General features: G+C 29.7%; 20 protein-coding genes, 3 long non-coding RNA genes and 12 pseudogenes across 51 annotated transcripts in view; 18 read left to right on the top strand and 17 right to left on the bottom strand.

Annotated features, from left to right (window-relative positions):
• LOC149883995 (uncharacterized) overlaps positions 1-11792 on the bottom strand; it is a 37849-nt pseudogene extending 26057 nt beyond the window's left edge. The window contains exons 1-8 of the transcript XR_016455425.1: positions 11642-11792; positions 6568-7295; positions 6361-6484; positions 5967-6176; positions 5770-5856; positions 5552-5639; positions 5217-5428; positions 4884-5043 (exon numbers count right to left, since the gene is read on the bottom strand). The product of XR_016455425.1 is annotated as an uncharacterized LOC149883995 (transcript). The remainder of the gene's footprint in view (positions 1-4883; positions 5044-5216; positions 5429-5551; positions 5640-5769; positions 5857-5966; positions 6177-6360; positions 6485-6567; positions 7296-11641) is intronic.
• LOC149883972 (uncharacterized) overlaps positions 1-45142 on the bottom strand; it is a 312658-nt pseudogene extending 267516 nt beyond the window's left edge. The window contains exons 1-11 of the transcript XR_016455924.1: positions 45043-45142; positions 44784-44854; positions 44601-44698; positions 44413-44518; positions 44136-44296; positions 43920-44030; positions 43563-43745; positions 43469-43478; positions 42738-43111; positions 42212-42621; positions 41863-42110 (exon numbers count right to left, since the gene is read on the bottom strand). The product of XR_016455924.1 is annotated as an uncharacterized LOC149883972 (transcript). The remainder of the gene's footprint in view (positions 1-41862; positions 42111-42211; positions 42622-42737; positions 43112-43468; positions 43479-43562; positions 43746-43919; positions 44031-44135; positions 44297-44412; positions 44519-44600; positions 44699-44783; positions 44855-45042) is intronic.
• Positions 11972-13378, top strand: LOC149884001 (uncharacterized; annotated as a pseudogene).
• Positions 18886-33498, bottom strand: LOC145185791 (uncharacterized). Of its 2 annotated transcripts, XM_090097260.1 has the most exons (4): positions 33293-33498; positions 22370-24172; positions 21116-21339; positions 18886-19550 (listed from the first exon to the last, which is right to left on the bottom strand). In XM_090097260.1, exons 1-3 carry the CDS (start codon positions 33366-33368, stop codon positions 21140-21142), a joined length of 2079 nt encoding a protein of 692 aa, XP_089953386.1. In that variant the 5' UTR covers positions 33369-33498; the 3' UTR covers positions 18886-19550; positions 21116-21139. The 2 variants fall into 2 exon arrangements, with proteins under 2 accessions (XP_089953386.1, XP_089953387.1); XM_090097261.1 differs by lacking the exon at positions 21116-21339.
• On the top strand, positions 26256-33493 carry LOC149884002 (uncharacterized). The gene is made up of 2 exons (XR_016455488.1): positions 26256-27471; positions 31069-33493. It is a non-coding gene; the product is annotated as an uncharacterized LOC149884002 (long non-coding RNA).
• Positions 28675-31059, top strand: LOC149884003 (uncharacterized). Its single transcript, XM_090097280.1, has one exon. The coding sequence runs from the start codon at positions 28851-28853 to the stop codon at positions 30573-30575; it is 1725 nt and encodes a 574-aa protein (XP_089953406.1). The 5' UTR covers positions 28675-28850; the 3' UTR covers positions 30576-31059.
• On the top strand, positions 33774-41022 carry LOC145186842 (uncharacterized). 5 transcript variants are annotated; one of them, XM_090097269.1, is made up of 7 exons: positions 33774-33848; positions 38362-38978; positions 39047-39424; positions 39569-39807; positions 39952-40098; positions 40201-40605; positions 40681-41022. In XM_090097269.1, the coding sequence occupies exons 2-7, from the start codon at positions 38753-38755 to the stop codon at positions 40912-40914; spliced, it is 1629 nt and encodes a 542-aa protein (XP_089953395.1). In that variant the 5' UTR covers positions 33774-33848; positions 38362-38752; the 3' UTR covers positions 40915-41022. The 5 variants fall into 5 exon arrangements, with proteins under 5 accessions (XP_089953395.1, XP_089953399.1, XP_089953397.1 ...); XM_090097273.1 differs by having other exon boundaries at positions 40688-41022; XM_090097271.1 differs by having other exon boundaries at positions 40228-40605.
• Positions 45143-49079: 3937 nt separating the features above from the next.
• Positions 49080-49988, bottom strand: LOC149884004 (uncharacterized). Of its 2 annotated transcripts, none has more exons than XR_016455462.1 (2): positions 49639-49988; positions 49080-49283 (listed from the first exon to the last, which is right to left on the bottom strand). It is a non-coding gene; the product is annotated as an uncharacterized LOC149884004 (long non-coding RNA). The 2 variants fall into 2 exon arrangements; XR_016455461.1 differs by lacking the exon at positions 49639-49988 and adding an exon at positions 49479-49552.
• Positions 49989-50153: 165 nt separating this feature from the next.
• On the top strand, positions 50154-52513 carry LOC149884005 (uncharacterized; annotated as a pseudogene). Its single transcript, XR_016455419.1, has 2 exons — positions 50154-50404; positions 50845-52513. The product of XR_016455419.1 is annotated as an uncharacterized LOC149884005 (transcript).
• Positions 52514-54450: 1937 nt separating this feature from the next.
• On the bottom strand, positions 54451-70639 carry LOC149884006 (ribonuclease kappa-like). 2 transcript variants are annotated; one of them, XM_090097392.1, is made up of 4 exons: positions 70448-70639; positions 65468-65571; positions 62248-62352; positions 54451-54577 (listed from the first exon to the last, which is right to left on the bottom strand). In XM_090097392.1, exons 1-3 carry the CDS (start codon positions 70517-70519, stop codon positions 62259-62261), a joined length of 270 nt encoding a protein of 89 aa, XP_089953518.1. In that variant the 5' UTR covers positions 70520-70639; the 3' UTR covers positions 54451-54577; positions 62248-62258. The 2 variants fall into 2 exon arrangements, with proteins under 2 accessions (XP_089953518.1, XP_089953519.1); XM_090097393.1 differs by lacking the exon at positions 54451-54577 and adding an exon at positions 59489-61102.
• Positions 56197-57735, bottom strand: LOC149884007 (uncharacterized; annotated as a pseudogene).
• An 852-nt stretch (positions 70640-71491) lies between the features above and the next one.
• Positions 71492-75893, bottom strand: LOC145186046 (uncharacterized). Of its 2 annotated transcripts, XM_090097252.1 has the most exons (4): positions 75719-75893; positions 75492-75547; positions 72131-74515; positions 71492-71983 (listed from the first exon to the last, which is right to left on the bottom strand). In XM_090097252.1, exon 3 carries the CDS (start codon positions 74318-74320, stop codon positions 72134-72136), a length of 2187 nt encoding a protein of 728 aa, XP_089953378.1. In that variant the 5' UTR covers positions 74321-74515; positions 75492-75547; positions 75719-75893; the 3' UTR covers positions 71492-71983; positions 72131-72133. The 2 variants fall into 2 exon arrangements, with proteins under 2 accessions (XP_089953378.1, XP_089953377.1); XM_090097251.1 differs by having other exon boundaries at positions 72131-75547; positions 75719-75868.
• A 1769-nt stretch (positions 75894-77662) lies between these two features.
• Positions 77663-82852, top strand: LOC149884008 (uncharacterized; annotated as a pseudogene).
• A 1223-nt stretch (positions 82853-84075) lies between these two features.
• LOC149884009 (type-1 angiotensin II receptor-associated protein-like) lies at positions 84076-101461 on the top strand. The gene is made up of 7 exons (XM_090097367.1): positions 84076-84255; positions 84401-84435; positions 84748-84862; positions 99857-99929; positions 100691-100721; positions 100820-100890; positions 101262-101461. The coding sequence occupies exons 1-7, from the start codon at positions 84214-84216 to the stop codon at positions 101393-101395; spliced, it is 501 nt and encodes a 166-aa protein (XP_089953493.1). The 5' UTR covers positions 84076-84213; the 3' UTR covers positions 101396-101461.
• Positions 92250-95136, bottom strand: LOC149884010 (uncharacterized). Its single transcript, XM_090097337.1, has one exon. It carries the CDS (start codon positions 94138-94140, stop codon positions 93379-93381), a length of 762 nt encoding a protein of 253 aa, XP_089953463.1. The 5' UTR covers positions 94141-95136; the 3' UTR covers positions 92250-93378.
• A 586-nt stretch (positions 101462-102047) lies between the features above and the next one.
• On the top strand, positions 102048-136968 carry LOC145186200 (ran guanine nucleotide release factor-like). Of its 4 annotated transcripts, none has more exons than XM_090097365.1 (7): positions 102048-102213; positions 102330-102446; positions 105556-105607; positions 108065-108111; positions 111103-111157; positions 122563-122693; positions 136805-136968. In XM_090097365.1, the coding sequence occupies exons 1-6, from the start codon at positions 102137-102139 to the stop codon at positions 122665-122667; spliced, it is 453 nt and encodes a 150-aa protein (XP_089953491.1). In that variant the 5' UTR covers positions 102048-102136; the 3' UTR covers positions 122668-122693; positions 136805-136968. The 4 variants fall into 4 exon arrangements, 3 of the variants coding, with proteins under 3 accessions (XP_089953491.1, XP_089953490.1, XP_089953489.1); XM_090097364.1 differs by having other exon boundaries at positions 122563-122661; XM_090097363.1 differs by having other exon boundaries at positions 122563-122657.
• LOC145194740 (uncharacterized) lies at positions 111176-121313 on the top strand (annotated as a pseudogene). Its single transcript, XR_016455524.1, has 3 exons — positions 111176-116009; positions 116115-116955; positions 117026-121313. The product of XR_016455524.1 is annotated as an uncharacterized LOC145194740 (transcript).
• LOC149884011 (uncharacterized) lies at positions 118266-119388 on the bottom strand (annotated as a pseudogene).
• On the bottom strand, positions 119435-120920 carry LOC145189502 (uncharacterized). The gene is made up of 3 exons (XM_090097454.1): positions 120647-120920; positions 119550-120360; positions 119435-119455 (listed from the first exon to the last, which is right to left on the bottom strand). Exons 2-3 carry the CDS (start codon positions 120348-120350, stop codon positions 119435-119437), a joined length of 822 nt encoding a protein of 273 aa, XP_089953580.1. The 5' UTR covers positions 120351-120360; positions 120647-120920.
• A 1803-nt stretch (positions 136969-138771) lies between the features above and the next one.
• Positions 138772-140614, bottom strand: LOC149884012 (uncharacterized). Its single transcript, XM_090098670.1, has 2 exons — positions 139912-140614; positions 138772-139835 (listed from the first exon to the last, which is right to left on the bottom strand). The coding sequence occupies exons 1-2, from the start codon at positions 140612-140614 to the stop codon at positions 138772-138774; spliced, it is 1767 nt and encodes a 588-aa protein (XP_089954796.1).
• Positions 140615-141921: 1307 nt separating this feature from the next.
• On the top strand, positions 141922-143256 carry LOC149884013 (uncharacterized). 2 transcript variants are annotated; one of them, XR_016455486.1, is made up of 3 exons: positions 141922-141959; positions 142707-142822; positions 143048-143256. It is a non-coding gene; the product is annotated as an uncharacterized LOC149884013 (long non-coding RNA). The 2 variants fall into 2 exon arrangements; XR_016455485.1 differs by lacking the exon at positions 141922-141959 and adding an exon at positions 141968-142309.
• A 1559-nt stretch (positions 143257-144815) lies between these two features.
• Positions 144816-146420, bottom strand: LOC149884014 (E3 ubiquitin-protein ligase rnf8-A-like). 2 transcript variants are annotated; one of them, XM_090097347.1, is made up of 2 exons: positions 145825-146420; positions 144816-145729 (listed from the first exon to the last, which is right to left on the bottom strand). In XM_090097347.1, exon 2 carries the CDS (start codon positions 145537-145539, stop codon positions 144874-144876), a length of 666 nt encoding a protein of 221 aa, XP_089953473.1. In that variant the 5' UTR covers positions 145540-145729; positions 145825-146420; the 3' UTR covers positions 144816-144873. The 2 variants fall into 2 exon arrangements, with proteins under 2 accessions (XP_089953473.1, XP_089953474.1); XM_090097348.1 differs by having other exon boundaries at positions 144826-145724; positions 145825-146076.
• Positions 146411-147880, bottom strand: LOC149884015 (uncharacterized; annotated as a pseudogene). The gene is made up of 3 exons (XR_016455431.1): positions 147510-147880; positions 147138-147416; positions 146411-147044 (listed from the first exon to the last, which is right to left on the bottom strand). The product of XR_016455431.1 is annotated as an uncharacterized LOC149884015 (transcript).
• An 8034-nt stretch (positions 147881-155914) lies between these two features.
• Positions 155915-157073, top strand: LOC145185564 (uncharacterized). The gene is made up of 2 exons (XM_080061508.2): positions 155915-156048; positions 156392-157073. Exon 2 carries the CDS (start codon positions 156407-156409, stop codon positions 156821-156823), a length of 417 nt encoding a protein of 138 aa, XP_079917634.2. The 5' UTR covers positions 155915-156048; positions 156392-156406; the 3' UTR covers positions 156824-157073.
• A 3067-nt stretch (positions 157074-160140) lies between these two features.
• LOC149884016 (uncharacterized) lies at positions 160141-162669 on the bottom strand. The gene is made up of 5 exons (XM_090097346.1): positions 162217-162669; positions 161928-162137; positions 161484-161690; positions 161330-161392; positions 160141-161051 (listed from the first exon to the last, which is right to left on the bottom strand). Exons 1-5 carry the CDS (start codon positions 162342-162344, stop codon positions 160982-160984), a joined length of 678 nt encoding a protein of 225 aa, XP_089953472.1. The 5' UTR covers positions 162345-162669; the 3' UTR covers positions 160141-160981.
• A 2562-nt stretch (positions 162670-165231) lies between these two features.
• LOC149884017 (uncharacterized) lies at positions 165232-171901 on the top strand. Of its 3 annotated transcripts, none has more exons than XM_090097381.1 (5): positions 165232-165333; positions 166281-166352; positions 166854-166973; positions 167286-167475; positions 171596-171900. In XM_090097381.1, the coding sequence occupies exons 3-5, from the start codon at positions 166935-166937 to the stop codon at positions 171760-171762; spliced, it is 396 nt and encodes a 131-aa protein (XP_089953507.1). In that variant the 5' UTR covers positions 165232-165333; positions 166281-166352; positions 166854-166934; the 3' UTR covers positions 171763-171900. The 3 variants fall into 3 exon arrangements, with proteins under 3 accessions (XP_089953507.1, XP_089953509.1, XP_089953508.1); XM_090097383.1 differs by having other exon boundaries at positions 165233-165333; positions 166854-167038; XM_090097382.1 differs by having other exon boundaries at positions 165235-165333; positions 166295-166352; positions 171596-171901.
• A 4450-nt stretch (positions 171902-176351) lies between these two features.
• Positions 176352-178082, top strand: LOC149884018 (uncharacterized). Its single transcript, XM_090098671.1, has one exon. The coding sequence runs from the start codon at positions 176352-176354 to the stop codon at positions 178080-178082; it is 1731 nt and encodes a 576-aa protein (XP_089954797.1).
• A 154-nt stretch (positions 178083-178236) lies between these two features.
• Positions 178237-181307, top strand: LOC149884019 (uncharacterized). Of its 3 annotated transcripts, none has more exons than XM_090097360.1 (2): positions 178237-178417; positions 179076-181307. In XM_090097360.1, the coding sequence occupies exon 2, from the start codon at positions 179696-179698 to the stop codon at positions 180275-180277; it is 582 nt and encodes a 193-aa protein (XP_089953486.1). In that variant the 5' UTR covers positions 178237-178417; positions 179076-179695; the 3' UTR covers positions 180278-181307. The 3 variants fall into 3 exon arrangements, with proteins under 3 accessions (XP_089953486.1, XP_089953485.1, XP_089953487.1); XM_090097359.1 differs by lacking the exon at positions 178237-178417 and adding an exon at positions 178425-178678 and having other exon boundaries at positions 179076-180277; XM_090097361.1 differs by lacking the exon at positions 178237-178417 and adding an exon at positions 178425-178678 and having other exon boundaries at positions 179076-179511.
• A 434-nt stretch (positions 181308-181741) lies between these two features.
• LOC145189155 (uncharacterized) lies at positions 181742-184191 on the top strand. Its single transcript, XM_090097279.1, has one exon. The coding sequence runs from the start codon at positions 182309-182311 to the stop codon at positions 184046-184048; it is 1740 nt and encodes a 579-aa protein (XP_089953405.1). The 5' UTR covers positions 181742-182308; the 3' UTR covers positions 184049-184191.
• A 638-nt stretch (positions 184192-184829) lies between these two features.
• On the bottom strand, positions 184830-186379 carry LOC149884020 (uncharacterized; annotated as a pseudogene). Its single transcript, XR_016455437.1, has 3 exons — positions 186085-186379; positions 185684-185767; positions 184830-185013 (listed from the first exon to the last, which is right to left on the bottom strand). The product of XR_016455437.1 is annotated as an uncharacterized LOC149884020 (transcript).
• Positions 186380-195031: 8652 nt separating this feature from the next.
• LOC149884021 (uncharacterized) lies at positions 195032-196652 on the bottom strand (annotated as a pseudogene).
• A 2293-nt stretch (positions 196653-198945) lies between these two features.
• On the bottom strand, positions 198946-202886 carry LOC149884022 (uncharacterized). The gene is made up of 3 exons (XM_090097380.1): positions 202075-202886; positions 201583-201728; positions 198946-199481 (listed from the first exon to the last, which is right to left on the bottom strand). Exons 1-3 carry the CDS (start codon positions 202110-202112, stop codon positions 199249-199251), a joined length of 417 nt encoding a protein of 138 aa, XP_089953506.1. The 5' UTR covers positions 202113-202886; the 3' UTR covers positions 198946-199248.
• Positions 202887-204191: 1305 nt separating this feature from the next.
• Positions 204192-231848, top strand: LOC145186012 (uncharacterized). The gene is made up of 21 exons (XM_090097242.1): positions 204192-204861; positions 205066-206388; positions 210685-210717; positions 210984-211093; positions 211288-211346; positions 211519-211694; positions 211776-211877; positions 212039-212145; positions 212231-214525; positions 222749-222817; positions 225539-225659; positions 227080-227232; positions 227357-227441; positions 229113-229230; positions 229313-229362; positions 229462-229573; positions 229653-229996; positions 230162-230190; positions 230293-230363; positions 230452-230502; positions 230634-231848. The coding sequence occupies exons 1-21, from the start codon at positions 204777-204779 to the stop codon at positions 231489-231491; spliced, it is 6351 nt and encodes a 2116-aa protein (XP_089953368.1). The 5' UTR covers positions 204192-204776; the 3' UTR covers positions 231492-231848.
• A 624-nt stretch (positions 231849-232472) lies between these two features.
• On the top strand, positions 232473-242190 carry LOC149884023 (uncharacterized; annotated as a pseudogene).
• A 2245-nt stretch (positions 242191-244435) lies between these two features.
• LOC149884024 (uncharacterized) lies at positions 244436-248516 on the top strand. Of its 6 annotated transcripts, none has more exons than XM_090097318.1 (5): positions 244436-246487; positions 246686-246743; positions 246977-247071; positions 247209-247275; positions 247593-248516. In XM_090097318.1, exon 1 carries the CDS (start codon positions 244954-244956, stop codon positions 246040-246042), a length of 1089 nt encoding a protein of 362 aa, XP_089953444.1. In that variant the 5' UTR covers positions 244436-244953; the 3' UTR covers positions 246043-246487; positions 246686-246743; positions 246977-247071; positions 247209-247275; positions 247593-248516. The 6 variants fall into 6 exon arrangements, with proteins under 6 accessions (XP_089953444.1, XP_089953446.1, XP_089953441.1 ...); XM_090097320.1 differs by having other exon boundaries at positions 248319-248516; XM_090097315.1 differs by having other exon boundaries at positions 246977-247275.
• The last annotated feature ends 2582 nt before the right edge of the window (positions 248517-251098 follow it).

Genomic DNA, 251098 nt, shown 5'->3' on the forward strand with positions numbered 1-251098 from the left:
TCTTCTCTACGCACACATCTTAAATCTGTTCACCCTGGTCATTTTACATCTGTTGTCAAAATTGCCTCTGAAATAAAACGGAAAAAACTAGATGAGCTTGAAGCTCTAGAAACTATAGAAGAAATCTTTGAGTAAGTAATTTTTATATATTTCATGGCATTCATCAAAATTATAATTAGTTCAATCTTTAATTGCATAAATATAAATAAAAATGTTCTAGCCATTTCTAAAAGAATTTTTACTTTCTTAAATTGTTCTAATTATACAACATTATTTTTAGTATTTTAACAAGTAGTTAAACAAAACTAGATTCAATTTACCTTAGATATGCATTAAATGATTATTGTGCACTAAACTGAAATTAGGAAAATTTTTAAAATTTAAAATTATGATGATTTTTAACAGGTACAGAATAACGAGGTGTGTTATAACTTTAATTATTTTATAAATGTTATAAATTGAAAGTTTTTTTTAATAAAAATTGTTACTTAAGAAAATTAATTTTGAAACTTAACTCAAGCCAAGTTCCAGAACAACAAATTTGCAAATTAGCTTTTTTATTAATATAAAATAAAAATACAGTCATTAGTAAAATTTTTCTGATAATTTTTGTTCATGGCAACTCGGCTTAATGAAGAATTATTGAAAAAAAGTAAATTGAGAATTTTTGTGACTACTTCAGTGTGATAAATTAAGTTTTTTCCAAATATTTTAGAATGGTTTTAAAATTTAAAAAAAAAATGTAGAGAAGTGTCTACATATCATATTTTTGAAATATCCATAAACATGATTTATTCTTGATGATATATATAAATGTTTGTTAGCAGACTAATGTGTTATGGTATAAGTGCAACAGTGCAAATAAAAATTTCTAGTCCTTTTAATAATTTTATTCTGACATTTCTTAATAAATGAACTTTCAGGGCTGATCCCTCTAAAGATAATTCATCACAATCCAATGTACGGTCTCACAATGAAGAACCCTGTGCTAGTGCAACCAAAAAATTCAAGCCAATATCATCTTACACAAAATTTTCTAAACAGTCACCAAGGCAACAATTTATTGATCTGGCAATCACAAGATTGATTGCTAGACAAAATCTTCCATTTTCATTGGCTGATTCAGAAACATTTCAAGAATTTGTTGCCGAATTAGAACCAAGGGCAAATGTGAAGAGAGCTTTTACACTGTCAAAATACAAACTGCCATTGTTATATGACAATGTAAAAAGCTCAATTGAAGATATTCTCAAAAAAGAACTCCCGGGAGCAGAAGGAATTGGTTTGACACAGATATTTGGACAAGTAAAAACAACGATCCTTTCCAAGCAGTTACACTTCACTACATCAATGGAAATTGGGATCTACAAAAATTTGTTGTTTCTTGCAAAAGTATCTTGGGCAAGCATACCAGCGATGCAATTGCATTTCTTCTTGACAAGTAAATTTTTTCATCATGATTACTTTTCAATTATTCTTTTGTAATGATATTAAATCAAAATTCATCAGACATTTTAAATAATGAAGTTGTCATATTTTTATGGTATTTTAATTCATAAAAAAATTTTAAACTTTTATATTTGTAAGCATTAGATCAATACCACATACTTCACATTAGCTTTTACAAAAAATTATTTTAGTTTAAAAAGATATTCATCAAAAAGTTGAATTGCAACTTTGTCCATTTTTTTACATAGAAACTATTTTGGCATAAAATTTTGTATGCATCTATGTGTAAGGAATGTTCAAACTCATCAGACTTTTATTTTATAAAAAAAATACTACTGTAAAGAAATAGAAAATCGATGCTTTTTATTTAATATGGTTTTATAGAGCAAACATCACAATATAAAGAGTGATTAATATAAAGCTATATTGTTTCCATTGTATTTCAGGCAGATATGTGATATTGTTGCCTTGGAACCCAAATCACAAAGGATCCTGGTACATGATTCTGCAGCAAACATCAAGGCAGCCATTCGAAAAGCTAATGAAGTGAATGATTCACTGCTTTGTGCTGATCATCTACTAAATTTGGCAGTCCAAAATAGCTGTGAAAAAATTCCAGAAATTACAGTGGCACTCAAAGCTTGTACAGATCTTGCAACCAACACTCACAAATCTCCAGCTGCACAACAACGAATTCAAGAAGAAATTGAGGAGATTAATCAAGATACGAACAGCGTACTTAGTTTCAGAAAGATAATTACTCCAGTTTCAACCAGATGGAATTCCATTGCTATGATGATTGAAAGTGTCTTGTCAATTAGACCAGCTCTGGAATCCATTAGGAATAATCCAGGTATTATATAAATTAAAATTTATCAGTAAAACTTAAACAAAAATAATGAAATTTGAAAATTATATTAATTTTTTAAAAATCATTCAGTAACAAACATTTGTTCAAATACTAACAGTTTTCATTAATTCTTGAAAATAAATCGAGTAAAAATGAAAAGAATTATTTTCATAATTTCAAGGAAATTTCTGCCAGATTAAAAACGTTTGGTTTGGTGTAGATTTTCGGTATTAGACGGCTTTTTGCTCTAACCGGCATTTTTTTTCTCTTGTGAACTGAACTTAAAAAAGTTTCATTTATACTATTTTGATATAAAAAACTAATAATTTTGAATTAATTTAATTTAATAAATAACTTTATTTTCATGTAATTAAAACTTTTTATTTCAATTTATTTAAAACTTTTTATTTCAATTTAATTAAAACTTTTTATTTCAATTTAATTAAAACTTTTTTACTTCAATTTAATTAAAACTTTTTTACTTCAATTTAATTAAAACTTTTTTACTTCAATTAAATTAAAACTTTTTTACTTCAGTTAAATTAAAACTTTTTTACTTCAGTTTAATTAAAACTTTTTTACTTCAGTTTAATTAAAACTTTTTTACTTCAGTTTAATTAAAACTTTTTACTTTATTTTAATTAAAGCTTAAGGATTTTATTTACTTTAAGTGAATTGATTAATTTGACTAATGTAAAATATTAAATGGGCTGATAACAGTTTATTGATTTTGATGTCAATTTGATAAAGTATATTTTTTACAATGCATTTTACGAAATTACTTTACTGCATTTTTTACCAGGACTGGATCGCCAAAAACTTGCTGAAAAAATTCCCTCAGCAAAAAATTTCCGAGTTTACGATGAATTACTGCCAATATTGAACTTAGCAAAGCAAACATCAGAAGAGTTGTCAGCTGATAAAGAAATAACAATTCACAGAGTAATTCCACAAATTTACAACCTTCTGGAGAGAACAAAGAAAATTAAACCTGAAACTGAATGTGTCAAGTCCTTTCAGATGGAGTTTATTCAAGGTAACAATTTTTTATTACTTTTTAATCTTTAATTTCTTAAAGAATATTTTAGGTTGGCAATAATAAAATATTTAATTTAAATGTTTGAACAAACATTACTTTATATTAAGTAAATTATTATACAAACAACTTGTTTATACTTATATTACAGTGCATAAATATATTTTAGAAAAATTTTTATGAAATATTCTACTTGCTTTTGTTAGTTTTGTTCTTGTTTTTTTGGGGATTTCCATAAGCAAAATCATCAAATTTTTAAAGAGATTTGTACGTACATTATTTTTTTTTCAGCTATTGAAAAGAGATTTCCCAATTCCGGGACTGACAACAAATACTGGGCCATTGAGTCACTGTTTCATCCTTACTACAGAGGCAGTGTTCTGAAAGCATTCAACCAATTTGACAATACATGCAACATGATTATCAAAGATCACCCAATTTATTTGGATCATCAAGATCCACAACCTGTACTGAATAATATTTCAGAAACTGGTACTGATGAGGATCCAATGGAGCAGCTTTTCCAATCCCAAAACTTAAAAGTACACAAGAAATTGCAAGATATTTTGCCCATTAAAAAAGAATTTAATTATTATTTCAATCTTCCATCACCTCCAAAGCAGGTTAATATTCTGCAATGGTGGAAATGTAATGAAAAAATGTTGCCTAATCTGTCCACCGAAGCAAAAAAAATTCTATGCATTCCTGCAACCTCTTGTTCATGTGAAAGACTATTCAACTCCGCAGGAAATCTTGTATCATACAAAAGAACGAAAATTCAACCTGAACAAGTAGACAAACTTCTCTACATTCAACAAAATTATGCCAGAGTAAAGATCAAAAAATGGATTACAGCTAGTGACTCACATTCTGGTGATGAAAATTAAACAGAGTTTTTTAAAAAAAACTTGAATATTTTTGGTGCGTGAAAAAAATTTCATTTCTTGTCAGATTTGTTAGGGTAAATGTTTACTAAGAAATGTATAGTGTCTAAAGTTGGTAAAACTTATTTTTTGCCAGCAATGCAATATTCTTCAAGGTATAAAAAAACCATTTTTTATGTTGTATTTTTCTTTATATAAATTTGTGTTAAAATTGTTAATAAAAGTGAATCTTTTTAATTTTGTCATTTTTTTGGTCGTTTTTTGTTATGTTTTCAACTTTTACAATGATAACAACTATCTGAATGTTGAAAATTTCATTAAAATTTTGTCAAAATGATGTTGAACAAAAATTTTTTTGTTGTTTGATCATTTTTGTCATTTTTCATCGTTTTTTATCGTTTTTTTCGTTAAAAATGTTGAAAAATTTCGTTATCATTTTCGTTAAAACGATCTTGAATGAAAAAATTTTGTTATCGTTTTCGTTAAAACGATTTTGAATGAAAATATCGTTTCGTATCGTTATTGTTTTCAAAGTTGGACCCTTAATATATATATATATATATATATATATATATATATATATATATATATATATATATATATATATATATATATAATCTATGCTATATAGATGTTATAAATAGAGATAAATATTTTTTCTTACCCAATAAAACTTTTTTTAATGGCATTTCTTTCAAAGCAAGCTTTCTGTTTGCTCCAGACCAATTAATGGTCTTCTCTATACTGCAACCCATCACCATTGGAATCATATTCCAAACAATCCCCTTAACTGTAGAGCCACCATGCGATGCCAATTTTCTGCTCTAAAATTTATGTACACATTATATATAACCATTTATTTATTTCAAAATTTCATATAAAAGTTGTAGATAACTTTATTGATAGTAAAGTTAACTGTATTGATAGTAAAGTTCTATTAAAATGCTTTGTATAAAGAAATAAGAAAACAACAGCCTTTATATATGGTTCACATTACCAGTGTAATCATAACATTCTTATCTGAACCAATATCTTCATTTAACTTATGTAAGCTGCCCTCATCGTTAACTGGAATCTTAAAAGGTTGATCAAGCAGAACTGATTCACTGTTCTGTTTTAACATGCTGATAAGTTGAGTAATCAGAGCATTATTATGATCTATCTTTTTATTTAAATTTTCCACTGAAATAAGCAACTCTTTTTCAACAGCTGTAAAAATAAGATCTCTTAGAAATTTTATTTTTAAATTTCTAGTAAATTAAAAAAAAACATTAATTACAAAAATTACCTAAAATAACTGAAATTGTAAATTCTAAGCATACTACTACTAACCAGTGCATTGAAGTGTTCCTTCACTCACTTTGGCAAGAATCCGTCTGACAGATGAACATCCTTTGGATGTCATTAAAGACTCTGAAAACTAAAATTATGAAGAAGAAAAAAAAAATGAAACTGTTTATTTTAACAATAGATTAATATGCATATATATTCATATATATTCATATGTATATGTATATATATACCAATACATATATAAAGGTAGATATTACCACAGAGTTGGATGAAGACAAATGATTGGTTTCACCTGAAGCAGTTCCATCAATTTCACTTGATAATTCTTGATAGATATTTGTATCCTATTTATATAAATTATATAAATTTTCTAACTGTTTTGTTAAGAAAATTACATTGTTCAGTAATATTTAGGTTTAAGAATATTTAATAGAAAAATGAAACAAATAAATACCTCTTCTAATTCTAAACCTTCAGTAATAAAACTTTGCGTTTCTTTTGACTTTATATTCTCTGTAGAAACTCTTGAAAGAGTTAAGGAGGAATAGCAGGAGCTGGAGAGAGTATCTTTTTAAAATTATTCACAGTTTTCTTTTGCTTTTTTAATACTTTCCGAGTGTCTGATTCAGAACTTGAATATTCCACATTGTGATAAAATACTTCTCTTCGAAATGATAAAAGGAAATCATCATCATCATCATCATCATCATCATCATCATCATCATCATCATCATCATCATCATCATCATCATCATCATCATCATCATCATCATCATCATCATCATCATCATCATCATCATCATCATCATCATCATCATCATCATCATCATCATCATCATCATCATCACCTGTAAGGACGAAGACTCTTCTGAATTCTGTTTCTGTTTACCAGTTCTTCATCCTCTTTGTTTGAAACAAAATCGAAACTAACTTCCACCATGGGCAATTTTTCACTTGCTTTGTCATATGTCACTAAAAAACTTTAAAGTTATTTCACAAAAACAAAATATTACAAAAAACATAGACTTTGTTAAAATTCATATCAAATGACTAACCAGAGTTATACATGATACTAATATCATAATCAGTCCAATCATCTCCAGGATCTTCACATTTCCTAATGGCTCGGTTAAGCCGTTCAGTTTTGTATGAGCATGGCCATCGACAAACACCATTTGTGACCCATTTGACAGGAACAACAGCCACAGAATCATTCTCATCAACAAACTTTACAATATGGTATAAATTATCCATTGTTTTGGCAAGTAATTATAAGATTTAAGTCTTTTAGTTAATAATATAAGAAAATTAAATTTGAGAAATTTAACTATATGCAACAATAAAAAATACCAGAAGTATTTTAAAAATCTAAAGCAAATAAAATACCAAATCAAAAACAGTTTACAAAACATTTATGGAAATCATTTTTATGTAATTTAAATTTACCAAAGTCATTTTGAAAATTGGCAACTATTGAATGTATTAATATAGACAATGTTGTTATATAACTGTTATTATTAGGAAAGAAAATTACTTGAGATAGTAAAATTAGGCTAAACAAGTTTATTAAGTATTTCATTTACCATGTCATATGAAACTATGTATGAAGTAAGCATAGTACTTTTGTTAGCAATAAAAAAAAAGTAAAGAAACTTTGTACAAATTTGCATCAAATTAAATTATAACAAGTGAAGCAAGGGTGACACAACAAGACCATCATCAACTGGTAACATAACATACTTAAGACTTCTGTCATTTAAAATTGCAACGTGTTCAACGTTATCTAAATGTGATACTAAAATATTCCTAACAGACTTGAATCACAAGGATAAGTAAAAAAATTTGTTTTTGTCAAAAATGAACAGTACACAATATAGGTAATCTCATCAAAAACACAAATATCAACACTATGCAAATTTCAGTTTCTATTTTGACACAATTATTGCCAGAAGTTAATTTAAGACAAAACTGTGGTAAATAAACTTCATTATATTGTATTGAAAATCTTAAAAATTCATTACATGGTCCTTTGTTATGCAGTTTAAAAAATTTAATTCTTTGATTAGGTAAAAACTTGTTTACTAAAGCGTCACTTTCAGATTGTCTACGAATAATTTGAGCTAAAGGGTGCTGTGGTTTTCTTACCATTTTTTTTAAATGTTGCAAGTAATTTTCAAAGGGAAAGCCAGATATTTTATCTAAAAACCCATGATGTTGAACATCATCAGCCAGATGAATTAAACTATGAACATTGTAAACTATCATTTCCTGGCCATACAATAGTCCAAAATGATTAACAAAATTAATTAATAGAGTTTTAGCATAACCAGAGTTAGATCCACAATAAGTTGGACTTGATAAAAGAAATATTGCTACATATAAAAGCATAAAATTATGATAAAGCTCAATCGGAAGCATATTACGTAAAACAACTGAACCTGTATACAACAGAAATTGGCAAAATTCAGTTGCCTTCCATTGTGAAACCTCTTTAAGTGAACGAGGTTTTCATGCAAATTCAGTGGGTAGACATTTGCCTAAATTAATTAATGCGTTTGATAAGTTTTCAACAAAAGATGCTCGCAACCGACAAAACAATGGGCCTGATAACCACAACTTCAGCATTTTCTTTTGAACCCCCAAACAGACTGAATGCATATAATCAATCGGAAATTGAGTTACCATTCCAATATCAGTATCTAAAAATGGACTTCTTATGAAATTTTCCCCAATTTTCAAATGATGATCATCATTGAGCATTAATCGAAAACTTTCATCTGTTCGTACAGGTGAATCTACCAATGGGTAGGTCATCCTATTGGCTATATGCTTACCATTTTGGTTACACTTATCACAACCATAATATGCAGTGTGACCTTTTACAGCTTTAACAAATGCTCTAGCAGGAGCGTCACAAATTATGCTACAAACTTTGATAGAAATTTCTTTTTCACAAAACAAAAATCCTTTGCCAATCTTATTTAATTCTAATACTAGATCACTAAAATGCTCTATCAAATTGTTTGGTATAGCTGCCCCACAAATAAGACCAACTAAAACAGGCTTTTTAATATTAAAACCTTGCAAAAGACACAAAAAACGCCAAAATGATAGTTTGCCTTACTTTCATAACGAAAAGAATTCCTATGCTTATACCATCTGCCTTTAAAGGTTTTTTCAGTGAGCCCAACATAATAACGCCCCTTTTCTTGCTTCTGAGTTTTTACGTTGCAAAAATAAATAAGGTTTTTCTTAAGGCATTTTCCATTTACTGGGCATGCGGCGGTTTGTCGGCAATTGCATGACTGACTATTATTGTCAGCAGTATTAGATAGAATTCTTTTGTTATGAGCAGTTCTAAATAGGGTTAGGACTATTGTAATTGTAATGAAAACAATAACAGTAACAAAAATTATTGTTATTGTATTAACTTAATTTAGAAACAATAACAATACTTGTGATTTACAACTATTGTAATTCTGTAATACAATAACAATAAATATTGTGTTGCAATTAATCTTTATAAAACAATAACAATATCTGAAAAAAAAAAGTGTATTGTACACGGTTGTTCAGAAGCGACAAGTTATTATACGCAAGCGCAGTAAAAACTTAAAAAAATTCAACTTTTAATAATGGCTACGGTCCATAGCAACGAATTTTCTTATTTAGTTGACTGATCATTTACATATGTTTCCATATAAATCAACATTTTAAACTCTTTTTAAAACTGAAATCATAATAAGCATTTGCATAAGAAAATGATTCAAATAAGATAAAGATTATATCAAAAAGTTTAAAGTTGCGCTTTTCTAAGTAAATTAACATTCTTGAATATGCTGATTTGTTTACACTTTTAAAAACACATCATCTAATTTTCTGAGTGTAGAAATTAAATGATTTTTTTTTTTTTAATTTAGATTAGTTTTTATAGTATTTAACACTTTTATCAGATCTTAGCACTCAATATTTTCTTCTTGTAAATAAGCATACAAACACACAGATATACATGCATACATACATACATACATACATACATACATACATACATACATACATACATACATACATATATACATACATACATTACATACATATATTACATACATATATTACATACATATATTACATACATACACATACATACATTACATACATACATATATTTTTTCATTTGCATTTTGATATTTTTTACCTTCTGAATTGGGTTTGATTGCTATTCGTTTGCTTAGGCAAACCAATAGCAATAATTGTTTAGTTTTTCAGGGTTTTTTTTTTTTTAATTTTAATTACTTCTCTTCTCACTCCTTACTCTTACAGGTTTACTTACTTTTGCTTTGTATTCCTATTTGATCTCTTTATTATTTGCTATTACAATAAAGATTTGTGCTATTTTAGGATTAAGGACATATATTGATGCAATGTTTTCAACTGTTTGGCAACTTTTTACTGATCAACTTTAAAGATTTAATTTTTTAAAACTAGCTTGAAGATTTGCCTTTTTTTTTTTTTAATGTTTGACATGATACCAGAACTTTCATTATCTTTTTAAAATACAAGAATGTATATATATTTAGTGGACCAGTGAAAAGTTGCCAAACAGCTGATGAAACATTGCATCAATACATAGAAGTTGTTCATGAATATGAAGCAAAAGGAAGGGTGGATTGCCAAAAAAATGGAAGAGTAAAGAGTTTCCAGCTATTGGTTTGTTTAAGCCTCTGCTTAAGCAAACAAATTACTTGATTAAAATCAGAAATATTGTCAAATAAATGATGATGATGATGATGATGATGATGATGATGATGATGATGATGATGATGATGATGATGATGATGATGATGATAATGATGGGGCTGATTGTGCTATTATTCATGATTTATCAAGGCAGATGCACTTATGATTAATATCTAAATCATATTCTTTGATTGAATTAAACTTTTTTTTACATATACATGCAACAGCCAACATAATTAAAAGAGAATTTGTTCTAGTACTGGATATCAAATCTTCAGGTAAAATAAGCTGTTTTTATTTTGGAAATGTTTAATTGAGTTGGTTAACCTTTATATTTTCCACAAGACAGAAAAAACAAAATAAGTGTTCACATTTTTTTAGAGTTGCTGGTTGTTTTGATATTTTACTACAAAAATTACACTGGTAAAGCTGTAAATGAGGATTGATTTCTTTTTTTAGTTCTTCAATATCTATTTCCAAGTCATGTGCTGTCACAATGCTTTTTTTAATGGTAGCAATCATGGAAGATGACCACATTTTTTTACCAATACCAGGGCGACCAATAAGCTTTTTATTTTTGTTTTAGTGATTTATTAACACTTAAACTTTTACTGAGTTTTTCTACCTGCTGACAACAATAGCATTCATCACAATGAGTTTTCCAGTTCATATTTAAAAGAAGTGTTGTTGATTTCATTCCTTTGATCACATTCTTTATGGTATCATAACGTTTTAAAAATTTTAGATGAGTGTACATTCTTGAAATACTGACAACATGACATGGAATACAAATTTCAATGATATTTTTGTTGATTTATTCCAATAGGATACTATTTTTTCCCTACCAAATATCCACAGGCCCTGTAAATAAGATTCAAAATTTTTGTAATGGATTTTTATCTAAAAATAATAAAACTTTTTGGATAGTTCTTGTGAATAACCATCAAACTTAACCACGTGCATTATGTAGTGTTTATAATCATGAAGTAAATTAAGCTAATAAATCAATAAAAAACTGCATATAAAGTAAAAGATTTTATTTAAAATTATTAGAAACAATTAGTCAAATTTTTTACAAAAGGACAATTTTTGTTTCACAAACGATATAAATAAAATGTTATCAATTTAGGACAATGGTTAGATGTAAATATTGAACAAGAAAAAAAATTGAGTGCTAAGATTTTTTATAAGTAACAAAAAGTTAAAAGATTTATATAAGTAAAAGTAGAAAAACTTTTAAGTTTTACCGCTCAAAAAAAATGTAAAAAGACTTCCAAATTTATAAACAAATTAAAGAAAAAGTTTTTTTAGGTAGATCCTCTTCAATCATAAAATATTTCCCTTTCATTTTCTTACTTCTTAATAAAATTAAGTTACCAAGACACTACTAACAGTCTAAAAGCTGGTTATCAACGTAGACGGTTTTAAAAAACACGATGAGTAGTGAAAAGTTGGTCGCTAAGTAAAAATTCATTCTGTAACGAAGGTCCGTAGCCATTTTGAACTTCTTTAATTTTCATAATCCAACTGCGCTTGCGCACAATAACCTGTCGCTTATTAATAGAGAGCTTACGATATGAAAACTGCAACGGCAACGGAGACGACAAAGGTCTGGATCGAGCGGTTGCGACTAGCAGTTGCGGTATTCATATAAAATTAGTTACGAATTTCTGCTTCAAAAAAAAAGAAAACATCTTGAAATAAACAAAAAAAAAATTAAAAATGGCTCCTTTAAGAAATGTTAGAAATAGTTTATTGCTTGCATTAGAATCAAATATCATAGACGACGAGGAATTTTTACTACTGTACAAATTTAATTCGTCTAAGAATCCAGATTTACCGTTTTGGAGTTATAAGCAATTTTGTTTAGAAATCATGTCTGATGATGAATGCAAAAGTGAATTTAGATTTCTACGTAGTGATATATATTGCTTACTCAATGTACTTCAACTACCTCAAGAGTTTGTATGTTATAATGGGTTAAAAGTTACTCCGGTAGAAGCACTGTGTATTTTTTTAAAACGATTCTCCTACCCATGTAGACTACTCGATATGATACTTGATATATATATATATATATATATATATATATATATATATATATATATATATATATATATATATATATATATATATATATATATATATATATATACATTTATACTTATGTATATATCTTAAATTTGTATCAGAAATTAAATAATTACTTTGTTACACTTTTGAAGCAAGTACTACTTTGATCTATTTTTAAGCCGTTTTCAGAGAACACGAATTTCAGCGTTTTGACGTTGCGTAAAAAGTTTTAAAACGGCATTTCAGGGAATCCCATCCATTGCGCATGCCTAGTGTCAAATATTTGTCATAAATTGTAGAAGTTGCCGTTGCAGTTTTCTTATCGTAAGCTCTCTAATAGAGTTTGAACGACCGTGACTTGGACGTCACCTTCATCCATTTTTTCGTGGACATCTTCTTGATGTGGACAATGAAAATATTCAAAAACTGGTTGAAAACCATCCCACAGCCAAAGTATACTTTGAGAGTTCTTCATTGTCAGTCTCAAGCTCTAGTAATAATGGTAGTAACGATTCCGTTGCTGATAATGCACAAGGTTGGGAGGAAAATAAGTACAATATTATTTTAGCAAAGTATAAGGAATATACTAATTCACATCATATACACGAAAACCCTCCTATTAAGCTTAAAATGGAGAAATGCCAAAAAACAATAAGATCCAAAAATTCTGGGAAAACTGACACCTTAGCATGGTGGAAGCAGCATGCAGCGGAACTTCCTATTCTTTCGGGTGTTGCAAGATCTTGGTTGGCAACACCACCAACCTCTGCATCATCTGAAAGAGCATTTTCTGCTTCTGGCCTTGTCATCACTGATCGTAGATAAAATCTCGATAGTGACAGGGCAGATAAGCTTGTATTTATAATGCAGAACTATTCCGCTCTTGAAAATTACATTAAAAAATGGCCCATCGAACAAGAAAATGATAGTGATATAGGACATGAATCAGACTTATCTTTACCAATATTGATAGAAGAAAATCCTAAAATAGCAACGAAAGTACGGCAAAGGAAAAAACAAAGAATGGACGGTAGCCAAAGTATTGTAGGTTATTAAAAAGCTAGAAGTAAATCTCTAAAAAGCAATTGTACTTGTATTTTGTTTATAAAAAACTCAATAAGTCACATTTTAATTTTTTGTTTTTTTGTTTTATTGAGAGTTTCGATTCGAGACCATGCGATACTATACGATTCTTTCTATTATCGGTAGCGTTTGGTATCGAAGCGATACTGATAGTATCGACATTGGAACATAAGCGATACCACACGATACGAGACCTTCCTTCTCGGTATCGAATGGTATCCAACCAATACTGATAGTATCGACATTATTATATAAGCGATACCATGCGATACGAGACCATTCTTCTCGGTATCGACTTATACGATACCGATTATCTAGTGTCTAATCTACTATTATACCGAAATATTACGATTTTTTGACCTCTTTTAAAATCATTTCGGTAATATATTTGCAAACCAATTGAATATATTCATCATTATTTTTGATGACAAGTACGATACATTTCCGCGACCAGAATATCCAAATTTTTCTATATGACTTGCAAGGAAAGCATCATACTTTGCCAACAACTCCAACGTACTTAAATAATTGCCATTATTAACAGAACCGATAAATTCATTTTTTCCTCTCAGAGCTAGACCACGTTCGAACAAAAATAAAATAACGTCTATAATTCTTTGCAAAACATTTTTTCAATAGTCACATTGAGATTCATATAATTTACAAAAATTTAAACCTTTATTGTGTGATAACAATCGCGATGCCGCATTTTTTTAATCATTAAATCCCGTTATTAGCATTTCAGTTGATGTAAAAAATAATTTGCAAAGCCACGTTTTAATACAACGTTTTGGTCTTTGAAGAAAAATTTAACCAAGTATGATCTACTTCATCGCCATTTACTATTTTACGTTTAAGCGTTGATTTTGAAAGAAAACGCTATTTATTTCTGATAACCTTCACAGTAGAGTTTATAAATTCTGCATTGTCAAATTCCACATTTCGTGGGATTTACTTTTTCGACGAAATAAGATATTAGTTCCTCAGAGGATTTCCAGTCGGCAGGATCATTACTAAAATTGTCTAAATTAAAATTACAATTAGATTCAATAGGAATAGGAATAGACTCTTCCTCCAATGCATTAAATTTCCCTTCGTTCATTAGTATTGCATTTGTATTTGTCGCCTCCTGCATATCAGTATCATTACCACCACAGTTTAATTCTGGTAACGTTGAAGATGTTGAAGTTGATGTCGATGGTTTGTCAATAAATCCTGGCAATGGCATTTGTCCTTTTACAACTTCCTTCATCTTCTTTTCATGTAATTTTCTTTTTTCAGCTCCGCTTAAATATTACCCTTTCCCACCGAATATAAGACGACTTTAAGACGTATGTAACTTATCTTTAACTCGTCTAGACGTCTACAATTAGTTAAAGACGTGTTTAAGACGGCTTTTCAACACCTCATTAAGATATCTTCCGACAACCAATTTAAGACATCCTTGAGACATCTTAACAAGACGGATTTCCGAATAACCAGTTTAATCATGGACGTTTCTCACCTAACAACAAGTCGTCTTAAAGACAAAATTAAAACGACTTGAAATAGGTATTAAAGATGTCTTAAACTGGTCTCAAATGAAAAATTGTAAATCGTCTAATTAAAAACGTCTTAAAGACGGTATAAAAGATGTGTGTGTTTATATATATATAATCATCGAACGATTAAGGTGGTAGACTGCTAAAAAAAAATTTTAAAATCTGACATTATTCCAATTGATTTTCTCATTTTAAACACGATAAATAGGATTTAAAAAAAAAAAATTTTTTTTTTTTTTCCCTCTTTCTAATTTTTGGGCAAATTTAAGTGTTTTTAGGCCTAAAAAGTGCAAAGTTCTTGGAAAAGATATCTCAAAAAGTAAAATATATCAAGTCTCAAAATTTTACAGTTGTGTACCTTTTAAGTAGATAAATGTCCTGAGATAAACAAAAAATTTGAATCTTTTTCAATTTCGATGCACCATAAGCTTTTTCTATGCGTCTAAATTTAGGCCAAATTCCTGACCCCAAAACAGCCCAAAAAATTTAATTTTAATTTTTATCCAAAATTTCTTTATCTCAGGACATAAAGCTCATAAAAATGAACATCTGTACAAAATTTCAAATCAATTGGACAAATACAGCTCCCACAATCTTATCCAGAATATGAAAAACTTTACAACAGAGAAAAATGCAAATAAAACTTTATATTTTGAAAATACAAATATATTAACACTTGAAAACAGGTTAAACCCCCCCCCCTCCCTTTTCATATAATGCTCCTTCTTCATCATTGTGCTTATCATCAAACCCCTTCCTTGTTGCTCTAAGCTTTTTTCTTTGTTTTTTAAACTTTTCAGATGATTTTATGTCCATAAGCTTTTCACGTAGCACATCACTATTTGAAAACCGTTTTTAGTAAAATGTCCTGGTAAAATTCCTAAACTGTGAAGAACATCTATCATACCAGTTTTACCATCATTAAACTGTATGACAGCAGATGCAACACTAATTTCAAGTGTTGACCTACCCACGTACACATTTTTTGGGCATTTTGTCCAAATTACATTATTGAGCGATTCATTTGCATTCTGTGTTTCTCCATCAAGACATCTTTTTAATAACTTGTTTGCACCAAGATCTTTGTGTGAAAAAATAGGTTTTATAATTTCACAAACAGCTTCTGGAATGTTTATACTGTTTTTATAAGTCAAAGTTTGATTAATCTTGTCCCTTTGATATTTACACCACGAATCGCTAGTACGAGGACAATACTTATGGCGTTCTTCATCGCTGCTGCTTTCAGAACAGTGATGAATTAGTCCTGCTATGGATTTTTTCATGCCATACAAATTCCCTTTGTTTTGTCGTATACTCATTCCATAATAGTTTTGCAATGTATTAATGACTTTATCTGTCATCCTTCCTTTTCCAGTAAGTCTTTTACCATCTTTTAAAACTTTTCCCTTGTACAATACTTTAAGAGAGCGTAAACGAGACCCAACTCTTTTTTGAACATGACTGACACATTCACTTTTTTCAATTTTATACCCTGGGTAAACATTATTACTTTCTATATTTTGGTAAGACTTACTGTCACCATCACCACAGTATTTTGTATAACGCAGTTTGTTAAAAACAGTTGATCGTTTAAATATTTGCAATGCCCCAATAGCTTCCATTGCACCTGCACTACCTTTGTGATTAATTGGGCAAATATGTGATTCTACCCAGTCATTGTATCCTGGTATATCTTTGTTTCTCTGCCAATATTGGCAACTTTTACAATCCTTTATGAGAGTTTGAGTGTCAACACACTTCCCATTACTAATAGCTGTAACAACACCGTTCAGCGAGGAAAAACCGCGTCGCTGCCACGTTCCATCAACACTTACAGTAACATTTTTTATATCAGGGTCACCAATAGTAGACTCACTTGTACGTTGTGCTTGTGCAGCTGCTCGCTTCATTGAATCTTGGGCAACTTTGATATAAGACGAATGCAATTTATAGACAATGTTATTGTATGTTTTTTTTTGCATTGGTGGTGGACTGTTTATTATGTTACAAAAACTTTCCATTGCAGCATAACCTTTTCCAATTTCTCTGAAAGCTACACACATTCTGATATTAATGTCAAACGATTTCATGCCTTGTGTTTCATTATCACTGTTTTTTTCAATTTTTTTTGAGGTAAAAAACTCATTTTGCCATTGACATTTTTTTGCAGTGCAAGACAAAACAAGTTGATGTGAAAATCCTTTCTTTCTTGATAAATCATTATTCAATTTTATTAAAGATTGGCATTTTGGACAAGAACCAACAAGATTTAAAATTGAACTCAAGACATCAGAATTAAATATAATGTAACATTCAGGATTACTATCTTGACTAATACTTGGAGTATCAGAAGTAGGTAAATTTAACTTTTCAGCAGATGCTGATTAGCTTGAAGAAGTATTTGTTAGAGATGTATTATTTGATGTATTATTTGAACTTGAAAATATACTACATATTCAGAAGTCAAGTGAATTTTATTCGCAAGTAATCTATAACATTTACGTTTTTTGCTTTTAGACTTATTTCTTCTTTGATAGTATGCACTTTTATCGAGTTAATATATAGTAATAAACCAATTCAACAACGTTGTTCTTTCACACCATGTCATTTAAACATAGAAAAACAAAAAACAAAGAAGTAGCTATTGGTTTGAGTGCTTAGATTTTGTAAAATTTAGTTAAAATTGCCTTATTTTGACGTTGCTATGAGCGTTGCTAGGGGAAGCAAAATCACCCTACTAAGTTTAAACTGTTTTTTTAGGCCTTTTTATGTTTTTTTGTAAAATAATATGTATGTTTTTAAAAACAGCAATAGTTAAAGTTTTTAACTAATCAACTTTTGAAAAACTACTTTTTTTCAATGTTTCTTAGCAGTCTACCACCTTAAAGTAACAAAGGGTCGGCGTTTCCTACCAAAAAATTTTTCTCGGAATTTTCTGAAAAAATCCAAGTTATTCTCTCATAACTTTAACTTTCTTGAAATGAAAATTAAAGTTATGAGAGAATAACTTGGATTAGGAAACGTTTAGTTTGAAAGTAAGCAGTTCCTTGCCCTTCTGTTGAATGACTCCATTGTGTAAACATTCAAATTTGTGTATATGTATAAAACAATGTGTTTTCTCGAGTTCCTTCATAAACAAAACAATAATAAATTTCCTAAACCATCTTCTTTTGTTTGAAAAAATCCTTTTGCAAAGGAGAGAAATAATTGTAAAACCAATTATGTCTTAAATTACTTAGCACCCGTCAACAACTCAAGTTTTATTGGTAAAGTCTTTAAAGTTCGTAACATAAAAACGCTACCACTATTTGGTTATAGCAGTCGAACCCATTTTTTTCTTCTGTATTTACTTTTTGAATATTGTTCTTGATCCTCTTAGATTTAAGTTCTGGCAGTAGTCTAAGAGGAGTTTTTTCAAATAATATTATTTAGCGTACTTTCAGAACATTAAATCTTCAATTGCTACCTTTTAGTGACAGTGGGGCTAGATCCACCTTTAGAACTTTACTTTTTATTTCTAATATATTTCTTTAAAAAAATGAAAATTTTGATATTAAGACTGTCAGTCAAGAATATTTAACATGATTTTATTATGTTATCTAAATAAGAACTTTTGATGAAAAGTATTGCTGAGATAACCACATGAATAAAGGTATTCATTAAGGGTCTGCGTGTCGTTTCATTTCCATATCGTTTTCATTCTGATATGATATCGGAAAAAAAAAAATCATCAGAATGATGAGAGTTCCGGCATATACCGAGATTTAAACTAACTACAATACCGGTTAAAATTTTTATAACGATATTACGTCGTAATCATTCCGATGACACTTTTTTTTCCGATATCATATCGGTATGATAACGATATGGAAATGAAAAGATACGCAGACCCTTATTATTCATCCATGTAAACACATGTTTTGACCAATCACCAATCTATGTAACATACATATATATTTTTTAGGCCACTTTAGATTTATAAACTCAGATATAAAAAACGCCAAAAAATAACGATTGTTACCACTACCAAACAGCAAATTACTTTATAAGTTTTTAAATCTACGTAGAAATTGCTTCAATAAATTTATTATAAAAAAATAAGAAAAGCAAAAAAAAAAGAACTAAAAAAAAAAAAAAAAAAAAAAAAAAAAGAACTAAAAAATAACAGTTTCATCACAACACAAGATTTATGGAATTTTTAAAAAATACACAAAAGAAAAATTCTTAACTTTAAGAAATGTTAAGGGTTATACAAAACATAAATGGTAAATGAAGATTCTCTAATATTTTGAACAAAAATAAGAAATAAAACGTTATTAAAAAAGGCCGAAAATAATTTAAAAAATACGATGACAGTGGGGCTAAATCCAGAGAATATAAACAGATTACAAACAAAATAATTGTCAAGCTACTTCTGAAATTGTTAATGCTCTTACAAATTCAATAACAGAGAAGAGATTTCCAGCCAGAATAACAAGATAATTTCCAGCCAGAATAATAAGCTATTCAAACGAAACAAGAACATAAAAAGTTTTAACAACTGCATCACCAAAAGGAACTCAAACCATAAACTTAAAATGCTCATGATCATTTCTCGCATACCACTGGAAAAAAACAAACAAACAAAAAACATAATGCATAAGAAACTTGTGTTACTATCAACTTGCCACTCAAATATTGAGTTTTTTTTACTTCTTCGTCTAGATTTTAAATTCCAAGTTTACTGAAACAACTGAATCAATAAAACTCTTCATAGTAATTTTAAAAGAAAATAGCAGTAATTAAATTCATTTCGCTTATAAGGTTTAGTTTATCGATGGTGGATTGAAAAACTTAAGTTTGATTTCTGTTAACGCAACGATTTGGATTACATTTCATCAAACATATTTACCTGAAATAAAGTTGCATTTTCTTAAAGTACATTTTTCTTTTGAAGGATCGAAAAAAATTATTTTAAACTTGAGGAAAAATCACTCTAAACCGACTGAACTCTCGTAACTTGTTTGTAACAACAAGAAAATGACATTAATAATATACATTTACGTTCTAAAGATGATCTCAAACGGTTGCTTAGGTTCACCATCGCATGCAGCGCGCTAATTTACCCATCATGGTTTATATAATTAGGTTGGGTAATAGATATATCCGTTTTTTAAAACTATTACTTTTCTGTCCCACGACCGATCTATACAACATGTAAATATTTTTTGCTTAAGAATTACTATTTAAATAAGCAAGAGGAAGCCTACAAATCGAAAAACGTCTCATCAGCGATTACGATGTCAGAAAAGATCTGCATCAAGAACCTTAACAAAACCATGAGGTTAATGGCCATAGGTATGTCACAGAAGACTATAAAAAAGATTATATTTCGAGAGAGAATATATTTTCTCTAACTCAACGTCTAAATGAACAGAGGCTTCAAAAGGGTATGAAGATTCTTTAGATTCTCAAGAAAAAAACTCCAATTTCTTCTTCGCAACTAAATCCACAACATCAGAACAAACAAATACATCTTATCTTAGAAGGCTGAGTGAGGCTCAAGGAGGAATAATTTCTAAATCTTAAATAGTATACCTCTTACCATAATTGTTATTAAGTTAATTTTTGTCCATATTTAATGTGCATTCTTTAACTTTGTTTAAACTTTGTTTATCCGCGGGTAAATTAGCGTCCTCATTCGGTAGTGTTTTTAGGCATTCCTATCACACTTTAGATACGGTATTACTTTTTAGACGAGCAACAAAAAAAGAAGCATTTTAAAATTAAAACGTTTTTTGTAATATATGGTAATTAAAAATAGTTTTAGTGCAAAGAAAAAGAGAGAAAAAAAACAACCTGCTAATACAGTATTGTATCTCTATAAGGTATAAAGTTTCAATACCTAAAAATGCATTAAGCTAGAATCTGGTAGAGATTTTATCATTCATTTTGATGTTAGTTGTTAGAAATAAATGAACCTGTCGAAGTTTCTATTATAAAGTTGGTAAAAGAAGATGAATACTAAAGACAAATAAAACCATGAGATTGAAATGTTAAAATGGAATATTTACCAAGAAGTTAAAATTTATATGAAAAGAAGAACTCTTAACCATGTCAAAAGAATTTTGAATTAATTTGTTGAAAGCTTTAAACAAGAAGAAAAGTGATTCTCCATTTAGTAACTTACATCATAAGAAGATTGAAATGAAAACTACATAAGAGCGCAATCTTTTTTCTCTTTAGCTTGAGTTTTTGACTCTTCTGCTGCTGAAGCATCTGTTTTAGTGGTTGAACTATCTGCAGCTGGAACTGATGTACTTAAAACCTCAGAAGTTGGTTGTGAGTTTTCTAATGTTTCAACATGCTTCAAAGTTGATTCGGCAGGTGTTTCGAGTTTCTCTTCATTTATTACTGAAAATAATTCATATGCAAATAACGAGACTACAAAATAATGAAAAGAACATGAAAGATTGTAATACAACAAAATGCCGGCATATAAAGCAAAAAAAAAGCCTGGTCGTTTGAAGAACTCGCTAAACAAGAGAATTTTATATTGATGAGATTTTTTTAAAAAGAAAGATATTCTGCCAGAAGATAGAATTGTAAGATAAAAACATAAATGAATACTAAAAGTGTTTAAACCAGTAGTACATTAACTAAAAATACACTTTTAAATAAAAGAGAATTAAATTCTTGCGGACTTTACTGGAATTATATTAACGAAACCACTTTTTTGATTTAAAACAATTTGAAAGCACTACTTATTACACAGAGGCTGCTCTCTTAAAAACACAAAACTCATGTTGACAAATTGAAAGATATAACTTAATAAATGATGTAGACGAGGCAGTGAGAATAAGATAGAAAAAGTAGTAGTTTAAGACTTTTAGAAAATTTCAAAACAGAGAAAATATAGTTTATTGGAGTTCAAAACATTGAACTATTATGATAAAAAATGTGATTAAACGATGAAAGTTCATAAAATGAAACAAGGAAAGTTTTTTAAACTTGTTTAACATTGCCTCCTGGTTGTTTATTTTGGTAAATTGATCGAGGAATTTGGTAAATCGTTAAAGAATCAATCTTAGATAATCAATATATTTAGGTTGCAACAAATAAAAAATTATAAAAGGCTGAACACATCTGATATGACCAATTGAAAACCAATTGATAGATGTCGTTTTTCTTATAATTATGTAGTAACTCTAAATTACACAACTTTTAAGGAGCCTTCTAGACTAGTATTTTAAAAGGCAATAATATTGGTACCATTCATCATAATATATCTGTTTTTACAGATTAATTTTATAACTTTAAATAACTTTAAAACTGTTTTTTAAATTGACAATTGTAGTATACTGTTTCTCACTAATACTAAAAGGTTACGCCGTTAAAGAAATAAAATATCAAATCAAAACAAAAAGTAAAGACAAAGTTATACCCTTCTCCACAGCTTTAGCTTCTTTTAGTTGTGATTTGTCAAATTCTTTAACACTGGATAAATCAGGCAAAAAATTAGGTCGCGACTCTTCCTTTAATGTGGCAAATGTTGGGAGAGGATTTTTCTCTTCAGTCTCAACATGTTTTAATTTGGAATGATCAAAAGATTTTACCTCTGCTCTCGACTCAACAGCTTCTACTTTAATTATCTCTGCAGTTGGTAGTTGAACTTTCTCTTGGGTCTCAACATGTTTCAACTTAGAAGCATCAAACTCAGCAACTGCAGAAACATCGGGCAATACTTCTGGTCTTAATTCTTCTATAATTGTAGCAGCAGTTGGTAGGGGATTTTTCTCTTCAGTTTCAACATGTTTCAGTTTGGATTGATCAAAAGATTTAACCTCTGCTCTTGATTCAACAGCTTCTTCTTTAATTATTTCAGCAGTTGGTAGTTGAGTTTTCTCTTGTGTTTCAACATGTTTCAATGTAGATGCATCAAACTCAGCAACTGCAGAAACATCAGGCAATACTTCTGGTCTTAATTCTTCTATAATTGTAGCAGCAGTTGGTAGGGGATTTTTCTCTTCAGTTTCAACATGTTTCAGTTTGGTTTGATCAAAAGATTTTACCTCTGCTCTTGATTCAACAGCTTCTTCTTTAATTATCTCAGCAGTTGGCAGTTGAGTTTTCTCTTGTGTTTCAACATGTTTCAATGTAGATGCATCAAACTCAGCAACTGCAGAAACATCAGGCAATACTTCTGGTCTTAATTCTTCTATAATTGTAGCAGCAGTTGGTAGGGGATTTTTCTCTTCAGTTTCAACATGTTTCAGTTTGGTTTGATCAAAAGATTTTACCTCTGCTCTTGATTCAACAGCTTCTTCTTTAATTATCTCAGCAGTTGGCAGTTGAGTTTTCTCTTGTGTTTCAACATGTTTCAATGTAGATGCATCAAACTCAGCAACTGCAGAAACATCAGGCAATACTTCTGGTCTTAATTCTTCTATAATTGTAGCAGCAGTTGGTAGGGGATTTTTCTCTTCAGTTTCAACATGTTTCAGTTTGGATTGATCAAAAGATTTTACCTCTGCTCTTGATTCAACAGCTTCTACTTTAATTATCTCCGCAGTTGGGAGCTGAACTTTCTCTTGTGTTTCAACATGCTTTAATTTGGATGTATCAAATTCTGCAACCAAAGAGACATCAGGCAACACTTCTGGTCTTAATTCTTCTATAATTGTAGCAGCAGTTGGTAGGGGATTTTTCTCTTCAGTTTCAACATGTTTCAGTTTGGATTGATCAAAAGATTTTACCTCTGCTCTTGATTCAACAGCTTCTACTTTAATTATCTCCGCAGTTGGCAGTTGAACTTTTTCTTGGGTCTCAACATGTTTCAACTTAGAAGCATCAAACTCAGTAATTGCAGAAACATCGGGCAATACTTCTGGTCTTAATTCCTGTACTATTGTAGCAGCAGTTGGAAGGGGATTTTTCTCTTCAGTTTCAACATGCTTCAATTTGGATTGATCAAATGATTTTACCTCTGCTCTTGACTCTACAGCTTCTACTTTAATTATTTCAGCAGTTGGAAGTTGAACTTTCTCTTGGGTCTCAACATGTTTCAATTTAGAAGCATCAAACTCAGTAATCGCAGAAACATCAGGCAATACTTCTGGTCTTAATTCTTCTATAATTGTAGCAGCAGTTGGTAGGGGATTTTTCTCTTCAGTTTCAACATGCTTCAGTTTGGATTGATCAAAAGATTTTACCTCTGCTCTGGAATCAACAGCTTCTTCAATAATTACTAAGTAAAAGAAACAAAACTGTTAACTTTTTTGCTAACATTGATTTACACTGCTATGAATAAAAACTTTTAAATCAAAAATAGCCTTAGGGTTATTGCATTTAAAATTAACATGCCATGATACCCACCCTTTTCAAACTTGATAATTTTAAGTACAGAAGTCTATTTAATACTAAAAATATGAGTACAAAACTTTAGCTTTCCACCAGTCAATTATAGATATATGGCTGTTTAAACCCAGAACCATTTAGTAAAGTATTTTTAGTAATGCAACATATTTAATGCTTAAGATGTGGTCTGTGGTTACTAAGTTAGGTCCCAGAGTATTTTCAGACATGAGAAAATGTTAATTGAAATACACCACCAATTTTTTAACTCAAACTACTATTTTTAAAATAATTATGTAAACATATAGTGTATATGTAAGATAAAAAGTATGTATAGATAAAATGGAAACATTTTGAATATTAGCAAACAATATGGTAATCTAAATGCATAGCAAATTTGGTATTATCTTAGCAACTTAAACTATAGAGGATTTAAGTTTTTAAAATGAAGTTTATATAAAAAAAGACAACTCTTTTTTGTATTTATAGTCACAAAAATAAGAAATGCCTGTTAACTTTTAAGTCTAATGTTTTTACAGGAACTTTTACACAAATTCCTACTGAACATGCATTCAGGTAACCTTGATACCAAATCTTTTGTAAACAGTTGAATATTTATTTATCTTATATTGGGATTTCTCAATCAGATCAATCCCAAAAGAACTGTTCTTTACTTCCTGAAGAAACAAAACACACTGTACCAGAATTTGGATGAAAATATCTTCTTGAGGCCTAGTTGAGTTAATTAAAGATTTAAGGGCTGAAATATTTCCTAAAAACTTACAGCATTATCTCCATATTATTTTAGTACCAAGGTTAGCATTAAAAGTAGCTTTAAAAATATCAGTAAAAACTTCCAGCAACTTTATTCAACTGTTTATTTAGAGAAAGTCTGTTGGTATTACCACTCAGGAGTAGTTTTATAGGAAGAACTTTTAAAATATTAGTGCAATCTTAATAGCCAAGAATTAGTCTCAGCTGCCTGGTTATAAATCAATTTAAATGTGCTCAAAAACAATATCAAAATTTTGCACTTCTTTCTTTGGTTGATGTACATCAAGAACATGGTAGGGATAAATACAGTTCCTATATATGTATTTGATTAAATACAGATTAGGAAAATGCAACAATCTATTGAGCAATCATTTTCACTTTTTCATGTGGTTCTGAGAGCTCTTAAAAAGAATAATTACAAGTTTGTTTACACTATCTTTTTTTTAACTCTTCTGTATAACAAAACCTTTTTAAATTTTATACAAAAACTTGCCTCAGTATCAATAATTTTTAGGCATACTTTTAGAAAGTCCATGCTACCACTGATTTCTCGTTGACCTTGAGTATTTGATCATTAGAGACTTGTATTCAGTCAATAAGAGTTACCTTGGAGGCCTGTTCAAAATACTAAATTTTACTTACCATCTTCAAAGTACATCATCAGAAGTCATTTAGATTATCCTCATTGGCTACCTTTTGCATCTTGTTGCCTTGTTTATTACTGAATTCCATTCTAGGAATTTACTGACCTCTTCTGATGTGAATTATAAGTTTTCTAAAGGCTGCATAAACACCAACTTTTTCCTAAGTAAAATGTTTGTAATTGTATTTGAAGAAACACATTTTTGTTAAAGCTTTGGTAACCTCACAATAACTTAATATTGAATTGGATTTTACTTTATAAAGTATAAGATTGTTTCAGCTCTAGTTTTTTAGACCTTCAAGTTCCAGGATGACCTTGAAAGCCACCTGTCATTTTATATATTTCAAAGCATTTCTAATACAATTCTTAAAGATTATTAATCTTCTTGCTATTTCTCTGTTGCAGATACTGGATTCTATCTTCATACCTATTATAAACCTTATTAGTGATTAACTGGTTAAAATTAAAATTTTTATGCAACCTTTTGTAGAAAATAACTGTGAATAACAGCTGGTTTGAGAAGAAAAAAAAGGTATGTTTTGAAATACATAAAATTAAATTTTTTTTTTTTTATCAAAAATTTCAGCATTGTTAATTTTTGAATTCATATTTGGCATATAACTTTTTCAAAAAACAGACATTTTGCGTATAAAAATTTGTCATTTTTGAATTTTTCACTTTTTCTTCATGAAAAATTCTGTAATGATTGTCATACTTATTGGATACAATAACTTAAATTACTTTTAAATTTCAAATTTTTATTAGGAAAATATAAAATTGATCAATAATTCTAAGTTTCACACAAATGCCGATTTAACATAAATACATAAAAAACAGTATATTAGTATAAACACTTATAAATTTCATAAACAGTGGAATTATATTACAGCTCAAATTAGAAATTAAATGGAAACATGAAAAAATCATTCAACTTAATCTTTTTGCACAGAAAATTGAAGTAAAGGCAGGAGTACTTTTGCTCTTGTTTTTCTCATTTTGATGTCATACAAGCATCTTTAACATGTAGGGAAAGAAATTCAAAAAAACGTTAAACAATTAGATTAATTTTATTCTTTTTTAAATGCTTAAGTTTTAAACTAAAACATTTTTAAAAAGTTAATTAAGACAATGAAAAGTATACAATATGCAATTTTGTTTTAAAACAAGTTTTTTAAAAACAATAGTTGACTCACACCTACAGTATCAGACAAAACATGGTGGACAAACTCAAATTTAGAACAAAGTTGATCAAAAATTAAAAATAACTAGTAAAACAATTGTACATATTAATTTTTAAATAGTTTATTATGTCTTAACAAAATATAAAACATTTGAATCATACTAAGAATCACAAAAAAAATTTATAACACATTTTTCTCAACAAACTACATTTTTCCTTGGACAAAACAAGGTGGACAAATCAAAACAAAGCTTTTTTTATAAGATTTCATTGTCTTTATTCAATTTACCGTATTCTTTTGTTTTCACTTTTATCATAACATTACTCTAAAATAATAAAATAGATTTTGGAACGTCTGGCCAATTATTTTTTAAATTTAACTAAAAATTGATTTAACTCGTGATATATGGAGTAAATTGCAACTTAAAATGGCTTATGACAAATTAGGAAGTGTTTTACATCAAAATATTATTAAAGATTTTAAAAGCGGGAAACGTCAAGCTGAAATTTGTAGAAAATAATATAGTTTAATCAACTGTAAGCAAAACTGTCAAATCATTTGGATCTCATGACTGCTTTAAAACAAACCATCAGGGTGGACATTAGGGCTGTTCATGTGAACACAGGAAAAAAAAATTTTTCTCGGATTTGAATGCATAGTTGTTTATTTTGTGCCATTTGACATAGTAATTGACTGTGGAAAAAATCTTTCCAATCAGATAATGTTTAGGGGGTGCTCAATGACCATAAAGTTTTACGAAAAACGTCAAAAACGTGTAAAAAGTTCCAAAGTTCCAAAAATTTCTAGAACCTGGTTAGTTAGATTTTTTCCACTGAAATATTGTCTGATTGCGTACTATATAGATTAATTAAAGTGCAGCAGATTAACTGTCATCAGGGCACCAGACTAAAAAATGTCTGCTAGTGTTTAAAACAACTGTGTTTATATCATTTTGTTAAAATTTGTATTCATAATTTTAATACTATTATTTAACTCAATTTAGAATTTGTTCAAACAGAATAAAAAGGTTTACAAGTATAAATATTATTTTTATTTGGAACTTCAGTTTGACAACAAATGTATTAATATTTTGATAGTACCTAACCTTAGTAACCTATTACAGAAAACTAGCATGGTAGTCTGGTAGTGTATTGTTTGTTATTAAGTGCAGATAATAATAATTTCTAATTTGAAAATATTTATTTAATTTCTTTAGTAATAATTATTATAATATATTGCTGCAGCTGCATAAACCAACAACTGAATGATAAGTTTGTATAATATGGTATTGAGTTTTGATTTTCTCATAATATTTCAGTTATCATTGAAATGGCAGCATCATCTCGTGTTGCTATCTCTACACGACTTCAAATCAAAATCTTTTTAATTGGACAACCAGAGCCAAATCTTCCAGATAAAGTTCTTCCCTTAACATCTGATGTTTTAAAAACATTTTTTTATCATCTTAATTCAACCAAAAAGTCAGTGCCTGAAAGTCTTAAAACAACTGTTGATGAACTGATTATTATTTGGAATAAAGCCCGTATTCCGACAGCATTTCATCCGAATGTAGTCTTAAAGTTGAAAACTTTAGTCCAGGAATTTAAATTAATAAAAAAAAAAAAATCCAGATTGTCAGATTCTCAGAAATCGAGAGAGAAATCATTTACAGACACCATTGGCCTACTTTTTGACATTGCCCACAAGGATGCTGAAACCATGATCAGAATTGAAGAAGATAAAGAATTTTTATTGGATCAGAGATGTCAGAGAAAAATGGTGATGTTTGGAAGGACAAAGAACTTTCAAAATTAGAAGAAAGAAATGAAGCAAGGAAACAAGCAGAGAGAGAACGAAAGCTAAAAGAAGAGCAAAGACAATCTGGTGCGAGTGCAATAGTTCCTGTTATTGAACCTTTACATGACGAAAGTTATAGTGATGACAACGATAACGATGCTGTTAATAATGACAAAATGGTTGATAGAGATTTTGAGATAGAAATCCCTGTTTATTACAGACAACAAGTCAGTAAAGCAAGTTCTTCAGGGTCAGCTGAATCAAGTTTAGCAAGTACTCCAAAACGACAATGTATCTTAGATACAATTCTTGACTCGCCTGATGTTTCATCAACATTAGACAGAATTAATCTATCTGACACAAAATTTACTATACTAGCAGCAGCAATTGCAAGGGCTGGTGGACAGAACCTCGATGATGGATCATTGTCACGTTCTACAGTCCGTAGAAAACGAACCTATCATCGATCAAATATTGAAGCCACTGTTCGAACTGAATTCTGCGATTTGGACAAACCACCATTAATCGTCCACTGGGATGGCAAACTGATGATAGATCGTACAAATTCTGCAGCCCCTAAAGCAAATGTTGACCGGCTATCTGTAGGTGTGACAGGTCACAATGTTGACAAAATACTTGGAATAGCAAAACTATCAGCTGGAACTGGAGAAGCCCAAGCAAAAGCAGTTATTCATCTGCTTAATTTCTGGGACATAATTGGTGATGTTATTGGAATGAGTTTTGATACTACAGCCTCTAACACTGGCTCCAAAAATGGTGCATGTGTAGTTCTAGAGAAACATATAGGTAGAAATTTGTTATATTTCGCTTGCAGACACCATGTTCATGAGATCATAGTAGCAGGAGTGTTTGGATCACTATTTGGACCATCATCTGGTCCCAACATACCTCTTTTCCAGAGATTTCAGCAATATTGGCCCAAAGTTAATCAAGGAAATTTTAAACCTCTGGATGACATTCGAATGAAAATACCCCTGGTGCAAGAACTACAAAATGAAGTGATTGCATTCCTCAAAGAAAACCTGCATGTTAAAATGCCAAGGGATGACTACAAAGAAATCATGGATCTCTGTCTGTTAATACTTGGAAAACTGCCTGATCAAGAAGAGAAAAATTATCATTTCAAGATCCCTGGTGCTTATCACATGGCTCGCTGGATGGCCAAGGTTATTTATTGTTTTAAGATTTATTTATTTCGTGAAGAGTTCAAGTTGACCACAAAAGAGGAAAAAAATCTCTATGAATTTTGCTTATTTGCTAGTCTGGTTTATGTAAAATCTTGGATATCATGCACAAATGCCAGCGATGCTCCAGTTAATGACTTGTTTCTGTTTCAGCAACTTAAGCAGTTTGCAGTTGTGAATAAAACGATTTCCGAAGCAGCAGTCAAGAACTTTCAAAACCATTTGTGGTACCTTTCACCAGAATTGGTCCCACTAGCTTTGTTTTCAAACAAACTTCAAACGGAAGAGAAACGAAAAATGATTTCCAACATGAAATTTCACGGTGAAAACTGGTCTGAAAGGTTGATCAAATTAAAGAACATTGAAAGTCTAGAGAAGAAATCTCTGGACATGCTGGTGACATCAGTTTCAGCAAGTGCGTTGCGGTCAATGAAGGTTGATATTAATTTTCTGTTCAACAACGATCCAGCTACCTGGAATGATTCCCCAGAATACCAAGAAGGAAAAAATTTAGTATATTCATTGAAAGTAGTAAATGATGCTGCCGAACGATCTGTGGCTTTAATGTCGATGTTTAATGAATCAATTACAAGGAATGAATCTGAAATGCAGAGGTTAATTCAGGTGGTTGAGGATCACAGAAAGCGAGTGCCAGATGCCAGAAAGTGTACTCTGAAGAGTTATAGTCCTCGCTAGCATTAACATTGCACGAACTATAACATTACGATAATTAAATGTTAATTGCTCATATGTTTTTTTGTTTATAATTCGTATTTTAATCAATGACAAAGAGTCAAAAATCCTAGTGTTTTATTTTGGAAAAATTCTGATATAACAAAAACCGCAGAACTTTAGTCGTATTGCAGTATTTTATTTCATTAATTTCTCTGCTAATAAACCAGTCTAAAGTGGATGTGGATTGTAATTTGTATTCAGAATTTAATATTTAGAGATAATTAAAACTGATCAAATCTGAAAAATCTAATTAACCGGGTTTTAGAAATTTGTGGAACTTTGTTACTTTTTCCTGTTTTTCACATTTTTCGTAAAACTTTATGGTCATTGAGCACCCCCTAAACATTATCTGATTGGAAAGATTTTTTGCACAGTTAATTACTATGTCAAATGGCACAAAATAAACAACTATGCAATCAAATCTGAAAAAAAAATTTTTTTTGGACAGCCCTAGTGGACATCCAAGAAAAAAATCACAAAGACTAGATCGAATTATTGTTAAAGAGCTTAATAAAGATCCATTTTTGTCATCCACAAAATTAGCCGAATTGCGACGAAGAGCTAATGAAGCAAAATTGTTTTCTTGAATGCCTGCCAAGAAACCACTAACTTCTTTTAAAAATAGAAAGCTAAGACTTGCATTTGCCAAAGCACACCAAAATTGGACTGTAGACTAGTGGAAAAACATACCTTTTTAGTGATGAATCAAAATATAACCTTTTTGGAAGTGACAGCAAGAAGCGAGTCTGGAGACCAAAGAACACCAGATTCAATATTAAATATACCAAGAAGAGTGTTAAGCATGGAACGTCTGCTTTTGTTTGGGGATGTTTCTCAGCACTAGGAACTGGTCCTATTCACAAAATAAATGGAATTATGGACTACTTTGTTTACAAAGATATAGTGAAAGATGTTATGTTACCACATGCTGAATGGGAGATGCCCCTAAAATAGATTTTTCAACAGGACAATGATCCCAAACATACGTCAAAAATTGTAAAACAATGGTTCAAGGACAAGAATATCACCATAATGGAGTGGCCTGCACAAAGCCTTGGCTTGAATCTCATAGAAAATTTGTGGGAAATAATTGACAATAAGATTGAGCGTGCAAATGTGAAGACCAGTGAGGAATTATTTGAGCAAATCAAGAAGGCCTGGCAAGAGATTCATGTAAAAATTGTTGACTCATTAATTGAGTCTATGCCTTGAAGAATGAAAGCAGTAATTAAAAGTAAAGGAGGTCCTACCAAACATTAAGTTAATTTTTGAAGTTTTTTGAATTTTCAGTTGATTTTTTGTATGTCCAACTTGTTTTGTCCAAAGAAAAATGTAGCTTGTTAGGGAAAGTGTCTTTTAAAGCTTTTTTAGTGATTTTTAGTATGATTTAAAAGTTTTAAGTTTTGTTAACAACATAATAAACTACATAAAAGATAATATGTTTAATTGTTTTACTAGTTTCTTTTAGCTTTTGATCAACTTTTGTTCTAAATTTGAGTTTGTCCACCATGTTTTGTCCACAGATACTGTAGACCCACTTTATACTTTTAAAAATAAAATAAAATTAATTTCAAACAATTTAGATGATGGATTCTTATAACCTTTGAAAATAAAACTGTTTTTGGAACATAACATACTCTTCAGACCACAAATCACTTTTTATAATTTTAAATAAATTATATTGACAGTTTATTGACAAATTCTAAAAATAGTTAAACTGATGAACTAAAGGTGAAGAAAAAAAATTAAACAGATTTTTTGTGTCTTTTTTAGTGTTCTTTTTAAACTAAATTTATAATAAAGAAAAGCAATTATACATTTTTTAACTTATATCTGTATATCAGCTTATTTATATTTTTTTAAAATGAGAAACATTTTGATGATTTGTTTGATTCATTAAAAAAGTATTAGAAGAAAATAGAAGAAAAACAAAAATTTGTATATTTATCTATATTTTTAAATGGTTCTAAGGTACCTTTATGGGGAGTTTTAAACTAATTTATATTATAACTTCTAAGAAAACAGATAAAACACATCATAATGATATGTTTTATTGATGTTCTTATTTATGTACTGAAATGTTGTTTACATCTCAAGCTCTGTGTGAACTGCCATATTATTTAAATGAGCAGCTATAAATTTAAAATCTTAAAAAGAGCACCAATATTAAAGACATTAAAAATCCTGATCTTTAAATAAGCACATTTTTGAGTACCTGTATAATGTGGTAATTGGATTTACTATGATAATAATAGAAAACTTATTAATGAAAACTTTTGATGCAATCATTTGTAAGTTTTTTTTTATCATTACAGCAAAATACACTGACAACTTCTGTGATAAAAAAATTATTCATTATTTATTTTGATGCTTTAGTTTAGTAATTTCTATTCAACAATTATCATTTTTTTGTGCCATAAATCATAAAATAACTTCTACTGAACCATAGGTATTGCCTTTAAATAACTTTAGTGTATTTAAAAAATTTTTTTTTTTCTTTAATTCGGAATATGAAATACAAACTATGGAAAAGATATAAAGCTTAATTACTGGGTTTTTATTTTTAAACTTGTTATATATAAAAACTGATTTCCTTAGGCTTTTATTTTACTATACCTCTACATATAATTAAAGTCTATTAACTTGTGTTCCTAAAATTTCCAAGTAAAGAAACTTACATCCCTGCGAAGGTAACGTATTCTTTACTTCGGTTTCTTCGTGCTTTAAACTATATTCTGAAAAAAATTCAGTCATTTTTTACTTTAAATGTGTTCTGTATATTTGTTTATGCAGATATAAATATAGCTTGCAGAAGCTTTTGCTAACGAAGCGATATGTTGGATTTGTCCAATATATTGCAATTTTCTTAAGAGCCAAAATTAACTTGGGCAGAATTCTTTTGTTAAACAAACATGCGCATTAAGTTTTTAAGGGGAAACTTTTTATTATATTTTAATTTTTAAAAAAGTTTCAAAAAATTTTAAATTTATTAGATTTTCAAGTAATTATTAAATATATTATTTTTATTTATCTAAATTAAAATATATTTAATTATATGTTACGTTTACAATAATATAAATGGAGTGTTTTCATATGATTAACCCTCGTCTGATATTATCAACAACTTTATAGATAAGAACTTATTTGGAATGAGAATGACGGCATGGCACTGTTACACACTTCTTTATGTGTACATAAAAGCATAACAGAGTTTTTTAAATGAAACGATAAAAGGTTTGTAAGATTACTTGTAACAAAATAAAACCGATTGCACACACACACTCACGCACACACACACACACACACACACACACACACACACACACACACACACACACACACACACACACACACACACACACACACATTTTAAATTGGGTCGAATTTTAATAAACGTTAACTTAATTTTTTAATTAAATATTAACACTTGCCAATTTTAGTCATAGAAAAGTTTTATTGTTACAGTAGCCTAGGAATGTAAAAATTACATAAATGTATCTGACAGTCAATTCACAAATCAAAAACTATATCCAATACAGATTAGCTAAAAACACTTTTTACACAACCTAAATAAGATGTTCTTTTTATTTGAAATGAGCCTTGGTATCCACCTTTAGCAGTTCAGGCCTAGCTGTCTTACCCAAAAACACCATGGTATGTCGGGAAAACTTACATCTGCAATGGTCCATAGACTTATGAGCTAGATACTTGTCTGTTCATCAGCTTTTTATCATCACAAATAGCAGCCATCAAAATATGCAAAATAAATGTTGTTCTGCAGTACTGGAAACACAATATCTTGACCTAGGTAATTGAGCTGTTGGCACTGCTTCATAAAGAAAAAGAAATTTTTTGATCCGTCTTTACACCAACTATGACATTTTATGTGAAACTATGTAGGGCCATAAAATCATGTCTTACCTGCATAGTTAAACATGTTTTCAGAAAATATATCTGATTAGTATTGAGATCTTTACGGACCACATCAGGAATATTAACATCCTTTCCAGAAATAGGAAAAAAGTAAGTTATGATGTCTTTTGAATTGAGCATAATTGCTTTTGCCATAGCACCAGATGATATTGCAGGTCCTGTTGTTTGTCCACCATCAACATTTAAAAAATAATTTCTAAATGTTAATTCATTCATGTGCAATTAAAAAATTAGTAATTGTAGAGGTCTCCCCAACTGCTCGTCAATTTTTCTCAATATGCTATTTTTCTTACCGGTATTGTTTGTTCCATCACATACAATTACTTGAAGAATGTCTACAAAATCAGTTTGCTTTTTGAAACTTTTGATCAACTTATTTGTTGATTATGAAGTTCCAAAAAGCAAACAGAGTCTATACACACACTATAATCAAGGAAACTATAACATAATGCACCACTTTTCATATTTCTATGGTATTTGATATTATGCACTAGAGCCATATCCTGTTTTTCATCAAATCAAATTCATGCCAGTTTCTTTATCTCATCACTATGCAATTTAATCTCTTGTTCTCTCCAAAATTTTATTTTGTATCTTTACTTTACTAGGGTCAATTGTAGTCTCTGATATTAGAAGGTTAAGATCTTTCAATGATGCATTCACAATTATATAAGCTCCTCTATTATTGATCTTAATCTATCAAGAGCCATTCTTAAATTTATTACACTTCCTTTTTTCTTTTCTTGCAAGCTTAGATGTTGTGACTATAGCAACTTTGCCAATGATGGATTTTTTTGTATTCTGATCAACCAAGAAATCCCATTCCACTGCTGGTATTTTATATTAAAACTTACTTCCACAATGATTCCTGTCAGAAATTCCTGCACTTTAGCACTTACAATTGCACACATTAAACAAAATTTTAAATAATTGGACTTTCAAATAATGAAGTCACGCAAAAGTGAGATAAGTTTCTTCTCTCAAGCAGCAATGCTGCTGATATAAATTGATGGAACACTTGCGTTATCATAGATCTCTTTCACTTTGTTAGCAATAACTTTTCCTTGATCGTGTGGTCCAGAAAAGTGTCTATCATCATGCTATAATACGATAGTTTTAAAATAGCATAATTTTGAACTGACAGTAAAATTCAAGTTAAAGTTGGCAAAAGGGAATTAATTTGTTTTTAGACACTAAAATGCAAATTTTTCTACATGTTTCGTAAAAAAAAAATTTTGACTCACCCCTATATATATATATATATATATATATATATATATATATATATATATATATATATATATATATATATATATATATATATATATATATATCCAACTGTTACTATTCTTTATGGTAGAATAAAAGCAAAAACTATTTTAATATTTTTTTAAGCCATGTTCATCCTATGCTCTTGGTATTGTTTTTAAACAATACCAAGAGCATAGGATGAACATGGCTTGAGAATAGCATAGGGAAAAACATTTTTACAAGATGATAATGCATATTCCAATTCATACAGCTAAAGGGATCACTCTGGGGTAGGCGAACATCTTATCTGGTTACCATAGTCCTTTAACCTGAATATAATTGAACACTTTAAGTGCATTTTAGAAAAAGTTGCTTTCCACCATCATTGTCACTAAAAGAACTAAGAGCTGTTTTATTGAGAGAATGAACGAAAACTCCCTTGGAAACAATTCAAAACCTGTAAGTAAGCATCCCAAGAAGAATTAAAGCTGTAATTGCTACGCCCTATTAAACTTATTGAAAATCTTCAACTGTTCCTATGTTTGAGTTATTTCTTCAAGTACTTCGATAACATAAATAATAACTGCGAACGTAGTCGCAGAGGGTCATCGCTTTTAAAGTAAGGCATGGAATAAAAAGCACATACTTAAAACATTTTTTTAATCAAAATATCGTTCAACTCTAACAATATCCATCAAAGCTGAGCAAATGACCGTGTTTACATATGTTAACTAGATATGTTTCTATTATTTTGAAAAGAAACCAATGATAATCCAAGAAAGCTGCATGTTGTAGTAAATGAGAGTTTTTTAGAGTTTGTACCTTTTTTATTTTATTTTATTAAAAAAAAGCAGGAGAGCAGTTTTTTTCGTTGTTCGTTAATTATTAATGATTGTTTTTTGAGGCTAAAAAAAAAAAAAAAACAGAAAGAAATATCAGTAGGAGAAAGAAACATTCCCTAAGTTTCAACAGACACCTTATGTTGCTTCCACAAATATCAACAGATATAAATTGGCTGATCGCGGTTTTAATTTTCTCAAAACCGCAATCATGGATTTAATTAAATAGTCTATAAAAAATGTTCTTTGACGAATCAAGAACTAAAAATTTGAAACAAAGGCGACTTTGCTACAGGGTAAGCAAAAGAAAGTATCACTCAGAATACGATCAAAGTCCGCACTCAAATTATACTAATTATGCGTAAGCTGTTATTTTCAAATTATACGAATTGTTGAATATCAATAAATAGGCACGGGGGGCAATCACGCAGTTGGAAACAACCCCGCTTTGTGAAATTGATGTTAGAGATGAACCTACTATTGTACGACTGTAGTTTACTCATTCGCCCTGTCCATAAAAACGGCACAATAATAGGAACGTAATTGATGCTTTGAAATCTCTTCGTTATCAACTTGGTGATATCTTGATTCATGACGGTACAAATTTTACAGGAGCAGCTGTTTATACATCACGGACATGTCTGGTTTGAATTTGGATGTTTCTCTGATTGCGTGGTAAAACGTGTTGATTGAGACCAATAAGACTTGTAAGAAACTTCAAGCAAAATAATTAACCGAATTAAACCGGAACTATTATAAAAAAGAAAAAAAAAAAACACAACAAAAGCAACCTTTAGGCTGTGTGTGTTCACATTGCCTAACTAATGGATTTTACGGAATAAACGCATTAGACCGTTCACCGTGCAACTATGTTATAAAAGCTTTTGTCATGTTGTAGCGGGTGATTAAGATCCAAAAGGTATAATACATGTTTTTTGAAACTATGTTTAAACACTGTTTTGTCTTTTTCAAATGCTGCTTCAAACACCTAGTTATCTTGTCACATGATATCCAGCCATGAGATTTTTCTAAGAAAAATATATATAAACTTAAATATTGTAGACTCTAAACTTTTAAAGTATAATTACAATTTCACAACTTTAATGACGCTGAATTTAATTACTCAAATTATAAACTACTTTAAACTAAATAAAAAAGGTTTTTAAATATTAAAGAACTATTCAAGTTAAAATACTACATTGTAAAGTAATTGTACATCGGCAACAATACCATTCAACATTCTCACATTCTAAAATATATAGAGGTATACGTTCAAAATCACGGTGAAACCAATGTTCACATTTTCCACATTGCAAATTTGCCTGACAACATAATTTTTCACTTTTCCTTTAAACATGCTGTCAAAAAGACATACCTCACCTTCCACAGGTCAGAAATTTAAGGTTTAAGTTTACTATCCGAGTACCCCAAAAATGTTAACAAATATAGTAAGTGGGGCATCTGGACACTTTATTTTCATATTTAGAAAAATCTGGGAGGTATCACATTTTTAGAAAATTGACATTATTTTCGTACTTAAAAAAACTAAATATACTGACAGAAAGTTGAAGTTTATTTAAAAAAATGTTCATATACCAACTTTTCAAGGTCTTTAATTTAATATTTATACATAAACATTAGAATACACAAAGTTGGTCAAAAAAACATTTTTTATTAAGTATATTTCTTTTTGACTACGCATTTTTATTTTTATTTTATTATAGATACCTAATATATAGAATCTATGGCTCCTCTGCTCTCTAAGGAAAAGAGAGAATACCATTTTAAAAGAAATCATGTACTTTTTCAAAAGATCATTTGCTGTTGCTGCCTGGAAAAGAACAACAAATGCGTTCCAGTTAATAAAAATTTGGAAGGTCTGGTTCAAGTTTTCTGTAAGCCTGAGTTTTCACTTAAAGTATTTGCCTACCCTACAGGATTATACCCAGGTTGCAAGAAAAACTTGTATCTCTGTAAGGCTGGTAAAACTATTGCAGACACAGTTTCTTTAAAATATGGAAAAATTCTGATTTGTCTAGCTTGCAAACCTCTAGAGATTGCTCAGTATTATGCAGTATATGCAGTCAAGGAAGAAATAGATTATTAAATAAAAGTATGAAAAAGGGAACTAGAGCAACACTGAAACTTTGCCAAATATGTTTATGTGAAATTGCTAAAGGTAAACCCCACAAATGTTCCCCTTTAAAGAGTAGCACAAATCTTTCTGAGAGTATTTCTAAAATTTCTAAAAAAGTAAAAGAACAAGTAGCTTCTTCCCTTCTTAAAGAAATTTATTCTAATCAAGGGCAAAGTCTAGGAGCTCAAGCCATTCTCAGAACAGGTAAAATATTGTTAAATAAAAATAGCTGTTATGTAAGTTCTTAAAATAACAGTTTATATTATATTAAGGAGGTAAAAGTATTCATATTACACTCGGTACTCGGGAAAGTGACCAGAGAAAGATTCCTTATAATGAAGTAGAAGTTTTGGTAAATACCTTAGGACTTAGTCAATTGAAGTCAAATGAAATGTTAAAAACTTTAAGGAGAAGCGGTGTAAAGTTTGAGTCAAACATGGAGAAAGCCCTGGATGAAAAAAGTAAACTGCTTTCCAACTTTTATGTCACTGAATTATTAGACTTTCAAGAAAAAGAAAATGATAATGACTATGCTACAGTGAAGAGACACTTGGTATATATTGAAGATATTACAGCATTTCTGGATTTTGTAATGAAATATCGAGGGCAGGTTCCACAAAACACATTTGTAAAGGTTGGAATAGATTCAGGTATTTATATTTAATTTATTTAGTTTATATTACTTATGATATTTTAATTATTGTCTTTTTGGAAACTTGTTTTAAAAAATATTATTTGTACATATTTATATACAAATATGTATGTGTGTAAGTATATATATATATATATTATAGGTGGAGGATCACTGAAAGTTATAGTAAATCTGTTTGATCCAACCAAGGACAGGACAGAAGATAGCAGCTCCTTAGGATCATACTCAGGAGCAAATACGTCACTTGTTTTAGCTTATTGTGAAAGGGTAAGTGAGAATCATTCTAACATGACAATGATTGTGGAAAGATTAAAGTTGCATGAATGCAAGTACTCATTGGCTTCTGACATGAAGTTAATCAACATATTGCTAGGAATTTCGGTGTGTTTGTTTTAAATAATTTTAAGATAATAAGACATATCATAGTAAAAACTATATTAGGAAAAGGTTATTTTACCCTACAATATATTTATAAATTAAAAATATAATTATAATATAAAATATAATTATACTATAAAATTTTAGGCTCATGGAGGAAAGTATGCTTGCGCATGGTGTGAAGGTTCTTCAGAATTATTTGCTGGAGAGTTAAGAACATTTCAATCTTTGAATAATTACTATGAACTGTATTCATCTGCAGGATCTCCGGTGAAAAGAATGAAAGAATATAAGGTATAAATGAATAAATATATTGTAAATATTTTCAAAATTTATCATCCATTACCATTTTATCATTTTAAATAGGATAAAAAAAATTTATTTCCATATATTTAGAATGTCATTAATTCTTGTCTGCTTAAGATAGAAGACAAATCCCTAAGTATAATAAGAGAGATTCCATTACCAGAACTTCACCTTCTGATGGGATTTGTTAACCATGTGGCAGCATTTATAATGCAACTTTGGCCTGGATTTATAGATTGGGTCAAGAGCATTGGATGCCTTCGAAAAGGTTACCATGGAGGAACATTTGAAGGAAACACATGTAGAGAGATACTTAAAAGTTGCGACAAACTTGAGTTGATAATGCCTGTTGAACTGTATCCTCTCTTAGAAACAATGAGAAAATTTAATAAGGTTGTTCATGGTGTCTTTGGCTATAAACTTGACCCAAACTATTCAATTTTAATTGAAAGTTTTACACAAAGCTATAAGGATGCGCAAGACTATTGCAGAGAGGTAATTGCTGTTTTCTTTACCCTTTGTATTTAAAACCAAGTTATTAATAAACATATTTATAGTAAGCTTTTTTAGTTTTTAGGTAAACAGCTCACGGTTACTTGGAAAGTACATGCTGTAACAGCACATCTGGAAACATATGTTGATTTGAGTGGCCTTTCCCTTGGGCAGTTTAATGAGCAGACATCTGAATCTTGCCATTCCAAGATGAAAAGTGTAATAAACAGGTTTGGAGTCTCGCAGTACAGCAACAAACATAAGGAAAGAAGCAAAAGAATTGCTGAAGTGTTCAGTTCAAATAATTTATAAGTTATTGAACAGTAATTGTACATGAAAACATAAACATTATTGAAATCTTTAGTTAAAAAAATTTGTATATTTATTCAAAAAGACATTATAAATATATTAGTACAAACAGTTTTTGAAATATTTTATTTATTATTTATTATATTATTATTATTTATATATATTAGGTTATTAGACATACAATACTAACATTTTACTATATTACAATACTAATAAATTATTTATATACTATCAATATGTTCTACTTTACTAAGCATACTATGTTCCTAATATTTAATATGTTCTAATACTATGTTCTTAATATTAATAATAATTATTTATATACTATCAATATGTTCTACTTTACTAAGCATACTATGTTCCTAATATAATTCAAGCATATCTAAACCTTTTTCACCAACTTAAATATATCTAAGAGCTGTCTAATGAAGTTGATGTGTAAATACAAAATTTAAGAGCATAAAAACTTGGAATATAAAGTTATTTTATGTTAATTTTACAGTTCCGTCAATATATTTAGTTTTTTTAAGTACAAAAATAATGACTTTTTAGCAGATTTTCTATGTCAATTTTCTAAAAATGTGATACCTCCCAGATTTTTCTAAATATGAAAATGAAGTGTCCAGATGCCCCACTTACTATATTTGTTAACATTTTTGGGGTACTCGGATAGTAAACTTAAACCTTAAATTTCTGACCTGTACCTTCAGAACAGCCTAAAGTGCTAATTGTCAGCCAATGTAAATTCACACCCTTATTTGTGTTGCAATAAATTAAAAGACGATTTTTTCTGTACCATGAGATCCACCTCTAAACCTCTAAATTAAAAATAAAGCAATTCTATTTTCACAAGCCTTGCCTTAAAATAATGCAAACTCAAACAAAAAGTTGTAACAAGTATTGGTCTCAAATAAAAGTTTAATTATTCAAAGTCATCCTTTTCTGAAATACCTTTTTTATAGGAATCCAATAAGTTTCAAGATAATGTTTTAATTTTGAAAAACCCTCTTAACACCAGAATTCAGAGAATTCCGACCTTTTCATGGCATCTACTTCCTTTTCAAAAGATCTTGACCAGGCAATGGATCTCAACATTCTTAAAAAATCATCTTTTCTGCTACAACAGCCATTTGTTGTTTTTTTAATCCAACGATCCCATGCCTAATCTCTATGAAAATCGTAGATGAATACTTCACATCCTAATAAAATAACAAAATGTTGTCAACAAGTAATCAGAACTTACATTGCATGAAATATAATATAAATATATGAGATATATAGAGATAAAATAAAGACACACCAATAAAAACAGATTCCAAAGCACGTATCTCCTCATTACAATAGTCAGTCATGCAATACAAAGGTTGAAAATTAACATTCCAAGATTTAATAACATTGAGCGCTTTTGAAATTGTCTCAAAAGTTTCACTTTCAGATACAAATGTTGCAACTATTTGATAATCAGCATTTGTTTTTACCACTAAGAAAAACAATGGCAACAAATATCGAGTAGTTTTTTATGTTGCATCTAAAAACACTATTTCATTACCATATCTATGTAGAAGTTTTTTTTGCCAATCAGCTTGATATACAAACAAAAGCTCATCACTTCTATGACTACTTTTTGGATGAAAATGTATTTTCACAGAAGCATCAGCCTTCCACTCACTTATTTTGTTTTCTAAACAATCTTGATCAATGCTTGAGAATCTTTAAAGTTAATAAATTATATATAATAATTAATAATTAAAATTATTCAATGATTATACTAATCATCGAATAATTTTATAGATTAAACCAAAACTCAAAATAAAAAAAATTATTACCTGAGCTTTTGACTTTCAATACCTATGTGTAAATGAATGACATTATTTCTTGGGTAGAATCTTCTGTTGTTAGAAGGAGGTAAATCCTTTTTTCCAAACATATCACTCACAGTAATTTTTAAGTCTCTTCATCTCGTGAACATTTGAAACACCTTGTTTTACAAATTTAGAAATCTTTGCTGACAATCAATGATCAATTTTCTGAGAGAGAAGTTCACTCTGAAGTTTTAAACAACAAATGATGTAACTAATCCACATTACTACAACTATGTTTGTTACCATTAATGGTGTACTCAAACATACATGTAACAAAAAATTAAAACTATGTGCATGCAAAAAATTAAAAAAAAACCAATACATGTGTAGAAATAAGCCTTACCATAAAAATTTGAATATATATATATTCATATGAGTTGTAAGAAACACATTTTAAAAAATCCAATTTTATATCAAATTCAATTTTCTGTTTTAGAAATTTTTTCCAGACATGTCTGAACAAATGTTGTATTCTATATAAATTATTTTTATGGTGCTGTTTTCTCATATTTTTCACATTTTCATGTAAAAAATATATTTGCTCCCCCTCTGAGTATATTTTATCCTACTTAAAGTTTTTAAAAATAACATTTCTTTTCTACATCCTTTACATCACAGATAAAATTTTCTGCATTGTTGAATAATTATTTATTGTAAAAATAATTTTGGCCAATTTTTCACTTATTCTGGATCACATTGCTGTATCTATAATTTTAGTAGCTATGAATAAAGAAGACTATAATTTTAAAATAATCACTCAAACTTTATTTATTTAACAAAAATCAATACAGGCTGCAATATTCTATCAAAGCACAAAATAATTATCTTTCCAAGGGGATAATTTCTGTGACACATTAGGCAGTCAATTTCCACTTTTATTTTATTAGAATATACTAGAGTATTTTGTTTTATCAAAGAATTTTTAACATCTTTTGACACTAGGCTCTTGTAATAATTTGTTAGATTGACAACCTGAAAAAAAAAAAAAATTGATCAGACTTTTTATGTGAACAATATTTCTATCTTTAAAATAAATATCATACAAAAATAACAAAAATTATAAAAAATCATACAAAAACGATTTTTAAAAATTTCACTCAAAAAGTGTAACTGGCAAAGTTAACTTAACAAATATCATTAAAATACCTTTAAATTAGTAAAATATATAATCTCTTTCATGTTAACTTTAGCTGGACATTCAAATTTCTTAGTGTCTTGAATAATCACATATTTGGATTTGTACCAATGATCAAGCTTCTGTAATAAAAAATAAAGACACTTACTTTTTTATTATTTAATATCTTAAAAGATTTTTTAATGAAATTGCAAATTTTCACAATTAAAATTAAATTTGCTTTTTACTTTTTGATTTTCTTTTGCTTCAATATACTTTTGCTTAGTATTATAATTCTGATCAAATCCATGATGACAGTCAAACCTTTTTACTGACATAACAATGTAAGGAGTATTACATTATTCTGAGGATGTTTCCCAAAATACATTATGCTTGCAGGAAAATATATCTAAAAATGAAACAATATATATATATACAGATAATAAAACACTAAAATACATATTACAACTTTAATGAGGTAACTCTGAACAATCATTTAGTTGTCATTGTTTCAATATTTTTTACCTGTACTACCAAACTCTTTTGGAGTTAAGAAAGCAGCAAACCGAACAGTATTGTATATCTCATAGTTATGAAGACATTTATTAGCTTCCTCAACCGAATTACATATCTAGGTGTCAATTTCATCTGAAATGTGAAGATCTAATTATTTCAAAATAAATGGAAAAAGATTGTAGAGCAAAAAATATCTAAAAATCATGCAAACTTGAAACTTTTGTAGGGTCATTAACAGATAGAACACAGCGCTCAACTTCTTCAACAGTATTATAAATACAAGTCGTTTTGCTATCTGAAAATTTAACTTATATAGTTTAGTGACTTTTTAGATGAACAAAAATTAAAAGTTCAGGTAAGTGATAAGTTAACCAAAACACCTTGCAAACTTAAAACATCTCCTGCCTCACTATTTGGTATGTCTGTGTCATCACAATCTGAAATATCTGAACTAATAACATAATAGTAAAATTTGATTACAATAAAAATTTTTCTTAATCTAGAATTTACTTCATTTGTTAAATGAAACAATTTTTTTTAAAATTTAAAAAAATTGAATATTAACTTATATTTTCTAGATTGATAAAAATTTAAAAATATCAAAACTATAAAAATTTAAACATTTAAATTAACATATGCCTTGTCATTTCCATTTCCATTTCAAAATTTCTTTTTTTTAGCATCAAAACCTTTTATTTTCTCTTAGCTAAGAAGCCTGTAAAATATTTTAAATAAGCGCGTTTTGAAAAATTAAAAATTAAAATTGAATATTTCGCATAACTTAGAAATAATTATTTACGCATAATTATGTATTGCGAGTTAGTGGACTTTGATCGTATTCTGAGTGATACTTTCTTGCGCTTACCTTGCTTCAGTGAATTGATATAACTCGTAAGCATCTGCGTATCGAAATTTTTCTTATTACGGTACGATACGATAAGATATCGGAATGTGCGTATCGTAAGTTTTTTTATATTACAATAATATCGTACCCAAAAAATTTGCACGATAAAGTTTCATAATTTATTGATTCATTGTGACATTTATCGTTCAGTTACGGTAAATCTCATAACTCATATTTTTTTAAAAAAAACCTAAATAAAAAAAAACATTCTTAAAAATGACATTATTGTATACCATTTTATAGCTTAAACATCCAGCTTTTATAAAACGTATATATTTTTGTAAAGTTATCATGCCGTTTGCATTTGAAGCTGTTTATAGAAAAATTTGTTCTAATTTTTTTTTTTTTTTTTTTTCAAAATATTTTTTCAAATTTGATATTTATTTTTGTCACTAATAAGCTTAAAATAATTTATAACTTTTAAACCTTTCTTTTTATTGCATAGTTCAAGTATTGTCTTTCAATTGAGCTATTGCAACACAATTTTCCATGTTGAATATTTAAGAAAATTGGTTTCTGTGTAAAATGTAAAAAAAAAATTTTAACCACAACTTTTATATTATTATATTCACAAAAAGGTTTAAGCTTTAAGTTCTTTTTTTATATGGAGTAGGTAGTTTCAAGAAATAAAAAATTGATCCCATAAACTGTATAAAAACAACTATGCAAAATGAACGGTTGCTAGGCATTTCGGGGGCCCTATCTACCAAATAAAAAACCTAACAGTGTCACTAACGGCGATCTTCTATTTGACTTAAGTAAGGGTCTGCGTCTTGTTATTTTTTTTAATCGAGACGAGACGAGACGATCCTAAAAGCTTTGTCCCGATTAGCGATAAAATTCAAGACAATTTTCAATTTTCAGTCGAAATCCGGGACGATACCGAGACAAGACGAGATGTCCCGGACAAAATAGGAACTTTACAATTTCCCGGAATTTACATCTTTTTAACGGGACATAACGAGACATAACGAGACATACTAGTTAATCCTTAATATAAAGTTTAATGAATTTCTGGCACAATTACCATTATTTATTTCAGCTGCTATTATTGATATTGTTATACCATTTACATAAACACAGCTTTGTAAAAGTTAATGGTAGCAACTGAAATCAGTGGAAAAAATATATTTTTGGGATAGTATTTAAATCTTTCCATTAAAATATGTTGGAAGAAGGGGATAAATGTGTCCGAGGGCTAAGTTTCTGATCATTTAGTATTGTTTACCGCTGAGGTCAGTATTCACTTCTAATGCAAGAGTTTGTTCTACACTCATATTTAAGGGAAAGGTTATCCAAAGTGTCTTTAACTTTTTTGATCCATAAAACATTTGACTTTTTTTAAAAATTTTAATTCTTGCAGAGACTAACAATAGAGCAAGATTTCAATACCTAGTTCTTTTATTTTTTCTCTTTTCCTATGCTCTCCAAGGACCACCCATTGTTTATGGGATTTTCCAGAACCAAAATGGCTACTTTTAATGGTCATAAGATTTTCTTGAAGCCATTGGTATTCTTTTTCTTTAAAAGAATCATAATTTCTACCAAATTGTTTTAGTTTTTTTCTTCACTTTTGAATTAAATCTATCTAAAGTAGCATTAATTTATGCTCTATTTGCTAATTTCTTCAGTTTTATTTGATTTCGTTAAGTAAATCCTTCCAAATTCGTAAATTATCCACTCCTAATTCACGTATATTCGGGATAAGATCTAACCTTTTTGTTGTTGTTGTTTTTAAAATCATTAAAATATATCAGAAACATTTTTGAGTACTTTATGTTATTTTTCACTTTACACTGTTTAACATTGTATGTTATAACTTCTTTGACAATTATCACATTACGTTCCCTATAATGTTTAAGTAAATAATGTTACTTGTATATTATACAGGAAATACTGAAGTTATTAAGTAATGCTATTTCAAATATCTAGCACTTCTTGAATAATAAATCATTATTCAAGTTAAAACATTTTAACAAATTTCTAAGTAGCATATGATGACAAAAATATGTTTCTTGAAACTATATTTGATATGTTGAAACAAGTCATACAAGTTAAAAACTCAAATTCAAGAAATACAAATGTCAATTAGTCCATAAAAACCTTGTTTTCCGCTATTTTCATTTGTTTTGATATAATAAACCACTGTTAAAAAATGGCGGAAGACAAGGTTTTTATGGGTTCATTGACATTTGTATTTCTTCAAAAAATATATAAAGTTATAAGATTATCTTCAAAGTAAATATAGACTTTAATTTAGATTAAAAGTTCTCCATTTTTACTAAATAAAAATCTCTCATTTTTTAGATTTCTTCGAAAATAATATTAAATTTTTTAATTTCTTTTAACCATAAAAAGGTAAAATATAAGTTTTATTAAAATACTGCTTTTACTTTTTAAATAAATGATCATTCTAATTTAATATTATTTAAAAAAGGGCGCTATATTTATCAAAAAATTGTGAGGGGTTTAGTACCATTTTCAGTGGCGGATCTACAGTACGGCGGATTAGACGGCCGCCTAAGGAGAAGTATTTTATAATAGTTAATGTGTTACTTTATATTTTTGAAACTTCAGATCTTTTTATGCTTTACGGTTGCACAAAGTTGGCAAATAACAAGATTGCAAACCGCGGAAATGAGCGATAGTGTCAAAAACTCTGATTAGGCGGAATGGCTTTTTCATGCATAAGGCGAAACAAATTTCGCCTAATCTGAGGCTTAAAAAGTCTGGAAATTATAAAAATTAGACTGATTGCATAGTGGGCCAGATATATAGGATATGGTGGACAAAACCTAATTATTACCCAATTGCTCCCCAAATCCATTTAGATATGTAAATAATCATTATATATGAAATAATATTTATTTTTATCAAGAATATTTTAATTTTTAATGACAAAATTACAATTAATAGGCTTAGTAAAAAAAATTTTTTTAAATCAAACTTCTTTTCAAAAATCAAACAACAAATTGTGTTTAGCTACAAAGAATAAGAAGAAGGTGGAGCTGATTCCCTCAGCAAAGCCAGAACTTCACTGGGGATTTTTTTAAAACTCTTACTATTTTTGTTATGACCTTTTCTTAATGATGTTATGACAGGATCACTAGATACAAGTAGTCTGTTAACCAGGTCGCGATTTGTCTCTATTCTAGAAGTCTTTCTACTGAAATCTTCCCTAAACTTTTTAAAATCCTTGTTGCGGGCCTCTTGTGCCTCCTCTGACATCAGTCCAATTGGCAAGTACTGTCTAGCAATAATGGCATGGCCATGAACTAAAATTTTGTGTACTGATTGTGACATGTAATACCAGGAATACTTAGATATGTAAAGTTTAAGAGCAGTAATACAAAACTCTTTAAACTTGACAGTACCAATTTGAAATCCAGATGATAAAGTGACTAGAATGATGTAAAAATAAAATAAAAGAGTTTCATCTACTTTCAAAATTTTGGCAGTTGATTGATAGCCTGCAAAGGCTCGTCGGGCGGTGTTTCCATCATTACTGGTACCTACTAATTGCATATATGTGATAGTTAACCTGATGATTCATATACAAGTATTTATGTAATTTCACTTACCAGATCCTCCACTTTTTGGGAAATCCACAACCAGTCCTATTTGGTTCATAAATTCTGTCTGGATACGTTTCTTCATTTGCTTAACATTTTCCTTATCTTCAATAGCTCTAGACTGCCACTTTTGAGTTTCCAGCTTGTATTCCAATATGTAATACCATTTCAAAAAACCTAATCCAGGAATGAAGGCTTTATATTTCCTTATATTTCCAACTTTATATTTCCCCGGTTTGCATCCTTCCATTTCTTTTGATATACTTTTAAAAACGCAGCACATCCAGTAGAACCCAAATTCATAGAGACTAGAATAGCTTCTACAGACAAAGAAAATGATTTATCACTAGGTTTTAGTTGGTCATGCCGTATACGTTTATGGACATCACTTATCTTCATATCAACTACAAAAAAATGATTTTAACATAATTAGTGCAACCACTATAAACTAATATAACATGAATATGGCCATTATTTTCATTTCAGCTACATTTAATTAGGCCAGTATAATAAGCACAGCACCTATTATTACCTAAAACCAAAAAAATAGGTTTGTCGCGAATAGCATTTTACGAAAATATCTTTTTTTAAATGTTTACCAAACTTAAAGGGGCAGCTAAGAGCAGAATTAAACACCACCAACAGGCTGTACATATATTGTATTAACTTATTTTAACATTAATAAGCTGTTCCAGCAGGTTCTAAACTATATGCGCCACTTTTAATATAATATTTTGATAATATAAATAAGAATCTTGCCTTTATATTTCAAAATGAAACTGTGAGTTTAATACAAGACCTTGGAATTTGTGGTGGTATTTTTCGTAAAGCTATAAAATTAAATTTTAATAATGTGTCAATTAATTTCGCATATGTTAAATAGTTTAAAGGTTATTCATTGTCATAGTTGTAGGTGATATATCTATTATAAAAATTAATAAATGAATTTCTAAATATATTCAATTGTAAATGATATTTGTACATTTATGATGTACTATCAAACTACAAATAATGTTTTAAACCATACATTATGCTCTTATATACATAATATACTAAGTAGTTGGAAGTATTTCGAATATTTTTTTTTGAGGTTTTGTCTACCACCTGGCCCACTGTGGATTGGATTAAAATTTGGCCGGTTGGGTTTTAGTTGATGCTTAAAAAATCTGGAAATAAAGAAAATATGTTTACTTAAATTAAAATTGGGTCGATTGGGTTATAATTTAGGCATAAAAAGTCTGGAAATTAAACAAATTTGTCCGATTAGGTTAGGGTTTTTGCTCTTTTCGAATTTCTACATTAAGATGTCTAATATTTTTGATAATGTACGAATTGCTTTAGAGAGAAACGATATAGCTACTCTCGAGGAGATTAACAAGAAGTTGTCCTTTGAAGTTGATTCTCTGTGTTTTTTAACTGAAGAAAACTTAAATTTATTAATTAATCAAGTTCATCTAAAGCGAAATATCTTCGCAGAAGCATACTTAAGCAAAAATGCAAAATCAAATAAACTTGTACCTATTCTGTAAGTTATTATTTGCTTATACTTCAGATTAAATAACTTAATGTAAATAAAGAAATAATGCTTTATTTTTATTGTTATTAAATTAGAGGTTTTATGTATAAAGCAATACTGCTTTATTTACATTAAGTTGTTTAATCAGAGGTTTTAATATGCATAGCATGTTGTTCAAGTTTTGCTAGCAAAGCATAAGTCAGTTTTACAGATTATAAAATAATTTTTTAATATTATATTGATTGAGTTGAATTTTAGTTCATATTGAATATGAACTAGAATTCAACTGCAAAAGCTACTTTTATATATATATATATATGTATATATATATATATATATATATATATATATATATATCAAGAAATCCATAATAATAAAGCCACATATACATATGTAAGTATTGTTATTTTTAAATGTAAAAGTATATTCATTTTTTAAATTCATTTTAGATCAACTTCATCTGGTAACTGTCTCTACAGCTCAGTATCATTAGTTATTGTGGGAAATAATTCATTAGTGGATATTTTAAGGGTTCTCACCTCAATGGAATTGTATATTAATGCTGATTTTTATTCGAAACATCCAATATTTAATGATATAATTAACAGTGGTAAATATATTTTTTTTTCTTATGATAACATTTTAAAGATGACATTGTCTAAAACTGTTGTTGATCAAGATATCACTAAAAATGAAGAATGTGTTCGGTCGGAAGCAATTAATAATTGCTTTGAAAATCAATGGTCATCTTTTATGTGTATCTTAGGTCTTTCATCTGTTGTCAATTCACAAATTTTTTGTCATTATCCTGAATTTGGACTTGATCGTTTTTTTTTTTGCATTTAACAGAATAATAAAACCAAGGGTTACCGAGTTGAAGCCAACAAGAAACAAAGTAATACATATAATGTTCTGTCAGGTAGGTAAGTTACCATCAGGGGTTGCTTTTACACCAAATCATTTTGTACCGCTTGTTGTTTATGATTTAAAAGTGTCACGTAAAAGAAATTTTTTTTCTGTTATGATGCCAGCCAAATTAAAAAAGTTTGATGAAACTCCAACAAAGGAAAAAAAGCAACTGTTTTTGAATTTTTTTATCCTCTAAAGGAGCTACTAAATCTTCAACAACATCTGAATTAGATTTGTCTGCAAAAGATAATTTCAATGGTGATATTAATAAATGCTTGATTGTACCTAATGTTGAAAGCTCAATTGACTTTGTTAATAAATCTTTTGACGAATTTGATGTTGCAAATTTTCGAGAACTACGAAGAGAGTTACAATGTAACAAAATTCTGTTTCGTCAAAAAATTCTTCATTTAGTAAAGAATGTGTTTATCCCAGATAATTCTTTCAATTTTCCACAAGGCAAAAACAATAGAAAGTTTTCAATCAAATGGCTAGAGACATTTTCTTGGCTTTGTTATTCTAAAAAATTAAATGGTAGATTTTGCTTGCCATGTGTATTATTTGGAGATGATTTTCCAACAAAGAATTACAAAGTTTCAGTGTTATTTAAAGAACCACTGAAAAATTTTAATGACGCTTTCCCAGCCTTAAAACACCATTGTGATCCAAACATTAACGGTTTGCATTCTCAAACGCAGAGTCTATTTAATGATGTTATGAGGCAAGCTGCTGGTGATACAAAACCTATTTATGATATCATAGATCAAAACACCCTTGCAGAGATATCTGAGAATAAAAAAAAACTTGGACCAATAATTGATACTATTATTTTGTGTGGCCGTCAAGGACTTGCTCTAAGAGGTCATTAGGTTATTAGGTAGAGGTCAAGAGGTTATTAGCAACTTCACCTGTGACTACATGTTCTTGTGAAAGATCTATTTCAAGTCTTTGCAGATTGAAAACCTGGTCAAGATCAACTATGTCTGGAGATCGTTTGAATGGTTTAGCATTGATGTATACACATAGAGATATAGTTCCAGATACTCAAGAAGTTATTAAAAAATTAGTGCAAAGAAATGGTAATCGTAGGTTAAACCTTTCGTGAGAATATGAACACTTCCGTGATTCAGAGATTGTATAAACTTTACGTTATATTTATTGTTATATATTTTGTTATATTCAATTAAAAAATTTGTCTTTAATTATAAAGCTCTTGGTTTTCTTTTCGTTTTGCAACTTAATGAATAGTTTAAAAAACTAAATAGTTTAATTTAAGCTGATTAATTAAAGTTCCATTAAATCCATTATTTGACAGAAGAGAAGTGTCTTTAGCCATATATGAATGATAATAGTAATCCTCAAATTGACTAAAAATTGGCAAATAAAAAAAGACCGTTAGCGCTGATGCTATATAATGCGCTGATGATGGTAGCGCTGATTTTAATCTGAACATCACTAAGATTATTTTAATTAAAATTACTATAGAAATTGTGTTCTTATTTTTATAAAGGTAAGCTATCATCAAGAAAAAGTCATTTCAAATCATGCAAATAGGGTGGTTCCATTGGGGGAGCTATGCGTTGGTAGCCCCCCACGCCTAGACAAAGTGAAAACTTAAACGGAAATGGAAACTTTTTAAAAGTATGAATCCGAGTGGGAAGGAGAGTTTACGAATAATTAACGGAGGATAGATAGTGTTTATTTGGTATCTGAGAGTTTTAGTGTCTGGGAGAAATTGGGTTATGGGGCCAGGGGGCGGTCATTTAAAAAAAAAAAATTGCCGAAGGAGAAATAAATCCTGGATCCGCCCCTGATTTTTGTTGTTGTTTTGAATCACTGTGCGTCATTTCTGGCTGGCAAAAAATTTTCTTCACTGCGAAAGCGCGAGTTAGATATCTAGTTAATATAATTGATCTGTCTCGTAACGTTTCGTAATTATCCGGGACACAGTTTTTAAATTCCGAGAAAAAATTTATGTCCCGATTTATAACTTTATTCCGGGATAATTGTTTCCTTTGTCTCGTTATTTTTTTCCGGGAAATTTCTCGTCTCGTTACGCTTTTCCCGGTTCATTTCGAGAAAACGATTCCGAGACGCAGACCCTTAGACTTAAGTAAATTTTTCGAGATCGTCCGTGTTTTATCATTCGGTCTTATTTTTATAAAATTTTTCATTCCGTAATTTCAAGGCCTTCATAAACAGGCCGCAACAGCTCATTAGATCCGCCAGTCGTAAGACCCTTCAAATCATCTTGCCTCCAAAATATATTCTGACGGCGGCCCCCAGTGGCTTCCGCCTCCTAATTGGCGGCGTCTTCCAAAACAATCTATGTCTAAAAAAAAGTTCTAGAGGTAGCTGCATATTAGGAGGCGGAGACAAGAACGTTCTACCGGCAAAAAAATCTTTGGAAACCGGCCGCAAATAGTATCTGCCTTCCAAAAAAGTTTCCCTTTCGGCACAGTGTCCCTTTGCCGCCGGGTGGCATTATCAACTCTGGCAGAAAAAGTAATGGAATTTAAATTTACCTAAAATTAACGGTAAAATCGGACAAATATGCATAAAGGATTTTAGATTTACGCATTTTTACGCACTTTTACCGCGCTGCAGTAACGCCAATATTTAAGCTATTTGGTTTTAATTTTAAATTTTTTCGACTCAGTGACGTAAATGCGAATTTTACAGTTTTAGCGATTAATCGTTCCTACTTAATACTGACAGTTGTAGATTACCTGTTAGGCAAAAACAATAGCAAGCGAGTATATACAAGCAGAAATGATACCACATGTAATAACCATTTCTAGGCCCTTTTACTGGATTGCCTAGTAACTAGTGTGAAGGTTATTTTAAAAATCAACACACTGAAGCAACAGATTTCACAGTTACTAAAGAAGGTTCTATCAGGTGAGATCATAACCCAAAAAACCACGACACTAAAAAATTAAAACATTTTGAAATTTCTCATAGTTTTTACTTAATTATAGAGCATTTCCTGAACCCAAAAGATTAATGTTGATGAGAAAAACAAAATTATGTGCGTTTTCATTTATCTATATTATTCAAATTATCATCAATACTCCCTTTTCTTTAGCATTTTTTAAAATTGATATGCCAATCCATTTCTAAGAGAAGCAACATAACAAGGAGGATTTCTACAAAAAAAGTTTAATTACACTACAGAAAGTAAAATTATTAAAAATATTTTACACTGTTCGAATACAAAATTACATAGGAAAATTGCAACGGGTGATTTGACGCGAAAATGCTTCCAGTTATCTAAATTAAAAATTACTGAATTAAAACATTGAAACATTACTAAATTAAAAAACATTACTTCAGGAAATATTGTATATATAAAAACATCCAGGGGTGAATTTTAGGATTCAAAAACAGTTTTATGAGACAGATAAGAAAGTTAAAAACAAACACTTTACTGTTCTCCAAGTCGACTGCCAGGTTAAAACTGCTCACTTCTGATTTAATCGATCATATACATTAGTAAACACAAACTATATCGTCAAAAAAATCTGAACAATTTGCTAGATATTTATTTAGCAATTAGTTATTTTCTTTCAAAGTTTAAACAAAGTCATCCATTATAGTAGTCAAGTCAGTGCAAACTATTTACGGCAACATTCCAGATAAAATGATCATTTTCCAACATGGAAACGACAGATTTCAGTTTAACTACTTGTGTAGTTTGCCTAATAAATAAAGGTATCAGATCATAATCTCTAGCATCCATAACACCCTCAGTATGTGAAAAAATTTAAGAAAATATTTGGCCTACTTGGATTCTGATTTTATCCTTCAGTAGTGTATTTCAACTGCAGAAAAAACTTGGTATAGTCTATGCACCTGTGAATGCGTGAGTGCGTGCACATGCATATATACATGCACACACATACACATGTGCTTAAGTGTTATGACATTTTTTGAACTCTATTTGGCATTACTTTTATAATCTGAGAAATGGAATTGTTAGTTAAAAAAAACTGGTTTATTGACAGCCTAGTTGTAAAAATGTCACCCCCCACCACCCCACCCACCCCGAAGTTAGTAATGATTTTTCATATAAAATAAGATCCAGTATACTGACATCTTAAAAAATTATGGTCTAGTAAAGCCTCTGTTTTCATTGTCATTTTGTATTTTTACAACTATATTGTTGAACCTATGTTCGCTGCTGTTGTGTCACATAATCATAGCAATACACTTCCATACATCAAAATGACTTAGAATTTTTTTCAAAGTTTCAAAAATGTTATTGTATTTTCCACTTTCAAATTTAACAATTCCTTAAATTAATTATTCTCATTAGAAAACATTATAACTTGGTATTCAGTCTTTTTTATTTTCTTTTCATTAAAATGTAGGCAGAAATATTCTTCCTGTAGGGTGATTCCATGTGAAAACATCCAATTTTTTTTGAAAATGCAACCCTAAGTCTCAGATTTTGCTGATTTTTAAACCACTTAAAGATTTTAGTAAATTATGAACATCCTGAAAATTTTATCATGTAATTTCGATCGGTTCCTAAGATATAGCTATTTAAAGTTTGCCTCCAACCAACAAAAATCCACCATTTTTAAAAATGGTTTTGGTCCTAGTTTCTGTTATATGTGTGTTGGAAAGCTGAAAATGTGTACCTTTACATATTTTGGGCCCACGAATCCAATGAAACAACTTAAAATATTTAATAAGGAACATAACACCTAAAATTTAAATGTTTACCACAATTTTACTGGGGCGAGTCCAACCACAAAAATGCCGATGTAGCTCGATTTTTTTTTTTTTAATTTTTTTTTAGAATTTGTCCTGAATAGTTAAGTTATAGTTATTACAAAGAATTGGAGAGTGGTCTTTTCTAAAACAGAAATAAAAACATGATCAAATCTACTTAAATTTAGTGCTTAAAAACAGGTATTTTGATAAATTAAACGAGAAAAAAAGGGTGTAATTTGACAGTTTTGTAACTGAAACTGTTTTGGCAACATCAAACTGTACTTTTAGTTTTTGTTGACTAGCTGTTTCTGTAATTTTATAGAATCTAATCCTAAAATATATTGTTTCAAAGGGGGAGATTTTATAAATGCAGATGTATATCGTAAGTTTAGTTGTTTTTTTCAGAGGTTGTATTAAATAGTTTAGTTGGAGTTATTAGAAAAAATCAGATTGCAAACTTAAAACAGAAATAAAAACACCTTCAAATATACTTAAATTTATTACTGACAAAACATTAGTTTCATATTTATCAAACTAATACAAATAAACTTAAAAAAAAAAGGCTCCAAAACAAATAGAGCACTTGGAAAGAAGTTCAAGAAACAAAAGTAATATATAAAATTTAAAAATTAGAAACTCAAAAAAATTAAAATTTATTAGTTATAGCGTTATAATCATTCACATTAATGTTATATGTTCGCCCTGATTTTGTTGTTGGGACTTTGATTACTGCAATTAAAATTGACAATGGTACCAACAGATATCATCCATCTGTGGCCAAATGAAGTTTTGAGAAGGACTGTGAGGGTGCATAAACTTAATTTGAATATCATTTGTAGTAATATCTATCTCTGTAACCATTACTATCCACCAAAAAGAATCGTACTTGCATGCAACAAAATCATTTAGATTTAGTACAATTGCAATATCAGACATTACTGCTTTTGACAATATAAATCTGTCAACACATTGATGTTCGCTTTTTCTTTTAAAACTAATTTCAAATTTTAAAATGGGTATGTAATGATGATAACTTCTGGTACCTGGAACAGTTTTTCCTGTTTCAAATTGCTCCTTTAGTTGCTGTTGCCTTGAATTAACTGTTTCTTTGGTAATTTTATAAAAAATGATTGTGTTTATATTGGTGATGCAAAACTCAAGCATATCATCAACATTCAATATTTGGTTTTCAAACTTGCTTTTGCTGTTATTCTTTTAACAGTACCACCTATGCCATCATAAGTGGATTTTCCATGGCTGGTTGCAAAAAACACCCATTCAGCTTTAATCTTGAAATCTTCCTTATGGTGGCATAGATTTATAAAGTTTTTATAGTTTTTATAATGAGCAGAACATCCATCAGAAAAATAATAAATTTTATTGATACCAACTAAATGTTCTGTAATGTACTCTACAATTTTCTTTTGAATATCATACACAAAGCATGTATCATAATCATTGTCATCACTTAAAAAACAGAACGACTTATGCTGAATATTTGTTTTAGAAATTTCTTTTAAATATATAACAACAGGATGTAGTGTACATTATTGTTTATTCCAATGATAACTTTGTATTTCATCCTGTATAACAAATTGATAGTTCACTGCAAAATCTGGCTGTATAATACATTCATTGTAACCTAAATTATTTTTTAGCTCCTTCAAATAGCGAGTTTAGCATTTAACAATATATGAATGTGAAGTTAGTTAATGTGAGAAACAACAATTACACCTTTTTTTCTCGTTTAATTTATCAAAATACCTGTTTTTAAGCACTAAATTTAAGTAGATTTGATCATGTTTTTATTTCTGTTTTAGAAAAGACCACTCTCCAATTCTTTGTAATAACTATAACTTAACTATTCAGGACAAATTCTAAAAAAAAATAAAAAAATAAAAAAATCGAGCTACATCGGCATTTTTGTGGTTGGACTCGCCCCAGTAAAATTGTGGTAAACATTTAAATTTTAGGTGTTATGTTCCTTATTAAATATTTTAAGTTGTTTCATTGGATTCGTGGGCCCAAAATATGTAAAGGTACACATTTTCAGCTTTCCAACACACATATAACAGAAACTAGGACCAAAACCATTTTTAAAAATGGCGGATTTTTGTTGGTTGGAGGCAAACTTTAAATAGCTATATCTTAGGAACCGATCGAAATTACATGATAAAATTTTCAGGATGTTCATAATTTACTAAAATCTTTAAGTGGTTTAAAAATCAGCAAAATCTGAGACTTAGGGTTGCATGCCCTGGATGTTTTCACATGGAATCACCCTGTACTGATTTATTGATAATTTTCATTTTGGTTTCTCCTTGCTTTATAATTAATTTCCATATTCCTGTCTGATATGGAATTTCAATACAGCTTTCATTTAACTTTTTACAAATTCTTGCTGATTTATATTTTTACTCTATAATTTTCTTTATAGTTGTCTTGTGAATCTAAGTCTGAACAACTTTTTTCTAATGTAATTAAACTGCTAACTGGATAGTATTTAATTTGCTGGTGGATGCTTTATCTTTTGCAATAAAAACTCAGACTTTTGAAGGATATAATGACATTTGTGTGTTAGAACTGTGACCAACTTCTCCTAAACTAGTGTTTCCCCACCTTATTTCATTCAGGCCCCACTAAAACACCTCAAAGATTTTGAATGCTCCCCCAAATTCTAAAAAAATATAATATTAAATATACCTAGATCCCAATATGTAAAAAAAAAACAGCAAAAAGTAATAAGTATTTATTGAGAAGATAAATTTGACTTTATTCAAAAGATTATAATATTTGACTTTATTTCATTTTTGTATTTACCAGAACAAATGTATGCAAAATATTAATTAAACTGTTGCAATGCACTTTGCAAAAAAAGACAAAAATCAAAAATTTTCCAAAAAATATACTTAAAATAATTAATAAAATTCATTCAAAAAATAAGAGTTTAAATTATTTTAAAAAACTAAAACAATTTTCAAATTCAAATCAATTACAATAATTCACAAAACTAATCAATTCACAATTCAAACAATTTCAGAGAAATCAAGCAACAAGTAAGAACAATTGAAAACGAGATCACAATCAGAACTGAAAAAATTATAAAAAAGATAAATCAATGTGATGATGGCGCTTGATGTTGGCTTGTTTGATTTTTTATTTATTTGGTTAATTTTAAACGTAAATCACCACGTTTGGTGATTTCTCATTTTCATTCAAAGTAAAATCAAACTTTGATTCTTATTTATCCAATCATAATTACGATCAGAGTCATCTATAAAGTAATATTCTAAATATTTATTCAAAGTGGAATTTTTCTCAAATGTGATTTTAACTGAGGTATTTTCAATGACAACTAAAATTTTTGAAAACGAAATTCAATGATGCTGAAAATTAAAAAAAAATTAAAGAGTGGAAAAAAAAAAAAAAAAGGTTAACAATGATTTTTATTTACAATATTGGTTTTTGTTTGCAATTCTATAAATGCTACCTGAAAATTTCCTACATCCCACCGGTGGTGTGTGCACCCTACGCCCTACGTTGGGAACCACTGTCCTAAACTTAATAATTGTATGTCATAAAATTAAAATTGATAAAACCAAATAAGCTTTGGTAATATTAAAAAAAGTCTGCAAAAATGGATCATTTTTTATTTTAGCCAGGTTTTTTAAGGTACTTGTCATGTTTTTTTTATAACTTTTTAAGTTTTTCCTTCCAACAGACTTTGTAGAAATACTTGGAAAGCTAACTTTGTTTCATAATTTACTTATTTCAACAACAACTAATTTTAATCTCTTTTTTGTAATTTTTGCAATTTTCTACGAAATAGTTGTAACATCTAATAAATAAAGTTTTTTTAAAGTTCTTTTAGCATTCTGTTAAATGAATCTAATAGCTTCTTAATAGAAGGTAGGTTAATTCTTGATGCTATACATTTTTTAACATTTCTTAACAATGGTTTTGCTATAATTATCAGACATACTTGATAAATCTAAAAAGCATGGATAAAATATACAAGTAGTATGCTATGCTTGAAAACTATTACAACAAAACACTTTTCTTATAAAATTTTAGTGTATTAAATCTAAAATAAAAAAAATATTCAAATTTCAAAAAATACATAAAACACAGCTAAGTGCTAAATATTTTCTGTATTTGTTTAATATGAATTCAGGCCAAAAATACCTTATCAAAAAATCAAATATAACAAGAAAATGTAATTAAAACAACATAATAATGGATTAACTTTATTTTATGTGTTTGTGTGAATGTGTTTGTTGTTTGTTGTTGGACTATATTCTGTATAAGTATAATATTTTAAAATATACTATCAATTTCTCAGGTTTCTAAACCATGGTTAATTGAAATTGATAAAAGTTTAAAAAATGTCATAACACTAATGTATACATTTGAAGATAGAAACAGTGAACTTTGCATGAGACAATCTAAATAGAGAAGCAGGACATTTACTGAGAAAAAACCATAGAGTTATTGGAATTAAATCTGATCTTCCTTGGGGAAAACGTTTCTGGATTACTGGTGCTTTAAGCATGCTTGATGAATAGCAAACCTCTATTATGTGCTGAAAATTTTCCTCTTACAGAATCAGTTTAAACTCACCAAACACACAAGTGTTGAACATTTGGAGTTTGGTTAATATGTTTTATTGATCTATGTAAAAGCTTGGATTATCTGCTCAAACTCCAATTATGCTCTAATCCAGAACTTAACCAAGTATAGTATCATAGCTAAGGTTATATCAATTATGTGGCTGAAAGTAATTGGTCATCATTTGTGGAAGTGTGGGGAGGAGATGGTACAACTGAGTCTCTTTTCAGATAGTTTATGTCAACAATAGAATAGATGTTATCAAATTTATAATTAAAGAAAGAGGTTTTGATCCTCTTAATGTAGCTGTAAGAATATCTTTAGATGGCGGTCAAAAATTCTTAAATATTATTGCTTTATTAAAATTATCATTCTTCCTCTGAACTATAAGAAGATTCTGATGTGAAACAATTATACATACTTGCCATTGTCTGACATTGATTGAGTCACTCCAGCAAGTATACACGCCTGTATTGTGAAAGAGAATGCTCTCTTAAATCAGGGAAACTATACTTATGTTATGATCAATAAAAAAAATACAGAAATACAAAAATACAATAAAACTTTTAACTTGCATAGAGGAAAAATGTTATAAATCATTTAATTTGCATAGAAGATCAAGAAACATTTCTTAAACACATTGTTCCTCCAACTTAGCTTCAAATTATAATGGGAATTGTGGATAAATTTTAGACTTTGCTGTTATGTGTTTCGCCAGGTTTTTAAAACTGGTTGAAAACACATTACATGTTAATGAGAGGGTACCATGATATTACATGTTAATGAGAGGGTACCACATGATATTACATGTTAATGAGAGGGTACCATGATATAGATTTAGATAAAAACAATGCTAATAGATTTATGCTCCTGTTAGATATTTTGCAAAGGGATACTACGTCAACTACAACAACTGATATTTTACTAACAATTGTTTTTGAAAGTTTTTATTAGTGAAATCAGCAATTTTTAGTTTGGAACTTGATACAGATATTTCTATTAAAATTGAAGACTTCACAAGTTCATTTTTCAGTCTTCAACTATTAATAAAAGATATTTTTGACAGTTTTGTAGAAAATAGATATTTTAGCACATCACATTTTCCCCTTTGTAGAACACAATATTAGCTGAGGTAACTATGCAGAACAATGCATTGAAGCTATTTATCACAAATTTAAAAAATAAGGTTAACTATAAAAGACCATAGGACACAAAAAATTATGGAGAAAAGCTAAAACCTGGTATAGTGAATTTTAATTTAAACAAACAATAGCATTAATATTATTTGTGTTATAAATGTGTTTATATTATTGTTTTTTTGGTAAATAAAAATGTAAATGGCTAATTTTATTAAAACTTTGGAGGAAAAAAAACAAAAAACAAAAGTATACATTTTTATTTTGAAAATATACACATTTACCATTAAGTTCAGATTTTTTTTGAAAACATAAATTCTGTTTATTAATGTGTATAATTAGGAGTAGGGAGAGCTTCAAATTGGCAGTCAATTTAGAGAACAGTGACTGACATCATTTCAAATGCTATAAGTCACATAAATTGGCTGTAAATCTCAATGCCAGTAGCTTTTATAACAGTAATAATAATTAAAATACCTTAGTGTTTTTTATAATCTTGTGTAGCCTTTTGTCATTGCCCATTTTTGATAGCAACAGAATATAAGCACAGCTACATAGATTCCAGCAGCTATAAAACAATTCCTTAAAAAAAAAAAAAAAAAAAAAACTTTTAAGCTTATTTTTCTTTAACTCAATTTTACAAAACCAGTATAAAGATTTAATGGAAATAAAAAATGACCTGAACATAAAAACAAGCAGAAAAAAATCAACAAAAAAACAGACTTTATAATTTGAACCTGAGAGGCAAAAGGATGTAAACCTGAATTGTTTTGTATTTAATTGTTTTTAATTTTAACAGAATTATTCTTAATATTACTAAAAACTATTTTCAATATCGCTAAAAAATTAAAACATTTTACATATAAAAGCACTGATTTTTTTCCATTTCATCCATTTTGCGAAAAGAAAATATTTTTGAAAAAAAACCCCACAAACTTTGTTGCTGTTGATATGGGTGAAAATGTTTAGATTGCTGAAGAAGGGTTCCTTATTTAGCTTTGGTGTTGTAAGATAATATCAATTGATGAATTTATGAAAAAGAACTAACCTAATACTTATTCATAAAAGAAGATCAATCACTTTTTATTTTTATTGCTAAAAATGATCAAACTTAATAAGTGCCTCAATATTAAATCTTAGTTTTAAATTTTAAAAGCCATTTTCATAACTTAAATAAAAATACTTTTTTTTGTATACATATATTGAACAATTATTTTGAGGTCTATTTTACCTTTCTACAGACCATATTTAGTAAAAAGCATCAATACTATTTTGCAGAGAAAAACTAATCAATTTAAAACTAGAGGTTTCATTTTGAATTAGCCAAATTTACCCTTTGATCCTGCCCCATTAGAATCATACAAGGAGTATTTTTAAAATAACTTATGGATTTATATCATAACACTTCTCAGCATCCTTATTAGTGTATAGATAATTAAACTGAGGTTGTTTTACTAGCAGTTTCAGTTGTTTTTACCATCAATAACAGAAACTTCTTTTTTTAAATTATCAGTTACATAGGAGAACAGGAGGAATCTTTTACTTGCAGCTGGTTTTTACATTTCACCAAATCCAATTAATTTTATCATCAGACCAGGTAGATCTCTGAAAAAAGATATCAACATGAGAGCCCTAATTCATACTGTTATTCAGAACCACATAAAAATATGGAAACTCTAGGTTGTTTTTCAGTTGCAGAAATAAATGACTGAAGAATGATCCTTTTCTTTTTTCTAAACCAGAGTCAACCTGGCTGATATACTTTCTTAAACTGCTTTGGTTTATTGCCACTTTTCATTTTTTTGCGTTCTTATTGACAATAGAGATAGAGCTAATTGGTGAAATTTTTTATTTCAACATTTCTATATCCCTTTAACTCATAAAAAGCAGCTTTTACAAAACTGCTGTTATTTTTTATACAAACTGACACTTGACTTTTATGGATATTAAATCAGACTACATAATTGCTTTGTTTGTCACAAGGTTCAATATTATAGATAATCTGAGTCTTATTTTTAACAGAAGTCTTCTCTGCCTTATTGTTATACTATTTCTTTCATTTTTTTTATAAAAAATGATTTAGTATTGACGCTGATTAAGGGAATTTGGAGATTTTTTCTATGTTTTTAAAAATTATATCTGATGAAAAGTTCCCACAATTTCTTTTTCTACATTTTTTTATTTTATTTTATTTGAAAACAACTGATAAACTTTAACAGTGCATAAAATACTTATTGTTTCACCAAAGTTTATATAAAAATCAAAGGTACTTTTTTCACTTTTTTCTTACTAACATCTATGCTTACTCTAGATTTACTTTATATTTAACTTATACCTTTTACTACTCTATATTTTAAACTAATTAGCTCACTTCAAAAATAAAACTGTCACATTCAAAGATTGGAACTTTACAGAGCATGAATTGTTAAATTTTTTTTTTGAAATATTGCATTTAGAAGTTTATGTATTAATATAAATATTATGAAACTTCAAGAAACCTTTAAGCTTGATTAAAAAAACCTCAAAACTTGTAAGAATTTAAGGAACCTGAAGCTCAGCAACTCCCTTAGGTTTTTTAAAAATAAAATATTTATGAAAAAATACTTTTATTAAAAGAAAAAATTTTTATACTTAATAAACTATAAATTTGCTTTTTATGATAAAGATACCAAGGTTACAATATATGAGTAACAACTGTAGCATTATTTTTCATTTTACAATAATTCTTAAAACATATTCTTTAACTAATTCAAGTGAATGATGTTGGCAGAAACCTGCACTTTGGAGTTAACCTCAAAAACCTACCCAAAAAAAATCAGTTATAAAAACAATCATTTTTACAAGGGTGTCTTATGATCATCAATAACTTTTTTTTATATATCTTTTCTAATATATCAAAGAAAAGGAAAATTAAAATTAAATTAAAATTAAAAGTTAAAAAAAAAAAAAAAAAAAAAAAAAAACTTTCCAGGGCCATTTTTATAGCACTTGAATGAAAAACTTTTGTCAGAAATCATTACACTGTAATAAGAACAAAACAAAATTCCATAATGAACTTTACAACCTTTACTTAATTTATCAATTTTTTTTTTTTTAGATTTTAGTATTTTTTTAAGTATTAAATCACAAGTTACTGGTAAAAAATTCTTTTTGTAACTTAATTTACTTTCAGAGAAAACTTACATTAAAAACAAATTTCAAAAAGTGTAAAATGTACTGGTTGCATAAGTTAAATAGCAGATTTTCCATTGAAATCTTTTATTTCATTAAATCAGAATTTAATTTGTAATTGATACTTTTAGAACCTTAAGATTTTTTTTTCAAATAAATTTGCAATTTGAAGAAAGAAACTAAAAACAAGTTGAACATGGAGCTATTAAATAGTTGCATATCCTTATTAGTTTACTGATACTACTGTATTATCATGGATTTTTATTATTAAAGTATTGGATTAGCATAAAACATTCATCTATAATATTACATTATAATATGTAATAACATATATACATAGTTAATACTTATTCATTTTTTCACAGAATACAATCTTAAATTTAATTGAACAATAATAAGTTAGATAAAAACATATTTCAGTATAATTTTCAACATACCAATACATTTTGGCATATACATTACACTTAAATGAAAATTATTTAAATTTAAAATACTCAAAATTAAATTTTCACTATCATTTGATTACTTTGATGCATCTTTATATCCCTGCTCAACTGTGTAACCCTCAGCATGTGGAATATCATCAATTAGAGCTACAGAATCAATTTGAAAAAAGATTCCCATTAGGACCTAAAAATGAGAATAAAATAGTATCAGTTTTGATAGAAGTAACAAAAAATGAATTTATGGTTGATTAGGAAAATGACATAATAAATTCATAGAGCTTATTTTCTCACATAGTTTTTAAAAATATTTTTTGATAGGCAAAAAATTTAAAAGAAACGGCCATTTTACAGCAAATTTTGTGATTTTATTACTAGAATTTTTATCTTACATTTTAATGTTCTTAAATATCAATTGTTAGAATACCCAAAAATTGTTCATTTAAATCAATTTTTTAAATGAATAAACTCAGTGATAGAAATGTCACATATTCTGAATCTATCCAGGCAAGTTCTCTCAGCTACTAATACCAGCTACTGTGATTTTATTATCAAGTGGTAAGAAAGCTAGGGATAAATATTTTTTAGGGATGATTTTCTTTTTACAGTCACTTTTTATTGGACAAAACTTTTTGTTAAACTCAAAGGTTTGCTTTGTTGTTTTTATTTAAAATGATTGACAAAATATTGGAAATACACACAATAATAACAGGATCTAATAACATCCCTAAAATGTGGGAATGTTTTTACAAAGTCAAGCATATAGTCTGCCTTTTCTCTTTTGACAATTCTTTGCAAAACATCCATATTCTTTAAAAGCTTGTGACAATCATTCACAACAAATTCTCCACTAGGGTGTTGACTTTTAACAATTTTTACGAAATATTTGAAAGCTATATCATTATTTGATTTATTATTTTTAAAAAAGTCACTCACCAAAGCAAATACATTTTCTTATATTATGTTGTACTAAAGTTAAGCTATTTAAAAATATATTATGTTTATATAACATATTTATCAAATACATAAATTAAAAAACAGAATAAATACACAATAAAAGAAAATCTCTGAAAACAATAACATATACAAATAATAATATATTTGTAATATTTGAAAATGTATATAATTTTCTTTTTCATGTAGCTGAATAATTTCATTATCACTTTATTTTTTAGAATGCCATATAAGCAATCAAAGAACTTAATAAGCAAAAACAAGAAAAATTGGACAAAGAACTTAGAAAAAAATAGATTTCAAAATGTTATTAGAAAACGTAAAGACAGTATAAGAGATTATGATAAATATTTAAGAAAACCAAAGAAATCAGTTAAATCTTCTTTTTGTCAATTATTTGATATTACTGATTTGAAGGATATGTAGTTAACAAGTGAAGACAAAAAATTTGATAACATGCAGATAGAAACACAAGGAAGAGCAGGTTATAGCTCCAATAAAATAGCTATCCAAAAAAATTCACCCATCAAAGAGAAAAAGAAACTCCCTAAATGAAAACTTAAATGACTTGCCTATGGAAGATACTGCTTCTAATACTGATTCTGATACTTTGACAATTGAGACTAATGGGGATGAATGCTTCAACATACCAATATCTGATACTAACTCCAGAAAAAGAAAATATTATAATACATCACCCGTTAAAAAATTATCAATAGCTGCAAAGTTATCATCAATAAAGGTTGCTGCAGAGTGCATTTTTTTAATTAAAGATGTTGGGTTAGATGTAGACACACCTAGTCAATAATCAATATACAAAGCAACAATGAGAGAAGCAAAAAACATGAAAATACTACATCAAAAAAAAATTAAAGAATGAAAGTTGGTGTGAAAATATGGTGAAAATATTTTAACAACAATGAATACCAAGTAGTAGTTCTGAAAAATATTACAAAAGAAATAAAATTAACTATTCATGTCTTTAAAGATGATAAAACAGAAACTTTAATTGATTGGTGGAAATTATTGACCTTTTGATTGGAACTGTATAAAAATGATTATAACAGATACAACTACTGTTAATACTAGTAAAAAAAAAAAAAAAAAAAGTACAAACCAGACTACAAAAAATTTGGTGACCTAGGGTTTGATAATCCACAGTATGTTTCATGTGAACATCATGTTCTGGAGTTTTGAAGTTGGTCATTGATTCTGTATATCTAGAAGAGTCTACCTCACCTGACTTATATTACTCATTTGTTTACTTCCATACTTGAAAATTACAAAAATCATATAGTTGCATTTGACAATAGTCCTTCTTTAAACTACAAAATTTTAGGATGGAGAGATGATATGAAACTGTTTTGCAATCAATGTAAAGCATAATTTTTTTTATAAAGAAAAATAATTTTTACCCTTAGATTAATTTTCCTAATACATTACCTTTTTTTTTGAGTTATTTTCTTGTTAAATCATCTAAAGAACAACTAGAAGTTGTTCTTTAGATAAGTTAACAAGAAAATAGCAAGAAATAACTTTGTTAGTGGTAATTGACACAAAATATGGTTTGGGAAACATATTTTTAGTATAAACAATTTTGGTGATCTTGAAGAAGATACCAAAACTATTTTTACTAAAAATGTTTCACCTTACTCTCCACCATACTAAGGTTGTAATTACAATTTGAGAAATAACAGCCAATCTAGCATTCATTTAAAAAGATGATACAATTCTAAGGAAAAGACGAAGTTCCACTGGGGGAATAAACTAAATAACTTGCTTGACATCTTCTTCATCAAACAATGTGTTATGAACAACATAACCCATCATTTAGCATAATATTTGCACACATTTTTTCCCTCTTTGTATCGCATTCTAATGGATCTGAAGTTCCTTGGAGTTCCCTGACTTTTGAGCTCAATAGATGTAACAACACACCAACAGTAAGGGTGTTTGCTTAAGTAAAACTGAATACCACAGATGATATTGCGAACTTCATATCACATGCAATAAGGAAAGGCACACCAACTGTCCCAAATAAACTTGTTTTGACATTTTCATAAGTTTCTGAAACATTTTCAGCAACAAGTAGCTGAAGCTTGGCACTTGTTTCTTGCTCATGTTTTACAGTCAGTAAACTTTTGTCATTTGAGGCTGAACTTGTTTTAACATTTTGACTTCCACAAATGGAGATAACACTCAAGCTGAGCTTGAGGAAAATCCTCTACCATCAATACCTAGCTTGATGAGAGGTGGCAAAATAATGTCTCTAACTCTGAGAATTGAGTCAATAAAATCCCCTAAACTCTTGTAGTGAACAACCTCTGCCAAATAATCAGTTTTTGTTAAAGGCCTTGCAAGTGAGACTTTGGAAACTTTGAATAAACTTTTAACTTTTCCACCAGCAATTGTGAAGTTTCCCCTAACTTTTTTTAACAATTGTTGAATTTGTAATCTTGCTTAATGTTGAAGTCAGTTCTTGCATCTTTTTACATGAGAGACCAGTATTGATTTGAACTTGAGCCATGTCCAACGTAGTTAGAGAAGTTCTTGGTGTGCACTAAGTTCTGGAGGAACCTGGAGTAATATTTTAAGCTTTACCACTTTCTCTGCTCAGTCTAATTGTGCCCTGTGAAGAAGATACCTTTTAAGTTATTACAGAGGAAGCAACTTTTTCACTAGTTTTTTAATTAGTTGCTATCATTTTCTTTAAGTTTTCAAATTTGGTGGCTTATAGACAATCATGTATTACTCTCTTTTAACTACACTAAGACCATATTGAGCATAGCTTATCTAAGTTACTTGATAACTTTTTAAAATATTGATCAGTTTCAAAAGTGAACTTTGTAGAATGTCCTTCTAGTTGGCAAACCTGGAAAACTAAACAATTACAAGAATTGAATCATCTAGTCTAAGTTCTAATAATCACTTTGCTATAGTCATGAAGGTTAGGAAGAAGAAAATTTTCTTTCTCCCTTGCAGTGCTTTTGTATTATTGCTCTGCAGGAATTGCATATGCCAAATGAAACTCTATAATCCTTGAAAACAATAGAATTTCCAGAAAAAAGATCTAGTATTCTTTCCTTGATGAAATCAGTAATGTCTGTAACATTTTGAATAACAAAGGAGGCATACAAATTTCTGACAGCATTGATGAGTTTTTCTTTTATATGGTATTTCAGTGGTGAGAAAACTGATCTTTCAAAAAATAACTTCAGCACAGGCTTGTGTTGGTAAAAAAATCATTTTTAGTTGTTTAGGCTGTTGAGTGCTTATGTTTAATTATTTTGATTTTGAGGCTTTTATGGAAATAAGAAACTTTTGCTTTCAATTTTTTAAATAGTAGAATAAACTTGATCAAAAAAATCAAAGATTTTAGGAGATACTTCAATACAAAAAAATAAGCAAAACAAGGCTATAAATATTTGATTTGTATAAAAAAAACCCCTGAAATTCTAACATAAATTTTGAATTTTTTTTTACAAATTTCCAATTATTTTTGAATTTACAATTCAACAGTAATTTTTACAAAACAAAAAAAATTGTTGCTATTGTCAGTTTTTCCAATATTTTGTCAATCATTTGAAACAAAAACAACAAAACAAATCTTTGAGTTTAACAACTAAAACATAAAGAGGTTTTTATGTGTTTTAAATTTAGAACAACTAAAAAAACGCCTCAAAATATGGGGTTTTCACCCCAAATGTTATACAAATCTGGGCGAAGTACACATAAATGTGGAATCTAAAAAAGACAGAACCCCATTTCTGCTATTCACAAGATATTATTACTAAATTATTTATTTGATGTGGCTTTGAATCTTTAAAAAGCATAAAAACGACAAAAAGATCCAATATTTTAGCTGTTTTTTTCGACGACGATAATTCCTAATTTAAGAGCTATGACTTTGCACAGTCTTTACTATAGAGATTAGATTTTAATTTTTTCTTCTGGTAATACATAAGATCTTATAAATTAATGCTCCACTGGTCATTTTTTTGGTCCTCAAAGTTGAGATTGGGACTGATTCTGTATAGGTGTGGATACTGATCTTTTATATAATCAACAATACGATATTAAGAAAAAGTAGAAGCAAAATAAGAACATACCAACATAATTATTCCCCAAATGCTCAAAACAAAACAGCAGTTTGAAAGTTTTGGCCCGCAAATACGAGGCATTTTTTTAATCAGAGGATATACAAAAGAAGATGAAAATTTATAAATTTTTTTAACGTTTAAGTTGATAAAATCACTGAGTACCGATCAAACTCCAAGTTGTCTTGCAATACCAAATTGATCCGAGTTTGCTTATTAATCATACAGGGTTGTTTTAGTGTATGACACTTAAATAATAAACTTTTTAACACAGTGGTTCCCAACCTTTTCTTACCCGTTCCCCAAATTATATATCATAAAATCTCCATGGACCCCTTTGCTTTTAAAAACTATTACAAGGCGAACATTTTAATATTGTAATTTTTATTCATCAGGACAATATTTTATTCAAGGTATTTTTTAATTGAATAGACTATGACTAGGCACTTCACATGATTTTAATATCTTTATTATCTTTAGCTATAATTATTACCAAAATATGTGAAAAATATAGACGATTTCAAAATGAGTTCATTTTTTAAATTTGGATAATTGGTTCCCGAGTTATGACGATTTATGTACTGCCCAATAATGCCTGTTTCGGGTCGAAATTTGTGAAGTTTTTCTTAAGGATTTATGGCACCGAAATTAAAAATTTTATTTACTTTTCAATTGACGTCTACGAGAAGACTAACAGTTGAGCAGAATTAATTAAGTATACTCATTCTATTTTTTTTTTTTTTTTTTTTAATTAAAGGAATCAATGTATTCAATTATACAAATTCTTTTTGTGATATAGTTGGAGCAGGGGTTGTTTTTCCCTTTTGGGGCATATGGGTCAAGAGCTATAAAATCACCGTAAAAGTAATAAAAATTAACTTTAGTTAAGGAAAAAGAGCTTTTTTAATTGTCAGAGTCAACTAATTCATATAAATTTATGAAAATCTAGAAACTATATTGGAATCCCAGGGCTCGTTTTGCCCATTTGGGGTAAATGGGCCAAGAGCAACTAAATCTCTGTAAAAACCATAAATATCAACTTTAATTAGAAAACAAGAGCCTTTTCAAACTATAAGAGTGAACAAATTCATAAATTTATGAAAATCCTAAAAATATCTAAGAATCCAAGGGCTTGTTTTCCCCATTTGGGGCAATTCCCAATTTGGGTCAAAAGTAACAATTTCTAATTAAAAAGTATAAAAATTAACTTTTGTTTAAAAATAATATCTTTTCATCCTATAAGAGTGAACAAATTCATAAAAATTTATGAAAATTCTAAAAATATGTAAGAATCCTAGGGCTCGTTTCCCCATTTGGGGCAATTGGGTCAAACAAAATACAATTTCTGTGAAAGCCGTAAAAAACAAGAGTTTTTTATATTACTTTTTTATTATTAGAGTGAACATACTCATATACACTTATGAAAGTGAAGAAAATATGTAAGTGGGTCATAAACAATAAAATCTCTGTGGAAACCATAAAAAACAACTTTAGTTGAAAACAAGAGCTTTTCCAAGCTTTAAAGCATTTCATAGTGTTCATATACTCCTAAAAGTAAAATGTTAATAATAAATTCGATTATCATTAAAAATATATAATAATTTATCTTTGTTTACATTTAAATAGTAGGATCTGAAATAACAATCACAAGATTTTAAACTAATAAATACTGAAAAAAAATATCAGTGATTATACCTTTTATAACAAGATCATATCTCCTTTATCAAAGTCAGATAACAGTGGAAATGTGTAAATACTTCCAGCTTCTGATTCATAAATAACATCATATAATGTTTGCTTGATTTTTTTTCCGACTTCCGCTATTCTAACATCTGCTTTGCACCAAAAATACTCTTCTTCATCAACTTCTTTTATTTTATGAAGAACAACTCGCCCAACTAAACTACCTGGATCATCTAATAAAGTCGGTAAAAACTGGACCTTTTTTTGTCTTGCAAGATGTGACATTCTAGAATCCTTTAACTTTCTAAACAACTCTTCTTTTTGTTCCTTAATCAAGTCATTGCGTTGGCTTTTTTCTTTTAGTGTATTGTTCCTTTGTTCTGGTGGAGGCAAGTTGCATATACGAATGATAGTTACCAAGTTCTCCATCAGCTCACTTGAATTTAAATCAATACGTTTATTTCCAGAAACTTTAGTTTTAAAAAACAGCTTCAATGAACATTTTGCCCCCATTACATAACGATAAAAATCTAATTGACTTCTAATAACTTGCTTCCTTAAAGTATTATTATCAATTTTTGAAGATTTATCTTCTGCTTCTTCTACTGTTAGCCAAACTTGTGATTTCAATTGAATAAGCACATTTACTATATTTGCTTTTTTTAGTGATGCTTTCTTTTCTGCATCTGCTTTGAGTTGCTGTTTTATTCTCAACATTGACATTTTCTTTGAAATTAACTCTACTTGTCGCTCTTTATACTTTAATTTCATTTTTTCAACACTATGAGAAGCTGTTTTAATTAAAATGTAACGCTCTTCTTCTGATTTTGCATCCAGCCATGCTAAGGTTTTGTTTCGGTACCACATAGTATATGCTTGAATTGTTTGAATTTTGGCATTTGGTTTAGTTCGAATAAGTAGATCCAGAATTGCAAAATCACTTTCTGAAGATTTGTTAGTCGTTGGTACATTTTCAGCAGCCTTTTGAATTTGATCATCTGAGTTCCAATATTTACCGCCTGGGAGCTGATCAATTGCTTGTCTTTCAAGTATTATTAGAAATGCATGGGAAATTATTTCTAATGACTGTTGCACCAAGACATCAAATTCTATATTGCCAGTATCCTCAAATAATTTTTCATAAAGTTTATCTTTATGTATTTTAACATCTCTTGGGTCAAATACAGGTGTTGCATTGAGCATTGGAGAAGCATCTTTGCAAAGATCTGACAATTTCATTTTTAAACGAAATAAATACTTATTCATGCTAAGAATGTTTTTCTTTTCTTCAATAAGTCTCCAAAGAGGACCAGTAATAAGCTTATCAAAAATACCTAGTGCACGAGATTCAGCTAAAAATAATATATTTGATATATCTTCCTTAACTGCCTTCAGTAGATTTTTAGGATTTGGCCATTGACACAAAAATTCTTTAATAGATTTAGAATGATAATACAGTGCAGCCCCATTATAAAACAAAATGTTAAATCTGTTGCCTATAAAAGGAGCAAACATACACTTGTCTTCACCTTTTCCAATGAGAAAAGAATTGAAATATCCTGCCACACCAGCTTCATCACTACCTCGTTTGTGGAATGCTTTACATGCAGTGCGTATCAGTCTTGCAACCCCAGATTCAAAAGTTTTAAATGCAAAAGTGTTTTCATGAGCATCACTCAGAGCAATTTTTTCAAATGAATCCAGTACTTTATCTGTCTCAGTTGCAAAGTTTGTTAAAAGATGTAACTTGCAAAAAAAGTTTGACATATCCTTAAATTCATTTTTCTGTTCAATTGTTAAACTATCCCAATGTTCTATAACTTTTGGTAACAATAGCTCCCTCATTTCTTTGAACTTACTGTTAAACAGTGGATTGACAGAACCTAAATCTGACATAGTTGTTTTGAATGAACAAATTAACTTTGCAAAGTTTTTTCCCCTGTCCTTTGTGTCTAGAATATCACAAATATCATATAACATTTCTGTTAAAGAACTCAAAATTGATGCAGCATCCCCAGAGGCCATTTCTGATAGTCCAAATGATAGCATTCTACCGCTTTTGGTAGTCAACTGAAAGTTTTGATAATGTCTGTAATATTTGGTTGTTCCATCTCCATGTAAACAGTTTCCTGTGTCTTTTTCAATATTATGTAACATTTCTTCTGATACTTGAAGTTGTGCAAGAATTAAAGCTTCTGACATAAATCTAGATCTTGTACCTAATGAGGGAAGTTTTGTAATTCCTTTTTTTTGCAAGTTTCTTTAAAACAATTTTAATAACATCATTGACCTTGTTCATACTGACATTTAATGATAACAGCTCCATGATAACTTCTCGAATATCATTCGAATAACGTCCTCTTTCAAATGTTACAATTTCCTCATCTTCCAACAATTCTAAAAGACCATTCAAATAAATATTTTCTTTGTTTAATGAATCAACTTTTGCACTAAGTTCTTTAACTTCCGACTTTAAAAAAGTGAGATTTTCAATTGACGAGAAGGAAATTGTTTCCATTGTTTTACTTAAATTATTTTTTACACGACAATTTCTTTTTGAGATTTCTTTTTTCTTGACTCAACATTTCAATTTTTGCATTACTATTTTCTAGCATTTGATTAAGGTTATTGAATTCCATATTTAAAGTTTGAGATTGTTTTTCAAATTGTGCTTTTAATGCATCAATTTCTTTTTCTTGTTTTTTCAACTTTATATCTCGATAAGCAATTTTCTTGTTTAAATTTCGAATTTTGTTTGTTTTATTCTTTAGTTTCAATGTGGTAAACTTTTTTTCTAGACTCAACAGGCTTTTGTTTGTTGCTGTATATAGTGCTTTACACTGCATGGCTTGTCTTACAAATTCTAATTTCTCTCCATTTCTGGTTTTTACAGCTAATTTAAGTTGTTTTTTTTTTCACTTTCAAGACCATTCAACTGGTTACAGTAGTTTTCAGAAACTTTTTTAAAACTGTCGATTTCCTCAACTTTGCGCTTTAGAGTTTTATTTTTGATTTTGAGATGTAGGTCTTTCACAAGATTTTTTTCTTTTTCAGATGACGTTGATTGTAAAAATGGTTGAACATTTGTTTCACATAATGGTGGTATAAAATTTAAAAGCAAAAATTCTTCTTTCTTTTTTTTAGTGAGCAACCTAACTTTTTGAATCACTCTTTTTATTTTCGAAAACAAAGTAAGGTCATTTTTAGCAATTTGGAAACTGGAAAAAAAGTGTTGTCTAAAAACTGTGCACACATTGGCTAAGCTTTTGTCTTCTAAATTTTGATACCAGAAATACAGATTTCTATTCTGCATTTCAAACAGCTAGATATAAAAAACTAATTATATATCAAAGTCACATAAATAAGCGCTTACTAAATATCCATGTAGATAACTAACTATGTAGGTTAAACGGAATACCATAATGGCGTCTAGGAAAAGATCGAAAAACTGATGGAAAGTGTATTTTTTAAATTGATAAGTCCAGATATAAAAAGCAAATGGTTATAAAAACTAATATCAAATACTGTTGTATAATAAGCTTAATATTCTTTTTTGAGGTGCTAGAATGCCAAAAAAGCAATGTAAGTCAGCATATTTACTTGTCAAATGTGTAAATTAACATAACTATGAAGAAAACGACTTGAAAAATTTTCTGGCATCTTTTTTAAGGAACTTCAAAGAATGAACTTCACAGAACAACATTTTTATTTAACATTTGCTAAAGGTATATAACGGGCAATTTGGTTTGAAATTAGGTAGCTAGCCGAAAAAGTTGCCGAAAAAATCGCGTTTATTTATATGATGAACTTGCGACACGGAAAAAGTCACGTGACTGAAGTCCCAACTATGACCCAAAAATATTTTATCTTAGTTAATATATGATACAAAAACTGGTCAATGTGAATTCTGGCACTGCTTACCAGCAATTAATATCTGAAAACTCGGTTTAGTTTTTGATAGAGCACATCTAATAACTGCATCAATTTCAAGTCTATTTTTTTTTTGGTTTTTACAGATAACATGGCTGAAAACCCTGCTTCGCACAAATATGATGTTGAAAAAGGAATAAGGGCTTTAAGTGCAATTGTTGAACACGATGGATATGAATTCCTCATTTTCAACCAGAAGTTATTTAATGGTGTTATTTTGAAGTGATCCTTAGCAGTGGTATCATTCTTTAACTCTATAAATTCTTCTTGTGCTTCCTCATTCACATTTTTCACATCACAGGAAAACGGTGATATAATTACTTCACTACTCAAAAGGTTCACATCTGGAAAATAGTTATCAAATTCATCAATCAAATTTATTGTTACACTTTATTGTGATCATGATCACTTTCTGTTTCATTTATAAACCTTTTCACTTGTTTGCTTATTCTACGATAAGTCTTTAAAAAATTTCGTCGAGACATCTAATGCAAAAAGATTATATACATATACTGCCAACAGGGGATACTTGCAATAAGTGGGTCTTCTGAGAACAACATTCAAAAAATAGTATCAAATAGTTAATTTACGTAAACTTGTATACAGACTTTTTGTGTAAACTTATGGCAAAAAAACCTCCATTTATAATTTCATATTTCATTTATAGATTCATAATCTTATTTATAATATTTATAATATAGAAAAGTAAAAAAGCTAAAAAAAATAAAATGCATTAACTCTATGGAGATATCATGCTTTAAAGCAATCATATATGATAATTGAATCATATATGATTCAATTGAACTGATGACAGCAGCTGCTTTAATTTAATTAAAAACTAAATATGGTTAGTTAACTAACGATGTATCAACGTTTTTAAAACGTTGAATTGTAACGTTAGCGCGCGCAACCTTTACGTAACGTTTCGATAACGTTTTTTGCCGGCTGGGTATTTCTTTGTTTTTTTACGTTGTCTTTTCGTGAGCTCAACGTTAGAATGTTACGTTAAAAAGATTACGTTTATACAACGTTAGATTAACGTTAAGTAACGTAAAAAGTAATTTTAACATAAATACAACGTAAATACAACGTTGTGTGCCGGCTGTGTCATTGAGTGATATCAACAATACCAAGGCAAACTGAGTTGCCTGAGTGTCAAAAAGACAGTCTAAGAAAGAAATTTCCTTTCAGTTTAAAGTCAGACATTTTTTGAAAACAAGATAAAAGTCACTATTTCTATCTTGCTTTTTTGTCTTTTTAGATTTTCCCTTAAGGTGGAAAACCCCTCAGAAATATGAAATTTTTGAAAAAAATTATTATTTTCTTGTTTTGTGCAAAATTTATCAGAGATTCACCATCTGAAAACCATTTTTAAAAATTCGCTATAGATCTTAATTAAAATAGTTTTTATCGAACCCCAGTATTTTAAGCTTCCTTAACAACCGCCATAACAATGGCACTATTTTTTGCCTATACTAAAAAATAGTCCAAAATCCAATTTTCTTATATGAAAAATGTATCTTATCAAGTAAATTGTATTTTCCATTGTTCAAAACAACTTGAGTATAAAAACAGTTACTGGAAACCTCATAAATATATCATAAATCTTCTACAATGGCTAAGGCTTGCAGAGTTAAACAAAGAGCTAAAAAGAATAAAAGGAAAAAAATATTTAATGTAAAAAAGAACTTAGTTATAAATAATGTTGATATGGATGTAAATATGGAATCGAATATTGTAGTTATGAACATAAATGTCACTACAAATGTTGAAGATGTAAATGTAAATATGGAGAAACCAGTTAATTTTAACTTTAAAAGTTCTCATGAAATATGTGATTCTGCTAGAAAAATAAAAAAAACTTCGTCATCAATGTTAATACGACAACTTTGTTTACTTTTATTTTCTACTGTTTTTATTCAATTCTCTTACAACTTTTATACAGAAACATAAAATTCTCGAGAGCGTAATTATGTACAAAAATAGCGTATGACTTGACTAACAACTTACATCAATTAACTTTAATGACAAGAATTTTATAAACAAGAATTTTATAACGATCAGCTATTATCACATCACCCCAAGAACTAAAGTTCTTAAGTAACATAGTCGTTTAAATATGTCGGCTTTCTCTTTTCTCTGGTTGATCGTCTTATCGCTGGTAATAAATTATCGACGATTTCTCTGCCACCAGCTTCCTCCTCAGCGTCAACAACTGTTTCTTCGGTTTCTTCCTCTCGTGCAGCAAAAATGTCTAAATCTTCAAAATCACTTTCGTCGCTGTCGATCTCTTCACTGATAATAGTTTCTCTTGAAGCGTTTGAAACATTTGAGGCAGGAGCTATTCTCACATCTCGCACATGTCTTGGTACACCATCTGTTAAAAGTGATAGTAAAAATTAATTATTGTAAAGAAGCGTGTTGAAAGTGATATTTATTATTATATTACTGTATGTGGGTGTTGTTAAATGTGGTATTTGTAACTTAATTATTGTTATTATTGTTAATGGGCAATTTATTGGTGCGTGCTCTCCACAGACCTCTTTTTTATTATATATTCTGTTGGTGGAGAAGCATAGACACTCTTGCTTTTGTACTAGTTTAAAAATATATTGTCTCTCCAAACGTTCAGTTATTTTTAATCTTCGAGATTTTACACCATCAATTTCAATATTTGTGTTTGTGAGTATGTCAGTTACAGTACCAATTTTCCAAACTGAAGTGCACTTTGCATCAGCAGGGCGAACGTAAACTTTTTCTCCAATTCTATAAGTTTCCATAACTCGTTGTGATCTTTCCTGAGTTTTAGTGTTTTTCTCCTCTTGAATTGGAAGACGCCAGATGTACATATTTTTCTGAGAAGCAGGTGCAGATTTCTCATTTGTTCCCACCGTTGGTATTGCATTGTACCAAAATACCGCTAGTAACGGACATATTTGTGCCCTCGCAGCTGTTCGTTTTACTGTGCGGTGGTTACGCTCCACTATCCCATTCCCTGAAGGTCTATATGCACATCTATACTTCTTTTTTACACACCATTTTTCACATATGTTTGAAAATTCCTTGGATTTAAACACCGCTCCATTATCCATCAACAGTTCTTGCGGTGGGCCATGCTCCCTAAATACGGATTCCAATTGACTTACTACACTTTTGGTATCTTCGCACGGCAACTTTCTCCAAACTGCAAACCGACTTGGTCCACAGTCAATCATTGTTAAATATGGCGACCCTTTATAGTGAGTCACGTCACAAGCAATTCTATACCATGTGCCTGGTACATTTAGCACTCCATTTTCCCATTTTACTGGTGCTGGATCAATTGAATTACATTGGCAACAATTGCGAACACATTCTTCAACGTCTTTTCTTAATACGTGCGGAAGTCTTCGTTGCACTGTAAATATTGTCCGATTAACGCCAAAATGATGCTTTGAGTGACAATTACGAATTTCTTCAGCAATACTTACCCCAGCTAGTTCTTTAGTATTTCTTTGTGAAAGTTCATTTATCCAAATTTTTGGAACTCTTGTCAACACGTCAGCTTTGTTTTTGGAGGACGGAACCCATTTCAATGTGATGTTTATATTATATTCTTTTATTAAGTCTTGCAATAGAGAAAGTCTCCTTTTAATAAGCATTTATGATAATCCATTTGATTGAACCCTATGACTTTCAGTCAGCATACTTTTTAACCATCCATGAACTGTTACTGAATCAGTGAATACTGACAAATTCTTTATATGCCACTTAGCAGCTAGGTTTATCCCACGCACCACAGCATCTAATTCAGCAATATTAATATGCATGACATCATTTATACTTCGAAGCCAGGCTGCATCCTCAATTATTACGCCATTGTATTCTATAGCAACCCCCATTGCCATGCTGCTTGCATCACACCACAATGTCGCTCCATTTTGAATTCCTTCAGCATTCCATTTTCCTCTCACAGAATCACTAACTTCCAATCGGCGCAATATTTCAATCAACCATGACTGAGCTTGATCTCCGATTAGATCATCCCAAGCATCTCCTTGACTATGTCGTTTTATAAAACTGCAGGCAATTCTGAGCCAACCTCCAACAAGATAGTGACCTAATAAGTGTCCACATATCGAAAAAAGTTTCCGTCGTGTTACTTTTTCAGTTTTAATATCTTGTGACTTTGGAATGGTGTTTCCTCTTTTCCAACAAAGCTCCTTTTTTTCATTTCTAAATAGTTGCAAACCCAACACTCGTGCAGTATCGCATTGCTCTGGCTCTTTGGTTACCAATCCATAACGCGCCAAATGATTTACGACCTTTTCAACTGATATTTTTTCCAAATTAACAATTATATCGTCAATGTAGTGGTCAGTTGCTTCACGAATACCTGCATCTAGATTCAACACGCTGCCTAAGATTGAAGACATTATTTTTGGAGCAGAATTTAACCCAAAACCAAGACGTGTAAGATAGTATTTTTCTTCTTTGTAGATTACCCTCTGATGCTCCCATAAACTCGGATCGATGTGTACTTGCATATAGGCGCATCTAAGATCAAGTGTTGCAAATTTGTCACCAAGAGTTCTCCATTTTCTAACTTTTTCATCACATGCATCACTTGTGGCATTATGCGAATTAACGTACTGATACAATTCGCGAAAATCCAGAACAGGTCGTACCTTTCCTTTATTTTCCTGCTCAACAGCCATTAACGGGACGATCCCTTCTGTACTTTTTTCTTTTTTGTTGCATGGTTTCAACCAGCCCTTTTTCACCCATAAATCCATCTCATTATTAAATTGAGGTATCAACTGGGGTTTTACCTTGTACTGCGCGGCAGAATTTCTCAGTTGTGGTTGACCTTGTTTCCATTTATATTTAGCAGTCCACTTTGTACCATCAAAGTAAGCATCAAAATCCTTGTCATTTATACCAACACTTTGTTTCTCTGTATAAATTGAAACAAAACCAAATTCAATTTTTCCATTGTACAAGTGCACTCCTTCACAGCGATTAATGACATCCATACCAATAATAGCATCAATACCGTTGACATCACTTTTTAGAATCATTACTGATGTTTTGAGCTTTTTTCCTTCAATGATTAATGTTACCGTAGCTTCTCCCTCCGTTTTCACAGCTTCTCCATTAACAGCCAACACCATAATGTCATGTCTTCTAATACGAACACCAGCTTTCCGAGCTATGTCGTTTGAAATAATAGTTCGGGTACATCCGCTATCAACCAGTGCTTTTCCTGCAAAGGTGTTCACCTGCACAGTGCATATTGGAAGCGCCGTTAGTTGTTTAGGGAAACAGCTGGCGCTGGCGATTCCCCATTTGAGTTTCCCTGATGCAACAAACAAAATCTTGCAATGTGTCCAGATTTTCACACCTGAAACATTTTATCCCATCACTGACAATTTGTTTCTTCGAAAAACAGATTCGAGCAACATGTCCAGGCTTGCCACAGTTGTAGCAGATAACATCAGTAGCGGATGGTTTCTTAACATTTTTATGGAACTCAGAGATGGTTGTTGAAACATACTCTTCTTTTGTTTTTTCTGTCATGAGTACTCTTGCATGGTTTAATGCATCCTGAAACTGATCCCAAATATTTTCACTTGTGCTCGTAGCTGCTTTGAAATTTCACCCGGCAATCCAGTTATGAACGCTCTTAGCAATAATTCTTCGCTTTCAATATTAGCCAAATTCATAAGTTGACGCAAACTGGCCAAATACACATCGACAGATTCACCGTCAATCCATCTCCGATCTCTGAACTGCTCGTAAGCTTGGAAACCATCAACTGCGAATGCATCTAGTAGGGCTTTTTCAATGTCCTTAGCGGAAGTTTTTTGGCTCTCCCCAAGTTGCTCATATAATGCGAACGCACTGCCTTCAAGAAACAACGGAATGATCAAAGAAAGATCGCCCAACTTTTGCAGCTCTCCCACCAGTTTGATCTTTTTCAACCTCACTACAACATCTCCAGATCCATCAAATTTTCCAATCATTTTTGCCATGGATGCCATACTGCCGAAATAGCTTGTTAATACGACAACTTTGTTTACTTTTATTTTCTACTGTTTTTATTCAATTCTCTTACAACTTTTATACAGAAACAAAAAATTCTCGAGAGCGTAATTATGTACAAAAATAGCGTATGACTTGACTAACAACTTACATCAATTAACTTTAATGACAATTGACTTTAATGACAACTTTAATAAACGTAATAATAAAGTTTTATAACGATCAGCTATTATCACAATCAAGATCATAGTTATGTAGTAATATAATTACTGGATACCGTTTTATAGATTTAGAAATACTAAATTCTGTAGTTTCTACCCTTAGATGTCCAGAATGTATGTCATCTAAGTTGTTTCTCTCTGAAAATGAAAACAAGAGAAAAGGTCTAGCGTCTTGTCTTTATGTTAACTGCTGTGTATGTGATTATTCAAGAGAATATTATACCTCAACATTGAATATACAAAAAAATTTTGATATTAACACCAGGGCTGTATATGCTATGAGATCATGTGGTCAAGGGTATTCTGGATTCTCAAGATTTGTCTCATTAATGGACATGCTTAAACTAATGACTGCTAATATTTATAATAAAATTGTTATAAAACTAATGCAGTAAAATCTGTAGCTGAAGACACTATGATGGATGCTGCTCAAGAATTAAAAGACTTGAAGAGTAATCTTATTTTAACTTCTTTTCCAGACCATGTGCCCAATGTTATTGCTGTTTCACTTTTGATGCAGTTGCCGATTTTAAGATTGGTAGACAAGCTAGTATTTTAATTTTAGACAAAATGAATTTAAGTCATGGAAAGTAATTGTTAGAAGGATGTTGGAAAATTAATCAAAAGCGATTATGCTTAGCCATATATAAAAACACAGAACGAGCAAAGAAACACAGACAAGTGATTTATGGAAAAAAGAAGAGTCAATATGACAAATCTCTTGAAAAAGAGCAAAACCCATATCAAACTGGTGCATTTGAGGATTTAACTTTTTTTATTATATACAGATTTGCATATTTATTTACATTATTTTGAAATTTTTATGTTAGCATTTTTAAAAGCTGTTTTTCTCAGATGAAGAGTTTTTAAGACGCAGGCCAACATATCTAAATAACTAAAAGTGGTGTTAAGCTAAAATTTTAAGTATGAATTTGTTTGATTGTCTTCTGTGATTTAAACGAGACAGATTTTTTTAAAAATTGAATCCAGTCCTTAAATAGGTCAAAAAAGTCATAAAATTCGGTCAAATTTTTTATATGTACTTCGGTCCAATATATTAGCCTATTAAAAATTATTATGAAAAATCTGCTTCGTTCATATCACAGAACTACCTTGTTAGAACAAGTATGCAAAAAAGATTTTGTTAAAATTGTGTACATCTTTAGATACATTGGCCGGGATCTTTCAATATTTTGGTGTTTTTGGTACCTGCTACAGCTACCATTTTACCCAAAAAATTTTGTTTTTGTTTTTTTCAGTTAATCTTGTTATTTACTTTATGTATTTGAAGTTAAATTTATAAAATATTGATATTTACTCAAAAAAAATTTTTCAGGGGTTTTCCACCTTAATCTCCATCTCAACCATTATCCAACTTCTTTACTTTTAATTATAAAAAGCTTGGTAGCTGTCGTTAAATTAACTGTTGTTTCAAAATTTTTTTTAAAAAAAAAAAATATCAGCAGGAGAACAGGTGAAGTAATTTAATAAAAATTTTTAAAAAGTTCCCAGGGTTCTAGAGGCCAATCAGAGTATGTTAGCACGGGTCTCGTTCATTCTGTCGATAGACTATGAATTAATATCGTGAAAAGAAACTCAAAAGCAGTATATGAGTGTTACAGCTATAATATTTACAGCTAAAATATTTAGTCTGAAACATTAAAGCTCGATTACAGAAACATTTCTGATGATAGCTGCTATCTAGCTTTTAGGAATACTAACTTACGAAAAGATGACTTTCAATAGTCCTCCCCCCCCACCTCCCCTCCTTCAAAAAAATAAGCGGCATACACCTAAATATTTTTATGCAGAGGGCCCCCAGAGTTACAGCTACCCTATTGCTAATATTTAATAATTGATGTGGTTTCTTTACAATTAGAAGTCTGATTTTTGTTTAACTCTGTAATTGAAATTGTAAAAATGGTTTTCGATCTTTCAAAACTCCCTAATATTCCTATGTGGGTAAGTGTTTAAAGTAATGAAAATAAAAATTTAAATCTCTGGTAACTTAGTTTTCTGAGATTTCAAATTTTAGTTTATCATTTTGATATTTACAGTTTTAAAATTAGTTAAAGTCAATTCACTTATAGTTTTTTTTTCTTTTTAGATAATTACATTTGTTTCTTTTATTTTAACTACATGGTAATAGGTGCTTTTTTTTTGTTTATTTTTTAAAATGTATGTATGTATGTATGTATGTATGTATGTATGTATGTATGTATGTATGTATGTATGTATGTATGTATGTATGTATGTATGTATGTATGTATGTATGTATGTATGTATGTATGTATGTATGTATGTATGTATGTATGAATGCATGCATTTTTGCATGCATGCATGCATGCATTCATACATACATACATACATACATACATACATACATACATACATACATACATACATACATACATACATACATACATATATACTTTTTAACTTTTCTTTTTGCAGGGCTTCACTAGGCTATATATGGCTAGGTACTGGATATCTGTGGTCAAATTATTTTGTAATTTTTCTTGGTTTTTGGTCTGAGAGAGATCAACCCTCACCAAAGCCAGTGCAGTTTGTATGTTATTAAAGCTTTCTTTCTCATATATATATATATATATATATATATATATATATATATATATATATATATATATATATATATATGTATGTATCAGCCAAAAACTGACTCTTTGGATAAAACCTTAAGCATATAAAATTGTACTAGGACTAAAAATGTTTTGGATTTAAATTTTAAGTGATGATATCTAAAAAAAAGTAAGTGGAAAATATTAAAAGCTGCTTTTGTTTATTATCTTGCTATTGACTATTTACTGTTTGGATGTTTACGTCAATATGAAGCAAGTAAATGAATAAATGAACCAGTATGTATTGTTTAGTCCAAATGGGAAATACTGACAATTTCACTCTTCAGTCCCTCATATGTTAAATGAATATTTTTATGTTCAACAATAAAGAGGATCTCATATGTTGGCTCTATAAACATTTCAATAGTCCGGTTGAGCTAGTTTTTTTATAAATGGCAAAAAGGTGACTGAAAGATCATATGAAATTTAAGTAAAAATGGAGAATATAACATTAATTGAAATATTATAGTTCGTGCTTAAAGCAAATACACAGAATGTTTATAACACTCAAACTTTACCCTGTTCAAGATTAGTTAAAATTTAGGTTTCATTGTTTCATAATTTTGTTAGGCTCCATTTATGTGAAAGATTTATAAAAGTTAGAGTTTTTGTTAGGATTAAACTTAATAGAAGTTTAGGAGTAAAGTTTGTGAATTGGTTATGGTTAATGGAAATAAAGGTTTAGAAAGATGGCTAAAAATTTGTATTTGGTATTCTGAGGCTATATGCCCTGAATACTATTTAGGAATCTTATTGTAAAAAGATGATATCTTTTGATGGGTTGGGTAGTTTTTAGATATAAGAAAGTATCTATTTTCTGTACAAAATTTAAAATTTTTTTAAATTGAGCTAATCACATCAATTAAAAAAAGTTTTTTGGAAGAAGGGATTGGACTAGGCTCCTTTTATCTCCCTAAATACTTATATTATTGTTATTGCTATCAACTTCTTCATTTCATTACTCTTTTATTAACTAGGGCAGTTATTTTTGCTATTTTATACGGTGAAGCATGACAATTTTATTGGTATCAAACGTTTCATATCGACTTATCGGTTATCCTCAATCAAAAATATGGAGGAATTTCATCATATTTCACAATACATACTGGTTCATTTATTCATTTACTTGCTTCATATTGACGTAAACATCCAAACAGTAAGCAAAGAATAGTTAAAAACTCATGTATGAGTATTAAACATTATGGTTTCCAACTTTTCTTAAACTTGGTTTATCAATAATTAGGATCAAAATCAAACTGAACCTAAGGTTCAGTTGGATTTGAGCTCTAAACCATTAAACATTGGTTTAATCAGATGTCACCTCAACTCCAGTGATGATCAAACAATTTTGGTCCAATTATATTTGATAATTTTTACATATCCAAGACTTTGGGATGTAATGATATATAAAAAAGGGTTGTAATTTTTTTACTATGATAGTAATAACTATGATACAATCAAAAATAGCTGTTTTTTTTCTATAAAAGAATAATTACAAAAAACTGCTGTTTTAAATAAACATATCCTTAACTTGCACATTGATCTGAATATCAGGCTTTTATTACTTTTACACTATATCCAATATAATAAATCATCACATTTGTAATAGACAATATTAATTACTTGAATTTAAATTATAGTCACATTTAGGTAACTTTTAACTTTAGAAATTTTAATTTAACATGCAAACACAACTTATCTAAAAACATCTATAACTTTGTAGTCCTAACATATTTTTAAGATCTAACATATTTTATTTGACGATAGCAATAATACACTTGAATTAATTAATTTTTGAAACTAAACAAACAAACTTGTTATTTTCACATTTAACCAAAACATGACTGACTGCAAAATATATATACCATACCTATATAATATAGATAACACAGTAACACTACTTTTTTTTTTCTGTTGAAAACAGACAAACTTGAAAAACACCAAACAATGTTTCGAATAAGCCTCGTGAAACTGTAAAATGTTTTTTTAATCCAGTAGCATTTTAATTTCAAATTAAATTTGAATACATGAAATTGGTTTTGCGATCAGCTACACTTTGATCAATTCATGATGTGTATACGCTTACTAAGTTCAGAATTGAGATTAAAGTAGATGCAGACTGTTCTTATTTTAGCTGCTAAAATGATGTTCTAAAAATATTGTAAATTTTTCATTTGCATTAACATACCATATGTCATATAACTATTTAAAATAATTGAAGACATAAGTGGATGAAGGCGTTATGTCGCAAAAATACAAAATTCCACTTTTTTACACAAATAAAAGTTTTAAGTAACGCTCTTTCACATGAACATAATGACACCGCACAAAAATGTGCTAAAATACGATTTTCAGAGTGGTTGAAGGAGTTATGTTACATATTCATTCACCCATAACACGATTTAACGCGGATGTAAGTGTTAAGGGACTTTAATACATTCATCCATTAAAAACGCTATTTTTCAAATACAGATGAAAGCGTTATGGGAACATAACGCCTTCATCCACTGTGAAAATTGTATTTTAGCACATTTTTGTGCGATGTCATTATGTTCATGTGAAAGAGCGTTACTTAACACCTTTATTTGTGTAAAAAAGTGGCATTTTGTATTTTTGCAACATAACGTCTTCATCCACTTATGTTTTCAATTACTTCTAAACAAAATCAAATGTGGCAAGTGAAACTTTGTGTTAAAACTTAAAAAGATTTATATCTCAGGAATAGATGGAAAATAATGCATTTTGACAAGGCGCATAATTTCATGCAATAAAAACTTTGAACACTCGGAGAATGCAGATAGTTCAAAAATAAAGCTGGCGGAAAATGCAGATAGTCCATTTTTGTTTTTTGTGGAGATTGCAGATAGATCAATTTTGTTTTAGGCGGAGATAGCAGATTTTGCGCGGAGCCAATAATATATATATATATATATATATATATATATATATATATATATATATATATATATATATATATATATATATATATATATATTTTGAATTTTGTTTTAAGCTTTAACATGTTACATCATAAATATGGCAACCAAAAATATATGTTTTTTAAAAATTCATTTTAGGCACTAAGAAAATGATATAAAAAACCTGTTATATGCACTAAAATGTAAAAAAACTACTAAAACAAAATATGATTTATTTCAGCCATAAACAAAAATAAAGTTCAGTGAAAGGAACAAACAATAAGTAGGGTAAACTACTTGTTTTTTGTGGTAATGGGTCTTTTGCAGTATTCCCTTTTTTATGAGAAAAATACAAACAAAGGTTTAACATTTTTATCGTTTTACAACAAATAAACTTTAATGATTGAATTTTCCTTTAATAAAAAGAAATTTTTTATGATTCAAGATTTTTTTTTTTTTGCCCCTACTCTTTATTTATATTAGCTTATAAGATGATGATTATTATTTGAAAAAATAAAATTATCTTTATTATTTTTGATTCCTCAATTGGAATATATTAGTAATTCAAGTAAAAAATAACTTTAAAGATATTTAAACAATGAATCTGTTTTTTTTGTTTGTTTTTTTTTGGTAAAAAAAAATCTGTTTTTTGCAGAATTTTAACGGCAAATATAAATTTTATTCAAAAATATAAGAAATATGAACTTTCCGAAAAGGTAGCCTTAAAAATGTTTTTAAAGAAAGCTTGTTAGTTTATGCTGCCTGCCAAAAAGTATGATTCACCAGAGTGAAAATTAGTTGGCATTTAAAAAGCAAAAAACTAGTTGACATTTAAAAAGTAAAAAATGCAGAAAGTTAATTGGCTAAATAGCTTGGTGTTTCATCAAATTTGGGTAATCCTAAAATGAAGCATAATTTAATTAAAGATTGTTCAGATGAATGAAAACTTCATAAATCTTCTGATGCTCCAGAGTTCACAAATTGACTTCCAACTGAATATTGTGTGAAATTAACCCTTAAAAGAAATCTTGGAATAGTTCTTCATGCCCCTGAAATAATTAACAGAGCAGCAGCAATTATTTTAGCAGAATCAAGAGGTTTTTGAACATTTTCAAATTTTTCAGGAAAGAATTGTTAATAATATTTTTTTTACTATATCAATGAGGCAACTTTTGAATTGAACCTGAGCAAGAAGAGAGTTCTTTCATGAAAGGGACAAAAATAAGTTTACAATGTTAATTCATTAGAACCTAAAAAAACATCACTGCCTGCTATTTCTTTTGAACTAATGGTTCTGGATGATAAAATTAATCCTCTTTCATAGATTATTTTCAGAGAATTTATGAAGAATTTAAAGATGTTGCAACACTGTTTTCATATTTTTAGATAATCATGGAAGTCACATTATTAATCAATTATTTAAATGGTGCAATAGATCAATTTTTAGACCAGCCAGATTAGGATGGAAGAAGGGAGTTAACAATTAGAAAAGAGCAAATGGTTGCAAATAGATTGATGAGATTGAGTTTATCAAAGTTTCTAAATTGATGAATGGTAGATTTATTGCAAAACAAAAAAATAGTTAATTTTTTCTGTGGTACAGACATCTTAAGAAAAAGAACAAGGAGAAAAAAGAAAAGAAGGAGACTTAACAAATGAAAAAAAAAAATGCACCTAAACCTGTTGCTAAAAAGAAGTGTGGAAGACCAACTAATAATCAATAATATGTGATTTATGTTTTTAGTGAAATTTTCTTTCATTTTTATAAGTTGAAATGCAACAAGAGCAATTTTACTTTAATGTCTTGTCATAGAACAGGTTCTCTCCTCAGTTTTTGTGTAGAAGTTACTGCCAATTTGTTAGCATTGCTTTTATAAATCCCAATATGCTCTGCACCTCATAGGTGCTGTTTAACAGTTAATATTTTCTCTGCTGAAACAGATTTATTACAATAAAATACAACAATGATACTTTTGCATATTTTTGCATATAAATATGTAAAAATATGCACTAAACAATAAGGCTCCAAAAAAGATGCATTTGCATTCTTTTAGTTGCCCTAATCATGACAATAATAATAGAAGGGAATTAAATAACTATCTTTTGAAAATTGTATATACAACATGACAGTCTTGAAGAAGATTAAAAGCAAGACTTTTCAAATAGTCTTTATTTTTCACTTATTATGTACTAATGGATATGTGATCTTTTGATTGTGAATAATATTTTTGGCACAAAACCATCTTCAACTGTTTATTACAGGCCACTAAAACTCCAAGATGCAAAAGAAATTAAAGCTGCTATGTAACAAGAATATGTCATGAGTCACTTGACATAGAGGATACTTTTGTAAATTATGTTGTTAATGTTAGATAGAAAAGTTCACAACATGTTGTGAAAAGCAATAAAATTATGTTCCTGTGATGCTTTGTAAACTCAAATGAGTTAGTAATTGCTCATTAAAAAAGCAAAATGGTAAAATTTTGTATTTCAACATTTAATTCCTGAATTTGGTGTTATAGTTTTTAGCAAAAATAAAAACAAAAATTGGTTTCAAAAAACATTTTGGTTTAATTCTTGACAAACCTCAGTCAGGTTGTGGATGCACTTCTAATGGTAGCAATACAGCTAACTAGTAATGCAGTTATGGTTGCCAAATTATTAAACTTTTAATTTAGTTTCAGTTTTTCAATTATTAAACTTTAATTTAGTTTCAGTTTTTGACACATTTTCATCTTATATCATGTTCAACTGGATACTGGTTTTGAAAGGTTTACAGCTTATTGTCTTAAAGCAGCCCTTTATAAAGCTTCATGGCTAATATAGATTCAGACACTACATAAGATTTTGATATATGGAGTTGATTTCATATCCATGTCTTAGCTTTTTGGTGTTGTGATTGAGGAGGTTCAAGTAATATCTAACAAAAACATTAAAAAAATACAGAGAATTTACCAGAAATTGCAGAAGAAAAGAAATCAACATTGGTTTAACGAACAGACGGATCATTCCATATCAAATCACCTAATGGTCCCCAGAGTACCACCTCAAATTTGCTTCAATTTTTGACCACCCAGAGTATTTATGAAAAAAATACAAACCTCAAAATTTCAGTTTGATTAGCCGAACCATTCCAAAGTTATGATTGATTTAATATTGACAAAAATCAGAAATATTTGAGTATCTGGAGCTTACAGTAGATTTTTTTGATTTTTGACAGAGCATAACTTTGTAAATAAAAAAGATGATCACCCTAAATTGTGTATTTTGATAGTTTTTCACCCAAATAATCCAATTTTGCAGATGCTTTTGACTGATTTTAAACAATTTCTGAGTTTTTGTACCTCAAAGTTGCTAATTAATGCAATATTAGACAAAATTTTGAAAACTTTAATGTGCTACAGTTCAATACCAACAGACAAGCTGTGCCAATTTTTTGTTACTTTTGTGTATTTAGAGTAACTATATGTGAAAAAATTAAAATTATGTGTTAAAAGTTGTTTTAACACTTACAGCAGCCTGTTAAAATATCACTTTTTCAAAAAGTATGATAAATTACATTCACTTTGTAGGCATAGAAAGTAGTGTAGACAGTTAAAATAAATTATGAAACTTTTTACTGGCAAGGCTCCATATATAGACAATCACCAAAAAAAATTTAAAGACCTATACTCTATCTTATGACATAGTTTTAGCAGTTTGAGTGCAATGCTTTTTTAGTTTAAAAGGATATCTAATAGCACAAGTTATATTATGTTTCAAAAAATAAAAATTAAAATTAAAAATGCTGAAAGAAGAAGTGTATATACACATGAAACACAAGTACACTATTTTCTTTATCTCTGGTTTACATTACTTATGATACTGTCATAATCATTATTAGCAAGTTTGTAGTTACGAGCACTTCTATCCTTAATGGCTGGAGCATTTATTTGACATATTACTTTGTCAAATGGAACCCAACACTGACTTGATTGTGCATCATTAGTCCATTTTAAATTTAATTTGTTTCTATGCATAAATTTTACATTAATATCTTGGTTTTCTTTACAAATCTTAAGCACAAGCCCTATGTACCATTCATCATTGTAAAAACATGCAATGTATTTACCAGGTTGAAAGTTTGAAGGATTTTTTTTTGCCAATTTAATATTATTCAGCAAATGGGTATCAAAGACAGTATTGCTAGAGATTCTCCGTAAAAATTATTTGTCTCCAGCTGGTACAAAACTGTGATAGCTTCTTGTGCCTGGGATTGTGCTCATCTCTTCATATCGTTTCTTTAGGTTAATTTAAGTTTCATGGTTATTGATATCATCACTTGAAATGTAAAATATGTTAACACCTTTAATGTTTTTTTCAGCCCATATAAACAGTTCATTTGGTGTAAGAATCTGGTTTGTAATTGCTGCTCGTAGACTTGCTTTTGCTGCTTCTTTTTTTCTAGTTCCTTCTATTCCATTACATGGACTTTTGCCATGGGATGTAGCAAAGAAGTGATGCTCAGCATTTATATTGTGATCTTCAAGATGGTACATTAAGTTTAACAGACATTTGTAATTTTTGTACTGTGACACAGCACCATCACTGAAGTATTTTACTTTATTGATTGTGGGTAGTTTGATTTTGATCATTGGTAGTAACTTTGTGAGATAACAATGAACTGTTGTTTGGTCATGGCGAAGATGGTCAGAAATTGTTTAATAGCATTCACATTTGAGTTGATTTTTTTCATCTTTGTAATAAACAGCAAATGGATGTAAGGTAGCGTTATCGGCTTGCCAGTAAAATTGTACAGCATCTTGCACAAGAAAACTATAGTTCTCTGCAAAATCCATAACAATAAGACAAGTGTGTTGATCTAATGTTTTTTTTGCCTCTAATAAGTGGGAGGATTGTGCTTCTTTGATAAAGTGGTGATGACAAAGATCATACAAAGTTTAACTTAGAGTTTCAATAAACTCAATAATGCTTGTTTGGACAGTTCGATCAGTTGACACCCATTGTTTGTATGTGATCTGATCATCAAAATCAAAATCATTATTTTCAAACACATTTTCCAAGTAAGTCTTTAAATTTACTTTACCGGGGCAGTTAAAACATGCAGATTTGACTATCTATATTACAAGCACATACTTTCATCAAATCTTTGTAATATATTAAATGGCCCTTAGGTAAAGCAGCGCACATCAACTTAACATTTTGATGATAAGAACATACGCAAACTGAGTGACTTCCTCTACTGTCAACTTTGATGCACCACTTTGGCCTTAGTTCGCAGAACTTGCTGAATCCAACTTTGTGTGTAGGGTATAGCTTTTTAAACTCAAGATAAAGTTCTTTTAATTGAACTAATACTAAGCGTTTTTGTTTATGAACTTTTGCATTATTTATACGCACTCAAACAAAGTCTTTTTTTCCTGGACATGTTTCGTAATTTCAATAACTTTTTGTTTAACAATATCTTCCAATGGCTGTCCTATTTTAGTCTCAGGTTTAGCAAGTATTCCTTTTTCATTTTTCAACTTTCAAGCTTTCTTAGTGAGATGTTCTGAAACTGAAAATGTTTTGCAAGTTTTTTCAATTGACCAACTATCAGGAGTTAGTGTTAATAGTTGAACTTTTTCTTCCTTCAAACCTATTTTCATTTTGTTTTTTATTGCATCTAACAGTTTGTCTAAATCATTAAAGCTTATACATTTTAGCCCTTTTTCCGATTCTATATCTTTTGGGTCTATATCCAATGCTGACGCTACTAGGTTTGTCATACTTGTTGCAATTTTTGTAACCTTTTGTCTTTCATATCCTAATTTGTCGCGCCTACTTACATTTTTGTGTGGAGATATTTCCAATAAAGACACACTCTTATTAAGAACTGTCTTATCAAGGTCTGAAAAACTAAAATCTTCTTCAGCAGCTTCATCTTGACTAACTTCTGTAATTTTTTCAAGTTTAAATTCATTCAAACAGTTAGTACAAATTTTTTGACCAGGTTTGATCCTAAGCTGATTTGCTATTGATATGTTGACTTTACACAATCCCTTGATAATCTTTTTCTTGTGGACTTTAAATGGATCACAACAGTATTTTTGAAGTGCTTCGTATTTAGAAACATAGTCTTTTTCATGATGAAAACATATCTCCTTATTTGGTTCGAAAGTGTATTCTATCCTTTGAATTAAAACTTCAATATCAGTATCTTTTAGTCTTATTCTTCCTACCATTCTACAATATGACATTTTATCACAATCTTCATTTAAAACTCTTCCCACACAACATTTATCTGACATTTTTTACTAATCTAAAAATATTTAAATTGAGGGTTAGTTATGAAACCATAGTCACAAGAATATATAGTCTGGAAGCAAACAAAAGCGCTTTGTTTATGTTATTGTTCAAGAAATTACTAGTTCTCATTCTTCCGAAAGTGCACAGTAATGCAAGTAAACAAAGAACTGCATAGCTAAAGTCCTTAAATTTTCAATTTTCCCCTAATTTTTGTAATGTTTTTAGATTTTCAATTTTCCCCAAATAATGCAGATGAGTTGTGGCATAAGCTAAAGAGTCTTTTTGAAAAGTTTAAGGGTGACCCTTAGAATTATTACTCAGCATTTTTTGGACTCGTGTTGGATAATCTGCCTAATTATTTTGAAGAACTCACTTTTTCTAATACTCTAATGCAGGATGTAGTAAATGATATTTTAAACTACCTTACTGATAAAAACAAATTCAATGGTGAGAAATGCGAAAAATCGACCATGACTATAAAGGATGCTTATATCATTAGTTACACTATTCAAAAAACTTATTCTTTTTATAGCATTCAATGATATTCTTTAATTCTAGCATGTAAAGTAGAATTTGACACTATACAATACTCATGATAGAGATGGTTTATGGAGAGTGAATTCTAAAATTATTGATATACTTGTACAATGTGAGCTATTATTTAGAAAAAAAAACCTCAACATTTATCAGTGTTTTCTGTAAATGATTTTGCAAAAGAAATTCTTAGAAATATAACAGTTATATCTAATTTTAACAATCTTTGTATATCAACTAATACTTCTGTTACAAACAAAAATCAAAACAAAAGTGCTTGAGCAGATTATCAGATTGTTTGTAGGAGTTCAAACATTTACATTTGCAAAAATTAATTGTGAAAAACACAAATTTGCAAGGTAAGACTCCAAAAAAAGATCACTGCAAACTGAAATGAAGAAATTTAGCTGCAGCAATAAACTTGTGTAAACTAAAATTTTTTGAAACTGCTATTAATCCAAAAAAAAAAATGTATTTTTTGTTTATTAAAAAAACTACTTATAATAAATTTCTAAGAGCATTAAATTTGAAAAAAATGTAAATTTACTAATAAGTCAAAGATAAAGAATAAAAAAGTTACATTTATTTTATAATAGTAAAATATCTTTTATATTATCACTATATATTATCTGTAAAACAAGTTAACATCAGGAAGGGCATACGATTGTAATAAATGGCTCCAACTTTTATGTCATATTTACTTATTTAAATATGACATTAAGCTTCAATAATGTCATATTTAAACTAGAAAATAACATTATGGAAAACTGTCCATAACACATATAGCGCATATAATATTTACAATTTATATATATATATTATATAATATATATACATATGTATATATACACAAATATATATGCCAAGCAAAAAAAAAAAATATTAAATAAGCTTTTCTTTTAAAAATAAGAAAAGGTAAGAAAAGATAATTAGTAATATTTGATAGCTACTGATAACTACTGATAAATACTTGATAAATAAAATACTTTAAGTAAAAGTAAATAATATTTAATAACTTATCAGTATATATCTTTAAAAAATAAAACTTTTATAAATATTATTTTGCATGGCATACCTTTTTCTTTTATATTGTTTAATACTAAATAACTAGTTATACATACATACATACATACATACATACATACATACATACATACATACATACATACATACATACATACATACATACATACATACATACATACATACATACATACATACATACATACATACATACATACATACATACATACATACATACATACATACATACATACATACATACATACATACATACATACATACATACATACATACATACATACATACATACATACATACATACATACATACATACATACATACATACATACATACATACATACATACATACATACATACATACATACATACATACATACATACATACATACATATATATATATATATATATATATATATATATATATATATATATATATATATATATATATACAGGGTGGTGCAAAAAAAAAGCCACACTAGTTTTTTTAATAAAAACAGCAACAAAAAATGAGTAAGACTCGTATAATAAAAGTATTATAGGACAATTTTGATAAAAATGTTTATAACATCATTGTATATTACATATAATAAAAAGAAATTAGGATTTGTAAAGCATTTTTTAGGTTTCAGCTGTTTTAGTACTTAATTGGCCATCCTTTGTTTTTTATGACTTCTGCGCATCTGGAAGGCATACTATCTACAAGTCTTTTTAATAAATCGTTTGGCAAAGCATTCCAACCATCAAGAAGAATTTGGAACAAATCATCTTCATTTGTTGCTCTACGATCTTTCAATTTTCTATCCAATATAGACCAAAGGTTTTCTATTGGATTTAAATCAGGAGACTGTGCTGGCCAGGACATAACTGGTATTAATTTAGATTCTAGATATCTTTTATTCAACCGTGCTGTATGTTTAGGATCGTTATCATGTTGAAAGATGTAGTCACTATTAGGAAAAAGTTCTTTTATACTTGGTCCAAGCTGATTAACTAAGATTTTATGATACATATGCTGGTCCATGATGCCCTTCACCCGGTAAAGTTTTCCAACTTTGTGTGCACTAAAACAACCCCAAACATTAATCTTTCTGTCATGTATAATTGTTGCCTTGCATGTTTGGGGGTTGAATTTTTCCCCAATTAATTTCCAACAGTGAGATCGACCATTATAAAACAAAACAAAAGGAGACTCGTCGCTCCAAATAACTTTAGCCCATTGTTCACATGTCCAATCTTTGTGCTCAATGCACCACTTTAATCGTTTTTTTCGATTGATTTCACTAACAAAGGGTTTTTTAATTTGCTTTCCAGAAAAAAAACAACCTGATGCTTTTATTCTCCGAGATATTGTCCACTTTGAGATATTAGTAAGGTTCAAATCTAGTTTTATCTCAGAACATGTGATTTTACGATTTTTTTTGACAGCGTTAAGAATGTAGCGATCTTCTTTTTTTGAAGTTTTAGGCTTTCTCCCAGATCCAGCAGACCTTTCAGTTTTACCAGTGTGTTTATACTTCTTTACCAATCTACTAATAGTTGAGTTTTCTCGTTTAAAACGCTTTCCAATGCTTCTATGAGACTCTCCTTGGTCAGCAGCTTCAATAATTCTTCCAATTTCTACATCCGTTAGATGTTTTCTAAAATATTAAATGTGTCCATATTAATCTTTTTCTTAAAGATTTTATTTATGTAAATATTAGTTTATATATAAACATACCTTTTCAGTCCTAAATTTTTCACTGACACATCCAATTTTTTTTGTTTTGCTTGATTATACATTTTATACTTAAAATGAAGAAAAAATATTAGTGTGGCTTTTTTTTTGCACCCCACTGTATATATATATATATATATATATATATATATATATATATATATATATATATATATATATATATATATATATATATATATATATATATATATATATATATATATATATATATATATATATATATATATATACCAAAATGCAACCATATTCACAAACACAAGAAGTACATGACAACAACAGTACAAAACAGCAGTTATTAGTAATAAGAATCAGCAAAAAATATGTAAATATTTATGTCAAATAAACTTTAAATAAAGCATTCTATTTATTTAAAGAGTTTTTTAAATCTTAGATAATCTTTCTTAACATATCGGAGAAATTATGTATATAAAAATTATTTAAAAGATCTCAACATTAAATCCAAAAACCAATTTTTAGTTAGAATGACAAGGAGAATAATGTGAAAGTTTTCATTTTGTGCACCTTCACCGGGTCGTTGATACAAGTTTCAACATAAAGCGGTTGAACAATGGAAATGGCCTTTGTTTCCAGACTATATATTCTTGTGACTATGATGAAACATAATCTAAAATAAAACTTTTTTATATTTTTCCAGTAATAAAATCAGTAAAAATGAACTCTCAAGTACAAATGTGATTAAAACTATACATATAACTATTTCTGCATACACAAAACTTTTTAGTTTTTGGTTATTGCAATATTAAAAACTAAAATAATAAAATCCAAAAAATACTGTGCAGATTTAGATTTTACTACAAACTCTTGAAGCAATTGAAGTATTTTACACTCAAATTATAACCATGTGTAAATTATATCATGATAATTATATTTTAAGCATAAAATTAGACAAATATATATTATAAAATCATATCAAATAAATTAAGTTCAGACACTGATAATGTAGTTTTAGGGAAAAATTGATTATATTTATTCAGGAAAAAATCAAAATTATACACCTAAGTCATAGGGCTACAATCATGTCATAAGATAGAGTATAGGTCTTTAAATTTTTTTTGGTGATTGTCTATATATGGAGCCTTGCCAGTAAAAAGTTTCATAATTTGTTTTAACTGTCTACGCTACTCTCTATGCCTACAAACTGAATGTAATTTATTGTATTTTTTGAAAAAAGTGATATTTTAACAGGCTGCTGCAAGTGCTGAAATAAATTTCAAAACATAATTTTAAATTTTTCCACAAGTGGTTATTCTAAGTACACAAAAGTAACAAAAATTGGCACAGCTTGTCTGTTGGTATTGAATTGTAGCACATTAAAGTTTCCAAAATTTTGTCTAATATTGCATTAATTAGCAACTTTGAGGTACAAAAACTCAAAAATTGTTTAAAACCAGTCAAAAGCACCTGCAAAAAATAGATAATTTGAGTGATAAACTATTACCATAAAAAATTTCAGGTGATCATCTATTTTATTTAAAAAGTTATAATCTGTTAAAAATCAAAAAAATCTACTGTAAGCTCCAGATATTCAAATTTTGCTGATTTCAGTCTATATTGATTCAATTATAACTTTTGAACGGTTTGGTGAATCAAGCTGGAATTTTCAGGATTGTGTTTTTTTCACAAAAGCTGTTGGTGGTCAAAGTCTGAAGTAAATTGGAGGTGGTACCCTGGGGCACTTTTGAAAAACTAGGTGATTTCATATGGAATAACCCAGATGTTTAGGTCATTCCAATCCATTTAATATCATTTTCAAGAAAGAAAGCATAAATAAAGTTGAAAAACTCCTATCTGGTGTCTTTTTCTCAGTGCAAAAAGTTACATGTTTCAAAAGTGTATACAAGTTCTAAAAATTCTCATAATATTCCCATAAAATTCCAAATGTCTATAGAGGTTTTATAGGATTGTGAAAGAATTTTTTGTCTAAGATAATTATTGATTCAGACATTGTTATTGTTCTTTTGATAATAATTCAAGACAAAAAGTTCTAAATTTTAAGTTATAAAAAATATCTTGATGTTGTAATAACTATAAATAGTAGTTAAAAGATATTTATATTTCATATTGAGGCTTGTGTTTGCATTTTCATATAAAATTGTATTTCATTCAAATTTTTGTTTTGTTTTTGATAAAATGCTTACGTTACACAATATATGACTTATTTTTAACATTTACAAATACATATATATTGTATTAGACCATAAATTTAAAAGCAAAGAAATTTTGATTAGGAAAAAAAAGGTTTCTGGACTTTGCTCTTATAAATTTTCACATTCATAAGCCCTTTATGAAAAGTATAATAAAGTTAATGTAACAAAGTTTTAATTTGTAAATAAACTGTTATAAGTTGTAAGTTTTACAAAATTTGAAAATTAATTTTTTTTAGTTTTTACTTGGGATGTGCTTTACCTTCTTAAATGATATCTTATCACTATCTGTTACTTATGGAGTTGTCCAAGGTGAGTGAGATCAGCACATAAGTTAGGGTAAAATTTTCAAATGAAAAATTTTAAGCAGCATTAGCAAGGCTGTTGCGTTATGCATTTAAGGATTTGTTTGATAAAAATCCACTTTATATTGCTTAATTATTAATATTAAAAAAGAAAAAGTTGAAAATTCCATTTACTTCATATTTAACTTTGTATTTTTATATTTATAGTAGTGTTAGATGTCCTAATTAGCAATATTAATTAGCAACTTCATAAACATTAATTCAGCAATAATTAATTATGTTCCATAAATCACACAGACTTACAAAATTTACTTCATTTTCTATTTTATTCAAATATCTATCTTCTTAAGTTAAAGACTTCAACTTTCAGTTTATTAAGTAAATGAGTAGAATTGTTTTGATGAAATGAAAGCTTTGATGGTCAATTTTTTAAATGCTTGAAAAAAGATTGTATCAACCATCAAAGAATGTCAAGAAAAGAATATTTTTACAATAGAAAATCACTTAAAGATTTCTACAATCATCAACTTTAATACCAATGATTTTTTCATTTCAAAATTAGTAATTATTGGCCAAGTTCAGGATCTGTAATAGAGGAATGTTTTTCATAGAAAACATGTTTTATGGTAAAGATGAGTTTAGGATTCAGCATCTCAAACATGTTATGACATATTTAACTACTTTTTAATTAGTTATTATATTTAACTACTTTATTACTTATTTACTTTATTGCTATTATTATTTTTCTTTATTTACATTTTCTTTTAGCAAGCACTTCTATATTTCAATTTAATGCAGCGTATCTTTTCCTTTTTAGCATTGGCAGTACTTATTTTTAAAAATAATTTTGAATTTATTCAGATTTCTCCTTTAATTTTCCATAACAGTTATTTATAGTATGGCCATTATCTTGGTGATTTTCAAGCCTGTAGCTTGTCTTTTTATCTTTAAAGAATGGCAAGAACGAGGTTTTTTTTTTAAATTTATTATATACTTGCTGTAAATGTAATCATGGTTTGAAAATCTTTTATCCAATTGCAAAATCACATTGCATCATGTACAAAAACAAAGCTGATTGTTAGCTAAAAATAAACTAGAAAATTAAAAATGAATTCGTAATAATAACATTTATTACACTTACTTTTAATTGTTGGTAACAAAAAAAAAAAAAAAAAAACATTTTAACTGTTGTTTTGATTCTTATTTTTTACCAATAGAATGAAAACAAATCTAACTCCATAACTTATGTTTCTAATTCACTGTATAATTGCTTTAATTTAAAATCTTGTAAAACTGTATCATTTCTGTATTTATGTTTTTATATTTGTTTTTACTCAAGTAAATGGGAATAGTGGTATGAATCAGTCTAGTTATGAAACACTTGGCAGTAGCAGTCATCCATATGGTGGCTTTGAAGAGCAACAAAAAATTCCTCCACCTCAATACCAGCCTCCAAGACAGCCCTTTCCATGAGAACTTTTCACTATTTAAACAAAAATCAGTGTAATATTCTTTACATTAATAAAAAGAGTAAATGAATTCTTGTTTATATTATTTCATCTTTCTCCTGTTTTTTGGACGATTGAAATGGAGACTTATCTTTTTAAATCTTTTCTTATTTTTTTTTTAGAGGGAAATAGTTGTTTCCAATTATTCTTATGATTAGAATTTTTTGAAATTTTATTATTTAAGAATTTCATACAACTCTATGCTTATTGTTGTTTATGTTGTTATTGTTATATATTGATTATACACAAGTTTCTTTATAAACGAAAAAAGAACTGCAAAGATTTTTTTAATGATTGCTTAAATAATTCAAAGTATTAAAGTTAATGTATGTTTATTTTTATGACTGTAATTTTTTAAATTTATCATTGAAAAGTAATTGGTGAATAAAATATTTTAAATAGAAAAGTGTTTTTATTTCATCTAATAATAGCACTGATGATCCAAAAAGCATCATTTTTACAGTCCTACATCAATTGTGGAGTGTGAGCTTAAAAAAAATGTTTTAAAATTTGCTTCCAAATTTTTGTTGATTTTTTTTACTTAAGATAATTGATTATTTAATTGGTTGATTAACTGATTATTTAATTGATTATATTTCTATTTATTTTTATTTCTCTTCTTTTTATGTTGTAAAAACTAAATGTAAAAAGCTCTAAGGTTCTGTATTCCTATAAATGATTAAGAGAAGTATTTTAAAATATTTCAATGTCAATCTTGAAAGAAAAACAGTTGTTTGGTGGTGCATTGTCATGTATTATTCCTCAGAATTCTCATGATATAAGGTTTGATAATTAATTATTAGGTTTTGTTACTGTTGTCAATTTTGTTCTATATTACTTTATTTATAATACTTTAATTATACTGAAGTATTAAAAAAGTAATACTTTATTGTTTTCAGTATTATAAGAGATATTCCTGACAACCAAGAAGTCTTTACACATATTTCAAATGAGCAGAGTATAATGATAGACTTAATGGAGTATCAGACACATGTAAAGGGACAAGAAGCAGCAAGGTTTTATCTAATGAAATCAAATTATTTCTTGATTATATGATTTTTAAAATAACATTGGTAAACATAGTTTTTAGTACATAAATTGCTTATTATGTTTCAGATTTAATATTTTTCACTGGATTTACAATACTAGCATGCAGTATTTTTTTCATACATAGTTTTCACATGATTTTAAAGTTTTTCCAAATTTTAATTATTTTTTAATGATAACTAATAATTTACATAAAACATTTTTTTTTAAAAAGATATTATTTGTATTCAAAAACAGAGGACATAACTTTAAATCTTGATGATAACTCACTCCAGCCTTGAAGATGATCTAAGTTATATTCCTGTTGAGTCCAACTGCCCTATAAGCATATTTGAATTAGTGATCAACCAGGGCTCATATTTGACTGGGGCTAAGGCTAAATTGGCTTAAATATTCTATAAATCTTAATAAAATGATTTTTCTTTAATCAGAATTTTTATTTTACTATATATTTATTCAATATAATTTTACATTTACATATATGTATATAAGGGGTATGGCTAAAAAAATGTTTTGGAATTTTTTTGTTTCCCATGCCACTATGAGTGGAGAAGTTATATTTTTAAATTAAAAATACCATTTGGAAGTGTTATATCTTAGAAAAGATCAGCCCCCCCCCCCCCCACCCAGCTTTCTTGTATCTTTTTCTGTTGTTAGATAGATACACTTTAAGGTAATGATTGATGGTGTTAACAATTCATTTATCGTGCCCTTTTGCTAATTATATGCATTCCTGCTGTATTATCTCTCATATTATGTAATATATTTATTATCACTTGCCATTTTGATATGTTAAAAACTTGTTTTGGTAATCTATCTCATAAGATTTGTGTATTTGTATCTAATTAAATTTGCATTCAAGATGCCTACAAATAGCCACCCTAAACTGTGTAAATTAAATTTGGTGAGGTTTGAAATGAATGAATGCAAAAAGTATCAAAGGTTGTTAATAGTTTGGATCAAATGAACAAAACAGAACAGCATGTCCCAGACAAATTAATGAAAAAGGATAATGATTGTACCAGCAAGATAGAGACTTAAAATCTTAATGTTAACAAATGCCAGAGCTGACTACTGTATCATAAATGAAAATACACAAAGAGATCATCTTAGAAATCTAAGTTGATTAAACAAAAAGTAATTAAGATACCAATTATAAATTAAGTAATGAAGATGAAGAAAATTTTAATACTGAAAAAGAAAAACACAATTTACTGGAGAAAAGATATGGCAGTTTTAGAAAACAGGAAGCTTCCCTAAAGCAAATTTTAAAGCTTAGTCAAATATATTCAATGCGAGATGGATTAGTCAAACAAAATATGCTTAGCCAGCTTGTATTTTACTTTCAGAAAAAATTAAAGGTCAGTGATTATACAAACCAAAGTCATCACATAACTTTGTTAGTGGTTCATTTGGTTTGTATAATCAGGATAACTATAATAGTCTTAGAAAAGTTTGTAAAGATCACTCAAAAGCAATAAAGACTTTAAGCAATTCTTGGTCTATTGAGCAGACACAAACTCTAATTCAACAGTCAAATATTTCTGCTGAATGTGGATTTAAGTCATACTCAAGATTTACTTTTGTGTGTTTGTATTTTTTATTTAAAAAAAGCCTATTTTGTGCATAAATATTTATCAAGGGGTGACATTTTTTAAGAGTTGACACTTGCAATTTGTATTTTCTTGATTTTTGCATAAAAGCTCAAGGAAAAGTAACATGAGAAATTTTAAAATTTTTCATATCCCTAGCACATATATAAATATATAATTTTTTTGAGTTGTATTATGTCAAAATTTTTGCTTAAATAAGAGTTCTCAATATTGTGTATTAATAGAGCAACATTTATTTGTTAGAAGAACATTCAATCCCAGATTTACTCATTTGAATGTTACCCAAGTAAAAATTTGGGTTACATTGGGTAGCTTTGAACTCAAATTTTTAATTGGTATTGTGAGGAAAAATAAGTCATGGGAACATATTGTTGTAAACATGATCTTATGATAGTAAAAGTTCTTTTATATCACAGAAATCATTTAAAATTTATTAATTTTATGAAATGCACAGTTAAACGCAACATTTGTTGTTGGATACAAGTAATGTATATGTTGGTTAAAAAAAAAGAATATAGATTTTCTCAAATTGAACACAATAGATTTCAGTTTCTTACAGTTTTAGATTTCAATTTCTCAAGTTGCTGATGATTGCAAAGTTTATTGGTGAAGGTAATAAAATAAAAATAGTTTAAAAACTGCTTCCAAATTGGAAAAATAATGGGTATATATTTAGCAATAGTCTTTAAAAAGTCCTTAGAGATTAAAGATGACAACATAAGTTAATTTAACTCTAGGATAATATGATATCTGTATTTAATCAATTTAGATAAAACAGTAGATAAAAATATATAGATAAAACAGTAGAATACTTTATTGTAACCTTTTTGTTTCCGTTCTTTTTTGTGCTAGCTTTGTTTTTTTAAATTTGTTCATTTGTTCAGTTTCAACTTCATCCTTTTGCCAAAATTTTAGTATTGGTCTTTGTAAAATAACACTAATATTTAGTAGGTTCAATATTTGAAGTTATGTTTATTTTAGTTGTTGTCATTATTTAAATTGTTTCTGTTATTTTGTTTTTACTCTTCATGGTAATAGAATTTCATGACAGTACCATAATAATTGCAGATTGTTAAGTATTCAAAAGTATTTCATCACAAACAAGCATAATTTTTGCAATCTATTTGGCTTGATTAACATATTTAAAACAAAATGCCTTTAGAAAGCTCATAAAAAAGCCTTTGGTGTGCTTTTTTAATTATTCTTCTCAAATAAATTCTGACCTTTTTTAATTATTAGAAAAGTTTTAGAAAAGAGTTTTTTATAGTAGCTATCTAAAGGATTTTGCTTCCACAAACACTGAAAAATTAGTAATCTTTAAATTTTACTTTATTGTGATATTTTTTTTGTAACTTTACTTTTTTGTTTTGTAACATATACTGTGTTTATACAATCAATATATGCTATCATTTTCTATACATTATTTTGTAGTTTCAGTTAAGTACAACTTAGTAATTTTTTTTAGGTATTACTTTGAAGATCTTGCTTCATTAAATGATGCTGGTTCAGAAAATAAAGTGAGTAACTTTTGCTATCTAGATATTCACACTTATACTTTCATGACTGGTATACCTCCCCTACTTTTTAGTGATCAAAAATCACAACAGACGTCCTTCCTAAAATTCTTATTCCTGCCAAAAATGTAGGGTCTCTGAACATGTCCCCCAACTTTTTTTTTTTATTTTGTTTTTTTTTGCTCCTGTGGCTGTTATAGCCAAACTGATATTCTGATTTTTTTTTAATTCAAAAGATACTTGCATTTGATTGTAATGTATATACCTGCTGTATATAACTAGCCTGGTATATTTCAATCATTAGCAAACCAACTGTTGTTTTACAGAGTAGAACAATAGTTTTTAATTTTATCAAAAAATATCTGCTAATGGTAAATATTTTCAAATGTGAGTCAAAAGGACTTTTTGTGCAATCCAGTAAGGGTTAGGCTCTTAAGAATTGCTGGATTTAGATCTTCTCTTTGAAAAGAAATCCTTTTTGGGCTGTAAAGGTTCTAAAGTTTGTCATTTACTCCTGATTAGGATAATTATTGTCTGCAAGAGCAACACAAGTGTCAGATGTGATTTATGTTTCTTGTTGAAATTCTTGTTGAAATTTACATATTATGTGTGTAATAGGTATTTTTTTAAAAAAATTTTCACTATAATATAGGTGACATTTTCACATTTAATGTGTTAAAAGAAAGTTTAAACAAGTAAATTATTTATTTTACAGTTATATCTATATTAACATTAAATATGTAAAGAAATTGTTCCCATAACAATTTGGACTTATTTTCAACTTTATTTGAGAATTAAGTTGTTTTCTAAAAAAAGTTATTTAAAAAAGCAGGAAGTTGTCAAAGCAAAGTTGTATTATTTAATTGGTCTTATCAGTTGGAAGTTCCAAATTTAAAGTTGAAGTAAAATTCTACTTAAACATCTTTTACAAAAATGATAAAGAGTATCATGTTACAATGATTGCTGACACAAATTTCAATGCAACTTCTTGAACAAAATTGATTTTAAAAAAAGTAGTGAACTGGGATCAACACAGAAGTTGAAGAACAGAATTAAAAAAGTTACCAATTTACCAAAATTTCCCTCTCACGCCTAAAGCGTTGAACAAGCTGTCTAACTGGTTACTAAGTTTACATTAAATTACATTAAAACTGATTTATACTTTTCTACAGCATTAGTAGCATAAACTTTTGGATGAAATTTAGTTTTGCTGTAAATCTTTAAACAACTTATTAGCAAGACCTTCTGACCTTTTCCTGGAAATTGTTTTAAAAGCCCAAGTCATGTTTGCTTAGGCTATATAGTGCTTTCATATTAAACAAAGAAATGGTCCCTACTTTTTATAATCTAAAATATATACCTCTAATTTTTCTTTTTGCTTTCAAGCTAGATTAGTTGAAGCTAGTATGAAAATATTAAAATTCAATCATAGATTATTAAACTTTTGATTGAATTTTAATATTTTTACTGGCTGAAAGTACTTCAATAATTCAGTATTTTATATAGCTTTATTCTGTCCCACTATATATTTGTATACTATTTTATTGTAATAATGAAATTTATCTGAGAATATATATGATTTCAAGTATCTGAGTAATTTATAGAACTTCTATGTGTCTTTTCACTTATCTATAATTAAATAAACCCCAGTCTCTATAAAAAAGCTGATGCATTTTGCATACATACATACATACATACATACATACATACATACATACATACATACATACATACATACATACATACATACATACATACATACATACATACATACATTCATACATACATACATACATAAATACATATATACATACATCCATGCATCCATCCATCCATCCATCCATCCATCCATCCATACATCCATACATCCATAATTGTATGCATGCATGCAATTTTTATTTTCAACATTTTTTGTTGTATAATCAAAAAGAGGCAAATTAGACTATGACCCAAATGTTTCTAATACAACTATGAAAAAAGGCAATTATTTCAAGTGTTGTTTGGTTTCTCAATTCTATCAAATCCTGTTAATAAGTTTATGAAAGTGTTTTATCTTTATGTAACTCCCCAAGAAAAAAAAATTATAAATTATAAAAGCTATATTACTCTGAAGTAAAAAAAAGTATATTTTTTTTCTCAGCTTTAAACCAGTGAAAGTTGGCCTGGTAAATGTTGGTCTAGAAAGCTTTGCTCCAACAAGTGACGGGGAATCATTGATGAAGTGTATTTTAAATTAACAATTTTTTCAGCATAACAATATTGAAACTTAATATTACAGATATCACTTTGTAAAAATATCTAGTTAAGCATTCATGGATAAGAGAAATCATTTTTCAACTAAGCTAATTTTTTGGTTATGTTAGCCAAATCTTTTTTGTTACCAGATTTTTTCATTTGGCTTTTTTTTCTTTTACATCTACTGTTGCATGATTTCTGTTAAGAATACTAATGTTATTTTAGGTTTTGCATGTGGAGAGTGTTGATAAACAGGATACCTACATGAAGCAGTAAGAGTTAAATATCTACAAAAATTCATCAATAAATCTTTATATGTAAAGGAGAATTTGTTATGTGGTATCATGAAGATAATTCAATTTTAGTGTTTGAATTTAGTTTGGTTGAAAAGAACACTATTAAGTACTTCATAGTTTAAGAGAATGAAAATATTTCTACTTGGTTGAAAAGAAATGTAACTGTTACATATTTATAGCTTTGATCTAAAGACATGACATCATTTCACTTCCTTTATGGTTTAATGCTTCAGCGAACTGTATTTATTAATTATGTTTATTCCTTGCGTTTTTAACTTAATTTGTTGTTGTTATTGTAGTGAATTTATATGTTTGATCAAAGCATATTTGTATTTTGTTGTGGGCTCACAACAGTAGCAATTAAAACTTTTCACAGAAATCCAAAAAAGATATACATGATTAAAGTTTGGCAAATATATAGCTCCAATAAATACATAGCTCCAATAAATATAGGATGAAATTGTTGAAGAACTTTAAGAATTAGTATTTTAAACTTTAAAATCTCCACTTTCACTGTTTTTATACAGTTTAATTTACCTCATGTTTTGATTACAGATTGAGAATTAAGTAACTAATTAAATTTTTTCTCTCTGTTAAAATTTTTTCATAATCTGACAAACATAGTTGCCTAGCACATGAGATGCAAAACACGTTTACATTCCTTTTCACTGTATGACTTATAATTTTGAGTTTACTGAAAATAGGTTAAACTTTCAGTTGTGCTAATGAATGTTTTTTTTTTTGCCAACAAATACCTTTCTTTGAAGTTTTTGACTGTTAATTTAATAACAATATAGTTTTTCCAGAAAAATGACTCTAAATATGCTTACTAATGCAATCACAAATGGCAAAAAAAGCTTTTTTTTTCTTTGAAACCTTTAGCCATTAGACCAATCAAACTCAAATTCAAAGTGCTTGAATGGGTCGTTCACTCTACACAATATGCCCTTTGGCTTCAACAAATACTTTAACATGGTGAAACTAAATTATGGTGTTATAGAAACATCAAAATTTGTACAAGATTCTTTAAAAACCTCAGTTTTTTTCAATAAAAGCTTGTTTAAGTAACATTTTAAAGCATGAAGAATGAATAACAACTTTTAGTTTTCCAAAGACTGCTATCCAGAGTTATGCTTAAAGATAGTTGTTGGCTTATGAAAGTTGTTCAATCAAATAAATGTTTTAGGAAAGTTAATGATAATCCTTACCATTGAACCCCTGAACCCAATGTAGATTACTTCAGGCCAGCTGATAAGTGATGCTTATTTGAATGTAGCAAACAAATATTTACAATACCCAAAAGAAGATGAATTCTGGGAATAGCATCAATAACCCTGATTTAAACTTCTTCTGACAAGATGGGTTCATGACCCTTCTTTTTTCTTGCTGATGAGTTTTAATTCAAAATTTTGTCTAAAAGATCTAAAGGTTTTTAGGTCTCCAATCTCCCAAAAACAATATAGTGAATGTGATTTCAAAAAAGTTAACTTTTTTTACATGTAACTTGTGCAGACTTTGGGAAATAATGGAAAAGCTTTTCACAAAAAGTCTCTAAGAAAAATCTTTCAGAAATGTCTTCAACCATTGACTCTACGAAGAATTTATTTGCTCCAAAGGTTCCTTGAGATTTTTTTATAGTATTAATTTTTTTTTCCTGTTCATTCCTATCATTGAATGGCTGCAGGAGGAATTGGAAGAACTGGGAAAAGAAGGCCAGCAAACTGTATCAGATGATTTGTTCCACATAGTGAGCCTTCCTTGTCCTTCAAAATAACGAATGAAACTTTTTCAGCAGACTTTGGAAGTTGAAAATAAAGTTGTTTATTTGTGCCTGGAGATTGCACTATTGAGTCTTTCCTTTGCCACTTTCTGAAAGAAAATTTGAGCAAATTATATGAGCTTTGATAAACTTATTTTTTTAAAAAGTTAGTTTTACTCTTCCTCTTTTGATGCTTCTCAATTTTTTTTAACATAAATTTCAAGTTAGATCTGGCAAATCATGCAAATCTTACAACCAGACTTCTTTGAAAATCATAGAATTGAGCTAAATGAATCTAAATTTGTAGAGGATTGTTGGCAATCTTACATTTCTAGCATTAACTTTTCATACTATATGTCAGCAGGAAATACAAAGACCAAGTGTAGCCTTTAAATGACTGTTAATTATGGTTTGAAAAAATTCTTTAGTTTGGGGTTTTTTGCTCATTTTGTTTCTCTGTATTTTATAAGACTAAGCAGACCTTCCTTCATTTCTCTTCATTATTTCTTGTCCTGGTTGGCATTTCTTGTTTCACAAAAGTGGAGAGAAAAAAATAAAATGAGAGTAAGACTCCATTATATGACAAAAGATTAAAAAAAAGTATGCAGAAAGAAGTCGTTTGGAGGCAGTACATAACTCATATTTTGAAAGTGAATATCTCAGAAAAAACTCTATGAGATATTTTATTTTTTTGTTTTTTTTTGAAGAAATTACTTATCCACTTTAATTCCCAATAAACCTTTAGTCTTTTTTTTTTTGAAGAAATATTTTGGTTCCCTAAAAATGTGATGTAGTGTACTATATTATATACAGTATACTAAGTACTTAGTAGTGCTCTTATGTATGTTTATATATATTTATATATGTTTAGTGTTTATAAGATTCGTTTGCCTTATTAGAATATAGAGTATATTAAGTACTTAGCAGTGCTCTTATATATGTTTATATATGTTTAGTGTTTATAAGATTAGTTTGCCTTACTAGTATATACAGTATATTAAATACTTAGTAGTGCTCTTATGTATGTTTATACATGCTTAGTGTTTATAAGATCAGTTTGCCTTGTTAAGTGATTTTTTTAGCTTTACTTGGTTTTCTCATATGAAGTGAGCAAAATTACAAAAGTTTTTGTAATTTTGTTTATCAAAATGTTGCTGTTTTTTTTTTTTTTTGTAATTTTCATTTTCTTTTCATTCCTTATTTTTTAGTCACACTGAAGCATGGGTACTATGTGGTCAACAATTGGCTGTGAAGTTTAATGAAGTATGATAAAACCATTATTTCTGTAACTTTAATAGTTTAATTATACTAAGTTTCTTTAAGTAGTACACCAAGAAAAATAGACTTTTCTTTTGATTTTTATTTGTCAATAAAAAAAAACTTTTTACAGTATATATATAAAAAATGCAAATCTAAATGTTTAGCAGTAGTAATCTTTTATAAATGTATCAGATCAACTTGACATAATTTGCATATTATCCATTAAATATGCATATTATCCATTAAATATGCATATTATTCATTAAAATTGCCATGAAGAGAACTTCAGGCTGTATTATGATACAACATCTGGCCATAGCCTGCCAACACAGATTTGTTAAAAACACCTGATAGCGCTTTTCCATCAACTTAATGTCTTAGTGAAATCTTTCACACTGTTATTGTTTACTGTACCAAGATTAATTTTTTCTCTTCCTGCATTCCTATCTAGGCTTTTTTTTGAAAGAAGTGAATTTTCATTAATATACCGCAGCTAAGTTTGTGATATTTATTGAGTAAACTCTGAACACCATCAGTATTTGCTGGAGATTTATGTTTACCCAGGAAGTTCTCACCTAAATGTCTTTCATGAATCTTGTATTACTGAATCTTATGGGTTCATAGATTGTCCTTAAAGGCTACTCATAAACTACATAATGATTATTAACACAACTGTCCTAAACAAAGCAGAAAATGTCAGGATGGTACACAACCAAGCAGAAAATGTCAGTATGGTACACAACCAAGCAGAAAATGTCAGGATGGTACACAACCAAGGCATCATACAATTTAGTATATAAAAGATTCTCACAACAGTGAACAAGAAACAATTTTAATACCAAAAATAGAAAACTTTGATAATATTAGATTAGGAATAGTGTAATATTATATTAGTATTATTTACAAAACTACCAAAACCTCTCATGGTAACAATATCTGAAACAGAAAAAAATCTTTATATTAGGGTTAGTAATTACATACAAAACAACTTTAAAAAATCATATTTTTCTGATCTTAAATTTTATCTCAGAATCTAGAAGAGCTGGACAAGAACTACATATTTGAAATTAGTATTTGAGCTATTGATTATTTCACCTATTCTAGTTTTTGATGAAAAACCTTTGTTGGTTAGTGTAATTAAAATTTTAAATAAATTGTTCAGATAAAACTGTATGATTATGGTTAACTATGATGATTTTTAGATGCTCTACATTCTTCTTGTCAGTTAATTGGACTTCTTGATCTTTCTAACATCACATCTAACACTTAACAACTTAACACTTTTTGTTACTTACACTTCACATTATGCAGTAATTGTGTTTTGATGAACAATTTGCCATTGAATGAATTTGTAAAAATTTCTTTATGATTGGCGTTTTTTAAATGGTGAAATTGTGGCAGATTAATTTTTTTTTTTTTTTTTATTGGTATACATATACTTTTAGAAAAAGAATTTAACTATCTTTTGTATATTTAGACAAAGAAATTGTAAAGTTTTTAAAATTATTCTTGTTTAATTTTCATATTCTATTCAAGATTGAAATTGCAACATTTATATTTAAAGAATTTATTTTGATTATTTTTGGAGTCATAACAAAATCATAAACCAAGGAGCTTTATGTAAAAATTGAGCAAAAAAAGCATTAAAGTAAAGCAATCTTTTTTAATATTTTAGTTTAGGCTGTTAGAATTTGTCATACCAACATAGTTGATTTTTTTACTTTATACTGTATTTGATGGTGCTGGTGTTACAGTAAATGCAAACTTGCTTGAAAATTCTCAATCTTCACAATTAAAAAGGTTGAGTGATGGGAATTGCTTTACATTAATTATACATTCCCTCCTTTGAAATAAAATGAAAAGCAATTCCTTACATTTTTTCCTTGCACTGGCACTTGCCTATCAATAATTGACTCTAGTGTTGCAGTGAGCCAATTATTAATGGCCAAGTGGCAGCCGGAGATTTGCTCATACAGCTCTTTAAACAGTATCTGCAATTCCATCATATAGAAACATTTTATGGCTAGTAACAAAAAGAACCAGCTATTTGTTTTATCCATTCACTTTTATACATCAACAAGTTTATTCCAGAAAACATTTGTTTTCACATACATTCTAATTAGAACAAAATTGGTATTGTGCTCAATATCATTTTGCTTTATTCTTACACAAAGCTCTTTAGTTTATGGTTTTGTTATTACCCAAAAAACAATCAAAATAAATTGTTTAAATATAAATGTTGCAATTTCAATCTTGAATAGATGATATTGTTGTATAATGTGCGGTGCTCAAATCCTGTAGCTTTTACTCGAATGGTTGAGATTTCTTATTACATAATGAGTTTATAGTTTTCTACAGAGTCTCCTAATAATAGCTTTGTTTTTTTTTAACAATCTTAGTTCATACTAAGCTAAGATTTTTTTTATTCACTCTTGTAAAGGCGATAAGAAAAACAAGCAAAAGGTTATAGGTAAATAGGTAAATTTAAAACAAAGTTTGGCCAAGCACAATTCTTTGCAGCAAAATGGTAACAATTCAAATCTTAAAGAAATGTAGATGCTCTTAATTGAAGTAGTAGAAATTCTGTAAAATAGGAGAGACACTTGTGCTCTGTAAGGATTTTTAAATTTTTTTTATCTACTTGTCCTTTTTGTAGAAGTTTTTTGGTTTACATCCTGCACCTCAGATTCACAACCTGTGTCCTTAATGTTGTCTAATGGGATACCATTAAATTGTCAACCTGAGTGTTTTCTTCATTACCTTCTCTAGTTTTTCAACAAATGTCCCTGCAATTTTTCTAGTTTTTCTACAAATATCCCTGCGATGGCCTCAGTTTTTATCCACTTGACTCATCTGGAAGTCTGAGGTTTATCCAACCTTATCTTTTTAAGAACTGAGCCAGAAAAAATTAGATGTAATCTCCCAACATGTGTGCATCAGTAAAATAATTAAACAGAAACATTGGTATATCAAATTTTTTAAGAAATCTTACCACATTTTAATAGTGTAGGTTTTTGTTTGCAAACATCAACTTTTATATATGATAAACACATTTTCCATCTGCTTTAATATTATTTGTATAAAGTATTACATTTTAACATTATAATTGTATATTTTATAATTTTAAAGAAACTCTTACAAAAAGAATGCAAAAAAAGAATAGGTTTAAGAAACATATGCCAAGTGTAAATTGAGTCAATTAGAGGTTTTTTTACGTCAGAAAAGAATCCTCTACTTGACTCAATTTACACTTGGACTGTCACTGCGGGATATGTTTGATTAATTTTTTCCAATGTAATATTTTATTGGTTTTATAATTAATATCTTAATTAAAACAAGTCCAAGGTTACTTTCAAATCACATCAATATCACTTAAATTTAATCCAATTTTTTTTTTTTTTTTTAATCTTTAACATCTTTTCATTACAATCCAAACTTTCTTTTTTTGAATTTTATCATTGCAGTTTTTTGGGATCCAAATTAAACATCCCATATAAATCTTTTTGAGGGATGACTCTGCATACAATTACGTAAAAACTTTGGAATCTCAAGCTAATGTTTGTGAGGCTTTTAAACTCTTCACTAGTTTCTCTACTTTCGAAATTTTTTTATTACCGAAAACATACTGAGGAGATCTGTTTTTCTCATCTTGATAAATTGAGTTCATGTTAAAGTTTGTTGTGACAGAAACAAGTAGACTTATGTAACTTTTTCTGAATTTCAAAATGTCATTCAAAAGTGAAATGGTTTATTTTCATAGTAGATGTCAAATAAGAGTCGCTTTTACTTTTACATCAGAACCACTTGTCATAGTATTAAGTGACAGCATCCCAACACAATGTGTGGGTGTGAATGAAACCACATCTTTGCTGCTAAAGAAAGAGTCTAAGATGATTAGGCAAATTGTTGCTGCGATTTATCTAATCATCTCAAATTTTTATGTAATCATTCCAATTGAAGTGTCTACCATAGTAAAAGTAAATCAAAACTCGACCCAGCAAATGTAACTTGATTGGTAGAATGACTTAAAGGAAAATTCAACCAATAAAAAATTACCAACCTTTTTCAAGTGTTTTAGTTTTGGAATGTCTTTGATACACGCTGATAAGCTCAGTGTGCTGTTTTCTAATTCCACCAAAATTTCTTGAATTTTCACTGTTGAGGAGATTTCTAGACTCATTGTAGACTGTAGACCAACAACGTAGATGTTTGTATGTATATAAAGAATATTATTTAGCTTTATTTTATGAGAGATGACCAAAGTGTCCTTGCAAAACTTCATTTTATGATGTTTGGAAGTTTTTCGAATCACAAGGATGAAATGCGCTTAAAGGTTAAACAAAACTCAAAAGTTTAATTTTAAACGTGGTTTGTTTTACTTTAATCATACTTCACAAAAAAAAAATTTGCGGTTGGAACTCTGTCATCTTTGAAGTTCATATTTTTTTGAATGAATAGACGAATTCTAAAATTATCTCTTGATTAGAAGCTACCAATTGAAGGGCTTATTGTAAAACAATGATAAGCCACACTTTTTCCAAAAATGAGTTATTATCATTTTTATAATCATGAATAGTATACGTTATAGCCAAAAAGATATTTAGGCATAATTTTAAAATTGGAGCTATAATTATAAAATCATCTTACTGCAAAATGTGTTAATTAGGATATTTTGAGGTTATACAATGACATGCCATACAAAATGGCGCGGAAACGTCAACACGTTAAAACAGTTTCTGCTGATTTAATAAAAAATATCAGTGATAATAGTGCTACAAGTAGTGATTTTGATGATAGTGATGCTGATAAAGACTATGTCCCTGATGACATTGAAAATATAGCTTCAAATCAACAGGTAAACATTTTTATTCTGTGGCTTGTTATTATATTGCACTTTATTATAATACAAGCAAAAAAGTTCAATATTGTGGCTTGTTATATTATTGTATTATTATTTTAGAGTAACACCCCAAACAAATCTGTAGATGTTACAGATTCTATTGAATATCCTAAATTAACAGCCTACAAGCGAGTTAGAGTCGGAACACCGGAACCTAATCCTAAGTGTCGCTGGAGACAAAAAAATGAAAGCACTTATTCAAGAATAAAAAGAAAAACACGACGAAATCTCGGACACAAATATTTTAGTGATAAAACAAAAAAGTTAGTTCCGGCTAGAACTTTAGGATCACCTTGTGGTTGTAAAAATAAATGTAGCGAAAAATTAGGGGGTGCTGAAATAAAAATTTTTGATGAATTTTGGAATTTAGGGTCATGGGATTTACGGAACAGTTATCTATTTGGATGCGTAAGTATCGTTCAGAAGAAAAGGTCTTACAGACATAAACAAAAAAAAAATGAGACTAGTAGAAATTACAACGCAAATTATTTTATTAATGTTAATGGTCAGAGTATTAAAGTATGTAAAAATGAATTCTTAAATGTTCATGGATTGCAACAATTAAAAGGCAGATTAAACAATTTTGTTTTAAAAGAGATAAAAGAGATTTCCATACCAAAGACAGATAAAAGAAGAAAACATACTAACAGACCCAACAAAGTGAGTGAAGAAAAAAAAGCAGGTGTTAGAAGCTATGTAAGTTTAGTTCCAAAATATCAAAGTCGTTATAGTAGAACTGAAAATTTACACAAACAATACTTGAACTGCGATATGAACATATCAAGTCTTTATTCGGATTATTATCTTCCCTGGTGTATACAACAAAATATTGAACCAGTTTTAGAGCATACTTTTTGTTCAGAATACAATATTGGTTTTAAATTACCAAAATTGGACACCTGCTAAACTTGTGATCAACTCAATATTAAAATAGAGCCAGAAAGAATAGTTACCAACGATCAAGAGTTGATTCGATTACAAAATGAACACAGAGTCCATAATGCAAAGGCCCTGGCTATGCAAGAAAAGCTTAAATTGGAAACAGCAGTTTCAAAACAATAGAAAATTAGTAATAACTTTCGATTTACAACAGGCTTTGCCACTTCCGAAATTAACAACTGGTCTAGCATTTTATTGTAGAAAAATATGGATGTATAATTTGGGCATACATGATTGCACAGCGGGAAAGGGTCACATGTTTCTATGGACAGAAAATATAGCAAAAAGAGGAAGTGATGAAGTAGCAACCATTCTTTTAAAGTATTTAAGCAAAATAACTGAAGTAGATGTCTTAATAATCTCTACTGATAATTGTCCCGGACAAAACAAATATTGGCTACTGATGGCTCTTTGGTAAAAGTTGGTAAAAGAGAAAAAATTTAAAAGTATAACTCATAATTTTCTTATAAGTGGCCATCCTCATCTTCCTTCGGATAGAGACTTTGCTCTTATAGAAAAACGTCATAGAAAATATGCACCACAAATTTATTCTCCAGGAGAGTGGCACGATATTATTAGCAAAGCAAACAGAAAAACACCGTTTGAAGTAACAGATGCAAGACAAACAGATTTTTTAAATTTTGTCCCTATTCTTGCAAATATTAAAAGAACTACACATACAAACGATGGTAAAAGATTACCGTAGCGTGGGGTAATTGAGCACCTTTTTTATAGCTTTTTTCAAAATAAAAAAAAAACTTGTAAATAATTTTAAAAAGTGAGATAGGTTTTTTTAGTACTACATTAAATCTTTCTTAGAGGTATGTTGGATTTAAGAAAAAATATAAAGCAAAGAAATTATGTTAAATATACGGGTGCGCATTTACCCCACGATTTGGGGTAAACGAGCACCTAATTATTTTTTTGATAAAATTATCGAATTTATGTGTGTGTGTGTATGTGTGTGTATACATACACATTTGTTAAATATACATACAGAGCTGAATTAACCAATAGTTTAATACCAAATAAAACCATAAATAAAATTACCAATAGGCCAGACTAGGCCATGGCCTGGGCCCAAAGATCCCCCAAAATCGGATGTCTACAAATTTTTAAATCTTATTATTTTTATATATGTATAAATATATATATATATATATATATATAAAATATACAAATGAAAAACACTTGCCAAATATATAATTCATTTGAACTAAGATAATAGTATATAAAAAATCATATAAATATATGAAACACACTAATATAATGTTAACGCATATACAAGTCACCAATAGATTCTTTCAAAAAAGATATGTTGTTTCTTTCATATAGGGGACACGGAAGACCAATAGATTCTTTCAAAAAAGATATGTTGTTTTTTTCATATAGGGGACATGGAAGATGTTTTATGATTGATTTTCTTTCTGTAACAAAGTAATCAGGAACTTGTGGTTCTTTGAAGGAGATGATTCTTGAGTTTGAAGCATCAAAATCTCGTCTAAAGTATTTAACATTCCAATTGTTATCATTTTCTATATTTACAACTTGGCCTACAAAATGATATGGTGTCTTTTTTCCTTCAAACCTTACAACAACATAAGAACCTTCTGCTAATAAATATTCAGAGGTTGCAACCACTCCAGGATCACACATTCCTTTAGAGCAAAGAGAATTTAATTCGTAGGTGCTTTCATTTAAGTAGATGTCAAACTTTTTTTGCATGTGTGCTTGTTTTTGATGGAAAAGCGAATAATCATCATCATATAAATCACTTTTTTCAGTATATAAATCTTTTTTTTTTTAACCTTTCACTTTTTTCTTTCTGTATACTATCAGATTTTTTATCAGGAGCTTCTTGTAGCTTAATATAGATCTTGGAGCTTGAAGGTATATCATAATCAATCATTTCTTTAAAAGTATTCAAACTTCTTTCTTGTCTTTCTATATATAAGGATTCATTAAGTTGGGTACTTTTTATTTTGATTAGCTTGTGTTTTGATTGGAAATTAGAAGCAGAAGAATTTGTTACAACATCTTCTAGTGAAACACTTTTTTCTGGTGAAACCTTAACTTTTTTCCCACGCATTACTGCTCCAGGCTTTTTAGCAGAAGCTTCTCGAAGTTCTGCAAGACGTTCAAGAACTAATGGGGATAATAAGTTCTAAGAAGATTTAGATATGTCTGTCCTTAAAATCTTGTCAATAACGTTTTTTCTGTTTAGTGGGTAGATACCAAATATTTTGAACCCATTTACAGCAAACTCTTGTGTGTGATTCATATTAGTCAAGAGATTAAGGAGCAATCTTGGAAAAACATTTTTTGGTAGGGATGTATGAAATCTTCCTTCACCAATTTTCCATTTAGTAATTACTTTTCTCCATGCTGATTTCATGGGTCCATAAACTGCAAGGTCAAGAGGCTGTAGCAAATGCGTACTATTAGGAGGTAAGAAGACCATCCTAATGTTGTTAGCTTCACAAATTTCGATGCTAAATTATCACCTATAAGAAGTTTTGGTGTGTTGTTGTCAACATGTCTGAAGTAAGGTATTACTAATGTTTGCATCCAATCTTTAAAACAGTTGCCATCAAACCAACCAGATTTTGTACGGTTATAGCGTGCACCAATTGGACCTCCAAGTATCCAAGTGTCCATTAGACGCTCAGCTTTATACACTGTATATGGAGGAAGAAAAACACCATCAGCAGTACATGCAAACATTATAGACACTGATGACTTTGATGTATTTATAACTCTTTCAGCATGTTTAGTACCTTTCCGAAATGTCATTTGTTTTGATTTTGGGTCATCAGAAAGATTAGTTTCATCATAGTTTATTATGTTTTGTGGTTGAACATTTTTTATAGTATCCTCTAAGTTGTTAAAAAATCTATTAACAGAGTCACATGAAATTGCAGCACGTTTTCTACAAATATTTTGACATGCTCGATAAGACAAAAGACTTTTATGCCGCTCTAAAAATGATCTTACCCCATCATCATCAGGCAAATTTTCTTTAAAACTTGGACAGTCTCTTCCAGATTTGTTAAGAAAACTTTGTACAAATAATTTAAGGTCTATTTTATCAAATGCATAGCCAAAATCACTAAAAGTTGCAATGTATTGTGCAATTGACATCTCCTCGTCAGGTAGCAATGAACTCGCTCGACCAACCACACTACTTTTGCGAAAACCACTAATATGACACCTTAAAGTTCTGTGTGGTATGTTTAGTAGCCTTGCCACATGTTTACAAGGTTCTCCATCATTAACAAGTTCGATAGCTCTTTTAAGTTCACTATCAGTGTATGTTTTGGACTGTTTTTGAGTTGATTTTATATAGTTTCTCACCATTTCCACAAATCTGTTATAAAAAAGTAAAAAATATGAGGTAAAACCTCAAACTATTTGTATTTTTAATTATAAATTTTATTATCAAAATAGTATAAGAATAAAAACAAGTAAATTCAAAAGGTGCTCATTTAGCCCGTATAAAAGTGCTCAATTACCCCATCTTACTTTAAACACCTATATTTTATGAACAATTCATTTATAAGACTTGAAAACTTATACGAGTTTACTGCATTATATGTATGGTATACTAGAGAAAAATTCAAAATTCTAAGAAAGTTTTAACTACAAATGCTTACCCTTAGTGTTTCCAGTTAATAGTTTTTACGGAATTCTATGAATCTACACGTGATATAATTAACTTGTTATCGGTTATTTATTTTCTTTCAAAAGAGCTGTAATTAACAACCTATACTTTCTTAAAGTTACTTTATGTATTTTTAGCTGGAAAATGAACTAAGCATTATTACTAAATGTTTCGTTTGTCTTTTAAAATGAATATGTTAACTGGTGCGCGTTTACCCCTTGAAGTGCTCGATTACCCCACGCTGCTGTAGATTTCGCTGACGCAGTTTCCCACCACTTTAATGCAGAAAATACTAAGGTTTTCTATATCAAACATGACGTTGATGAAGATGAGTACAAACAAGTAAATATTGCAAACAAAGGAAGACCGTTGCAGACATCACTTGCTGAGTTAGAGCAGAAATATATAACATCGTTAAAAATATCGAAGAAAAAGATTGACAATATTAAAACTCTATTGCCGTATATACCGCCGATACACCACCAATTTTATAACAATTTACAAGGCATGATTGGAGAGACTGAAGAAGATGATCCTGAGATTATTTTAGATTAAAGTGATTTTTATTGTTAAATATGTAGATTAGATTAGTTATGTTTATTTTTTCGCAATAGTATTACAAGCCACTGTTTTTTTCAATAAAATTTATTTTTTCCACATTACTTCCCATTTTTATTTATTTTTTTTTGTCCAATATATCATATCCATTAGTATTTTTATGATATATAAATTTGAGAGAATAATAGGTAAACACTGATTTAATAGATTTAAATAAAACTTAAAAGTCATTTTTCTCAAATATTTGTTTTTGTGGCTTGTCATTGTTTCACAACAAGCCCTTCAAGTAATTCTAAAATTATCTCTTGATTAGAAGCTAGCAATTCTTTGTCTACTCTCTTCATGTGATTGACAAAAGCACTTCATCTTCCTCATTAGTGCCTTTTTCTCTGGACATACCATGACTATTATTAGCTATTTATTATTAGATCTTTAATGTCAACAAGATCCTCTTTGATTAAAATTCTTTTACTATCTTTTATTAGATTCACTCTTCCAAACTTGGGCTTTCGGTCATTAACACCAAATTCTTGTGAAGTTTGATAAATCAACCCTTTCACTGCCGGCGTCTCCAATAGGAGACATCATTTTGGTCGGATTTTTCATTAATAAAATCGGATTACAGTAATCATGTTTGATATCATTTTAATCGTTTTAATGGGTTAAGAATGTAGTTTTCTGCATAGTTAGCGACTGATATCTAGGTTGTTCTAAAAAATATGTCTAAAAAATGTAATTTCAATAAAATCCGCTCGCCGGCGGTAAAAGGGTTAATCCCTCAAAATTCAGAACATTTTTAGCAGTATAGGAAAACAGTGGCTGGTGTTTTTCAGTCAAAAATATTGAATATTTCTCAAATTTTTCACTCAAATATATACTTGTGGTCATGACATTTGCATGTGGCTCCCTATTAAGTAATAGTCTTCGGGATAATGAATATTTTTCTCATATAAATGATCTTAATAAAGAGTTTTTATATATATGTAATATTAGATATATTATACAGATATCGTCCAGCCAATGGTGAGCCATCGGCCGGACATGAAATTTTTCAGCGAAAATAAAGTTTGATTCTTAAGAAAAATTTTTGCTGAAAAAAAGCAGAATGTTTCGTGAAATAACAATAATTTAATAGATATATAAGGAACACTCAAAGCTTTATCTAAGCTTACATCACTTCTGAGAATACCATTCATAATAAGAACTTAAGTTTGCAAATGTGTTTAAAACGCAGCAATAAGGTTCATTGCAACGACTAATGCTATCGCTTTGACGGAATTTTTTTTTGTTTTGTTTTTTTGTTTGTTTTTTTTTTGTTTTCTTTTTGTTTTTTACTTACATTATGTTTAGAGCGATTCGAAGAATTTGATCGAAGTAGACATGGTGTTGTATCGCTTGCCCCAATTCTCTACTGACATAATTGTTATTATGAACACTCCATTATGGCAAGTATAAAACTAAAAATTGTTCCTTCATTTAAAGTAAGCTTCACAAATCCTATTTCAAATGAAATATTATCTTTTATCACGTGGTTTAAGCTGGTTAATTTTTTTTTTATTTAACCAACTTAAACCACGTGAAACCACTTTTATTTAACCGAAATTTTGGTTCACGTAATAGCCGAAATACAAATTTTGTAATCTAATTTAATGAAAAATAAGAAATTCAATTTAAAACACTCTAAAATTGACAAATATAATGTAAAACAAGTTTTTTACTTTAATTAGAGACCGTCGCACAGTGGAAAATAAAGTTGTGTTTCGGACCAAAAATCGATAACTTTTTTGTTACTAAAAATAGAGATTTGAAATTTTGCACAAATGTAAAGTAGTATATGACGCTTCTTAAGAAATACTTTTTATAAGAATTTTTTGTAATACAATATTAAAAATAAATAAATAAAAATCAAAAACTTCAAAATTGGCAGTTTGTTAATTTACACTTTAACACAATGCTTTACAAATGTATGAAAATACCTTAAAATTATTAAAAACGACGAAAAATACATAAAGTGCTTACCTACTAATTATAGAAATATTTAAAACAGTTTCTTAATAACAATTTTTAAATAGTTGCTTTTATGAAATAATGTATAGGTATATTAAGGTGGTACCAGGGTAAAGGTAACTTTTTAACAAGAAATTGAAAACTATTAATAGACTTTAGCTCTTTTCTATTAATGAACAAAAAAAATATATAAAACAGTAGCCCAAAAAAAAATTTTTAGTGATGACGTCATTAATTATGCGCATAATTAGTGTTTTGTTACCCCCAAAACTGCTTATTCTTTCATCTAATATAACTAACTCAAAAAGAGTCAAAACTGCTTGAAAATTTGAACATGAATGTATTAAGAATGTTGTCTATGAAACAGAATTTTTTAAAACATTTTTAACTTTACCAGGTTGACATTTGAACTTTAAGATATAAAATTAAGGGTAGTTTGGGACCAAAGCATGATAAAAATGAGTTTTAAATAAAAAATAACAAAAATTTGCTTCACAGACAACATTCGTAATATGTTCATCTTTAAACCTGCGAAATTTCAGCCAATTATCTATTTTCTATGAAAATTTATTTTTTCTGAAAAATTGAGATTTAGCGAGAAAAAAAGCGTTTCTAAGGTCGTTGTTATGAAGCAAGAACCAAACTGCTCTTTAAAAAAAGGCCAAATTTGATTAAAATTAAGAAGATTTTTTACTTTTTGCAAAACGCATATTGAAATAGGTAGATTTAAGAATTCAAAACATTAATTTTGGTATTTTTCAAAATTTTATCAAAAATAGCCGTTTTTTACCCTGGTACCACCTTAAAGGTACTATATCATAACTACATAGGGACTTTCAGTTCCTGAAATCAGTTCGTTGACTTTCAAAAGCTGCAGAGTATCTTCATCAAGTTCTTGCACATTTCACGCAAAGAGTTTATTTGGCTCTTTACTTCATCTACAACGGCTTTAGTTTTCTTGGAAGTCTCTTTGCAGAATTCTATGCATATAGGTCGACAAAAACGAACATATGAAGGTGCCGGATTTTGCCAAACAACTGCGCCAGTTACTTTATTAATTAGTTTGATAGGCACCAAAGAACTAGTAAACAAATTTGCATCAGAAATAAGTTCAGATTCCTCTGGAAGTTTCTACTTGTATTGGCTTTGGCCAGAGGAACCATCACAGCCCCATTTACTATATGAAAGTAAATGCTTGAATTCAATACTGTACACGGAATCTATGGTCAAAATTCTAGCTACAGTATGATCCAATAAATCTTGCAGTTCCAGAATTTTCGGATGTGTGTTCGTAATTTCTATTGCAGAAGATGGTTGATAGCAGGTCTGTTTAATTTCTTGAATTTTACAATATGGTGGAAATATGGAACAGTTTTGTTCATTTGTCACCTTCCTCATGTACAAATATTGTGCTTTTGTTAAATCTAAATCAATAAACACGCTGAGTGCTTTTTCATCAGTTAGCATATTTTTCTGGCTTGCGTTTTCCATAAAACTCGATATTAATTTTTTTTTGTCTTTATCAGCAATCCTTAATGATTCCACAAGTTTTGCTTCTGCTTCTTCTCCTATTGAATGCAACGCCTGAAGATATGTATTAAAGATATGCTCGAATCCATATTCCTTAAGTAACATGGAATTTTTTCTTTTTTTTGCTGGATTCTGACGAATCAATGTGCCTTTAAATATCGCCAATGATGAAACACAAGTTGTCCTCAGAAAGTTGATAATTTTCTTTTAAAATTGTTGACAGTGCCTCAACTGTCTTTCCTCCATCAATATAGGAAAGCAATAATTTACATTTCAAACACTTAAAAGTTGTCATTTTAACAAGTCACTAAAGTAATTTAAGTAATATTCAATACTCAAACGAGTCGATTTAATTTCCACTGTGAATTTGTTATACTGATATCAATGTTTCAACTCTTTATATATTGGCAGTGTACATTCACCACAAAAGGAGAGCAAAAATAAAAGAATGCCATGGTATCAATAAAAAATTGATAATAAATTAAAAAACATATACCAAGCTATTGTTATAAATGAACAAAATTTGAAACCACGATAAAAAGCGGTTTTCTGTTTTTTTACTTTTATCACTCTTTTCTCGATAATTTCGGAAACCGCACGTTTCTGCAACTCATTCTTATACATGTTTTTAATAAACACCTAGGCTACAATACTACATTAAATGTAAAGCGTGGGGAAGCGTGGGTAACTACCAAAAGTCTCAGTGAACTTGAAGAATATTATTTTTTTTAATTTATTTTATTGTTCAAATAATTACTCCTAAACTGAACCATATAAGTAAAAATGTATAATTTTCTTAAAATCTCCATAACATGAGCTTTTCAAAAATGTATAATACTTTATACTTATTCCTAGAAAGTTTTATAGAAAATTAACTTTTAAAGTGATGAAGTGAATAGGTTTGAAATGAACATCCGCAAAAGTAATAAACAATAGGGCTTCAAATCTTTTATTTTTACATAAAATTATGTGAAATTCCTGTATTACAGCAATGATTGACCATTAAACTATTAAATAAAATTGAAATATAATGACAGTAGCGACATTAGTAAAAAACATTTATGATATGCTGTTGCTCTACAATTTTCCACTGTGCGCCGATTCGTTACTGTTTATCGGTTTGCGGATTGTGCACCGAATTATCTATGCTAAACGGTTCAAATTACTTACGGATTGATTTGATCCGAAAATAATTTATCGGAAAATAATTCGTTAAAATTTTTTCGGATTATTTTTTCGGATTGCAATCCGATTCGATACTTTCGGATCGGATTGTAATTCGAAAAATTTTTTTCGAATTGGAATCCGAACCGATATTATTTTTACGGATTTATACGGATTCAGAATAAAAAAAGCTTTCGATTTAAGATTCATTTTTATTTATTTATAATATTCAAATTTACAATGAAACGAAATGATTTCCTTGTTAAGAAATAAAAAAAAAGTCAAAATCACACTGAAAGTTAATCATTTTCCAAATTCATTTCCTGGCCACACAATGTCTTGAATTTTACTGAGTTGCTTAGTGTTTTCTTTCATATATACCAACATCTCAACCTTTGAGATTGAAAGATTGGTTCTTCTAGAGCTGTATATATTCCCTGCTGTTGAGAAAACTCTTTCAGATGTTGATGATGCAGCAGGTATACAGAGGTTTTTTCTGGCCAGCCTTGACATTATTGGGTAAATATACTGGTTTTGTTTCCAGAATTCCAGTACATTTGTATTTGCTGGAACCGGTTTTGAATTCAAATACCCCTCAATTTCAGCAGAAATGGCTTTCTTGGTGCTTGTTTCACCTCCAGGATTAATGTAACCTGCACCAAACACTTTCTTCCTCAGTTGTTCAGTGAAACCAAAGTCGTCATCATCTTCATCATCCAACATTGAAGGGGAAGGAGTGCTTTGGCTAGCCAAAATTTCTTTTTTTGACAGTTCTTCCATAGCTTTTTTTACTGCAGTTTTGACTACTTCAAATTTTTCCCCCTCATCCACAAAGCACATTGCGTTGCTGTTAGGATCTAAAAAATGAGCTATAGAAAATTCAATATTCATCAACTCCCCTTCGAATCTTTTGTTTAGATCTTCATTGAAGTAGTGAGCAAGCTCTGATGACACCTCGGTTTTTGGCTTGATCATCTCCCTTGCTAATCTTTCTCTAATGTTGTATAGACAATTGATAACGGAACAGATGCTAACATTCTTTTCACTGCTGCATTTCTCAGAGAATTCTGAGAGGCCTCTCAGAAGCCGGATGACAGATTGAATAGATTCCAATTCATCATCTGTTGGTAAAAGATCTGTGAACTTACAACCTCCAGAAACAGTAGGGTTCGGATTCTTTAAAGAATGCATCGCCGGAAGAAGATCCACCACAGACTCCATTTGATGGAGGTCAGAGTTCCATCTTGTGGGGCATCTCTGTACTAACTTCGTTCTGGAGTTTTTTAAGGCTTTGGCAGCATTAACTAAAGTCATAGCTTTTTGAGAGGACTGGTTGAAGTGACCTACTAATTTTGTTATTTTGTGGTTGAGAATCGACCATTTTGGACATCTTTTATCATCGACAGCATCACTGACAACTAGATTTAGACGGTGGTCGACACACCAAATTGCACTTTGAACCCCAATTGATTTCCTAACACCTGCTTGGACATTAGCTGCACCGTCGACTGTTATCCAGGTTTTGACTCCAAAATCAAGTTCCAGTTTGTTGATAGATTCATTGAGCTTCTTGGCAATATTGTCGGCAGTATGTTGTTCGGGGAAGTAGGACATTTCTACCAAGAAGCGCTTTAATTGGAACTTTGAATCTATATAGTGGAGTGTAAGGCTCATGAAAGACAAATTGGTGTGATCAGTGGTCCACACGTCGGATGTAAAGGCCACTCCATCAAGATTTGACTTGTCTGAATTGAAAATGTTTTTTACTTGTTTCTTGATGAATTTAAAAAGGAGAGGAATGTATTTTGTAGATATATTCTTTGCTGTAATGGCTCTGAATTGACCGTTGGTTGCAGTTCTCATCATCCGGGTGAATGCGTCAGTTTCTACAATAGAAAATGGTTGAGTGTCCTCAATCACCCATTTAGTAATGTCAACAACAGTTCTTATTTGATTGATGTCAGTAACTTCCCATTCAGGTTTGGTAGCCTGTTTTCTGCCTTGCAGTGTCTGTGTGTTGGAAGTGCCACAAGTTCCACTTGGTCCAGGCTGTGGCGATACTGGTGTATCTTTTTGTGTTTGTGGACATCTCCTCTTTTTTCCTCTTTCTTGTGTTTGTTCAAAATCTGAGTCTTCAGAGGTAAGCTCATCAAAAATGTCTGGTATTGTTGATTTTTGCTTGTCTTTCCTTTCTAATTGTTTATATAAATTCAAGTGGACTCTTTTCAAATGGTTCCTTAAAGGACTTGTGGTGCTTTTATTGATTAAGTATATTTTGCCACAGGCCTTGCATTTTGCCTTGTTTTCCTCCACATTGTTGAAGAATTCCCAAATATTAGACAGCTTAGGCATCTGAAAAGAAAAAAAAGTGAAAAAAAAAAAAAAAGGAACGAATCGGATTGAGTTTGCCATATCGGATCGGACGAATATTTCGGATTATTTATTGAATTTAAAACCCACAAAAACGGATCAGATTGTTAATAAGGATTACTTTTCGGATTAAGGGTGGAATGCAAGAACCGAACTTGAGTCAAGTTCGACTTGAAATCTCAAGTTCGACTTTGTCAAGTCAGACTTGAAAAATTGACTTGAGCGAATGCGTAAACGAGACTTGAAAATTTCAAGTTCGTGCTTGAGAAAGTCGAACTTGAAAAATAGTCGAGGCGTTGAATTTAGGGCGTTTATCGGAAAATGCACTTCGCAACCAATAGCGGTAATGGATTTTTTTTACGGGAAAAACCTTTTATTGAAACAAATTCCGTGTAATGATATTTGTATAGTATACGATTAAATAAAAAGTTAATAACAGTAAAAAAAAAAAAGTTCTTGCTATGTATTTTTCATCAGAAAAACAAATTCATCTTGGCACTTTCAGTTCCAAATCCTAAGTTGTTGGTAAACAACGGTTGGTCATATGTACCACTTAAGTGATCAAGACAATTTCTCTTGATTTCTCCATTTTAACAGATTCCATTTGAATTAAAATACATGCAAATGTTCTAGAAAATGCAGAATCTTATTTTGACGCTTTTTGGGGATGATACTATACTACAATGTATTTTTATTTATCTTTTTACTAATACTTTAATGAAAATAATGGTTTTTTTTTAAAAAATACTGAGAAAATTACTTTAAACAAAATTAGTTTTCTCAATACTAATACTACATAATACTATGTGTGTGTGTGTGTGTGTGTGTGTGTGTGTGTGTGTGTGTGTGTGTGTGTGTGTGTGTGTGTGTGTGTGTGTGTGTGTGTGTGTGTGTGTGTGTGTGTGTGTGTGTGTGTGTGTGTGTATATATATATATATATATATATATATATATATATATATACCTACACATATATATACCATTAACATATGTAAGTATACCATTTACATATGTAAGTCAATAAAGATCACATATGGAGACAGGTCTTCTGAAATTATTGGGCCACTTATAGAAACAGAAAAGAAAACTTTTAAAAACCATTGATAGCATCTTGCTCATTAACACATGAAAAAGAACAAAGTTTAACGTTAAACAAAAATCTCTTAATAAAAAAAAATACAAAAAAGCAATATAATGAAATTCATGATCTTGATAAAGAACTAATGCAAAAACAAATAGAAATAGATGATATAAAAAAAAACTCTCTCCAGAAAAAGCAACAATACAAACAAAACTTTGTGAAAATTTTCACAGTTAAAATTTTCACAAAGTTTTAAAAAAGCAACACAACAGAATTATTCTATGTGAGGATTATTATTTTCTAACAATATCAGATCCAAATTGTTTTTGGAATGTTTGAATTTATCACTTTATTTTTTATTGAAATTGTTTTTTTCATATATAATACTATTTTGAAATATAAAATGTAATTCTTTTGAAATAATATGTAGTATAAATATTTGAAAATAATGTTTTTGTTATTAGACCCTTTATCCATTATCAGACACAAATTTTTTTAAAAAAAAATAAGTCTGAAATTTGACTTTTGCTTTGTTTCTGCAAAAATATCTTTAGTGAATGCTTTAGCACCACATTCTTCATTGCTATTTTGTATTTCATTGCCTCCACAATAATCATTTTGTAGAAGGGCAATGTTGTGAAGCACAAAACAGGATATTATTATAGCTATGGAATTTTGCAGTTTTGTTCCTAAGGGAATGTTAAGACAAGGGTATTGTTTTTTTTTGATATACCAAAACAATATTCAACAACAACATTCAACATGTGTGTACTTCTCAAGTTGTAATTGTATCTGATTTCATTTTCATTTTTGGGTTAGAAAAAGGTGTCATTAAATATTGTTTATAAGGATAGCCAGAATCACCTGAAACATGAACAACATTCAAAAAAAAATCCCTTTTTGTTTCGGTAAAAAAAGGGATTTTTTGAATTTGGTAAAATCTAAATAATGGTTGATAAATATAAATATTTTCTTCATCTAAGAAAAGTTTGAAGTTTGTATGAAATAGCAAAATCAGATATCCATGAAAACTTATAATCACTTTTGCTGAATTATCAAAGAATCAGCTTCTGTTGGAAACTTTATGTACTGATATCTTTTGTTAGCCATTTGAATTGAAATGTTCTAAACCACTGGACAAACAGTTGAGTTTCAGCTCTTCCAAATCTCCTGTTATTCTATAAGAGAGTTTATTTATTGTTACTTAAGTATATTATCATTTGTTGGTATAAAATGTTGTTATTTAAAAACGTAATGTAAAATCTACAATAAGAAGGTGCCATTTTCTGATACCGTTTCTTGAATATCTACTCACTTGGAATGAACCAGTAGCATAAAACCGAAATGCAATAGCCAGTTGTTGTACAGTTGAAAGAGGGCACCCTCGATTGTTAACATTGTTGTTAATAATGTCATTAGCTAATATTAAAAAGGTTTTTATTGGAAAATCTGTAGCACCTTTTAAATTCTATACCGTGGTAAACTTCTAAAGGATTAGCTCTGTCAATAATAAACCTTGGTATGTGACTTGGCTTATTTTTTCTTCTTCTTCTTCTAAAATTCAGCTCATACCGATTCATTTTTGAACATTTAAAAAAAAGTTTTTTTAATACTTCATGTAATTGTAACTACTTCTCATGAACTCTCTTTTACTCCTTTTAAACGTATCACCTCTTTGTATAACTGCAACTATTTATTACTAAATGGAATTTACTTTTATACTGTATCACAAAAATGTGCCTTAATCAACAGCCTTTTATAATGCTAGGATGTTCGACATTTCAAAAAGCTAATAAACATTTCTAATGGCATCAAAATATGACATGTTGAATCATTACATACGAGTTACAGGATGTTTTAAAAGACACACGTTTTCGCAATGTTAATTTTCAGTTTTCTGTAATGAATTCATTTAAAAATATACTTTCACAATGTAACCTTCTAAATTAATTAGGTCAATATGCCCAAGTAACTACTTTTGCTTGTTAAAAACTCATTTTCATACTTGCAAAGGTTGTAATAAGTTATATAGTAATAGTAAAGTTTTGTTACGCATCAGCAAAATGATAATGGCGGTCTGTTTTTTTTTTCAAGTTTGGTTTCAAGATTGGTCTGGAGCAGACTTGAAAAAATGACTTGAAAATTCAAAAATTCTCGTTTTTCAAGTCTGACTTCAGTTCAAGTTCGCTTCTTGCATTCCGTTCAAGTCAGACTTGAGATTTGAAGTCTGACTTGAAATTTCAAGTTGGGTTCTTGCATTCGGAAGGAATTTTTGCTCTCTCAAGTCTGGTTTGAAGTCAGACTTGAAAACGGTCTATTTTTAGCGGTTTTCAAGTCTGACTTGAGTTGAAGTTCGCTTTGTGCATTCGCTCAAGTCGCGCTTAAGGTTTGAAGTTCGACTTCAAATTTGAAGTTCGGTTCTTGCATTCCACCCTAAAAATTCGAAAACACGGATCAAATCACATTTTCGATTTACTGACTTTTTATTGAAATATTTGCCTCAATATTTCCTTAATATTTGCCTTAATAAAACGTGATAGTTTTTTATGCATACAAACAGTTTCCGAAAAAGAACTAATTATTAAGTTATTTGAAAATTTTCCTTAATATTCGTCTTAACAATAAATGATATTTTTGAGGCATGCATAAAGTTTTCAATAAAAGAACTAATTATTTGCCTTAATTATTGAAATGAGCGTAACAATTTTTCAAACTAGTTTTTATCTCTATTTCTATTTTTATTTCTGTTAATATTTAAGTAGAAGAAATATTACAATATAAATTTTATCGGACCAATCCACTAATTGAAGCAATCCGCAAAGCGAAATAATTCGCAAAGGAATTCGATCCACAAAAAAAAAAAAAAAAAACCGCAAAAATTCAGTTTGAAATATTCTTAACTTTTAAATCAAATTAATATAATAATGGCTTACCGTAATAAATGTAGGTGAAGAATAGTAGACTTGATCTGTTGAACGAATTGTTGTAGGTTAAGATTTCCAAATACAACTGATTGAAAATAAAAAAGAAATCCACTATTCATAGGACGCGCACATAATAAAAACGTAATTTTTTTGGACCACACCATTTAATGGTGACGCGAACGGAACGCGATTCGTATAATTCGCTAAACGAATTAAAGTTAAATTGATTTGTAAAAATTTTTCGGATTAATAATCCGAACAGCGCACAGTGTATCGCTTCATTCAAGCTAGGTGGACAAAAGTCATATCAAGAAATCAACTAATTGATAATATTTTCACAATAACAGTCCTATATTAGTAATAACTTGCGATGTTAATTATGAAAAACATTACAGAGCAATGAGTCATAAGCAATTAAAGAGGCGTTAAAATGTAATTTCATTTTTGAAAAAAATTAAATAAAAATTTACAATCGTTGCATTAACATTTAGCAAGAATTAAAGAAAGCAATCATTTTAATGCAGCGATGGATTTTACTTTTGAGGGTAAGTACTATTTACTTACATTAAATATTTTATTTAAAAGTTAAGCAATATGTGTTAAAGTATGGTTTAAAAAACTGGGTTAAAATTGTAAAATATTTTTTGGTTTTTAATTTTTAAACTTATACAACTTTTTGTATCCACATGTATCCAAGCTAATTTATTAACAGTGTATAGCTAAAGTCCTAAGGTGTACAACAAAGAAAAAATTTTCACCACATAAATCCACAATTTTTTGTTATTAAATTTCATTTAGACCATGTGCGCTCTTTTTCAAAAATGGAGTTGTTTAAAAAATGGCGAAGACATAATCAAGAAGAAAGAAATTCTCGTTGAATGGATTTTATTTTGCAAAGATTTTGTGTTACTGATGTAACTGATGTGACTAGAGATTCTGAGAGGTCTTTGCAGTTAAAAATTTCATGTATGGCTTCAAAATTCGCAAAAAAATGGTCTGCAGCACATATGATGATGGACCGTTTTTTAAACAAAAATAAAATTTGGTTAGAGGGGACAAATGTAGAATTTAAAATAAGTATATACCAGCAATGTACTTTTTCATCATCTGGAGAAATTCAAGGACGACCAAAAAAGAACTTTGAAGACTCGTCCTTTAAAACCAAAAAACGAAGAGTTGAAAACTTAGTAAAATTGCAAAGTGCAACTGAGTTGACCACAGCTGCTGAAGTAGCATGCCGTGCGTTGGGGCACAGAAACCAAGCTACTTTAATCAGAAAAAGTCTGGAATCATCAGAAAAAATTAAATCAAAAGACTTTATTTGTGGGGGCAGGCAGTTAAATCGTGACGAGGCATTAGCTTATTATATTGACTCTAAATGTACAAGTCATTCTTATAAACAGACGAGAAAGTGGTCTTTAAAGGCAGGGCATATATTATTTCCATCTTATTATAGTCTATGCAAGTCGAAAAAGTTATGTTATCCATTAGATGAACATATTTCTGTTACAGAAACACGTGCCGAAATTAGCCTACAAGCTATACTTGATAAAACTACTGAACGCTTAATTGAAGCCCAATGCGAAGTTCTTAAAAGTATTACTTTTACTACGCCATTCACACTAATTAGCAAATGGGGATGTGATGGGAGCTCCGGTCACAGCACATACAAACAGAAATTTAAAAACTCTGATGCTACTGATGAGTTTCTGTTTGTATTTTCATTTGTTCCGTTGAGACTGAGTGACGGTCAAAATATTATTTGGCAAAATCCACGACCTTCATCCACGCTTTATTGCCGACCAATTAAATTTATTTTTTCAAAAGAAACAAATCTTTTAACTACAACAGAAACTAACCAAGTTTTAACAGAAGTTTCTCAACTTGTTCCAACATCTATAAGACTCAACGAATCTCAAATTACTGTTAAACACGACCTAATACTATCAATGGTAGATGGAAAAGTTTGCAATGCCTTGACTGACACAAGTTCCCAACAAAAATGTTACATATGTGGTGCGACTCTTAAAATGATGAACGGTGAACTAAAAGACTTAGTTGTTAAAAAAGAACATTATGGTTTTGGTCTGTCTACTTTGCATGCGTGGATTCGTTTTTTTGAGTGCATGCTACACATTAGCTATCGTTTAGATATAAAAAAGTGGCAAGTTAGAAGCGATGAAGATAAATCTAGTGTCCAAAAACGTTCAGAAGATATCAAACAAAAATTTAAAAAGCATATGGGTCTTATTGTAGATAAACCAAAACCTGGCTTTGGGAATATAAATGATGGGAACACTGCTCGCAGGTTTTTTATGAAGCCAGAGTTAAGCGGCGAGATTACGGGTTTAGACATCAATCTCATTAAAAATTTTAGTATTTTATTAAGAACACTTTCCTCTGGCTATGATATTAACTATTATGAATTTGAAAAGTTTTGTTCTGAAACCAAAACTCTTTATATTAATCTGTATCCGTGGTACTATATGCCTGTTACTGTGCACAAAATACTTGTACATAGCACGGAAGTTATAAAAACATGCCTTCTTCCAATAGGACAACTGTCGGAAGAGTCTCAAGAAGCCCGCAATAAAGATTTTCGTCGATTCCGCGAACACCATACAAGAAAAAATTCACGTATTTGCACAAATATAGATTTGCTCAATATGCTTTTGGTAACATCAGATCCTGTCATCAACTCACACAGAGAAGTGTCAAGTAAGAAAACTGGCAAACTACCGTTAGAAGTTTTGAATTTAATTATCCCACCTATTATACCACCACAGCTTGTTGAAAATAGAATTATGTGTGACGATGAAGATTATTTGGAGTCCGATTCATCGGCTACTGAAGATAACAATGATTCATCCGATAATGATTAATTATTAATAAAATATTTTTTTATTTTACGTAGTGTAGTGAGTTTATTATTATATTTTGTATATTTGTAGTGAGTATATTTTTATTTTAGGCAAAATTTTATTACATTATTAATGTGTTGAAATTTAGTATTTATTTTTATTACTTTTTTAAAGTTATTTTTATAACTTTTTCAAGATAAAAACTTTTAAAATCTTAAAAGTAATTAAAATATCTCCTTTTTTACAATAAAATTAAAAAAAAAAAAAACTTTTTATAGTAAAATTGACTTTTAGGCGCCCCCTAAAGCTTAAACGCGCGGGGTAATTGCCCCCCTGCCTCCCCCAGGCTACCCTACTGCATAACTAATCAATAAAACACCAAAATATTGTTAACTACATTCTTAGGAATGAAATTACTAAACAAAATATTTTTGTCCACCTAGCTTGTATGAAGCGATACACTGTGCAGCGAAGTGAATCCGCAAAAAAAAAAATTCGCTAGTGGTTCGTAAATTAGTTTTCGGATTATTAATCCGAAAAATTTTTACGAACTGACTATTTTAATCCGCAAAATAAGTCGGATTGGCTTTTTGCGGATTTTACGAACCGAATCGGCGGTGCCTAACTTTAATTCCAATGATTTGGAAAAAAGTTTTTTTATTTCAGAGTAAAAAATAAACTCTGAAAAAGTTTGGTAGATAAAATTGATTAACTTTCGGTTTTCATAATAGTTATTGTCTATATTTTCAAACAATGTTTTTTATAAACTGGCAGAAGCCCAATAGTTGTAGCAGCTGGATGTCCTGCTAGAAAGTTAAATCGAAGAAGTATCTTTACGGGTTATAAAGAAATTTCAAATTACATTGCAACTTTCTTTCAACAGTAGCAAAAATCAGTCGTTTTAATTTATTTTTCACAGTTAATAAAAGGTTCTTGTAGTAAGCTGACAAAATTATTGAAAAATCCCCAGTTTCTGACGAAACAACAATTGGTTCGTCCATTCATGAATTTATACGTAAGTAATATTCGGTTCAATTAAATGGAATAGTAATTTATTTCCGTACCAAAGAGTTTTGTAACTTTCGTCAGACTGAAAATGTGGTAGTTACCGTAAATGAATAAAAAAAAGTGAATATTGCACATTCATCGTTTTATCGTAAAAAATAAAAAGAACGTAACATCCAATCAGGAGTGTACACATACAATACATGTGTAAATGTGTAAAACAGTTTTCTTAAAAGAAATGGATGGGATTAGGGAGAAAATTTGCTTTAATTCGTTGAATTCAAACATTAAATATTTTACGTTTGCTAAATTTTGTGAGGCTTGTTTATGTTTCCATTTTATTAATTTAAAGTTTAAGAAGAAATTTATTAGGTAATAAATCTTAAGCTTCTTCGTTTTAATATTTCCTATTGAATTTTATACCGAATACGTTACTATAATCTAAAAACCATTTCGGTTTTAAGGCTGGTTCAAGCCACTCGGTAACTAAACCCAATGAACTACTAAAAGTGAAAAAACATTTTTTGTTTGCTTTTTTAATTTTAATTACTTATAAAAAATTGTATTTGATAAATCTCAGTTCTTTCTATTGTAGTGTTACAAGTCAAGAAAAGTTTGCTAATTTTTTGCATTTTTATGTTGATTTATAGTTTGAGCGTCAACACCTCCGAATCAACTCTTGAGATCTGGACTAAAAATATGTTTAAACAGATAGCTTATTCTCTAAAAATTAATGATCCAACTATTTTTTTGTAGTGACTTTTTAAATCTTGTTCTTCAAATTCAGTTAAAGAAAAATAAATGCATGTACAAACATTGTGTTTTTCGTTCAAAAAAAGTAAGTGTAACTATGACAAATAAGTTGAACATCTTAATTTGTCCTCCTAGAATCATTCGGCGAGAAATTCTAATGGCTTTTGGTAGTTTGATATTTTAGAAGTTTGTTCACAAAAACTGGATGGATGTTAAGTACCTTTGGTAAATCTTTATCCTTCCATCACTCTGGTTTAAATGGGTTCATGGCAGATGCTGAAAAACCACTAATGATGTTAACTTACATTTAAGTTATTTTAACAATTCAAAGCTCTAATATACTGAAAACAGTAAAGGGCGAGAAATTGCATTTTTAAACATTTTTCAAAAAAATAATAGTTAAAACTACTAGAGTATTAATGATCTGAAACTAATATGCAAAAACTCACCTTTTCTTCTTTGGACCAATCAAAATTAATTTTAAGTTGAAGTGAAGTTTTTTTCTTAGCACTGCTAAGAAAAAATTTTTTATCCTAAAATTACAGTTTGGTGGTTAAAAATTTCCATAGCGTGTCATTACTTCGCTTAAATTTCTTTAACACAGAGGCTGGTTAAAATGAGTAGAGTTTGTCATTTTGAAAAATTAATTAAGTACTTAACATCCATCCAGTTTTTGTAGAAATAAAAACAAATAGTAAAATTTACAGATGTAAAAGCACTTCCATGGAACTAAAAATTATACGCCCATATTCTATTGCAAAATTTCGTTTAGAAACATGTTGAGGAGCTACATGCTTTCGTTTAGAAACATGTTGAGAAGCTACTTTCTTCCATTCTAGCTGATACTCCTGCCAAGGAGGTTCTCTAAAATCAAACAATTTTAAAAAAGTTAGAAAAACAAAATCTTTCTAAAAAACGAAAAGATTATTACAATAAGCAACAAAGAAACCTTGAATAAATTCCAAATAATTCAAAATCACTTAAGTTTCCATCGCTAATATCTGATAAAGAGGCTAACACAAACTATATAAACTTATTTATCTAAATAAGTGACAGAAAATGTAAAACGATCTTGTAAATATTTGTAAAGAAAATTAAAAATGACTTGAGTACAAACATGAGGGGATAGTTAAGACAACTGTGGTATCGCTGTAGATTGTGCAAGTTCGGCACATAAATTATGCAGAAGTGCAGAAAATACTGACCAATATTTTTGATTATAGACTTATGGATTTTGAGTATTGGACTTCTTGATTGAGACTTTCATTTAAAATTACTTTATTTCAATTTATTCTACTTTTGTAGTCGGAAAAGTTTAGATTGTCTCAATATACTTTTTCTTTATTTTTAAGCCTATCACCCTTACAATAAATAAATTTGATTTAAAAAATTCTTTTCTAAAATGTAAAAGTGTCAAAAAATAATTATTGACAATATGAAATTATAAAAACACAAGTCCAAGTTCAAAATTGTCAAAAATAAGCTAAGCCCAAGTTTAACATGATTTGATTTGGATTACTTCTCACACGTATAACAATCTTATTCAGTATTTGTGTCCAAACGCATCCAACATTAGTTACATTTAACCCATTTATTTTTTAGTTTCAATAATTAATTCTATTTTCCTTTAAAATTAAATTTTTTTAAAACTATTTGCTCAGAGTATCAGTAACAAAAATAACTAGTTTTATTCTACTAAAAGCTATTTTATTCGATAGATTAATTATTTATGGATTATCATTCACAAACCTCGAAATATTTCTTCTAAATGGAAACACACTGTTGTTTCTTTCTCGTTCTGTAGCTTTCTCCAAATTGCAAACTTGCTTCTTTTTCCACAGTCAATAATAGACAAATAATTCTCTCATTTATAGTGGGTTACATCGATAGCTAAACGGTGCCAACTCTTTCCAACTTCAAGATTTCCTTCTTCCCACTTAATTGGCGCAGGATCCACCGATAAACATCTTTCGCAACTTTTCACGACTGATTCAACGTCTTTTCTACTAACCTTCTCCTTCGGATATGTCTGTTTCATCAGATAAAGGGTTCGATTGACTCCAAAGTGATGAAGGTTATGAAATGACTTCACATCAGGCGGTACAACATTTGCTGTCATTGTAGAATGGTTTAAATGCAGCCAGTTCTGCGGTACTCTCGTAAGAGCATCGGCTTTATTTTCTGTTGACTTTACCAGAAAAAGTTTTAATTTTATACCGCACTCCTTCACAAGGTCTTCAATTAACGACAACCGGCGACGGACAAGTGGTTCTCCAAGACCGTGTACTCGAACGGGTTTGTCACCGATAATTAAGGAGTTCAACCAGCCGGCAACAGTAACCGAATCACACTTTATGGTAATACATTCGAATCCCCATTTTGTTGCTAGATTTATTCCTTTTATCACGGCTTCTAACTCTGCAAGGTTAATGTGAGCCGTATCATCTTGTTTCCTCAGCCACGAACAGTCTTCTACTATTTCCCCAGCCACTTTCAACACTATGCCAACGGCTAAGCTGCTTGCATCACACCACACTGTTGCTTCGGAAGTGTTTTTGACGTTCCATGACCCATGAACGGGATCTTCTTTTGTAAGTCTTTCATTTAAACTGTTTACTAATTTGACAATACGTTCGTCCACAAAAGAGTCCCATCCACAACTACTCGAAACCCTTTTTAGATAGCTGCACGAAGGGCGCAACCAATTTGCTATTGGAAAATGTCCAGTCAGCTGTCCGCACCAAGAAAAGATTTGCCGACGTGTCATTTTTCCTTCAGGAACTTTAGGTATGTTGTCACGTTTCCAACGGACTTGGTTGCATTGTTTGTACACTCGCAATCCAAGCACACGACCGCCGACAAGTTTTTCTGGCAACTTAGAATCCAAGCCATATTTTTCCAAGAGTTCTCGAACTCTGCAACTTGACACTATGTTATTATTGACAATGATATCATCAATAAATGAGTCCGTCCCAGCCTCGACAACTTTGTGTAAGGATAATACCTTTTTTAAAAATTTTGGTCATTATTCTGGGCGCCACATTTAAACCAAAACCCAATCTTGTTAGACAGTAACGCTGCCCTTCATATTCCACGACTTGATATTTCCACAGTGCTTCGTCGACACGAATCTGCAGATACGCTTTCTTTAAATCGATTATTTCAAAATTTTCTCCCAACTTTCTCCAGTTGCGAAGTTTGGTACTGCAAACGTCGCCATCTGCAGTATGACTGGACACAAATTGATTCAGCTCCCGGTAGTCCATCACCAGACGTACTTTTAATTTGTTTCGTTGAATTACTGCCATCAACGGAATGATGCCATTACATCTCCCTTCAAATGGTTTCAGCCATCCCTGTGCTATCCATTCACTTATTTCCTTTGCATAATTACTTTTAAAGTCATCAGAGATATGATAGTTGGGAATTTTTTTTGTCAAAGTTGGTGGTTCTATCAGCCACTTCCAAGACACGCTCCAGCTGCCATTTCTGAATTCTGCTACGAAGTCTTTATCAATCAGCTTTTGAATAGTAGGCGAGGATACTTCATTCGTTTTTTCTTGAGAGGCTGCAGTAGCACTGATAGTTTTTCCACATTGAAGTTTATGGTTTCGCCGTCTCTCCCAACTTGGACACCTCCAAGCCGTCGTATCGCGTCCATACCAAGTAGCATTTGATATTCGGGGACAATGTTGGCAACCAGGCATTCCAAATCGATGGTAGTGTTATTTATAGAAATATTAACAACAATCTGGTGTTTTACTTCAATTGACTTTCCATTCATCATCACGATCTTTTGTCTTGCGTGTTTGACATTTTTTGCGTTTACGATATCCCGACTTAAAATTGATTTGGAGCATCCAGTATCCAACAATGCTTTTATTTTTCTTCCATTGACATAAACGCAGAGAGTTGGTGGTTTTATATTTCGTGGGAAGCCGCTCGCGCATAGACGGGTGGCTTCCCTTCCATGTTTTTTGAGTTCGTACACTTTTTGTAACAGTTCAGAGCCAGGTGGTTGTCCATTCCACACACAAAACACTTCTTCTTCTCAATTCCTTCGCTACAATTTCGGCTGATATGTCCCTCCTCACCGAATCGGTAGCAAGTCATGGTCTTTTTTCCGCTTCCTTGAGGAACCTTTCTTGGACCAATTGCACCAAGATTCACGCGGCTAACAAAACACGATTCTTTACAACGCAAGATTACCAAACTTCTTGCTTTTTCAGCGATCTGGTGCAGCGACATTGTTGATATCGAGAGTGCTGTTTGGAGCTGTTTTCTAGCTTCGTCAGGTAATCCGAGAATAAATGCGCACCTTATCCACTCTTCGCTTACGTGAGACGATATTAGCTTGCTCAGCCTTGTTAATTCTGCGAGATATAAGTCAACGGACTCGTTTTCCTTAAGACGGCGATTTACGAACTCTTCGTATGCTGTTAGCGGAGAAGCAGAGAAGGCAGTAGTCAGTGCATTTTTCACTTCATTGTAGTCTTCTTTAATCTCATCACTGAGTCCTTGATAAACGGCAAACGCCCCGCCAGAAAGAAATAAGGGGAGCACCACATTCAACTCGTCAACTTTTTGAAGTTTTGCTACCAGTTCCAACTTCTGTATCCATTCTGAAAATTCACCCGAACCATCGTTGTAAAATCTTAATTTATCAAATGTGTCAAAATGACGCGGTTGTAAAACTGTATAAAAAGGGAGTGTAGTTTGTAAAATGTATGATTCGCAGCCGGATAGAAAAAATATTATCAAGTTCATAAAGAAAACAGTGACTCTTTAGTATCTCAGGGAAAGTCTAAACCCAGTGGGCACGCGATGTCAAACCGACGTCGGGTTTACGTTGGATTTTCCTCGGCGATGTCAACCGACTTATTACAACGTTGTTATAACGTCGCGATAACGACGTCAAAACGAAGTTGTCTTACCAATATTGTTCTGACAACGTGCGATGTCTTTTGACATAAATACGACGTAAATCGACAATTTTACAAATAAATAAAATTTACATACCGTGGTGTGACCTAACAAAGTACTATGCTTTAAGTAAGTCCTAATTTAAGAAATGACAAATTTCGTATATATAAAAGAAACATTTGCGGAAAATAACTTTGTTATTTTAACTAGATATCTAGTTAGATAAAATAACTAAATTTTTTTCTCTAAATGTTTATTTTATGTAAACACCACGGTAATTTTATTATATATTTTTTGAACTGGAAGTTTGAATACCGAATAAACATCTTACTGGAAAAAAGTAGTTATTCTACCGGAAAAATAATTATTATTGGAAAAAATAAATTTACCGGGAAGATATAAATTTAACACTAAGACTTTATTGACAGCCATAACATATTGACAAACCATAAAACGCATGCTCTTTATGGCAAGCGAAAGTTAGTTTATTTTTTTTACTTGATTTAATTAATTGTGACTTTAAAAGATATATATATATATATATATATATATATATATATATATATATATATATATATATATATATATATATATATATATATATATATATATATATATATATATATATCTATCTTTTAAAGTCACAATTAATTAAATCAAGTAAAAAAAATAAACTAACTTTCGCTTGCCATAAAGAGCGAAATCAATTTTAAGTCGGGATATCGTAAACGCAAAAAATGTCAAACACGCAAGACAAAAGATCGTGATGATGAATGGAAAGTCAATTGAAGTAAAACACCAGATTGTTGTTAATATTTCTATAAATAACACTTACCATCGATTTGGAATTCCAAAAACAATATCTTTTGTTTTCAGAATCAACTTCAGAGTCTGATACAGAGAATGAATACACACTTCATTTGAGAACCAGAAATCAGAGACAGACCATTACTGTTATTAAAGAAGATATTGGGTAAACCATGAGAACTGATGTAAGTTTCCTTGCATATTTGATAATTAAGAATATTTATTTATCAATATATTTTGATGATGATATGGATACAACCAATAAAATGACTGCAATATCCCCCATACATCGATGGCGAGCTGGACATGTCATATTGGGAAATAGGCTTCCTCCACAACAAAGAACTCAAATATATATACTCTTAAAATTATTTTTTCATCATTTTAAAATTTTTTCTTTCTTTTTATAGTCTGATGTCGCACAAAGTTATGGCTTGTTTTAATATGAAAGAGACTAAACGCAAAAAAAAAAGAACGATGTTCAGGATAAACAAAGTTTTGAAAAGTTAAAAGTTTACAAGCTTATCATTGGGCGTGTCCAGAAAGATACTGATGCAAAATAGAAAGTTGTTTTTTGTAATGAATGCTTTTACGCCAGAAAATATGTGCTATTTTTTAATTGTATTTATTATGTTGGTTTAACATCGCTCTACCACTTAATGACATCGTCTTTACATCAGTAATCTGACGTCGTTCCGACGTTGGTTTAACATCGCTCGACGTTGAATGACATCGGAATTCTGACATCACCCGATGTCTTTTTTTCGACGTCGCCCAACCTTTCCATTTCCAACGTAAATCCGACATCGATCCGACGTCAGCTCCGACGTCGATCCGACGTTGTTCCGAGTCGCTTTGCCCACTGGGAATAATCCCCCAAATGTGTAAGGTGTTAATGTATGTAGGTGTTAGTGCATGTAAGGTGTTAGTGCATGTGTTAATCTATTTAATGTGTTAAAATGACGCAATTGTAAAACTATATAAAAAGGAGCGGAGTTTGCAAAATGATATGATTCGCAGTCAGACGGGAAAAATATCAAATTCATAAAGAAAACAGTGACTCATTAGTGTCTCAGGGAAGGTTAAAACAATTCCCTACAATATATATATAGCGTTAAAATAATATTTATAGCAATATATATACTTAATATTTATAGCAATATATATACTTAATATTTATAGCAATATATATACTTAAGCGTCGTAAATTTCGGAAGAAAAAAAAGTAACAATTACACCGCAAATGTCATCCTAACATAGGCATTAATATCCGAAATTAATAAAAGAAGGGAAAAACAAATACCGCCGGAAAAATATGTGTAATGAAGTAAAAGTTATTTTAAAAAAAATTCTCTGTTAGATTAAATTAATAATTTACTTAACATACAATTTTTTGTAAAGATAATACACTAGAGTAACGTAAATAAAATTCTACTTTATTATTTTATTAATTATATTTATTTACTGTAACCATCTTTTACAATATTTTATTAAAAGCTATTTTTGTTTTTTAAAGAACAAATTAAACCAGGTTTTCTAACCAGATTCTAACCAGTTTTCTAATCAGATTTAACCAATTAGCCAGCTGACTTTTTATAATTTTACGAACCACATAAAATATCTTGTCTTTTAATATAATAATATAAGTCTAAATAATAATGTAATACTAAATTTATAAAAAGGGTTGAAAAAGTAAGAGTGAGAAGATTTTCAGAAGAAAATATTCTTATCCATATTTTTTTATAAAATATGGATAAGAATATTTTCAATTTAACAATATTAACGATTTTTTTTTTAAAAAAATTGTTTTTTTACAGAATTATTTTAAGAATTTTATTTCCCGATCAATTAATTTTAAGAGTAATTTTGCTATAAATTTTTTTTTGAATTACTCTGAAAGAATATATATTCTTGTATATAACAAAACAAACTGATATATCTCAAAACATTACTTCAAATAGAAAATAAAATATTATTTTATATTTTTTTTTTTTAAGTTATATTTAATATTAAAAAAACTAAATCAAACTAGTTTACTCTTGCTTAAAATATAGATTGCATTAAAATGATGTAATGAAGTTTAAATACTACTACAATTCTAATAATTATAATTATATCTAGCATAATAGAAAAGTAAACACTATTTAACTTGCTATAAAGTTAAAACATATTTCTTACCCTAGGCCCACCTGATGAAAATTCTATTGTAGATGTTTTGGACTGATTCAACTTTTTTTTAATGATGTAAAACAGCATCATTGGCTTCTCGTGAGATTTCACTTGTGTCAGTGATTTGGTAAAAACTGTTTATACTAACTAATTGGTCGTTTTCATTTATGGTGCTATTTGATATTCTGCAGTCATGATTTTCAAAATTTTTATCTTTCAAAAATACTTTTTTGTCACAATTCTTGCATATAATAGTTAAATGTTTTATAATTTCAGATATATGCACAGAATATGATTGGCTGTCAATTATGATGTTAGTTTTACATAATGGACAATTTGAATCATTTTCTAATTTATCTTTAACATTTGATAAAATGCACAAGCTACAGAATGAGTGTTGACAGTTCTTTAGCATGACAGGCTGATTCATAACTTCCCCACAAATCTTACAAATGTATAAAACTATATGTGGATTTAGTTCATGGTTTAGTTCTGTTAAAATTTCTTTATCTTCTTGTATAGGCAATGAATCAAGAAATGATTTTATATGAAATTTTGTCCGTTTTTTAACCTTTCCTGGTCGCCCAACATTAGATAGAGGTTTTCGACCAGGAATACCAAAAACACATTTGCATTCAACTGTTGGACATTTTACCCAAATTTTTGGAGCTTTGAAAACTTTACTGCCTCTATTTTCGATGTTTCTAAGAGAAGTATAACACTTCATGCACATTTTCTCTGGATGACTACACTAAGAATCTTCTGATACATTTATTCCAAAAGCTTTATAAATTCGATCTATTTTACTGTCAGTTTTTAAACTGTCTTTTCCTAAAAGGTTTCCGCATATTCTACATACTCTGGAAAGTTTTTGTTGGTGATTACTCGCCATATTTTACGGAGTTTTTTTCGTGAAACCTTCCCTATTCAAAAACATATTTTCTTATAAAAAAATGACTGGTAATAGGGACTATTTTTTTTGAAAAGATAAAAAAAATGAGTATTGTTATTAACTTACCAAAATCTTACAAAAATTTCAGTTCTTCTAAAATATAAATGAATAAAATGTGTTAATTTCGCTAAAAACAAAGCTTTGTTGATCCCAATAAAGCAACTTTACTACTTCAAATTCTAATAATTACAATACTCAATCAAGTTCATTTGTGATCGGTTTTGCTTTATTTACAAGATCAAGTTTACCAACAACAAAAAAACATAAGCAAACGGGCAAACTAGTAAGCACTGTAAAATGAAAGCTTAACACTGTTAACTAAAATAATGATATTTATATATTTGCAGCTAACGCATGCGCATAATAAAATCCCAAGTTTTAATAAGTATTGAATCACCGTGTAATAGAAACAAATAAAAATGCACTCTTAATAAAATTTTTTATGTAAAAATTCTGAATGAACCTGAAAAATTTAGGAAAACCGAATATTTTGCTTTTTCAATCATTTTCTTTTGTAATTTCAATCATTTTCTTATGATGACATTTTTATCATTTTTTACAGTTAAAACATCAAAAGTTTTAAATATCATACCACAATATTGCATTTTATATAAAAGTTTGAGAAAATATTTATAAAAAATCCTCTTTTTTTTGTTGATCATGGTACAGTTTTGTTGACTAAAAAGTCAAATAATGCTGGAAGTAGCATTTGCTGGAAGATCGCTCTTCTTGGATCCTTGTTTACTTCTCTTGTAGACATGGTTAAACAAGAACATATTTTGCCTCTTTTCCTCCTTATTGGATTTCACAATAAGCTTCTAAACCAATTTGATAGCTCTCTCAGAAGAATCATTGACTACATCTAGAAATTTGATGGTAGTCTCAAACTCTAGATAAAAATCATTCAGCTCCCAGAACTGCGAAGAGGTTTTAAGCCACTGCACTTCCCCCATCCAATGGCCAATCTTATCAAAGATTAGCCAATATTTCTCAGTAACAAGAGATGCTAGGGATGGAGGCTAATCTTGGGAGTAGTCTAGTGAGTGAAGAGCCTTCTTATCTACTTTAATACGCTCCAGTTTGAAGACATTGGGTCTGTCCAAATGAGTATTATAGAGTTTCTGAGCTAACTCGTCTCTATCAGGGTAATTCTTATCAGCTAAAGCAAATACAACTAGAACTGGACTTAAGTAGCAGTCATGCTTTGACATTGATTGGACTACTTCAGTAGATCCAAGAAGATTTATTTCCATAAACCTCTTCATTTCCCAGAGGGCTTTTATATCCTATAGAAAATTTAACGTAAATAAGCAATATTCTATCATTATAGTTTACATGTTTTTATTTTTATTTTTGTTCTAAACCTTTATTATTTTTACCTGATATGGAGAAGCAGCTGGCAACTCAGCTCTAAAGAACCATTTAGCATAAAATATACTGACAAACATAGCCATATCAGGTATTTCCTCTTTGTTCTCTTTAGTTAGACCAGGAATGTGATCGAGTAGAAAGTACATTTACAGATAGTACAAGGCTTTAGCCATGAACCTGGCATGGTGTACAGGTCCAGGCATATAAAACCTGAACCTCTCCTCCTTAGTAACAATCATCAAAGAGAGCTCAACTAACTCCTGGTTATCTTTTCTTGATCTCCAATCCTGTATTTTATTAATTATTGTTTTTAAACATTAAAATACATGCAAAAATAGTTAACAGAAAAATAATGTACTAGAATGAATGGTTCATTTTACCTTCTTGTATGTCTTATTGTTAATTAAATCTCTGTAGAACTGTTCAGATTCCTGTTGCTGTTGGTTAGTCCAGGTTTCAGGTGGAGTTTCAATCCTCTTCAGGGGCAGTATATCTTTCTCTAAATCATTCCAGGCTGACTTGATTATTTTGAATAGCTGATTATCTGGTCCTATAGATTTACTACTTGGGTACATCTTACAGAAGTGAGTAATATGACACTCCAGAACATGGTGTCGGCAGGCAAGGAGAAGAAGTGGCCGTCCTAACTTTTCTGACATTCTGGTATTTACATCTTTGAGCCTTCCAGTGTTTAATGCAGTGGTATCAAAACAAATACATTGTACTTGGTTAATGAGACCATAATTCTCTAGAAGATCATAAATAGCAATGAACTGCCGTTCTCCAGTCCCTGAATCAATAGGGGGGGGGGGGGGAAGAGGAGAGAAAGTGTGAGTAGCGCCCGTTGTCATATATGCTGATAAGTTTTATATATTTATTTAGGAAATATTTTCTCAAATTTATATATAAAATGCAATATTGTGGTATGATATTTAAAACTTTTGATGGTTTAACTGTAAAAAATGATAAAAATGTCATCATAAGAAAATGATTGAAATTACAAAAGAAAATGATTGAAAAAGCAAAATATTCGGTTTTCCTAAATTTTTCAGGTTCATTCAGAATTTTTACATAAAAATTTTGTTAAGAGTGCATTTTTATTTGTTTCTATTACTCATTCTGAGTTTACTGATGATTTTTTTTTTTTCCCCATTGTTTTAGGGTGGCCCACGGGCGTTGAAATTTCTGAAAAATCGATAAAAATCATCAAAATTAAAAAGTTTAGGGCTCGTGGGCCACCCTTGAACATGAACAAAAAAAAAAAAAAAAAAAAATTTATTTATAAAACCAATATCTGGGCACCTTATAAGCTTCCACTCTAGTTGAAATTTTACAATGACCTATTTTTGAACCACCCTAATATATATATATATATATATATATATATATATATATATATATATATATATATATATATTTTTTTTTTTTTTTTTTTTTTTTTTTATTTTTTTGTTCTTTAATCTTTATAAACTCGTAATATATAATACAATCTTTACAGTTTAAGTATAGTTAAAAATCACAAGATTACGTTATAACAAATATTATATGAAATAAAACTGTAAAGTGTTAGATTACTTCAAAGAACGCGGGAAACTTGCAGAAGACCGATGGTCTTGTCATCAAGAAACCGCTTTGCGTTATTAATATTTTTGGATACTTCAATTTAAAATAAATTTATATTTAAAAAATCATGTCATCAGTTTCGACAGAATGAAAGTAAAAATGCAAAAAACAAAGAATGCAGACAAAACAAAAAAAAAAAAAAAAAAAAAAAAAAAGAAAAAAAAAAAAAAAATTTTTTTTTTTTTTTTTTTTTTTTTTTTTAATTTTTTAATTTTATTACAATACACATAAATATAAGTAGGTACACGATTTGCTAAATAGGTAATATAAAGTCGTTTTTTAATATATAGTGTTGATAAATAAAAATTTATTTATTTATTAGTGTTGATAAATAATATAATTTATTACTGTTGTTGTTGTTGTTTGTTTTTGAGTTATTTACAGTTTTTAGAGTTATTAGAGTTGATATTGGTTTCGGAACAAAGTTAGTTTTATATATAGTTTTGAATGTTTTAGGCTTAATAAAAGTTCATAAAGTTGTTAGTGTTTAAAATAAGATCTTTTAATAATGTTTTCAGAGTATTTAAGTTATTCGATTTTTCCAGTTGGGTATTTTTGGATACTAATTTGTTATATAGACAAGGACCACGGTACGAAATAGAAAAGCGCGAGAGAGTAGTTTTTTGGAAAGGTACTTTGAAGTTTCCCGTTCCTCTGGTATGGTATCTATTGTTGCTATTTTGAAAGAAATTCTTTGAAAAGTGAGAAGGAACAAGTCCAAGTTTATATTTGAGCATAAATAACAAATTTTGGAATATATTGATTTGATATACATTTAATGCTTTCAAATTTTTTAATAGTGGCTCAGCATGCGAGAGTCTATCCTTATTAAAAACTATTCTTGCAGCATGTTTTTGTTTTCGATATAGTGTGGTTAGTTTGGATCTATGTGTACTCGCCCATGCAACATTAGCGTATATGTAGTAGCTTTGTATGAACGAGAAGTATAAGAACTTTAAATTATCAGGAGACAGTATAGAACTTGCTTTGTAAAGGATACCAATGTTTTTTGATATTTTAGTATTTAAAATATCTATATGTGATTTCCAAGAGATGTTCTCATCAATAAGTATCCCTAGAAATTTAGTTGCTCGGGTTCTCTCTATTTCTTTATTATCTATATTTAACGAAGGTAAATCGGAAGGTATTTTTATAAAGTTAGGATGAAAAAGAATGTATTTGGTTTTTTCTGTGTTTAGCGATAATTTGTTAGATTTTAACCAACTGTTTATTTTTTCAAGTTCAGTATTTGTAGTTTCATAAAGTTCTGTAATAGATGAGGATGCATAAAATAAATTAGTGTCGTCTGCGAACATTATGACATCCAATTTACTCGAGGCTTTAGGAAGATCGTTTATGTATATTAAAAACAAGAGAGGTGCAAGAATGGAACCTTGGGGGACACCGTATTTTATTTTGAGTAATTTTGAAGCTTTTTTTTTATGAGCAATAACGCATTGTTTTCTGTCTAGTAAAAAGTTTTTGAACCAGTTTAGTGCAACACCTTTTATCCCATATTTTTCCATTTTCCTAATTAAAATAGCGTGATCTACTGTGTCAAACGCCTTAGATAAATCAACAAAGACTCCAAGGACGTATTTTTTGTTTTCAAAGGAGTTATTTATATTATTAATAAGATCTAGAATTGCGTGTTCGGTTGAATGTTGCTTTTGGAAGCCAAACTGTTTTTCATTTAGGATTTTGTTATTTGTTAGATATTTATACAGTTTATTGTATATTACTCTCTCCAAAAGTTTTGAAAATACAGGTAGAACTGAGATTGGTCTGTAGTTATTTAGTTGAAAATACAGGTAGAACTGAAAATACATTTGAAAATACAGGTAGAACTGAGATTGGTCTGTAGTTATATATATATATATATATATATAAGACGTTAAAACTATTTAACTAATGGTTAAGTACCCAAAAGTTTTAAAATTTCATCTCAATTTTAGAATTTTCCCCAAAATTCTAAAATTGAGATGAAATTTTAAAACTTTCGGGTACTTAACCATTTTGATTAAAAATCTTACTTTATTCTGCACGATGATATATTATATATATTAGATGTCTAAATTCGATCCGAAAAGTGAAGCCGTGGAAGTCATTTCTATTTCGGGCAAAAAAACCTATCTAGCTATTTGAAATCTTAAAAATTAACATTAAAATGGAGAATTCCTGTTCTGCGTATTGTTGTTTTGATAGATACATGAGAGGAAGTTACAGTTATTTTCACAGATTTTCAGTTCATAACCAAGAGTTATGCAAAAAGTGGACAATCACATTAAAGCGCGAGAAGCTTCAATTCTCGTTTTTTCAACTAGAAAAAACTTGAAGAGAAAATATCCAACTTATCGCTCATCTCCTGTTGTAAACAATTCTTCTTCCATTCCTGATGTTATCGACCATGAGTTAATTGTTAAAAAACTTAAAACTGATGATGAAGTAGATTTTTAAGTTTTTGATGGTCCTACTCCTCTATTCCATCTCAACAATAGGCTACGTCTGTTATTTCTTCAGTTTGTGTTAATGATAATGCCACTTCTACAACTGTCACAAACTAAAAAAAGGTTAAAAAATAAAATAAAGGAAAATAAGAAGAAGGGATCAAAAAATAAAGTCCTTGAAAAATTTATTAACACATGCTGAAAATAAAAATTTGCTTACAGCTGATGCATGAACTACTCTTAAAGAAAAATTTTCAGGTTTATCACTTGATCTTTTTAAAAATTAATTTGATAATCAAAACATTAAACCAGTGGCGTACCGAATTTGGGGCGGTCCGCCCCAGGCCCCGTCTGGGAGTAGGCCCCCAAATGTTAATATAATTTATATTTTTTTACTTCAGCCGGATTTTGTAATAGTCAACATTTTTGTTCTGTAATCATAATTGTTTACAACAAAAATGAACCTGAAACATGATCATATCTGCTTGCCAAGAAAATAAACATCCACAGAAAACAAACCAAGATGCAAGAAATTGAAATGACATCATGGCCAATAACAACCACCATGACTGTTTTTGAGGCCCTCCGCGAAGCTTCCTCCCCCACATCCGCGAGTACTAATAAATAGATTCGCCCGCCCTACCTACGAGTCTATGGTTCATGATGGTTTAGGCAGACTGACAGATGTTTATGTTGTTTCGTTAATGTGATTAATATACTCTATCATTCAGTACCTCAATAATTCGAGAGCAAATCACGTCTTCAGTGCGTCATCACCAAGTTACATGGTAAGTTATAATTTTATTCCTGCATATAGGCCTAACAAGGCTACGTGAGAAGATTTTAGTTATCAGGTTATAACTTTATATCACACGTCGTTTTATGTTGAAGCCACATAAGGGGCCTGTCCTTAAACACTATCCGTATTGTCAATTTAATTACTTGGTTATAAATAACTAATTTTGACCTTAAAAATGAGTAGGCTTAGCGTATTTTGGTAAACAATAATTTTTATCAGTAGTACGAAAACATTTAGTTTTGATATTGTTTGCTCGTCCTATCGAATTTCCCATATGGAAGGAGCTATTAGCATAGGTGGAATGGACAAATTTAAGCCCGAGACCATGATAATATTCATTTTGGTGGCCCCAGATTCCGAAAACATTAAAATTAAAATCGTTTTTTTTTAAATCACCCATATTATTCTTATGGTTCATAAATCCAATTAATATCTAGCTTATTTGTGAACATTAATAAATATAAAAAATATAATAATTAAAACAAATATAATAATTATAATAAATATAATAGATATAACAAATATAATAAATATAACAAATATAATTATCATAATAAATTTAATAAATATAATAAATATAATTAATATAACAAATATAATTAATATAATTATATATATATATATATAAGCCCCATTTACCAAGTGCCGCCCAAGGCCCCAAAACATGTTGGTACGCCACTGCATTAAACCTAAAGGTCATTGATACTCAGATGAAATAAAAAAACTCTGCATTTCTACTCTCCGCGTGCTTATAATTTTCTTCGACCAGTACTGTCTCTTCCAGCTGCAAGTTCATTAGCCAACTGGACTTCCTCTTTAAAATGTGAACCTGGTTTATTTTATGATGTGCTTTCTTTTCTACAAGAGAAATCAAAATCTGAGAGCAATTATAAGCATTGTGCGTTGCTAACAGTTGCTATGGCAATAAAATCAAGTGTCTTATTTAATAAAAACATGAAAAAAATATATTGGATTTGTTGATTATGGCAAAGATATTGTAGCTTGTGATCCAGATACAATTGCTACAGAAGCTTTAGTTTTTATGTTTGTTGGTTTTAAGGGACACTGGAAGACACCAATTGGTTATAATTTTTGCAATAAAATAAAAGCATCTAACTTAATATGTTTTATTAAAAAGATTTTGGATATGTCTTTCTCTTATAACATTGATGTTCGTAGCATTACTTTCGATGGTGCTAATACTAATTTTAATTCTGTTTTACCATTAGGAGCACAGTTTGGTAAAGAGTTAAATGAGATCAGGTCAACTTTTTTATATGGTGACTTTGATCATCCTATACATGACCCTTTTCACTTGCTAAAATTGGCTAGAAATGCTTTAAATGATATTGAGACATTTGTAGACAGAGATGAAAATCATATAAAATGGAGCTATTCAAAAGCTTTGCATGATATTCAAGAATTAGAAGGATTAAAATTTGCAAACAAACTTTCAAAAAAACATTTTATTTCAAAAACATATAATGGATGTAAAACTTGCTGCCCATACTCTAAGTAGTTCTGTTGCTGATGCTATAGAATTTTTACTTGTATCTCGTCATCCTTCATTTTTAGGTTCAGAAGCAACTATTCAGTTTATATGTTTCATAGATAAATTTGTATGTTGAATTCAAGAAGTCCTTATGGAAAATCGTTTAAAAAACCATTATTTCTTTCTAGTCAATCAAACTGGGAAAATTATTTTATTGATTGTATCATCTATCTAAAAAGTACAAAAAATCTAGCCATTGAACTATTGACTCTAAAAGAAAATCCTTTTACATACATTTTAACCTACAAATATTCTCAAGACCATCTAGAGTTACTTTTTGGATGCATCATGGTAAAAATGGTTTTAACAATAATCCTAATGTTGCTCAATTTAAATCTTCATTAAAAAGAATTCTCCACTGTAACTCAATCATTGGATCAAAACATGCTAATTGTTAAGTGTTAGATTCAAGTTCAGTAGGTTCAATATTTTTGTTAAAATGGAAGAAGCACAGTAGTCCAATTGCAATAGCAGATGTTACTCTAGATGAGAGCTTTCAAGATGTAAATATTATATCAGAAAGCTCTAACTCAATATATAAGCCATCCTTGGGTATATTTCTGGTTATATTGTTACTAAAATGTTAAAAGAAATATCATGTGTTATTTGTTCTGGTTCTTTAACAAACACATGTGCATTACAAGATCATACTTATGTTATGTCATATAGATCACTTATTAATATTAAAAATAGAGGAGGATTAGTTTCTCCCTCATGATGTTTTTAATATTGTTAATGTATGTGAAAAAGTTTTTAAACTATTTTTATGTGGTGATGATGCTCGTAACTAGAAAATTACTTCTGACAATAAAATAGAAAAAAAAAAAGTTATTTTAGCTAACTAGATATCAAGTTAAAATAGCTAAGTTATTTTCCCCAAATGTTTATTTTATATATACGAAATTTGTCTTTTCTTAAATTAGAACTTTCTTAAAACATAGGACTTTGTTAGGTTACACCATGGTAGTTAGCATTTGTTATATAATTTATGTACTTTTAAGTTCTTAACTACCCAATGTTGTGTGCTAAAAGGTTAATAACACAACAGCATGGTAGGCAGCTGATTTTTTTAAAGATAAAATATTTTTTAGGCATTAGTTTATCAGATAGGCACTACAAAATTATAAATGCTGCATGAACTATTAGCTGAGCGCTGTAATTACACACAACTAAGAGGTTCCTTCTAGAGTTATTATACATGTATATATATTATATATATATATATATATATATATATATATATATATATATATATATATATATATATATATATATATATATATATATTATAAAAATATTTTAGTATGATAACTTATGTTAATTGCTTCCTAAGCTTTTGTCCAGCTATTTTGGCAGTTTGTTCTTTACCCAGGTGATAAAAACGTATTTTTGCATTCTGAAATAAGTTTAATCAGTGCAAATAAATGGTTATCAGTTATATTTGAGTCAAACATAAGAAGTTTGTTCATTAAACATTTTTGAGTAATCAACTGATCTCAAAACAGCACCAGAATTGGCATTTTGAATTCCTATTTCATTTGGAAGGTGGCCATTTATTGAGGCAAGCAACCTTTTGTATCATTGTGTACATTTCTTGATACATAATGTTGATAATTTTTGATAACATACAAAATATATGTTATCAAAAAATTCCTTTAATAAGTTGTTTTGAATAACAAGTCAAAAACAATCGACTCAATCATTTAGAGCTGGAATATAACAAAGAATAATATATAAGTAAAATAATATATATTAAAAAAAATAGTATTTTGTATTTAATATTCCTATTAAATACTACATCCATTAATTACATTTATGTATTAAATAATCCTAGAAGGAACCTCTGAGTTGTGTGTACTCACAGCACTCAGCTAATAGTTCAATGCAGCATGTACATATCTGGTATCTTGCTACAAAAATTGAAAATATAATATTAGTCAAAATTGTAAGTAGACACCACTGCCGCTTACTATACAGTTATGTTATCAACCTTCTAGCACACTGCATTGGGTAACTAAGAACTAAAAGGTACATAGATTATGCATAAATATTATTTAATCGTAAATTGCAATTAAAAAGTATATCGAATATTTTGTACCTTAGTATCTAAATAATTACTTTAATTGTCTGATTTTTTTAGAAACCATTTCATTTCTTTAAAATTTTTAAAACTTTGTTTCATAGTCTATTTTTTCTTTCAAAACTCTATTTTCTTTCATATTTCTGTAAAAAGCCTTGTAAAATGTACATCGATCACCGCTAAGAACTCCGATCGCCACCATCTTGGGAGGCGAAATTTGGCTTCAAATTTTTTTGAAAAAGACAATTGAATACGCTATCCAGTTATATTTTGAGATCAGTTGTCCATTACGTCCGCACGGAAATAAACAATGACTAATAGAAATATATATATATATATAACTTGAATGACCTTCTATGTTTTTAATAAAAACCTATTAGCAATAATCGGTGTCAGTTAAGGTTCTTCAGCTTTAGCGGTGAGTGATGATAATCATTTATTTCAGTAAGCTCGTAAAAAATTCAACTAAACTTTCAGGTTCATTAGAAATTTTTAATCAACTTTGTTTCTATAATAATTGTCATTATTATCATTATATCAATCACTTTGTTTGCAATAAGTTAAGTTTTAACTATGATAGCAGTTTTACATTTAGTTTTTTTATATTTAATATCATTATTTAGTATCAGGCTTATAGCTAATTCCAGTAATGAAATTTTTAGCTATTAAGATGTTATAGCTATATCTGATAAAGAAATTCACTTGTAAAAGGTGGTCAACTAAATAAGCTTATATATACACAACTTTTTTTTTACTTTCAGACAAAAAACAATGATATGGCAGAAAAAATAGAGGTTGAAGATGATCTTATATCTGAGAGAGTTGGTTCCATAAAATTAAATAAAACAAAAAATTTGGTCGGAAAGAAAAAAAATGATAAACAGCGTGTTTCTATGTCAGATTTTAAAGCTGCTAATATAGAAGTTAGTGATAGTGAGTTAAATCGCAGAAGGTCTCGATCAGCTCCAATATCTCTTGAAGCAGCATGTGTAGCGACTGAGTTAAAACGCTTGAGTGATTCTCTTCATACAATGTATTCATCCTTTAAAAAGAAGTCTAGAAGACAAAATAACAGTCATTCCATAGGGGAATCAACATTAAAAAGAGAAAGCTTCCATTTTGATTATGATAAGTATCCTGAGACTGGACTTGAAGCAAATTTGTTACACAAAACTCATAGCACATCTTTATGATACCTAAATTTGTAAATGCCAAACGAATCTTTAAAGGTATATACATGTAGATTATGTGCCAACCTTTCATCAAACTTTTTCTCATCTAGAAGAACTACCATAAGATTTTTCATAATTGAAAAGCTATTAAACTACTTTATTTGATGTAAAGAAATTCATTTTTAATAATTTTTGAATTTGTGTAAAATAAGGAATATTTTTTTTTCTTAATGAAGTACTTGTTCATCTGATAAATGTACACACAAAAACATTTTTATAAACATATTCTTTATTTGATTGCCTAACAATAGTTAATTTAGTTTTGCTAAGATTTTAATTTTATTGTTGTTTATGCTGCTATTGTTGTTGTTGTTGTTCTTCTTCTTCTTCTTCTTCTTCTTCTTCTTATTATTATTATTATTATTATTATTATTATTATTATTATTATTATTATTATTATTATTATTATTATTATTATTATTATTACTATTATTATTATTATTATTATTAAAAAAATGATTGATACAAAATTGTAGTCGTAGGAGTGTTTTTTACCATGGCCACAGCATTGCATATTTTTGATACATTCTATGAATATGACAACTTTAGTTTATAATTTTACATTTACATTTTTACATTTTAGGTTAGAATTTCAAATGAAAACTTAAGGTTATGATTTTAGGGTAAAATTGTTGGGTTGGGAAGAAAGTTTTTTTGCATTTGCATCATTACAAACGGATCTTATTAGAATATGGAAAGTTCTATGAAACGCTAAAATATTCTAGCGTTTTGTTTTAATGCATCAACGGTACTTTATTCTAGAAATTTCCATGCAACTACACAAGTGAGTACAATGGCCTCTGTAGCTTCCACACTTGCACTGTCTTATTAATTGAGAAAGGTTCAAAAGTTGGGTATTTGGGTTCCCTTTAGTCTGACACAACATGATAAGGACGTGCGCTTGGAGATCTGCAGACTCCTGCTCTCCAGAAAGCCATGCCTTGACTGGTTAGATCACTAAATCACTGGCAATGAGAAGTGGGTAATTTATGTAAACCACACACGTAAGCGTTTGTGGATTAAAATTTAATGAGCGGGGAGAACCAGAGCCCAAAGCAAATCCTCACCAAAAGCCTTTACAGAAGGCCATGTTGTAGTGGGATCTATATGGTATCTATATGGTACATTTCGAGCTTCTTCCTCCTAACACCGTCATAACGGCTGGTTAATACTGTCAAAAACTGGAAAAACCCAGGCAGATACCAAAAGATTTATTTCCTGCACAATAATGCACACAGTGATATTGACATGTCTAAAACTTACAGAGATAGGATGTGAGATCTTGCCCCCTCCCCCCACTTCGATGAAGTTTAGATGTTTTATAATGTAAAATATGTTTAGTGTAAGGACGGGGTTTTTTGTATTTTCTTGCTATTTTTTATTTTTTACTTATCTGCATCATTTTAATATTACTTTTACTATTTTTTAAAATAATTTTAAACCTCCAATTTAAAACCTCCAAGTAAGCATTTAAAAATTGAATAAAAAGGAACCAAAGTATTTAGAAGAAGTTGACTGGTAAGTAACAGGTAATCAAAGTGTGTAATTTGAATGCAAACAGGTCAGGTAGCATAATATTACTTATTTTATCATCTGTTCTTGTTCGTACCAATATCAATGACCATAATGCAACATATTATATAATAGATTGCAACAACAACAATCTAATATAAAATATATTACAGAAACAGAACTTACTAGCAAGTTTTTCACAAAAGTTGGTTCTGCACAATCAAAGCAGAATAATGAATTCCAGAAGGCCAATTAGTGTGTCTAGAGTCTCCGGTTGGGAATGCCATTTCCCAACGAAGGGTCAAACTATTTCAAAATACTAACTTGTCCATTACTAAAAATGATGAATAAAAACAATGCCTACTACAACTTAATAAACACAAATTTGAACATAAACACAAATTCCTAGGGTCAAAGAAGTACTTTCTGCTGCAGGGATATTGGGAGCAATCAAAGCCCTTGCTTAATATCAACTCTTAGCAATCAATGGAAATCTAGCAATTTTCGCTATAATTTTTGACAAGGATTTGTCACTGTACCTTTCACAAAGGTGGTTATTGTGGTAGTGAAAATTATGTTTAGCTTTACCCACTTTTTATTTGGTCCAACTGACGGGCCAGTATTGGCTATAGTTGGCTAACTGTTGGCATTTCTTGCCAACCATAAACCGACTGTATACCGCGTGTTTTTGAATCGTTAAAGTTTCCCGTAAGCTTTATAAACGTATTTTAATAATTAGTCGCATGGTCTATGTGAACATATTCACTTAGACCATGAGACTAATTATTAAAATTATTCAAATAGATTCATTCAATAATTAAAACTATTCAATAGAGTTAGTTTAGTTTGAAGCTTTTTATTTATTTTTTTCTTTCAAACGCTTTTTTTTAACCTTTAACTAAACTTTTAAACTCAAACCCTTTTATCCCTTTTATATTTATACCTTTTATTTATTTATCCATTAGTTACATATTCAGATACAATTTTTGACATAGGTTGAGTTTTTAATTTATTTTTATGATGAAACCATTTTTGTATTTGCATTAGACATTTTAGCTCTATTTTAACTATTATTAAAAGTTAAAATACAGCTAAAATGTATATGTGCGTAAATAGCAGTATATTTATGGGCGCTACTGCAGTTTCTCCCCCCCCCCCCCCCCCTTTTTTTTTTTTTATGATTGATTATGATAGAGAATATTATGCTGACTCAGAAAATTATAAAAACATAGACCTGGAAATCAACGGAAAGTGCTCTAATTCGAAGTCAAAGTTGTAAAAAATCCCACTAAAAACCCTAATATTCGCCATTTTGAAAATAATAAGTTAATGATCTTTTTGCTGACAAAAGCAATACATTAATAGCATGGTTTTTACGTTAAAAAAGTCGTTAAAGTATGTTTATTTTTCGCAATTTTTTGTTACAATTAAAATAGCCGTTTTTTGATTTATTAGAGAATAAACTATATTGCAAGTAATGTACTTTTGTAATAAATTTTAAAAAAGAATTCAACAGTTTTTTTTTTCCTAAAAGAAGAACTTTTGAAACTTAGTTCATTGTTGTTTTATCACATGTAAAATTTAGAAATAGTAACCTTCAAACCATTTTTTTTAATAAAAAAAACCAGCGTACGATACAATAATAATTATTCATCAATTTGTCTACATTCTCATATTCTACGTTCAACCTTTATTTGAAATCTTCCTTTAATTTCATTTCGTTATAACGCTTTTGTTATGGGTCATTCCAGTAGAATTCAACAAAAGGTTGGTGGCACTATGTCTCAGATTTTGCTCTTCTTTTGAAATTATGTTAATAATAATAAAATATGAACAATTTGAAAATTTCAATGCATTTGCATTATCCGTTACTAAATTATCGGCATTAAAAGATTTGCGATGGAAGCCTACTTTTTAATAAACTGTATTTTTGGCATTTTAATACGTTTATAACTTTTTTCTGTAATATAATAAATGCATATTTTTTTATTTACTAAATAAATGTAACTTAGCCTAGATAAAAAACAAGGTGCAGCTTATTTATTTGATTTCAGAAAAAAAATATCAGCACACAAAACTTGAACAATTTTCATTAAATTGAAAAAAGTACTACTTTTATGCCATTATAATTTTTTTCTGATGTATAATAAACTATGTATAATTTTAGAACTATAATCTTTGCCATAAAAGTAGAATTAAAATTTAAAAAATCTTCATTTATTGTTTAACAGAAAAAATATATACATCGTTAAAAATTGCCATTGATGGAAATCGACAAATTTTGGGCTTAATTAAAATAGTCAGTAAAATTTTCTGATACCTTGTACCAAACTAATAATGACAGCAAATAATATTCATGTATAGTATATTATTTAGCAAATAAAAGTTTTCATTTATTCAGTAACATGTTAAAATGACAGGCCATTATATATTATGACATAATCTTATAATTTAGCACACTAATCTCCGCCATAACTAATTTTTAGAAATATTTTTACATAAACTGATATTACAATAAAACATTTTTATTCAACAATACAAAAGTAATGATGCCATCCATACATTATTTCAAATCAAAAAATATAAAATTGTCTTTTATTTGTGCTTTTAGGGTACAATTTCGGCTTCCCCAGAATTTCTTGAGCTCATGTCACAGGTTCCCATAACAGGAATCATGCTGAAAAGTAAATTTATATATAAAAATAAAGATTAGACAGTAAACTAATCTTCTTCAACATAAAATTATGAATGTCTTAGATTATTAAATAAAAATAGGCTGTACATGTTAAGTAATGACTGAATATCTGATTAAATTCATAATTTAATATATTGCACATCATTGTTAAAAAATTGATCATCAACTAAACTAATCATAGTTATGATGGTTATTGACAATTATAAATAGTTTACTAATAATTTATTTCTCATATTTTATCGGAATATATATTGCCTCACCTGATGTCAGTCAATGTGTTGGATACAGAAGTGGATTGTATATTTTCACATACTTTGATTTTTCTGAAATTTCAAAAAAGGAATAAATTACAAAAATGTATGCTTCCTGTTTATTGTTATTACTATTATTTCTTTTAATTAAAATTATATTTACTTTTTTTTATTAAATAAGCTTTCTTTAACTGGAATAACAAGCGTTCCATTGATATGCTCACTGAGAGTATAAGCAGCAAGACCATTATCTGTTATTCGAAAGGCATGGAAAGATCGGGTTCCTCTTATTGGATCAGTCATCTTTTGGTATCGAGTCTGTAGAAATGATTGGCATTGAGAAACAGCTAACTTATCAACATAGATGAATCTAAAATTAAAAATCATATTTATTCATTACTATATCATTTTTACTAATTATTTTTCATACTTTTTCATTCATTACCATTTTTTAATTATTTTTTTTTTTATCATTTATTTTTTTATTTCAATTTTATTATTATTTTATTTTTGTATTTGAACAAATATTCATGATATGTTTGAAGTTGAATTGTAACAATGTTATTGATTCAAAATAAAATACAGTTAGTGAGTGTAAAGTACTTACTCTATTCCTTTAATCTTGTCAATACAACAGTTCATAATTCTTTCAGCATTGTTAAGAAGGTGTCCCTGGAGTGATAACTTAGACAACACTCGTTTCACAGTACCTCCAATACCGTCACATACATTTTTGCCGTGGCTTGTGGCAAAAAAATTCCAGGAGGCTTCTACACCAAAATCGTGTTTGTGGTTTGCAAGATTCACTAAGTTGTATCTAAAATCGTAGAAATGTATGCTGTACAGCTTTACAAAGGTTGTTAATAAGCCTATTATTACAGGTATAGATTACTCACCGATTTTTGTATTGTGCAGCTGATCCATCACTGAAATAATGAATGTGTTTCAATTCTGAAACCAATGATTTGAATTTTGGTAAAAGTTCTTTAAGGAATGAGTGAACTGCAACATGGTTATGATCCATGGAGTTTGACAGTATGCAGTAACATTTTGATGTTAAGCCATTGGTTGTGTTGTAGTAGGCAGCAAATGGATGTAATGTCACTTGAGTGGCTGAGAAGTATGCTGCTTGTATGGAATTTTGAACAATACATGTATAATTTTCGGCAAAGTCACCTATAACCAGAATTTCATTTTGCGGTAGAGAATCCTTCAGATTTCTAAGGTATGCAGCTTGTCTATGCCTGACAAATTCATGAATGGATAGTTTCCAAATATCGAGACTTAAATTTTCAATGAACACATGTGCATCTTCTGTGATTGTTGTTAATTCACTGCGGTCAACATTTACCCATTGTTTGAAAGTGTGTCACTATTTGTAGCATATCTTTCCAGTTCCATCTTTACAGCGTTAACTCCGCCACAGTTTTCACACTTGTGGAGCATGCATTCTTCTGAATTTACACTGCATACTTGTATAGCCATCATGGTTTTTAGCTCTAAGGTACTATAAAGAGCACAAAGTTTGAGTTTTGGGTTTTCATGATACTGACATACGCAAACACTGTGTGTACCAGAAGACCCTGCCAAAACACACCATTTAGGCCTTAAACTGGCAAATGTGGAGAAACCAACCTTTATTTCTGGGTATTTTAATTTGAACGCAGCATAAAGTTCCTTTAAGTTGCATAGAATTAAAATTTTTTGTTTATGTGATTTTTCTACATCAGTATTAACACTAATATAGTCTTTCTTGCCGGGAAGTAAACGAGAATTTTCTTCATTTTCATAAAACTCTTTTATTGTTTTAGTAACATCAGGTGTCAACTTCTTTGGTTTGTTGTTTTCCAATATTCGATCTCCAAGTATGCCTTTTTCATCCCTTAGTTTTCTTGCCTCTCTTACCATATACTGTGTAGTGTTAAACTCTTGCATTGTAAATTCAAGTGTCCAATGTATTGGGACAAGTGTCAGCAATTTTATTTTTTCAGTTATGTTAACTTCTCTGTCATACTTCTCCCTTAACTTCATAACAAAATAGTCTAATGATTCTGCTTTAAGAGTTGTTTCTGCATCACTGGCTTCAATGATATTAACAGAGTTTACTGATTCATTCAGCCTTCGAACTTTAACTTTGACTCTACTTTGAAGTTGTTCATAGCTTCTTTTTTTGCTAATTATAGGGGAATTTCCAAACGATGTTAAACTTATGTTGAGATCTTCAACATTTTTTTTTATATGTCCATCATCTATATAATCAGGATCATTTTCTATTTCAACACTGATTCCATTTTTTGCTCTCAGCTTTCTTAAGCAGGAACAACATATCTTTTGGCCAGGAATTAGGGAGTTGTGGATGCTGTGATGAACAAGAGTTATAGGGGTTAAATTCTTTTTAATGACCTTTGTGTGAAGATTCAGAGGATTACAACAGCTACGAAAATTATTGCCATAGTATCAAAAATATTCCATTTCATGATGAGTGCAAATTGTCTTCAAGTTTTGTACACTAATTCCTGTTCTCACGCTAAGCAAATATTTATGTTCATGTGTTATATCACAAACATCTGACTTTGAGACATAGGATAATTTGTGGCACTCTTGATTTAAATGATCACCTAATGAACACGTATTGTTAGTCATTATGCCTGAATAATAATAAATTTTTACTATAAACTAAGAGTTAATAGTAAAAATTTCAAATGCTTATAAACTAGTTTCTTTAGTGACTACAATGTCTTTAAAGTGTTTATAATAATTTAAAACTAAATATGTTTTTAAAGATGTTTTACTTCAATTTAACACATACTATGAAAGAAAAACAAAAACCTAAGTACTTTATTAAAAAAAATTCTTTAATTATGGCTTAAAGTTTTCTACATTTTACTTTAATTTACACACACACACACACACACACACACACACACAGATATATATATATATATATATATATATATATATATATATATATATATATATATATATATATATATATACCCAGCAAGCACACAACGTTGAAATAACGTTGATCAACGTCGATCAACGTTATTTCAACGTTGTTTCAACGTTGTGTGCTTGCTGGGTATATATATATATATATATATATATATATATAAACGCTCATATCTTTTAATAGGTGTCATTTTAACATGTTACTGAATAAATGAAAACTTTTATTTGCTAAATAATATACTATACATGAATATTATTTGCTGTCATTATTAGTTTGGTACAAGGTATCAGAAAATTTTACTGACTATTTTAATTAAGCCCAAAATTTGTCGATTTCCATCAATGGCAATTTTTAACGATGTATATATTTTTTCTGTTAAACAATAAATGAAGATTTTTTAAATTTTAATTCTACTTTTATGGCAAAGATTATAGTTCTAAAATTATACATAGTTTATTATACATCAGAAAAAAATTATAATGGCATAAAAGTAGTACTTTTTTCAATTTAATGAAAATTGTTCAAGTTTTGTGTGCTGATATTTTTTTTCTGAAATCAAATAAATAAGCTGCACCTTGTTTTTTATCTAGGCTAAGTTACATTTATTTAGTAAATAAAAAAATATGCATTTATTATATTACAGAAAAAAGTTATAAACGTATTAAAATGCCAAAAATACAGTTTATTAAAAAGTAGGCTTCCATCGCAAATCTTTTAATGCCGATAATTTAGTAACGGATAATGCAAATGCATTGAAATTTTCAAATTGTTCATATTTTATTATTATTAACATAATTTCAAAAGAAGAGCAAAATCTGAGACATAGTGCCAACAACTTAGATGGAAAATTGTTGAAATCTACTGGAATGACCCTTATAATACTTTAAAATAATAATGCAAACGCTGATGGAAACCAGGTCTGTTTATTGCGCAATGTAACGGTAATTAATTTTCGTTAAAAATGAAAGCGTTTTGAAAAAAAATGGCGAATATTAGGGTTTTCAATGGGATTTTTTTACAACTTTGACTTCGAATTAAAGCACTTTCCGTTGATTTTCAGGTCTATGTTTTTATATTTTTCTGAATCAGCATAAAATCTGCAGTAGCGCCTATTTATGTGTGTATTTCTGTATCTATCTATCTATCTATATATATGTGTGTGTGTCAGATCAGGGGAAATCAGGGAAAAGTCAGGGAAATCAGATATCTGGAAAAAATCTAGGATTATCAAGGAAATTAGGTTGAATTTTAGAAAAATCAGAGAGAAATCAGGGAAAATGGCTCTTCATCAAACTTACATAACTTAAATAAGTTGTATATAGTACATGTAATATAAAAGTTTATTTGGCAAATAGTTTTATGAACTTCTCTTGCATCAAGCGAATCTTGAATCTTCACTTGCAAAAATATAAACAATAATACAACCCATATTAAATCTATCAATACTTGATACATATAGTGTGGGTTGTATTATTGTTTACATTTTTGCAGTTGAAGAGCATTTTTCTAAATGAATCTAGGTCAATTTTTGTGAAGTTTAATTTGGGTAACTTTAAATTAAATCAAGGAAAACAGGTAGAAGATCAGGAAAATATCAGGGAAAAGTCAGAGAAATCGAGCTTAAAATATTGACAGACATCCTTTACATAACATGCATGCATAAAAGTTGTTATATTCTAATATAAATGTTATATATAATAATTTATATGTATGTATTTTGTATATGTTGCATGTAATATATGCCATATATACATTATTGACATAATATATGCAGTATATTAATAAATGGTATATGCAATTGCATATACAATATGACATATACATTTCATATTAAGCATATATGATATTTATATAATATTATATTATATATGTGTGTGTGTGTATATATAAATATATATGTGTGTGTATATATATATATATATATATATATATATATATATATATATATATATATATATATATATATATATATATATATATATATTCATATAATGCATATAATTATAGCATTTTATTAAAAGGAACATCGACTTCGAAAAAACTATGAGAAAACTACTTAAAATTTGGGGGATCAGGAAGGTAAGGTTTTGGATAAACTATTTGTTTGTTTTTTTTTTTTGTTTTACTATTGTTATAAATTGTATATGTGTTACGCATACATACATTGATTATGATGCTGACATATATTGACAAAAGAAAACTATTTATATTTTTTGTAAAAAAAAAAATTTCTGTTTTAATTAAAGTCATAAATGGATGAAGGCTTTAAAAAAATACATATTTCATGTTACAAAAATACACATTCTACTTTTTTATGCAGATAAAGGTTTTAAATAACGCTCTTTTCCGTGACCTTAATAACACAGTACAAAAATGTGCTAGAATTTTTACAGCAATCAATTCACCTACAGGGATAAATAACATGAATGTTTAAAACTTTAACTCCAAATATTTGAGTTCCATAACACCTTCATCTGTGTATGTCTTCAATTTAATAACTAGATTGTGTTTTTGAAACCAGTTTTCCAATAAGATTCAAATGTAATGAAATATTTTTTAATTATTTATGTATGTTTATAGAGAAGTTGGCAGCTTTGGAGTTAAGATTAACAGAACTGGAGCAAAAAAATAAGTTTTTAGAAGTTCAAAGTTTTTTGGATAATGAAGACATTGTTGTTCCCCCTGGCCTTCCAATTGAACGTAAGGAAGATTTTGAGAGGCTTAACCTTATGCTACAGATGAAATCTGAGATGGCTCTCTATAAAGTTTGAATTTTTTTTTATATTATAATGTTTCTAGCAGTCTACAGGTTGCGTTTAAACTAGTAACTATTATTTTATAAGATCAAAGATAAGTTTTTTTATAAGTCTTATAATTGTAATTTATCAAAGGTAATTTAATAATACCTTAGTTAATACCTTAGTTATATTATACTGCATTACATTTTCATTTACCTTTGAAAAAATAATTTAAATAAAAAAAGTTGTAATATGTAGCATTATTTGTTTTTAGGTCGAATATCTGCGTTTTATTGGCAGTAAAGTTGAATGTCCAAAATACATACAATGTGTGTTGGGAGCCATGTTTTCCAAAAATTTTAGCGTTTTATGTAATCTAAACGGATCTTCAAGTAAGATTATAGCTACTGGAATGGGCAAGATTAAGTTGCAATGTTATCATTTTGTGTTAAAGTGCTTACTATGTAAGTATTACTAGTTATGTAAATTTTTAGTCTATTAAAGTCAATTGTATTTTTATATTTACAAAAATATGTTTATGTAATTATAGCGTTACTTTAGACGATAATTCGTCTGACTTTTTTTTCCCGTGAACTTTGGGAAGTCAGACAAGAAAACTTTGGTTATTTAAAAAAATGAATAATGGCGAAATATAATTACGTTTTGCAGGTTTAAGGACGGGGGTAATAAACTTTTTAAAAACAGTTATCAAAAATCAACTATTTTCAACCAATTATCAACCATGTTGCCTAATTTAAATATACGTCGAATATATTTTGTAAACCTGTACTTTGTACTTTCTAATTAATGTTTTTCTGATTGCAGATTCATAAAAATAATAATTATTTCATCTCTTTCTTTTCTTACTTGTAAGTAGTGGCCAAGTTCAGTCAGATTAAATTCAAGTTTAATAATTAAATTCAAACATTTTGAGATTGTCATTTAAGAAGACATAATTTTCGAAACAAGTCAAGTAGAAGACGGGAGTCAAGCGATGTGCTGTGTTACTCGTAAAAACAATCAATAATGGCGTTACCTACCTTACTAAACAATCAATACCTTACTAAACAATCAATAATGGCGTTACCTACCATGCTCTTGGATATTAACGGTGTATTTCAGGATGTGCTAATTGACTCAGGATGTACCTGCTGCATCATCTATAAAAAATGTGCGACAAAAATAACGAAGAAAGAAGTTAGCGTGGTAACTGTTAATGGACAACAACAGCAGTGCGAAGGTGTTAGCCAAATTCGAATCACCGCGCCAAATGGAAATACAGTGTGTGTGGAAGCACTTGTGGTCAATTTCAAACCACTGGGTTTTTGTTTCATAATTGGTATGAATGAAATAGTGGCACTTGGTGGAGTATCGATTTCTGCAACGCGGGATGTTTGTTTTATGAAAAAAGAAGCATGTTTACTTGGTCTAAAAAGCGATTTGTCAATAGATGCTCATGATATGAATATAACGGCTCAGGATTTCACAGCTTCATTTGAAAAGAAAAATAGAGAATGGATAATTGCGTGGAAATGGAATACCAAACCTGAAAATCTGGTGAATAGAATTGCTGAATATACCATCCCCATCGGCATAAAACACGATTACGAAAAAGAAATTGAAGGGTGGATAAGAGAAAAAATGGCTGCAAAAGTACGAAGCGAAAAAACACGGTCCAGTAAAAGGTTTGGTTCCACTTATGGCAGTGGTGCAGCAAAACAAAGGGAAAGTGCGACCAGTTAGACTTCAGGGAGCTGAACACGTTTATTGAACCATTTACGGCAAACACGGATGCATGTGTTGACAAACTTTGAGACTGGAGACGGCTTGGAGAAAATATTTCAATTATTGATTTATCTTCGGCCTACATGCAACTCAAAATCAGCGAGGAACTCTGGGCTTACCAAACTGTTGTGTTCCGTGGACAGAGGTTTTGTTTAACACGTTTGGGATTTGGCCTGAAGGTTGCGCCCGTCATAATGAAAGCAGTTTTGGACAAAGTTCTATCGCATGACGAAAAGATCTGGAAGGGAACATCATCATACATTGATGATGTTCTTGTAAATGAAGACATCGTATCAGTTCGCAGTGTACTTGATCATTTGGATATGTATGGACTACATTGTAAGCCAGCGGTTCGTGTGTCCGAAGGGGCGAGTTCTAGGATTACAAGTTGGAATCGAAAATAAGAAGTTATTTTGGAAGAGAGACAACGATTTTGGTGAAGTTCCAAGTTCTCTAACGAGGCGAAAAATCTTCTCTTTATGTGGAAAAATGACAGGGAATCTTCCAGTTTGTGGTTGGTTGCGTGTAGCCTCGTCATTTGTTAAAAGGACGGCAAACGCCCTAACGAAAACATGGGATGAGAAGATACAATGCGATTTTGTTGAAAAAATGGTGAACGATATGGTAAAAAGAACACGTAACGACGATCCTGCCAAAGGAGTTTGGAATGTTTATGGCAACGAGGCAACAGTGTGGGTGGATGCTAGTTCACTAGCGCTAGGTGTGAGTTGATGGCAATATAATCGAAGACGCTTGTTGGTTAAGAAAAGATGATACAACGCATATAAACATGTCTGAACTCGATGCAGTAATCAAAGGACTAAACATGGGTCTCAATTGGAAGATGAATGTCTTGCATATTTGCACTGATTCGAAAGCAGTATTACATTGGGTCACCGATGCACTGACTGGAAAATCCAGATTGAAGACAAAGGCTTCAAACGAAATGCTGATTAGAAGACGGCTTCAGACCATTATGAATATTGTTGGACGAATACAAACTCAGAGTGGATATTAAACTAGTACCCTCGGAGTCTAACTTAGCCGATGTACTTACTCGAGTGTCTGGAAGTTGGTTGAAAATGATCGATAAGTCCACTGAACTTGCTGCAGGTGGAACGATTAGTGCTTCTCTATCTCCCAAAGAAATAAACCATGTTCATAAGTCCACGGGACATTATGGTGTCAAGAGAACATTGTATTTTGTTCGTAGAATTGACCCATCAGTAAGCAGGGAAGAACTCAGGCAAGTGGTTGAAAAATGTGTAGCCTGCCAATCAATTGATCCAAGTCCGATAAAGTGGCCGAAAGGGAAGATCGAAGTAAAAGGGACGTGGCAACGGCTTGGTATGGATATAACTCATTATGAGGGGCAACATTTTCTTACCCTGATTGACTGTGGGCCTTCACGTTATGCAATATGGCGCCATCTTAAAGACCAAACTAGTGCATGTGTCATTCAGGAATTAAACGCAATCTTTCTTGAACGAGGCGGTCCAAACGAAATTCTGACGGATAATGATACAGCATTTCGAAGCACATTATTTTCACAATTTATGAACAAATGGAACGTTAAACTTCGCTTCAGGTGCGCTTACGTTCCTTCAGGGAATGGAATTGCAGAACGGTGCCATCGAACAGTGAAAAGAACGGCGAAGAGAGTTCCGTGCAGCATACCCGAGGCAGTTTTTTGGTATAACGTCAGCCCAAAAGACTATTGTAAGTCATCTACAGCACCCGCAAATAAATTATACCAATACGAAATTAGAGTTAGAGGAATTGACGACGATAAAAACGCATATGAACCTCATGAGAAGATCACCAACAAGTTTAAACTTGGCGATGAAGTATGGGTAAAGCCCCCGGACAACCGATGTGACTCTCAATACAAGATTGGGAGAATTACAGGAATCATTTCGGAGCAAACGGTAGAAGTGGACAAAGTATGCCGACACATACGCGACCTAAGACCCGTCAGAGTTGATAACAAGTCGAATGAGGATCTAGAAGATGATGAAGAACTGTGCGTTGTGTTGCCTGAAGACTAGACAAACCAGACGCCAATGTTGCGAAGAAGCACCCGAAAAAGGATGGCACCTGAGCGATATAGTCCGTGAGGTGAAGTGATCTTTATGACCAAGGGGGAGTGTAATTATAGCGTTACTTGTGAATAATTATGTGCGTAAAGGATATGTCATTATAGCGTTACTTGTAAATAATTGTATGTGTGAAAAGATGTGTGAATGCCTTATAGCATTACTTGTAAATAATTGTATGTGTGAAAAGATATGTGTGAATACCTAGGGAATTAATTTGTATATAAATTGTGTTGAATTTTACAAAGATATATCGGCGTTTACGCACAACTAAAAAACGATCTTTTTTATGCGAAACTACAGTTTACAACACTAAGAAAGAATATAATATGTTAGTACTTACGACAATTACCAGTGTTGTCATTAGTTGTGAATTTGTAAGATATTATGTTCTCCCTTGGTGACTTGAACTTATTAATGCCGTATTTTATTGTTAACTAGAGACATTATTTGCCAATGTAATCCATGATTTATTAGTATTCAACTATATGATTCTTAAAGAGCATATAGAAGTTTGTCTTGAACCGATAAGCTAATTGCTCTTGGTTATCATATGTACATATTTTTAAAACTGCTAACCAGTTAATGTAATTTTTGATTTGCAAAGTAAACGTATAAGAGCTTAAAAATAATTTAAAAATAATTTATATTTAAACAAAAAATAAATTGAGTTTTTAAATTTATTTTCATTTTATTCTTTTAGCAATAGTAAAAATTCAGTATCTTAATTCCAAGTATAAAGATATTTACCCGATCGTTTCAAGATGGTTTCAGGGCGCAATTGATCAAGGAGATGGGCGAATAAGTAGACAGACGAAAAGCAAGGTTATAAAAAATCAGTTGCAGTTAATCAATGAAAAGAATATTTAGTTATTATTATCTTTTGCAAATTTATAAAAGCTTATTTATCTTGATTTTATTTATAAATCTAATTTTTCTTAATTATTATTAATAATTATCTAATAAATCGCCACGTTTTTAAATACTAGCGTTTTAAAATATTGTTTTTAATTAAAGCTGCCAATATTAGTTTCAAACCTTTAATAATATTAACTACAATAATAGAATATTTTTAGTTCTTTATTTGTAAATATTTTTCTTTTAAGGCCTGGAAATAAAAGTGTCATGATAAAAAATTTGTTCTTTTTTTTGTATTCAACTAAGTTATCTATAAATAATACAATATTTTGTGTGGACAGTAGTACTCTTTGGTAAAATCTGATATACAAACAATCACTATTAAATAGAAAATGAAATGTTAAAAAGCAAAGTTATACTTTGTTATTAAGCAATATTCAAAACATGATTTATAACTTTTGCACTTTCAATTTCAGCGCAAAAGTGAATTTAATAAATCGCGAAAAAAAATCATTTAGTTGGATCGGTAATGGTACCAACTGTTAGCCAACTGTTTTATAACTGTTGGGCCGTTAATGGCAACCAATAGTTTAAAAACAGTCGGCTAAGTGTTGGTAAAAGCGTTACGTTTTTTTCACGGTACCAACTAAATAGCCGACTGTTAGCCCAACTGTAGCTAATAGTTGGTTATTAGGATCGGGCCAACTACTTACCAACTGTTCGATGTTTACTGGGTAAACTGTATTCATTCTGTTTAACTACATATAATGAAAGAATACTTCATTTTGATGCTGTGATGCACTCTGATAATTTCGTTTGCCTTATTTATTGACTACAGTTTTGACTTAAATTACCCCGTTAATGGCCATATTTTTGAACGTGAAAGTCGTTAAGCAACCTCTAGATATCAATAATTCAAGATCAAATTTTCAATACATCCAGTCTCAATACAATTTAGATAAAATAAGCTCAGCGCATTTATTACTATAACTAACAAACAGACACTTAGACCCTGGGCCTCTTTTATCTATGAAGGTCAAACTTAGTTACTTCTGCATTTTACTGCTATTTTAATACAAGCTTACTTACTTTGAGTATCACACCAATAGCAAGATTTGTTGAACGTATAAAACACTTTAATCGACACGTTAATATTTAATTTGTTCCCATAACATTATTGAAATATTTATCTCGCAATAAAGTTGTTTTTAGCCGATTTGATTCTGTCAATCATATTTTAGTAAAATATTTTTTTGTGATTAAGACCAAAAGGTCTGCTTCGTAATTTGACAGTTCGTCAAACTCGGAATTTTAATTTTTCCTCTTATACATTTAGAGCTGCTTTTTTCTTTTTCATCAGAAGATTTGTAAAAGTTTTACACCAAAATACGCAGCCCATTGAATTTCATATTTTCTTAAAATATCTTTTATTGTCTTATTTCAGGGAATGAATACTTAACACATCAAAATATTTTTTTGTGGTGTTTGTTATGGTTTGTTAAAATTGAGTTTTCATTTTCAATCAGAATGTTTTATGGGAAGAAACTTGTAAGCCAAGTTAAAATCATGGAGTTAAAAAGTAAAAACTCTAATATAAGCAAACTTTACAAATATATTCCGTGCATTTGCTTTCCGAGACATTTAGGTAACAGAACTTGCTAAGATCTCCTGAGAATAAATTTTGAAGTGAAAAAAACAAAGCTGCAATGAAAGAATGCCATGAAAAGAACCAACAGATTCAGAAAAGATAAATTATGAACTTTGAAGAAGAATAACATTAAAAATATTGATTGTGTTTACTGTGAGGGCGGCGTTTTTATTATATAATTTTTATCTGTTTGTTTGTAGTATGAAGCTGTAGCAACGTTAAGGAGGTATGTGTATAATGTTATGTGGAAATGTATGTGGATTGTTGGGATTAAGGTTAATGATATGGGAATTACTTGGTTAGGATAGGGCATGGTTTGGGGATAGTTTGGTTAGGTCTAGGCAAAGTTTAGTTGTTAAAAGGTTAAGGTTGTCTTTACCGTCCTCAATACATGCCATTATGCAATATATCTCAATAAACGTTCTGTTAGTGAGTAATGTTAATCACTCTTTTATTCATTACGTTCATAAAATACAAATAATACTCTTTTACTCTACTTGTATTGTTCAATACTGTTTTTATCAATCACCCCCTTTTTTTTAATTCTTCCATTTTTATACGAATATCTCTTCTTCTTCTTTATTTGAAAGGCCAAAACTTCCGTTTACTTTAAACAATATTTTTTCTGACTTCTACTTAATTTTTTGCTTCTTCTGTTTTTCAAAATTTCCCTTTTTTTTTTATCATCTATAAAACTTCTTATTTATCCAAAAGTTTTCTCTCTCTAAAATTCTTCTTAAAAACTCTCTTTTTATCTCTCAGTAAAACTCCGACTTCCTTTCTGTCTTTTCTCCTTCTTCTCTCCTTCTGTCTTTCGATCAATCTCTCCTCTCTGTAAGACTCTATTTTTTGAGCTTTTATAGCTTTTGGTTGTTTTCGGTTGTGATACCTATTCATCATTTATTTTTCTGGCTGGTTGATGATTGTTTACGTCTTTTCTCAGTTGTTTTTAACTTTTCTTCTTTCCGCTTTATCATTTATTTACATGACAGGTTAATGAATCATGGTGTGTACCTTTTTTTTCCAGTTATAGTTTTTAACTTTTCTTCTTTTACAGATTTTTGTAAATTTTCCGAAAACAGCATTACATATTATTATTGCGAATGTTGTATCCTCCAGGAACTTAGTTGTGTAGAATATTTTAAGACGGCCCGAATTTTACGGCTTCTTGTTGTAAAGTAAAATATGTAAAATGGAAGCTTAGAGTTAACCTTGACGCTAATAAACATCGCGATGATTTGATGTCTATTTACCCTTAGCTTAGTAGATCACTTTCAAGATTATATATTGGAGCCCACGTAGAGAGAGATAGATATTTACATTGAACTTGCTTGTTGAGTTTAAAGCTGTATTATAAGTGATTACAAAGATTTAATCGGATTAAAGTGTGTCACATGTTTAAAATTTAACAGCTTTTTTTGCATATCACTGAGAATAAACCTGTTTGCATATTTCTGTATAATTTCTCTAGCAAATAAACGTCGATTTCGCACGACTAATATCAATTCTATTAAAAAACTGTTTGAAAAAGCTTTTTCTTGTATTAACGCTTATGATTCTGTTGAAGATGCTGTTGAAAGTCTGTCTAGTTTTCAAGATACGCTAGTTGAAAAATTTATAAAAGTTGAACAGTTTAATGACGAAATTATGTACCAAATTGAGGACGATGCTGAGTTAGAGATTGAGGAAGATACTTCTACTGAGTTCAGTGTCTACTTTCATAAGAACATTTTATTAATAACAAAGTTTTTTGAAAAAGTAAATAGTTCTAAATCTGATGCAAATACAAGTATTTCTAGTCAGTCGAAATCATACTCAGTCAAATTACCAAAAATAACCCTAAAACCATTTAATGGTCAGCCTGAAAATTGGTTGTCATTTTATGAGAGCTTTGAATGTGCAATTGCCAATAACAATGATTTATCTGGCATCCAAAAGGTGACATATCTTCGCAGTTTAGTTGAAGGACAGGCATCTTCTACTATTAAAGGTCTTGCTTTAACCAATAGCAATTTTGATGTTGCCATGAACCTACTTAAAGAGCGGTACAATAATAAACAACTACTCATATCAGCTCACTTGACCTCTTTGCTTACATTAGATAAAGTTACTGATATTAGAGACGTATCAAAACTTCGAAAAACCTATGACAATCTAGAAATTCAAATACGTAGTTTAGAGAATTTGGACTTCTTCTATGTATGGTCCCTTGCTTGTACCAATTCTCATGCAAAAATTACCTGAAGAGTTAAATCTCGTTATCTCAAGACAATTTCAAGGCTGTGACTCTTGGGATATAAAAACAATTCTTGAAATTTTTAAATCTGAACTTCAAGCTCATGAAAAGTCAATTTTGAATGCTTCTGCTTATGATCGAAGACGCTTATCTATTGAGACATTACATTCAAGCTCCACATATAACAATAGAAGAAACAATAGTACTTCTTACAATAAACATACTAAAAATGAAAGTTTTAAGTGTGCTTTCTGTGACAAGGATCATTTATCCCAACAATGCATGTCAACGTTTTTGTCTTTTAAAATTTTAAAAGACAAAAAACGTTACTTCATTTGTTTACGTATTGGACATATTTCTTCCAAATGTTTATCTCGCATAAAGTGTTATGAATGTTCAGAGAGACATCATTCAGCCATGTGTGATAAGAAAAATCAGCTCAGACTACCAGACAACCAACTAACATCTGTTGCTGGAGTATCAAAAGGAAATTCAGTATTGTTACAGACTGCTTTAGTTACAATAACATCTGGTACCACTGAATTATGTAATTGCAGAATTTTATTTGATAGTTGCTCCCAATTGTGTTATGTTTCACTCTCTATTTGAGAAAGACTTCATTTACAAACTATTAATCAAAAGAAAATATCTATTAAAACATTTGGAAATCAGTGTATCACTGAAAATCTAGATAAGGTCCAATTCTGTATTCTTGATATGAATGGTGCTCGCATTCCCATTTCATGTTTTGTGAAGGAGATATGTGCTCCTATTAATGGTCAAAACATTAAGTCTGCTATTGAGAATTATAGCCATTTAAAGGGTTTGAAGTTGGCAGACAGTCATTTTACTGAAGGGAATGTACGTATTGACATCCTTATCGGTGCTGATTTCTACTGGTCCATTGTAGATAATGAGATAGTTAGAGGTGTTGAAGGTCCTGTTGCTTTGAAATCCAAAGTTGGTTTTTTATTGAGTGGAAATATTTTTGACATTTCAGATAGTTGTGGTGTGCTTCACTCTCATATTTTGAAAATTGCTTCTGAATTCTGTAATGATAAAACTGTTTTTTATAGTTCTATGTCATCTTTTTGGGACTCTGAAACTGTAGGAACAACAATATCTGATATTAACGACTTAGTATTTGAGAACTTTAAAAACGAAATTCAATTTAATAAATATTCTAATTGCTATGAAGTTTGGTTACCGTTTAAACTCAACCATGATTTAATTAGTGATAATTACACTTATTGTATCAAACGCCTGGTACCTGTACTTAAAAAACTCAGCAAAGACAACAAACTGCTTAGAAGCTACAATGGGATTATAAAAGAACAGTTAACTCAAGGTGTCATTGAAAAAGTAAACAATCATGAAATTAGTTATGGAGATGTACATTACCTACCTCATCGCCCTGTAATAAGAGATGACAAGACGACTACTAAAGTTTGCATGGTCTTTGATGCTAGTGCAACTATTTATGGACCATCCTTAAATGACTGTTTAAATGCAGGTCCAAGCTTAACAACCTCTTTGTTTGGTGTACTTTTGCGATTTCGATGTAACAAGTATGCATTTATCTCGGACATTGAAAAAGCATTTTTGCAAATATCCTTAAAAGAAAAAGATAGAGATTTTGTTCGATTTTTATGGGTTGACAATCTAGATTCTGTAAATGGAGAAGACCTTTTATCATCTCCAATTGTTACATATCGTTTATGCAGAGTTCTGTTTGGCGTAACATTGTCACCATTCCTACTCAGTGCAACATTAGTGACTCACCTTCAAAAATACACTGAAATTGATCAAGAATTTGTTGAAAAGATGTTGCTTTCTTTACATGTCGATGATTTAAACTCTGGAAGCAATGATCTAAACCAATGCTTAGAGTTCTTCAATAAAGCTAGAAATTGTTTGCAAGAAGCAAACTTCAATCTTCGAAAGTTTGAATCAAACTCAGTTGAACTTGAAGAAATGATTCAGTCAAATAGTTATGAACGAAATAATACAACTAAAGTACTTGGTAAAGCATGGGATAAAGATTCAGACGAATTAACATATTCATTTAATGACATTCTTGAGAGCGTTCCTTCAAAAAGAGATGTTATGAAATTTATTGCCAGTATTTTTGATCCAATGGGACTTATTAATCCTGTTATTGTCAGATGTAAGTGCTTCTTTCAGAGATTGTGTGTTGAAAAATTTTCTTGGGATGACTTTTTGTTTGGACATGCTTTAGATGAGTGGAACGACATCATACTAGATTTTCGTTCATTAAATAAATTATCTTTGCCTCGATGGATTCTAACTGACTTTTACTTATCCAACACTAATATTAAACTTGAGTTTCATGCCTTTGCTGATGCAAGCCAAAAAGCATTTTGTTGTTGTATCTATCTTAGATGTATTTTTAATGAATCACAGTTTTGTCTCGCTCATTGCCTCTAAATCTAGAGTGGCCCTTGTAAATAAATCAACTATTCCAAGACTGGAGTTAAGAGCAATGTGTTTATTATCCTCTCTGATGTCTACTGTGAGAAAGGAACTTAAAAACTTGAACATTAATGACATTTTCTGTTGGACAGATTCTACTATCTGCCTTCATTGGTTGAATAATATGAATCAAACTTATGAGACATTTGTACAAAATCGATTGATAAAAATTCGTGATTTATTTCCTATGGGGCATTCCACGTCAAGTGGAACCACCCATCCGACATAACCGACTCAGATTTTGATGAAAATTGGCTCACATGTTGGGCATATGGAAAGAAGAAAAACATGTAAATTTTTTTGACTTAGCTCAATTATTTCCTAAGATATGACCTTTTAAAGTTTTGACCTTTTCATTTGACCTTGGTTATTTAAAACGTCATAACTTTTTTTCTAATATACTTAGGAAGTTGATTTTGGTGGCAAACAGAAGCTCTTGCATAGACGAACAACTTTGTATCTATACAAAAAAGTGATAAGTTCAATAAAAAAAAAGTTATTGGTCATTTGGTCATTTGACCTTTTACCCTGGTCGATGGCAAAGGTCAAAGGTCATAATTTTTTTTTTTACACATTGCTTTTTCTATTGTGGATGTGCCATGAAAAAATCTTTTTGGGATTCCCACAAACAGCTTTAGGATTAACGTTAAAGTATAAGTAGGTTCTAAAAGTTTAATATTTATTGGCCTTACAAATGCAATATTTTAAGGTCATTTTCTGTAAATAGCCTATTGTAGATATATATTATTAATTATTTCCTTTTTTCCTTTTATTTTCTAGGTTGTAATTTAATTACTAGTACTATATATACATACTAAGTCAGTATTAAATGATAAGAGGCTTAAAGCTATATATATTTATATTAAATAAATCAATTCATTTCCATTGAATTAGTCATCAAAAGACAACTTAGGAAGAAGTTTTTAGCAACTTTCAAATTAAATTTAGATTAAAAATGGCATTTCAAGCGCAAGTGAAAGAGTTAAAGAAGAGACAGCATTATTGTTATGATCCTTTCCAACACCATAAGAAAAAACAATATAAAACTTTGAGGGTAGTTACTAGTCAGCAGGTAGCTATGTATCCCTCAAAACTTATGGCTGGAGCAAAATTATGTGATACTTGCCGAAAGAGGATCACTGGCTTACCTTCCGAAATAGGATTATGTGATGATGAAAGTTCTGCAAATTGTAATAAAGAGTTAGATTCTCAAGGCAGTTCCAGATCTCAAGATATTTGTAGTGACAAGGGAGATGAAAATTATCAGTGCCAGGATGTAGAAATTTCAACTTTTAATAAATCCTTGTCGTTTTTTGGGTGAGTCACCCTTGGATAAACGCAAGTTACAAACTGTTAAAAGTTATATTCCGGAGAAAAAGAAAAAGCTTAAACAACTTGTAAAAAGGTTAGACCTTTTATCTCCTTATTCAGATGCTATTGCCATTGATACTTCAGAGGATGATGAATACGAAGCAACTAAAAAAAAAGTTTCCAACACATGTGCTGATGACATTGTTAAAGTGCTCCAGGATAAGTATAAATCAACACAAAGTAAGAGTGAAAAGATCATGATTTTGACAATATTTGTTGCTCAATGGGGTAATCGAAAAGTGATGAGAGAATTCAATTGTTCACATCGACTTGTATCTCAAGCAAAAGAAGTTTTAATAACCAAAGGTGTTTTATCAACCCCTAACCCAAAAAAAGGGAAATCACTACCTGTACATGTGAAAGATATGGTAAAAGAGTTTTATTACTCTGACACTGTTAGCCGTGTAATGCCTGGAAAAAAAGATTTTCTATCTGTTATGGAAAATGGGGAAAGAAAACATATTCAAAAAAGATTACTTTTAAGTAATTTAAATGAAGTTTATCAATTATTTTCAGAAAAGTATCCAAATATCAGAATTGGGTTTTCGAAGCTTGAAGAGCTACGTCCAAAAGAATGTGTCTTTGCAGGAACAAGTGGTATTCACTGTGTATGTGTATGTACCATTCATCAAAATGTTAAGATCATGATAGTCGGATCACATATGGATGATTTACAACTAGAAGATAAACTAGAAACCCCTATTAAGAACTACAAACATGCTTTGGCTAAAATCCAATTCAATCCTTCCTTGCCAGCATGTCCTCTAGGCGTCCTCTAGGTAAAAATTGCCCTGGAGTTGCTATGCTAAAGGAATGGCTGTTGCAATGCTTTGAAATTAAAGGAGTTGAAGAAATTGAGTATAAACAGTGGACTACAACAGATAGGTCCCAGCTTCAAACCTTTAAACAGTCCACTGATGAATTTATTGATAGATTTTTAGGGAGCTTGAAAACACTTACTAGACATGATTTTATTGCTCAAGAGCAGGCAAAATACTTAGACTGGAAGAAAAACAATTTATCTGATAGAGAATTTCTGGTTATTGGTGATTTTTCAGAAAATTATGCATTCATCATACAAGATGCAGCACAGGGATATCATTGGACAAATAGTCAAGCAACTTTACATCCTTTTGTTTTTTACTATAAATATAAAGGAAATTTATGTCATGGAAGTTATGTGCTGCTTTTGGAATGTAAAACTCATGACACAATTGCAGTTCATCTTTTTCAGCGTAAAATAATTAATTTTTAAACTAACATATTTTAGTGATGGCTGTGCAGCACAATACAAAAACTGCAAGAATTTAATAAATCTGTGCTATCACAAAGAGGACTTTGGTATTCCAGCCGAATGGCATTTCTTTGCCACAAGTCATGGTAAGGGCCCTTGTGATGGAGTTGGAGGAACTGTTAAACGTGAAGCGGCAAAAGCAAGCTTACAACGTCCATACCATGACCAAATAATGACCACTTATCAATTTTATACTTTCGCTAAAGAAAATATCTATGGAATTTCCTTTGAATACCTCACTGCAAATGATTGGCAAATCAAATCCACAATATTGAAGGAAAGATTTTCGAATGCTAAAACGATTCCTGGTACCCAAGAACTTGATTGGTTTAAACCATTATCCACGAATGAACTTCAAATACAAGATTATAGTTTCAGTTCTGTATCTAGAATTGAAAAAATTACGTCACAGAAAGTTAGCCAGCTCAACTTCAGTTCAATTACTGGTTACATGGTTGTAGAGTATAATGAACATTGGTAGATAGATTGTGTGTTGGAGAGCAACCCAGAAAAAAGAGAAGTAACCATGAACTTTCTTCACCCTCATGGTCCAAGTCAACTTTTCTCCTTCAGAGATCCTCCAGATATTTTTAATGTTGATTTGAATGATCTTTTGCTAGCAGTCGAACCAAAAACTACAACTGGTCGGTCATACTTCATTACTTCTAAAGAGTCTGAAAGAGCAACCAAAGCACTTAACTTGCATCATCGTTAACTATTATAGCTTTTTTAATTTATTATTAGCAAATATGTATTGCAATGGTGTAAATATCACGCTGCATTCATTACTGCACTGCCATGTAGTTAAAACTGCTAAATAAGGCATTTTTGTTACTTTTCAACAATATATATATATATATATATATATATATATATATATATATATATATATATATATATATATATATATATATATATATATATATATATATATATATAGGCCAGGTATATGGTAGCTATTATATAACTTAGGGCCTACATTCAATAAATTACCTTGAAATACTGTATAATTATAAGGTATTTAAATAATCAATTTTTAGAACCTACTTATACTTTAACGTTAATCCTAAAGCTGTTTGTGGGAATCCCAAAAAGATTTTTTCATGGCACATCCACAATAGAAAAAGCAATGTGTAAAAAAAAAAAATATGACCTTTGACCTTTGCCATCGACCAGGGTAAAAGGTCAAATGACCAAATGACCAATAACTTTTTTTTTATTGAACTTATCACTTTTTTGTATAGATACAAAGTTGTTCTCTATGCAAGAGCTTCTGTTTGCCACCAAAATCAACTTCCTAAGTATATTAGAAAAAAAGTTATGACGTTTTAAATAACCAAGGTCAAGTGAAAAGGTCAAAACTTTAAAAGGTCATATCTTAGGAAATAATTGACCTAAGTCAAGAAAATTTACATGTTTTTCTTCTTTCCATATGCCCAACATGTGAGCCAATTTTCATCAAAATCTGAGTCAGTGATGTCGAATTTGACCAAAAAGTGGTTCCACTTGTCGTGGAATGCCCCCTATACAATTTTGGCATTATGTGGAGACTACAAGAAATCCTGCCGACATTATATCCCGTGGATGCTCCTTCAAATATGTTATTGATCATGACATTTGGTTTAAAGGCCCTGATTATCTTAATGATGTTTCAGTTCCATGGCCCTCTCACAATTTAATTGAACATAAAGATAATGAAAGTAAATTGTGTTTATTAGCTGCCACCAACCCCATTAACATTAATCTTGAGTTTATTGGTATTGAACGTTTTAGTAGTTATGAACAATTGAACAAAGTAACAGGCTGGATTCTGCGATTTGTAAACAATTTAAAGAGTCATATTCAGAAGACACATGTCACAATGACACCAACATTATCTGCTGACGAAATTGAATGTGCGAAGATACTGTGGGTGCGATATGAACAACGTGATGTCATGAAAAGCAAAAATTACAAACAGTTCAGAAGAGATCTTGGACTTCAAGTCATCGATGGAATTGTTCGATGTCATGGAAGAATGCAGAATGCTCCAATTCCAAAAGAAGCTAAATTTCCAATTTTTGTTCCTCGTAGTAGTCAGCTGTCTAAGTTATTGATTATTTATTTCCATAAGTTGGTGAAACACAATGGTTTGAAAGAGACTCTTTCAGAGCTGAGGACTAAGTTTTGGATTCCTCAGTGTAGACAACTGGTTTGCAACATAATTTTAAAGTGTTTCCTGTGTCAGTATTTTGAGGGAAAGCTTTATATATATCCTCCTTTTCCACCTCTACCTTTGAGTCGTTTATGTGATGACTACCCATTTATGCATACTGCTGTTGATTATGCTGGTCCTGTTTTTGTCAAGAATATTTATGGAGACTGTAGCACTATGTTTAATGGGTGGATAATTTTATTTACCTGTGCTAGTACCCGTTCTATATGCTTGGATTTGGTTTCCGATCTTTCATCTACATCATGTATTCGTGGACTAAGACGTTTCTTTGCTAGAAGAGGTGTACCAAGCGAAATTCTATCTGATAATGGTACACAATTTATTGCAGAACAAACACAACTCTTTGCAAGTGACAAATCGATTACTTGGCAATTCAATGTCCCAGCTGCCTTGTGGTGGGGTGAGCTGTTTGAAAGGATGGTAAGGATGGTAAAACGATGTCTAAAGAAAGTCGTTGGTAAAGCTCATTTAAACTTTGAGCAAATGTTAACATTGTTGCAAGAAATAGAAACTGTAATTAATAATCGACCCCTAACCTATGTATATAACGAATCCTGCATAGAAGCCTTAACACCAAATCATCTTGTCTTTGGGCGAAAGCTAAACTTAAATGGTGTAAATAGTGACAGTTATATTGAACATGACTTAAATAAACGACATAATCATTTCCAAACAGTACTTGAACATTTTATAAAACGATGGAAGAGTGAATACCTAACAGAACTGAGGGAGTTCCATAAATCTAAACGAAGTATTGGTAGCGTGCAAATAACTGTCGGCGACATTGTTTTGATAGAAGAAGACAAAAAATCACGTTCGCTTTGGAAAACTGCAAAAGTCGAAAAAATCTTGGCATCAAGTGATGGTTGTTCACGTGAGGCAACAGTAAAGTACTCACAAGGAGATGGATCTTTTAGGCAAGTAAATATACCCATAAATAAACTTGTTCCTGTTGAATATGCGAATCAAAGAGAAGGCATTAATGAACTTAAAGTAACATTCGTAAAGGAAAACGATATTCCTTTTGTAATCAAACATTAAAGGAGTGTTGTATCCTCCAGGAACTTAGTTGTGTAGAATATTTTAAGACGGCCCGAATTTTACGGCTTCTTGTTGTAAAGTAAAATATGTAAAATGGAAGCTTAGAGTTAACCTTGACGTTAATAAATATCGCGTAGATTTGATATCTATTTGTCTTTAGCTTAGTAGATCACTTTCAAGATTCTATAGCGAATATCAAACTTTTTTTTAAAGAAGGTTTTTATTGGCTTTAAAATCATAACGAACAAATATCAGTTTACTACCCAGATAGCACATAGACATTGGCCCAACGTTGGATCAACGTCGAAAAATTCGTTGGCCGATGGTCGGCAACCGACATCGAGCCAACGTGGATTTGATAGTCGGCGCGACGTCGCAACCAACCGTTGGGTTAACGTTGGCCCAACGTCGGATATCGACGTTGGGCGAGCGTCGCATTCTGACGTTGGTCCAACGTATAATTCAAATAATATTAGTTTTACTTGTTTGCAAAAACTTTGATTTTGATTCAAAAGGTGTGCTTATCTTTTCAATCAAAAACAAAGTTTTTGCAATCAAATTAAAACTATTTATTTGACTAAAGTGTAACTTTTTTCAACTAAAGGGTAACTGTTTCTTTAAGTAAAGCGTAACCAACTTCTTTGTAATGTTGAATAAAATGTAATGTCCAAATAAGTTTGAATAAAATTTGACGCTGATGAACGAAAATAAAACATTGATTAATGAACCAACTTAAATTAAACAATTACTAGGAGAAAATCAATATTTGTTGTAATAAACATAATTATGTTAAAGTATTTGTACAAATGTTCAAACAGAATAACGTTCTTCTCGACTGCTAAGCATCCTTACGAATCTTGCATCTTTACTTCACTTGAGACTACAACAAAGTTCGAATGTTTCTCGTTATACAATTTGATAGAAATCTTTCGTTTTATGAGCTTTAGGCATTGCCATAGCTACTGCTAAAATTATAGCTGTTCATATATTTTTGTGTTTATATATATTATTAGCAAACACTTATCAGTTTCAATTTTTTTACACAAAGTTTCGTCAATAAAGACTTTTCAGAAATATGGAGTGAGAGAGGAGGACTAATCGCTAATTGAATTTTTGAAAAGTCTTTAAAAGTGATTTCTAATAATTTATTATTGCTTTGTTTTTGTAAGAATAGAGGGGGTGTAACCTCTTCAAATTATCAAAATATCTTTTTTTTTTTTTTTTTTCGTTTAAATTTTGTTTTTCCCCCTGTAACTTTTGTTTTAGTCCCCCCCCACAACTTTTATGATCTTCCTATGCCACTGCATATATGTATGTATGTATGTATGTATGTATGTATGTATGTATGTATGTATGTATGTATGTATGTATGTATGTATGTATAAATAAATATATATATATATATATATATATATATATATATATATATATATATATATATATATATATATATATATATATATATACATATACATATATATATACACACACATACACACACGCACACACACACATCAAATACAAGATCTATATTTAAATAATAAAATAGTTAATAACAAACATATGTAAGATATAAGCACTATATACAAATAAAATTTCCAAAAATAAAAACATAAAATATTTTTGATGTATTACCTGCATAAACATGGCGACAAAATATTTTTTTAAAAATAATTAGTACATTTGTTGATATTTCACTTTCATTTTTTAATGCCACATCTAAACAGAAAATTATTGAAAAATAGTATCAGTATTTTACTGCAAAAACTAGAAGTAAAATGCTTCAAAATTCTTTTATACAAATAATATATGAATTCCAATCACCATTAAAATGCTGCAAATGCATATAAAATACATTACCGTATCCCTCTTTAACAGCTGTTAAAGAGGGATATGGTAACAAATGACAAATTACAAAACAAATGCTTCACTAGACATAACTGAAAAAAAAAATTTAAACAAAAGTTTCATTCAGTAAATAATGAAACAAAGAAATTTTAAATTAACACAACACTCAGCTAAAGATGCGATAATACCTTTTTCATCAGGATTGCTATCCAGATCACTTTAATTTTTTGAGTCTGATGTGAAATAGCGTTCATCCTGATCATCGTCATAGTGATTATTAAGAATTTGAAAAGGAAAAATATCTTCATCATTGTCAATATCAATCTCATATGAATTGTCATCATAACAAACATTTTCACAATCATTAGAAATACTGCAGGTAGACACATTTCTTTTCTGATAACTTTCACCATAAATTTCTTATATATCTTATCAACTTGCTCTCTCACTCTTCTTCTGTTTGTTGCATATGAAGCAGCCATCTAAACTATTAGTATCAGTTAAATTATATCGTATAGTATTAGTAGCCTAATATTATAAACCATTATTAATACAAAAAAACAAAATTTTAAAAAAAATTTAACTTGACTACTTTAAAAATAAGAAGAGCAAGAGGTGATTTAATTCAATTTTATTTTATAAAATAAGTAAAAATATGGATAAAGTTAAATGGAATCATCCTCCTAAAATAATTAAATATGCAATAAAAAGAGGTCATACTCAGAAAATGCAAAAGCAGTTCACACATTCTACCACAAGATTTAATGTCTTCACAAACCTAACAGTTAACAATTGGAATAATTAAACAGGAGAGATAATCAACTCTGATAATGTGAATGTCTTCAAAAACAAGTTTGGTTGTTTCAAAAACAAACAAAAGAAAATAAAAATATAAAAAAATAATGAAAAAATGAAAAATAAAATGAACACTTTTCCAAAGCTGTCAAAGTTTAACATCTACAGATGTTAGACTCACCACATTGTATAGGTATGTGTGCAAAATTTTTAAACTATTCAGCTATTTAATTATTTTACATCATTGTAAAGAGCTTTCAATCAGTATAACGATGGTGAAAATTTCATAAAAAACTAATGTTCTACTAAAAGTTATGCCCATTTAAGTGACAAAAATTCATTATAAGGAATGCTTAAGAAAACTGCAACCAACTTAAAAAATAGCGTTCGGCTTACGGTGGTTTTATAATAGAACTTCATTGTTTAGTTTTTAACGCATTACTTTGCCTCGATTATATTTTTATTCAACTAATAACAGAAATTTTGTGTGTGTGTGTGTTTTTGTGTGTAAATCATGTTTTGAATACTTTAAAAAAATCACCAATATTTTAAATAAAGTTTCATTTTTCTAAAAAAACAATTTTTTAATGAATAAAAAAGTCAAATATACAAAATGTTCATAATCTTAAATCCCCCCCCCCAACCTCTCCAATAGAATAATATTTGGTACCTTTACTGCGTGCAAAAATAGAATATGAGCGTGTCATTATTTTTTAATAAAATTTGGCAGGTACATAGAAAATCGATATAGAAAATTGATTCAAAAGTTAGAAAAAAAACCCATCATCCCTTCAATGTCAATTCACTTCCAGAACAGGAATGAAGTTTTCAATAGCAATGAAATCACTAAAAACGTTAGTAACTGCAAAAAAAAAACAAATTGCAACAAACTTACAACACTCTACTTTTAAAATATTATCTAAGTCAATATAAAATTCTAAAAAAAAGACGAGAAAAATCCACCCTTACGACACCTACCTCGAGCACGCGGTGAAAAAATGGTCACAGATTTTAACTTTAAAATCGGTGCCGTAAATCGCAGATACGCACATACCTACATTGTATGTGTAGAGCAAAAAATTTATTATTATTACTATTATTACATTCTAGCATTTTATATCTTTTACAAATTTTACATCCCATCATAAATATATAAACAGTAAATTACTTAAAGTTTTTTTAGAACATTAAGAAATTTACTATCAATATTGATTAGTCCAAATATTGATTCGTCAATTCAATTTTTATTAAGAAACATATATCTTTTGAATAAAATACAAGTATAAGAGCATAAAATGTAGTCTTAATGCATGATATGATAGCCTAATAGAAGCTTTATAGCACAATTTTGTAGATTCTCCTGCAATCAGTGCTGCTCTGAGGAGAATTTGGTGAAGCAGCACAAACTTGCTTAAGGCCATGATAATAAACAGGGTACTCAAATTCTTGATACAAAATTAAAAAATTCTACTATCTCTAATGTAATATAGAAAAAGTTTATTTACAAATTATGTAGCTACATAATTAGTAAACTACTAGTTTAAAGTTAAATAAACACAAAAATGGAAATAAAGTACCTGTATCTCTCTAACAAACTGGATTCTAACAAAGGGGATTTCTTTTCACAACCACTTCTTCGCGTGATTCAATCTTTTTTGATTCTTTTAATACCACTTCTTCTCGTGGTTCAATCTTTCTGAGTTCTTTAACGACTACATTTTCTCATGATTCAACCTTTCCGAGTTCTATAACGACCACTTCTTCTCGTGATTCAATCTCTTTGTTTTAGAATAATTTCTTTACAACTTCTTTGCATAACCAACAGCTAACTAAAAACGGGATTTTTTTAAGAATGGCGGAAAACTTATTTAACACTAAAACCTGTAACACACTGAACGATATCAAAAAAGCAAAAATTCAGTCGTATTCTGACGTTAGCCCGACTTTGGTTCGACGTTATCATTTAAGTGATAAAATAAAGCAACGCTTCCGACGTTGTGCCAACGTTGGCCTAATGTATGTGTGCTAGCTGGGCTCGTACTTATAAAAAAGCACTTACCAGCGTTTTCTACACTGTTGACATTTAAAACTAAAATCTCCCGACTGCTTTTTCAATGAGGCTTTTCTTAAAAGCTAAACTGAAAGAAAGAGAAACTTAAGAGATAGACTGAAAAAAATACTTACTGGTTATTCATGATCTTAAGCTTATCTCAATACGCTTCACTGAAAAAAAGTTTGTTCAACGTACAAGATGAAAAAAATGTTGTTCAACCTGATGCTTTTGGTATAGTTGCAGTGACATCATAAAATGTATTCACCTCAAAGAAATTTCTTTGTTTTGAATTTTAGGACATTTAAAGTTGATATAATTTTAGAACAATTTAGGGTGGAATGCAAGAACCGAACTTGAGTCAAGTTCGACTTGAAATCTCAAGTTCGACTTTGTCAAGTCAGATTTGAAAAATCGACTTGAGCGAATGCGTAAACGAGACTTGAAAATTTCAAGTACGCGCTTGAGAAAGTCGAACTTGAAAAATAGTCGAGGCGTTGAATTTAGAGCGTTTATCGGAAAATGCACTTCGCAACCAATAGCGGTAATGGATTTTATTTACGGGAAAAACCTTTTACTGAAACAAATTCCGTGTAATGATATTTGTATAATATACGACTAAATAAAAAGTTAATTACAGTAAAAAAAAACGGTCTTGCTATGTATTTTTCATTAGAAAAATAAATTCATCTTGGCACTTTCAGTTCCAAATCCTAAGTTGTAGGTAAACAACGGTTGTTTATATGTACCACTTAAGTGATCAAGTCAATATCTCTTGATTTCTCCATTTTAACAGATTCCATTTGAATTAAAATGCATGGAAATGTTCAAGAAAATACAGAATCTTATTTTGACGCCTTTTGGGGATGATACTATATAGAATGTATTTTTATCTATCTTTTTTCTAATACTTTAATGAAAATAATGTTTTTTATAACAAATACAGAGAAAACTATCTTAAACAAAATTAGTTTTCTCAATGCTAATACTACATAATACTAATATATATATATATATATATATATATATATATATATACCATTTACTTATGCAAGTATTTCAGTACATTTACATATGTAAGTCACTAGAGATCACATTTGGAGACAGGTCTTCTGAAATAATTGGGCCACTTATAGAAACAGAAAAAAAAACTTTTAAGAAACCATTGATAGCATTTTGCTCATTAACGCATGGAAAAGAACTAAATTTAAGGTTAAACTAAAATCTGTTATTAAAAAAAATACAAAAAAGCAATATAATGAAATTCATTATCTTGATAAAGAACTTATGCAAAAACAAATAGATATAACTAATGTAAAAAAACTCACTTTAGAAAGAGCAACAATACAAACAAAAAGAACATGAATTAAGATGGAAATTTATCCAAAAATTTTCACAATTCGTATACTTTCACAAAGTTTTAAAAAAGCAATACAACAGAATTATTCTATGTGAGGATTATCATTTTCAAACAATATCGGATCCAAATTTTTTTTCGAATGTTTTAATTTATCACTTTATTTTTTAGTGAAATTGTTTTTTTCATATGTAATACTAATTTGAAATACAAAATGTAATTCTTTTGAAATAATATGTAGTATAAATATTTGCAAATAAAGTTTTTGTTATTAGACCTTTATCCATAATCAGACACAATTTTTTTTAAAAAAAATCAGTCCAAAAATTGATTTCTTTTTGTTTCTGCAAAAATATCTCTTGTGAATGTTTTAGCACCATATTCTTCATTGGTATTTTGTATTTCATTGCCTTCAAAATAATCTTTTTGTAGAAGGGCAATATTGTGAAGCACAAAACAGGATGTTATTATATCTATGGAATTTTTTAGTTTTGTTTGTAAGGGAATGTTAAGACAAGGGTATCGTTTTTTGGATATACCAAATCAATATTCAACAACAACATTCAACATGTGTGTACTTCTCAAGCTGTAATTGTATTGGATTTTGCTTTCATTTTTGGGTTAGTGTCATTAAATATTGTTTACAAGGATAGCCAGAATCACCTATAACATGAACATGTTGGCGAGCTTCTAAAACTTGTTTAATACCTGAGTTAGCAAAAACACATGAATCCTAAACACTTCTAGGCCATTGAACACAAGCAGATAAAATTTCTTTTGAAGCACCTGCAATGATCTGGCAATTCAAAGAAAAAAATCCCTTTTTGTTTCGATATGTTTCTGCGCTTTCTCCACAAGGAATTATTATAGGGTTATGTGTTCCACCAATTGCTTCTATACATCCTGTGAATCCTTGAATTTGGTAAAATCTAAATGATGGTTGATAAATATAAATACTTTCTTTATCTAAGAAGAGTTCGAAGTTTGTATGAAATAGCAAAATCAGATATCCATGAAAACTTATTAGCACTTTTGCTAAATTATCAAAAAATCAGCTTCTGTTGGAAACTTTATGTGCTGAAATCTTTTGTCAGCCATTTGAATTAAAATGTTCTTAACCACTCAACAAACAGTTGACTGATTAACTTTCAGCTCCTCCAAATCTCCTTTTACTCTCTAAAAGAGTTTATTTATTGTTACTTGAGTATATTATCATTTGTTGGTATAAAATAATGTAACTTATAATGTATAAAATCTACAATAAGAAGGTACCAATTTCTGATACTGTTCCTTGAATTATTTATTAGATTAGTTACCAATTTTTTGCAGTTTTGGTTTGTGTCTAAGATAGATAAAATATATTTATTGAATTTGATTTATAAATTGATTTGGTTTGTTTATCTAAGCTTTATATGCTGTAAGTTACAACATATAAAATTTAAATAATTAAATCAAATCTATTTATAAATCAAGTTCAATAATAATATTTTATCTATCTTAGACACAAACTAAAATGAAAAATATTGGCGATTTAATTGCCCTCTATAATATATCTTCCAAATTTTTTATAGAAAAGGAAAAGGAAGTAATTTGTACTCAAATTTTGAGTAATAATATTTTTAATATCTTTTTAAATGTTTAAAATGTTTTAAAAAATTACCGGGATTCCCGGGAAATTTCATTGAAATCCCGGGATAACGGGATGGTTTTTTACCTCCGGGATCCCGGGAAAACGGGATCTAGTTTGAGAAACCCTAGTAAACAAGACTTGAAAATTTCAAGTTCGTGCTTGAGAAAGTCGAACTTGAAAAATAGTCGAGGCGTTGAATTCAGGGCGCTTATCGGAAAATGCACTTCGCAACCAATAGCGGCAAAGGATTTTTTTTTATGGGAAAAACCTTTTACTGAAACAATTTCGTGTAATGATATTTGTATAATATGCGATTAAATAAAAAGTTAATTACAGTAAAAAAAATAAACGGTTTGCTATGTATTTTTCATTAGGAAAATAAATTCATCTTGGCACTTTCAGTTCCAAATCTTAAGTTTTAGGTAAAAAACGGTTGTTTATATGTACCACTTAAGTGATCAAGACAATATCTCTTGATTTCTCCATTTTAACAAATTCCATTTGAATTAAAATGCCTGAAAATGTTCTAGAAAATACAGAATCTTATTTTGACGCCTTTTGGGGATGATGCTATACTAGAATGTATTTTTATCTACTTTTTTTCTAATACTTTAACGAAAATAATGTTTTTTTATAACAAATACTGAGAAATCTTAAACAAAATTAGTTTTCTCAATGCAAATACTACATAATACTCTATATTCAACAACAACATTCAACATATGTGTACTTCTCAAACTGTAATTGTATCTGATTTCATTTTCATTTTTGGGTTAGAAAAAGGTATCTTTAAATATTGTTTACAAGGATAGCCAGAATAACCTATGACATGAACATGTTGGCGAGCTTCTAAAACTTGTTTAATAACTGAATTAGTAAAAACAAATGAATCCTTAACACTTCTAGGCCATTGAACACAAGCAGATAAAATTTCTTTTGAAGGACCTGCAATGACCTGGCAATTCAAAGAAAAAAACCCCTTTCTGTTTCGATATATTTCTGGGTTTTCTCCACCAGGGTTTATTATAGGAATATGTGTTCCATCAATTGCTTCTATACATCCTGGGAATCTTTGAATTTGGTAGAATCTAAACAATGGTTGACAAATATAAATATTTTCGGTATCAAAGAAAATTTTAAAGTTTGTATGAAATAGCAAAATGCAAATATCCATGAAAACTTATAATCACTTTTGCTGAATTATCAAAGAATCAGCTTCTGTTGGAAACTTTATGTACTGATATCTTTTGGTGGCAATTTGAATTGAAATGTTTTTCACTACTCGACAAACAGTTGACTGATTAACTTTCAGCTCCTCCAAATCTCCTATTACTCTCTAAAAGAGTGTACTCAATTAGATCAAATCATGCAAATTTAAATATGAAGTACTTTATTTATTGTTACTTGAGTATATGATTATTTTATTTGTTGTTATAAAATGGTGTTATTTAAAAACATAATACAAAATCTACAATAAGAATACAATAAGAATACAATACAATAAAAAGGTACCATTGTCTAATACTATTTCTTGAATATCTACTCACTTGGAATGAACCAGTAGCATAAAACCGAAATGCAATAGCCAGTTGTTGTACAGATGAAAGAGGGCACCCTCGATTGCTAACATTGTTGTTAATAATGTCATTAGCTGATATTAAAAAGGTTTCTTTGGAAAATCTGTAGCGCCTTTTAAATTCTATATCATTATAAACTTCTTAAGGATTGGCTCTGTCAATAATAATTCTTGGTATGTGATTTGGCATATTTCTTCTTCTTCTTCTTCTTCTTCTTCTTCTAAAATTCAGCTCATACCGATTCATTTTTGAACGTTTTAAAACAATTGTTTTAATACTTCATATTATAACTACTTCTTCTCGTGAATTCTCTTTTACTCCTTTTACACGTATCACTTCTTTGTATAACTGCAACTGTTTATTACTAAATGGAATTTACTTTTATACTGTATCACAAAAACGTACCTTAATCAACAGCCTTTTATAATGCAAAGATGTTCGACATTTCAAAAAGCTAATAAATATTTATAATGGCATCAAAATATGACATGTTGGATCATTACATACGAGTTACAGGATGTTTTAAAAGACACACGTTTTCACAATGTTGGTATTCAGTTTTCTGTAATGAATTCATTGACAAATATACTTTCACAATGTAACCTTCTAAATTAATTACGTCAATATGCCCAAGTAACTACTTTTGCTTGTTAAAATCTCATTTTCATATTTGTAAAGGTTGTAATAAGTTATGTAGTAATAGTAAAGTTTTGTTACGCATCAGCAAAATGATAATGGCGGTCTGTTTTTTTTTCAAGTTTGGTTTCAAGATTGGTCTAGAGCAGACTTGAAAAAATGACTTGAAAATTCAAAAATTCTCGTTTTTCAAGTCTGACTTCAGTTCAAGTTCGCTTCTTGCATTCCGTTCAAGTCAGACTTGAGATTTGAAGTCTGATTTGAAATTTCAAGTCGGGTTCTTGCATTCGGAAGGAATTTTTGCTCTCTCAAGTCTGGTTTGAGGTCAGACTTGAAAACGGTCTATTTTTAGCGGTTTTCAAGTCTGACTTGAGTAGGGTACCGTTTTGCTTTCGTCACGCATATTTTAAATAAATTAAAACTAAGGATTATGGGATCGAAATGCGGACAAACAACACTAAAATGTATAATAACACTGCAACAAATGCCTTTGTTTTTCGCAATGAAAATGATATTCCTAGTGCAAAACTATTCGAAAATCCTTTAAATTTTTAAAATCTTTTCTCGACCTGTTTTCCCTGGCTTAATTTAAAGCTACGAAAGCTCGACTTCAGAGAAAATCAACTAAAATTCGCTTACAAATATGCTTTTAAATGGAAATATAAATATTATTACAACCTTCATTCAAAGTATCAATAGAAGGCCATGAAAAAAAAATCTGCTGAATAAATTTTTACATTATGTATATGATATACAACTGACATAGGCCATGCAAGTTTGACAAGTAGTCATTTCCCCTGTTTTCCCCCTGATTTTTTGGGAGAAACTTGAATTCCCTGACTATTCCCTGTTTTCCCTGATCTGGCCAACACCATGTATGTATTACTTCTACTTTTTGGTTTATTTAATAACTTAGTAATTAAATTAAAAATTAACTTAAAAATTATTTAACAAATCAAGGAAAATATCCATCAGCTAAACAACGACAACAAAAATCCCCAACTTATTAAAAAACAATTTCAAACTTAATTATATTACTTTCTTTTTAAATGAAAACTATTATAAGTTTAAACAAAGGAACAACAATTACTTAAACAAATACACACAAAAAAGCAAGTTCAAATTATTTAACACTAATTTGAATACAGTTTTCAGGGTTGAAATTTAGTGTTTATTCTTAAAACCTATGGAATAAGATGCATTATTAACAAATTTACAAAATAAAAAATAAGTAAAAACATTCAAATGTAATTAATACGAAGATATTCAAACACACAAACATTGTTGAAAGTTTACCAAGCATGATGCAACAAAGACTAATTGAGATGCTATTGGTGCTAAAGGAAGAGGCATTACTCTATCAAGTAATCTAAACTTTTTCAAACGTTCATTAAATCATTCAACATGAACTCGTTTTTTCAATAAGAAAGGAATCTTGAAAGTTAATAAGCCCCATAATTCGACACTTTTGAAATAAAGCCGCATCACTAATGCTACCCTCGTATAAATCTGATGTAAATGATGCAGCACCATTTGGATTAATTGCAATAAGACATTTCATTGTGCAATGGCTTTTATACGAAGAATAAGTATTTCCTTGCTGCGCATAATTCTTTGGCACCTAACACCTAAACTCTATACAGTCAATTATGGCACGGATATTCTTGAATGGTCAACAATGTGACAAAGAGTTGCTCTTTTAAGATAACTTCAAAGACTTTGTTTCAAGTCTCACACTCCTAGAGTTTTTCCAATATGAAAGTTTATACTTTGCTGGTCCAAGAAAGTCGTACAAAGTAGAAAATTGAAATTCAGTAATACCAATAAAATATTTACAACTTTTTTCTGAAAAAAAAAAAAATTTCCATCAACATTGTATTTGTAACTAAACAATGCAACGAATTAGGTAAAGTCTGATTTAAAAGAGCAGTGTGATTTTCTTGATTTTGATTTAAATTATTGTTTCAATCTTTGCTCCAAGCATATGTTTATCATATACAGTTTGAGTAGATTTATCATATATTGTAGCAGTAAATGATGCAAAAGAATCTACAATAAAGTCATGGCTATTCCCAGCAATAACATCATCAATATTGCACTCTGTAACTGTTACAGAGTATGTAGTGTTATAAGAACTAACAGAGATAAGAAACTGTGTTAATATTGTTGTTATCATTTTCGAAAACAAAATCTACACGATGTAAACTTTTCAATTTAGAAACATTATTTCGAATAATCGGTAATTTTCTTTTTCTTTTATTATTTTTCTCCAACTGATCTTTTGAATGACTCGCACATATAGGATGATGCACATATAGATTTTCTTCAGAAGGACCCTTTCCTACAATAAAATGCAAGGAACAAACATAGGTGTCTTTTTTAACTTTACACGTAGGAAAAAATTTACGACCACAAGCATGAAGCCATATCTTGCATTTATCTGTTCTCAAACTTTGGAGTTTTTCACATTTTGTCATCGAATCTTTTATATTTCCAACTTTTGGAAATCTTAAAAAAAATATACCAGGGGGCAAACTTTCAGGGTAGCGAGAATCTGATGTGCATAAACCCCAACAACAGTGTTGCACCCTTAGAAAATTTTTCTACTTGCACTGGTAGTAAACTTACTTGCATTTTGTTATGTTTGTCCGCATTTCGATCCCAGTAAGCTTTGCGAAATATTTATTAAATCTATTTTTAGAACCGCAACGGTACCCAGTTGAAGTTCGCTTTATGCATTCGCTCAAGTCGCGCTTAAGGTTTGAAGTTTGACTTCAAATTTGAAGTTCGGTTCTTGCATTCCACCCTAAGTGCGACTTGAGCGAATGCATAAAGCCAACTTTAACTCAAGTCAGACTTGAAAACCGCCAAAATTAGACCGTTTTCAAGTCTGACTTCAAACCAGACTTGAGAGAGCAAAAATTCCTTCCGAATGCAAGAACCCGACTTGAAATTTCAAATCAGACTTCAAATCTCAAGTCTGACTTGAACGGAATGCAAGAAGCGAACTTGAACTGAAGTCAGACTTGAAAAACGAGAATTTTTGAATTTTCAAGTCATTTTTTCAAGTCTGCTCCAGACCAATCTTGAAACCAAACTTGAAAAAAAAAACAGACCGCCATTATCATTTTGCTGATGCGTAACAAAACTTTATTATTACTATATAACTTATTACAACCTTTACAAATATGAAAATGAGATTTTAACAAGCAAAAGTAGTTACTTGGGCATATTGACGTAATTAATTTAGAAGGTTACATTGTGAAAGTATATTTGTCAATGAATTCATTACAGAAAACTGAATACCAACATTGTGAAAACGTGTGTCTTTTAAAACATCCTGTAACTCGTATGTAATGATCCAACATGTCATATTTTGATGCCATTATAAATATTTATTAGCTTTTTGAAATGTCGAACATCTTTGCATTATAAAAGGCTGTTGATTAAGGTACGTTTTTGTGATACAGTATAAAAGTAAATTCCATTTAGTAATAAACAGTTGCAGTTATACAAAGAAGTGATACGTGTAAAAGGAGTAAAAGAGAATTCACGAGAAGAAGTAGTTATAATATGAAGTATTAAAACAATTGTTTTAAAACGTTCAAAAATGAATCGGTATGAGCTGAATTTTAGAAGAAGAAGAAGAAGAAGAAGAAGAAATATGCCAAATCACATACCAAGAATTATTATTGACAGAGCCAATCCTTAAGAAGTTTATAATGATATAGAATTTAAAAGGCGCTACAGATTTTCCAAAGAAACCTTTTTAATATCAGCTAATGACATTATTAACAACAATGTTAGCAATCGAGGGTGCCCTCTTTCATCTGTACAACAACTGGCTATTGCATTTCGGTTTTATGCTACTGGTTCATTCCAAGTGAGTAGATATTCAAGAAATAGTATTAGACAATGGTACCTTTTTATTGTATTGTATTCTTATTGTATTCTTATTGTAGATTTTGTATTATGTTTTTAAATAACACCATTTTATAACAACAAATAAAATAATCATATACTCAAGTAACAATAAATAAAGTACTTCATATTTAAATTTGCATGATTTGATCTAATTGAGTACACTCTTTTAGAGAGTAATAGGAGATTTGGAGGAGCTGAAAGTTAATCAGTCAACTGTTTGTCGAGTAGTGAAAAACATTTCAATTCAAATTGCCACCAAAAGATATCAGTACATAAAGTTTCCAACAGAAGCTGATTCTTTGATAATTCAGCAAAAGTGATTATAAGTTTTCATGGATATTTGCATTTTGCTATTTCATACAAACTTTAAAATTTTCTTTGATACCGAAAATATTTATATTTGTCAACCATTGTTTAGATTCTACCAAATTCAAAGATTCCCAGGATGTATAGAAGCAATTGATGGAACACATATTCCTATAATAAACCCTGGTGGAGAAAACCCAGAAATATATCGAAACAGAAAGGGGTTTTTTTCTTTGAATTGCCAGGTCATTGCAGGTCCTTCAAAAGAAATTTTATCTGCTTGTGTTCAATGGCCTGGAAGTGTTCATGATTCACGAGTTTTTTCCAACTCAGTTATTAAAGAAGTTTTACAAGCTCGCCAACATGTTCATGTCATAGGTGATTCTGGCTATCCTTGTAAACAATATTTAATGACACCTTTTTCAAACCCAAAAAATGAAAATGAAACCCAATACAATTACAGTTTGAGAAGTACACGTATGGCAGTTGAATGTTGTTTTGGTATATTAAAAAAACAATTTCCTTGTCTTAACATTCTCTAACGAACTAAATTACAAAATTCCATAGCCATAATTGTATCCTGTTTTGTGCTTCACAACATTGCCCTTCTAGAAAATGATCATTGGGAAGACAATGAAATACAAAATAGCAATCAAGAAGATGGCGCTGAAGCATTTACAAGAGATATTTATGGAGAAGCAAAAAGAAATCAAATTGTGGACCAATTTTTTTAAAAAATCTTTTTTGTGTGTCTGATTATAGATAAAAGTTATATTTGCAAATGTTTACACTGCATATTATTTCAAAAAAAAAAAATACATTTCAAATTAGTACTATATATCAAAAAACAATTTCACTAAGAAATAAATTAATAAATTAAAACATAAAATAAAAAACACCAGATCTGATGTCGTTTGAAAATAATTTTCCTCAATTAGAATAATTCTGTTGTGTTTTTTTTAATACTTATAACTGTGACAATTTTTTTTGGTAAATTTCCATTTTAATTTCATGTTCTTTTTGTTTGTATTGTTGCTTTTGCTGGAGTAAGTTTATTTTTATGTTAGCTATTTCTATTTATTTTTGCATTAGTTCTTTATCAAGTTCATGAATTTCATTATATTGCTTTTTTTCAATTTTTTTAGAGAGAGATATCTTTTTTAATGTTGAGTATTGTTCTTTTTCATGTGTTAATGAACCAGATGCTATCAAAGGCTCAGTAAAAGTTTTCTTTTCTGTTTCTATGATTGGCCCAATAGTATCAGAAGTCCTGTCTCCATATGTGATCTCCATTGAATCGTTCGGAATACCTATATATATAAATAATATATTTAAATGATGAAAAATGTGTGTATATATATATATATATATGTATATGTCTATATATATGTGTATATATATATATATATATATATATATATATATATATATATATATATATATATATATATATACAGCTGCGGACAAAACTACGTGAACGATTGCAAATAGTTTTTTTTTATGAAGTTTTCAATGTCTTAAAATAAGTTTATAGTTTAATACTATATATGGTTGGATAGAGCGTTTTTTGCTCTATAAGACTGTGTAAAGTGTATTCTCTAATAATTTGTTTAAAATTAAACATATCTAAATGTTCAAAAAGCATCAAATATTTTGCGCGACAAAACCACGTGAACGATTATACAAACGTAAAAGAATAATTTTACTAACATCAACAAATAATAGATTCTAAAAAAAAAACAAACATTAATATTTAGTTGCATAGCCTTTAGAATCGATAACGGCCTTGAACCGTCTTGGCACAGATTCTACAAGAGTTTCTAGTAACTGTTTTGGTAATGCCTCCCATTCATACTGTACGGCTCGAAAAAGTTCATCCGGTTTTTGAAATTTGCAACCTCCCAAGCGTCGCTCAACTTCAATCCATAAATTTTTGATTGGATTTAAGTCGGGAGATTGGGCAGGCCACTTCAAAACCACTATGCTATTATTTATGAGCCAATTTTTTACAGTCAAAGCTGTATGTTTAGGGTCATTATCATGTTGATAAACCCAATTGTGAGGCATTTTTTCTAAAGCGTGTGGCAACATTTGATTAGATAATATTTCCCTGTACTGTAGTTGGTCCATTATACCGTTTACACGGTACAACGGACCAATTCCAGCCCAGGAGAAACACCCCCAAACCATTATATTGCCACCCCCAAATTTTACAGTTCCTATTGTATACTCTTTTGCAAATCTTTTACCTACTGGACGCCTAACATAACTTCGACCGTCGCTGCAAACCATGTTAAATTTACTTTCATCCGACCACAAAACTGTTTTCCAATTTTCAACAGTCCAGTTTAAGTGATCTTTAGCGAACTGTAGGCGATCTTTGACGTGCCTGGGCTTAAGGAATGGTTTCTTTGCAGGTGTGCTTACGTTTTCCATGCCTGTTTGCAGACGAATTTCAGGGGCTGTCAAATGTGGATTCTCAAGAGATTTTCGCACAATTTTTCGATCAGTACTAAAAAATAAAATGTTAAACATTAAAATTAACATTAACATTATTAAGATTAAATATTAAAAAAAATAAAATTAAAGGAATATTACCGCTTATCCGTAATACGTGGACGACCACCTTTCTTAACGATCTTTTTGCTCTTTTCTCGGTGTATAATTTTATGTATTCCACCTTTTGACATCTTCGCATGAGCTGCAATTTGCCCAATGGACCATTTTTCTTCTTTGCGCAAACGCAAAACCAAGCTTTCAATTTTTGAATCAGTTTGACGAACCATTATAGTTTAATTTTTTTAATTTTTTGATGTTAAACAGAATAATCTTGAGAAATTTAAATGATTGTAAGTTCTTAGAATACCAAAACCACATGAACGATTTTTAAAAGCACTGATTTCGATGTGAATATAATATAATTTGCATCAAAAATGACGCTTTTATAAATCGTTCACGTGGTTTTGTCGCGCAAAATATTTGATGCTTTTTGAACATTTAGATATGTTTAATTTTAAACAAATTATTAGAGAATACACTTTACACAGTCTTATAGAGCAAAAAACGCTCTATCCAACCATATATAGTATTAAACTATAAACATATTTTAAGACATCGAAAATTTCATTAAAAAAAACTATTTGCAATCGTTCACGTAGTTTTGTCCGCAGCTGTATATATATATATATATATATATATATATATATATATATATATATATATATATAGTTTTAGAATTGAGAAAACCAAGTTTGTTTAAAATAATTAGTTTTGTCAGTATTTGTAAAAAACCTTAATTTTCATTAAAATTTAAGAAAAAAGATGAAATTAAAAAATAAAATATGAAATTAAAAAAATAAATAAATATATAGTATTAAAAAGAAATAAAATTAAAAAATAAAATAAAATTACATTGCAGTATAGCAACATCCCCAAATGGTGTCAAAATAGGATTCAATGACTTTGGTGGTAATATCTGCAGAACGCTTTCAATTTCCTGTGACGGAACAGGAGTTTGACTAGGACCTCCGCCAGTTTTGTTTAGCTCTTTTCTTTCACTAAAATCCAAAGAATTGGTTAGAAAAACCCCATATTATTAACTTTAAAGTAATATCGACAAGAAAACATGTTGTAAAAGTCTGACAGAGAGAAGTCCAGCACTGTATAAACTTTACTGGTAACCATACAGTTTGGACAAGAAAATCATTGTCCCACAATTCATATTTTAATAACATTTTTCATATATAATAACGTTTAAATAACGTTATTATATATGAAAAATGTATAAATAACGTTTGCTAAATGTACACAAGACTTCTTTTAGATGTCTAAAACATGTCTTATGTTTACTGGGTGTTTGCCTATAAAAATAATCTTTGTTTTTTTTCTTTATTTGGTACTTACAAATCAACGAATTGTTTTGCTTTTTGCTTTGAGTTCATCCAGCATTTCTTTAGTTCTTTTTGATCTCTTTTAGCTCCGATGCCTTGGCTGTTGAATAATTGCGTTATTTCTTCCCACAAAGATTTTTTTTTTTAAGGGAGACATTATCCGTTTTCTTTTCTTCGATGTCTTTGTAGTCTTTGATTATATTGATCAAAAGTGATTTTTCTTGCTGACTGAAAATTCGTCTTTTAGAATTCATTTTACAAATATTTACAAAGTAAGCAAAAAGTCTATAGTGGATATGCATTTTGAAATTTTTGTTCTTTAATATGATGAGCAATTCCGATCATAAATATTTACGACAAATTTTTCATTTTGATAAAAGGAAACAGAATAGGCAATAAACAAAAAAACAGACTATTATAACACATTTATTTGTTATCTTTTCCTTTTCACTGCTTTAAAGTTGTAAAAGTGTCATGATTAACTAAACTAATACCTGTAGTTAAATTGTAATTTATATTGTCATATAATTTATATATTGATCGTATATTATACAAATATCATTACACGAATTTGTTTCAGTAAAAGGTTTTTCCCGTAAAAAAAATCCATTGCCCCTATTGGTTGCGAAGTGCATTTTCCGATAAGCGCCCAGAATTCAACGCCTCGACTATTTTTCAAGTTCGACTTTCTCAAGCACGAACTTGAAATTTTCAAGTCTTGTTTACGCATTCGCTCAAGTCAATTTTTCAAGTCTGACTTGACAAAGTCGAACTTGAGATTTCAAGTCGAACTTGACTCAAGTTCGGTTTTTGCATTCCACCCTATTTATTATTTTTAGGTAAATATGCTGATGCAAGATGATACAAACCATATTGGTCATGTCGGAATCTAAATAAATGTAGAAGTTTACACGAATTTAACACATATTGACTAAATAAATTTTGTATTTATTTTGAGACATTAAACATAAAAAAAAGTAAAGCAGCCTTAAACTTTTTTGTAGAGTTCATAGAGTTTGTAGATTTTTTTTAGAGTTCTTTAAAATTTAAAACTTTTAGTTTAATTTTATCTTTTTACATTTGAGAACTAAAAAAGATGCTGTTAAGTCTCTATATTTATAGTGTTGTTTTTGCCGGCGACGAAAAATTGAATTATATGGAATTGAAATATCAGGAAACAATTTTTTTAGCAAGCAAATCTGATTCTAAAGCCATGCTGGAAAAGAAAATTGTATTTAATATTCAATTGTTGACCACTTAAAAAAAGTAGATTTTGTTTCAAGGATGCTTTATAAGACATTTTTCCAAGAAATTTTTCAATACCAGAAGCTTTCACACTTCCAATCTTCGATTTTATTGCTGTTAAACTTTTCAGCTCGAGCGCTCTGTCTTGCACTAAACTTCGACTCGACTTCAGAAAAAATTTAGTAATTAATACTTTTTGAAAAAAAAAGTATTAATTACTAACATTTACTTTATTTTACTAATAATTAAAAAAAAAGACCAAACTATCATTCTACATTACATATTAGAATGAGTGTCAGAAAACATTAAAGAAATTATTTATAGAAGAAGTTAATTTATTTTTTAATTGAAGGATTTCAAGTTATTTGCTTATATTTTGGTTACATTAAAGTAAAAGAAGGATTTTAGGCGAACTTAAAAAGAGCGCTTGTTTAAAATAAAACAATACAAAACTTTAATGTTTTTTTTCATTTTATGATTGCTGTCTGTTTAAAGTCAAAAACAGTTAGGTTTAACGAGATTCATATCGACTGCAAGCAAGTATGTAAACAAACAAAAGCAACTTCCTCCACAGTCCCCTGGAATGTTGTGCAAACAAAAATATTTAATCAAACTAAGATGTTGATTGCCTTTCATGTGAACTTAAATTCTCTAAAAGTATTTTCTATTTGATTGTAATTTTTATGTAAAACCCCTGTAACTTTTTGTTAAACTTCTGTTTTGTACAGTTGCTGTCCATCTTCAAAAGAATGTTTTTGAGGTTGTTATAATGATATGAAACATGCGTTTGTGAGTTCCGTACGTTCAAGCGTATAGAAACACAATACGCATGAACGTATTGAACCTAAAAAAAATTCTCCTGGGTGAGCCCTCCACTGAGGTAATACAGTAAAACAAAAGTAAAAAATTACCTCGTGAGCTGGACAGTCAAAATTTGAAAGTTATTTTTGAAAATTGGGATGTTTTTAAAAATAGAAGATGTCGTAAGATTACTGTTATCATTTCTTGTTGTAATATTTTTTTTTATGAAAATAACTTTTGATTAAATCAAAGTTACAAATAATAAAATCTTTTTTTTTTTCTTTTTTTTTTCGCAAGATATAATTTTAAAAGTGCTTGCAACGTATGCGAATAATCATCATGATTAGAGGTTTATTATTTATTATATTTTTTTCGAGGCAAGCTACAAAAAAAAAGAAAAAATAGTGAAATCTGGGATTTTTTCTTCTTTATAAATCTAAAAGTTGGTATTTGTAAAAAATTCTCAAACATAATTTATTGTTATTCTCTTATTCTATTGTTATTCTCTTTTTAGTTTAAAATTAAAAAAAAAATCTTCGGAATCTTCTTTTGTTCTAAAATAACGCAAATTGTCAGGAAGAAACTTTTAACTTTAAAAATACTATGTGACAAAGCACAAATTAAATCAGTTAATTCCAATGTTTGTATGGGGTGTATCTCTAATAACATATGTCGGTAAACGTGAATTTGGAAACCACAATCAATTTGCCATGGATAATTATTGCAATAATTTTGATGATCAGTTCCACAAGAGGTATATACAAGTTAGTTGCAAAAATAACTTAAAAAAACAACAACGATTAAAATAGTACTTTAGGCTTAAATACAATAACTAAAAACATGTTTTAACGTTTTTCGTTTCGTAACCTTTTAACGTTTTTTTTTAATGCTTTCGTTTTAAAAAAAAGTTTAAACCAAAGTAGTTTACTAATGTTTGAAAATTTCATTTCATTGACAGCGTTTTCCATCAAACCTTCGTCAGGCGATTGGTCGTGCAGTTCAGATCGAATACTTCCAAACCGTACATTAAGTGGTGGAATTCAAGCTGGTCAATTCAAAAAGGTCGGTGAAGTCTCTGGCATGTTTGAATGCATACGATATTGTTGTAATGATGAAAAGTGCAACGTTGCTTTAATGGCAAAAAGCAATTGTTACCTAGTGAGCTGCAATAATGAGGCCTTATGCCAGCCAGTTCCAGCACAATTAACAGATTTAAGTCCGAGTCTTTCATTTGTGCAGCATAAAAAAGAAAATAAAAAAAAAATAATATTGCCAGAGTTACATACTTTTTTGACAGAACCAGAAAAACCTTTATCCAAATTTCATCTCCAGAGAAAACTTAAAGACCACTTATATCCTTTTGATAAAACGTTTAGCATTTACGGTAATAAGCGCGTTAGAAGCCCTGCATTTCACCGTGCTATTATGAATTTAGAATCGTCGGCAATTTTACAAGGACATTTAAATAATGCTAGTTATCAAAAAGTAACAGCTGATGGGTGCTATCCATCCACGATTTATAGATCAGTCTCTTTGCTTTATGGGCCTGACTCAGGAGATTTTTTTGACTATGGAAAAATAGGGGATATGCGACAATGTGTTAATTTATGCTGTAAAGATAGACAATGCAACGTTGCATTTATGGTAGATACCACATGTTATACAGTTTCGTGCTATACTTTAGAAAAATGCGTCATGGTTCCAGCCTCAAAAACTGCGAAACTAACATCACAGCTTGCATATGTTATTAAAAAAACGGATATAGATAGAAAGGAAAAGTTGAAAATTTCAAAGCAACATGAACACTTTCTTATTGAAAAACGAAAAAAAAGTGAACAAAAGCGAAAAGAAAGTGAACAACAGAGAAAAGAAAGTGAACAACTGAGAAAAGAAAGTAAACAACAAAACTGGTCAAATCACAAAAATATTAATAGCCATTTTTCTGCCTCAAATGAGGTATCTTTAATCGAAGAACCAAATGTTCCAGAAGGTTTAACTCAAAAGTGCCGTCATAATAGAGTAATGTCAAACCACGCAATGGTCGAGGGTCAAAAAGCTGGAGTCTATACGTTTCGTGGTGTAACTCCAGGATTTAATGCTTGTTTGGATCTGTGCTGTGCAGATTTATTTTGTGACGCAGCTTTTCTTTTGGGTAAAAGATGCTATTCGATCCAATGTTATAAAGATAAAAAATGTACAAGCAAACCAGTAAAGTCCAAGTCCATTCATTCAACACTGGTTTTTCTTGAGAGGAACGATGATGGATTAGACGCAAGCGAAAGTAAGTAATTAAACTAGTTCAATAAGAAAGTGTTAACACAGCCAGGTAGGACAAAACTGTATTAATACAGCCAGGTAGAACAAAACTGTACCTCAAAACTTTTAAGATGATCTTATATCCAATTTATTCAAAAATATAATTTGTTTTGGAAAAGAGGGGAGTTATATGAAGTATGAAGAGGCAAATCAGTTTTTCAAGAAAAAACTTGTCCGCAGATTATTCCTGTTGAAAAGAACCAACAGAAAAAATATGAATTTTTTTTCGTACAAAACCAATCGAAAATTTCCTCAATTTATTAACTTTTGCAATTATGAAAATACGTTCGCGTAAATAATTGCTCAACAAAATTTATCAGTGAGATAGATAATTATTACGAATCGGCCCTTATTTGATCAATACCAAGTTTTTTTAATTTGAAAGAAGTAACCTATATATGTCACTCAGCTCCATAAAGTCGTTAGCTGCATTTATGTGTAACGAGCTTTATTTTAAATGCAAAAGCTGGAATTCATATCCTGATTTCTTTAATCATAAATATCCTTCAAAAGCGTCTACAGGAAATTAAATTTATTTAAAGAAAAAAAAATTTATCACTGAGAATACCATTTTGATACAGCTTTAGGCGACTAAAAAGAGCTTCAGAGTAGAATGATCAGCTGGGCTTTACCGCAGTGCGGTAAAAGTGGTAAAATCTGAAATCCCTTACATTTATAATAGATATATTTATTCAAATTCTTATAAATCTGCATATTTGGCCAATTCTTATAAATCTGTATATTTGCCCGTCATTTTTGGTAGATTTAAACATCACAAAAAGGCAAAAATAAAAATTCTATAAGACAGCCTCTGTGTCAATTTGTGCATTTTTACCGCAATTTTCTTTACAGTCAATGCGGTAACCTAGTGACCATGCATGTTACATTTTTCAAATAAAAGACACTTTTCAAATATATGACCTTTCAATTTGATGCAGTTTGATAAAAAAAAATTGGAAAATCTCTTCCACTTTTATAGCTTCATCCATCAATTTTCTGATATATATATATATATATATATATATATATATATATATATATATATATATATATATATATATATATATATATATATATATATATCAGGGTTGTTAATTAAAAAAATTGTTATAAGAATGAAGGTGTACACAAACTTTTGCCATTTTGAATAATATTTACAGTTTGTTCATGACTTTTGAAGTGTGTAGTATTTTATATTTTTACGATTATTTTTTAATTTCATTTTTAACTGCATCATTAACTTGGGTCATTTTACTTCATAAGTATTATGAAATAAAATGGCCATATAATACTGAGCTATAAAATAAAACTATTAACAATGTGATATAAAAATAAAAAACCATTGTAGAATGTATTTCCATACTCTTAGAACCTTAATTCTTTAATCTGTGTTCATTTGAATAACGAGCATTTCTTTAATGATTAGACTTTATCTCTGTGCTGTTAAACAATAGTCAAAAAGTATTGTCACTGTCCTTATTTTTTGTCAATATTTCATTATATTATCTCATCAATGTAACACTGCATTCCCCATAATCATTAACAAGTTGCAAACTTTTCATTCTGATCAGATCTTTTTTGTATGCTTCAAGAGCATTCCAAATACTTGGATCAGTGGCAAAAAAATGATTGAAAATCAATACCCCATATGTTCAAAAACAAGCAAGCACTTTGATGTTACAAAATCTTCAATTGACTTCAAATGGCTATCTGCAATATTCTCAAATTGTTTCATGATTTTCATATTTGGTTTATTGTTCAATTTGGAAATTGTTTTTTGTTTTGTTTCTAATCAAACATTGTTTGAAAAAAAGTTCTTCACTTTAAAACTGCAAATATTTTTTTGGTGCAGCTGCTGCAGTCTGACTTATTTTTTCATCAATATATTTTTATGTGTCAATTTTTTTTAATCATGATAAACTATTAATCGCAGTATCCTCAGGAAAAGTGCATGAAAACCATGAAAACATAGGAGAGATACAAGCAAGTTAAAGAACAACAATGCTTTTTTTTCTTTTGATGTTATTTTGAACTATTTTGTAAACATGTATATTTTGATACAGTAGATGACTTTTTACAACCAATGAGCATGGTGAGAGGTACCAGGTGTAATGAATGATTTTCTTCTAGGAGGAATTTCACCAAGTAACAATATTATTTTTTAAAAACTCTCTGTAGTCATCCCTTGGTTGTTTTCCAACTGTTTGCAAAAACTTCGTTAAAAATGTTACTGTTCTATCTTTCAAATGTTTCAAAAGTTCATCTTCATCACTATGGCGGGGGGGAGGGGGAGGGGGAGGGGGCGAGGGTTGATATTTTTCTTGGTTGGTAAAATTTGATTGTTCTTTAAACCTTTTAAAAATCAAAACATTTGAACCACTGGTTAGCCCAAAGCAGCATTTTAAAACATCAGGCACTATGATTTTGTGTATGTGATGATGGCAAGCCAAATGAAACAGTTCTTTTTGCAATAAATGTTCTATTAATGTATAGGCTCCTGTATGAATTTTTTAACCATTCCATGACACTCACTATAGTAGCCTCAGCCATAATCGCTCCGATTCCTTTTGATATCTTCAGAACCTCAAGTAACTTTTCGTTGTCTTTACCCAACACTAATATGACCAAGCAATCAGCTCTTTCATGGACAACATTAATGGCATCTGGCAGCATAGGCATGTTTAGATTTAATTCTTGCTTATCTTTTTCTACTAATTTTTCCTATTTTCTCTCCTAGCTCTACAAAGTTTGTTGATTGTGATAAATCATTAAGGTCATGTCTCAAACTTGTAATTAATGTCATGTCTCAAGCTTATAACATTCTTTGAGGTATGCTCTTTATTTTCAGAAAGTTTAGCGCTCAATTTAATGCCCTCAAAATCAGAATTTTCCTTTTCACTTGCATCATCTTCAAATGAGTGTTACTATTTTCGTTTGATTTCTTTGAAGTTAGAGTTGCTTTTGTTGAAGCTACTTTTCTTGTTTCCTCCCTTTCTCTTTTCTTTACTTGGCTCTCGGCTCAGCAGTGTTTTTTTTTCAATTCTTGTAAACTTTTGATTTATTGATAACATAAAAACTGTTTATCTTCCTATATTGTCATCATTTGCTTGACATTCTGATTTGAATATCAAATATTTGAATATCTTATTTCTTCAAAAACTCAGATTCATTTTTTTTAATGAGTTTTACTTGTGCAATAATTATTTTTAACTGATATTTGTCTGCACATTTCTCAATTTTAGTTCATACATGGCTGTTCAGTTTTAGCTGGGATTCTTGCTTTAGCTTAAAAAACCGTCACTTATTTATTTACAAGTTGCACTGCTATGAACTGTACCTTTATTTTGCCAGTGATGATAAAAGAATCTTGATAAAGTTGCATTGAAAGGAATTTACTTCCTAAAATGTATTCAAAGTAGGACTAATCAACCACAAGTCAAATCACTTCAAGTCTGTTTTTTCATTTGAACATTTATTTTGTTTGTCATTTTTTCTAAAAAAAAATTTAAAAATATAAATTAATGCTTTTAATATCAGTTAACAGAATATATAAAATAGAATTTAAGTGTAATTTAGTTGGCTGTTTATCATAACAAGTTTAAAAAAAATTATTCAATGAAAATTTTCACAAATTTTCATACTTCTCAGTGCTAAAAACTTCTATAATGACTCATTTTCATTTGATTACTAAATTTACTTCTAATTAATTGAGATACAAATCCTTCAGTAAATCTAAAGTCTATTAAAAAAATATCTGATAATACCATTTTACTTGTTTTGTTAAATTTTTTAGAAGTCTACCAATGTTAAAAAATACTTTTTAGATTAAAGCAGACAGTGTCATTCAAAACAAAATTAACAAATTATAAATTAGCATTTCATTTTTGACACAGATAATAAAAAAAGTTGAAGTAAAGCCTTTTTAAAATCATATTCACTAAATTTCAAAAGTTCTTGAACAACCCCTAAACAAGAATCAAAATAAGTGGTTTTTGGTAGTTTTGGTCATTTTGATATTTGCCACCAAGTTTCACATAAAATATATTGTATGTTTGGCATTTAAAAATTATAAAAATTATATAAAATTAAATGAGTAATGTCAAGAGTAAATTTTTGTATTATTGCTAATGACAGCCACAAAGGTTAATTACTAAACTTTACAACATTTATCTTTAAAAGTACAGGTTTTATTTAGTAAAATGTTAGCAATATATTTCAGATAACAGTATTGTTAATTACTTTCATTGTATTTACATTTTAGAAAGAACTGCAATTCCTGGTATATTACCTACAGGTACAACTATCTGTAATCTTTTCTAGTGAACTGCATAATGCTTTGATTTAGAATGAAAATAAAGTTGAACTCTGATTAATAAAACTTAATTGTGTGGCTTAAAAATATAACTAGCACAAATTTGCATTTATATAATACTTATCTGCAATTAAACAAATTAGTTTTAAAAATAATTCTTTTTGTTAAACAGATAAAGTTTCAATGTGTTACTGTGCAATACACTCAAATATAGTTAGGCTGGAGTAAAATATTAACTTTTTTTTTAGATCGGCAGTACATCGTTCGTTTAAACATTACAAATGAAGAATTCAAAAATGAAATGATAGATTCTGAATCATTAGAGTTTTTAAACTTTGCTGAAACTTTGCGTGGATTGGTAATTAAGTCTACTGTGTATAAGAATAAATGATTATTGTTTTGCAGTAGCAAAATCACTGTGATGTATCAATAATACAAATATCTAAAATATAAATTTAATAAAACCTATTTTATACTCCTAACACTGTCTGAAATTAATTTTAGCATGTGATAATATTTTCATTTGCAATACACTTTTATTTGTTTGCTTAGCTGACAGATTTGTATGGTGATGTAGAAGGATTTAAATTTGTTGAAATTATTGATGTCAAGTAATTACTTTTTTGATTATTTTTTTCTTACAGTCCAGTCTTAAGTTTCTGCTTTTTTTAAAATCAGTCTAGCATTTAATAAATTTTCTTAATAGTAATTTATATAGCTCCTGTTTGTAGTGATACTTTTCTATAATCAGAATTTTTTTTTTTTTTTTTTTTTTTTTTTTAGGCCTCAACCACTGATAACTGTCTTTAATTTGACTGTTGACCAAAATACAAGTCCTAAGTTGTTACTGCAGAAAATAGTTGGTGTTATAAGAAAAGGAGAGTTTAAGTCTTTAAGTGAGCCATTATCTGAAAGACTTTCTGTGGATGTTCGGGGTTTTCAATTCTTAAATGCAGATGGTGAGTTTTCTTAGTTCTACATAGTTTTAGTTTAAACTAAGTACAGTATTTGATTATGTTTGCTTGTGAATTTTGCTTTAGGACAAAATCTTGTTTGTCAGCCTGAGTTTAACTATGAAGTTCATTGGCCACTGGGGATTTTTGATACTTTTGTCAGCATACCTTGTCCAAGAAAAGCAAATGGTAAGTTCTCCTATATTTTAGTATGATAAGTTTTTATTAAGATTTTTAAGAAGTTGTTAAAGCTATTCAAACTGCTAGATAATGCAAATATAGATAAATCATAGTTTATCATTTTTTTAATTTATCTTGTTATGTAAAACAATATATAAAATATTTCTAAGGTTTAACAACGCGCAGTTGTAGTACTAGCAAAACAAGTGCTGCATTTTGGAAATTACCTGATTTTAGTGATTGCGTAACAGATAAATATGAATCACTTTTGAAAGAGGTCTGTTATTTCTCAAATTATTTTTATGAGCTTTTTTGCTAAGTGTGTTTTCAAAATAATTTAGAAAATCATTTTTTTGACATAGGTTCAACTTCTTTCATCAACATCTATTCACACCCCAGATCTGACAACTGCCTCTATCATTGATCGGCTTCTTCAACATACTGTGGAAGATACTTATGGAAGTAAGCCTCCTATATCATTTGGTAATATTTTAAATCTTCAAAAAGATGAATCTTCAAGTCTTGCTAAACCCGAACAGGAAGTAAATATTGTAAAAACTTTTGCTGGTAAAGAAAGTGTTCCAGAAGATCAATTAAAATCCTACTTGAAAAAAATGGGATTATCTGCTTTACTTGGTAAAACTAACAAATTAGATTTGTTATCTTTATACAAAATGCTTTCTTCAGAAGTAAGCGATGGGGATAAGTCTAAGGCACAAAAAACTCATGGTTCAAGCAGTATAAAATATCCAAATCCAAAAATAGAAAAAGAAGCTTATCCAGGTATGCCTTATCAAAACTATCTAGATATCTCTAATGTAAAGAAAAGAATAAATATGCTTTCTGAACAAGTAGCAGATAATAAATATGCTGGACATCATAAGAAAGCTAATCCTATAGAAATAGTAAAATCACATAAGCAAGTATCATTATGGAGTCCTCCAAAACCAATAGGAGACATTGGAGCTGAATCTCCATTTATACACTCATCAAGTAAACTTGAATCTTTATCATTGACAAATTCCAACAATATACATAACCCTTCGTCAGTAATACCACTGTCACGCACTGTTTTTCATAACCCTGCTATCATAGAACGCATTGACTATGAACCAAATTTACATCCTTTATCACAAAATACAATGTTAGATAATCATAACAGAGTATTAACATCTGAAGATTTAATGAATCTTACCCCTGAAGAACTTCATGAAGCAATAACTGCAATTCAAAAGAGTCAGTTAAAACATTCTGAAGAAGTCCCTATTAGAAAATCTACTTCACTAAATAACCTAGCTTCTTACTTTACAAACAACCAAGTGCAACCAAATGGAATACCAATGTTTCAGAGTAGGAGAGATGAGCCTAGTTATCCTTCTTTAGAAGAAATAAATTCTTCATATGATTTTCAACATAGTATTCGAAAGCGTAATTTAGAGATAGAAGACAAATTTACTCATGTTTTGAGTTATATCAAAAAAAGGAATATAAAAAACCAAACTGTAGTTGACACAGGAAACAAGAAAGTAAATTATCCAACCACACATGTTAAACGAAATATTGATTCCCTAGTATTGGAGTCTTTAGGTGAACCTGAAATACCTGATGGGATGACAAGACTCTATGGATCTGCTACTTTGACCGAAATCCCTTTTTCTCAAGAAAATAGTAGTAACAAGTTAGGAATTGCCAGAAGTGACTTACCCACTCTTGATAAATATGCCATTCAAAAAAATGGTTTGAAAAGTTTTAAAAGCTATAAGAAAGCTATAGAAGAACCAGTTATTGTTGATCTTCCAACTGGTCATGTAATTGATAACCATCTATTGAAACCCTCACAATTAAATAAGCATTTCCTTACTGTAAGAAATATGACTTATGATAAAAATAGAGAAATAAAACTTAGTGCCATACAAATAAGGGATAATAGTAAACTTTCAAGTTCCAGCTCTATTACCTTACATGTTTCAAACCCAAACTCTCTTACAACAGACTCATTAGAAAAGCAAAATAAAAATTTAACCATAAATTCTGTAAAAATGGCATCTTCCATAAACATAAAGTGTACAGAAGGATATAAAAATTGCAATCCTGTGGCAAAACCATCTGCTTTTCTTGATTCTAAAGTAATAGAAGAAACACAAGTTAATGAATCTGTACCAGCTGCTTTTGGAAAGGAACTGGAACATTTCAGTACCCAAAAAATAACTAGTGCATCGACGAACATAAAACATACAACACATCCAACTGTTTCAAGAAAAACTACGCAGATAACTCCTACAGCTGACCCTTATAAACAAGAAGCAGATGAAATAGAAAATTCTTTACTTTCTAATGTGTTTTCCACAGCTCTGCCGCCAGTAATGAATTCTTCTAAAACCCTAATCTCTATAACTGCAGTAGAAACAAAGCATAAGCCTGAGATCTCAATTACAGTTTTGAACAAAACTGTTAATGAGAATGTTCCATCAACCATTAAACCTGTGGAAAAAAACAGAAAGGAGGAGAGTGATTTAATTTTTTCATATGACAAAGATGATGGTGGTGACAGGGCTCCTATGTTTGGAGGTGATATTTTGATGACTATAAATATTGCAGAAGAAATATTAAAATATATGCAGGACCAATATTACCAGGCAACTCTTCAAGAAATAGAGGTATGGAATTTGTTTATAGTCTTTTTCTATATTCTTAAAATTATTGTATTACGACTATTCTGAAACTTTGATAAGCTATTACTAACCATTGTAACCAATAGTTTATAAAAACTATTTTGTCCTGCTAGCTTGTGTAGGATGTCTATGAATGGTGTTCTGCATACTTTGGAACTGTAAACTCTGCCACTGTTCAATAAAAGTAAGGGTTTATCCCTGTGTGGGAGAGCTTAGGGCATAAACAAATGAAGGAAATTACCTGCAATAATAGTTTATTTTTAACAGCTTACTTTCTCCACTTACGATTTGAGCTTGCACAAGTTCCCTTAAATGTTTCTGATATTATCTATATTTTTCTCAAGTTGCACAGGATTCAATTCACATCACTCAAAGAGAACTGAAAATGATGAACCTGTATTAAATGGGATAATTTAAAAGTTTAACTTATTGATATGTTGTAACATTGTGAACTCTTCTTCTGTCAATAAATTTAAAATAAATTATTTCAAATTGGCTTTTTAAAAATGTAATTAAGAACAACTGGAAAGTAATGAGCCCAATGTTAAATATAAAAACCAAAGTTAAAAAAGGATCTCCTAACAATTTTTACACTTTTTTTAAAAGTCCTTGACCACTTTATTTTTAAATTTTCATCTCTATAACTTTATAAGATTTCATTCCATTCACAGTTTATTTCATCTATTCCATTCACAGTTAAATATAATCCACAGTTTATTCAATTCAGTTTCATTTCTGCTTTACTTTTGTCTGCAGATACATTTCACTTAAATGTATATGTACCAACTGTAATATTCTGAGGATAATGTTAGGATAATAACTGAATACAACAAAGTTTGAGACGTGTTGACCGCCATATTTATTTCAAATAATGGTTGTAAATAATACTAGGCATGTGTATATTATGCCGAACACGGATATTACATCTTCCTTCTATAATTTTTTTTTTTTAAAGATCTGTATATATACCTATAGTTAATAAATTCTTTATAGTATACACAGTTAAATGAAGTTCTTCAAGTTGGCAGGTCTTTTTTTAGTCTTTGACGATCTTCGCACGTCAGGCTGCGGTTCAGTCGATAGAGTTTCAGGAATACTTGTAGCTCCTTCTATTTCATTATTTGCTGTTTCCTCATTTGATGTAGGAGGTGTGATAACTGCTGGTAAATTGTATGGTAAATCAAGTTGCTCATGCCGATATGCTAGTGGTTGCTCATTGGTTTTAATCAGATGTTTACGATTGCGTCGATATACTCTTCCGTACTTATCTACCACATTGTATGATCTGGGTAGTGTTAGTTTTTCTTTAACTGTCACTTTCTTCCATGTTCAATCTTTTCTCATCCGGGCGGTGTCGTTTGCTACGAGATTTGGGAGTTCAGATGAGTTCCGATCATAGTATTGTTTTTGACGATTTCTGGACTTGATGATCTGGCTATAAGCATTTAATGGAACTGCTGGTATAAGTGAGTCATGGTGGACAGGTAGAGTTGTTCGCGTTCTTCTGTTCATAAGAAGTTGGGATGGAGAGTATTCCATATCTGTAAGTGGCGTGTTGAGGTATTCTAGAAGACCAAGTTTAGGGTTATCGCATATTTTTAGTATTTTCTTCATGCCGTTTTGTCTGGTATGACACTGTTTTCTATAAATTTAGAAAAATAGTCTATAACAATCACATAGATTTTTCCATGCAGCTCATAATATCTGATCCTACTTTACTCCACGGTAGGTCAGGAATGTCGTGTTGAATGATTTTTTCCTTTTTGTTATTATTACGGTACTTAAGGCATTTTTGGCAGTTGAGTATTAGTTTATCAATGTCGCTTGTAAGTCCTGGCCAGTAAACAACGTTTCGAGCTCTAGCTTTCGTCTTCTCGGTGCCAAGGTGTGATAAGTGAAGCTGTCTTAATATGAGGGGTTTCATAGCAATTGGTAAGACTATTTTATTTTCTCTTAGAATTATTCCCTCTGCTAGGTGTAGGTTATTTCTGATGGTCCAATATTTCTTTTCTTCACCGCAAAGCATTTGTCGGTGTAGGGGCCAACCATGAGTTATATAGTTTATTTGAGAGAGCGTAAGGTCAAGTTTAGTGTCGTGTTGCATTTGCTTTAGTCTATCTGTTGATATTGGCAAATTTTGAACTAAAGTGTGGATCATAACGTTGCAGTCCTCATTTAGGCTATCATCCTCATCAAAAATGTTGAGATGGGCACGTGATAGAGAGTCAGCAATGTGTAGATCTTTTCCTGGAACATATTTTACAGCAACTTGATATTTTTGAAGTCTTATCAGAAGTCTTTGTATGCGGTGGTGCTTCTGACAGAGGCTTGTGCAAGATATATTCAAGAGGTTTGTGATCACTTTCTATGGAGACCTGTCGCCCATAGGTATATTGGTTGAAACGTTCACAAGCAAAAACTATTGCTAAAAGTTCTTTCTCTATCTGGGCATATCTCTGTTCTGCTATGGTTAAACTACGTGAAGTATAGCTGATCGGGTGACCTTCTTGCATAATACAGGCTCCTAATCCATGTGAAGATGCGTCTACCTGAATCTGGACATCTTTTGAAGTGTCGAAGAATGAGAGTACAGGAGAAGATGAAAGAACTTGTTTAATTTTTTCCATAGCACTGGTATGTTCATGGTTCCATGACCGGAGTATGTCTTTTTTAAGCAGCTGGCAGAGGGGAGCTGTTATCTCTGACATATTTGGGATGAATTGTCGCAGATAGTTGACCATTCCTAAAAGCCGTTGCAAATCTGCTTGACATGTAGGTAATGGGTGTGCAGATATGGCTTTAGTTTTTTCAGGATCAATTCTTATGCTTTCATGGCTAATTATGTTACCGAGATACTCGAAATGACCTATGACCTCAGATACTCGAAATTGTATTTTTTCTAGGTTGAATCTGATGTTTCTCTCACGAGCTCGTTGTAGGATTTGTTGAAAAATTATATCATGCTCGGCATTTGTTTTAGCTGCAATAATCTAGTCATCATGGATAGCCAAAACATTGGGGATATCACCAAAATTAAGTTCAATCATCTCCTGTGCAGCATCCGATGCACATGATATGCCGAATGGCATGCGGTTGAATTTGTATCGGCCATATGGAGTGTCAAATGTACATAGCTCTGAAGAAGGTTCATCTAGTTTTATATGCCAATAGCAATCAGCCATGTCTGTAACAGTGAAAACTTTGTTGCCACAAAGATTGCTAGAGATTTTTTCTGTAGATGGAGTGGTTTTGTATTGTCTTAAAACAGACTTGTTTAGTTCTTTCGGATCAATACATAATCCCATCTTTTTTTTCTATGATGACCAATGAGTGTACCCAAGGTGTTGATTTAGAAATTTTTGAGATAACAGTGGCTTTTACTAAACGGCCAAGTGTGCTTTTAAGTTTAGGTAGGATAGTCATCGGTACTTTCCTTGGTGAATGAATGACTGGGATTGCATTTTTAGCAACTGCGATATTATTAGGGGGGGTCCAAAATTCTATATATTTTGTTTAACCAGTTATTCTTAATTAATTTTTGTAGAAAAGTTTTAAAAACAATTCAGTTTTTTCTATTTTTTTGTGGTTGGCCTTCTACTTCTATTTAAACATTTTTAAAGATACATAAAAAAAAAAAAAAAACATATAAAAGAAAAATCTTTGCAGCGGTTTTTTTGCGTATAAAGTTACGCAACTTTATTTTAAAATTTATGCAATTTAAATTTTGATTGGATAAATTTGAATTAAAATGAATAATAGCTGCGTCTTAAAAAAAAATGTAATAAAACTTTTTTTGTTAAAACGTAAAACTTTTATATACTTAAAAAATAGCTTATTATTGTTAACTAAATTTAGATATCAATTAAAATGAAAAAAATTGTAACAAGACGTAATAACAAACTAGTTTTAAATCAAAATAAACAAACTCCTTTAGAAAGTCTCCCTGTAGTTGATAAATTTTATCATACAAAGTTGCCTTTACTCAGAGATGTTCTTGCACTTGTCTTTAACGAAGTCAACAATAAAGTATCTTTTGAAAGTGCTTGTCGAAGAGTTGCAAAGTTAGTAGAAAGTCATTGGACAGAGCGTAATATCTACACAATATCATATCAGGCCATTTTAAAACGTCTGCAATGTGAAATCAATGAATATCGCTACTTAAAAGGTGTTGACAAAAACAAGCAAGGTGATAGTTTTTTAAGTAGATGTATTTCTATGAACAAATCCCTTAAAAAACTTTTTGACGTTTTCTGCTTTAATCCAGAACGTCGTGAAAAGCTAGAGAAGTTTTTCGGTATTTCAATGAATGCTGAAGACTACTCGTATCTAGAAAACATGCGTGGTAACAGAAATTTTACTTGTCAAAATGTTGATAAAACTTTCCATCAAAAAGTTGTTAATGAAAAAAGAAAAATGGAGAAAAAGATTAGAAATGAAACAGCAGTTTATCAGACAATGTACGTTGATAATGATGATAGTAAGTTAAGTGAATTTGAAGATGAAGATGAATTTCTTGAAAAAGAATTAACAAAAAATGAATATCAGTTCTTTGAAAAAGACACTGAACCAATTAAAAAAAAGAGAGTGATGTTTGTTGATGTAAGTGAACCAAAACAGCCATACATGACGAGATCAAAATCAAAATTAATGTTTGATGATAGTTCTCACAATACTTATGTTCCACCTAATGTGCGACAATCAAAAAACTTAGTCTTAAGTGATATCTACCATGCATGTGCAGAGTTAGATGGAGAAGGATTCTCGATGAGGGAAATGCAAGTTGCACTGAAAGTAATCGGCAATCGAATTTTTAAAACAAAATGGAAAATTCCAGATGAAACTGACCGTACATCAAAGTACGATAAAAATAATTGTGAAGCTATTGAGAACACATTTATTGATTCTAACACACTCCCAACACGCAGTGCCATTCGTAAAAAACTAAAACAGATGCACGCGTATTCTCTTGGCTTGATTGCAGACAGAGTTGTTCAAGCTAAAAATAGTGGCGATATAATAACTCACGCAACTGACTCTACCACTCGAAAACATGTTGGGACCTTTGCACCTTCTGGTTTACATATTAACCGAGAATATTATTTTCCTTTGCCTACATTAGCAATTGCTTCAGAAACTACAGCAAATATTGCAGATGGAATAAAAACAACATTCGAAATGTTACAGGAAGCCTCAAAATACACCTCAGAAGAACTATACCAGAAGGTAGACGTTCATATGACTGACAGTACTGTTCATAATATAAGAATATCTAAAGTCACAGCTGATATACTCAATAGAGAAATTCCTGCTGGTCAACTGTTTTGCACTTCACATACAGCTTTAGGTTTTGACAGAGCTATTGAAAAAGTTCTAAATCAAATTGAAAATGAAATGAATATGGATAACCTTTTCAAAGGCTTTCTGTTAGATATATTTATTAACAAAAGTACGGAAACGTTGTCCTTAACCTTTCTCTCATGGGTACTAAACTTGTTTGGTCCGAGTTTCATTCAAAAACCATGGAATTATTATAAAGAATTTAAAACTTTTATGCAGCGTAAAAACAAAGATATTTTTCTTTTTGAATTTAAAGATGTTCGATTTGAATGTCTTTCGAAATGTTCTTCTATAGTTTGCTTTCACTGGGATGACTTTAAGGAGTTTTTGGACCAACATGAATATATTACAAATAAACTTGCTTGTTTAGTCCGAGATTCTATGAATTTTGATTACATTATAGTTACTTTAGTCGTGGTAGCAGCTTTTGGAATGCAAGTCATTTCACCATTTTTCTGTAAAACTAAAGGTAAAGCCACGCATTCTAAACTGCAAATATTCTTTAGCAAGATGCATTCAAGCTTATCTAATGATGTCATAAATCAACAATTCTTTGAATTTAAAGAGCCATGTGTTCAAGGAGTATCAAAGAGACTATTTGAAAATCTCATTAAAGAAGATTATGGCTTAGAAGTTGTTGATGTAGTTCGAAAATACTCATCAAAGAACTTTGATGATTGCATTATTCTAGCAAATATAGTTCGGAAAAGTTTAGCTATAGTTCTTCAACACCAAAGAGGAAAGCATTATGGGTTTGGAGAAAGAAACAATGAACGGTTACCTGATGAGTATTACGTTTTTAATCAAGTCGTTGGAGTTGATAAAGCAATTACAAATAATATTGAACTTGAGCGTCAGTGTGGAACTCATAGCAATCGACTTCGAAAAAAACCGTCACTTTCAACAGTTTCACGTGGTAATGTTCTTAAATATTCAAATAATTTAAGAAATGAAGATTCAAGTAATTTAGAGCTATTTCGGAAAATGGGTCCAATTGTTAGAAAAATTGAAAGTATAGAATATATTTGGAACCAGCGACAGATTCAGCTGAGACAAAGCGGCTTAACTAAAAAAGAACAACAAGCTTTACATCAGGCGTCCAGGAGAAATTCTATTTTAACTTGTTTAAAACTACAAGGCGGCCCATTTACTTGTGGATCAGATGTAAGTGAATATATTGAAAAAGAGAAAGATCTGATAAAATGCCAAAAACGATTGAAGAATGAAGTAATTTATTTTAGAGATACAAGTAGGTCATTGCCGCGGAAATCAACTCTATTTAAAATCATGATTTTTGATAAAAATACAAAAAAGCGCCGTCTTATGTCTATAGAAGAATATGCTACTAATTTGAAGGTTCTACTTGGAAAGTCATCACAGAAATCCACAATCACCTACGATGACTTCCACAAAGTTATTTTGCACTTTCAATAGAGATCGAAACAAATTATTATTAATATTAGACTATCTTAATGATGTGCAATGTCTAATTTTTTGTGTTATTTATAAATAGGCATAATGATTACATATTTTATTAATAAAATGAAAAAAAATTTACTATGTGTTTTACATCGCTTATATTTGAAAATAATAATGATTTCATTTAATTTAACAGTAAATTCTTTTGTGAAAAAAATCACTTTTTTAAAAAATTGAAGTAGAAGGCTAAATATTGATAATGAAGTAAAAAAATTGTGAAATTCGAAATCAGCATAAAAAATTAATTAAGAAAAAGTGGTTAAACTACAAAAAATCTAAAAAAAGTTAATTTTGGACCCCCCCTAATTATAGTTTATTTTAACTAAACCAAGGCCGGTAAAAACGTCACCATAACATTTTAAAATGTTAGCTTTATCAATTTCAACATCATTAATGTTTAGTATTTCAAGAGATTTGCAGGAACTTAGACCAAGAAGTGGTTTTGCATCAGAAAGAGATACAACAAAAAACTGGCACACTTGTAACATGTTATTATGTTTAACAGTTAGTTGCAAGTTCCTAGTACAGGAATATTGTTTCCTCCATATGATTTTAATCTAGTTATTGTTTTTTTGAGAGGAAGTCTTCCAGGAATAGAGTTGTAGACATTGTATGGAATGACATTACATTGGGCTCCAGTGTTTAATTTAAATGTTATATTTTTGTTGTTGACTGTAATATTTGCTGTTAAATTGTAAGCGCATTCCATTGATGCTACAACATGATGAATATATAACTCTACAACGTTGAGGTTGGTTTCCTTTTGATCAACTTGGTCTACAAGATTAGTATTAAAGCGGTTAGTTTTGGATCTGCATACTTTAGAAAAATGGTTTAGTTTTCCACATGCTGTGCACTTTAGGCCATATGCTGGGCAAAACGAGGTAGTATGTTGCGGTCCACAGTAATAGCAAGGTTTTTGTAAGGGTCTATCAATCTTTAGGGAGTTGAAATTAGTTCTTTTTCCATTATCACCAGTTTTCTGAAACATTGCCATTTAAATTCATTGCCTCTAATGGTCTAAGTTGTTCCATTTTATTTTAAACACAGGTTTACTTCTGGTACCATGTAATGTTCTGAGGATAATGTTAGGATAATAACTGAATACAACATAAAGTTTGAGACGTGTTGACCGCCATATTTATTTCAAGTAATGGTTGTAAATAATACTAGGCATGTGTGTATTATGTCGAACACGGATATTACACCAACATCAGATAAATTCAAAATTTTTAAAGTTTATAACAAAATTTAAAATGTTTAACATATTTGTGAAACTTTATCATTTAAAAAATAGCATGAAGGATAATAGTTTCATAGTTGATAGTTCTGCATTTGACATGCATGTGGTACCCTCCAAACTGAGATTTGAATGAGAAGAACTTTTTTTAGGAATTTTTGCAAGCTGCAAGTGCTTTGATAGATGAAAATAATGAAAATGAGTGGAAAAATGCAATGAAAGTAAGTACTTCAAATGCACATTTATCTAAATTATTAATTCTTTTCCAAATCATGTTTTTTCTTCAGTTCTAATTATATTAGGTTTATAATTCTAAAATAAAATGATTAATAAAGATACTAATTTCAGCAAGTGTAGAGTTTTCTTCTGATGCTTTGTGCAGTATCAAATTGAAATCAATATTTATCTAAAATAAACTGTTTACTTCTAGGTTGTACTATCTTCTCTGCTCTTTAAACATTTTTGATAATAATATAGTTCCTATTTGAAATAGAAACTGTATCTCCATATTTGCTATGATCTTTCTGGTATTGTCAGTTCAGAAACCTGTAAAGCAAATACACTTAAATGTTCTCTAAAAGATACTTAACCCCTTAACAATCAATTTTTCTCAAAAAAATAAGGCCAAAAAAAAGTTTTCTTAATGAATGTCTTTTTTTGTAAACTATATTTTTGCATAATAATTACAATAAAGATAAAGAAATAAAAAAAAAAATAGCTATAAAAAACAAGATTTTTATTTGTTATATCACTAATTTTACATAGGTGTACTTTAGATATAAAAGTTTTATATACACATAAGCTTGCATGTTTACAAATTTCTTCTACTGATGTTTATATGATGCTTATATGGTAGTGAAAAAACAGTAATATTTTAAGCTATGAAAATGATAAAATATAAAATAGTATCAATATTAAAGAAATAATCTTTCTCTTATATAATTGTGAAATATATATATATATATATATATATATATATATATATATATATATATATATATATATATATATATATATATATATATATATATATATATATATACACACACACACATACATTATATGTATATGTGTGTGTGTGTGTGTGTGTGTGTGTGTGTGTGTGTGTGTGTGTGTGTATATGTATATATATATATATATACAGGGTGAGCCAGAAAAAGTGTTACAATTTATTTTTTAAAACTACAATACTTTTAAAAAAGTGAATAACAGTAAGAAGCATAATTGTGAGTACTGAGTAATATAAAAATAATTACAGTATCCAGAATGTTCAAGTGAAAAATTGTTCAAAATACCCTCCTTGCTGCTCAATGCATTTTTGCAGTCTTTCACGCCATTGATCAAATACTTTTGCAATAGTATCTTGTCTCACACAATCCCAACAATATAAAATTCATTAATGCAAGTGAGCTTCATCCCTTATTTCCACTCCCTTGTACACTTTCTCCTGTAGTATTTTCCAAATCAAATAGTCTAATGGGTTAAGGTCTGGCAAGTTTGAGGGCCATTCATCTGGTGAAATAAGAGAAAGAACTTTATTCCTCAAAAATGTTTTTGTGCTTCTTGCACGATGTGATGGAGCAGAATCTTGTTGAAAAGTGTAGCAGTGATTACCAAAAATTTCCTCGCAGTCAGGCAGTAAACATTGCTGAAGAATAGTATTTTGGTAATATTGAGCATCAATTTTGGTGCCTGGTTCAACGAAATGAATTAATCCTTTATGATGTTTAGTGACACCAAGACTGATCGTAACTTTTTGAGAAATAACTCCTTGGATTGCAAAGATTTTCACTAGGCACATCGCATTTTTTGTCTACTTCACAATACACTCTGTTGTTTTGAGTATTCTTTGGAGTTTCCATAGTAAAAATCTTTTCATCTGTGAAGAAAATGTTCTGAACTTGACAAATAGGAAATCTATCTAATGAATTATTTGATAAATCTAATAAATTTTGGCAACATGCTGTATGTCGTTCTTTTTGAGAATCAGTCAATTTCTGAACACATTGTCTTTAGAACACCTTTAAATTCAAATATTTAACAATTCTACAAACAGATGAATGAGATATTCCAGTTCTCCGTGTTATCATCCTTGGCGATAAATGTTTCATAGGTGAACCAACAGGACTAACTATCAAATGGCTTACAGTGCCTCTGTTTTCTGGTGTATTAACAGTTGGGCGCCTCCCACTACTAATTTGTCTATCAGCAACACCTGTCTGTTGAATACATTGTAATACACGATTTACTGATTGAATACTCCAATTTTTTTTTGCAAAGAATTTACAAATGTGAATTGCACCCAAGTGCTTTTCATGAAAAATAGCATCAATTGCAACCAAACTTGTTTTCTTATTTGCATGTTATTCTGAAATGCAATAAAACATTCATATATAACATTAATCTTAAATACAATAGCATTATTATCATAGCATGAACACCTATATGATGCAACACAGTGTGTAACACTAATATCTAGCAAAAAAGAACAAAATACAACATTTCTAACATTTTTGAAATTTAAAAAAATTTCTAAAAATACCCTACCACTTTTTCTGGCACACCCTGTATATATATATATATATATATATATATATATATATATATATATATATATATATATATTGCTCGGGTTAACTCAATTTTGATTATTATAGTTATGCAAAAAGTGTCAATGGTTGAATTAACTCAATTTTGTACATTTTTGCAGATTAACCTTACTCGAGTTAATTTGAGTATTTGCATTAAGGGGTTAAATAACTTTGGTTTTGTTTTGGAAATCTTTGGTTTAGAAAGGTTATAGTAAGAATTCAACAACTGCTTTACATTCTGAGTGTATGATTGTTATAAATTGTTTATACAGTTTATATTTAAAATTTTTGTACATGCATTTTGTGCCTTTTCTGACATTTTAAACTGTTTAAGTATTTTATCTTATTTAGTTAAAGCAAGAGAAAGACATTTTAATGGGTTTTGTAAATACAGTAGAAACATATGGAAAGAGTACTTCACAGATATTTGTACATTATGATGTCAAGCAGCCAATAATAACTAAAAACATAAGTAAGTGTTGGCTCATTAAAAGTTATACGTTAAGAAAATTTTTGTCAAGATTGTCATTACATTTTGAAATACTATTTTTAATGGTAGTGCTATATTTACTTATTCTATATTCTTATATTTTATATACTATATTCATTTTTTTAGGTTTGTTAAAAAAAAGACTTTCTTCAAAACTCATTTTAAATTTTTTATTAAAACATTATATTTAAAGTTTGATTGTAAAAAGTATGTGTCTTAATAAAAGTTCTTTTTAAATTTGTGTGTTAAGAAGTAAAAGACTTTTGACTTTTAAATTTTTTTTGTTTCTACTGATTTAAACAAGTTTTAAATATCTTGAATTATTTCTTTACTTAATTTAGATTCTCATTTAATTTAGATCATAGCCTAATACAGATTGTATTGTCAAATTTGTTAACTCTCTCAAATAAATGTTTTATATTGAAAGTAAGCAAAAAATGCACTATTTCAATATAAAAAAGCAAAAAATTTGTATTAAATGAATAAAGAGAGTAAATTTATAACATAAAGATTTTAAGTTTTTTTTTTTTAATGTGCTAGCAAAAATAAAATTTTATGCAAATATTTCAATTCTAAAGTAAGATTTTTGACCACCAAAAATCTGGATATAAGAAAAATACTCAATAAATTATTTTGTCTCAGCTTCATATATTTCGTATAACTTTACAAATAGCAGATCTTTAGAATAAAAAGATAAACTTGGTTGATAACCTAAAAATATAAGAAAATATTTTATTCATCCATATTCTCAATTCACTTTTACCAATTAAGCAAAAGGTTTTCAAGTTGTTGGTATAAAACCTCAGCTGATGAGAGTCAATGAGTGCCTGGAAGGTCAATTTTACAGCATTATCAGAATTAAATTGCTTTCTTGTTAAAATGTTGTCTGAATTGCCAAAGTATTGGTAGTCAGTAGAGGCTATGTCTCATAAGAATGGAGGGTGAAGAAGTTCTAACTCCAATTTCTGTAGTTTTGCCATAGTCTTTTGTGCAGTGTGTGGTCTAGTGTTATCATGTAACAAGCTAGGAATTGATCTATTGACCAATCTAGGCTGTTTTTCTTTTTACTTTTTGTCCAGTTGTTTGCATTATACTCCTGCTATGATTGATGAGTCAGGTTTCATGAAATCATGATGGATCACACATGCACTAGACTATCAAATGATCACCAGGTCTCTTTGATGACTTTGAAGATTTCTCAGATTTGTGATGAGAAAACAACATCAAGCAAAGTTCTGTTCATCAGGAATCCACTTACTTTTTTACTTTACAAAAATTGCTATTAATTTTTCATACAGTCTGCAATACCGTTGCATGTAAGAACTAATACTTCATAATAATGCTTTCTGATTTCTTTTTTAAACTAGTAGGATAATTTTGAACAAGTTCTTATTTATTACAGTTTTGCAAGTTCGAGTTATTGCTGTTGACGATCTTTTGGAAAAGGAAAACAATGCAATTGTATTTCCAGAATATAAAGATGAAAGATTAGCAAAATGTTGCTCTGGTGTAGAAAAGATTTCTTTACCAGCATCACTTATCATAGATAGATATGGTATATTTTAAATTTTACATTTTCCAAATAAAAAAGAATATATCTTTTGTTATACTTTAAAATTTGTAATGTTTCTCTGTATTTATATCTGCATACTGGTTTTCATTTAAATATTTTATTTTAGAGCGTTCAAAGAGTGTCACATTTGTGTTCTTTAAAGTAAAAAATATTGCATTTTTGCAACGCACATCAAGAGAATATGAAGATAGGTATTTTCACCCTATTTTTATTGTTTTATGTGGCAGTTATTTCTTAAGCAAGAAATCAGTAATTTATAAACAAAAATGCAATGTAAATATTGGTTTTGTTTGTCTTTTAAGATGCATTTTCAAATAAAAGATATTAGGAAACATTTTGAGTTGCTAATCAAAAGCAAACAATGTTGATAAGAAACTTTGTTCTAGTAAAATAATTTTTTTAAATACAAGAAAACTTTGAAGTTAAGAAAGAGTGGGAAAAATTGGTTTATAGCTCTAAATGTTTAGATTTAAAATATCTATTAACACTAAATTACATCTGAGATGCGAACTAGTTTTAAAATAGAAACAAAAAAGAACAGCCCAAACATAGTAAATATAATATAAACTGAGAAACTGTTAAAAGTTACAAGAAATATGCTTTCATTAGAAAATTTCTATAGAGATTAAGTTCTATATCATTACTAAGTAGATGAAAACTTTTTTATATGCTTTTTATATAAATGATGTCAGTATAAGTGGTCTAACAAAATTTATATATTTGTTTAATATTTGGATATGAGCTTTGGTTTGTTTTTATTTATCAGCAGTAGTTAGATTATCTAAACAAATTTTCCAATTTGACAATCAGCTGAACTGAATGATATTCTTACAAATTAAAAATTCATTTGGATTCATTAGTGTAAAAATAGTGTATTTTCAATGTTTTTAATATCTACCTGTTTCCCAAAAATTATTTTTCTATATATTTGAAGAATAATTTTTAAAAAGTAATTATAATTGTTTGATTGAAACTGAAATTCTTACATGAGCATAATCATTATTGTTTTACTAATCGCTCATCTTTTGTATGGGTCCCTAAGACTTGGGGTTTGACTTTTGGATAATTTAGTGAGGTTTTGAAAAGATATTAATAAAGATAGATTTGTGACTCAGTGTCACCTTTAGGAAGTTTCTATTCTTTACAAATTTATGACTCAGTGTAATCTGTGACTTGTAAGACAATCCTACTGCTAGTGGATCTGTAATTCAGCATTATGAAGTTGCTTGATCCTTTTGTATAATGCAAGAAGTGTTTTTATATTCATTATCTACTACCATAACCTGTGTCCTATGCTTTACCAGAGAGTCTTACATTCCTATTTGATAATCATTTGGCTGTTATCCTAATAGTTTTGCTTGAGGTAATAGGTATCTTGAGCCAACTGAGAGTATAGAAAATGTTATCTTTAATTTGTAACTTGTATTTGTATTTTGATTTTGATTCAGAATGAGTCTAACATATGCATCTTTAGCTTTTTCTTTTCCTTGAAATTAGGCATCTTTATGCCATTTAATAAATAAGGGTATTTGTGCCTTTGTTGTCTTTGATGAATCTCCCTTTGGCTTTCAAATAAAGCTCTTTTATTACTATTAATGGCCGTAAATTAAACTCATTTCCCATATTAAATATCCAAGCACTAGTCATTATAAACCTTTGAAGAAATATACTGTAAAATTTGCAGTGGAAGTATTTACTTTGTGACATAAATGTAATGAGTATTTCTCTAGACTTTCTTTAAAGTCTTAGAGAGTTCGTGCAATATTTAAAAACTAAGTCTAGAAAATTGCTATTCTTTTAACCAATTAGCTTCCTGGTCTAACAGTAAATTTTAAAATTCCGATTTTTTTATTTTCTTTTAGTGAAAGTTTTAATGAAAAGCCTATCAAAGTAGCATCGCAGCTTCTTTCTTTAAGTGTAAACCCACCATTAGAAAATGACTTTAAAGAACCAGTTTCATTGACATTCGCAAATGATGATGTGAGCATTAATTTAGACTTAAATAACATACTTATTATCTTATGTAGTTCTCTTTTTTTTTTTTTAATTTGTTTTGATTTAGCTTTCACAAGCTAACCTTCCACATGATTGTGCTTACTGGAACTCTACCAGGTAATATACTTTTTTAAACTCTTATAAGTTCTACAGCAAAATATAGAACAAGATGTAGAATGTAAGTCAATCCTTAATTATTGTTATCTAAAATTACAGGAGTAGTTGGGAAGATAATGGTTGTGATGTTACTTTTACAAATGCTTCAATTACAACTTGTCAATGTTACCATTTAACTACATTTTCTGTACTTGTTGATAGCTCTCATCAGGTTTGTTTAAGTTTTATTAAAGTTAATGCTCACCATCTTTGTACTAAAAAAATATATATTGTAATATTTTTTTATGAAGGTTTCAACTACCACAGAAAAACCAGAGCTTTTACCAGAAAGTACTCCTCCAGAAATTAAAATAAATAAAGAAAAATCGGATGAGTTCGAAGATAGGTTTGTGCCAATCAAAGTAGAAACCTTGCCAACTACTATACCGACTACTGTTCCTTCAACTCTACCCAGTACTGTATTGACGACTGTAGAAACAACACCACAACCAGATTCATCAATAAAACCATCAGCTGGAAGTCAAAAACAATCAGAGAAAAAGAAAAATTGGCTTATTATTGCTTTAGCCATTTTGATAGCTTTAATTATTTTACTTCTTTGTATATGCTGTATATGTATCTGGTATAAAAGAAGGTGAGATTATTTAATTAGAATACTGAATAAAAGCATTTCATCTGTTTCTTCATTAGTTTTTCAATATTAAGTTCAGTGGTAGACTAAGTATAATTTGTTCTAAAATAGTTTTTTATTTTATAATAAATTATTTTTAAATTTATTCTGAAGTAATTCTGTCTTTAGGAAAAAACATGTGGAAGAACAACCCACAGGTACTTTCGGTTGTTTTAAAAAGTTATTTTTATATTCCATTTTTTAATTTTATTTAATGTTTTGGTTTTTTTTTTCATATGAAAATCAAATTTGTTTTATAGTTGCTGAAGAAGATCACCTTGAAAGTAGCGAAGGAACCAGAAGTCTTATTGATAAAACTAACGTTCACGAGGTATTGTCAGGAGATGTTTGTTCGTAATAAAGATTTCAATTATATCAAATTCATTTACATTTAAATAAATGTTCGATTTTTTTTATAGACCCCAAAAAGAGGGCTTATTAAATCTGGAAGCACGACTACATCTAGAAGTGTACGAGTTTTCTATTTATACAACTTCAGTTTAAAAATAAATTTTAGTTTCTAAAAACTTAATTATTTTTTTAAGTTTATTTTTAAAAACAAAAGATGTTAACAAAGTTACAATTTTTGTTTTGATTATAGTGTTCTTCACCAGAAGTGGGACAAAGTCCAGGATGGAGGAAGCTAATGAGCAACGCACAACACCCAAAACAGTTATTGCTTAAAGAAAAAGCTATTTTATTTAAAGACTACGTGCAGCCTTATCATTTTTTATCACGAACGAATGAGCGTCCTAACTCTAGTTTGGAATCTATATATGGCTCTACAGTTGGCTCTGGCGCTGCTAAATCTGATCAGCATTCATCGCCTTCTCGAAAATTTAAACGGTCGTATGAGCCAAACGGTCGTACGAGTTCCTTGCAAAGTAGAAATAAACTAAATTCAACCAGAGAAAGTCTAATTGAAACTCAATCATCAATATCCTCGGAGGTTATCGAAAAAGAAGCGCGAAAGCGAGCACCAAGTACTTTGTTAAAAAAGAGAGACTTTGAAGAGAATGTTATACCTGGGAACTTAGGCGACGCTCATTCTATGGAATGGGATCCATATTTAGACAATAAACATCAAAAAAGTAAAAACAGGCGAAAGAAAAGACATTTTTCTCCAATAAATGAGGAAGGAGAAGAGAGCATGGAGCCAAAAACAAGTATAGAAGCTCATATTGGCTCCGATGACTCTCAATATTCTTCATCAGATACTTCGTACCCAGACTCTGTAACAAGGAGCGAAGGTGAATATACTGATAAAGAAATTTCGCAACCCACTAATTCAGATAAAAAACATTCGGAATTAACCTCTAGCCCAAAAACATTGGAAAAGGGCGGCAAAGCCCGTTTTCCACGACATTCTCTTGGTGATCAAAAAAAAGATTTAGGCCCTCGTGATATACGTGGAAGCGAGTTCAAACTGCGCAACTCAGAATACTTGAGTAATAGGTGATCTGGTGTAAATTTATAAAGAAAAATTTTTTTTGATTAACCGATTTATCATTTAAATTTTTTTACAGAAGTTTTCTGGTGAAATAAGTAAATTTTTAGTAGGAAATCGCATATAGATGATTCATCGTAAGTAAACAGAAAACGAAACATTAAAAACTGAGAATAGAATTTTAGTGAATTCCTTTTAAACATTTATTTTACTTTAGTTATAACTTTTACCGCTTCTGTAAAAATTGAACAATGACTTTTTATATATACACGTGTATTATAGAGTTTTTTAGTATCCTGTAGCACAGGAATTTGTAAATTTTATACGACGAACCATCGATTGATGCAAAATAAATACAAATTTGTACAAGATATAATGGCATCGTATTTCTCAAATATCGAAATTCTGCTAATCAAGAAAATAGATTTAAATTTAATTTGGTAACCTTGAAAACTTTGACTGAAAAAGCCAAAACGTTAAAGCCTTTTTTTAAATTTCTTAAAAATTAATTGTATCAGCAAAATGCTCAAAAGTCCTCTTTTCACAGTAGTTAAATATTGATCCCCGGCGGACATTAACAGTGCGCATGCATAAATGTAAAAGTTTTTTATTTCGAAGTTTTTTTTAAATATTTATAAATTAGCAAAAATAGTTATATATTTTAAAACTAAGATGTCTTCTTCCTAGTGTTGTATTACCTCATTCAAAGTTTTTAAAGAGAGTCATATGATTATAGATGATAACAAAAGAAAGTCCGGTTTGATTGCTTCTTGATAAACTTTAAGTAGTTGTAAAAAAAATTTTTTTTTTTAATTTCCTGCTTTTTAAACCTCTGTAACTTTTTTATTTCAAACTTTTATAGCAAAATCTAAACTGTTTCTGAAACTAAAATATAAGTACTTTTAGAAAACATTAACTTTATTCACCAGCCATTTTTTAAAGTTAACAAAATATTGAACTAAAAAAGTACTATATCGCACCTAAAAAAGTGAAATGGCGACTGCTACTGATCACATGTCATATCTTGTCAAATTATACAGACTATGTGGAGATTACATCGGCAATGACTCATTTACTGTAATTTCTTTAAGGATTAGAATTGACAAGGCATTTTTTACTAAATTAGGAGATGACAGGTCAGACACCTACCCACCAAAAATATGTATAAAATGCTATACAGTTATGAGACATATTGAACAACGAGGAACGACTTCTATTTTTAGTCTATATCAGTGGCCACAACCATCCTTACTCGAAATATGCATGTGTTTTGTAAAGAAGTTTGGTAGGCACAGTGGGTCAGAATGCCCATTTTTGTGCCAAAACTATTTTTTTATTAAACATTATTAAATTTGATATAAATATCAAATTTAATAATATTTAATAAAATTTAGAGCTTCTAAACATATTTTTGTGACTAAAATAACAATTTTATTAATTTTTTTTTTCTTAATAATTATAAATACAGCAAAAAAAATAAAAAAATGCATTTTTTCACATCTTATCAACTCAATTCAAACACAATCCACAGAATAAACATTAAAAAATTACATTTTACTGTTTTTAATAGGTACACAATCTTATGAAAAAAATACTTTCATGTCTTATCAACTCATTCAAACACAATTTACAACTTTAAGGCAACCATCTATGTCTGCATATATTTAAATGAAGTATTTACAAATTTACAATGTTATCTCCTGATAATAATAACTCCAAAACCTCAACAGGAAAGTCTTTCTTTTTTGAAGTGCAGGTTTGCCTCAAAGATACTATGACAAGATCAGATGAGCATAGAAATCTTTTCAAAATGTCCTCATTTGCCATACATCTTGAATGCTTTTCGAGCATGACGTTCACAAAACCGTTTGAAAAATTTGTTTGTTGCCTCCTGTGCTTCTTCACTCATCATTCCAATTGGCAGTGAGATTCTATTAATGATGGCTGGGCCGTGAATCAGCAGTTTGTGGAGGCTTTGTGGCATGTAGAACCATGGGTACAGTTTCACAAACAACTTTGCAGTTTCTGTACACATTATGATAAACTTTTCAGTATTTATTTCATAACCACTTGATATGCTTGACAAAATAATGTGCAATTTTAAAATTAGTTCCTTATTGACACCTGTTATATTTGCAAAAGAAATGGCATCAGTAAATGCTCGTCGAGAAGTGTTGCCATCGTTAGATGTACCAGATCCTCCAGACTTTGATAGATCAACAACAAGGTTCATCTGTTGAAGAAAAGCTTGTTGGATGTGAGACTTTGTTTCAGCAACTTGTGCTTTGTCTTCTGCTGTTCTTGCTTGCCACTTTTTGATAGCCAACTTGTAACCAATATGCAGAAAACATTCAAAACATCGAATCCAGCAATGCAGTGTAGATAAACCATACTGCAAGCCTTTTGCCTGGTAATTTCTTACTATGCAGGCATCAATGTTGTTCATCTCTTTTGGTGAGCATTCACAGATAGAGAAACACTGACTTGAGTTAGTGGCCTCAGATAAAACTGTGTGTACTTTTCCATCAATCATTGTTATTTCAATCACATGCTTTACTTGAAGTACTTTTCCATTGTTTAATATAATTTTTGTACAATTTAAATTCCTTATTTCTTCTTTTAGTTGAGCTTCTTCAGAGATTATAATATCTTTAGACTCTTTTTCAAACTTAAAACGCAAAGAGCGACAATACAGAGTTGATGATGGTTTTAGGTTTCGCCACAAAATTGTCTTTTTTCCACCAGCAAATGAGCTCAAGTCAAGTGGTACTATGCAAGTTAAAAACAATGACTCTTCTATTTGTATATTACGGATACCATCTTTAGACACTGTTTGACACTTTGTCCTGTATAGCCATCAAATCCTGCCTTGTGTCTTAAAGTAGCAAATATGGTTGTATCACCAGCAACTGTTTCAATAACTTTATTCTGTACTTGAAATAGTCTTTGTCCAGTGTGGTCGACCAAGCTCTGCATTAAGATTTTAGCAAAAAAATCATCTATCTCTATTTCATTTGGATAGCAAGATAATTTTACTGCCTTTATTATGTGATATGAAGGATAAAGTTCACAGTTTTTTCTCAAAGCAGCATTTCGATGTAGTTGATATCCATCTTTGGTCATATTTGTATCTAAAAGTAAAGCTAGAGCCTCATTGCCAGAGAGTTGTTGAGATATTTTGTTACTATTGTCAAAAATTCTCTTTACTGCATGTACCTCATCAAGTTTATTTTCTTTTTTAAGAGAAACTTTTGCTGCAAAAAGTAGTTCATTCGATGAATGCCCATGTTGTAGAGAGTTGGTGCGCCTGTATTTTGTTCGAAGTGAACAGTCATCAAAATTCTCAATTGAAGGCCTGCCACGTGTATCTTGTTTCACAGGAATATCAGTAAAAACATCAATCTCTGTCTGTAGCCACTCTTTATGCTTTTTTTCGAAACAAATACGGTTACCTTTTAAGTCCTGCCATCTCTTTCTTATATGAATCAGCAATGTTTCCAGCTTAGGGTTAGGGTTTACCAGATTCATACCATTGATAACATCCTTTAAACCACCATGGTCAGAGATTTTTAATTTATTTTCTAGCATGTAGGTATATCAATGTATTTCATTTTAACCTATGAATTCTAAAATACATTCATTAGAAATCATTTAAATGACAGTATATTTATGCCTAAAAGTTTAAAGATGATGTGTTTTATTTTTAATTAAAAAGCCAAGTGATTAATTAAAAATTAACTAATTAAAAAAACTCGTGATTTGTTTGTCGCGGGCAATATTTTAGTTATAACCTGCTATCTAAAAGTTAATTTGTGGGCAAGGTGGTACTTTGTTGAAGCTAAAACTAACTTTAAATTATAATATATATACTTAGTAAAGATTTTAATCCATTTTCAGACTGGAGGATATTGGAGGTTTTTTTAATTAAATAAAGTAAGCAAAAATTTACACTAAAAAAACCTGTAAAAACACATCATCTTAAAAATTAAATAAAATTTCTTACTTACAAGCAAAAAATTTGCAAGGAAGTTATTTTGTTTCAAAGAGTATCAATCTATCAATATATATAAAAATTATAGCGCAAATAATTTTAGTTAAAAAATAGTTGACAGTTTCTGTGTAGCAACACATATATTTTATTTATTTTTATTTTAAAACTTACAAATCTGGCAAAAAAAATTAACTTCAACAGGCCATATAAAATTTAATATAAAAGCTTTTACTTTAAATTTAATATAAAATCTTTTTTTTAAAGCTTGATAAGTACGGAAAACAACTATTACCATTAAACCTACGTTGAACAAAAATTTTTTTTTTAATTTTGGCACACCTTGACCCACTGTGGTAGGAAGAAAAAGAAGCAATGTGGAAGACCATCATTAGGCAAAAAGAATATTTGGACAAGGGGGTCAATTAATAAAATCATGAACAGTTTTTCTCGACTTTCTCGTATACGCTATGAGTCTATCGACATAGCTGATAACCCACATAGAGATTTATGTGTCTATAAGGTTTGCAAAAGAATTTTACACCGACCTGTCCTACTTAATAACTGTCAACATTTATTTTGTGCTTCATGTATTTTTCCATATTTAATTGGAAAGTTGGAAACAGAAACAAAATGCACAATTGTTATTGTAATATCTCCCTGAGTAGTATTTCACAAGCAACTACAATTCAAATAATACTTGTAATAAAAAATTTACTGCAAAAAGTATAAGCAATAAAGAGGAACACGAACAAGTATGCAAAAAAAATCAAAATACATCACACAGATCCGAATCATCCAATATCAATGACAGTTAAAACATAAATTCATGAGAATAGTGACATTCCTAAAGAATTAGATTATGCATTTGCTCACTTTGCAAAAAAAAAAAAAAAAAAAAAGGCAAAAAACAAATCAGATTCGTTTGAACTCCGTTCTGGTGGACCTCGGAAAAGATATGTTTATTTTTAAAGTTAAAATATTTATTTCCAAAAAAAAAAGTTGATTAAATATTTTCATATAATTAAAAGATTTTTTATCACCAAAAGGCTATAAAGTTTACAATGATTTCAAAGAGCTACAAAACATCAACTGAGATTAGCCAGAGAACTGTTCGAAAGCGTAAAACTCAACTTCACCAATCACTAATTGAAACTGCTGGACCAATAAAAAAGGCAAAAATATTTCAAGCAGCGTTTATGCTTGATTCTTTTAACAAAAATGATAAAATTAATATACTGAAAAAATTACATATCCCCCAAGTTGAGTTTGAGCCAGAAGAAATTGTTTCACTGAAGGCAGATTGTGGTTTACCATGGGAAAAGATGAAAAAAATGATTAGGTATATAAAAATAGAAAACTTGTACAACACTGTCTTTTGTATTCACTGAAAATTTAAACATTTTCCAGGGGTAGTTTATTTTTAGTTTAGTTTTTTTACTTGCTGAAAAAAACTAAAAATGATTTTTAGTGAAATGAAATTTAGTTATATTTCAGATTTTTAAAGACAAAAAATCTTAAAGTACCATCACTTTCAAAACAATGAGTAGTTGCTAAAAATTGGCCACGTGATGATTTGATTATTAAAGATAAAGAACTTCTGGTTGAAGTAAAAATCAAAAAAGGAACTTTTGAATTGCAAAATGTACCAATGGCATATATCAATTATTTGCCATCACATTTAATCAAGGTACTGGATCAATTAGAAAAGTTCAAAATATAACTACAATTGAAAACTAACAGAAAATAGCAAATTTAGTGTATGTAATGCAAGTTTCAGTAGATGTAAAATGTAGAAGTGTAATTTGTTGTGTTATGTGTGCTATTAATAGAAAATCAATCAAAAAATCATAATTGATGCAAATATTTAAATTGTATGAAATTCATTGTTTTATAAATAAAATTTTTCTTCTATATTATCATAGATGTAACCAACTAACTTACAACCATGTAACTACTAGTGAAATACATATATAGGTTAGAGGTGACCATGGAGGCAGTTCATTTAAAACGAGTTATCAAGTAGCTAATGTTGCAAATCCATATTCAAAAAATAACAAAACAGTTTTCAATATATTCGAGGCCAAAGATTATCGAACAAACCTAAAAATTGGGCTCTTAAGGCACACAGATGAAATTAGGCAATTTCAGTCAATGAAATGGAGGTAAATAAAATAAATCAAATTAAATAAATTGCGAAACGACCATGTAATTAAAGCGAAAAAAGGAAACATCATCAAACATTTTTTTGACATGCATTAAAACCAAACAATTCCGAAATTAAGGTGCCACGCTGCTCTAAAAATTATTGTCTAACAATTTTATAATACTTAATAATAGTAAATAAAATAATAATAAAAATTAAAAAATAAAATGTTGGTGATTCCCACTGTGTGAAATAGAAAAATAAGAAAAGAAATCCGGCCACCCACATTTTTAGCAAATCTGTTTCTGAGTTTCAAAAAAATGAAAATGGGTTTGTTACGAACAAATTTGATAGCTTGATCGTGTGTTCAATCGTCGCAACATTTTCTATTTTAATTTTATGTTCTTCAGCTAGTTGTTTTTTTTTATCTACAAATCTTCATTTGAGAAAATTTTTTTCAACAAAGCTTTGGCAGTTGTAACGTTGTATCAAGATGACGACAATTACGAACCTAAGGTTTTCATTCAAAATTTAGATGAAAATATCGTATTTGCAGTACTATCTGCTGGGGAAATTTTAATCATGACCTAACCCTAGTTATAATCTGATTCCCTCATATTCAATATGCAATTTTTGTATTGTTGAGGAACTTTATTTTATGAAATTCTATATTAGGTTCTTGAATTCGCAGCTAGTTAATAATAGAATATTACTCTAAGCTTTGAAAATCTAAAAAAGATATCATTTCTAACTATAGAGTGAAATGGGGATGGTCAACCAACAGGGACTATTTTGAAGTCTAAAACAACCCGATTAATACTTTGTATGTCCGCCTATTGCGTTCATCACACAAGCGAATCTCTTGGGAATTGATTCATATAAATTTGTGATGAAATTTATGGAATATTGTCCCACTCTCTTTTTAATATTTGAAAACATTCTTCGACATTTTTGGGGTTATATTCAGCCTTTTTTTTATCCAAATAATCCCAAACATGTTCAATAATATTCAAATCTGGACTTTGAGGAGGCCAGTTCATTACTTCGAGAACTCCCTCCTCACACACGTCCTGTAAATATTTTTTGGCCATTCGGGAACAACGTTTGGGATCATTGTTTTGCTGTAGAATGAAACTGTTACCAATTAGTCTCATTCCAGATGGTATTGCATGATGTCTTAAAATTTCTTTATACTGTTCTCCTGTCAGTTTGCCATCAATTCTGATTAAATCACCTACTCAAGATGATGAAATACAAACCCAAACTAAAACAGAACCTCCCCCATGCTTGATTGTTGGATGTAGACAGTCAGGGCGATAAGTCTCTCCTACCCTTTTTCTTACATACTGTCGTTTTCTGCTACCAAACAGTTCAAATTTTGATTCATCTGTGTATAGTACACGGTTTAACATTCCAATTATTATGCTGTTTAGCATATTTAAGTCTTTTTTCTTTATTGCCACGACGTAGTAAAGACTTTCGAACTGCAACACACCCTCTTAACCCAGCTTTTAGCAAATGTTGTCGAATGCAAGATGAGGAAACATTTGTCCCAGTCGCAGCCTGAATGTCTTGGGCTAGTTCACTGGAGGTTTTTTTCCGATTTTGCAGAGACAAATTTTTAAAATAATTTATGTCATATTTTGTAAGCTTTGGAGGTTCTTCGAATTTTATCCTCAAGAGATCCCGTGTTTTTAAATTTTTTTATAATTTCTCTAATGGCTTTCCTTGAATATTTTGTTTTTTGGACAATTTGTCATTGAGAACAACCTTCTTCATGAAGCACAATAATTTTTTTATGTTCCAGTAGTAGAATTTTACCCATTTTATTACTTAAATAACAATAAAAATAATAATACAAAAGAAAAAAAAACAAAAAAAAAAACGTAAATTAGAAGTTTCGCTCTTAGAAAAACAAAAAATAGTATTAAACACACAGTATCTATGAAATATCTTTGTAAACTGTACTATCATCTAATATGAAGCCTTCACAGCAATAAATAAACAAAGATGCAAGAGCAAACTAAAAACAAACGAGCTGAAACGAATTGGGCTTAGGTCAGCATACAATAAAAATAAACACGTTAGATATCTAAATACAAAAATCTATGTAAAATTTTGATAAATATTGCTTTTGTTTGTTAAAATAGTGTTTAGTATTGTTTGAAGTTAGACATTATTTTACATAAAACAATAATCGGAAGCTATTATTCAAAATCTGTTAAAAAAAACACGAGTAATGATAAGTGGGCTAAAACTTTTTCACAGTACTGTGTGTATATATATATATATATATATATATATATATATATATATATATATATATATATATATATATATATATATATATATATATATATATATATATATATATATATATATATATATATATATATATATATATATACTAAAATGCAATCATATTCACTAACACAAGAAGTACATAATATAATTATTAAAAACCATAGTCACAAGCAATTTAAAGGTCAAAAAAAGAATATCCGAAAATATAATTAGGTGCCTTCGGTATCAAATAAAAACCGATTCCAGTATAAGGGTCTGCGTATCGTTATCGGTATATCGGTATGAACCGATATTTTGAACCGATAACGATATAAAATGATAACGATATCAAACGATATGAGTTTGTCTATGAAACGATAACTTATCGTTTGAAACGATATTATCGGCTTTTTTTATCGGTTTATCGGAATACATAAAAATAACGAGAATACCGATATTTATCGGTATAATAACGATATTTTTTACAATATTCCAATTTTTTTTTTTTTAAAATGCCAAATTTTAGTTCAAATATATAATAAATCTTCAAGTCGAGTCAAGATGTCGTTTTGCCTATCTTTACCGGTTTTAAAAGTTAATCCTTCCCAATTGTATATATTATCTAGATGTATAACTTCACAAAAATTCTGTAAAGAAAAAGTGAAGCAACACTGTTCTCCAAATCGACCCCCAGGTTGAAACTCTCCCCACTCCTGATTTTTTTACATTTAATCAATCATATGCATTAGTAAACACAATATATGTTGTCAAAAAAATCTGAACTAAGTGCTAAATATGTATACTTCCAAAATTAAAACACATAATTTTTGGCTTTTTTCTTCCAAAGTTTTAATAAAGTCAGCCATTATTGTAGTCAAAATAACCCATTAATATATATATAGATTAAAGTACCTTTGATATACTCTCTAGCCAGTGTGTGTGTGTGTGTGTATATATGTATATATATGTATGTATATATATATATATATATATATATATATATATATATATATATATATATATATTAACACAAACACATACATATTGGTAGTATATAATATACTTCAGGTAGAATAATGTATTTGATAGAAAGTAATGTATTTCAGGTAAATAGGAGTACTATTAGGCGAACCTCTGATATGTATCCAGACAAATAATTAGCCAGGGTCAAATACTTTAAATGTAGCTGAAAAAATCTGTGGACTCTGCTATTTAAATCTTAGTATAGATTATTTATATTTATGATTTTATAATTTAAAAATAAGGTTAAAATAAGATCAGTTAAAACATTTGTTCTCTTTATGTTATTTTATAGTTTGATTCAATATATTTTTTATTGTTTTTACTTATTTCAAAAACTGTTATAAAATTCTTACTATTAATTTTAGAGGAGTTTCTCATGATCGTTGCAAAAGTAAAGCTGTAACCAATATCGTAGATATTAGTGAATCACTTGGAGATAAACATGCGGAACAAGTAGCATCTGGATTGTTAAAGCATAAAACAGAGAGTGAAAGCATTGTAAGTGTAGAGCAGTTCAAGATGTCTACAGGTGGAAATCTTCTCTCTGTTACAGCTGGAGTAAATGAAATTAAGTCAAAAAGAAAGAAAGTAAATCATATCTTGTTCCAAAATATTATGGAGCTATCAAATGCATTAGAACTCTCTAAAAACAAAACCAAAAAATCATGTTCTACTTTACACAGGAATCTAACAAGTGCTGTAGAATCAATTATTAATGTTAAAATGACTGAATTGCAGGAAACTCTGAATATCTTTAAATGGTGGTCAAAACTTCTTAAAAGTTATTATCAATGTTTTCGATCCAAAAAATCATTATTCTTCCTTTGAAATATATGAAGATTCTGGTGTCAAGCAATGCTATATTCTTTCCATTGTGGAGATGGTCTTAGAGAATAATGGCAATCTCCAAAAATTATTGACACTTCTTCAACTTGCAGAAGTAAACTTCAGTATGGCATTTGACCTAAAGTGTGCAAATAGTGTTTTTAGAACTTTCAAGTCACTCTGGTAAATATGCCTGTCTGTATTGTGAAGGAGAATGCTCCCTTGAAGCAGAGAAACTAAGAACGTTGGGCTCCATAGACTTATTTTATGATCAATATGTATTAGGTGGAAAAAAAAGATTGAAAATGCAGGAATACAAAAATGTAATAAATCCTTGTTTCATTTACTTAAAAGAAGATCAAGAAACTTTTCTTGAATACATTGTTCCTCCATCTGAGCTTCACATTATGAAGGAAGTTGTGGATAAACTTTGTACTTTGCTTTAATATGTTTAGCCAGCTTTTTAAAGCTGGTTGAAAACACATTACACATTAATGAGAGGGTATCATGGTGTAGGTTTAGATGGAAACAATGATAATTTATTTATACCCCAGTTAGATATTTTGGAGAGGGATGTTACCTTAACTGCAGCAATCAATATTTTACCAATAATGAATTGCTTGCATAAGTTTTCATTAGTGAAATCAGCTGTGTTTGGTTTGGAAATGGGTACAGATATTTCTGTTAAAATTGAAGATTTCAAAAGTTCACTTTCTAGTCTTTAACTATATGCAAAAGATGTATTTGGCTATGACAGTTTCATGGAAAATACATATTTTAGTGTGTCTCATTTTCACCTTTGTAGATTGCAATAATATTAGCTTAGGTAGCTGAAATAATAACCTCTTAACTCCAAATGTTTTATCTATCAAATAACGTAGATTAATACAATAAAAAATTAAATGGTAGTTATAACACGACGATTATAATATTTCTCAAGAGAGTTGTAAATTGATAATTAGTTATAATTTATAACATTCTTCCAATCAATAAAATTAATTGTCCTCAAATCCAAACTTTTGGGGCGCTTTCCGATTTCGTTGAGAACGTCTGGGAAAAGGTTGTACTTCTGGATAAGTTTCCATTTCAGATAACCTATCAAGCAAGTTTTCTCGGTCTGTAATTAGTGGTTTATTTAATTGCGGCCCAGCTAGCACACATACATTGGGCCAACGTTGGCACAACGTCGGAAGCGTTGCTTTATTTCATCACTTAAATGATAACGTCGAACCAAAGTCGGGCCAACGTCAGAATACGACTGAATTTTTGCTTTTTTGAATTCGTTCAGTGTGTTACAGGTTTTAGTGTTAAATAAGTTTTTCGCCATTCTTAAAAAAATCCCGTTTTTAGTTAGCTGTTGGTTATGCAAAGAAGTTGTAAAGAAATTATTCTAAAACAAAGAGATTGAATCACGAGAAGAAGTGGTCGTTATAGAACTCGGAAAGGTTGAATCATGAGAAAATGTAGTCGTTAAAGAACTCAGAAAGGTTGAACCACGAGAAGAAGTGGTATTAAAAGAATCAAAAAAGATTGAATCACACGAAGAAGTGGTTGTGAAAAGAAATCCCCTTTGTTAGAATCCAGTTTGTTAGAGAGATACAGGTACTTTATTTCCATTTTTGTGTTTATTTAACTTTAAACTAGAAGTTTACTAATTATGTAGCTACATAATTTGTAAATAAACTTTTTCTATATTACATTAGAGATAGTAGAATTTTTTAATTTTGTATCAAGAATTTGAGTACCCTGTTTATTATCATGGCCTGAAGCTAGTTTGTGCTGCTTCACCAAATTCTCCTCAGAGCAGCACTGATTGCAGGAGAATCTACAAAATTGTGCTATAAAGCTTCTATTAGGCTATCATATCATGCATTAAGACTACATTTTATGCTCTTATATTTGTATTTTATTCAAAAGATATATGTTTCTTAATAAAAATTGAATTGATGAATCAATATTTGGACTAATCAATATTGATAGTAAATTTCTTAATGTTCTAAAAAAACTTTAAGTAATTTACTGTTTATATATTTATGATAGGATGTAAAATTTGTAAAAGATATTGTAATTATAGCGTTACTTGTGAATAATTGTGTGCGTAAAAGATGTCATTATAGCGTTACTTGTGAATAGTTATGTGCGTAAAGGATATGTCATTATAGCGTTACTTGTAAATAATTGTATGTGTGAAAAGATGTGTGAATGCCTTATAGCATTACTTGTAAATAATTGTATTTGTGAAAAGATATGTGTGAATGCCTAGGGAATGCCTACTTGTAAATAATTGTATGTGTGAAAAGATATGTGTGAATACCTAGGGAATTAACTTGTATATAAATTGTGTTGAATTTTACAAAGATACATCGGCGTTTACGCACAACTAAAAAACGATCTTTTTTATGCGAAACTACAAGCTATTTCGGCGAAATGGTGACTAAACTTGATTTAAAGTTAATTCCAGAGTTTAGTGGAAACGATCAACAGTCAGTTGCGGAATGGCTGGAAAAGGTTGAATTGGTATGTAAAGTAATTGGTGTAACCGATCTGGCACGTGTGGTTCCTCTCCGTCTCACTGATGGTGCATTCGTAGTGTATCAACAGTTAACAGAGACTGATAAAGAAAATTTTAAGAGAATAAAGAAGGCTTTGCTTGAAGCTTTTGCCGTTGATGGATTCACTGCCTACGAGCAGTTTGTCACGAGAAAGCTGAAACATGGAGAAGCAGTTGATGTTTATTTGGCAGAACTACGAAGATTGTCTACCCTAATTGGTGGGCTACCAGACAAAGCGATCGCGTGTGCCTTTGTTGCTGGGCTCCCCGAGGAAGTTCGACGAATGCTGAGATCGAGTTCTCGTATGGACGATCTTACAACTGTTCAAATACTTGCGCGAGCAAGGACTCTGATGATCGAGGAACGGAACAACGGGATGGTGGAAAAATTTGCTGTAGCTGCAATGAAAAGTAGTGATCCGAGGTTGCTAGAAGATAAAACACAATCAGTGTGCTATGAATGCAAACTTCCCAATCACTTTGCGAGAGATTGTCATTTAAGAAGACATAATTATCGAAACAAGTCAAGTAGAAGACGGGAGTCAAGCGATGTGCTGTGTTACTCGTGTCAAGAGTATGGACACATATCAAGAATGTGTCCAAAAAACGGAGTGAGGGAGAAGACGTCTGCGCCAGTTCTCTCCCTAAACAATCAATAATGGCGTTACCTACCATGCTCTTGGATATTAACGGTGTATTTCAGGATGTGCTAATTGACTCAGGGTGTACCTGCTGCATCATTTATAAAAAATGTGCGACAAAAATAACGAAGAAAGAAGTTAGCGTGGTAACTGTAAATGGACAACAACAGCAGTGCGAAGGTGTTAGCCAAACTCGAATCACCGCGCCAAATGGAAATACAGTGTGTGTGGAAGCACTTGTGGTCAATTTCAAACCGCTGGGTTTTTGTTTCATAATGGGTATGAATGGAATAGTGGCACTTGGTGGAGTATCGATTTCTGCAACGCGGGATGTTTGTTTTATGAAAAAAGAAGCATGTTTACTTGGTTTAAAAAGCGATTTGTCAATAGATGTTCATGATATGAATATAACGGCTCAGGATTTCACAGCTTCATTTGAAAAGAAAAATAGAGAATGGATAATTGCGTGGAAATGGAATACCAAACCTGAAAATCTGGTGAATAGAATTGCTGAATATACCATCCCCATCGGCATAAAACACGATTACGAAAAAGAAATTGAAGGGTGGATAGAGAAAAAATGGCTGCAAAAGTACGAAGCGAAAAAACACGGTCCAGTAAAAGGTTTGGTTCCACTTATGGCAGTGGTGCAGCAAAACAAAGGGAAAGTGCGACCAGTGTTAGACTTCAGGGAGCTGAACACGTTTATTGAACCATCTACAGCACCCGCAAATAAATTATACCATTACGAAATTAGAGTTAGAGGAATTGACGACGATAAAAACGCATATGAACCTCATGAGAAGATCACCAACAAGTTTAAACTCGGCGATGAAGTATGGGTAAAGCCCCCGGACAACCGATGTGACTCTCAATACAAAATTGGGAGAATTACAGGAATTATTTCGGAGCAAACGGTAGAAGTGGACAAAGTATCCCGGCACATACGCGACCTAAGACCCGTCAGAGTTGATAACAAGTCGAATGAGGATCTAGAAGATGATGAAGAACTGTGCGTTGTGTTACCTGAAGACGAGACAAACCAGACGCCAATGTTGCGAAGAAGCACCCGAAAAAGGATGGCACCTGAGCGATATAGTCCGTGAGGTGAAGTGGTCGTTATGACCAAGGGGGAGTGTAATTATAGCGTTACTTGTGAATAATTGTGTGCGTAAAAGATGTCATTATAGCGTTACTTGTGAATAGTTATGTGCGTAAAGGATATGTCATTATAGCGTTACTTGTAAATAATTGTATGTGTGAAAAGATGTGTGAATGCCTTATAGCATTACTTGTAAATAATTGTATTTGTGAAAAGATATGTGTGAATGCCTAGGGAATGCCTACTTGTAAATAATTGTATGTGTGAAAAGATATGTGTGAATACCTAGGGAATTAACTTGTATATAAATTGTGTTGAATTTTACAAAGATACATCGGCGTTTACGCACAACTAAAAAACGATCTTTTTTATGCGAAACTACAGATATAAAATGCTAGAATGTAATAATAGTAATAATAATAAATTTTTTGCTCTACACATACAATGTGGTGAGTCTAACATCTGTAGATGTTAAACTTTGACAGCTTTGGAAAAGTGTTCATTTTATTTTTCATTTTTTCATTATTTTTTTATATTTTTATTTTCTTTTGTTTGTTTTTGAAACAACCAAACTTGTTTTTGAAGACATTCACATTATCAGAGTTGATTATCTCTCCTGTTTAATTATTCCAATTGTTAACTGTTAGGTTTGTGAAGACATTAAATCTTGTGGTAGAATGTGTGAACTGCTTTTGCATTTTCTGAGTATGACCTCTTTTTATTGCATATTTAATTATTTTAGGAGGATGATTCCATTTAACTTTATCCATATTTTTACTTATTTTATAAAATAAAATTGAATTAAATCACCTCTTGCTCTTCTTATTTTTAAAGTAGTCAAGTTAAATTTTTTTTAAAATTTTGTTTTTTTGTATTAATAATAGTTTATAATATTAGGCTACTAATATTATACAATATAATTTAACTGATACTAATAGTTTAGATGGCTGCTTCATATGCAACAAACAGAAGAAGAGTGAGAGAGCAAGTTGATAAGATATATAAGAAATTTATGGTGAAAGTTATCAGAAAAGTAATGTTTCTACCTGCAGTATTTCTAATGATTGTGAAAATGTTTGTTATGATGACAATTCATATTAGATTGATATTGACAATGATGAAGATAATTTTCCTTTTCAAATTCTTAATAATCACTATGACGATGATCAGGATGAACGCTATTTCACATCAGACTCAAAAAATTAAAGTGATCTGGATAGCAATCCTGATGAAAAAGGTATTATCGCATCTTTAGCTGAGTGTTGTGTTAATTTAAAATTTCTTTGTTTCATTATTTACTGAATGAAACTTTTGTTTAAATTTTTTTTTTCAGTTATGTCTAGTGAAGCATTTGTTTTGTAATTTGTCATTTGTTACCATATCCCTCCTTAACAGCTGTTAAAGAGGGATACGGTAATGTATTTTATATGCATTTGCAGCATTTTAATGGTGATTGGAATTCATATATTATTTGTATCAAAGAATTTTGAAGCATTTTACTTCTAGTTTTTGCAGTAAAATACTGATACTATTTTTCAATAATTTTCTGTTTAGATGTGGCATTAAAAAATGAAAGTGAAATATCAACAAATGTACTAATTATTTTAAAAAAAATATTTTGTAAAAATACATCAAAAATATTTTATGTTTTTATTTTTGGAAATTTTATTTGTATATAGTGCTTATATCTTACATATGTTTGTTATTAACTATTTTATTATTTAAATATAGATTTTGTATTTGATGTGTGTGTGTATGTGTGTGTATATATATATGTATATGTATATATATGTATATATATATATATATATATATATATATATATATATATATATATATATATATATATATATATACATACATACATACATACATACATACATACATACATACATACATACATACATACATACATACATACATACATACATATATGCAGTGGCATAGGAAGATCATAAAAGTTGTGTGTGGGGGGGGACTAAAACAAAAGTTAAGGGGGGAAAATCAAAATTTAAACGAAAAAAAAAAAAAAAAGATATTTTGATAATTTGAAGAGGTTACACCCCCTCTATTCTTACAAAAACAAAGCAATAATAAATTATTAGAAATCACTTTTAAAGACTTTTCAAAAATTCAATTAGCGATTAGTCCTCCCCTCTCCCTCCAGATTTCTGAAAAGTCTTTATTGACGAAACTTTCTGTAAAAAAGTTGAAACTGATAAGTGTTTGCTAATAATATATATAAACACAAAAATATATGAACACCTATAATTTTAGCAGTAGCTATGGCAATGCCTAAAGCTCATAAAACGAAAGATTTCTATCAAATTGTATAACGAGGAACATTCGAACTTTGTTGTAGTCTCAAGTGAAGTAAAGATGCAAGATTCGTAAGGATGCTTAGCAGTCGAGAAGAACGTTATTTTGTTTGAACATGTGTACAAATATTTTAACATAATTAAAATGTTTATTACAACAAATATTGATTTTCTCTTAGTAATTGTTTAATTTAAGTTGGTTCATTAATCAATGTTTTATTTTCGTTCATCAGCGTCAAATTTTATTCAAACTTATTTGGACATTACATTTTATTCAACATTACAAAGAAGAAGTTACGCTTTAATTAAAAAAACATTTACCCTTTTGTTGAAAAAAGTTACACTTTAGTCAAATTAATGGTTTTAATTTGATTGCAAAAACTTTGTTTTTGATTGAAAAGATAAGCACACCTTTTGAATCAAAATCAAAGTTTTTGCAAACAAGTAAAACTAATATTATTTGAATTATACGTTGGACCAACGTCAGAATGCTGAATTATAAGTAAAACTAATATTATTTGAATTATACGTTGGACCGACGTTGGGCCAACGTTAACCCAACGGTTGGTTGCGACGTCGCGCCGACTATCAAATCCACGTTGGCTCGATGTCGGTTGCCGACCATCGGCCAACGAATTTTTTGACGTTGATCCAACGTTGGGCCAACGTCTATGTGCTATCTGGGGGGGTATGCTCAGAGTGAACAGAATCCTTTTTGTCAGCATTTTCAGGATTAGGATTAGGGAGTTTTTTTATCTCCTTCTAATGGTGTTAAATCTTTAATTGATACAGTAGATTCTCGTCCGTTTGGATATTTGATGTGGGCGTACTGTGGTTCTGCTTCTATTAGATCGGATTCTTCTACTAGGGGATCGTATTTACTAGATTGAAAGTGCTTCTTTACAAATACTTTCCCTTGTTCTAGAAACCAGGTTGGCATAGATTGTCCGTTCGTAGATCTCCGTGGAAAATTGCAGAAACTTTCGTGTAGTGTTGCATTTATTGCAGTACAGAGTAAAGAACGTATCGAATGTAAGGCATCTTGTAACACGATTTCCCAGTTTTCGACTGGTAGATATTTCGATTTGAGGGCTAATGTTATTGATTTCCATATTATTTCGTTAAAGCGCTCTACTTGTCCGTTTCCTCTAGGGTTATAAGGTGTCGTTCTGCTCGTTGCAACGCCTCGAGTATGAAGGAAAGTACGTAGTTCCTCTGATGTTAGGGAGCTTCCTCTGTCAGAATGAACATAAGCAGGCATGCCAAATAACGAGAAAAGATTCTTAAAACACTTTATTACCGATGCGGAAGAAGTATCAGGGCAAGCAAAAGCAAATGGGAATCGTGAGTATTCATCAATAATTGTAAAGATGTAACGATTTTTAGTTGATGTTGGAAGTGGGCCTTTAAAATCTATGTTAAGGCGCTCGAATGGTTGGGTTGCTTTTATAAGATGAGTACTGGGTGGTTTGTAGAATCGAGGTTTCAGTTCGCAGCAGGTAATGCACTGGTTTACGACACTTTTAATCTCTTCTATAGAGTATGGTAAGTTTCGACTGCGGACAAAATGATTCATTCTTGTGATGCCTGGGTGGCAGAGAGCATTATGAAGCTCCTCTAATTTTATTTTGTTGTTACTAATATACGAACAAAGTGAGCTGTCATTGTTTGATAATTTTTGAGTCAGTAAAGCGGAGCACGAGGAACGTGTTAAACAATCAGCTGCTTGGTTATATTTTCCTGGTCGATACTGTATGTCGTAGCTGTAGCAACCAAGTTCAGTACGCCATCGCATAATTTTATCGTTTTTAATTTTGCCTCGATGGTTCTGATTGAACATATACGAAACAGCTTGTTGGTCGGTTACTAAGGTAAAATGGCGTCCGGTCAAATAATGTTACCGCTTCCGAAGAGCTTCTACAATCGCGTATGCTTCTTTTTCAATAGCCGGTTGGTGCGTTTCATGTTGGTTTAGAGATTTCGAGAAGAAGACCACTGGCTGACCATTTTGGTTTAATGTTGCAGCCAACGAAAAGTCAGTGGCGTCCGTTTCGACAACAAATGGGATTGTTTCATCAATTGTTTTTACAACAGTATTTGCAATATCGTTCTTTAGTAGTTTAAAAGCGTCTGTAGCTTGTTGATTGAGTGGGAATGTTAGACACTGTAATAATGGACGAATTTTTTCAGAATAATTACGGATAAACTTTGAGTAATAGGAGAAGAGTCCTACAGTTCTTTGTAAAGCTTTACCATTAAGTGGTAAAGGTAAATTAAGTAGGGGTTGTAATCTTTCTGGGTCTGCCTTTATGTTGTTATGAGATACATCATAGCCAAGTAGATTTATTGAACTAACTGAAATTACACTTTTGCTGCTGTTAAAAGTAAGTTTGTTTTCCTTCGCTGCTTCGTATAACTTCTTTAAATTAGAATCGTGTTCAGCTTGAGTCATCCCTGCTACCGTAATATTATCTAAATACGCATAAGTGTTTTTTAAAGAGTTCTCATTTATAAATTCGTCAATTTTCCGTTGGAAAACAGCAACGGCATTTGTTAGACCGAATGGCAAGCGAGTAAATTGATATAGCTTGCCATCAGCTTCAAATGCTGTATATGGCTTGTCTTCTGTTAAAAGTGGTATCTGATGATAGGCGCTAGTAAGATCAAGAGTACTGAAAAAGTGGTACTTGGACAATACGTTAATTTGGTCTTCTATTCTGGGTAGAGGATAGGCATCGAGGT

The sequence above is a fragment of the Hydra viridissima genome, unplaced genomic scaffold (genome assembly GCF_058129835.1).
Source record: "Hydra viridissima isolate aposymbiotic clone 2 unplaced genomic scaffold, HvirCarnegie_v1 scaffold_9, whole genome shotgun sequence".
In the NCBI taxonomy this organism is placed as follows: Eukaryota; Metazoa; Cnidaria; class Hydrozoa; order Anthoathecata; family Hydridae; genus Hydra; species Hydra viridissima.

Excerpts from the sequence above, each read along its gene's own strand:
- LOC149884003 (XM_090097280.1), top strand. The coding sequence starts at position 28,851 with ATGGTTGATAGAGATTTTGAGATAGAAATCCCTGTTTATTACAGACAA.
- LOC145185791 (XM_090097260.1), bottom strand. The coding sequence starts at position 33,368 with ATGACTGAATTTTTTTCAGAATATAGTTTAAAGCACGAAGAAACCGAA. Across the intron at positions 24,173-33,292 it reads TACGTTACCTTCGCAGGGAT|TAATTATTGAAGAAGCTGTT; the intron begins GTAAGTTTCTTT and ends TCTTTTACTTAG. Across the intron at positions 21,340-22,369 it reads AGCTAAAGCTGTGGAGAAGG|TAATAAATGAAGAGAAACTC; the intron begins GTATAACTTTGT and ends AATTATTTTCAG.
- LOC145186842 (XM_090097269.1), top strand. The coding sequence starts at position 38,753 with ATGAAAAAGGGAACTAGAGCAACACTGAAACTTTGCCAAATATGTTTA. Across the intron at positions 39,425-39,568 it reads AAAGGTTGGAATAGATTCAG|GTGGAGGATCACTGAAAGTT; the intron begins GTATTTATATTT and ends TATATATTATAG. Across the intron at positions 40,606-40,680 it reads CGCAAGACTATTGCAGAGAG|TTTTTAGGTAAACAGCTCAC; the intron begins GTAATTGCTGTT and ends AAGCTTTTTTAG.
- LOC149884006 (XM_090097392.1), bottom strand. The coding sequence starts at position 70,519 with ATGCCTCGTATTTGCGGGCCAAAACTTTCAAACTGCTGTTTTGTTTTG. Across the intron at positions 65,572-70,447 it reads TTTGGGGAATAATTATGTTG|GTCCTAATGGGAATCTTTTT; the intron begins GTATGTTCTTAT and ends TCTCATTTTTAG. Across the intron at positions 62,353-65,467 it reads GGATATAAAGATGCATCAAA|GAATTGTTTTATAGCTGCTG; the intron begins GTAATCAAATGA and ends TTTTTTTTTAAG.
- LOC145186046 (XM_090097252.1), bottom strand. The coding sequence starts at position 74,320 with ATGTCAGAAGCTTTAATTCTTGCACAACTTCAAGTATCAGAAGAAATG.
- LOC149884009 (XM_090097367.1), top strand. The coding sequence starts at position 84,214 with ATGGTTTTCGATCTTTCAAAACTCCCTAATATTCCTATGTGG. Across the intron at positions 84,436-84,747 it reads TCTTTTATTTTAACTACATG|GGCTTCACTAGGCTATATAT; the intron begins GTAATAGGTGCT and ends TTCTTTTTGCAG. Across the intron at positions 84,863-99,856 it reads CACCAAAGCCAGTGCAGTTT|TTTTTACTTGGGATGTGCTT; the intron begins GTATGTTATTAA and ends AATTTTTTTTAG.
- LOC149884010 (XM_090097337.1), bottom strand. The coding sequence starts at position 94,140 with ATGTCAGATAAATGTTGTGTGGGAAGAGTTTTAAATGAAGATTGTGAT.
- LOC145186200 (XM_090097363.1), top strand. The coding sequence starts at position 102,137 with ATGTCAATCTTGAAAGAAAAACAGTTGTTTGGTGGTGCATTGTCATGT. Across the intron at positions 108,112-111,102 it reads CAGGATACCTACATGAAGCA|TCACACTGAAGCATGGGTAC; the intron begins GTAAGAGTTAAA and ends CTTATTTTTTAG. Across the intron at positions 111,158-122,562 it reads TGGCTGTGAAGTTTAATGAA|AGCGATTCGAAGAATTTGAT; the intron begins GTATGATAAAAC and ends CATTATGTTTAG.
- LOC145189502 (XM_090097454.1), bottom strand. The coding sequence starts at position 120,350 with ATGGTGAGAAACTATATAAAATCAACTCAAAAACAGTCCAAAACATAC. Across the intron at positions 119,456-119,549 it reads AAGATTGGATGCAAACATTA|GATGGTCTTCTTACCTCCTA; the intron begins GTAATACCTTAC and ends TAACAACATTAG.
- LOC149884012 (XM_090098670.1), bottom strand. The coding sequence starts at position 140,614 with ATGCCTGGTTGCCAACATTGTCCCCGAATATCAAATGCTACTTGGTAT. Across the intron at positions 139,836-139,911 it reads GACCAAAATTTTTAAAAAAG|TGTCAAGTTGCAGAGTTCGA; the intron begins GTATTATCCTTA and ends ATAATAACATAG.
- LOC149884014 (XM_090097347.1), bottom strand. The coding sequence starts at position 145,539 with ATGTGCATGAAGTGTTATACTTCTCTTAGAAACATCGAAAATAGAGGC.
- LOC145185564 (XM_080061508.2), top strand. The coding sequence starts at position 156,407 with ATGGCAGAAAAAATAGAGGTTGAAGATGATCTTATATCTGAGAGAGTT.
- LOC149884016 (XM_090097346.1), bottom strand. The coding sequence starts at position 162,344 with ATGGATCATAACCATGTTGCAGTTCACTCATTCCTTAAAGAACTTTTA. Across the intron at positions 161,393-161,483 it reads AGCTTATTTAATAAAAAAAA|AAAAATCAAAGTATGTGAAA; the intron begins GTAAATATAATT and ends TTGAAATTTCAG. Across the intron at positions 161,052-161,329 it reads AACACATTGACTGACATCAG|CATGATTCCTGTTATGGGAA; the intron begins GTGAGGCAATAT and ends TTTACTTTTCAG.
- LOC149884017 (XM_090097381.1), top strand. The coding sequence starts at position 166,935 with ATGAAGACATTGTTGTTCCCCCTGGCCTTCCAATTGAAC. Across the intron at positions 166,974-167,285 it reads CCCTGGCCTTCCAATTGAAC|GTCGAATATCTGCGTTTTAT; the intron begins GTAAGGAAGATT and ends ATTTGTTTTTAG. Across the intron at positions 167,476-171,595 it reads TGTGTTAAAGTGCTTACTAT|CAATAGTAAAAATTCAGTAT; the intron begins GTAAGTATTACT and ends TTATTCTTTTAG.
- LOC149884018 (XM_090098671.1), top strand. The coding sequence starts at position 176,352 with ATGAATGGTGCTCGCATTCCCATTTCATGTTTTGTGAAGGAGATATGT.
- LOC149884019 (XM_090097360.1), top strand. The coding sequence starts at position 179,696 with ATGATTTTGACAATATTTGTTGCTCAATGGGGTAATCGAAAAGTGATG.
- LOC145189155 (XM_090097279.1), top strand. The coding sequence starts at position 182,309 with ATGCCCCCTATACAATTTTGGCATTATGTGGAGACTACAAGAAATCCT.
- LOC149884022 (XM_090097380.1), bottom strand. The coding sequence starts at position 202,112 with ATGAACTCAAAGCAAAAAGCAAAACAATTCGTTGATTT. Across the intron at positions 201,729-202,074 it reads GCAAAACAATTCGTTGATTT|TGAAAGAAAAGAGCTAAACA; the intron begins GTAAGTACCAAA and ends TTTGGATTTTAG. Across the intron at positions 199,482-201,582 it reads GGATGTTGCTATACTGCAAT|GTATTCCGAACGATTCAATG; the intron begins GTAATTTTATTT and ends TTATATATATAG.
- LOC145186012 (XM_090097242.1), top strand. The coding sequence starts at position 204,777 with ATGTCGGTAAACGTGAATTTGGAAACCACAATCAATTTGCCATGGATA. Across the intron at positions 211,094-211,287 it reads CTGAAACTTTGCGTGGATTG|CTGACAGATTTGTATGGTGA; the intron begins GTAATTAAGTCT and ends TTGTTTGCTTAG. Across the intron at positions 212,146-212,230 it reads ATGAATCACTTTTGAAAGAG|GTTCAACTTCTTTCATCAAC; the intron begins GTCTGTTATTTC and ends TTTTTGACATAG.
- LOC149884024 (XM_090097315.1), top strand. The coding sequence starts at position 244,954 with ATGGCGTTACCTACCATGCTCTTGGATATTAACGGTGTATTTCAGGAT.